At 41.6% G+C, this 264,864-nt stretch overlaps 15 protein-coding genes across 42 annotated transcripts; 11 read left to right on the forward strand and 4 right to left on the reverse strand.

The window, feature by feature from the left end:
• Positions 1 to 514: 514 nt before the first annotated feature.
• On the forward strand, positions 515 to 86,325 carry LOC108046868 (basement membrane-specific heparan sulfate proteoglycan core protein). 21 transcript variants are annotated; one of them, XM_017126814.1, is made up of 49 exons: positions 515 to 585; positions 1,251 to 1,568; positions 25,492 to 25,948; positions 26,279 to 26,456; positions 26,524 to 26,687; positions 27,123 to 27,233; positions 27,854 to 28,063; positions 28,581 to 28,829; positions 52,330 to 52,440; positions 52,910 to 53,032; positions 53,570 to 53,701; positions 53,796 to 53,909; positions 54,101 to 54,226; positions 54,775 to 55,263; positions 55,853 to 56,001; positions 56,523 to 56,616; positions 57,219 to 57,392; positions 57,912 to 58,055; positions 58,202 to 58,334; positions 58,918 to 59,003; positions 59,227 to 59,343; positions 59,811 to 60,011; positions 60,400 to 60,639; positions 61,508 to 61,633; positions 62,120 to 62,347; positions 62,453 to 62,680; positions 62,870 to 62,947; positions 63,730 to 63,863; positions 63,927 to 64,020; positions 64,378 to 64,764; positions 64,969 to 67,199; positions 67,268 to 68,351; positions 70,553 to 70,695; positions 70,773 to 70,953; positions 71,317 to 71,920; positions 72,042 to 72,304; positions 72,726 to 72,906; positions 72,995 to 73,401; positions 73,852 to 74,308; positions 74,373 to 74,622; positions 75,117 to 75,288; positions 79,668 to 79,891; positions 80,422 to 80,694; positions 81,029 to 81,487; positions 81,692 to 82,158; positions 82,222 to 82,925; positions 82,986 to 83,402; positions 83,571 to 83,718; positions 85,628 to 86,325. In XM_017126814.1, exons 2-49 carry the CDS (start codon positions 1,422 to 1,424, stop codon positions 85,668 to 85,670), a joined length of 13,932 nt encoding a protein of 4,643 aa, XP_016982303.1. In that variant the 5' UTR covers positions 515 to 585; positions 1,251 to 1,421; the 3' UTR covers positions 85,671 to 86,325. The 21 variants fall into 21 exon arrangements, with proteins under 21 accessions (XP_016982303.1, XP_016982281.1, XP_016982282.1 ...); XM_017126792.1 differs by lacking the exons at positions 53,570 to 53,701; positions 53,796 to 53,909; positions 59,227 to 59,343; positions 61,508 to 61,633 and adding exons at positions 68,994 to 69,179; positions 77,319 to 77,390; positions 77,961 to 78,287; XM_017126793.1 differs by lacking the exons at positions 53,570 to 53,701; positions 53,796 to 53,909; positions 59,227 to 59,343; positions 61,508 to 61,633 and adding exons at positions 68,994 to 69,179; positions 77,961 to 78,287.
• A 416-nt stretch (positions 86,326 to 86,741) lies between these two features.
• Positions 86,742 to 118,930, forward strand: LOC108046960 (interference hedgehog). 2 transcript variants are annotated; one of them, XM_017126958.2, is made up of 10 exons: positions 86,742 to 86,885; positions 87,417 to 87,497; positions 104,499 to 104,607; positions 109,761 to 111,008; positions 111,077 to 111,248; positions 114,863 to 115,585; positions 115,654 to 115,845; positions 116,232 to 116,398; positions 116,628 to 116,960; positions 117,481 to 118,930. In XM_017126958.2, the coding sequence occupies exons 4-10, from the start codon at positions 109,782 to 109,784 to the stop codon at positions 118,036 to 118,038; spliced, it is 3,372 nt and encodes a 1,123-aa protein (XP_016982447.1). In that variant the 5' UTR covers positions 86,742 to 86,885; positions 87,417 to 87,497; positions 104,499 to 104,607; positions 109,761 to 109,781; the 3' UTR covers positions 118,039 to 118,930. The 2 variants fall into 2 exon arrangements, with proteins under 2 accessions (XP_016982447.1, XP_016982446.1); XM_017126957.2 differs by lacking the exon at positions 116,628 to 116,960.
• Positions 111,561 to 114,593, reverse strand: LOC108046961 (regulatory protein zeste). Its single transcript, XM_017126959.2, has 3 exons — positions 113,843 to 114,593; positions 112,863 to 113,407; positions 111,561 to 112,797 (listed from the first exon to the last, which is right to left on the reverse strand). The coding sequence occupies exons 1-3, from the start codon at positions 114,220 to 114,222 to the stop codon at positions 111,956 to 111,958; spliced, it is 1,767 nt and encodes a 588-aa protein (XP_016982448.1). The 5' UTR covers positions 114,223 to 114,593; the 3' UTR covers positions 111,561 to 111,955.
• A 164-nt stretch (positions 118,931 to 119,094) lies between the features above and the next one.
• Positions 119,095 to 120,939, forward strand: LOC108046956 (40S ribosomal protein S12, mitochondrial). The gene is made up of 2 exons (XM_017126944.2): positions 119,095 to 119,327; positions 120,513 to 120,939. Exons 1-2 carry the CDS (start codon positions 119,276 to 119,278, stop codon positions 120,881 to 120,883), a joined length of 423 nt encoding a protein of 140 aa, XP_016982433.1. The 5' UTR covers positions 119,095 to 119,275; the 3' UTR covers positions 120,884 to 120,939.
• Positions 120,940 to 136,113: 15,174 nt separating this feature from the next.
• Positions 136,114 to 140,244, forward strand: LOC108046955 (protein giant). Its single transcript, XM_017126943.2, has 3 exons — positions 136,114 to 137,425; positions 138,068 to 138,540; positions 138,614 to 140,244. The coding sequence occupies exons 2-3, from the start codon at positions 138,489 to 138,491 to the stop codon at positions 139,927 to 139,929; spliced, it is 1,368 nt and encodes a 455-aa protein (XP_016982432.1). The 5' UTR covers positions 136,114 to 137,425; positions 138,068 to 138,488; the 3' UTR covers positions 139,930 to 140,244.
• Positions 140,245 to 160,329: 20,085 nt separating this feature from the next.
• LOC108046892 lies at positions 160,330 to 161,788 on the forward strand. Its single transcript, XM_017126847.2, has one exon. The coding sequence runs from the start codon at positions 160,415 to 160,417 to the stop codon at positions 161,480 to 161,482; it is 1,068 nt and encodes a 355-aa protein (XP_016982336.1). The 5' UTR covers positions 160,330 to 160,414; the 3' UTR covers positions 161,483 to 161,788.
• A 16,849-nt stretch (positions 161,789 to 178,637) lies between these two features.
• LOC108046939 (serine-rich adhesin for platelets) lies at positions 178,638 to 201,693 on the forward strand. The gene is given in 18 exon segments (XM_017126913.2): positions 178,638 to 178,872; positions 180,680 to 180,757; positions 180,760 to 181,591; positions 182,059 to 182,344; positions 185,036 to 186,269; positions 186,970 to 187,849; positions 187,909 to 188,086; positions 188,347 to 188,521; positions 192,310 to 192,855; positions 193,231 to 195,012; positions 195,069 to 195,184; positions 195,447 to 195,455; positions 195,913 to 195,994; positions 196,779 to 197,453; positions 198,224 to 198,732; positions 198,858 to 199,607; positions 199,935 to 200,136; positions 200,206 to 201,693. Coding segments are annotated over 17 exon segments (8,418 nt in total). The 5' UTR covers positions 178,638 to 178,872; positions 180,680 to 180,682; the 3' UTR covers positions 200,293 to 201,693.
• A 763-nt stretch (positions 201,694 to 202,456) lies between these two features.
• Positions 202,457 to 227,775, forward strand: LOC108046949 (nascent polypeptide-associated complex subunit alpha, muscle-specific form). 4 transcript variants are annotated; one of them, XM_017126931.2, is made up of 4 exons: positions 202,457 to 202,907; positions 222,126 to 222,382; positions 222,688 to 222,990; positions 223,270 to 227,775. In XM_017126931.2, the coding sequence occupies exons 2-4, from the start codon at positions 222,325 to 222,327 to the stop codon at positions 226,737 to 226,739; spliced, it is 3,831 nt and encodes a 1,276-aa protein (XP_016982420.1). In that variant the 5' UTR covers positions 202,457 to 202,907; positions 222,126 to 222,324; the 3' UTR covers positions 226,740 to 227,775. The 4 variants fall into 4 exon arrangements, with proteins under 4 accessions (XP_016982420.1, XP_016982424.1, XP_016982421.1 ...); XM_017126935.2 differs by lacking the exon at positions 202,457 to 202,907 and adding an exon at positions 215,959 to 216,049; XM_017126932.2 differs by lacking the exon at positions 202,457 to 202,907 and adding an exon at positions 216,710 to 216,827.
• Positions 227,776 to 228,514: 739 nt separating this feature from the next.
• Positions 228,515 to 229,185, forward strand: LOC108046950 (39S ribosomal protein L14, mitochondrial). Its single transcript, XM_017126936.2, has one exon. It carries the CDS (start codon positions 228,635 to 228,637, stop codon positions 229,118 to 229,120), a length of 486 nt encoding a protein of 161 aa, XP_016982425.1. The 5' UTR covers positions 228,515 to 228,634; the 3' UTR covers positions 229,121 to 229,185.
• A 598-nt stretch (positions 229,186 to 229,783) lies between these two features.
• LOC108046993 (raf homolog serine/threonine-protein kinase Raf) lies at positions 229,784 to 233,618 on the reverse strand. The gene is made up of 5 exons (XM_017127010.1): positions 232,647 to 233,618; positions 231,434 to 232,392; positions 231,226 to 231,366; positions 230,783 to 231,156; positions 229,784 to 230,725 (listed from the first exon to the last, which is right to left on the reverse strand). Exons 1-5 carry the CDS (start codon positions 232,807 to 232,809, stop codon positions 230,146 to 230,148), a joined length of 2,217 nt encoding a protein of 738 aa, XP_016982499.1. The 5' UTR covers positions 232,810 to 233,618; the 3' UTR covers positions 229,784 to 230,145.
• A 255-nt stretch (positions 233,619 to 233,873) lies between these two features.
• Positions 233,874 to 236,019, forward strand: LOC108046884. Of its 3 annotated transcripts, none has more exons than XM_017126837.2 (3): positions 233,874 to 233,985; positions 234,498 to 234,708; positions 235,369 to 236,019. In XM_017126837.2, the coding sequence occupies exons 2-3, from the start codon at positions 234,522 to 234,524 to the stop codon at positions 235,794 to 235,796; spliced, it is 615 nt and encodes a 204-aa protein (XP_016982326.1). In that variant the 5' UTR covers positions 233,874 to 233,985; positions 234,498 to 234,521; the 3' UTR covers positions 235,797 to 236,019. The 3 variants fall into 3 exon arrangements, with proteins under 3 accessions (XP_016982326.1, XP_016982325.1, XP_016982324.1); XM_017126836.2 differs by having other exon boundaries at positions 233,899 to 234,014; XM_017126835.2 differs by lacking the exon at positions 233,874 to 233,985 and having other exon boundaries at positions 234,234 to 234,708.
• A 7,510-nt stretch (positions 236,020 to 243,529) lies between these two features.
• Positions 243,530 to 247,995, forward strand: LOC108046997 (probable insulin-like peptide 6). The gene is made up of 3 exons (XM_017127017.2): positions 243,530 to 244,783; positions 247,398 to 247,611; positions 247,672 to 247,995. The coding sequence occupies exons 2-3, from the start codon at positions 247,398 to 247,400 to the stop codon at positions 247,776 to 247,778; spliced, it is 321 nt and encodes a 106-aa protein (XP_016982506.1). The 5' UTR covers positions 243,530 to 244,783; the 3' UTR covers positions 247,779 to 247,995.
• A 996-nt stretch (positions 247,996 to 248,991) lies between these two features.
• On the reverse strand, positions 248,992 to 249,840 carry LOC108046996. The gene is made up of 2 exons (XM_017127016.2): positions 249,560 to 249,840; positions 248,992 to 249,484 (listed from the first exon to the last, which is right to left on the reverse strand). The coding sequence occupies exons 1-2, from the start codon at positions 249,671 to 249,673 to the stop codon at positions 249,248 to 249,250; spliced, it is 351 nt and encodes a 116-aa protein (XP_016982505.1). The 5' UTR covers positions 249,674 to 249,840; the 3' UTR covers positions 248,992 to 249,247.
• Positions 249,841 to 251,556: 1,716 nt separating this feature from the next.
• Positions 251,557 to 253,880, reverse strand: LOC108046873 (T-cell activation inhibitor, mitochondrial). 2 transcript variants are annotated; one of them, XM_017126819.1, is made up of 2 exons: positions 253,384 to 253,880; positions 251,557 to 252,773 (listed from the first exon to the last, which is right to left on the reverse strand). In XM_017126819.1, the coding sequence occupies exons 1-2, from the start codon at positions 253,804 to 253,806 to the stop codon at positions 251,691 to 251,693; spliced, it is 1,506 nt and encodes a 501-aa protein (XP_016982308.1). In that variant the 5' UTR covers positions 253,807 to 253,880; the 3' UTR covers positions 251,557 to 251,690. The 2 variants fall into 2 exon arrangements, with proteins under 2 accessions (XP_016982308.1, XP_016982306.1); XM_017126817.1 differs by having other exon boundaries at positions 253,378 to 253,880.
• A 6,553-nt stretch (positions 253,881 to 260,433) lies between these two features.
• Positions 260,434 to 261,914, forward strand: LOC108046891. The gene is made up of 2 exons (XM_017126846.1): positions 260,434 to 260,848; positions 261,332 to 261,914. The coding sequence occupies exons 1-2, from the start codon at positions 260,537 to 260,539 to the stop codon at positions 261,830 to 261,832; spliced, it is 813 nt and encodes a 270-aa protein (XP_016982335.1). The 5' UTR covers positions 260,434 to 260,536; the 3' UTR covers positions 261,833 to 261,914.
• The last annotated feature ends 2,950 nt before the right edge of the window (positions 261,915 to 264,864 follow it).

The raw sequence follows: 264,864 nt of genomic DNA on the forward strand, positions 1-264,864 counted from the left end.
GGGAGTTTATCCCCCTCATAGATTTGAACACATGTTCTTTTTTATTTTATAATATTAAGTGTTACCCAGGCGCTGCTCCAGGATAAATCAATTGGAAATTACAATATAATAAATTAGAAATTACTCAGGCCCCCTTATTTAAATATTAGCTACGCCTTTAGGGCAGGGGGTGCGAGGAGGGGTCGGGAAAGGAAAGGACAAGGAGAGCGCCAGAAAGAGCAGGCGCGACTTACACTGCGTAAGTGGACGCCCACGCATGCGGGAGGGAGATGGGGCAAAAGACAGAGAGAGACCGAGAAAGGGGGGAGAGAGAAAGAGAGCGGAGTGAGTAAGGGGCAGAGAGAGCGGAGAGAAAGTGCATCGACGCAACAGGCTTGCATTTGGCACTTAGGCAGCCGTTATAAACAATACCAAGAGCACGCAAAGCGCTTCGTGTTTCGCATTTCGCCTCGTCTTTTTCCTTCGTGCGTCTTCGTGGAAGCAGAAAAGCGGCAGAGGCAGGGCAGCGATGGCAGCTACGGTTCTTGGACATTCAGAAATTCATTAGGTTGCGCGCCATCGTTCCAGGCGGTCGCACATTCCTCGGTGCGTTTCCAGTTTTTTTTAGTTTTTGGTGTGCCTCTGGCTCTCTTGCTGGAGCGATTGTTTTTTTTTCGAGTGCCCTTACATCCGAAAAGTGCCGCAAAAAATCCTTGAATGATATCCTAGTGAAAACGGTTCAAGGATTACATTTGCTCCTTTTGATCCGACTTAAGGAACCCACACACTCGAAAAAAAACAGTGTCATGCGCGTGTGAAACAAAATTAACTAAAGAAATGAATTGAATCAGAAAGAGTGGAAAAAAACAAATTAGCTAGGAGTGAAAATAAGAAATCTAATAATGTGGGATATGGCAGACCTTTCAGGGGAACTTCTGAGACCAAACGGTTTCGTTTTTGTTTTACTCAGCTTTTGGTTTCACGAAAGTCAACACATTCTGCTGATGATGGGAAACGCGTCCCGTTTCTGTGCTCTCCGATTTGTTGTCTCTTTTTTTTAGACGAGAAAAAAACAGTTAAAGAATTTCCAAGAAAGCATTGAAATCAAACAAAAACCATATATTATTCTAAAAATAGTCCGTTTACCATAGTGAAATTAAGGTTTTAAAACCTAATTATCCTTTAAGTAATCTCACCATGCTATATCATTTTGAAAGCATTTCTTTTTGGGCGTTTTTCTAAAATACCAAAGTATATTTTTCTCTGTGCAGTGCCATAGCCGTAACCACAACCTGCCAGCCTTTTAAAACCAAACTCAAATACGAACCGAAACTGCCTTCACACAAGTACCTAAACCAAAAACCCAAATAGCTGCCAAAAAAAAAACCCACAAATACCAGAGATCCCGTAACGTAACCCCCTGTGTTCCCGGAATAAAGACGATGGGATCGCCGGGATCCCAAGCGTCCGCTATCGCGACCTCGGTCGGATTCGGAATTGGGCGGAGAGGTACGGCGTCGCTGCTCCTGCGCCTCCTCGCCGTGACCTTCGTCCTCAACGCCTGCCACGTACCGCTGACAAATGCCAAGGTGAGTCTTACCGGGGGCCATTGCGATATCCAAAAATTGGGGAACTTGTAGCGCCCGTTTCGCCTCTACTTTGTCACCTTTTTTTTTGCATTGATTAAGGCGGTTCCGGTGGTCTTGGAACTTTGATCGGGGCTATAAAGCGTATACTAAAACTATCAACGATAAAAGTTGAAACTTAGACTACTGATTGCTGGTCGAAATTACCAAAAAAAAAATACATACATATATACCTTTGTGTGAAGCTATATCATTCGTTTAAATGGCTTTGATTTAAGAGTTGTCCTTCATATAGTTTCTTTAAAAAAAAAGCCACCTGAAATCATGTATTAAAACACGAAAAATATCAAGTGAGTTTGTGGAAACAAAAAAAGGTATGTCAAGATAGGGATATCATAATCAATGTGAATTTATAGATAAAGCATAATTTAAAAAAAAAGGTTATATTTTCTTGTTAATATATCATCGCTCCTTTATATCTTAAATGTTTACATTTAAGATCTAGAAATGTTTAATGTTAAGCAAAAAAGATAATAATATGGAAAACATTTTGTAAGCAAAATTTACAACTATAATTAGGTCTATATCCATTCCTTAAGACCCAACAATCTTTAATTCCGTATGACACAACTCGGCGACGAACTTGAACTATTTTTTATGACACACATTTTATTTTTCCAATAGAGGGACAGAAACAAAACGAGCTTGGTGATTAGCATAAAATATATTGATGCTCTGAGGGCATTTTAAGTGGATTTGAAAATAGTTTTCTCCCCACTCCCCATTAAAATGGGGAGTGATTTGAATTCGAAAATGCCATTGCTCTGCTAAAGCAATGTTAAGGACCGGATTTCGAGTTGACCAGAGGCCAAAAAAATAAAACCATCAAGACCATTGAGCGCAGGTCATCGTCGGGGGTTATCAATGTCTCAAGAAATTATTTTTATTTTCCATTCATTTCCAAAATTCAAGCGACTTAAGCTGGCTTTTGAATGACGCGATTGTACCCAGAGGTTTTTGCCAATTATTATGTGGAGAAGTCGATTGTTCCAGTTCTATATTTATATGGAGGGTTCACTGTGTGTATTTTTTCCACCATAATGAACAGCGATGATAGCGCGTTATCAGCGTGTTAATGACATGTTGCCCACAGACGTTGTCTTGCAATGAAATAATTTCTTAAATTATCATTTCAAATTGAATCGCCGCATGTACATATATGTAAAAGGAGGTCCGATTCTCGTTGGCTTTTGTGGACAGTACCTGCTGGACACTTTGTGGTGAACTTTTTTATGCCCCAAATGTTTCAGTTGTTTTGATTTGTTTTGCTGCAGCACTCACTCTGTTTATCACATCGGAAGCGGGTTAAATGAGGCCAAATGAACACATTTATGTCGCCTGGTCAGGGCTTATCGGTGGGACCCACACTTCCAGGAAGGAACCACTGCGAATCGGCCTGTAAACGAGGTCACTGCTGCAGTTCGATAACATCATCCTCCGCTTTTGCCCATCCGGCGTATGCGTATTGCCGGTCATCGGACATTGCGTATACGATCAGGTGGCCCGGCTTCTTAAAGTTGGTGTTATCGCTTGCTTTAGGGTGCAGATATCGTTTATCTTGGGTTTTATCCGTTCAAAATTGATAGCTGAACTTGGATGAGCTATTGGTATTTCCTGAAAAGAGAAAAATTAATTTATGTTTTGTATTTTTGGTAAAACATAATTTTTGTATTAAAAAAAATTTCAATGATTGCACAACTAAGTATTATAATTGAAAAAATTAATAATTCAGCTGAAACATTGCAAAAAATATTTTTAAAAAATGAAGCATGGTAATAAAATAATTGCAACTGTGCAATTAGCTACGAAATTGCACTATCCTTATATATGCTGAAATAAGAAACTTTTTCCAGATGGCATTTTTTCATGTTTAAACTGATCTTCGCCCGGCAACCGGATTGCGTTGTTTACATCGACAGATGGGTCCCCTCATTGATGGCCCTTTTCCGGCTTTACAAGGCCCTCCGTTTGCCCCTCCGATGCTTTGCCTTATATCGCTTATAATTTCCCCGAGATATAGCCCCCCGATCCCTGTCAAACAAACTGTCAAAATATTTGCATTATCAACAACAACTGCAAACCAAACAAGAAGGAAAATTAAAGCACCCAAAACCGACAAAACGGCAGCGAGCAGATGAGAAAAATATTCATTTCGCAGCTTTTTTGACTTGTCCGTATCATTTTGGTTTCTTTTTCAGCTTTTCGGATTAAATTTTTTTTGGTTTTCTTTGGGTTTCTGTGTAAAGATGCTTTTGTTGGCACATTCCCTTCGGTTCGTTCTCTTGTTTTCTGTTTTCTGGTTTTCTTGTTTTCGTGGCTTCACGGTTTTTGTTTCGAATGTTTGTTTGTGCAACATATGGACACAATATGTTGGACCCTCGATCACACATGTGATCGGCCGCCTATATATCCACCAGTCTGGGTGTATTGGATCACTGAGAAAATGGTCTCAAAGGGAAGTATTAAACATAAAATTATATTTTTTAAGATTTGGTATATTTATTTTGGATTAACTTAGATTTTTGTTTGTTTTTTTTTAATCATTATTACTAGGATCAAAATAATGCGAATGTAGAATAATCAATAATACCTAAGCATTTTCTCTCTGTGTACCCGAACATTCGCATAGCGATCACATGCAATTTTCAGTGGAAGAGTCATGCGAGCATTTGTTTAAATATTACATTGAGGCTGCCTAACGCAGCTCCCCCTTTTCCACCCACTTGAGCTCAAGTTCAGACATTGACCAAGGGGGCGGGGACTCGAAAAGGGGGCGGTGCCGCGAGGCAGGGACAACTGGCACACTTAAAACTGTTCAAATATGAGATGTGCGAGGTGCGAGTGAAGTGTCTGGCTCGCTTTTCTCTTCCTAGTTGTGGTACTAAATCTATAACGTCGATTGCCAATTACCGATTGCCGATATCGCCGAGTGTTATCTTTGTCAAATTGGCATGCCAGAAGGCTTCCGACCATTAGTCATCAGGGCAGCCGCATCTGACCTGGTCGGGATACTCAGATTCTCAGATTCCCAGACTCGCCGGTTCTGCGGATCCGGAATCTATTTTCCCTGGCTGACGTATGCATTTTTGTAAGGAAACAACTGGGGGAATCGGGGAATCATTGGGGAGATCTTGGCTATGAGGCAAGCATTTAAAAATAGATGACGACAAGATACCAAAGACGAAAGTTTCTAATTCCGAGGCGGGGCAGTAAAGTTGGGAGTTGGGAGCTGCAAATATTGTGTTGGCAATACCCTATGATACCCTAAATATGGTAATAGGTTGATGCTATTTTCAAATAATTTAGAACTTTGCCAATTTTTTTTAAATTCGCTAAGCTGGAAATGAACGAGATAGAAGTCTATTTAAATGCTGTATACCTGTGCACTCCATAATATTAGATTAGTTGTAACGCCCATTAATAGATTTAATTATGTATAGGTAGCTAAAAAAAAGTAGCAAACAAGCAGGCTAATTGTGATGATTAATAATCGAAAATAAGAAAGGGTTTTTATTTCCCTTTCGCTTTTTCATCAGAGACTCGTGTTCGTTAGGGTTCATTCCACCCTCGATGATTTGATTTCATTGCAAGGAAAAGAATGGGTGAAAATGCAGGTGAACAGTGATCCATTTAAATATTTGCCACATAGACTAAACATTGAAAAACAACTCCCAAGTGTAGGGCAAACCAATTTCTCAGCCTGACTATTCATTTCTCACTTCGTAGCCTCAACCAACTATTGTAATTTAATATTTGCATGGCGCGTCTGTGGGGGCACATATATACTATATATATATATAAATATATATACATAGAGTGAGTCGGCCGGCATATGAACAATTATTGTTTGACTATTGCATGGCGTAAATGTTGAAAATAGAAAAAAGCAATAGGAAAATATAAAAAAATATCACCCAACACCCATTAACAGCATTTTTTGGGATGGGGAAATTCCTAAACTGTCGCAATTTGCCTTCTGAGTTATTGCAAAATGCAGTAGTCAGTGTGGGTGGACCATATCTTTATATATATATCCATTGTGTCATCATCCCAATCTCTCTGAACAAAAGACACACAAAATTAAAAGATACATTTTACAAATGCAAATGTCGTCATAAAAACGTGTTTGAAAATTGCATATAAATTTTCTACTTATGCGAAAAAGTGCTAATAAAGCTGAGAAAATTGGCTGCCAAGAATCAAAGATGATGATCCCATCGCGAAACTTAGTATGCAAGGCAATCAGCTTTTTTTGGGTAGGTCTCATTCCCAATTCAAAACATCGCGGGGCCCATCGATAAAGGTGATTTAAGATATATAGAATCTAAGATATTTCGACTTTGAATTAGATTACCTATCAAATAAATAGTTATACAAATAGGTAAGGATGCACATGCCTGTTTACAACATTTTATACAAGTGATTGCAACACTGATCACGTTGATATCCAATTTAATTTAGCATTTATTGTATTGTCGTCTATTTTCCTACAATTAATATTGAACTCTGAATGATACTTAATAATGAACTGTGAGCAGCCTTAAAAAATTAAATGTAATTTTTGGTTTCGTTATTACAAAAATTTTGTATATTATTGATCACATATGTTTACTAAGTTTTTGTATTAAAAGCTTTAAAAGTGTTTAAAAATTGTTGTGACCATTTGGAAGTCTCTGGCTGATAAACAAACATAGATAAACACTTCCAAAGAAGACACAGAACGGGTTTAACAGGGGCAAATTATTGAGTGAAATTTATTTGAATTTTGGAGTCAAACGATAGATGAGTTTAATCAGCGGAAATGCTTGGGGCGATTTTTCAATTGACGGAATTGACTGCCAATTACAGATCGATCGAGATGGCAACTCCTTTGCGCTCTAATCGTTAATCATAATCAGACCAGCGGAAATTGGGATGGGCTTTGCATATACTCGTATATAGAAAATATTGATATTGACGATGCGGGTGACATCAGCTTCTGTTCAGCCATCGCCTCCATTAATCTTAAATGCTTTTTTATTTTGGGGAAATTAAAAAATGCCTGCACAGCATTGCCGCAGATCGCGAACATGATATATGTATATCCATGTGGCGTCTCCCCAATTTCGATGCCAATGGAGTTGCATCATCATCATCGTCATTATTCGAAGCATGTCGAAGTCGGGAAAAATTAAGATAAATTAAAAGGAGGAGCCCATTTCAATGGAAATCCAACATCGTTTCAATTTGTATTAATTGCTGCTCAAGCCTTAATGGCGAAATAAATTCAACAATCAATTTCAAATCGCCTCCAGTGACTGCCAAACTGTGCCGAAGTTCGAGCCAATTAATTAGTAAACAAAGCATAAAAGCAGCAATCAAACAAGCCAAAAAATGATGCATAATTATGCAAATTCCTTAATTTGCCATTGCCTTACGCGACTTGCATATATTTATGCTTTAATAAGCTCGCAAACACTTTGATTTTCAACTCGATTCGATTCGATTCGATTTGGGGTCCATTTGAATCACTGGCATTTTGGGTACGTTTGTCATGGCCTCAGCTATACTCAATTTTCGGGGACTATCAAAATTAATTTAAGCTTGCTTTTTAGTATGCTATCAATAAAACGGACACTCAAAGTTTTTAAAATTGTCTTTGGCTACTACACCTATCAATGAAAATATTTCTGTGAGTCAATGATTTCGCATAAATAAAATACTATATCAGCATTAATGTATCATTCAAGACAGCAATTAAACAAAGCACATTAATAAATTAAAGCTTAAAGGCTCAAGAGATAGATGAGATCGATGAACTTATAATTAAATAATGTATAGATTGCAGGACAACAATATATAGAAGACAATTAAAGCAGAGTACCATAATTAAAAAATTACTGATCTAAATAATGAAAAAGTTGTTTTAATTTATTATAATCCCAGACGGGTGATCTCAGCACTACAAAGTAATCAAATGTTCGCTTAAGACTTGAAGTGACTCTTCATCTTGAAAACTTCAGTATCAACAATTGATTAAACTTACGGTGGTGATTAAAAACAAAGCGATTTCAATCGATCTTTAAGATAGTTTCGATAACGAAATTCCTCGCTTAAAGCACCATAAACATAAAAAGTGTTCGCACTTCGGGCTGCCAACTACTGGGCCGCATAAAATATTTATATATTTTTCGGCGTGTCAGCTACTTTATTGATATTTCATCGGAGAACAAAGAGGCAGAGTTTTCAGCTAATTGCCGGCAAAAGGGGCGAATGGAGCAGTCAATTAAGGAAAAATGTTCCCCCGCCAAAGCCGCCTATGTAAGCTACGAGTTTCTGGAAGAAACCCCAGACCGGCCAGATAAGATATAGAGTCCACATACATAGGTGACATAGTTTCCCGATGCTCATGTTTTGTTGCCAAGTTGATAAGGTGTCAACTGACTGATAGTGGGGCCAGGTTACGGGTTCGGATCGGGAAGGGAACATATATAAATATATACATATATATATATATATGGTCCTAATTTGTAGTGGCTGTCAAACTGCCGGCACTCGTGCGCTGATGAATCTTAATTTAATGCATATGCGGCTGACATTTGCATGACCAAATTCGTGTGAGATCGTCACTATAACCAAACAGGTTTTTTGATTTTGATTTTTCGTTTCTGTTTGCTCGGCTCGGCCAGCAGAAACTGCCACAGTTTATGATTATTTTATTTGTGGCCAGAACTAGTTGCCTTATCAACTCCATTAGCGAGACCTTTTTTTTCGGCCCCGAATTTTGAATGCCTAGGGTTGACTAAGCTCAAAAATATTCGGACTGTACACATGTATGTTCCTACAAAAACCCTCAGATGTCGACTCAGTTTTCTGTTTGCCTGCAGAACGGTGTCCAATGCAGAAATGCTATTTTGGCCAGATCAGCGCTTTCATTAGCACAGGTTCATTAGCTTCTGTGAAGCGTGTACGAACTCGAGGTGATCAGCTGATATTCCCTGGCCAGACTACACAAATCGGATTTCAGCAATTAGCCGAGCTATGAAATAGGCGAATTCTTCGGAATTTGGGAAACTGATAGAATGGATCGGAACTCGAGTTGCTTGTGAATGAATCATATCACTGGTGAAAAGAACAGGTGAATAAGTACCTTAGAAATCTGATACCAAATCATTTTATTTCTTTATTCATTGACTTACAACATAAGGGACCATTAATATACGTTTTCCAAAATGAAAGAAAATTTATTACAGCTGGGACATTTTTAAATGTGAAAAAGAATTCTTATAAAATTACAATTTGCCATTTCTAAAACCTCAACTATCTAGATTATAATTATTTTGGAATTCCTGCAAAACTAATATAAATAAACTCATAAATTTAAAATTGACAAATTTGGATTTGGATTTCGCTACCAATCTCTGTGCATTAAACCTTTTGTTTGATCGATAAAACGCAAAACGGAAACAAGTTCCCCGATCATTAGCAGCATCATTATGGCGATCATCCGCTATTATTGATTTATGCATTAATAATTCAATTAACGAACCCCCTTCTCTGTCTATTTTTCAGGTATGTGACGATTTCAACGAATTTGCAAACCGAAATCCATATCCATTCGATTCGGTTCGATGTGGATCGATTCGAGGTTTAAAAGCGAATCGGCAAACAGACTGCTTGACGCTGGGGAACCGCCCCTATATCTCCCATGTCCCCCGATCCCCCGATTTCTGGCGATCACTAAATGAGACCCATTAGCTGTCAAAAGACAAATATTTGTCGCTGTCATCGGACAACAACAACGCTGACTCTTGACCAAAAGCCAAACTTGATTTATTTCCTGTTTCTGTGTGTGTGTTGCTCTTATTGAAATGAAACGTGCCGCCAAAAAGAAAAAAAAAAGTCATAGAAATAGCCCAAAAGAAAACAAAAAACCAAGTATAAACTTCAGACGGCCACGATTTCTATTTTGTTTTTGGCCTGAACAGTAAAAACTTGACCTTGGAGTTTCAAGCCGACATCCCACAGACATTGGTCACAATTTTCAGGGAACAAGATAAGACAGAGATATAGATAGATGGATAGGTCACCAAATTTAAAGGCAACTAAACATAAGACAAATGATATGTTTATGAAATAGTTGAAAGATTTTGGCAAACACGCCAGATTTTTTTTAACTTTTTAGATTTTTTTTAACTCCTTAGATTTTTTTAACTTTTGACATCGGTAATTACAAGTTAAGAGTTTTAGTGTATATGCTAATCGTCACTTGCCGACATCTGACCCCATGATAAACTCAATCCCAAATGTTTAAGGTAACTACCTCTTTACAACCGAACATTTTCTCAGAAATGTACATAAAAAACATATGTGTATTTCACCATAACTTGTTGCCTTTGAAAAGTGGCAAATTGTTTTTCTCTGGGTCATAGAACTTGCCAAATGGCTAATGTTAATGTTAGTTGTCTAGGATAGTATATTATGCGGCGTGGCCTTCCAAGTGACAGGCCTCTCGAGTGGAAAAGCCTCGCACTTTGGACCTCTTCGACAGTTTGACAGCCATTGATGCATTGTCAGCTGGCAAGATTGAGAGACTGAGGCTGTTTTTCAGACCCAGTTATGATGGATAGATGTCTTTTGGGGGCTATGCCCCTGTAGGTGCAGCTTACGCTAATGCAGTTCAAGTGTTGGAATCATAGAAGAAATAACTTTTCTGTTTTTCTGCCTGCTGCCGCGGAAAATGTGCAGCAATGCGAGTCGAGTCCACACACAGAAACCTCCCCCGTCAAAATAGAGTCCCCTCATGTCCCCTCCAAGAAAAGAAGAAATCAACAAGCCGCAAGTCAAGAGGTTGTCCCCTCTCAAGACCCCACCCCGATCCCCCCGCACTTCTATATGTTCTGCTGTGTGACAATGAGAAGGAGGTCTACAGCCAACAACAAGGGCACTGGGAAAAACTTGGAGGTGTTGGGAATTTAAAATAGCAAACTTATTGAATATGCATTCCGACCTAAAAGAACGTCATGAGAAATCTTTCTGTTGACTCTCAATTTTAGAAAATCTTTGCTTAAACAAGTTGGGAATTATATCAGAAATTATCAATATTTAATATTTAACAATATTTTATAAAAGGAATTCTGGTCTATAAAAACTTTGAAGAAATATCTCTTTCTTTTTATGTGAAAGAGTATAATAAGATTTTTAGTTTCTACTAATCTTGTAAAAATCCTTTAAAAACTATGATGACAATTGAAATGACATATTTTCTAGGCTATTTCAATCAGTATTTTTTTATATATTTATTCTAACTACCACTATTTTTTTTTCAAGTGCAAATCTTAACAGATTTTGAGGCAGCAAAAGTAACAGAGGCTCGGCTGTAATTACGTTTACTTGTTGTCTACTGTTGCACTCTTTATTTTGTATTTTTCCCTTTCGCATTGTAATACCTTTAATAAGCAGGATGACGTTGCACTTGACAACAACTGCAGCATCCAGGAGCAAGCGAGAAGGCACTACGTGCGAGGGAGAGGGAACGAGGATGCCATGCAGGAGGTTACCTTTGTTGCAGCTGGCGGGCTTTTGTTCTGGGTGCCGCACTTGAGGTCACCTCCACCTAGTCGTCTACTCACATAATGCCAGCCCATTCCCATCGCCCGATATTCCCTCGGCTTTTTGGGGTTAGTTTGGTTAGCACCGCCAAAACAATAACTGTAGTTAAGGGCTTACGCACTGCGACATTATGAAGGAACTCTTTAAAACTAAGTTGGCAAATCAACCGGAATATATTTACCTTAGTTTTAGGGGAAAATGTTTTAGATTATAGCGAGTATTAATTCACAATTGAAGCCACATATAACTTATGGAATTTTGTAGCTTAAAACTCAATTTGAGTTTATCATGGGATCAAAAAAAAGGTACCTAATTAACTAACTTTTGTTTGTAAGATTTTTATTTATATTCGTTGTCCAAGAAATTTTCAAAAAGGTAATTGTAAAAGCTCAAAAACTTTTTGCACCACCTTTTTTGGTATATCAATATTTGGCTATTATCATTACAGATATTTATATAATTTTTAAAGGATCATTACAAAAATCTCCCAAATGTTTGATTTCAGTCATTGCACTTCCCCTGATTTAATCGAGACCTATATTCAGCCATAAATTATATACTGGCCATAAGCACTCAAATCTTTTTGCGGAAAGTAATGCATAAAAGTCGCTCTTATCTGATCCACATTAGTGTCATTATGATCCCCCAAATGCAGAGTGAAGCGTTTGGTTGCCCAGAACCGCAGTTTTTGTTTTTGGGCATCGGGAGCATATGGGCCTATCGGCGGGGATCGGATCGGATTGGATCGGGAAACGTGCTTTGCATATTGGCCGCGCCCACTTGGTGCGCCAAACACGTCGCAATCGCTGAGCCCAGACAAAAAGCTAAAAAAATAAAAAAAATAAATAAAAAACCCAAAACCCGGCAGACAGTCTTTAAACATAGATTGGAATGGCCTAAGCCGGATAATTTATGCCGCTTCCAAGACAGTTCCTCTGCTCGTTCCGCGACGCCTTTTGCATACGGCAGAAAGCGGAGAAAAAAAAATAAATATAGGCAAAAAAAAAAAAACAGAGCCTGGAGAGGCAGGAGAATTTTTCAAAAATTGGTGGTCCAAAAATGTTTTTTTTTGGGCCATTTGATTGATTTCTCGCGACGGTTTTTACGATTAGCCAGCGATGAGGTAATATCTGGGTAAGGCGATAAGCCCGATCCGAGGTCGGTGTCGTCAGCGGGGAAACGATAAGTCTGCCGGTGCGATAAGTTACCCTCCGGCTACGTCAATATTTCATTTATAGATATTGCCCCGCTTGACGTCGTGTGCCAAACTCTTTTTGACTTTTCTTCTCAGCTCTTTTCTCTACAGACAAAAAAATATCATAATTTTTGGATAACTTACATTTGCGAAAAACATAACCAGAAGGATTTTAGTGAACCACCTAAAAATATAGAAATTATCTAACCAATTGCATATTTAAATCCAATCCTTGTAAGATAAAGTGTGTATTTTTTCTGTGTGTATTCTTCTGTTTCGATTTGGGGTTAGCGAAGTCTTAGATCTGGGTCTCTGATATAGTTTTGGCAGCTTTTATTGTTATTTATAGTTGTTGACTGCTACCTTTTATAATTTAAGCTAGTTGACAGCTTAATATGTGTCAAGGATTCTGGTTATCTAATTCCAATTTCCTTTTGCAAAACCAGTCTCATCTTTCGCTATATTTAAATATGTAGTACTTGAGCATTTATGGCACACGTGCCATCCACTTGGCCCATAAGGAAGTTGGCAACACTAAATTGAAATGGAAATATAATAAAATAAAAAGTGATGTGGCTATTAAACAATCTGCGGACTATGCGTAATGCCCCACCGCCTCCATATATTTGTACACACTCACTCAGGTAATTAAGTTTAAAGTTGAGGCACAAAAAGCCATAAGCTTAAAAAGCAGAAAACCCAAACAAAAATATGAGAAAATCAAGTTGAACAAGAAAGGAAAGCTAACTTCGGGCGGAGCCGAAGTTGATATACCCTTGCAGAATACTCTGTAAATTATATTCTCCAAAATTATTCATTCTTAATACTCATAAATACTCATACTCTTAATACTCATAAAAAATCCGAACTTCCTAACTTTAACAACAACAAAGTTATGGCATTTCCAATCGTTCAGTTATATGGCAGCTATAGGATATAGTCGGCCGATCCTTATGAAATTTGGTAGGTCGGATTGATTGGCCAAATATAAAACCCATAGAAAATCCCAACTTCCTAACTTTACAAACACGAAAGTTATGGCATTTCCGATCAATCAGTTATATGGCAGCTATAGGATATAGTCGGCCGATCCCGGCCGTTCCGACTTATATACTGCGTGCAAAGGAAAGAAGGGTGTGTGCAAAGTTTCAATCCGATAGCTTTAAAACTGAGAGACTAGTTTGCGTAGAAACAGAAAGACGGACAGACGGACAGACGGACAGACGGACATGGCTATATCAACTCAGGAGGTTATCCTGATCAAGAATATATATACTTTATAGGGTCGGAGATGTCTCCTTCACTGCGTTGCACACTTTTGACCAAAATTATAATACCCTCTGCAAGGGTATAAAAACCGGCAAAAAGCGACTGAACTGTGAAGCACTCCGGCGTCGCAATTGAGTCGCACACTGAAAAAAACAATATATCAATATCAATTTGATAAGGTAAAATATATATTTAAATTTATAATGCTCTTTTGATGTATGTATGAGCTTTAACAAATAACAACTCTTTTATTTTGAAAACTCTTCTAAATCGAACAGAATAGTGTTTCAGTTTCAAGAGGACCAGGTTCAATTGACACTGCTATATGCATTTTTTTTCTGCTTCTACTTGGGGGTTTTGAAACTCTGAATTTAGTCATAATATTTGGTCATTACATCAGTAAATGATTATTTAAAATATTTGTTTATCAATGTGATACGGAAAAACAGCCAAATTATGACTTTTCTTTCCGTGCAGCTAGAGCTTAGTCGCCGTCGAGCTGACCTACAACGAGGCGCCTTCGTCACCAACGCCGCCCCTTTGTCGTTCGTCACTCGTCTCACGGCGTCTGTGCGTGCCTAATGAGTTGCTGTAATGCAAAACCGAAAATTTTCATACGACCCAAACGTCTGCCCATTGTGAGTGGCTGAAACATATAGCCTGGCCCACATAGACACAGATAGCCGGCCACAGTGGGATCCAGAAATGGGGGATTAAGGCAAATTTGTGGGAAAGGGATTTATTACATTACAAATCAGGGTTTTTCCAAGGAAAACATTACTTTGAAATATTTTCATCGATTTGTAAAAAGTAAATATACTTAATACCTATATAGTATGTTAAGGAAATGTAGCTCCAGTTCTTAGATTTGATTTATTTCTTTCTCTGGGAAATGACTTATTTATCTTATGCAAATACTAGTTCATTGCTGGCCAATCTCCACTGTGGCAAGTGTCTGGCTTAGGTAGCCGCGGAGTGTCTAAAACAAATTGCAAGCAATTAAACACGCTCCATGCCGACTGCATCTTGCCCCACTCGGTAATGCAGCACTCGTACTGGTGACGTACACTGTACAAAAAAATTTGTGTACCATGATGATAATATATTTTGAACATAATTCGAATGGGCTTGTAACTATTATCTTCCATTCGGCAATGTTTTCAATGTGATATAGTTCCTTTTGATATGCATACTTGATATCGGACCACGTTTTTATCAGTGTACTGCATCATCATCTAGCGTCACCCGCCGGCGGCTCTGCCATTTACGATTTGCATCGCCCACCAAGAGATTTCCAGGAGGAGGATGAGGAGCTGGTTGGCTTGGGTGGCTCAGCCGCTCTCCAAAAGCCGCTTCGGTGGCTTGAAGTTACTTCGGTTATTCGGTTCTTCAATTTTACGACTCTGTAATTTCGATGTTAACATCTTGATGGCCGAACTTTGATTAATGGCCACCGGGGGTCTTCCGATTTCAGAGCCTGATGCTAATAATTGCGGCACACTGCACTTAGCGCCACTGGCAATCTGATTTATGCAGCAAATAGTTTTGCTGGCTGGTGATATCATTTGGCTCCCTGCGCCTATGACATCATCCGCTTGCGACTTCAATTCTGTGTTACTTACTCGTTTTCAGTTTACCATTTATGACTGGCTCTACGAGGTACTCTGCGAGTTGGAAGGGTATTCTGATTGGACCAATAGTCAACTATGTATACAAATTTTGAATCATTACAAACTATTAGAGGCACACTTCGAAATATGGTTGAGTAGGGTCACATAAAAATGGATAAAACAATAATAAGGAGTATTCAAGTGTTAAATAATGCCACTTTGAAATTGGATTTCAGCAGGAAAATATGTAGACGCAGTAGTCTAGCCGTTTTCTTGATAATTGGATGTGAAAGATACTTTTTCTGATTTGTTTAAGTTGCCCAGTTAGGTAACAGTGCATTTATCTTTGTTACCATTTCGTTATTATTTCAAAAAAAAAAAAAAAACTTACCACTAGTCGTGTATACTCTTTGCAAATAGTGGGCATCTATTTGTTCGACCGACTTCTGGGTTGGATGCAAATGACACAGATTCGCGACCCGGTCGCCTGGAGTTTGCATAAATCTCGCCGATCGCTGATGGCTGATGGCTATTCGCTTTACTCGGAATGCAGCCCAAGTACAGGGTGACCTCACTCTAACGGACGGATGGACGTCAGTCGTGCGGTCACCTTTCGCTTTCGGGGTCCGCAGGCAGCCGATAAGCTACCGAGAATAATTGTCACCTCCTTGAGCTGTCTTCGTGATGAATAATAAGTACTATACGGTATAAGATGGACCGTCCAGCAGTTATCTGCTCGAACTTATCGCCGCCTATGGCAAGAATGCAAGTAAATACATACATATATATCCAAGAATATTATTACTTAGTGCAAGCAATGGGTATCTTGTAAAATCTTTGAAAAACAGAGATAAGTAGAAAATGAGGTCAGTTTGGGAAGATCTTAGTTTACGATTTATAACAAAATACTTATAAAAAAATTTGTAAAATTCTTGGAAAAGAGAGATAAATATAAAATGAAGACATGATTGCTATGATCATAGTTTAAGATTTATTTAGATTGGCTGAAAGAAAAAAAGACTTATTGTTAAATTTGTATCCCCTTCTTAAAATTTCTAATCAACTTCCTACTTACTTTTCTTTCACTGTACCATGATTTAAGACCTGCTACCTTAAACACCTGTTGCATTCATCGGCTTTCATCTCAGCCATCGCAAGTTAAGACTTCAAACTGATAAAAATAAACGTTTACGGCCGTAATAATTATAGTAATCCATCGAATAGCGACATTTAAATGCCAGCAGATGATTCAAGTGTTTCTGCAATCTCGAAACTGTGAATTTGGCATCTTTGTTTTCGGGGAAAAGAGCTGGGGATGCCCCGTTTTTAGTGTTCCTGCTGTTGCTGTGGTTACAAGGTCGCCTCGTCTGGCTTTCCCGGTTTTCCCGCTTTTCGGGGAGGTCTCCGTGTGCCAAGGGGTTAAAAGGTCAGATTGCAAATTGCGGTTGCGAGGAAGGGGGATAGGGGGGGAGGGCAGGAGCAGTCAGTTAAAACTGGCAAAAGTTTAGATAAATTAAAACTGAATACACACGTGGCCACAGAAATGTTTCTGCCGACACAAAACTTTAACTGATACTCTGTGTCTGTCTTTATGTTTTTGTTGTCGGTCAAATGAAATTGTAGCAGAAGCACTCCAAAAACGGCAACAGGAAGCCAACATGTTGTTCCCTGCTAAAATTCGGGCTGGAAAACGGGGCTGATGGTGGTAGTCTCTCCAAACTTGCCTTTTCTAATTGAGCTCGGGTTTCAGTCAAAAAAAAAAACGAGTTGAGATAGCACCGTGATGCACAGCAGCTCGAACTCTGGCCAAAAAGGGTTAAGCAGGGCAGCATTTCTTGGCCTAGGCCTCATTAACCTGCTAAAGATCTCAGGTACACTCAGGGAAAACCACCCCAAAAGCAGTTAAGAAAAAAACCAGAAGACATTGTAAATATGTAGACAAATTTGATTGCAACAAAACGTGATAATTACAAATCTGTAAAGTTCTTTTAACATTAACTGATACCCCAGTGACCTCGCTTCCAGGGTCATCCAGTAATCCAAAAAATTTTTGTAAATTTTGTAAATAATTGTAAATAATTGCAAATAATTGTATTTAGTTTAAATAGTATAATATATACTATATATGTATATATGTCCTCATACGTCCGGTTATGTTCAAATGGCATTGAACGATTCCGGCGCAAATAAACAATTAAAAAAAAAAAAAAAAAAAAACATTAACTGATTTCTCTGTGTGATTTTTAAAAATTGAAGACCTCTTTTCAGAGGCTAGGAAACTATTCTTGAAACTTCTTTCAAATCTAGTTAAAAATGGGAAACAAAAACTGCATTTTGTATCTATTTTTTAAGATCATTTAATTTTTAAGCTCTTAAAATTACTGCATTTTTTACGGTGCTGCCTTCTGACCAATTTATTGGCATTAATTAATATTCATTAAATAAAACGCAATCTATAATCAGAGGTTGAGGGGCCTTTTACTACTTGTGGAATATCACCGTAGTCGACGAGTGTCTGTTATCAGCTAACGGCTGCCTATAAATAAAGCCAACTAAAATGTGTGTAATAAAACGCACTGAGCACTCCAACAACAAATCGATTCAGCAGCATGAGCAGCTGAAGAACAAATTGCGTAAATGCTTTTTATAGAAGTTCAAGTCATTGAAATTCGAATTCACTTCCTCAAACCAAATGCGACTGATCCACACAGAAAGCACACGCATTTTTATAAATATGTATATACTCGCATACGACCGATTCCCCTGCTGCTTTCATAATCAGCTACAAAAATATCAAACAAACAAAAAAAACACAGCAAATTGAGGCCATTGGGACTCTAGACTAAACGACAAACAGGAAAAAAAAACTTGTAGAGAAAGAGAAGTTTAACTGATGAATTTGCCCGCCTGCCAATAAAGCAATTAACTTTCATTGAAACAAATAACTGACAATCAAAAGGCGACACAATAAAACCCCGAAAACATACAAAACGATCTAAGAAATTGTGTGGAACAATCACCAAAAAGCCAGCTGAAAATTAATAAAACACATATGCAAGCAAATTGAAAACACAACATGTGGTAAATATCTCCAAATTTATCAGTGAACACAAAGAACACAAATCAATTAAGCCTTCACATTAAAAAAAAATAAATCTTAAACTATACACGAGGGAATCATAATTATATGGAAAACATAATTATTTCACAACTTGTGAGTTTATTATAAATAGGAGGGTTTGCAGAGCACTCACACGCACTCACACGTGGTCTCATAAAATCTGATACCGAAACCCACAAAGGGGTTTTTACTCAGCTTCAGATTATTACAAAATGGTGTTGCGAAAGGCCAAAGCAAGAGGGCCATAAAAACATTGAAATAAAAAATAAAAACAAAATGTACCGAACCCCGAACATGTGTCATAAAAGTTATCAACATGGTAATAGCAATAAAAATGTGCACAAAATACCGCGAATCTAGAATATTTAAGTCTTCGAGAACTAACATAAAAATCTAAGAAATAAAAAAGTATAATTTAAAGTCGAAAAAATCATTTTCGAAAGGCAAACATCTCAAATTCTTTCAAATAAAATTGGTTTATAAACAAGCGGAAATAATTTAAAAGAATATAAAAATCTGCCTTTCTTGATAAATAATTTTGAATGTTCTCAATTACTAAGAATTTGTTTGTTACGTTTTCACGGGTTTTTTTTATTACATTTCTTTCAAACAAATTTGTAAGTTAATTAGACACATTAATTACGCGCAATTGTTGGAGGGCCGAAAAGCCGCAGTTCAGGTAGGCGGGTAATGCAAATTGATGGACTGCTCCACATCCCGCCTTCAACATTTCTTTCTTTTTGGCCCACTAATGCAGACAAATGACAGCCATGGCCACCTGAATAGGGCAGGGTGGGGACATCCGAAGGAGCAGCCGCATCATTGTCACGTAGCTTGTAAGTGCCACAAATTACGCACGCAAATTGGCTTTGTTGTGTCAGCGGTTGGGTGGTTGGTTTTTGGGTGGTTGGGTGGTTGTGTGGTTGGGTGGTGCTGCAGCATCGATAGTTTCCCTGCAATCGGTCCAATCCACAGAGAGAAATAATTGATACTTATTAAGTACTGCAAAATAAAAAATGTCAATCTTTCAAGTAACATTTTTCCATTTTAATTAAAAACTCATAATTACTGTTGTTAGCATTAAACTGTTCGCGAATTTTTTTTGTAAGATTTTTGTTTTATTAGCAAAGTGTAAAGATTTATAAATCAGTTTTTCCGGTCTTTTTTGAGCCTAAAAATGTATTACAATATTTGGACCGTTTATTTCACAAGGCACAATGAATAATAGGCCTATATTTTCTCTAAGTGTATGCAGCCCTGAAGGATGAACAAATTTCGCCCATTAAACGGGGCTTAGGACCAGCAACAACAAAGTAACTGCACTTCCTGCGAGCTATATATATATATATATATGTTTAGGGGGCCAAAAGGGGGAGGCGGGGGGAGTGGCTCAAGCTGGCTGACAACTTAATATGAGGCACGAACCAAGTCAACCAAGCCGGCCAAGAAGCCTCAAGTCTCAAGCCCCATGTCAAAAAACGGAATGGAGATAGTGACGAGGGGGGGGAGGGAAAGCTGGCGAAATGCTGCCGACAACTTAAAGGCGTTAATGGTCGTTTGTTTTATGAGAAATTGCCAAAACGTGAGCGGCATCCAGAATTTCCTTCTGGGGAGGAATCACACAGAGACATCAAAGCGCCCAGGATCAACAGTCGCCAAGCGTGCTCCTCTATACTTTTTATATTTCTCTGTATTCCTCTTTTTTTGGCTGCGGGACGTGCCAACCTTGGAGTGGCTTCAACATTTAAATGAGTTTCTGCAACATAAAGCACAAACAAAAAAAAAGGCGAACGAAAACAAAACATAAATATTAGCGTCAACAACATTGTCAAGCTGCGCTGAACTTTGACTGGCTTTTTGCCACCTCAAACCACAAATCAAAGCTCAAGCAGGTGTCAGTGTAACCACTTTGTTGACACTTGTTTCTGATACCCTGGAATGGGGGATATGATATGTCCTTCGGTTTTATATTTGTACATGTTAAAAACAGGGTAAAATTAGGTTGCTTTCGAAGAACAACGCGTGTATACATATTGCAGCGCTTGCAATGGTATTTAAACTTCATATTTTGAAGATTTTGAAATAGGGTACTCCATTATTCTAAACCAAAAAACGCAAAAATCTTTTCTCTTGTTTATATGTCCCTTGTTCCGAACCCATTGTTGTGTGCAATCTAATTTCCTCGCCATTGTAAGTGCATCCCACATGGAATCTCTGGATGAGCAGGTGGTTCAGAGGGTCGTTCTGAGATCTTTGCCCAGGGTAAATGATGAACATATGAATAGAAACAACAGGTCAGTTCACAGTGGCAATCAACGCGGCAGCTGAATTGAATTATTTGTTTATGTCCGCAAAATGAAAGGTTTCCATGGGAAAATTAATCAGAAAGAACAAGTGAAAAAAGGCGGGAGTGTTTGCAGCTTTTCTTTTAGTTCACTTTTACTGTTTTTTGTTTATAAACTAAAAAAAAAGATTTTTGTTTAAATCAGATCACCATTAAAGCTATAAGATTCCAAGAAATATGTTTTTTTTTATTAGATATATTAGTAAACTTTGACTGTATTCATATAACATTTTCAATAGGAAAACCAATTAGGTGGCTTTCTAATAAAACGCTATGGTTCGCAATGAAAATTGCGTGTGTGGAAAAATCTGACTTTGATGTGGATGGAAATGTGAATGATGATGATCATCGCCCGAGTTCCATTGACGCCCACGGAGAGCAAAAAATATGTATGGGGAAAAACTAATTAAATCAAAGCAATTGCTAAAACGTACAGTTTAATTAAGAGCATGAGACATAAGAGTGCAGCGCTAAATATTTCCTGCTGAGCGGATTCTCGGGTTCTCGGATTCTCGGGTCCGGAATCGGAATCCGTGCATAAATCTGGGCTCCAAGTCCACGGGTTCCAAGTCCCCGGGTTCCCAGATCGGTTCAAGCGGAATTTCTGGTTGGATCTCGGAATGATGATTGACGGCCATCATCGCGTAATCTTCGCTAGGCGGAGGATTATGGCGACAATTGCTTTGCACTTGCTCCACAGACCCAGATTCTTCAGCTTGATGTCACTCGATGCACTTTCCTCCATTTCCATTTCCATTTCCATGTTCACCTCCAATCTTCTCTAAAATACCATACCCGGCGTATGAGCAATTTTCGCTTTATTTTTGGGGCGGGGAACAGGAATTTGGCTGGCAGTATTTGCCAGGCAATTACCTTGACTCTAGTTTTTAATCAAATTTTTACATGTTTCTACCCCCAATTTCCTTCTCCATTTCCCCCGCTTTTCCTTTTACGTTTTCCCGCTTTCCCACTTTCCACTCTGTCTCGCTCTTTTGTGATAATTGTGGCCAAAGCACAAAGTTGGCTCCTGCCACACATGTGTTTTGCAGACATTGTGTGTCTGTTTCTGCCTAATTCTTTATACTCTTTATGACAGGGTTATATTAACTATTCAAAAACTATTTTGTGTTTGCTGTCTTTTAGTTTTTTTTGTATTATTTTATTGCTGTCTTTTATCTAGAGAATTTGGAAACCCTTTTCTATTTATATACCTTTGCAGAACATAAAACCCTAAAATTTCTTAAAATTTTGTTATTAATTAGTTATAATCTTTTAGATATGTGTAACATATACAATAATAAAACCTATTTTTAAAACCCTTTTGAAATGCATCCCGACTTCCGCTTTCTATTGTCTGCATCTTCCTTTTTTGTGTTGTCTCTTTTTGTGTGTTTTTGTTTTTTGTGGCTTGCGAGCTGAGAGTTTTTGGGCCTGCCACGCCCCCAGGACCACCGCCCACCGTCTGGCGTGCCTTTTGGCCACAAGTTGAGCGCAGTCAGTCAGTCAGTCAGTTAGTCAATAACTTTTTCTTTCGGTTTTTGTCAGAGGAGCAGGACTACCCCAAACCAAACCAAAAAAAAACAAAATTATTTCTAGATATGTGTGCGATCGATTTAACGAGAATTGGCTGGCTGTCTGCTGCGATTTTTGAACATGATGAAAATAAATTGCCAGCACACATATGTGCGCCAAATTTATGGCTGGCCAAAAAGGGGGAGTGGCTCGGTCTCAATGTGTAATTTGTCTTGCAGGAAATGAGCCCCGTGGGCAGGCAAAAAATCTAGAAAATCTAAAAAAAAAAAAAACCCCTTGTCCATTTGAGGGTTCAATGCACGCACATAGGTTTTATTGGGGGGTGGGTGGTGCAAATCGCGACCTTCCGCCCCAAACTGACCCACTTGAGGCCCCGGCCACACCCCCCTCCCCCCCCACACACACACACACACTCGCGAGCAACAAGTTGAGACAATTGACAGTAGCCAGGCATTCTGTCTGCTTATTTTCCCCTTTTGTTTTCTTGCTTTACCCACTTTTCACTTGCATAAATCTAGATGCAGATGCATTTCGCAAAAATGGGTTCAAGGACACTTCGTTGTCATCTAATTGGGCGGGCACATAAATAACATTTCTCATTGTTTCCACACCAGGTTATTTATTTATTTTCGCCGTTCGCACGTTGCGTATGCGTAATAATTCATTTCATTTGCAATTGCATATGGCATTCACAATGGCGGCAGAAAAAATAGCATTGCATATTTGATTTGATTTTTGGGTTTATCTTAACAGTCAGAAAGTTGCAGTTTATTGTTCATTAAACGCACCAAATGATTTGTTATTGTTTTACAATTCCTTTTGTTTTTTTTACCTGGAAATAAATAAAAAGTAATTCTAATAACATAAGTTGAGCGCATTAATATGTCTTTTTTGCAATCGATGTTTTAACATTTTCGAGTGCATAGAATGTGCTATTATTTCTGACGCAGCTGTACATTCGATGCGTTGTGGGCGGCACAGTTTGAGAGCCACTGTGGGCCATGCTGCTTTTTTGCATTAGCGGACAGCTCGAGTAATCACAATAAACGCCAGGAATCTGTGTCAAGCATGCCGACTGTCCGTCCGACGTACACGGCAAAACTACTCGCCGAAATCGAGGCTATAAACGGTCGGCAGATGTTACTTCAATAAGCGAAACGGGCAGGAATCGGTTAAGGATCGGGTAAAAATTATAAAATATGCTGTTTCAAGACTTGCATATATTATATAACGGTTAAACGTTTTAAATATCTAACGGGTCTTAATGATTTGTTGAATAAGATTTCAAAATATGATTTTAATATCTATTATTAAACAAATTATAACAACAAATTCGACATTTTAACTAGAAACACAACCTGTACTTCAAGATAATTTTTCAAGTTAATTTCTGAACTGACAAATCGATTGGAGGCACTCTTTAGCGTGTTTTCAATAGCTTAGACCTGATTTTGGCAGCATTGTTATGTGTAACACACACCAAACAAGCACAAACTTGCCGAAAAACATGGGACCAACTTCAAAGTCGTCGCACGTGACTATGCAGCTTCATAAGCCAGCCGTTCAGCCAAAACCACACAAAAACCACCCAATTTCCTCCTAACAACCATTCAGACCCCTTAAAAAAATCAGACACAGCGTAGACAAAACGCAGACAATGTTTAAATCTCAAAACAACTATGACACCGCACCAATTCGTCACCGATGTTTGTTCAACTTCGGTTTTAAGAATGTCCAGCTATGTAAAATTTTATTTACTTCAAATTAAATGAATCTTAAAACGCTTTCCTGGACTCGTGTGTAAACAAATTAAATGGGAAGACAAGTACTCTGTTCCATATGTTTTCACCTTACTTTCCCACCTCCAAATGCTATCTGCCATTCCTGTGTCTGTCCATTATCTTTTTAGTTTATCGAAGTATTTCGATAAGAGGATAGAAGGGGCTTGGGCCATGCACATTTGGCCCACATTCCACCTATTCCCATACAATCACAACCTCTTTCTTACACTCACAGAAATAAACGTTTTTAACAAGCAAAAGAAAATTTGTTTATCAAATTATTGCTGTAAAACATAATACGATTTAAATTCTATTTCTATTAGGTCAAAAAAAAATTAAATATAGTTATAATTACCCTGATATTCTAAAGGCCGGTTTCATTTTTTATCGTGTCTATAATAATCTATGACTATTTTTCTTCAGTGTATGGGAAACGTGGGAAGAGCGGAGTGGAAAAGAGCTTTTCTCGGCTAAAAGAGAGCATTGAACATCAGTTTTGTGGCTAGATATCATCGTTTTTCGTGTGATGATCAGGGGCGTATAGAGGTCTCAATAAAAGGGGCGGGCCAGGCAAAGGGGGGTGTGCCACTATTGTTTGTGTGTGGCACATGTTGAACATGCGGGGCAAGTGCTTTTTATCAGCCAAAGGCAACAAGAAATATGACGTAGCACGCGTCTTTTCCTGACACTTCCACTTAAAACAAAAAATAATGGAATGGGTATAAATAAAAAGTTCTGGTTGGGGAACACCAAGAATAGGGACTAAAACAAATGAAAAGAAACTGACACTTGAAATCAATGCTCAATTAAAGAGTCTACCGAAATAGATCGGAGGTGGGTAAAAAATGGGGGTGAGGAAAATAAAAAGGGGCTTACAAATAAAGAAAACCAAAAAAAGGATGCTGGTTACCTTAAAGTCTGAAATTCTTAGTTCTTTTACTGGGACTTACTTGTATGATTTATATTTCATATTTTTACATTTTTAAGATACAATTTTCCGGGTCCAATTTTAGGGAACGTTAACAGCCATGTTATGTTACCGCTAATTGTGGGGAAAATCTAGCCAAGACACAATTCCTTTAAAACTCCAGCACTGCATTGCCTTGCTTAGCATTGACAGCAACCAAATTGGCAAGCTTTTTTTGCTTTTAACATAAATGAAAAATCTAATAAAAGCACTGGAAAGGAAATGTGTGATGAAAAGGGGGAAAGAAGTAGCAGGCTTTTGGAAAATAATTGCAGGGTTTCTCATTTAATAGTAGTTTTATTGTTGAAAGTTTGGCTTTTAACTTTCTCATTATTAAAAAAATGTTTAAAAATGCTTAAATCCGAACATAAGTGAGGCTAAAATCTTTTATTTGTGATGGCGTATCTTTCTATGGATAATTAATAACATGGTTTGATTGTTCGGTATCCTTTCAGCCAAATGAAAACGACTTCGTGTTGACAGACCGCATCAAGTTCCCGGAAGATTTTGAAGTTTTGAACTATGACTCTGTCTTTGACTCTGACTCTGACTCTGACTCTGAAGGAACAGAATCATTGAAAAAAAATGATGAGGTCCAGCTCACCGGGAACTGGTTAACCGACAGTGTCCATCGCGTTCGCCGCTCCATCAAACGTTTGTTTGGCGCCGATGACGATGAGAATCAGAAGCAGCAACAAGAGCTGGTGCGGCGGAAGCGCATAGAAAGGCAAAAGGATCTTCGCCAAAGGGCCAAGGAGGAGCAGGCCCGCAAGCGGGAACATGAAAAGCAGATTCAAGATAGGCAGCGAGTGGCCAAGCGGGCCAATGGCGTCACCGATCCTCGCAAGCGGGCATCCGATAACTACGACGAAAACGAGGCATCCGGCGACCACGAGGAGGAAACCGCTCTCTGTAAGTCAATTTTTCGAGTTCTATTTATAAAAGGTTCAAATAGCTCCACAGTCGGTTAAAGCGAAATGAATTTGGAGCCATTGTTATCAAACCACGATTTCTTTCAGACCAACTTTAATTTGAAATATTATATTTTAAAGAAACTTTTTATTAAACTATACATTTTGAGCATTAACTAATTGTCCTAAAATGTTGAATGGATACATCCAAAACTAGAAACGCCTCTGTTTGTAATGACTTTGGCTTTATAAGCTGGGTTATTACATTAGTACCGTTCATAACTACTGTATAATATTTACCCATACTTAATGACATCTCTTTTAAAACTAGATCGAGCCATATTCGTCGTCAATGAGCCATATTCATACGACTTTCGGTATCGGGATAGCGATCAGTACCTAACCCTGCAAAAATCTCTGGAAGATGATCTGATCAGTTTCTTCCGAAACGCTTACAATAGTCATGATGATGAGGAGCAGGAAATTCATATCACTCTGGATCAAGTTGAGTGAGTTTAATTCAATATATATCCCTTGGGACCTGGCCAATTCTGATCGTATTTTTCATTATCTCAGGCCCACTGAAGACAGCTTTAAGGTGCGAGTGACGCTCAAGATAGAGATTCCCAGTGCCATCACCGACTTTGGTAATAAGTTGCGTCAGCAACTGAATAACTACAGCCGTATCGAACGAGTGGGTGCCACTGCCGACAACAACTTTGTGTTCGTAGAATTGACTGGTGAGTCCGCTAGAATCCGTGTCCCCAAAACTTCTTACTCTCTTTTCTGCGACTATCTGCGTTGCTTTGGTGTGAGATGAATAACCCTTTCCCTTCCAATTTCCCAAATCAGGGATGCAAACATGTACATTTTATACACGAAACAATCGAATTTGTGGCCGAAAAAAAGCTATATATCATATTTTATTTCACAGTTTCGGGAACCACTTTTTGTAAAGGTTTGAAATCACTTTTAAAGATATTTTTTTGAGGACATTAAGATATATTTCACATTAAACCATAGGTGATTTCAAATCTGCGGTTCCCGCGTATTTGTATCTTTGCTTAAAAATGACTCATTCGGCTTGCATTGCTGTCAATAATCTGAATCACGATATTCAAACTCTTTCTTCACCTCGACCACACAACAAAAAATCCTCAAATACGCACCAAAAGGCCAAGAAGAAACCACTGATGCCCGTACGGCTTACGGGCTGGGAAAATTGCAGCCCGAGTTCCCCGTAATACGTATCAATTCCAAAACTGATATACGAGCTAATCGCAAAGGTTTGTCCACGTACAACGAACCGGAAATAGAAAGATTGCCCCAATGTGATTAACCTGGCAATCCTCGAACCGAAAAAAACAACTATTTTATATCGCTAACATTATCTGTGGGTCTGCTCTAGTTTTTATTTTCTCAAATGATTCATTAAATTATTATTTTTATTGCCTGAAAAGTTGCAATTTATAGTAAGTTTTTAAACAAAAGACAGACTTTTAAATATTCTTGAAAAAAGAATAAAAGCAACACTATACAAAAGTACATAGGATGCAACATATCGTGCTTGGAGAGAAATTAAAAATTAAATTGAATATTTGTAGGGCTAATTGGTTATCTCAATCAAAAATATGATTGGGTTTTTGAAATAAGATGAGAAATGAAATCCAGAGTGGACCTTTACGTGTGTGTGCTTAAGAAAGTGACCTGTGTGCGTGACCTTGTGACCTTGTGCCCCCTCGACCCCTGTGAACGTCTCTCATCATCGAACGCCTCGCTTCCTGCCATTCGCTCCACTCTCTGTCTCCATTTCTGTGATCTCTGTCTCTAAAGTTCTGTCCTACGTCTTTGGGAAACTGCCCAGAAAATAGCATGTGCCATCGCTAATCCTTTTGTGACCTCACAGATGATGAAGAACCGATCGAAGTTCCATTCCCATCGAAGCCAGAGGTGGAGGGTTCCGGCGGCGATAGCGAGGTCTATGACTTCAACTGTCGTGGAGATGCCACCTACACCTGTCGCTACAGCGGGAAAATCATTTGCGATGAAATGAAATGCGACGGAGAGAGCCAATGTCCCAATGGCGAGGACGAGGAATCCTGCCCCCATGCACCGGGTAAATGTCCCAGGATTCTAGTACTAGATCGCCAACTCATAGATCGTACGGCATCGCCTATTTTCACCACATCTCCCTACTAACCCGATTTGCAAACGGGGCTCATTATATAGTTATAGATTTCTTTACATCTCCCAATGGAGCTGCAAAAAAGTCGATCGGTTTTTCGACACAACTTTCAACATATAACAAATGTATCAAGTGGGCAAATGTTGGGTGTACCTATTTGCTGCTAATCACACTTCATTAACAATTAGAACCGGTTTTCCGATTTTGATATACCTATAATTCCGACAAATAACAAAATGAGCCAAAACAAAAATCAATTCCTTGATCCTTTTGCAGTTCCATCTCCTGCCTTATCTAAAATTCAATGAATCATATAGAATATAGAATTTAACCTGCCCGGATCGTTCGTTCATTTTCATTTTCATTTTATTTGGTTTTTTGTTCAATTGATTTGCTTTAATTTTAATTTATTTATTCGTATCTCTTTTTGTAAAATTGTGAACCTCAGTTTGCACTGAAGATCAGTTCAAGTGCGACGATAAATGTCTGTCACTAGACAGGCGCTGTGATGAACGGGTCGATTGCCAGGATCAGACGGACGAGGCTGGCTGTGATCCGCAGCCGGAGCAAATACCAGACTCTGATCGAAAGCCAGAATTCGAACCCGAACCGGAACCTGAACCTGAACCGGAGCCTGAGCCTGAGCCCGAACCAGAACCTGAACCTGAACCCGAACCCGAACCAGAACAATTTGAGGGTAAGTTACTTCGAATATTATACCCTTGTACGTATACGTATTATAATTTTGGTCAGCATCACTAGGCGAGTCCGTCTGTTTACACACCTTTTGTGTTTTATGTTTAAAATCGCCTCCGATCGGACTTCCCTAATCTATATCTGCAATAGAAATAAAGAAAGAATATAAAACTTCGTAGAAAAATATTTTTTTTAAATTCATATACACTTCTTATCTTTTTAAAAATGGGACTTTATCGTATAGCTTCCATGGGAACGATTGAACAAAGTTTAATGTTTAAGTCGATTTATAGTCGTTTTATAGAATATTCTACTTTTTTATATCTACAAGGGTATATAAACTTCGGCATGCCGATTTTTGCTTTCCTTCTTGTTTTGATTAATTTCGCTTTGTTATTCTGTATGTGATTTAATTTGGGGACTTAGGATCCTTAGTATCGGTTTGGATAAATCGGTTTGATTGTTTTTTGTGCCGTAGTCAACCGAGCAAGATAGTGTAAATTTCGGAATATCAATGATTGTGCATACAACATCAAGCTTTAGAATTCGCGGGCTCAAATGTAAGTCATCATCGCTTAATTGCGTTTGCTAATCCCTCAAGTGATATTATTTTTGGGGCCTATTGTCTTTCATTTCGATTCGCAATCGCCTGTTTAGAGTGATCTCATTGGTTTACTGTCTGCGATCTGCGGTCGTTTAGTAGGCCGCATTCAGAACTATGCTCTCTGTTATGGCCAAATAAATTCCGCATATTAATTGGCCCAATAAACGAATATTTCCACTGAGTGCCACACATGCCATTCCGTTCATTCTGTTCTTTGTAATATCTTTTGTATTTTATTTATGGCCTTCTGCTCGTTGCTGTGTTCTTTTAACTTGAATTAAGTTTTCTCTCGCCGGCAGTCAATTGGGTTAAATATTTGATTTTCTAATGGATTTCCAATGCATCGGAATCCATTGGTCGGGCGGCGTCTTTTGGCACGTAATCGAATCGGTTCCATTCTGGTTAAACTAAAGGCATTCCATTCTGGTTAAACTAAAGGCATTCCGGGCAGTGATGCAAGATGTTTTAGTAATAACTGCAAATCGGAAGTGAGACATATTATTAAAATTTCCATGCATTTCCGGCATTTTATCGATCTACATTTGATTTCATGCAATGCACTCTCCTAATATTTGTGTAAAAACCTTTTCTACAAATTTTGGTTAAATTAAGGATTCATTTCACTATGATTTTTTGTATTTTTTCAACGACTTGGCAAGTTATATTTGTAGGAATACACTTCAAATGACTTCTATGCTGGTTTTTTGGTTCGGACTGCCAAAATGTACTCAAATGTTAAACAATCGTGTCCTCCCATTGACCCTGAACACTTTGCATCAGCTTACCACCCCATCATTTTTTTTTTTCGCCTTCAACCAACCTCATGTTGTGCAAATTGCAACGAGAAAGAAGCGCAAACAAAAAGCATAAATGTAAATAGCAGAGGAGACAAAAAGGCGAAACAAGTGTTTCAACCAAAAAGTGAAATTACAAACCCACTTCCTTGCCCACACTCACACCCACAAACACCCCCACACCCACGCATCCAGAAACCGCAATTGTAGCGCCCCAAAAAACCAGATTACAATATCCATGAAATATGCCACAAAAGTCGGAAGCACAACGAGAGGAAAAAATATGTTATATAGATGGTGATTTGGGGTCTGACAGGCAGTGTGCCCATAGAGAGTGTGTGCTTTAATTTTTTATTTTGCGAGCTGCACTGTGACGACAGCTAACAGCAAAAACAATTTGCAACAGATTAAAATTACCCCTAAGCGTATTATAAACTTAAATAATCCTCTCGCAGTGCAAGAGCAACCAGAACCACCCCGAAATCCAGAGTCCTGACTCCTTATATCCTTGCTCGCAGATTCCCAGCTCGCTTTTACTACTTTTGGGGGCGTGTTAAGTGCTGTCAACGAGATTAAATGCAATGTCAGAGGTCGCCACCCACTAAAACAACACACACGCACCAAAAAAAGACCCGAAAAAAAGTTGTGTCCTTGGAAATTTAATGAATTTTCAACACTCCACTCCAGGGCATCCGAAAAGGAAAAGAAGCTGGGAAAATGGGGTGGAAAATGGGAAGCGTTTGAAATTAGTAGAGATAGTTTGTTAGTTGGCTTGTTACACGATTTCTTTGGATAATGCTGTACTTTGAAGTTAGATTAATAGTTAATAGATATAATGACCTCAAATGTTTAATGATAATAATTATATTTTGATAAATTCTTATAAATGACATATGATATATTATTACAGAATTCTATGCCAGATTAAATTAAATATATTCAGTACTTAAAAATTAAATATATTTTTATATGTTGCTAATCCATAATATTTATGAACTAAAATAAATATTTCGGATGTTAATTTTCTATTTATCTATAATCTATTACATCAATTTAATATATTGTAATATTTTATTTATATTATTTATGACTAATATCTGAAATCAGTTTTAAAAAGGCTTTTATCTCACTAATTGTATTCCCTTAAGAGTTTATAAAAACCAAATTGAGGTCACCTAATACCATGTGGGACCTAACATTTTGTTGTATTGATAAACAAACATATATTTTTTAATTGAGCTCGAATTCTTGACCATCAGGCCACAAACCTTGATTCGGATTCTACATTTCGAATCCCACTTTGCCATTTGGGTTAATGAAGGCAATATCCGTGGATTTCAATGCTATCTATATGTTTTTCCTACACTCTTCGTATCCGTATGCTTTTTTGGTTGTTATTACACTCGTTGCTGTCGTTCTGAAATTCGAAACTTCCGTGGCTTTCGGATGGTTTTGAAAGTGCGTCAATGGAAGCTGTGCACAGCTTGCACTTGAAGCTTGAATTGTATTTTGTGGGGCTCTGCTTTTATCATTATGCAATGTTGTTGGGAAATGTAATTACTCCCCTCGACGTCGCCCATTTTGTAATTTGGTATTCAAAGTTGGATTTATGAACCATATGTATATGTATTTTTTTTTTGCGCCATATATTTTTTGTGCGCTTTTGCGGCTGCATTGGGTTTTGTTGATTAAATTTGGCAAAGACAACTTGCACTTTTCCCCACTCCCTTTTTGGCGCGAGTCAATTAGCGGCTTCAGTTTGCCTGAACTGTGTTAAATGGCTGCAGATTTCAATGTGCATTTTGCCCAGCAACCACACACGCTACCAGAAACTACAAAACAAAAAAATCGCTGAAAAAAACATTGCACAAATGGACAAGGAAAGTGGGCAACATCTAGGTGGCCACACATATGCAAATTGAATTTGCCAGCCAGCCAACGCTTTTCTTTTCTCGCCAAGCGCCAAAAAGGGCGAAAATTAAGCCAAGAAAGAAATACACAAACAGGCAAAACAAAAGAATGGGAAGACAAAATATAGAATGGTGGATACTCGTATGGGAAATTAGGAAGTGGTCTCCAAAGATACCCTGTATCTTAGATAATATAAATAAATATAAAACTCAAATATTTCTATCTTTAAAATGGAAAATATATTTTTTCATATGCCAAAATGCTTTTAGTCACTTCAAACTTTTTAAAGCAAAGTTTATTATTGGCTACTGTTGACATGTGTCCTAAATCATGTTCTATGGCTCATAAACTGTTCTTACATTACGTAAATATACAAAATAGGCTACGGTCATATGGAATGCCAGTTAGTCATGTTTCAGTCACATTTTTTTTCTTTTTTATTAAAACTTATTTTCACTCTTCTTAGGAATTTTCAATACTTTGTACTTCTGAACATTTAAAATTGGAACAATTTTCTTTTTCCAAAGCAAGCTTTCTATAATTCGCATATACCCTTCGGCCTCCAGCGAAAAATCTGTTGAAATCATAAAAAATCATAACAGCAAACAAAGGCAACCCCTGCCACGCCCCCCGCCCCTCGGGGGTGTTGTGCATGTCTGATGAGCTTCGCTTGTGTGTGTGTCTGTATTCATGTTTATACGTCTGATTTTTGCATTATAAGACAATTTGCAATTAATTAACGCACTGTTTGAAGGACAGTTCGCAATTCGAAAACCATAATTTTTGCGTTAAATCGATGTAGTTAGTTATTGTCTTTTAATTATTTTTGAGAATTTATATTAAATCAACATATTTTGTAAGGCGTTGCCATTCTAGTTATTATTGGGGACATAATTCTTTCAAATAAGCAGATTAAACAGTAACATTTTTTCTATCGAAACATCATTATTCCCAAAACAAAAATGCGTATAAACGTTTAATGTGTTGCAAAGGCAAAGTGAAAAGCTTGGCGCGCCATTTCCGTCGATGCTGCTTCCTTTTGCTGCCGCATGTTGCTGTGTTTTATGGATAATATAAAAGGCAAAATATAATATACTAAATAAGAATAATATGTATAATACATATATTTGAAAGACAATATACGAAAAAATTTGATTTAATCTAAGGCTTTGGCGCAAGCGCAGAAAGTTGTAATTTCCAGCCATCAGCAACATGTTGCTGCTTAAGAAACCGAACCTTCTGCAACATGTTGCCATCACCTGGTTGGCTGTTTTACTTCGGGTTTTGAATGTGTGTGCGCCGGATGTCGTCATCCTCGGCATTTTGCTATGGCTTCGGCCTTCGGCTTTGTGTTCGTGTGAGTGGCGAGCAAAGTTGCCCTGTCACCACTTGATGCCGCATCATTGTTGCCAGCAATTGAAAGAAAACACATTTCCATCGGTTTTGGGAAATATGCAAATTTAATTAATAAAATTACAAAAGTCGTATATATTATGTAGAATATTGGAAAATGAAAAATTAACACAAGAAAATATTAAAGATTAGTAAATCAATACAATGGTAGATGTCCTGAAAAGTGAAGATTAGACCTTGGAATGACCTTAATTAAAAACGGAAGATAAAATAATATATAAAAATACATACATATGTCCAGCAATTTCTTTCAAAATAGATTTCCTTCTGCAGAGGTTTACTAATATGTGGTAATTTTATTTTATTCACTACTATATCTTAAGAAATTATTCATCAACAAATTATTTTGTTGTATCTTATTGCAGTCATGAGTTCACTTCTCTTCTTTATTGAGATGCTTGCTCCGCAACATTTTCTGTGCAAGTCGGCAACATTCCGCTACGCCTGCTCAACGCTTGGAACGCTTTCGAATTTTCAATTCAGTTCAACGTGAAGCGTTTGCGTGTGCGTTACGTTGGCGCGATTTCAGCTCCAGCTTAATAACATCAAAACACATCCTTACTTCGCGGTTCTCTCTGAAAAATTTCAAAGCTATAATACCACAAAAGTGTAATATAATTTTTTTTCCTTTTTTTTTTTGAAGAAACTGTGTTGAAAATAGTTTAAGAACAAACAAAAATAATCTGGCCTTTGGTGTGCGAAATCCTCTGCAATCTCTGTTCTGTGTGCGTGATCTCAACTTTGTGCAAACTTATCTCTTCCCAGTGCAACGTTGATTTTGGACTTACGTTTAGTGACCTTCGTAGATAAAGCCCCATCGCCTCATCGTGTAGTTTTAATTTGTTCATGCAAATACTCCTTGAAGAATTCTTAGCATTTCCCCCTTTTTTTTCTATTCTGGTTGCATATGCACATTTTTAAATTTAGATGCTTATTTCATCTTGATTTAAAAAGAGTAAAGGGAGTCTATGAACCTAATAGTATAGTTTTCCAAAGTTCGTTTTATCTCATAAAATAATTTTAAAATATAAAATACAAAAACCATTGTAATACAAAATTGTATAATTTTAAATTAGAGGAGAAAACTCGGATTATCTTTGTCTTTCTAGCCGTATCAAAAATTAAGTAGTGTTAATGTGTTCAGAACTTTATAATTTTCAAAAATACAAAGTCTTATTTCAAAAAATTACTTAATTAATTTTCTTTCTTCAAACCCTTTAATGTAATTATTAAATTAGTCCCTGGCAATCGTTTCTTATCTCCAATTGTTCACCTTTTAGAGGCCTGTAATTCGCTTAGTTTAAAGAAAACCGCACAAGATCAGTGGAAATCGAGTGCATTTGCCTATTCATTTATGTATCCAAACATCCAAACATTGTTTGCCCAGCTCACTCAGTGTGAATGGATAAATCCAAATATTTGCCATCGGTTATTAATTTAGCTGGCTGACATCTTGTGGTTCCCCATGTTATTGTTGCTCTTGCGGTTGCACTTTGAGGTGGCTGCTATTAATGCCATTAATGTTGTGATTGTGATTGCTATTGCTATTGCACATTGCCGTCGCCTGTTGCCAGGTCGTAAATCTCAATCAAAGAAGTTTCGAGGAGCCACAGATAGAGATTGGGCATATAAATCTCGCTCGGTGGAGGCAAAAAACAAACAGGCGAGGGAAAAATGTTAAATATTTCTGACACTGATTGCTCACTTGATCGTTCCGCCCTCGAAACGCCTCGACATCGATTAGCCGTACCCAAAATAGCCGGGAAAATCGTGAAAACTCGGGGGAAAGGCGCTGACAAATTTCCCGACGGGAGCTGACAAAAATAACCGTCCAAATATGGAACCTATTTCCAGAGTTTGCCTTGAATTCTTTTTTCTGGAGTTTGGATTCCCCAGTTCGTCAGTTCTTCTTTTTTCACTTCATTGTCTGTCGAATGCAATTTGCATGGCTCGGCACAATAATAATGCTAATTCCAATGATTTAATGTGAGGATCGGCGGGGATCGTCTTGCGAGGTTTGTGGGAATACAAGTGGACAAAGTTTCTGCAAAGTCAGCTCGTTTTCCCTTGTCAATTCAGCCAATATTTGTTGTTAGAAAGAAATTTTTGGTTGATTTTAGAAACCCATTTCGAGGTTTTAAAGAATTTATCATTCGTCAAAATTGTTGTTATCCAGAAAAGTGGCAAATTATCCACCAATAAAAATGGTGTTTAATGAATGCATTGTTAAGCATTTGCTCATGTGAAGATAAATCTTTTTTGAGGTTGAAAATTATATATTTCTTAACACAATGTTCTATATTTTCATATATAATTAATTTTCAACTTGAAAATGTTTCTATTAAGAATTTTCACTTTTCATGATCACCATATTCCCAACTGAATGGAAGATCATATTTCTTTAAATAATACATTCTATGAAGCTTGAGATTGTTGAACTGATCCAAATATTCAAGTGGGCTTTAATCAACAGCTTATGTCGTACTGATCGCAAAAGGTTCTTTAATGACCAAGACTTTTAATTTAGTGGATAAGCTTTTTGATATGCCAAAAGCCAGCTTGTTGCAATGAATGTGCTTGCCACTTGCCACTTGCGCGCTTAAACGTACGTTAGATAATGCATTATATGCATCATTAATTTTAATGACTGTTAATATGAAGGCGTTGTGGGAGTTTGGCTAAAAAACTTGGCCGCATTTTGAGTTTCTAATGGCTCCGAAAACTCATCATTAACAAGTGACTGCTCCTGGCGCCCGGACTCCTGGTTTTTGGGATGAATGCATCTTGGGTGAATGGAATCCGCCTGCCGGAGCATCTCATTAACGAACAGCCTTTATTGTGTGCGTTGTGGCAGCGGTGCAATTCTCCAATTTATTATGCGTAACATGTTGGGTAACTCGAAACTTGGCCAAAATGCTGCCGGCTGGAGGCTGAAGACCACTTACCGTTTGGACAAACTAAAAGCATTCCTTTAATGCTCGGTTAATTGAAACATACTCTCCGGGCCGCCGGCAAACAACTTTTTTGCGGTATAATAATTGAAAAATGCAGGCATCTTGCCAAAACCGCATAAACAACAAAGCTTTTAGGCGCGTATCTCGCAGATACGTTTATCTGTCCCTCAAAAAAAAAAAAAAACAAAAAATTGAAAAGACAAAGACAAAGAAACTGAAACTGAAACTAAAACTAAAACGAAAACCTTTCACAATCGACAATCGCCACTCGACTTTGCACTCAGATGTCTGATGTTCGGTAGTTTGCTCTATATTATCCCTCGGATTTATATATGCCACACACATAAACATCTCAAGTTCAAGTTCATTAGGGAAACAAAAAAAAAGAAAAAAAAAAATGCCACCAATTTGTTGTAATTTATGCGCGAAATTTTCACGTTTTTTTTTTCCTGCCCATTTTGCAAAAATTTTTGCACAGCGGGACGGCAAAGAAACCGCTGATTTTTCGGGAAGTGGATTATATATATGGGCTATGCGAAATGGAAATCAAATGGGCATTAATTGGTCACGTTTTCTGCAATGTTTGCTCGGTAATAATTCACGATATATGCAGTGAGTCAGATCGTTCAGATCGAAATCGATATATACTTCGGAAATATGCTCATTGGAATGTTTGCTCTCATAATGGGATTACGTAACCCAAGGGGAATCGTGTTGGAAAGATCGAAACATGTGGCTAAAAGGCTTAAATTAAAGATTTTAATAAACGATAAAAGCCAAGGGTGTTTACTGTATACATTTTGCCCGTCATCAGAATGAGTTTAGACTTTATTGAAAACGAAATCTGTAACTAATATCTAAAATCATTATATTTCAAACATAAAAGTTGTGATGTATTTAATTTGTAACTGCTGGCAAAATTCAAGAACAATATTTACCATCACAATAAATATTTTCCAGCTAGATGATAAAGGTTTATTATTGTCATTTCTGCTTCAATTTTCATTTGACACCCCTGCAAAAGGGCGCACACAAAAAGAAATGGGAGTCTCCTTTCTATATGGAAATACATTTGATATGAAGGCCAAACAATTGAATGCTGATGAAGGCTGCTCCTGGCGGGGGGCTCTTCATCCGTGAATAGGGATTCTCTCGCGTTGCGTTATTTAAAATTAAGCAAACACTTAATGGCACTACGTTCACAGTTGCTCTTTTGACGCATCGCGATGGTGTCTCTTATTTACACCGAGAAAAGTCTTTGGGATAATTGTTTGATGGCAAAAGGAGTTTCTGCGAATATGGCATATCAGTTATGATTTTCGAAAATATTACTTTGTCTTGGGGATTTAATATAAAGCATTTATATATATTTTTATATGTATATATATATTACCTATATCAGATCGAAAGGCAAGCCATTTTTCTGAGTGTAGCCAGCCACTTCTCGACTTTTGGCCGCATAGAAAAAGACGGAAGTCCGGAGTGGACTTCACTAGTGGGTGTGGAAGTGTGTGGGTCACCATTGAGTGCAAAAGTGGCAGTGTGTGGGTCACCAAGTGGGCGGGTTCAGTGGGTGGCTTGTTTTGGGTCCTTCATTGCTTTCATTTGTAACGGAAATGTTTGTTAAAGTATCCTTCTTTTTGTTGTTGTTAATGCGTTCAGTTTGCCAGCGGAAGTGTCGTCGCTCGCCGGGTGCGGTCACCCCCTTGTTCCCCTTTTCTGACCTCTGACCCCCCTGCTGTGATTTTTATGCGCCAGAACAGAAAAAGAAATTTTCGCACATTCCAAAAGCGCTTGAGAATAACAAAAAAAAGAGACAACAAGTTGAGCCTTGAGCCAAGATTAAGCTGGAAAATACCCCCCGTCTCCCAATTTTCCCTTTAGTTTTCCACCCTAGCTCGCGCATTCGCATCCAATTTCGCATCCGCGATGGGACGGCGCCTGAGGGCAGCTCTTTGGCTGCTGGCGGCCCTGATCGTCATCGAAAAGCCCCAATCGAGCGCAGCTCGCGGCACCTATCTCTCCTACGGTGAGTAAGTCCAAAGTTTTGGGGGCTCAGAGTGATACAAAAATAGTAATCCTTCAATGCTTAAATATGTTCTAAATAGTCTTAAATTTATTAAAATATTGCAGCATTTATAATACCTTTTTGCATTAGCTGATCTAAACATATTTTTTGTTTTTATTGTGAAATAATAACGAAATGGTAACAAAGATAGGTGCACTGTTACCTAAAAACATATTTTTTGGTGAGGATAACTTTAATTTTGAATATTTAAGTAAACCAAATAAAATGAAGGAATATTTCTAAACTTGGTTCAAATGATCTGTGGTGCCAAAAAAATAAAAAGCGATGGGTCCGGGATATATGGATATATATCGAGGGATATATGCCCTGCCACTCGATGGCAATTCATTTCAATCGGCTTCGGGCCCATCCCCATTTAATTGCCCCATCAAGTGACAACAATTGCCGGCTTGATATCGAATTGAGGAATTGAGAAATTGAGGAATTGAGAAATTGAGGAATGCAGCTGCAGTTGGCGATGATGCAGAGATTGGAAGTGGCAGTGCATTCGGATGAGTTGAGTTGCACCGAGTTGAGTTGATTTGAGTTGAGTTGCGCAAATCTAGGCTAATTGTTTGTCGCTTTTGTAATAATGATGCCAGCGACCAATTAATTTGCACAAACATCTTAATTTAGGAAGCCGCGAAGACAGCGCACTCGACAACTGGCAACACTTGATAAGTTAAGTTGCCCGGGGTCTAAGAATAGAATAATTATCTTGATAAGCCGCGATGAGCTGACAAAGAATTTCCCCATGGCGATAGTGAAAAGTGCTGGAGGGAAAATCGGGTTACAGATGGCATGGAAAAATGCCACGATGAAAATAAAAGCTATTGGGTGATCGCTATTTAAAATTAATAGTTTTCACTGTACCAATTAGCAAAATAAAAATATTTCAAAGTATTAAGTATGATAAATTGGGATAAGGAAATCAATGTTTTGTTAGTGAGTTAATGTGTATTTTAAAGAGTTGACTCAAAGATGGAATAAATAATATTTACACAGTTGTCTAGATTTGATAACGTTGAACACTCATCGCATTATTCATGCGATAAAGAAAATGCATGAAACAAATAATGTTTAGATTAATGCCCGCTTATCAAAGAACTACTTTTTTTGTTTATTGCCGGATGCTCTACTAATTATCACCTATTTGTTTTTAAATACCTTGTTTTGTAATTGATTTATTAAAAAGTAGCCAGATAGTTTTCAATAAAATGGGAAGAGAACAAATGCATTTTTAGTGGCCGCTTAACCCTTGGTAACAAAAGAAGCCCCTTTCATTGGCATTGTCTGGTGGTTTGGTGCCTTGGGGCCTTTGTGAGATCGCTAACTGTTTTCTAGGCCTTTGGTCACGGTCAGTGGGAGAAAGATTTGAGATTTGAGGCTTTGCGAGACAAACGAGTGGTCATCGGATACTCCAGGAACCGTCGACTGTCGGTCGTCAGAGAGAAATTAAAAACGGTTAACTGCATCTGCAGCCATTACAACAATGTCATCCTTGACTTCATTAACCGAAACCCGATCGCATTGAAGTAAAAACCTCAGCGGGAGCAGCGAACAAACAAGCAACAACCAACAAGTAAACAAACAAACAAATGGACAAACAGACAAATAGACAAACAAACGAACGAACAAGCAAACCAACAAACAAACGAAGCCAGGCCCTCAAGATAATGCGAAACTATTATTTTGCACTACTGAAAAGCACTCTGAAGTCATCGCCACTTGGGCTTCGTGCTGCCTCGGATCCATATTAAGATTCCGATCTGGTTTTGGCACACTCAGCTATATATACATCGCAGTTGGGAAATGCTCCGTTTGACCCATAAAGATATAACAGACTAATTTGCCAAATATTTAGATATATCAGAGAATAAAAGTCTTGGCATTTTTAAAAATTTTCATAAGACATTCTTTAAGCCAGAGATATTTATTTGTAATTGTTGATAAATTGATAAATATTTAGATGCACTAGGAAACAACAACCTTGACTTGTTTTACTTTTAACTTTTGTATTTTATTTACTTAACAATATTTTATAATTTTTGTTTAACACATTGCATATTATATTGTTGGTTCTTAAAGCCTTAATACTCAATTAAAAAACCCTTTATCATAGATTTTAAATTCTTTAAACATATTTTAAATATGTTTTCAACAAAGACTCCTCTAATATTATTTTGTGCTCACTGCAGAGTATTCAAGTGTCGCTGTTGGTCCTTTTTTTGTGTCCTGAAATCAACTTTTCAATTCGGGACTCTTATTTACTCCGCTGCTTGCAATTGCTAGAAGAATGAATTGAAAGATGTTTATTTTTAGTACAATGTGCCACACACACACACACACACACTGGCTGCTGCTTAACCCCCTCTGGCCGACCGCCTTAACCCTCTACTGCCGACCCTTCGAAGCCATTTGTAGCAAGTTTTCTTTTCTGGTTGCCTGCTTTGAGCGCTTCCTGAAAGCCCGAGAAAATGAAATGGGATCTGCAGAGGCTCTTGAATAAATAAATGGAAAAAGAGCTGGGTGAAGGGGGAGGGGGAAGGGGGGCATATATATATGTGTATAACTGAAGAATAGGAAGGCGTCGAGCTGAATGCTCATGCGCTGATGTAAGCGCCTTTTGCGAGAACAATTAGAAAACGCTTCGGAGTGCATTTCCCATTTGACAGTTGCATTTTCCACTGTTGATTCTATTTTATTCTATTTTTCTTTTTTTCAGGGTTAACTTAACGCTTGTTTACCGTTTGGCCAGAATTGTTTGCCTTTGCCTTTGCCTTTGGATTAAAGTTTTTCTTGCCGAGATTTTCCTCTTTTGTTGTGTGTGCTTCTGTTTGTGTGTGTGTGTGTGTGCTGTGTGGAAAACCCTTCACCGATTCTTTGCTGACTTGTATGTAATTTGATGCTTATGCCATTAACAAAAATGTCAAAACGTCTAAATGCCATTGGGCATATGACTATATACACCAGCTTTTCACAGTTTTTCCAACACCCCCTCCCTCTCACCCACCCCCACCCGCATTTTTCAGGCACGTAATTTGCTTGTTGAGAGCGCGTGCGAAATGTCAAGAGAACCTAGAGAAAAGTCGCCTTGCAGATTATACGAAAAGAAAAGTTTTTCGCAATGAGATTTGATATTTGCGCCTGGACAAGGGGGAAAAAAAAAGTACCGAACTGAAAACTCGAGACTGAATCGAAATGGGATCTGGATTGTGGGTGAAAATGGGAAATGGCCAGACATTGTTGCGTATGCGGAAAAGAGGAAAATCTGTTTAGCTGATTAAATACGTGACTTAATTCCAAGTATCTAAAGATACACAGTGATTTATACAAATTTATGCAGTGGCAGTGCAATTAGAATTGACATTTGATTGGCCCGATTGACGGACGAGTGACGAATGCAAGTCAACTTGGCCTCGCTCGCCATTCAGATATCGAATATGCGAAGACGTCGATTCGGAGCAATATCCACTCCATATGCACTGCGAAAACGCAACTTAATCCAATCTGAACCCAATTAGGCAAAAACAACTTTGAATTTAGTTAAATAATTGGAAGGGTGATGAGAAAATGCTATTAAATATCCCATTCCAATTTACATTTATGAAATTAAACTCAAATGAAATGAAAGCCATAAGAAATTCAAAACATATTAAATCATTATTTAGAGATGGTACTGAATTACTTGTTATTTTAATTAATGGGTAACTTGGTAGTTTAGTCTTCTAATTCTCGAAGTGTTGTGTATTTAATGCATGATATTAATTGCCATTACATTTCAGCTCGTTCGTAACTGTCTTGGCTGAAGTGTTTGGCACGTGCACTGCACAAATGTAGCTTATTTATTAATTTGTGTTCCCAGCATCGCTTGTCAGCGATTTAGACGGTTTTTTTCTTATGTAGTTTATTTGCCCAGCTCTCTATGCAAATGGCAGAAATGCTGACAGACTTGCATGACAACTGGAACAACGAACAACGAACAACGAACAACCGACAACGGGACAGCAAAAGTGAATTTACGAGCGCACTGCAGATGCGGTCAGATACCGCATAATGCATCCAGCAGATACAATCTGCGATTTCCCAGATATAGGTACTCCGATTCCCTCCATCGAAAAAGGGAAACTGCGGTGGCATTTGAATTGCGAAAAAGGAAATCAATTTGTAAAACGAAAGCGGAAAATGCCGCGGGGAAGCCCAAAAAATTCAAGATTCGGATTTGCAAGTGCGGCTCTCTAAAAAAAGGCAAAATAATAGTTTAGGCCTTGGCAAATATTTGAAAACTATCAGTATTTAATTACATTTTTAAAGCCAGCAAGGGCAAAGATATTGATAGGTTTCAATGCTATTAACATAAAAAAAGAAACATTATATCCAATGCTACCCCATTTAAATTCCTCTGACTCAATCCTTGTCTTTCTCATTTGCATTAAATCTTGCATTATTCATGAGCGCACCCAATAATCCCACAAAAGTACGATCACACCTGCCTAATGAGCTCAGCTGACATTGTAAACAAATTGCAGGGTATTAGGGCTGTCGATAATATACTTAAATTGCGGCTGCACCCACTCGACTCTAAGATGCAGACTTTACGGTGGGGGAATGGAGCTTTGAGGTGGATTTTACTGGGTTACTGGGCTTGACCGCCTGCGTTTGCGTTTTACAATATTTTATCAGCAATGCAAAAATCTGAAAACAAAAAAAATAATGGCCTAGAGCACTTCGTTATCTAAATGACGTAAGGAATTTTAATCGAGCATCCAGAACGATAAACGATGTCGGCGAAACGTCAGCGAAAAAGCAAAAAAAAGATATTGAGTGGTGGAAAAGGGGGAAGGAAGTGCAGATCACACACTCACGATATCTAGTGCACTGAAAAAAATGTATAAGACTGTCAGGCTGGAATTGGAATGTTAACTTGTCTGAAAGCTTTTACAATTCAATGCAATGTAAATTAGCTTCCTAAATATTTGTTATTTGATAAATACAGTTTAAATATTTTATTTTGTAAGATCATGGTGATATAAGATTATATTTGCTAAAACCTTCTTTTTTTTGGATTTATTAATTTATTATTTAATATTTTAAAAACCGAAATATTTTTTTTGGAATGTACAAATGCAGGCACGAAAACATACATAAATGCATTTGAACGATTTGTAATTGCTATTACAGGCAGCTTGACATCATCGCCCGACAGCTGATGCCATGAGAATGACGATGGTGATGATGATGATTAGAGGGAGAACGAGTATCGTCAAAAGAAAGAGATAGGCCGACAAGGGCAGAAAGAGACAGAACCACACAAAGCGCCGCCGCATCGAAAGAAATCTGAATGAATTGCATACAAAAATGTTGCACCATTATGGTGGGGAATCCGAAGGGGGGAGCAGTTTATAGATCGCATCTGATATAGTCCAGTTCTTTTATGGGCAAGCTCCCTGAATCGAAGTCGGGAATTGAAAGTGCATTCCAATCGAATGATAGACCGCAATTTGAATATGCCACGCGCTCATTCATTAGCCATTCACTGAATGAATCATTACAGAACCGAAGACAGAAAGGGTTAATAGCTAAAAATAGAAAACAGTACAAGCGATATTTGAGCAACAATGTGTAATAACTAGAAGATTAATAAGTGAGCAATGCACTTAATCAAAGGCAATTAAAGGAATGAGCTCAAAGTCAGTAAGCGACTTTGGTCCATTTATGCACATGCGTCTTATAAATATATAAGATAGGCTATAAAAATATAGAGCAACTTGTAGATTAACCAACAGCAATTAATATAGTTATTAATTTCAGACCCAAAACTTTGCATTCGTTTAAACCGTAAAATCAAAATTAAATTAACCCATGTATTTCTTGTTCTGTGTCGTACCAATATTTATAGATTTAGTTTTGATATTTTCCTTTGGCCTTAAATTCCCTTTGATATTTGATGGCCTTTACTATTTATAAATCCAACTGAATGCTCTCCATTCCACGGAATTTTTTTCAATTTAAAGTGCGGCAGTGTTTTCGATTGTGATCTCTTGAAAATGTGACTTTAAGAACAAGCTCATCATTTTGGGAAAACACTCTATCTATCTGGGTGAAGCCACAAATCTCTAACTTTGCAAGCCCCCGTCCCATTTGCGTCATTTGTTGTTCTTTGGTCATCGATCAGCAGCATTTTCCGAATTTTCCCGCCGCCGCATTTGCATATCCATGTTTGGCCTGCATTTGGCAATGAACTTCATGATTCAGCGGGGTGTTTTGGGGAATTAAGGGGAATTGCGAGGGGGAGGTCCTGCAACTGAAGCGTGTCCTGGCTCAATCATAGAAATTGTTTCCGCCGGCCGCGGCCAACAAATATTTGGCCATAAAATGGTTATTATGGTTATGTCTGCCCGCCCGCAATGATTAATGACAATCGCTGGATTGAACGTGTCTCTCCAATTTCCCTACTTATGACTGCTCCTTTCCCCATATATATATATGTATGTATAAATATCCGTATCCGTATGTTTCTGACGTCTCTCTGGCCGATAGCATTTAATTGCTCAGCGATATATCATAAGATAGCGGGCACTCGTCTCCCCTCTCAAGACTTGAAAATTAAATAAATAAATTGTATAAAATATTTACATATCCACCGGCTGCTGTTCACATAAATGCATACGTATATATATATATTTGCATTGCATTTTATGCCCCTGTTCCACGAATGCAGTCCAAAGTCAACTCATAAACCAAAGAAAAAAACGCAGTGAGAGAGGATAGCCAAATCACGCATACGCCATGTTGTGCAAACAAATAGACAGCAGGCTACCATGTGCTCTGTTTATAGTTTCTAGACAGTTGCGGTGCAAATTATGGCAAAAAGAGGAGGTTGTCGGGTGCTCGAGAGTTAAGTGGGGTCACCATTTATATTAAAATGTATAGTTTTTGTTAAATATAACACTTAATTCAAATAACAAATTCTAGTGATGTTGCCTGAAACTGTGATAAAAGTTATGGGCTTAGAAGTGCAGTTTTTGTAAACGTTTCTGCACACGTTTCTTTGGAAAATCATAGAAATTTCGGAAAATCGACCAAAAAATTCGAACCAAGATTTTTACAGAGATTTTTAGAGAATTAAACCACAGTCATTTTGAGGTATGGCACATTGAAATCGGAAGTCTGTAAGAAAAGTTATGGGCTTGGAAGTGCAGGATTTAGGTCACTTTTCTGCAAACCCATTTTTTGAAAATTTGGAAAGGGGTGACATCGTTGAAAATGACGAAAAATCGACCAAAAAAAAAAAAAGAAAAGTAAAAACACAGATTTTTAGAGAATTAAACCACAATCATTTTGAGGTATGCCACATTGAAATCGGATGTCTGTAAGAAAAGTTATGGGCTTGGAAGTGCAGGATTTAGGTCACTTTTCTGGAAACCCATTTTTCGAAAATTTGGAAAGTTGTGTCATCGTTAAAATGACGAAAAATCGACAAAAAAAAACTGAAAACACAGATTTTTAGGGAATTGAACCACAATCATTTTAAGATATGCCACTTTCAAATCGGATGTCTGTTAGAAAAGTTATGGGCTTGGAAGTTCGGATTTTTGACACATTTCTGCAAAGCCATTTTTCGAAATTATAATACCCTCTGCAATGAAAATACGTTTGGTATTGCTTTAGAATTTAATATCTTAAGGACCATTATTTGTACCACAACTGTTTGACATTTTGGCCAATTTCCGAACCGAACGTCATTAATTGCTGGCCGCTGACTTTTGTCGGTTTTGTTGCCACCGACATTTTGTGGCTCCTGTTGCGGTTTTCCCCGTTTGGCTTTCCACCTTTCCCGCCCCTTTTTTTTTTGTTCCGCGGCAAAAGTATTTAAGAAACTTGCAAACAAAACGCAAAGAACTTGCGATTCGTTTTTGGACTTGTCTCCCACTCTCCGGTTGGGTTCCTGTGCCATCCCAACCCATTGCTCCTGCTCTTGCTCCTTGGAGAACTCCTCCTCCGGTTTTCGGTTTCCGTTTGCTGTTCGCCGCCTTCCGTTTCCCTTTGTCACTGGTGCCTGGCACGCGCTGACACTTTTACTTTGTCCACGGACCACGAAAGGCGGCAACCAGCCACTGGCAACCAGCAACTAGCAACTTGCAACCAGCAACATGCGACGGGCTCACCGGCAACCTGCAACTTTCCACCGGTAACCGACAATCCAACGAACAACATGCGAACGGAAACAACTCAGTTCACATTGATCAGGTTCTGTTCAGATGTCATCTGGAATTCAGTTTGATATAATCCCTCAATCGCAGATCTCTGGAAACTTCTAAAAATGTTTTTATGATTTTGCATATTTATAAAACTTGTTTGGTTTTTTATGTTTAGTTTTTATGGAGAGGATAAACCCCCTTATTCTAATATGCATGCATACTTTTGGGCTGTGTTAAAGCAAAATGTCCATAGATAGCTATATAAATTGAATTGTTTTAAAACTTAAAAAAAAAAAATAAAAAGTAAGGCTACTATTTTTACTTATTCTTGTTGCCTGCGAACTCCAAAGTCTATAATGCAAACTCTGCATAGACCTGCGATTCCGACTGAGGCCGCAAATGATAAATTTATTTAATTTGCCATAAATTGGCGGAGTAACTAAGACGACGCACGCAATGACAACGCAACCCTCTGAATTCTGAATTCTGAACCCTTAACCATCAAGACCCCCCTCCCCCTCCCCTTTTGAGGAGTATGTCTTACAGCAAAAGTTTATGCAAAACAAGCCACAAAAATTAACGTTTGTCACATTGCGCATGGAATGCGACAAATCAGTGGTAAAACTTTAACCCGCAGACAGGTCTTTTTTTCTGTTTTTTTTTTTTTTTTTGGGGAGTAGAAGGAGGCGTGGCAGGCACACATGCCAACGTCAAACAATTTCATCGATTTAGCAGGGAGTTTCAAAAAAAAAAAAAAAAATAAAAGAGGGTGATATTTTGGCCAACAAGTTGTTGTCGCCGCTTAATTTTTTTTGGGTCCTTGTTTTTGTTTTTGAGCTTATTTATGCGACATTTTCATTGTGTGTTTACGGTTCCGAAATGAATAAGTGAAATGTGGAATAGATTGAAGAAGAGCCAAAGGGGGAGTGGGGTTAAATGGGGTGGAAAATGGGGATTACGAGGTGGGCAATGGCAAAGAACCGCGGCTTGAGCTTGGGCAAACAGAGTCACATGCGAAGGCGCACTTAAAACTGCAGACGCCACATAATTGTCGCCCCTGCAGCAGCTGCTGCATGGAAAATGCCTCTTTTTCCTCCTTTTTGCCACACAGACAAAACGGCAAATCAGAAATTTAGTATAATTTGGTAATATTATGAACCACATTTAAGGTAAATGGTATTAAAATAATCTGATGATTGTAATAAATAATTATTATAACATAATTGTTTTGGCACTAGACAAATACATATTGGTTTCCATCATTAATGTTTATGCTATGACAGTAATACTATCTATAGATAAAAAAGCTGAAGACTTGGCAATACTTACATAATACTTTTGAGATGACAATACTGTGGTAAACTTGATTTCATTTCAAAAATAGTTTCGAAAATAGTGTTTTGGCACTTGTTAAATACATATTGGTTTTCCATCATTAATTTTTGTGTTATGACAGTAATACTATCTATAGATAAAAAAAGCTTACATTATATTTTTGGGACGACAATATTTTGGTTAACTTGATTTCATTTCAAAAATGGTTTCGAAAATAGCAGTGCAGGGTTGCACTGACAACTGTCACTGGTTTTTGACACGGATTCCCTCTCTTTCTTTGCGGCGCATCGCGAGTTAAGCAAACTGCAAACTGCAACCGAAAGCTAAACACTCGGGGGCAACCTTTACGACCTACGGCCCCCTGACCCCTTAACCCTTAACCCTTGGCAGCCCCCCAGCTAATGACTCATTAAATAACGCGCTGCACCAAGGGTTAATGACAAAGGAGGGGGGAATAGGGAGTAGTGTGCGCATATTCATGAGCTTCGTGTTAAGCTGCCATTTTGACGTCGACTGTTGGCAGTGTTTACATGGCCGAAAAAGCCGAGCGAAGAACAGTGAGTGCACACACGGGTTTGAGTGTATGAATATGAATATGAATCAAGCCATCAATCAGAGTGTGTCCCTGTCTCTGTGGCATTCGAGTGCGTCGCTCTGCTGCCACTTGACATGCATTCGGGCACCCGCCGGCAGCAGGGGGTTAAGGGCTGCGAAACTCTGCCCAAATAGCTAAATGAATATGATCGTGAATGATGGCCCAGCCGGCATTTGAGTGTTTTGAGTGACGGAGATTGATAAAACCAAGCTGCTTAGGCCTAAATTTCAAATGAACCATTGCGACTGCGATTAGGCAAATCATTGTCATAGATCTATATATCTATAAACTAACCGGTTCTTAAATCTCAAACCACTCATTTCTTTAAAAAATAATGCATTGCAAAAATATACGAGACTTACATTGTATGATCTTAAAGAAAAAGAAAAAGGTTAAAATTCTTCTAATGTCACTATATTATTACTCCAGAGCAATTTTATTTTTTTAAACTTTAATTTTTTCTGTAGTAAACATAACCAAGATAGTTTCATTTCCAAATGGGAAGACCATAATTAAGCGAACCGACAAGGCTGTCTGGGCCATTTCCTATATTCCTGCCATTAATGTTGGCCAATTAATAATATGAGACATCACGCATACGCCACATATGCCAGATTTGCATCAGGACATGGCTCTCTCTTCCTGTTGAACCCTTTTACCCCCCGCCCCGTTGGTTAGCCCCCTCCTTTCACCCCCAAAAAGCCAAAACGGAAATCGATTAGTCATAGACATAAAACCGAAACGAATGTTTATCGCTGATAGTTTTTTGGGCAGTAATTAAGAGGTTTTTTGGTTGGGGGTTGCAAGGTTAACGTAATAACACTTTTGCATGCCAGACAATTCACCAATTTCCGTACCCCTTGCCACTTTAATCCCTGCTTTAAACTAAACATTACGGTTATTCGTTCCCCAATTTAGTTTTAATTATTAAATTCTCTATCTAAAGATGAATTGTTTTTCTTCTAACGCAAGATTTAGTGTCGATCGTAGTGCAAAAAATTCCTCGCCTTGAATTCCGCCCCCTCCAAAGCACTTTGGCTGTTCATAAAAGCGAGTTAATGATTCGATGGAACGCTAAGCTAAGCGCTAACGAGCAATAATCAAATCAAAAATACTTTTTACAAATTGCTGTTAAACAGCTTTTCCTCTCGCCGCAGTCTCATCTGAATTTTTATACAATTTTCGTGTCAGCAGAGTGAACAATTTTTAGCTTAACTCCACATTACCAAGGGGTCTTTTCTTGGCCCCCCTCTCCCCCTCTCCCCACGAAAAAAACCAAACCACACACCTCTTAACTTGTTTGTTTGCGGCTTTCGGCATGCCGGCGCTCTTTTGCGTTTTCCATGCGCCCGCGCGTATCAATTATCGACTCGAATTTAGCCCTCCTTTTGGACGACTCGTCTTCCCAGCCTTTTCGTACCGCATTTTTCACCTTTTTTCTGTTGGGTGAAATTCACAGCTGCGGCAGAAATATTAGCACTTCCGAAAATATGTAGTCTGAAGGACAAGTGAAGTGAGGTTTAATATTATCATTGAATATATAATATAAGTTGTAGTACAAATACTTAAATTATTCACAATTATAAATGTTCTCCTTTACTAAAAATCATTTTTTAAGATTATATCAACAAACCTAAGTAATAGAAATAATCTCAGCAACAAATTTAATTTGCAATCCATCTTTTTCCTGCCGCCACTGTATGTTTGTTGCATACTTTCTGGCGGCGCTTTAAGTTCAAGTGCAAGTCAGCGGGGAAAAGCGGAAAAGTCTGCCATCCAAACTGATCCCATTTCAAGGAGCAACAAAAAAACAAGAATAAAAGCTTGGCTGGGGCGGGGAATTTCCATTTGACACTCGGCGAAGAAGACAGAATGCAACAATGGAGGTGAAGATGAAGCCAAAGGAGCTGCAAAACAGTGCAATCTGGGAATGCGGAGGGAAGTGGCTGCAGCATTGTCATTAGGGGCAAAATTTATGGGCATTGGGAGTTGTAAAAGCAGTAATTGATATAACCAATATTTATGCAAGTCAATTTGCGATTCTATGAATTGGCAACTGCAATGCAACAAACTTAAAGACTTCTTTATTATTTTTCTAAAACCTCTCAAATTTCTTAGTTTGAAGACCTTAAAAATTCGCTTAAATTTAAAAAAAAACTGATGATACAAATTTTAAGTTAACGATAAAATAGCAAAAAAAGTGAAAAGGGAAAAACAGAGTCCCTTTTATTTTCACCTTTATCAAGAAAATGCAAGAAGGGAAAAACTTGTTTTCCGACTTGCGGATTATAATTTGTTGTTTGTGCGGGGCAGTCCAAAGGATTAGGATCACACGTCTGGCCAAATAATTGGAGCCCAACAACCTTTGGCAGCCGAAATCCCTTATGTGCCCCGTCTGTCTGCCCCGACTATTTGAATCTTTAATGTCAATAAGCGGCAGTTTGGAAATAAAAACAAACAGAGGCAAGAAACAAAAATCATATTTGCCTCCGTTTGCAAATTGACTTGAGGTGCCTTTCCTTCGCCTTCTCCTTCGCCTTTTCCTCCTTTTCCTCCTGTCTGTCTGCCTGTCCGCAATGAAATTGTCAAATTGTTGCCCGGAATTATCCACGCCTTCGTGTTGAAAATTGTCGAAAGAAAAACTTTGGCGATTTGTGTGCGGCCCGAAAGTTGCTTAAGTTTTCGCCACTGCAGTTTCACATTAACTGCCACATTCGCGATGACAAATTGTCGACTTACGGCGGGCCAATGGCCCCAGCTCCAAAGGAATCCACAAAAATTAAGACAGTCTTAATTGCTCATTCGGTTTTTGGCAACATAACTGAAATTTACAGAAGTTCCTGTTTATTTAAAGTCCAAAGCTTAGCAACACATATTGTTTCTGCAACAAAGGGTTCGTTTTATTTGTATTATTCCAAAAGTAACTTATACCCAATTTCGGAGTCACGTAACTCTTAAATTCTCTAATAACCTGCATTATAATTCTTAAAATGCGCAAAAGCATTGTTAAGTATCATGTAAAATCTCCGCTAATTGTTTGCTCCTGAATTGGCTTTTACTTTAAGCTGCTCTGATTACGACACCCCACACCCTCTAATGTTCACTTAACTTTTCTTTACTTTTAATTAGCCCCTGCTCGTGGCTCTTCTGTTTTTTACCCCAGCTCTCTTTTGCTATCCATATCCCTCTGCGCGAATTTCCCGGCTGCTTGTAATCAAATCCGCGTTGTGTCACTTTGTGTGGGTCTACAAAACAACAAAAAAAAAAAAAATGATCCAAAAATATTTGTGAAATTGCTTAAGAGTCTTGTGCTGTGCTGCTCCTGTATGAAATATTAAGCGAAGAAGAGTCCGGCGCAAAAAAGGGTTCAAAAGGCCAACAAACATGCACAGGAAACTGTGGCTAACGAGGGGAGGGGGAGGGGGAAGTGGGGTTTCTGTCACACAACAAACACCTAACAAACTTTTGCTTTCAAGTTGACGACGGGGTGGTGTTTTGGGGTAAAAGTGGTTCCATGGGCCGGCGGATGTCCTTGTTAAACTGCATCCGGTTGTCATCTAATTGCAGGCTGTCAAATCCATCTGACATTCTAAATATAAAATTTGCCGCTTTTTATTTATTTTCAGAATGCCATGCCAACGAGTTCAGATGCAACAATGGACAGTGCATCGATGCCAGAAGGCGTTGCGATAACAATGTGGATTGTAGCGACGGCGAGGACGAGAGCGAGGATTGCCGTAAGTGATATCTAGACTATTCTGCAACCCTTCTACCCAGTACTCAGTGGATAATTGTTTCTAAGGGTATACTTATAAGACACCCGTTACTATGGTAAAACTAGGCGATTAAGCAGCTTTTAGTATCTAAGATGTGGGATAAACGGGTCCACCGAAGAACTTCGGTTATCCAACAGCACTATTAACACTATTTATGTCTCTTGTTTAACCCCCAATATAATAACCTATGCCTCTTTAAAGTATCTAGGCTAATAGTATCTATATAAGTGTTAATAGTCCTTTGAAATCCGTCGGTTATCCTTGTTAACCACCACCTTTGATAACAGCTAAGCTTTAATCAACTAAGTTGTAGGCTAAAGGGTCCCTCGAAATCCATCAATTAGCCATAAACGCTACTAACCCAATCTTTTTTTCTCTCGTTTAACCCCTGCCACATGCTAACCGATCCAATAACCCATACTACTAACAGCCGCCGCCTGCAGCGGAATGGAGTATCAATGTCGCGACGGCGCACGCTGCATCAGTGTGAGTCAGCAGTGCGACGGCAACTACGATTGCGGCGACGGCGACGATGAAGAGCATTGCGACGGAAGTGAGTAACGACCCATCAGCCACCCATTAAAGTCCACATCCACTCGACCACCCTCGGAACTCTACATTTACTCAGTGTTGTCAACTAGTCACCCTTTGATTTATGATGGAATTCAACATCACAAACAGTCCTAATCAAAATAATTAATAGGTTTTCTTTGAAAAGTGTTTAAAAATCGTGCCAAACTGAATTTAATTTAAATCTTGCCCAATCTTATTATTAAAATTATTGATTGGCTAATTAATGTAATTTCAGTCAAAAGTTTAAAGCTCGCGAAGGAGACATTTCCGGCTCCATAAAGTACATATATTCTTAATTAGGATCTCCGTCAGACATAAGAATCGAAATATAATCGTTTTATGGAATATCTTATTTTTGTAATAGCTGCATAGATCTGTCATCTTATTTTGAAATCCATATTCCAAAAGAGTTGGCAACACTGCGTACCGAAGACACAGCATTCTCTCACCATCTCTCCATGTCCTCATCACTTGCTATCTATCATTTTGATCTTCCTATCATGCTGCCGTGGTACAGTTGTGCCCAAATTGCGATATACATGCCCCAAGGGCAAATTTACCTGCCGGGACTTGAGCTGCATTTCGATTGTGCATCGATGTGATGGCCGGGCCGATTGTCCGCACGATCGATCGGATGAGGAGGGCTGTCGTAGGTGTTTCAATGGCCGATTAATTAGCCTCGATAATGGTCCACCTCTGAATCCGTGCTCTTTTCCTTTTCTGCTTCTTTAATGGGAATGCAGCCTGTCTGTACGACAAGTGGCAGTGTGACGATGGCACGTGCATAGCCAAGGAGCTGCTCTGCAATGGCAACATCGATTGTCCCGAGGACATTTCCGATGAGCGCTACTGCGAGGGTGAGTAAATTAGCGAATTGTTGCTCGTGGTTCTAAGAATTCTCCCTGGAGAAGTGGTAAGTTCATCCCTTTCCCAGTCACTTCACCTCAAAAGTCACCAAAGTCACCTCACCTCACCTCGAAAAATACAAACCACCAGAGAACTAACAAACGCATGCTATCGGTATTTATATATCGATCGTCGTCGCCAGGTGGCTACGATAATGAAGAATGTGGGATCGATATGTTCCGCTGCGGAAACAGTGAGTGCATACCGATGCGTCAGGTGTGCGATAACATTTACGATTGCAACGATTATACCGATGAGGCCGACTGCGGTAAGCGCTTTGTTTTATCGACTATTATCGATAAATTTCCCCAGAGATTGTATTTGTCCCTTCTCTGCTTTGTCGCTCTCTTCGTGGGTAACTAAAATCTTGGTGTTCGTGTCTCTCCTTTCCTCTCTGTCCTACTCCTTTTTGTGCTTCGTTCGCTGATATCGCTTTTTGAGGTAACCGCCTCTCGATGTGTTTTTGTGTCAATCAATACTTGTTTGATTTTGATTTTAACTCCAACAATTTTATTTTTCTTTTCCCCCATCCGATAAAAATGTGTTTTGAACCCCCCCGGTTGTGGTTATCGAACGCCCAAAAATTAATCGATTAACTGCACGTCAACATATTTCGGAAATACAATCTGCAACATCGACAATCAACGATTTGGCTCAACGAAAATATTTATACTTAAATGCATGACTTACTGAAAACCCCCCGTCCCACTTAACCACAAAACCCATGGTCTGCATGAGGCTATCTAACGTGTTTATCATAAACCGTAACACACACACACCCCTCCCCAACCAATAATACAAATCGGACGATAAAAGGTGATGGCGAAGCCGAAGAGGAGGATAGTGTGGGCATTCCCATTGGTCACCATCCGCAGAGACCGACGTCCAAGTTTGACGACAGGCTGCACGAGAAGGACATGTACGAGTACCAGGTTTATCACGCCAATGTCTATGAGAAGGCCAATTCCCAGAATCCCTGTGCCGACAATCAATTCCGTTGCACCACCACAAATGTTTGCATACCGCTGCATTTGCGATGCGATGGTTTCTATCACTGCAATGATATGAGCGATGAGAAGTCCTGCGAGCAGTATCAACGGCCCACCACCACCCGACGCCCCCTAACCTGGGCCACGCCCCCTCTCACCACCCAGGGTCCAGGATTGCAACAGCGTTACAACACCACTAGAACCACCGCCAGCAGCACCACCAGAACCACCGAGGGACCCAAATGGCAATGGCCAACGAATCCGACAACCATCGAGACCACGACCACTAACCCAATAACAACAGTTGGCGTACCGAGTAGGTGTCCTTGAGAGTCGAAGAAAGTGAAGCATACTTTAGTGGGTTAGGGGTAACCAGGCTATTCTCTTGCAACAAAATGAAAGGTAAAACGAAAATATCTTATGAAAATAAGGTAGACACACACTTGATACACAAATGTATATCAACTTATTGCAGAATTACCGCAGAAAGAGAACATTTTCGTTTTACCCAACAATTTTGTTGCACTGAATACAGAGCATGAAGGGATAGGGTAATTGGTTGTATTACCATCCAAATCAAAGTCACGTTGGCTTAGGAAGCGTAAATTTAAGTAAAAGTGCATGCCATGTTTGAAACATTGAAACCTACTTTAGCCATAACCAACCAGCACCGACACACACATACAACTTAGTTAGTTAGTTAAGCATTTAATTTTTAAACTCTTTTAATTGATATGCCTCATACAGTTCAAACTTGTACATATATGAACATTGCTCACTCTTCCTCTCTTTCTTTCCGTTCCCGTTATGGCTTGTTTTATTATCATTGCGATTATACATATTGCCCCGTTGTGTCACCCATCATCAACACCCCCCGAACAAAAAACCATGCCACACACATACAGGCAACTCATCCCAGTCATGCCTCGAAAACATCGAATTCGCGTGCCACAATCGCGATTGCATTCCGATTGAGAGCGTCTGCGATGGCACCCCCGACTGCGGACGCGAGGAAGACGAGGACTACGCTCTTTGCAACTGCAGCGGCGACAAGGTGAGCCCACCGCCCGCCTACCGACCGCCCACCTGTACCATCCACCCGCCACACATCCCCCATCCGAAATATTTGCTCAGTGCTTGTTAGGTGGAACAATCTAATTGGACTTATATTACAGTTGGATATAATCCTAATCCTACATTGATATCGATTTTATATAATAACTCTAATTGGAGTTTCTTACCTGAATAGTAATTAGTTATTATCCGAAACTATTTTGATCACAATTTATAAAAACAATTTATTTATATTTAAGATTTTATAATTAGTACACTTGTTTGAAATCAATTGACGTGTTACATTAGACGTTTTTGACTATCAAACAAATTTATATTTATTTATTGTATTGAAATATTAACAAACATATTTCCAAAAAACGACTAAGCCTCTAATAAGCACTAAGTATATATAAACACAACGTCCTACATCCCCACACACACAAGCAAGTTAGAGGTGGGATACACCCGAGCACCTCTATAACCTGTACAAACACACACCCATTCTCATGCTTTCCTCAGTACAAATGTCAACGCGGCGGCGGCTGCATTCCAAAATCCCAGGTGTGCGATGGCAAACCTCAATGCCGCGACCGCAGCGACGAGAGCGCCTGCCGTAAGTACCATCTCTAGCATTCTCTATCTCTCGGGGTTCGTAAAATATCCCTAAAAAATAAAACTCTGGGTGTAATTTGGAAAACCATTTGAGGAAATGCCATTGAGTACCTTTAAATATTTTAGGATAAACTGTCTTGTCATGAAACATTTTCCTTCACTTTAGACTCTTGACAATGATAGGAAAATATTAATAAATTAAGGGATACTTACGAACCCTTTCTCTTTCTCTTTCCCACTATCCATTATCAACCCTTCTCTTTCTAACAAGCTTTTGGTTAAATTCTCCCATTTAATCGTAAATCTAGTATAAGTTCGAGTTCGAGTTGGATGCTAACTTAGATTAGTAAGTAGCTCTTTGCTAATTGGTTTAACTGCTAACTGCTAGTGCCATCCACAAAATTTCCACCATTTCAAAACCCCCCTCTTATTGACTTTTGTTGCTAACTGTACTCTTTGTTTTATTCTCTCTTCGCAAAAAAAACACAAAAACCATCCCGTGTAAAAATCTATCCCGTATTTTGACACTCTGATACGTAATACTCTGCTATCCCTGCTATCACACAACACTCATCGCCCGCCCCTGTAAACTCCGACCTCAAGATCTCCATGGAAGATTGAATAAAACTCGTTTGGGGGTCGAGTGCCTGGGAAGCCAGTATCAATGTACAGATGGAAGCTGCATCTCCGGCTACAAACGCTGCAACGGCATCCCCGATTGCACCGATGGCGCTGACGAAGTTAACTGCATCTTCAACTACGTCGATCCCAGCTACGGTAGTCCCTCCCATCCATCTACTCATCATCTCTATAACTCGCTGCATTTGCGGTCGGAATGAGCGTACTGCCAAGAGGTTCCTTAAAGATAGTGTCAAAGAAAAGATTACGATTCTAAGAGCAATTTAGATAGGTTTATCTATTAAAAGATATAATTTTTAACCAGTTTTTATATTCCTTAAACGAACCAATAGATACACGAAATATTATTTTTTGTTCAACGATATTATTTATGGAGTCCTTGAGCTTAATAAGAATTGAAAAGTTTTTGCCGTACTACTTCTTTAAAGTATAGAGAAACAATCTATAAATTGCTTTTAAGAGAAACCTTTTTTTTAGTATTTCTTAAGAACTTGAGTTAGTACTAGATCAATTTCGATCGCACCTGCATCTATCCGCCTGACTTTACGAATCTATCAAACTGTCTGCCGGACCCAGCCAATATACATAACATTTATCTTTTATCTTTCCAACTTTTCATACACCAAAAACACACTCACATACAAAAAACATAAACAGACACGGACAACAATCCACTGAATGAATGTGATATCCTTGAGTTTGAATGTGACTACAGTCAGTGTTTGCCGCTCGAGAAGAAATGCGATGGCTATGTAGACTGTGAGGACGAGACCGACGAGTCCGAATGTCCGTCGTACACAGGTAAAGACCCCCCAGAATCGGGGCTAACCTAATGGCTCCAGGTGCTACTACCACTAAGTCTAACCATCCTAACCATCCAATCACTCGCCAACATGCACCTCCCATGCAACACCCATTCACATTCACATTCGCCTCATTATTCGCAGACCGTTGTCTAGAGTCAGAGTTCGAGTGCGACAACTACTGCCTGCCCCGCGATCAGTTCTGCAACGGCATTGCCAATTGCCAAGATGGCAGCGACGAGCAGAACTGTACTTTCTGCCGGGAAGACGCCTACCTGTAAGACCACATATCCATCTAAACACCAAGATTCCCTATTCGCATATACATATCTCAGGGTTCAGGGATTTTCATTTTTTTTTATTTTGTTTTTATTTTTTTTTTTTAATTTTTTTTTTTATTTTTTTTCAAGGAGTGCTTTTTAAATCAATGAATATAAAAAGTATTGAAATAATCGATTTTAATGTTCGATCGTTGTCGCTTATCAATGGATTTAAATAGTTCCTATCGAAAATATTTACTTAGAAGGCTTCCCCATACGTTTAATTATTTGAATGTAAAGTGTTCAGTCTTTTTTTTTTTAAGAATAAAGTTTGTTAACTTAATGGGGAATAGCTTTGCTAAACTAAAACATTTTCTTAGTGAAAATTGAATTAAAAAGAAATCAAATAGGGTCAATCCTGAATAGATCCATAGAGTTACAACCCAATCCTATCCATTCCGTTCTTCAACCTTCATATCATAATCATTTTTCTACTCTTCCATGTCATGGCTCTTACTCCAACACACGACACAACACATAAACCACATCATCATACTACTCGAACATCACCCGAACATATTCATCGTCCACCGCCATCAGTTGCAACACCGGCGAGTGTGTGGCAGATAATCAGAGATGCAACGGCATCGCCGATTGCGCCGACGGCAGCGACGAGCGTCACTGCGGTAAGAAGTTCAAGAAACTAAACCATCGGAACCACTAAGCCACCGAAAAAGAAAACGTATCCCTAAATCCCCTGCACCACCTTAGAACTTAGTTTTGATTGCTGCTTTGCTTTTGGGTCGCTTGATTTGCTCCTAAGTTAATCGATTGGTTTTAACCAAAGTTAATCCACCTTGGTCTTCCTCCAATGAGTACTCATGGTGATATTATCTTTCTAAATTCAAGCCAGGAAACATTGTCCACCTAATACACTAGCCTGCAACGGCACTTGCGTCAATCGGAGACTTAGGTGTGATGGCAAACGCGATTGCCTTGACGGCTACGACGAAATGTATTGTCCGGGTAACGAATCCATTCAGTAATTTATTATCCTTCCGGTCTACTCCTCTTCGACTGTACTTCTTCAATATGTTTGAAGTCTTTTCAATTTATGTTCTTCTACCCATTCTATTCCAAGTTTCTATTGGCCCAAATTTAGAATACCTTACTCAGTTTCTTGTTTTCTCTATTAGCATTCGTATTTAAGATTCAAGAATGCAGAACTAATCAGAATTTAATGATTGAAAAGTAGTAATTTCTTTGTTTAAATCTCCTAAACCAATTTCTCCTGATGCTTTGCCTTTCTCAACATGCTAATACTACTCCCTATCCATAACTCTTTCCCTGCCTTTCCAACATATTATCCCATCAATCCCAGCATTTGTTTATCGTTTGTCTTGTCTTGTCGTTACATCTTTTTGCTAACCCAATTACACCAACATCACCGCCAAACAACATCCACGCCACATTTACACCACGCCACACTGCAGGGACCAACCACCACTATCCCACACATAATGTGAATGTAAATGTCCAAAAACCGAGTCCTTCAAATCCCAAACCAACACTCTGTCGCCCCAATGAGTGGCGGTGTGAGACTCTTGAGTGCATCGATAAGAATTTGGTGTGTAATTCATTTAAGGATTGCTCGGATGGATCCGATGAGGACCTCAGCGTTTGCTTCGGCACTGGTAATCAAGTCAAATCTTCCAATTGCACTTACTCTTTACGATACACACATATAGTGGGGGCACACTTGATCTTTTGCAAACGATCGGAGATCTTAATTCGTATCAATTACTTTCTTAAAAGTGAACATAATCGATTAATCCTTGCAAAATGAGATCAAGTGACCACCCCACTTCATAGGAGCATTAAATATCAAGCCATAGTTTAGTAAGTCTCTCCGGTTGGAATCAGGTTTGTATGTGGCCATAGACTAAGAGCCATCTTAACCAAGACATAAGCATAATCATCCCGCTTTCTTGTCTCTCTTTCTTGCTGCGTCATCCATACACCCATTAAACCACACACAATGAACCCTGCATGATGTTATGGATGCCATATAACCACAAATAGCCACCACCCGACTAAAACCCAGTGACTGCGCTCCGGATCAGTTCTACTGCGATGAGTCGTGCTTTCGCTCGGTTCGATGCAATGGGCACGTGGATTGCTCCGATGGCAGTGACGAGGTGGGATGCCCCGCAAAGTCACTGCCATGTCCACAACACCAGTGTCCCAGTGGCAGGTGTTATTCGGAGACTGAGCGATGCGATCGCCACAGGCACTGCGAGGATGGCTCCGATGAGGCGAACTGTAAGTTTCCGTCGCCATCGCACCATTTTCCATCAACCCCCTCCCCCATCACTGGTTTTGGGATCACTGATCGTTAATTGGTATTGTGGTTACATCTGTGAAGATCGTCAATAAGAAATCCTGTCCTGTCATATATCTTTTGTTATCTAAGCACCTAATCCTTCTAGATGTATCCGTAAACACAACGCTTTTTCTTCAGCAGCACCAGTGTCAGTGAATATGAGTATCGTATTTGCATTTCGCACTCTTAACACATTTACAAATTCCAATGCCAATATCGTAACTAAATGTATGTTTCTTTAAAAGATATTTGTTTAATATGAGTAAATATGAATATCGTTTTTACATATTGCACTGCTCTTCAAAATTCAAAAGTAATCGTATTTTTCGTATCTTTTTTGCGATTATTTTATGTAAATATTGAACCTAAATGTATCGTACTTGAGTGTCGAATACAACTTTTGAATATCGTGTTTTTAATTTCCCTAATACTTTTCAAAATGAAAATATAACTTTAGTCGGCATTATGTAATTCCGATAAAATATTTGAAATAATACATCCCTTTTCAAATTGAAATTATATAAATTATTGAAATTATTCCACAAGGGTCCAGTTTGTGCATTCCAACATCGTACTGCATCTGATATAGCGTATGTGTTTTATCATTTGCTAATCTAATTATCTATATTCTCTATCTCTCACTCCGTTTCTCTTTCTCTCACGCTTTCTCCACTCTGCTTTTGGTCGTGTGATTTTTGATTTTGCGCGTGTTTTCTATCACTTGAATTGGGTTGCACCACCAAAACCAAACCAAATCAAACCAAATCAAACCACTGCATACCACCATACCACGAGTTTCGTATACAGGTACTGCCATCCTGTGCAAGGATAATGAGTTTCTCTGCTTCGATCGCCAGTTTTGCATAAATTCAACGCAGCATTGTGATGGCTTCTACGACTGCCGTGACTTTTCCGATGAGCAGAATTGCATTGGTTAATAAAACAGAATTCGAATTGGTTTCATTTTGGGTTTTTGATAGCTGTAGTTGCCCTAGTCCTATCAAAACCTTTTAATATTTTTGTCAAGGTTATACTACTTCAATTATTTTTAGAAACTATTATTATTAGAAGAATTCATTCAAAACCATAAATCAAACAATTTATGCAGTTCATTCTCTTCATTTTACAGCCAGCAATAAAGTTTTTTGATAAATTAATTTGTAATAAATTTAATGTTGAATTTATGTACTATTAAAATAAATCTTACATTATTATTATTTTTAGCGGTGGTAATTTAAAATTTTAAGTTTGCTTTAAGTTTGCCTGCATGCATTGAGTATTGTAAGCACCGTTTTTTTTTTACTTTTTTTTATTAATAACATTCAATCCGAAATTGACCTTACTCTTTCAGCAGTAGCGAATTTTAGTCTGATATCCTGAAAAACCGTATTTGACCTGTATTCTTGCCTTAACTCACAGGCTGTGCCCCCAATCAATTCCGTTGCAACAATGGTGACTGCGTCACCGGATCGGCCGCCTGCGATGGCTATCCCCAATGTAGCGACAATTCCGATGAACTCAACTGCGGAGGAGCCGACGAGTGTCTGCCCAGCCAGTTCAGATGCAATAGTGGCCAGTGTGTGAGCGCCGCAGTGCGTTGCAATGGACGAACCGATTGCCAGGATAGCTCCGATGAACAGAATTGTCGTAAGTATGGACATTAGGTGACCCCAAAATCAGTCAGACTTCGAGACCCCCATCGCCATCGCTCGAACACTGCGTCATTCACTCGCTTATACATACACACATAAGGTCATCATCAAGTTGAGGTCGGCCAAGGAACCACAGGAAGTAGCACCACCAGCACCTCCACCACCACCACTGCCACGACTCCACTGAGAGTCGTCTGCCCGGCAACCTCATTCAAATGCGACAATGGGCAATGTATTTCACTGGGCCTGCGATGCAATGGACGAATCGATTGTCCATATGATGATAGCGATGAGGCGGATTGCGGTCATATCAGCAATGAGATTGATCGTAAGTGGGCGACCCACCCACAGAACCAAAGATAATAAATAACTGTCTGATTTCCCCTGAATTATGCCACTACTAACTGCGATTGAGGGTTTAGGCTGCACCTCTCTATTCCTTGTTTCACCAACCATGCTCCATAGAAGACCATTACTTTTCGCCAGACTTACACTTCCCTTAATTCTTCCAAAACAGCTCACGACACCAACACTGGACGCGGATCTCCCCAATTGAACCTCAAGACCTATCCCGACAGCCAGACCATCAAGGAGAGTAAGTATCCCATATATCAAAAATATCTCGTACATATATCAAAAAGTATTACAAAAAAAGAGATCAATCTTGTGTTTGTTAAATGTTCTGGGAGCAATCGCTTAATCTTAAATCTCGTTATGATGATATTGTAAAATATTTTTGGACAACCCTAATTGCCGTTCTTTGTTCTCGTTAATGCTTAACCCAACCCAATCATATAAACCAAAATAAAATATAAAAACCGCAGGATATATTAGGGAGGGTAAGTTGGCCTAACTACAATCACTTTATGCATACGTGTAGACAATATTGCGACCAGCACTTGGAACCCAGCACCACCAGCACCAAGAAACTGCACGAACAAAATCTGGCCAGAAATGGAGTTGTACATTAAGTCGAAATTTTTGAATCACCAAATCCCTAGAGAACCCTTTATAGCCTTGATTATAATTGTATTATTTGTATTTGAGTATCATATGAGTGTGGATTTCTGTATAAATATTTTGTTGATATATTTAATTGTAAAGCCATGATTCTAAATAAGATATTCGAAAAGCTACTCTCAAATTTTGTCGATTTATTTTCAAACCTGTTGCTGTTGCCAACTATTAAATTTTTACAAATTATTACCTAATATTTTTATCAATCGTATTTCAACCTGCCACTAATGTACTCTAATGAATTTCAACATGAATATTGTATATGTCAATCCCACTTGTATGAAAATCTTATTTAGCTCGTCAGCCGTTTACCGATTGCGTTTGGTCCCATATTAACTGGTGTTTGTGCTCCCCTCACAGGTCGCGAGGTCATCTTCCGTTGCCGTGATGAAGGTCCCGCCCGTGCCAAGGTCAAGTGGTCCCGCCCCGGCGGACGACTTCTGCCCCCCGGATTCACCGATGTCAATGGCCGCCTGGAGATCCCCAACATTCGGGTATGTCTATTCCCAACCGAACTAGGCCAAGTTTTAATCAGCTAATACCAATTTATCGGACAGATTGAGGATGCTGGCACATATGTCTGCGAGGCTGTGGGCTTTGCCAACTATATTCCCGGCCAGCAGGTCACCGTGAGCCTCAATGTCGAGCGCTGTGAGTATGAGTCTAGATTTAGGTGGGTTATAAGCATAGGTATTCTAAGGGGAAAGGTTCTCTGTGTAATCCGTACAAGCAGCCTGGGGCGAACACAAGTATGAGGAGCTGCGCTCAAATCGCATAAGATATGGAACTGTGCCACACATTGATCTTGAGTTCTTTGGACTAGGTAGGGTTACATTTAAAGTTGCTTTGGGGCTATAGTCCCCTGCCTAAACTTGGCTAGAACTGTTTAATAATGTTTGTCTCCCCACTTTGCCGCATGGCTTTATTTTTGGTAAGCTGGTTAACCCTTCAAACTTTCCAGACCTCCATTATAATTATTTTTCCGCCCCTTTACTCTCCTCTGTCCAGTTAACGACTTGGCATCCCGTCCGAGCGCAGCCTGTTTGGAATACCAGTCGACGTGCATGAATGGTGAGTGTATTGACAAGACGAACATCTGCAATGGAGTTCCAGACTGCTCCGATGGCTCCGATGAGCAAAGCTGCAGTTTGGGCCGCAAGTGCCAGCCCAACCAGTTCATGTGCAACAATTCCAAGTGCGTGGATCGCACCTGGCGCTGTGATGGACAGAACGACTGCGAGGATAATTCCGATGAGATGTCCTGCGATCCGGAACCAAGTGCCTCTCCCTGCCGTTCTAGTGAATTCCAGTGCCGCAGTGGACATTGCATTCCCAAGAGCTTCCAGTGCGACGAGTTGCCCGATTGTACGGACGGTTCCGATGAAGTTGGCTGCAGTGAGTATCTGTAGGATAAAGTCGTTTTAAGTTCAATCAAAGATCAAGTCAGTTATAATGGGTCAAAAAACTTATTTAGGGACACAATTTACCTATTGGTCCTTCATGGCGGACATTGAAACTCTAGTGGTTTTCTTTTCCGCCATGGATCTGCTGCTCTTCTATTTGATAAGAACTAATTACCTTGGGACACCTTTTTCGCAGGAGTACCCGTGCCGATCCGCCGGCCACCCCCATCGGTGGCCCTGCTGGAGTATGAGACGCTCGATCTGACCTGCGTGGCCGACGGAACCCCGACCCCGACGATCGTGTGGCGTTTGAACTGGGGCCATGTGCCCGACAAGTGCGTTAAGAAGAGCTACGGTGGAACCGGAACTCTCCTCTGTCCGAATATGACGATACAAGACAGTGGAGCTTACTCGTGCGAGATAATTAATTCGCGCGGCACCGTCTTCGTAACCCCGGACACCATTGTCACCGTGTCACAACGGCGTACGGACGTGTGCGAGGCTGGTTTCTTCAATATGCTGGCTCGCAAATCGGACGATTGCGTCAAGTGCTTCTGCTTTGGAGTGTCAACTTCCTGCAGAAGTGCCAATTTGTTTACCTACGCCATCCAGCCGCCGATCCTTTCGCACCGCGTTGTTAGTGTGGAACTGAGTCCCTATCGCCAGATTGTGATCAATGAGGCAGCTCCAGGTCAGGATCTGATCACCCTTCACCATGGCATTCAATTCAGGGCCTCGAATGTTCACTACAGTGGTCGGGAGACGCCGTACTTGGCTTTACCCGCGGATTATATGGGCAACCAGCTGAAGTCGTACGGTGGAAATCTGACCTACGAGGTTAGCTACATGGGCAATGGAAGACCCGTCAACGGCCCAGACGTGATTATCACCGGCAACCGTTTCACTTTGACCCATAGTGTGCGCACTCAGCCTGGTCAGAACAACAGGGTGAGAATTCCCATAGTGCCGGGTAAATGGATGAAGCCCGATGGCCGCAGGGCCTCGCGTGAGGAGATCATGATGATACTGGCCAATGTGGATAACATTCTGATCCGACTGGGCTACCTGGATACCACCGCTCGTCAAGTGGAACTCATAAATATTGCCTTGGATTCGGCTGGCACTTTGGACCAAGGATTGGGTAGTGCCTCCCTTGTGGAGAAGTGCACGTGTCCACCTGGCTATGTGGGTGATTCGTGTGAGTCCTGTGCCCCTGGGCATGTCAGACAGCCGGGAGGACCTTGGCTGGGTCACTGCGAGCCCTTCATCCCGGCACCGTGTCCGGCCGGAACCTACGGAGATCCTCGACGTGGTGTGCCCTGCAAGGAGTGTCCTTGCCCCCTAACCGGCCGAAATAGCTTTGCCAGTGGCTGCCAGCAGAATCCCGATGGCGATGTGGTTTGCCAATGTAACGAGGGCTATACGGGCAGGAGGTGCGAATACTGTGCATCCGGCTACCAGGGTAATCCGATGCTCCCGGGCGGAGTTTGTCGCCCGATACCCGATAATACGTGCAACGTGGATGGCACCTACAAAATCCATAGCAATGGAACGTGCCAGTGCAAGGATAAGGTTATTGGCGAACAGTGTGACTACTGTGTACCGACCAGTTTCCACCTCAATTCGTACACCTACAGCGGTTGCATCGAGTGCTTCTGCAGCGGAGTGGCACAGGATTGCGAGAGTAGTACGTTGTATCGCGACCAGGTCACCAGCACCTTTGGACGTTCGCGCATCAATCAGGGCTTTGCTCTGATTGCAGACTACAGCCGACCCACCCCAGAGTCCATACCCGTGTCCGTATCACCCAATGCGTTGAGCTTCGTAGGGTCGGCGGATCATGCTGGTGATACACTCTACTGGAGTCTGCCAGCAAAGTTCCTGGGCAACAAGCTGACTTCGTACGGAGGCAAGTTGAGCTACACTCTGAGCTACAGTCCCCTGCCCAGTGGCATAATGTCCCGCAACAGTGCCCCAGATGTGGTGCTAAAGAGTGGCGAGGATCTGGTGTTCCTCCACTACAGGAAATCGCAGGTTAGCCCCAGTGTGGACAACACCTATGCCGTGGAGATCAAGGAGAGTTCCTGGCAGCGCATTGACGAGGTGTCTGCCAACCGTGAGCACGTCCTGATGGCCCTCAGCAACATTACGGCCATCTACATCAAGGCCACGTACACCACTAGCACCAAGGAGGCCTCGCTGCGTCAGGTGACTTTGGATACTGCCACGGCCAATAATATTGGCACTTCACGTGCCGTCGAGGTCGAACAATGTCGCTGTCCCGTGGGCTACTTGGGTACTTCCTGCGAGAAGTGTGCTCCTGGTTACGGCCGCGATCCGGAGGGCGGAAACTATCTGGGACTTTGCCAGCCTTGCGAGTGCAATGGACATTCGAAATATTGCAACGCCGACACCGGCGAGTGCGAAGTAAGTATTCGGCTCGAAGGACCAAGTTCCTTAACCCCACTCACTCCACTTTCCCTCTTGATTTGCAGAGCTGCGCTCACAACACCGAAGGACCCAACTGTGAAGTATGCGCCCCCGGCTATGTGGGAGATGCCACCACTGGAACTCCGTACGACTGCCAACCCGATGACAGCAATCCCATACCGAATCCGCCATACAGACCGGACAATCAAACAGTGGACTGCAACTATTGCGACCCTGAGGGCACGTACACTTGCCCCGGTTACTGCCAGTGCAAGACGAATGTGGTTGGAGACCGATGCGATCAGTGCCGCCCCGGAACATACGGGCTTTCCGACAAGAATCCGGAGGGCTGCAAGGAGTGCTACTGCTCCGGAGTGTCCAACCAGTGCCGTTCGGCGGCTCTGTACCGCCAGCTGATTCCCGTGGACTTCATTTCCAGCCCACCCTTGATTACAGATGATGAGGGCAATATTGTGGACACGGACAACCTGCAGATCGACATATCCACCAACATGTACACTTACACGCACACCGTCTTCCTGCCCAAATACTGGAGTCTGAGGGGAAGCGTGCTGGGCAACCAGCTTATGTCCTACGGCGGTCTACTGCAGTACAACCTGGTGGTGGAATCGTATGGCAAATACACACAGGACAAGGATGTGGTGCTGATTGGCAATGGAGTCAAGCTGGTCTGGTACAGTAACAACGAACGAGTGGATCAGGAGGAGTACAGTGTGCGACTGCACGAGGACGAGCAATGGCAGCGCCTAGATCGTGGGTCGTCACGACAGGCAACCCGGTCCGATTTCATGACCGTGCTAACGGATCTACAGCACATACTGGTGCGAGCCACGCCCAGTGTGCCCACGCAGAGGACCTCGATCGGCAATGTGATTCTGGAGAGTGCGGTGACCACAAGGACGCCGGGAGCCACGCATGCCATCGATCTCGAGGAGTGTCAATGCCCAACCGGATATTCGGGCACTTCCTGTGAGAGTTGCTCACCACTCTTCTATCGCAGTTCCGCCGGATCCTGCAGCCTGTGTCCTTGCGAGGCCGCCAACACCGAGTCCTGCAACTTGGACAGCAGCGGTTACGTCGAGTGCCGGTGCAAGCCACGCTGGAAGGGCGATCGCTGTCGCGAAATTGGTGAGTGGAGGAATTCAAGTATAGGAACTCCCATACGCAATTCGTCCTTCGACCGCTCTCCCTACTCTCAATCACTTGCCTTCTAGCCCAACTTCTGCATACCAAACTACATGGAGTACCGCCCAGATAATGTGCTTGTACTCTAAGCGATCTCTCAAGTCCAAGTTCAAGTTTAGATGTAGTGGCAGAAGGAAATCTATCCCGTCCCATAGCCTATATGAGCCTTAAATACCCACTCAGAATTGGCCAAAGAAACGCCTGGTCGTCCGTTTTAAGAATCAAATCTGTAAACCTTCAAGAACTACAGCAGAACCCTTTGGTATGCCAGCCACTGTTATATTGAGGAGGGTATACAAAAGGGTTTTTAATAACTTCTTTTAAGCTAAAACAGTGGAAGAGATCCCTTGGCCAACTGTTTAATCTGAGTAACGGGTATCACACGATCGGTTAAACCGATTATTAAGTTCTTACCTGTTTTATTTACTTTCTCCTTTCTCTCGGACTTTGTTTTCGTCGTTCCTCCTCCGTCACCAACTCTGAAATCAATACAAATTTTGATAACGACAATATAAAAAACAAAAAACCAAAACTAAAAATTGCAATCACCAAAACCAACAAACATCCCATCCATCCACATTCTAGACACATCGCCCATTATCGAAGAACCGCCCCAGATATGTGATTTAAGCAGGGGATTCTGTTGCAGCGGCTTTCAGTTCGAAATCGCACCGAACGAGACAATTACGATAAATGACACCCTGCAGATATCTAAGGGCAACAGAATCATAGGAAATATGACAATGCTGCGCTACGGCTGTCCATCGCGAGGTTCGCTCCAGACACTTCGATCCACCGAACTGAACCACTCTGAAAAGCACTCTGCCGTCTACAGAACACCACAACTGTTGCTTTCCTAATACTCGTGCCTCTATCTCCTACAACAGTGCACTTAAAACTCGACTCTACACCCCCTATATAGTATCTTCCTAGCTTAGATATGTGTAAAGAACTGTGTGTGTGTGTGTAGAGCGATCCTAACTCTTATATCTGTGACCTAAAGCCCAAGTAGACCAAGTGTGAAGTTTTCCAGAATCTTGTAATTGGGTTAGCTCCTGTATTATCTCTTTCCCTGACTCTGACTCTGTGTCTGATCTTCCGGTGATTTAAAAACCACTTAGCTAGTCTATGTGTCTTAGTACTTGTCTTACCCAAAAGTAGATTTTGTTATCTGTGTACAGATGCCGAACTATTACACCTGATCCTCCGAATCCTCTTCGTACACCCCATCGATAACTATTTTGTTCCTCTGTCTTTGTGTGTAGAACATATTATTTGTATGCTAGCTGCCAGTCTAAAACGTTAGCGGTCGCAAAGCCAACCATTATTGGCCCCGAAACACGCTCAAGTAGACCATAAATTACCATAGAAAATCATAGCCACTAATCCAGGGTTAGAAACTGACATCTGAACTCCATAGTGCGCTTCATAACTTCTCTTCGCAAAGTGGGAGAGATCAATTGTATCTTGACTAACAAGTAATTTCGTCTTTTACAATCATAAAAAAAAACTGACCATACTTACTGATTTTAGATTGATTACTTTTTCTACGTTATTAAGTAACTCCGTGATTAAATTGTCAGACTTTGAACTTCTTAAATGGTTTTCTACCCCATTCTACCCCATTAACATCATCATTATTGATATCCTACTTGTTTGTGATTATTACAATACTCAAAACGGAACCCTTTAAAGTAATATGAATTTAACTTATTAACTTTGAAGGTTTTGAAACGCACTATCTCCATGTTTGTTATTCAATCTGTCGCCTAACCCTCGAAACCGTAGGTCAATCGGAGTGATCCCCGAATCGGGATGGAGACTCAGAAAACCAAAACTAAACACCTACTACGATCTCCTGACTTTGTGCTCCCAAATAGGAGTCATTAAACCGCAACCACCTGTCACTAACACACTCCTAAGATCTCTTCTCACGACCTGAGTTTTTCATTTAAGTTTTTGGTATTTTCAAGGCTCTGTCTTTGTTCACATATCCCATATATAAAATCGAAAAAATACCAAAAGCTCAAATGAGCTGGGCAGTCGTGTAAAGAGGAGTTTACTCACACTGTAAGGAACTCTAATTGTGGGAACTTCCGGATGTGCTAAAGCATTTGTCTAATCGATTTTCCTCGCTACCCTAGAAACTAACGAACCAACGCAAGCACCGGATACCAATGTCCCTGATCCCGTGATCAATGTGGCGATTGAAAAGCCGGAGATCACTATTGTGCCCGTGGGCGGATCGCTGACCCTTACCTGCAGCGGTTGGATTAGCTTTACAAATGTGAGTTTACAGTGATCTGGTATATATACTATAGCTATAGCTGTGATTATTAACATTCTTTTATTTCGATCGCCCAGGCCCCAGTCATTGTGAACTGGTACAAGGAGGACAGTAACATGCCCAAGCAATATGATATCCAAGGCGGTAGTCTGAATCTGTACAACCTGGATATCAGCGATTCTGGAGTGTACATCTGCCAGGCCGTTAGCACCGCAGACAATCGCATCTTCAAGGACTCTGTCTCCATTACCATAACTCGTGAGTATTGGTTATCTGTCCCTTCATGAACCCATTCCTAACCGTACTCATAATCTCATACAAATTGCGGCATTTATCAAAGGATATGCCCAGGAAATGCTGACACGCTACGGTATTATACATTTTAAAAACTACATTAAAAAAAGCTTTTTTACGCTATAAATATTAAATATTCAGGGTTATTAGAGGAATATCTATGTATGTAATACAATTTTCTTCGGACCCCCTTTTTTTTTTGGTTTTCTTTTTTTGTTTAACAAGTTATTTTAAGCCTCTTGAAATTTCTGCGGCACGTACTCGATTTATTCAAAGCCTATGCTGACGTTCTGTTTTTTATCTTTAACCCACAATTCACCCTTTTAGAGGAGATCCAGCGTTCGCCAGCTAGGATTGTAGACTTGGTTAGCCGCGTTACCTTCGAGGAATACCAGCCCAATGAGATCATTTGCAAGGTGACAGGGAACCCGCTGCCCACAGTCAAATGGACTCGAGTGGATGGCCAGGCGGATCCCCAGACTACACGGATCTACAACAACCGCATGATCTTCGATTCGCCAAGGAAATCGGACGAGGGTCGCTATCGCTGCCAGGCGTATAATGAATTGAATAGCGAGGAGAAGTACGTCACCGTCTATGTCCAGAGCAACGCTCCGCAGCCGCAGCCGCCGCAGGATCGCTTGTATATCCAGCCGGAGGGCGTTAATATCTACGAGGGCGATTCTTTCCGACTATCCTGCCAGTTCACCAGTGCTGCCTCTCTGCTCTACGTGTGGTCCCACAACCGTGTTACCCTATCGTCTTCGGCCAATGTCCTGATCGATGGCAATGTCCTGGAAGTCCGCGATGCCAGTGTCCGCGAGTCGGGCACTTACACCTGTGCGGCCTCTGATTATCGCACCCGCCGCAACTTCACCGAGCAGGCTCGTGTAAACATCGAACCGCGCGAGGGACCACAGATCCTTGATGGGTGAGTTGAAAGTCTCCTTAAGGGGGGAAGTCTTCAAAGACATTCGAAAGGGAAATAGGATAGTGCAATAGATCTATGGCTTCAGAGTTTCATATACCATGACATTCTTTTCACTCTGCAGCGCCAGGCCACAAATCGTGCCCTTGCCGGAGGTTATCAACATCAACCAGGGCCAGGACTATAGCATCACCTGCGAGGCCCGTGGATCGCCCTATCCTTCGATCAAATGGGTTAAGGTGTTGCAGCAGATGCAAACCAATGTCCACGTCAGCGGCAATGTGCTGACCATCTATGGAGCCCGACCCGAGAATCGAGGTGCCTACTCCTGCATCGCCGAAAACGCCAATGGATCCGACCAGTCCAGCACAATGATCGACATTGAACGTAAGTTATCAGGGATCCACGCATTCAATATTTTTTTATCACAAAGGCAGCTACTTTGGCTGATATCAGATGCGGTTAAAGATGGCTAACGTCGAACTTATGTAGCTCGAAGTTTGTAAAATGCTTAATTGTCTTTAACCGCAATAACTCTTGAATTTTTGCCAACCCCCCAAGAAAATAGACTGCAGCTAACAATACCTTTGCTCTATTTCGTCTTGTTATCTCTCTTCCCTCACAAACACTGATTATCTTGCCCCCTTACCTCTAATATTATTATTTAACTCCCGACTCGATTTGATCTAAATTATAACGTACAACTTTGCCATGCAAGTGCACAAGAGTGGAGTTGGTAATAAGACAGGTCCGCACAGTCTGATCCTAATACTAATTGGTGCCACCACTGTCGTTTACTTGTTTGCAGCCCGGGTGCGGCCGAGCTTAAATATTGAGCCTTCGACCCCGCAAACAGTTCCCGTTGGCAACGAGGCTTCCCTCTACTGCGCCGTTCAGGGAATCCCCGAGCCGAGCGTCCAGTGGGTCCGAGTCGATGGCCAACCGCTAACGCCGCGTCACACGTTCCACCAGCTCTCCCGCCATTTGGTGTAAGTACCCCTTAACCGTGGAATTCCACGCCAAAAAAAAAAAAAAAAAATCCCCCATTAATATCATTTGTATTGCATATTCTCGCAGGATCGAGGACATTCAGGTCGCTGATGCCGGTGACTACGAGTGTCGGGCGACGAACATTGTGGGCGAGGTCAGCGGGGTGGCCTCCATAGTCGTCCACGAGCAGACTATGGTGCAGATAAGCCCCAGCCAGAACACCTTGACTCTCACCGAGGGCGACGAGCTGTCGCTGAGCTGCGTGGGCAGCGGAGTGCCCACTCCGTCCGTGTACTGGACACATGGCAACACGCAGAATAGCGGCGCCAAAACCTTCTCAGAACATTCACCCTCGAACACGGCCAACCTCGATATCTACTCTGTCACACAGGAGGATGCCGGCCTCTACACCTGCAAAGGATCCAATGCGGCGGGCAACGATGAAGCCTACATTAATGTGGAAATTAAGCCCAAACGGGGCGACATCGGAGGAGGTGAGTCCATTCCGCCAGGCTTCGGTTAGGTTTTGAAACCCTTTGGCCTTTAGGTAACACAATAATCGAAAAAAAAAGAAAAAATACTGAATTTCAATATAGCTGGACAGTGTCCCAGACACCACCCTCTAATAGCCATAAACCAAGTATCCCACCACTACATTTATTGATTGCCCACAAAGGACAGTTTTAAATACTAAACCTCACGTTAATAAAAAAAAAATCTACTCCACTCAAAATGGAGTAAATAAAAGTTCTTGTTCTTCAATCTTAATTTTTCAAACGTTCAAATTCAAAGTGGTTCCATACATTGCATAGAATGACATAGCAGAAACTTAAAGGAAAGCTCAGTGTACTGCAAATAGCATAAATGCAGGACCAAGTTTTTGACCTTTTGTTTCTGGGTGATGAAGACCGGATGTTAATGCTACACTTCATTGACTTTCCCAGACACATCCGACGTGGATAGCAATCCCCGAGTGCCCAACAATCGGCCGGAAGTGCCCTACTCCCCCTCACCGGGCAACTATGCACAACTGGCAACCGATCTTGGCAGCGATGTGACCCTGAGGTGCGACATCCTCGCCTACTTGGAACCGGAATGGGAACGCGTGGATGGCACACCACTGCCACCGAATGCCTACACCGATCAGAATAGCCTGGTGATTACGAATGTGCAGCAGAGGAATCTGGGCCAGTACCGCTGCAAGGGAACCGACCGCGACGGCAGTGTGAAGGCCTCTGTGGTGAGGGAACTGGTCCTGCTGCCCCTGCCCAGGATCACCTTCCATCCCAAAATACCGCTGACCATGGAGGTGGGACAGAACTTGGACGTGTACTGCCTGGTGGACAATGTGCGTCCGGAGGATGTGCATTGGAGCACCGACAACAATCGACCACTGCCCAGGTGCGAATGTGAAAAAGGGAAATGATTTTCAAACTTACTCTTCTATGACCTTTCCTACCTCCAGTAACGTTCGCTTCGATTCCAATGTGCTGCGGTTCGAGTCCATCACTGAGGCGGCTGCCGGGGAATACCGCTGCACCGCCTCCAACCGATATGGCAGCAGATCGGAGATCGCGAAGGTGATGGTGAAGAGACCCGTGGGCTACCAAGCTGCCCCGCAGCCCCAGGTGGAGCAGCGTCGCGAGGGCGATGGCACCCAGCTCAGGTGCAGTGTGGGCAACCAGTACGGTGTGGAGACTCGCGGCAATTTCCGGGTGAGCCTCCTCCCAACGGAGAACCTTAAGTGTTACCTTTGAATATACCAACAAACAGATGTGCATAGAACGGAGAAGCACTATGCCATCCAAATTGTTTTTATGCCATTTAGATCATATTACTTAAAATATAAATGGGTTAGTTGGAAATGGTCATCTGCCATTGAGAAGATATTAGTTCTTAAAGTAAGTCAAACAACAATTTCAAACTTCTTAAAGAATTTATTTGATCTAGTCAATGTACAATGTACAATTCAAGCGGTCTTATTAAAACTAACTAAATCGTTTAATAATACAGAGAATATGATAGTTACACTTATCGTTAGAGTCATTTGCAATTATCTCGAAACAGAACGATTTTGGCTTTTGCTCTTGGAGCGAGCTAGTAAAACCGCTAGAAACGGATTACGTTTTGGAAACGTAAATGAATAATATTCAAATAAGATACTTTATGCCAAGAAATTAATGAACCACATGGGTATCATTCGTTGCAGTTCAATTGGTACCGTGCGAATGGCAGCAGTCTGCCGTACAACGCCCGTGCGGATAGCCAGGTGCTGACGCTGACCAACTTGCGACCCGAGGACGAGGGCCGCTACATCTGCACCACGTACGATGCCAGGGGGCAGCAACTGACCTCCATCGCCATCGACTTGCAAGTCCTAAGTGAGTAATCGCAGCGCGTTAGGTTTCCGGGGCCCCAGGACTCCGACCCCGGCTCAGAGTTGGAGTCGGATCCGGCGGTCCGCAGTCAGAAGATGTCCTGTGCGACAAGCAACCTATCTCCCATCTCCCCCCCAAAAAAAAAAAGAACCCCACCAAAACGAAAGCTCCACTTCCAAAAGGGCTTGTCCAAAAAAAAAAAAAAAAAACAAGAAATTTGAACAAAATCTTTGCTAGGCCATCCCGCAAGTAAAACGAAATAAGTAAGAGATCCCAAAAAATCGATAAGAAAAGGAAGAATTTTCAAGAATTAGGCTTTGTTTAAGCAGGTTTGACCTTTCGCTGATTTTACTAATTCCCCACTTAATATAAATATATAAATATGAATACGCCTATATATAAACACATCAATGTAATCGTATCTGTTAACCTAAACCTAAAAAGTCAACAAAAAGGCAAAAGCACGAATTCGAAAACAGAGAAAACACCCTGTACATACAAAATCAGAAATTGTCAGCCGCCAAACATCTACAACAAACAGGCAACAAAAACAAAAACATGTGTGTAAATATGTCTAGCACCATAGTGAACGGTTCCAGGGTCCAACGAACACACTCTGTATATAACAAATGATCAAAAGGAGACATCTTAATCATTGCAAATACTTTGGTGATGGAGTCACAAACAAGAAACAAATTAAACTGCCAATCATGTAGTAATATATAATACAAGTCTATTGCATGCAAACAAAGTCCGAATCCAAATTCCTCTTTTCATTTTATGTTTACCAATTGAAAATCTAGCAATCTAAGCTCTGAAAACGAAAAACCCAAATTATAAACCACACGCACACTTTTATACCTATATACGAACATTCTTTCAACTTGATAAATCTTAAGCTTACCAAAATGGCTGCCAAAAACATTTCTAATACGATACATTTAAGTAAACACCACTAAAAGTGAGAAGAAAAACATAATATTAACATTAAAACTTGCACAGCGAAATGTGTGAAGCAAATTGTAACATATTCTTTTTATTTATTTTCCAAGCCCTTGCAGAGGCCAGTTTAAAAAAAGTATTTCCTGAAATAACAAGATTTACCTCTTAAATCGATTTTAAAAAAACCCACAATAATTAAATCTTCATTAAATGTTTTTACAAAATTTCGATGAACCGAATCGGCAGTAAAACTTATGGATCTGCAAGGGTATTAAGAGCTTCGGTTAACCGATTCTGGACCACTTTTGTTGCGTTTTTATTAACATTAAAATTCTACTCTGGTTTCGGCTCCTCTCCCCATATCGCTACTGCCCCTTGGTGTTGGCTTATTCCAGTACAATTAAGTGTTTGTTAATTTGAATGTTATTTTTTCAAATGGTTATTGGTTATTATTGTCCAATGTTTGTTTGTGTTTTTGTGAACTAATATGTGAAAATCAATGACAAGTTAATTATCTACGACATAAGCACTGCACAAACTTAACCTTTTTTATTCTCGACTCTCGACTTTCTACATCATCACTGAATTTGCACCCAAGGCACACTGAAAACAAATACGCAAAGAAAACCAGCACAAATGAAACTGTAAATAATAAACTTAACTTTGGTCTTGAATCAGATAAAATCAGTCAAATAGTCAGATAGAGAAGAATCAGTTTAAAGAATCCGTTAAAGCCATAGGTTTTGCAGTTCCACCTACTGTTTGAATGCAACTGGATTAATTGATTAATTTCATATTTATTTCTTTCTCTCTCACGCTTATCTCTCTCTCTCTCTTCCACTTTCTTACATGTGCGCTTGTTGAAATATTTTTAATTTACCCTTTGATTTGACTTGACTTAAACTGTTTAATTGGTATATGCTATATGCTATATGCTATAAATGATATGGTACACTGTGTGCGCTTTTGCTGAACCTATGTCGAAAAAACACACACACAAAACACAAACAAATTTAATGGTATGGCATGCAACTGCAACTGCAATCAATCAATCAATCAATCAATCGAACGACGCAACTTCAACTACCCAGGAACTTACAATCCGTTCAAGGGCGGCGTTACCCTGAAAGACACGCCCTGCATGGTTCTGTATATTTGTGCAGGTGTGTTACAGCCACCGCCGCCTAACCAAATATAATCGCAGCGATCCTCCATTATATGATACCTATATGATTTGTATTTTATTTACATTCTTTTATTTTGTTTGACATTTTTTTTTTTTTCGTTTATTTGGCATTTGTTTTGTATTATTAATCTAATGATCTTTAAATCTGTATTATGTACTGCCTAACCCTAGAGCAATAGAAGTTTTATATAAAAAAAGAAACAAAAATAATTCCAAAAAAAAACCTGTAACAAGTTGCTTTAATGAAACTCCCACCACCCCGCCACGCCCACTAATGCACCTAGTCACAGGATGGACCTAGTCACTTGAGCACCATCGTAACCCTTCCAGCATGCGTGAATCCCCAGTAATCAAATAGCATTACGATAGTTAAGTCCCCCGGGTTTTAAGTTGTAAACATAGGGTTCAGGGAGTACCACTAACAAAGGGCTTCAGTGCTGCGGAGGCTGTAAATTTTTGCTAATTTTTACTTTGTGCCTTTTCACAAACAAAAATATATAACGAAAATACCGAAACAAAAAATTGCGAAAACCAAAAAACGTCGTAGACTTCAAAAGCAGCAAAATCTCGCCCACGAAGCCTCTTAATTCCGGACCCACCACGATCCGGACACCAACTATTTCGTACACCTGCCAGCCCAGCGACTTCAAGTGCGTTTCCCATCCGCACACTTGTGTCAGGGCCAACATGGTGTGTGATGGCATCTACGACTGTACGGATCACTCGGACGAGTTTAACTGCATCGCCGGGAAGGGAAGCGGAAAACCGGGATCCAGCTCGGGATCCGGGAGCTTTAAGCGCTGGAAAAGGATTAAGAGGCAAGGCAGCCTGGTGAAAAGCATCAAGGATTGGAACCCGAGGAAGCGCAGCTTCGGTTGGTCCCCAAAACTTATCTCTTTCCCCTCACTGCAACAGCTTTCTTCAACTCTCTGCCCTGGTATCGCTATCTAATACGCAACTGTACCTATTTATATCCCGTAATCCCCTTCCTCATCCGATTTCCCAGTTCCATTTCTATCCTTTCCGATCTGTACACTTTCTCTTTACTCCTTTCGCTGTCTAATTCCGCAATGCTCGTGGGTGCACCAAATTGTACGATTGAAATTGGCACTCAAATGAAGAAAACCGATTATCAATAACCGACCAGCGATAACCAGCAACAGCACCAAACTTCAAAGTCAATCGATATGTAATGAAGGAGAAACGGCGCACTCGCACCTGAGGGGTTGAAAATTAGCTTAAATATAACAAATAATGATAAACGATAACCAAGCGATCGATATTTTTACAGCGGGTTGGCCTTTTAACAGGATCTAACCTCAGATGTAATTTGCATGCGGCAGACAAAAATGTTACTAATAAAATAACCATATTTAGATTTATGAAATTTGTGTAAATAATACAAAACACTCGGACTCACACATCCACATATGCGCACACACTTTTTGTCACACGATAATTAAGTAATCAAAATTTTGTATAATGTATCTATAAATGTATCTATATACCCAAAAAAAAAACCGAAGTGATTTTAGTGGTAACACAAGTCCCAATTAGATCTGTAGAATTCGACTCGTGAGATAAAACGAAAACCAGAATAAACCCTAAAGACCCCATTCGTAACCCCACATGTATTCGTATTCTGTGTGATTCGATTCGTAGCAGTATTGAGTAAAACGTAGCTCCATAAAAAGTAGTCCACCTCACCAATCCACATAGTCCCCTTTCTGTCGCTCTCTGTTTCTATATATGTATATCGTATATGTATGTATTGTCTAACTAGGAAACCAAATTCCAAATCGAAACAACTAAAACAAAACCGATTGCGTTATGAATCGAACGATAAGCCCATCGACCTAAAATTGGTCTAAGAAAACTGAAGTATAAAATAATCGATACAGAGCTAATTTCACCGATAACTTATTACAACTTATCGTTCGATAAGTATCGCGTTCTTTCTGTTTGAAACTCCAATTTTGACCTGTAATTTTGCTAACTGTTTTCTCTTTCTGTGTATTTTTTACTATCTTATTCCCATTTCCGTGATTCACTACACTACACACACACACAAACACACACACTCACATACCTACACACACACACTCACATATCTACACACACACACACAACCATATACACACATGCACCCATGCACTTGTGAATTGTCGCTGAATTGTGAACGTCCTTGTCGACCTGTCGCCCCTGTCAATGTGTGTGTGTACCTGGTATCCTGTCGTCGGTTTGGCGGTATCAGCGGCGAGCCCGCCCCCCTACAGACCCGCCTACCTGCCGCCGGTGGCCACCGCGCCCCCGCAATTACCAGAAAGGAGCCACGACTACAGCCTGAAACTGGACCAGCAGTCAGCGAACCTTCGCGTGGGCGAGGCCACCGAAGTCGAGTGCTACTCCTCCGACGACACCTACACGGATGTCATCTGGGAGCGGGCCGATGGAGCGCCACTGAGCGAGAATGTCCGGGTGAGTACGGTTCCACTAACCATCCATCTACGATATATGATCTTTGGTCAGAGCTTTAATATAAAACTCAACTGCCCACATTCCGTTAGGTACAGTTTCGACTTAGCATCTATTTCTTGCTAGTCCTAATAATTATTCTTCATTTGCGTAATTACGGTTTCACGATACCATCCAATGTAATCCCATATCTACGATCAATGATCTTTGGTCAGAGCTTTAAGATAAAACCCAATAGCTTACATTCCATTAGGTAAAATTTCGATTTCTTGGTTAGTTAGTTTATCTTAATAATTATTCTTTCATGTAAACTATATAAGCTTTTGTTTCAATAAGAATCCATTTCCATAGGAATGCAGAACTTTAACAGTTCCATTCTTCAATATTTCTAACACACCTCAACGATTGATTTAAAGATTCTTACCCTCTCAGATCTAAGATCTGTCTGGTGAAATCTAGCCGTGATCGGATAACTCTTCTCTATATAACCAATAATATTTAATGTCTTCAAATCGTTTATTGAATCCCTGCAGCAAGTGGGCAACCGCCTGGTGATCAATGATGTGGTCCCAACCGATGCCGGCAACTATTTGTGCAAGTGCAAGACGGACGAAGGAGAGCTGTACACCACCAGCTACGAACTCGAGGTCGATGATCAGCCCCATGAGTTGAAGAGCTCCAAGATAGTCTACTCCAAGGTGGGCGGGAAAGCCGAGTTGCAGTGTGGAGCCGATGAAACTAGGCAGCCGACCTACCGGTGGTCCCGTCAATACGGACAACTCCAAGCGGGAAGCAGTTCGCTCAGTGTAAGTCGCAGAAACGTAACACTAAGCCTAAAAACGTTCAGTATAGCAACAAATATTTCGAATACAATTATTTTTCGCACTATGAAGATTTAAAAATAATGTTAGATCGCAAAAAATTAACTTTCAAACATTAAAAAATATTTATATATTTCAAATATATTGTAATTGCCTTAAGAATCTATAATCACAGCAAAAAATAAACTAGTCAATTGTTCTATTAAACTTTCAACATTTTTGCTGAAAAATGTAAATGTAAAGAGTTAACCCTTGAAAAGTGAACTATTTATGATCCGATGATGATAATCTCAAAAATGCAAACCTTTTGTAATTCCAGGAGAAGCTTTCACTGGACAGCGTGCAGGCCAACGACGCCGGAACGTACATTTGCACGGCCGTATACAATGACGGCGAGACGGCGGACTTCCCCAACATTTTGGTTGTGACGGGGGCGATTCCCCAGTTCCGCCAGGAACCACGCAGCTACATGAGTTTCCCCACGCTGCCGAACTCCTCGTTCAAGTTCAACTTTGAGCTGACCTTCCGGCCGGAAATTGGCGACGGACTGCTCCTCTTCAACGGACAAACCCGCGGAAGCGGTGACTACATCGCATTATCGCTCAAGGATCGCTATGCGGAGTTCCGCTTCGACTTTGGCGGTAAGCCATTGTTGGTGCGAGCGGAGGAGCCACTGACCCTCAACGAGTGGCACACGGTCCGAGTGAGCCGCTCCAGGAGGGATGGATACATCCAGGTGGACGAACAGCATCCGGTGGCCTTCCCCACCCTCCAGCAGGTACGAACCCATAACCTCAAGGGATTCCTATCGAATTAGTGCACTCTCACTAAACTATTTACAAGCTAATAGCTTAGATTTCCTGCACATATTATAAAAAACTATTAGACATGATGCACAGCATTAAGATAATACCTTCTAGAACTATAAGGACAATACATAAATACCACTAATAATGATACTCTTCTCCACCCTGACAAACAGTTGCCCCAACTGGACCTGATTGAGGATCTGTACATCGGCGGAGTGCCAAACTGGGAGCTGCTGCCGGACGAGGCGGTTGGTCAGCAGTTGGGCTTCGTGGGCTGCATCAGCCGCCTGACCTTGCAAGGTCGCACCGTGGAACTGATCCGAGAGGCCAAATTCAAGGAGGGCATTTCCGATTGCCGGCCCTGCGCCCAGGGACCTTGCCGCAATGGGGGAGTCTGCCTGGAGAGCCAGACGGAGCAGGCCTACACCTGCATTTGCCAGCCGGGATGGACGGGCAGGAATTGTGCCGTCCAGGGCACCCAGTGCACCGCCGGAGTGTGCGGCGCCGGACGCTGCGAGAATACGGAGAACGACATGGAGTGCCTTTGCCCGCTGAACCGAACCGGAGATCGATGCCAGTATATTGAGCATTTGAGCGAGCACAGCCTCAATTTCAAGCACAACAGCTTTGCGGCCTACGGGTGAGTTGAAAGACATTCTGTTTCCTGAACACACTAATTGCTTCTCAATTTGCCATCCCCCAGAACTCCCAAGCTGACCAAGGTCAACATAACGCTCTCCGTGCGTCCGTCGAGTTTGGAGGACTCCCTGATCCTGTATACGGCGGAGTCCAGTTTGCCCAGCGGCGACTATTTGGCCCTGGTACTCCGGGGCGGCCACGTGGAGCTCATGATCAATACGGCTGCCCGTTTGGATCCCGTGGTGGTGCGCTCCGCGGAGCCACTGCCCCTGAACCGCTGGACAAGAATCGAGATTAGGCGTCGCCTGGGCGAAGGTATCCTGCGGGTGGGCGATGGACCAGAGCGCAAGGCCAAGGCCCCGGGATCAGATCGGATTCTGTCCCTCAAGACGCCGCTCTTTGTGGGCGGTTACGATCGGTCGACGGTCAAGATCAATCGGGATGTGAACATCACCAAGGGCTTCGACGGCTGCATCTCCAGGCTCTACAACTCACAGAAGGCCGTTCAACTTTTGGCGGACATCAATGATGCGGCGAATATCCAGAACTGTGGGGAGACAAATGAGATAAGTGGCGGCGACGAGGATGGCGACAATGAACCACCAGTTCCGCCCCCATCCCCAGATGTCCACGAGGACGAACTGCAGCCATACGTGATGGCTGCCTGTTCCAGCGATCCCTGCGAGAACGGAGGAAGCTGCACTGAGCAGGAGGGCATGGCCGTCTGCTCCTGTCCTCTGGGCTTCAGCGGCAAACACTGCCAGGAGCGTAAGTTGAACCCAAGGGAAGGGAAAAACAAAGCTCACTTCCCATCTCGATTTTCTTTAGACATCCAGCTGGGCTTCAACGCCTCGTTCCACGGCGATGGCTACGTGGAGCTCAATCGCAGCTACTTCAATCCGGCCCTGGAGCAGACATACACCTCCATAGTCATTGTCTTCTCCACCAGCCATTCGAACGGCCTGCTCTTTTGGTGGGGCCAAGAGGCCGGGGAGGAGTACACCGGACAGGACTTCATCGCCGCCGCCGTCGTTGATGGCTACGTGGAGTACTCCATGCGACTCGATGGCGAGGAGGCGGTCATCCGGAATAGCGACCAGCGCGTGGACAATGGAGAGCGACGCATTGTGATCACCAAGCGGGATGACAACACCGCCATTCTGGAAGTGGACCGCATGCTGCACTCGGGTGAGACCCGACCCACCAGCAAGAAGGCGATGAGGCTGCCGGGCAATGTGTTCGTCGGTGAGTGTCCTTACAAAGTTGGCTGACAGTGGCTGGCAGTGTTGGCTGACTTATAGAATAACCTCAAGTTCTTCATCATATAGTACTTTCTTTAATAGTCGTACCACTCTACAAACCTCTTTCCTCAACGAATTTCTAATCGAATCAATTTTTTATTTCCATTTCCAGGTGGCGCTCCAGATATCGCCCAGTTCACGGGCAATCGCTACAAGCACAACTTCAACGGCTGCATCGTGGTCATCGAAGGCGAAAAAGTTGGCCAAATTAACCTTAGTTCAGTTGCCGTCAATGGAGTGAATGTCAACGTCTGTCCCGCGTAAGTAATCCCCATCATCTTGCTTGAGAACAGTTCCCCAGCTTTTGTGTCTAACCGATCCTCCGCCCTTTTGCAATCAGTCTGTGGAATCCTTCTAGCCTCGTTCACCAGCAGATCGGTGATGATCTAGATATGGATAACCAAGTAGATGGCAGGGACTTGAGTTTCTTCGACGCGCTGGATCAACCACCGCCGGTGCATATTTTCTATCCGCGTCCCAAGATCAATGAACATAACTCCAACAAGGCCCATCGAGTGGCTCTGTCGTTATCGCTGGGGCTATCGATCGTCCTCTTGGGTTGCCGCCCATCGGTGATATCCTTGTGTCTGTGGCCCGCCCCCAGCTAAGCTCGATTCATCGGGGTCTTAATGGGAATGATATCAAACAGATGGACTAGTCGTTAAAGGCCAACAGTTAGCTAAAGGCAACTGTACCGTACCCCTTACTTAAACGTGAAAGGAATCTTCTTCCATTTTCGTCAACCCAAAAGAAAGGCGGTTATGACACTTTAAGATTGAAAGGCACTGATCAAAGTCGGAAAAAACGATCATTTGTCTAATGAGATGTACTTTATGTTTTTGATCAATGTTGGCTAGATGTTTTCCTGCTTTTTAGTATTTTCTAGCTGAATATCAGAATTTGTACCGACATTATTTCAAATCCTAATCCTAATCCTAAATTATGTGGAAAATCTCCCTGTTCGAAATACAACGTTTGTAAATCTAGTTCAAACAAATTTGTTTGTATTTAAAAAGAGAACATCTAGTAAGTGTCATAGCCGCATACCCAAACCGTTTACCATATAGTCATAAACATTCGGAGGTGTTACAATTGGAATTATCGTGCCATATCATTGCAGAATATCATGTTATATTATACACAGTATAGTTAGTACCACAGTCAGATAAACGAACATAGATAATCGACTAGTATTAAGCCATCCTAAAGGATACTAAGACTCTAAGTGTGTTTTTTTTCATAGTCAATTAGTTAGCACAGAATCGAACATATGCGGAATATACATACATGGTATTGTTATAGATCTTGTCTAGTATTAACCACTTCTAGTTGGATTGTTCTCGTTTCCAAGCCAAGCTCAGGGCACACAACTCTAAAGCTATATATCTAAACACACTCGGACACCAATTATCAGTAAATAGAAAAGTATTGCATAGATAGGTAGTCGAACATGAACATGTTCATAGAAAAAACGCTCGAAAAGGATATCGGATCAATTATTCCCGCGATACTGAAGCTATAGCTAAATGTAGTTGAAACTAAACCTGCTTTGTGACTATAGCTATAAAAACTACAAATTAATATTATTATGTTACATTGAAGGGCAGTGCGTTTCAGTTCCATACGGTAAAGAATCCCTATATATTATAAGTAGCTATTATTTTAAAGTTTTTTTTACCTGATCTCAATCAATCTCAAAAAATCAATTAATCCAGCATTATTTAAATATTTTATCAGATCATTATTAATTTTTTCCCATAAATATCGATGATTCTGAAACGTACAGTTGCTCAGTACTCTAACTTATATAAATATTAAAAGTAAAAACAAAAATGATATAGTTACATGAATATATTATGGTCTGTAAAAATCGGATATCGAATGTAAGGAGAAATCAAAGTTCTTCGCGTTGAGTCAAAGTCTGAAAATGCAGTTTAGCGAGGCTTTTAACCAACTTTTACACCTCTAAATACACAAATACTATTGTTATAACCGTTCGCAAGCTTAGAAAAACGTCCTATTAAGGAATCGTCATCATGGTTTCCATTTTTGTATGGTTTTATTTTGTTTCTTTACTATTACACCCTTCATTTATATAGCCTTAATATTTGTTCTTTCTTTTCCCTAATTTATTTATGATTTCCTTGGTTTCTTTTTGGTTTTCACCAGTCACGACGAGCCCCTGGGAGGAACCGAACCGCCAGTCGTCTGAGGACACAACCAGCAACCGAAATTAGCTTTTTAATTAAACATTAACAAAAGAAACAAAAAGAAAAACAATTTTTATATATACAACATATGAATAAGCCCCAAGCAAAAAACACAAAAAAATTGAATGTTATATGGCGAAAAAATAATATGAAAACAAAAAAAAGAGAGAAACGATCACTTCTACTACGATAGCTTCTTCGATCCTTAAGTCTAGGTTAAAGATTGTAGCAAGAAAAAAGCGAATATCACAAACATTTATTTAACAAAAGCGCCATGCGAGAAGTGAAACGAAACAGAAACAATAATACAAATAATACAGATAAAGCCTAGAACCCTAAGAACTAACTAACTAACTCGAGCAACAACAACGCATACTAGCCAACTGCAACCACAACAACCACAATAGTGACGGCATTTTAATTATAATTTTAGTTTCTAGCTTATAACTATGACTACGACTCTTTTTTTGTGACCCCAGTGTAAAATGTTGAAAATCGGAAATTGGCCCTACACACACACACGTTATTAAATAAATATAAATTTATACCATATAATGATAAATGAAATACTATAAATGCAACTATTGTGAACGACGAAAACCGTTAAGTGGATAAAAAGCAAAAGCAGAAGATATATTAAAATGAAATCAACAACAATTCTCAAGGTGTTTAATTGCGGGAGGAGCGGGACATTCATGCATAAGGTCTAAACTCCATACATATTTAAGTGATTCCAGGACTTTCCTGCAAAAAAGGTAATTATACCGTAATTATTTGGGTGGAAAAAGATGGAATTAATAAAAAAATTAATATTACTTTGTAGTAAAAGAGTGCTCTTAATAGTTCAAAGAGAATGACGATCAGTTTTGGCTTGGTTATATTTAAATACATAATATAATATTTTATTGATGGTTTTCATAATATTTCAGTTCTTAAAAGATTATTCTTAACTTGGCACGTGAAATTCTCTCTCTCGACTCGAGAGTTCTCTCTCTCTCTCCCTCTCTCCATCTCAACGCTGCCGCGGTGGTCTGCTGTCAGCTGAAAAAAATTCACTTCGCTTCGCGCCGCCGAGCAAGAAAGTCGTGTGTGCGGACATCCAGCGTTCAGCGCCCTTCGGGAAAAGACACCAGAAGTGTATATTAACCCTTGGCGCCCGCGTCGTGCTAATTACCTTTATTTGCTTACCCTTTTTTTTGGCTGTTTCAAAATACCCTGTGAGTGCTCGACTGTTTACCCCAACTGTATTAAAAAGTGCAAGAGCCTTGAGAATTCCCATATCACAGAGAGAGAGAGAGAGCGAGAAAAGTGCGTGTGCCAAGTTTGTTTTTATTTTTAAAACGGCAACCGGCTAAAAAGGCAGCGGCGTCGCTTTGAAAAACACCTAATAACTGTAAATTATGTTCTCGGCGGAACACAAATAAATTTCGATTGTTTGTCAAAAAGCGCGGAAATGGAAATGGTGCAGTTGTGATCCCCATATATCATATATCGTATTTTGGCTTTCGGCGGATGTGACTTAGAGCCACGAAATTCAATTTACCCGATCCCAATCGCCCGTATTCTCGTGTGTGTTTAAAAGGCTTTGAAAATGCCATTAAATTTTAATAGGTTTATTTTATTTGGGTTGCCTTTCCTCTCGGCTCTTATTGTTCTTTTACTACTTGTTTTTTTGTTTGATGGGAAAAATCGCAAGAATGCCGCGTCAAGTGATCAAAATCTAATCAAAGTATTTACCGTTTGTTTAGCGTGCGACAAGAAGGAGAGATCGGCGAGCAGAGGAGAGGAGTATAGAGGATTTACGTGCCCTTCGAAATTACAGCCAACAGGTGAGTTTTGAAACGGTAAATGGCCAGTCGCTCGAAAGTAGTTCATCTGGTCAGTACAGTCCGTAAATGTCCGTAAATCAGACAAAAACCCCCTTCCCCTCCCCTTCATCGAAAAACCACTGCCATATCGATCTATTCCAGTTGACAAGTTTTTCGCGATGCCCATGTGGCTATGTCCTTTTTTGGTCAAGAGGCAATGGCCAATGGCCAATTGCCAATTGCCGTTACATTTATGTGTCAGCAGGCCCCCAACAAAAATAACAACAAGTGTTGCACATCAAAATCAGCGCGTACACAAACCAGAAAAGTGGAGAGCCAAACCAGTAATTTAGTGGTGGGGTAGAGAGGGGTGTCTTTAACCATTCTTCATTCCCCCTTTTTTGCTCGTTGATAACATTAATGAACTGTCTATATGCTGAGCACCAGAATAGAAACTCTGGATAGGAAAAGGATGCACAACTACAGTGGGTTCTCTAAAACTGGGAATAAAAAAGCTAAAAAAAATGTGGAACTAAAAAATATTTTTAAAAGATGTTTCCTAAAAAATTAAAATATTTTTGAAAAATTATTGTGGAATGTAAATATATTCAGCTCAGGGTATTAGTATTAATTCCACGGTTCGTCCTAGTCAACTTCAACTGTAGTTTGAGCACGCACATTTTTGTTGCCATTGGCAAAAGGTGAGAGAGCGGAATGCAACAGGCAGCTGGTCGCAGAACAAGAGCATCTGTGAGAGAAAGAGAAGCAGAGGTATATCCAGAGAACCGGACTCATAGCCAAAACCAAAACCGGAGAGCATTCCCATTTTCCTGCCCCTTCCCGCTAACAATAAATCAATGGACAGGGGGAAAAGCCCAACAATAAAAATCAAGGCAAGTGTCGTCGTCTCATTCTGCAGGCAAAAAAAGGGAAGGGAATGGGATTGGAAGTGGGATGGGAACGGGACTGGGAATGGGAATGGGTATGAGAATGAGAATGGTCAGAGAGCCTTTGTCTCGTTGTTGATGGGATTTCATTATTACTTTCGATTGTGGCCCATTGAGATACAGTTCCTTCGCTGCGTCTTGTTCTTCATCGAAAGAGCAGACAAACAAAAAGGTCTTTGGGTCCAAACAAAAATAAACACGCCGGGCAGCATCATCATCATCATCACCGTCATCGTTCCCATTCCCATTCCCATTTCCAATCCCAATCTTATACCATCCACATCCACATAGTCATCTTCCCGGGCTCCTTTGCTGCAACTCTAATCGCATAAGCAGATAGACCAGGTGAATTGAGGGGAGCGAAAAGATTGGGCCACACTGAAAGAAGGTAGAAAATAAATAAAGCGATAAATGGAAAATAAATTTAAAAAAAAATGTTTTCAAGTGGCCCAGCGTCAGGATCCCCGCCCCCGATATCAGAGATCTATTCGATGGTGGCCTCCCAGGTTCCATGCTAACTGATCAGTCTGACGAGCTACCGGTCTGAAACTTGGCCAGAACAGGTCCTTTTGATTGGGAAATCGGTCTAAATTGAATCCATTTGAAATGTTTTAGAATAAAACGAGATAATTGGGTTGGGAAGTAAAAGGCTTAAATGAGATAGCCATTGAAATTCTTTTAAGACATGATTGGGAAAGCAATCAAATGGGCCACCCATTGCTTACTAATTTAAAAATAGTTTGTAGAATACAAACTTTTTAGGTCTGAAACTTTTTACTTTTATTTTTTAATAATTGTCAATCCGCATGCTCTGAACCATAATTTTCCTATTCTTTGCGCTTAAATTTCATGGCCAAAACGATCGCGATCGATTCTCGCACATCATTAATACTGATCCACTGAGCTAGTTTCCATCCAGCCCACATTCACCATATCTCACAGTCGTAATGAGGAAAACAGAATGCTCCGAGTGCATTTGGCATCAAAATTAGACATTGACACCTTTTCCTCTTGGGATTTCGATTTCGATTCCGAAACGGATTTTGGTTCCGTAAAAACGGCGCATAAAAATTATTTCACGCCACGCCGAAATGGGCCTCAAAAAATTATGATTAATGTTGAAAACATAAATTGGATTTGATTTCTGTTTGTTTGCCGCTTTCGTGCAGCTTTGTCTCGCTTTTTCTCGCTCTTTTTTCGGTGTTTTGTGTCTTTTTCGGGTTTTTTTCTTGGTCTTGGTCTTCATGGATGTTTTTTTTTGTATTTTTTTTTGCTAGGTAGCCGCCGCCTGTTCATTAGCACAGACTAATCATTGGAGCACAAGAGGCTGCCGTGGGGCAGGAGAAAAAAAGATCGGGAAAAGGTGGCAATCAACGTGAATGAATGAATGGTTGAACTCTCGACTCGACTCCAAGTCTTGTGAATGAGCCTGAGACGCGGAGAAGGCATGAATGGGAGGTTATTTCAGGGAGAAGGGGTTATGTTTCTCCTCGCCTTTATTGTGATCTTCGCTCTCCCCCAGCGGAAGTGTAATTGCAGGCCGAATTGGCCCGGATTCCGATTCGGATTGGGTTTTCGTTTGGTATTGAGATTGGGGGTCATCTCGGGCCCATCTAAGCTCTTTTTTCAAGCGGCGCCTTTGCATCACTGTGTAAATTAGCTCCGAAAAAAGACAAATGATGGCAAAGAAGAATAGGTAGTACTGAACCAGCTTAACATAAAGAATAAGGGACAGAAAACGGAAGCACAATGTAATCACATGTGTACTTCTGAATGGTGCCACGCCCACAGGTCCCTCAATTCTGGGTTTAGTCGGGGTAAGGAGGCAATCTCAGGCACTAAAGACATCGGTAGCAGTAAAAATATATCTCAAATTAAGCACATCAATTGCTCTGGATATTGGTAATCAGAAACGGGGAATGCGATTCTATAAAAGAAAGTTTAAAAATGTGTTTATATTATATTTGTTGTGATATTTCCAGTCTGTTCAAGGTCTAGTCTACAGTACAATAGCAGTTCGAAATATGACTTTTATTATATTTACAGAAAACATGCTTAATTCAATATGAAAGGGAAAATTTCAAGGAATATATTATAGATAATTAGTGAATGTACATTATAAATATACACTTAATAATAATCTATAATACATTCCTTAATGTGATGTTTTAAGCCGGCTTAGGTTCTGCTCAATATGATCACAATAATGCTATACAATAGTAGTTCGTCTTAGAGAGAGCATTGTCATCATCAATCCAAAACTAACCGCAGAAGTTGAAACAGAGACGAAGACAGTAGTGCATATACAAATGTCCCCCAACCGAACTGCTCCTTATCAGCGGGGACATCGGCGGTCCGTGACGATGAGAACGGCAACTTTGGAGCGGCGACGGCGGCATTCACCGGCGGACAGAAAGAGACGGCAGACAGAGACAGACAGGAAGTGGGCTATTTGCACTCCAATCCCAAAACAAGTCATAATTTTCGACAATGGGCCGCAGACGACACTACGGTTACGTGGAATTCGGCTACCTCCGCCTTTTCCTCCTTTATCTCGTACATCTCCGCCCTCTTGAGTTTTGATAAAGTGGCTCGTCGGCGGGACGAGAGACATTTAATAAGCGACAATTTAGCGCTGAAGTCTGACATTGACACAGGTAGGGAATCGCAGTAACAATACCCAGGTAGCCTACTCCTCGGCCTCATCCGCTGTTTCTTTCCTCGCTCAGTGATTCAGGAACTCCGGCAAGTGCTCACCGACAAGAAAGCAAAACTCAGAGGGATGTGCGGATGTTGATATCTTCAGCGGAGATCGACTGGAATGGGTCGGCCGGTCTATAAAACCAATTTTAAACGGTTCACTTTGAGAAGGACAAAGAAAATCTAGGAAATTCGGATCAAGAAATAACGCGAATGAATTGTGGATTATTGCTTGAAACTAGTAAAACGATTGCTGAATGTTTTAGGCCACCATTCCAATATATCCTAATGAATGAATATAAAATAGGTTTTAGATAACCCTATGATCGATATCTAAAGCCCAGCTTACCATCACACGATCTTCAGCGACCCCAACGGAATACTTTTGGTTAATCAATGAACCGACATAAAGCCAAAACTGTTTGATGGATTAGAGCCCCGCTTTCCAATTTTTTCCCGCGCACACCTGTTTCAGCCAGTTTTTAATTAGAGCCTTCCCCAGAAAGGGGAAGCAACTCCGAGGGGGGGTTTTGGGAGTCTTGGGATGGGAGGCCTGGGGCCACGATGATGTATTAATTTCCCACAAGCACTGTGAAAGTATTGAATAATCGAACTGCTTCGATTTCCGACTAACTAACCATCAGGTGAGGGGCGGGGTAAAAGGGGGTTTGGCTCAGCACGTAGCTGTCAGCAATAGATGGGGGGAAAAAAGGGGGCGATCGCCAGCTGTGTATGGGGTTCGGTTCAGAACATTTGTGAACTCAATTAAAATAGCAGACGATCGGCATGTCTACGGCTATCCCCCCTTTTTTTTTCTCGGGGAATGGGATCCATGCAAATGCTGAAAACTGAGATTCCAATGCCGATTCGAACTTTGCACGTCTCAAAGCCCCCTCTATGTGGTAATTAAACCTGCGTGGAAACAGGAAAAAACGAAACGAAATAAACACATACCAGAGTGAGCAGTAACATAAAGAGTAGGAGACCGCGAATGAATAGACAGACATTCCTCGGCCACCGTGGGGCAATTAGAAAATGAGTTCGAAGCCAAGTCAGCGAACGCGAACGTTCCATTCCGAGATCCAAGATCCAAGATCCGAGCTCCATTTGCAGGCCAACTCTCGAGTCATAGATCAGCGTTCATGATAAGCCAGATCTGGAAATAAGTTAAGGCACTCGAGACGCCATATGCGGACTATGGGATACCTACGAAGGCGATTCCAGTCCACCGAAACACCCATAGCTCTGTGTTCTCTAATATTTAAGTTAAGTTTCCTGGCGGGTAGGGATATAAGTAGTCACAGGCATATACCTAAAATATAGAGACAAAGCTTCTTAATAGACAGAAATTAAAATAGTAAAAATTAAATGATCATAACTCTTAGCCTAAAGCTAGAGTCTTAAAATATGATCTGCAACCAATACATTACACATTGCCTTGAAAATGGTAGGTAGGGCTGACCTAGCTTGAAGTCGTAATAAGTCTTACTTAGCAAGATAAATTTATTAAAAAGGTTCGAAGGTTAAATAAAGTACTTGTAGGGCTTTGGGACATTTAAGTACTTGCACTAATGTTATTCAGTTAAAAGTGGTTTTATGGCATACCCTTCACCTGCCAATTAAACAGGGTATCAAATTTGCTGCTGCGTGAGTAGAAAGCAAGCTTTTTGAGGATAAAGAGGAGGGAGATAGCTCCCAGCTCCCAGCTTGGTATTTTCTTGTCTTTCTCTTGGTGGTTTTCTTTCATTTGATTTTTTGAAAGTCTTGCACCGGTTTAGAGAAGTGATTAGCAAAAGAGCGAATATCTTAGCAAAATGTGTAACAGTAACTCAGTAACGGTACCGATACACATTGAACTCGAGAGCTTAACCTTTTGCACCCGTTTCGAAAGCCGAAGTTCAAACATCGATCAAAGTGGAGCCCCCGAGCTAATGATGTCGTTCGTCTCATGTCTGGTTTTTTTCCCCCACTTTCCTTAATTGGAGGATCAATTTGCTCACTCAATCGAAACATAATGGGTGGTGTGGGGAGTGGGCTAATTTGGCATCTGCAATGTGCAATGAACCGTGAACCCTGAACCTCGTTCCTTTGCCATCTGTTTGTACCACCACTAATATTCTTCTACGCTCGCACGTTCATTCATGGAAATCGGAAAAATGGTAGCAGTGTTTTAGAAGAGGTTTCAGCGGATTTCATTCATAAACAGACGCCGCCCAAAGTTGAAAATCCAGGGAAAAAGAGATGGGTAAATGGGTAGCGTCGCCCACGTAAGAATAACCATGGGGGTGGGGGTTTGGTTTTAAAATAGCTACCTGGTAACAAGAGATAAGAGAGAGACAGGAAGAGAAGCTGCGTTCTTAACTGCTTTATTACAGACTATGTATTACAGTGAAAATTGACTACGAAAATTTAGGTTCAATGCCTTTAAAATGACACACACAGTAATCAAATGTCTATAACGTCCTATCTAACAAAACTTCGAGTGTTTTCCCCAATTAGATTATTAAAATTGGATTTTCAAAATCGATTAACTATAAGCTTTGACGTAATTTTATTACGATTTTATATTGAGTATTTTTAAAAACCTTCGCAACAGCCCAAGAACCAGTTTATTTTGAACTTTAAGGTGTGTAATTTAAGTTCTCTTTAACCAAGTTCTACTGTGAGAAGAAAGGTAGGCGTTCGGACGGAGATGAAAAGGGGCTCCAAACAGTGGCTGCTGCATCCGCATTTGCATAAGGGCCAGACAGAGGAAGAGAGAAAGATGTAGATAGAGATAGAGAGACGAACCACAGTCACGTTTGTCATTTTTCTTCTTTTTTTTTTGTCTGTTTCGAATTTTTGTAGTTTGTCCCTGGTCTTCGGTTCACCTTGAAGCGCATACCAAAGAAGAATCAGAAGAAGCGGGTCCAGAGACCCAGGGCAACCTTTTCATCGATTGTGTCTCTGTTTCAATCCCCTGCCTCCACCGCTTTTTTCTTTCTTCCCGTTTTATTTCACTGGAAATCCGAACTGCATTCCAAGGCATCGCTTACTGCGATCATTGAGCATCAGAAGTCTCCAATACCAAAACCCATACTTCCCCCGCACTCCCTTCCTCCGCTAATTGTTTCCGACTCTTGGCTAGACCCCTCATTTTACAGGGCTGGAAAAATATTTGTTGAAAGGGGATCTGCAAATAGATTCCTTCGGGCAAAAACAAACCATTTCCGGACTGCAGAACCCCAAGAAGAAATCGATTAATTGGGCAGCTTTAAAGAACCATTATTTATGTTTGGTCCTTCGAATCTCGAAAACAAGACAAAACTCAAAGGTTAAAATGCCAGAAATATTATATAATATGTTTAAATATTTTTTATTTTACACATATAAATCTCAATAAAGTAATAAACAAGGTTTCAAAGTCCTCTTATCATTTCCAGACAGAAGACCCCAAATATGTATACAATAATAAAATTTGAATGGTAATTGATAACATTTGTTTACTTTCAAATTTGAACTTTTGTGTATGTAAACATTTTTTATCAATACTTTATAAATCAAAACAAATATTGAGAAATGACATTTAAAGATTTGACTGCGATAACCTAAATGGCATCATTATTGTGGTGCTGCCATTAAATATAATAGCAAACAAATAATAAAATACAAATAATAAACTTGCAACATCGAAGAAACCAAGGATCCTTTTGTATTTTCCCCGTATAGAATTTCCGGGCTTAAGATCCCTGGGGGAATCAACCAGTTAAAGGCGGTTACGTTTAGCCAACACCCCACAAATCCGGAACATTCAATGAAGCCCGAAAAACAAGAATTTCTGTTTGTACTTCAAATTTCTATTTCTTTTCGTATGTTTAGTTATTTTTTTTGTTTGGGCTTTCGTTGTTACGTGATACAAACTTTGTTGTCCATTGATTCCGGGGTTCTGATAAGAAATCCCTTAGACCCTGAGGTTTATTTGGGGGAGTGAAAAACCGGGAAGGGGGCCTACAACCAGACACACTCACGTACGTCCGGGCGAGTAAATAAGCGCAACAAATAAAAACAAAAATTAAATTGGGTTTATTGCATTTCATGTGAAAAGCAAACCGAAAAGAAGAAGCTGAAAATAAAACCGAAAACGATCCATAGTGTAAGTATGTGTGTGTGTGTGTGTCCCGGTCCCCCAAAAGAGTTCCTATTTTTCGGAATCGTTCGTTAAATCAAATGCGTTCAACAATGTTCAATCATTCAATCAAGCGGCTATGCCACAAATTTGGGGCAAAACCCCCTTCATAATACCCCTTTTCTACGCACCACTAAGCTGCGTTTGCGCTGAATGTTTTTTGTTTGTTTCAATTAAATGCCAAAATGCCAATTAATTAAAAGCCCATAACGGTAGCAAGCCCACTGAAAAAGACTGAAAAGTCCCCACTCGGCCGACGCCACTTCTGGTTGATCTAAATTACAAATTTGTCGTACCCGAAAATAGATAATATGATCTAATAAAACTGAAAGAGCAGTCGCACGACAATAAAAAAAGAGCGACACAAAGGCGGAGCCGCCTCAGGTAAGAGTGAAGGGGGGCGAAATTGGTCTAACAGGGTGGGGGAGGGGGGTGTCTGAAAAACACTAAAAAGCCTAACTCAAATGAAACTAAATGTAGATTTTACATTGTAGAATTAAAATTTTATTTGCTCTCTTTTTACCAATTTCGTAACTCTCCTCTTCTTCCGTTCCGCTTTGTTCTCTCATTCCTCTCCCACTTTTTGCTCATGTTTATTTCTGTCTGCCACGCCCCATTGCGCCTACGTGTCTGAATTTCTGCATCAATTGCATTTTTCATGGGAAACCAACTCGAGACGGAAAGGAAATCTTCACTTCTTTATGCCGTCGCATTTCGTCTTTTATGAACCATTCCATCTCATACCATCTTGAAGGCAGGAAAATTCTGAAAGTCGTGGTCACTTAATGTTTCCGCTAGCCAGTGAATATCGGTTAGGAGTAACAAACCTATTTAAGATACATAGGTGGATTAGAGCTAAGTGGATTTTCCCTAAGCCCCTAAACTCATAGCTACAGTGGCTCACAGCTTATTTGACCCACACCTAATTTTCAACATTAAACAGGTATAACTCCTGAACCATAAGAGATACGCATAAAAATAAAACGCAGAAAGGTTAACTGTTGTTTTAACTTCAAAAATATGTTTTCATTTTTTTATTCTAGCAAGGAACTTCTTAATTAAACAATAAAAACTAAAAATACTGCCTTTTTCAATGTCACAGCTTATTTGACCCAGTTCATCAAATTAATTATAAAAAATTGCATAAAAATATTTTTTTAACTTTTAGTATTTGGTATGTCCGCCCTTTTGGTCCACAACCGACTTCAGTCAATTGGGAATAGATTCGACCAATTTTTTTGAGGTTCCTGGGGTGATTTTAGCCCATTCTTCGAGCAAAGCCGTTTTCAAGTCATTTTTATTGGAAATATTGCGCTCCCGAATTTTTGAGTCCTGCAAAGCCCACAAATTCTCAATAACATTAAAATCGGGTGACTGAGCTGGAGATTTCATTATATTGGGACAATTATATCCCAGCCAATATTGAATAATACCCTACTTATGCTTTGGGTCATTGTCTTGGTAGAACCGAAAACCCTGTTTTATTCCCAATTTCTCAGCACTTTGGAGTAAATTATCCTAAAGGATATTAAGATAAACATTTTTATTCATTATGCTTTCAATAAATTTTAGGTTTCCGACTCCTGCTGCGGACTTACAGGCCCAAACTATAACGTGTCCGCCGTCATGCTTAACGGTGGGTTTTAGATGTTTGTCCTGCAGCTCTGAATTGGCTTTACGCATTACATTTAGACCCAAAAATATTACGTCATTTTCGCTGATGAGTCAAAATTTAATATATTTGGTCCGAGGACGTTCTTAGCTATGGCGTAAAGCCAATACAGAGCTGCAGGACAAACATCTAAAACCCACCGTTAAGCATGACGGCGGACACGTTATAGTTTGGGCCTGTAAGTCCGCAGCAGGAGTCGGAAACCTAAAATTTATTGAAAGCATAATGAATAAAAATGTTTATCTTAATATCCTTTAGGATAATTTACTCCAAAGTGCTGAGAAATTGGGAATAAAACAGGGTTTTCGGTTCTACCAAGACAATGACCCAAAGCATAAGTAGGGTATTATTCAATATTGGCTGGGATATAATTGTCCCAATATAATGAAATCTCCAGCTCAGTCACCCGATTTTAATGTTATTGAGAATTTGTGGGCTTTGCAGGACTCAAAAATTCGGGAGCGCAATATTTCCAATAAAAATGACTTGAAAACGGCTTTGCTCGAAGAATGGGCTAAAATCACCCCAGGAACCTCAAAAAAATTGGTCGAATCTATTCCCAATTGACTGAAGTCGGTTGTGGACCAAAAGGGCGGACATACCAAATACTAAAAGTTAAAAAAATATTTTTATGCAATTTTTTATAATTAATTTGATGAACTGGGTCAAATAAGCTGTGACATTGAAAAAGGCAGTATTTTTAGTTTTTATTGTTTAATTAAGAAGTTCCTTGCTAGAATAAAAAAATGAAAACACATTTTTGAAGTTAAAACAACAGTTAACCTTTCTGCGTTTTATTTTTATGCGTATCTCTTATGGTTCAGGAGTTATACCTGTTTAATGTTGAAAATTAGGTGTGGGTCAAATAAGCTGTGAGCCACTGTACCTCTTGACTTTCTCCTTTAAATTACATTTAACGAAATAAGTAAACGTGAACTAAAAGAATAGTTTATTTTAATTAAATTTCATTACTTTGTTGCCCTCCCAGAACCACAAATAACCATTAACCCCTGTTATTTAATGTAATGCTTTCAGCTTTATGATTATTTATGTGACAAAAAAAGCAAAAGCGAACCAATAACGACAACGACGCGTGCTTAATTGCATAATTAATTTGCATCTCTTCTTTCTGGTTTTGTTGTTAATTGCACGTTTTTGTTTATTTTTGGCCCACACCAATTGACTTGTTTTGATCTCCGAGTTTACTTTACCAACATAAACTTTCGACTAGACATCATTGATGACGAAATCCCCGCCCGAAAAGCTTGGATTTCAGTCAGTATTCAGTCAGTATTTCAGTATTTCACTACGTCTCCCAAAGGAAAAAGTGTCCAAAAACTCGATCCTCGCGAAATTTATGGAATGGAATTGTAAGCCGACACCGCTGCACGTTCCTTTTTTTCCAATTGAGTGAGTGGGCAGATTTAGACTTCGCTGTGCGCCTACAGTTTCAATGGGTACGAAATTTGGTAAATCGGGTAAAAAACCGCGGCAGTACTCAAAATTAAATATAAAATTTTTGCACTTACCCATATGATAATCACTCATTGAACGCATTTTCATCTCTTTTTCCTCATCCGATTTCAAAGTGGCATGCCTTAAAATGATTGTGGTTTATTTCTCTAAAAATCTGTGTTTTCACTTTTGTTTTTATTTTTGGATCGATTTTCCGTCATTTTCAATGATGTTCTCCAAATTTTCGAAAAATGGCTTTGCAGAAAAGTGCCCAAAATCTCCACTTCTAAGCTCATAACTTTTCTTACAGACATCCGATTTAAAAGTGCCATACTTTAAAATCATCGTGGTTTGATTCCCTAAAAATCTGTGTTTTCACTTTATTTTTTTTTTTTGGGTCGATATTTCGTCATTTTTAATGATGTAACCCATTTCCAAATTTTCAAAAAAAGGGTTTGCAGAAAAGTGCCCAAAATCTGCACTTCTAAGCTTATAACTTTTCTAACAGACATCCGATTTAAAAGTGGCATACCTCAAAATGATTGTGGTTTAACTCTCAAAAAATCTGTGTTTTCACATTAGTTTTTATTTTTAGGTAGATTTTCCGTCATTTTCAATTTTGAAACCCCCTTCCAAATTTTCGAAAAACGGGCTTGCAGAAAAGTGACCTAAAACCTGCACTTCTAAGCCCATAACTTTTCTTACAGACATCCTAATTCAAAGTGGCATATCTTAAAATGATTGTGGTCCACTTCCCTAAAAATCTGTGTTTATGGTTTACTTTTTTTTTTAGGTCGATTTTTCGTCATTTTCAATGACGTTACCCCTTTCCTAATTTTGGAAAAATGGGTTTGCAGAAAAGTGTCCTAAAACCTGCACTTCTAAGCACATAACTTTTCTTACAGACATCCTAATTCAAAGTGGCATATCTTAAAATGATTGTGGTTTCAGTCTCTAAAAAACTGTGTTTCCACTCTTTTTTTTTGGGTCGATTTTTCATCATATTAAGCAATGTCCAAATTTCCGAAAAATGGGTTTGCAGAAAAGTGACACAAGACCTGCACTTCTAAGCCCATAACTTTTCTTACAGAGATCCGATTTCAAAGTGGCATGCCTAAAAATGATTGTGGATTAATTCTCCAACTATTTCTGTTCAAATCCTGGTTTTGTATTTTTTCTGTCGATTTTTTGTCATTTAAAACTGGTATTTTCATTTATGTTCAAAATTCCCATTAAAATAGAGGGTATCTACTAGTCGCTTAATTCCTCCAACAGTTGAATGGCTTCTTCCCTCTGGCATTTTCTCCTTTTGCGGAATCGCGCGCTTACTGCGAACCCCAGCTAATGCCACTCCCAATATATTTCAATATTGCTTGTATCAAATTTAATGCGTGATGTTAATTTCTCTACATTTTTGGTAATTTTATTCTCGATTTTCGTTGTTGTTCCCTTGTTCTTTTGACACCGCCTATTTATGCATAATTAAAATTAATGAACGTGTTAAGGGGCCTTTTCGGGAGCGGGAAGGGGTGGTGAAGAGGGGGAAGGCCAACAATGGGAAATGGTGACCATTGTTTAACCCGCAGGTAATCGAAGAAGTTGGCGCGCGTTTTAAATTACCTCGGACAAAAAAGCAGAACAAAGCTACAAAAAGTGAGGCGAAAATTGTGACGCAAATTAAAACGTCCAAGACTGAAAAAGAGGAAGCACACTTAAGCACAACCCAACCCAATGTTTAAATTATGTTTTTAACCTCAAACTCTTTTCCGTCTTTCTTTTTAACCCCCAAGAAATTTAAAATGTTATAAAACTCTTTTGTAAAAATTATGAAACATATTTATGGCTGCCTTATTTGGTAATCTTAAGTTAGCCAATGGAGTTTTTGCAGGCACAATATTGTATTATTGCTTGACATTTTTCTCATTAACATTTTTAATATTTTCAATTAAAAGCCCCTCAGCAATCCCAATTTTCCCCACTCCAAAACCCCAAATCCAATTTTCTAACGATCACTGTGCTCAGAAAACCGAGGAAAACCCGAGAGGAAAATTGAAAAGGCAGCCAAATGTGGGCCAATTTGGATGCCACCCGGCTAGTGGCAAAATGAAAATGGAAAACGAATAGGAAAAGCGGCGACTTTTGTGGACGCCTGCCAACCCAGCAGCAAAAACAAAAACAACGCCAGAAAATGATCAAAAATTACCATGAGTAAAACAGAGGGAAGCCCAAGGTGTGCTGCTGCCTTTTTCTTTTTCTTTTTATATTTTTTTCGGTTTTTTCTGCCTGGGCGTTTTTGTCGTGCGAAAAAAAGAGATAATAATTTTTTATACGTTTGCCCCACATGCGAGAGTCTTGCATTTCCTGTTTGCTGCCAAATTAGTTGATATTTTCCCGTTGATGAATTTCATATTAATTTGCGCAATTTGCCAGAGTTTGTGTGGGCAGAAATGCTTAAGAGACTCATTAGTTCAAGGAAAAGTTGGAGGGGAGGCTGGTAAAGCGGTGGAAATGCGGGGAAATCTAATCGTTGACCATTAGGGCGCCCACATGTAATTCAACACTGTTCAAAGCGGTTCGAAAAACGGCCTCAAAAGGTTGAAAATTAAAAAATACACGAGAAAAAAAAAACAGTTGGGAGTTCTAACGTAAAATTTTTACCACACAAATTAACCTTAGTATATATATTTATATTTTTATTTAGGCATATCTATTGATATATATGATATTTTATGCCATTGTATTAAGAGGGCTACCAAGGAGAGGACTAGGTTGTTTGGTAACCTCACAGGCCGGCATTTTAGCCTGCCTGCAGGGCGATATGGAAATAGAGATGGAAAAGCACCGAAACAAAAATATCTTATTGACGGGGCAGGAATTTCCCAAGGGGCGTGGGACAGCTGACGAATGTTTATGATAAATGGCTCAACAAGCTTGTTAGGTGGAAAACTAGAAGACCAAAACACCAGAAGACCTGAAGAGATGCGGAGAATTCCCCAACCCGAGCCCCCGAAATGCAGACAGGAGATTTGCGCAAAAGCCAAGAAACGAAACGCAAATTGAAATTCCAAGATCAGAATCAAGAGAAACCAGAAAAGAGACAACAAATTATGGCAACGCACCACCAGGAAAACAAAAGCAAAGAGTGAGACGGCGAAAAAAATTGAATGCAATGAAAATCAAATAAATTGCAATGAAAAAGCCAAGCCCCAGCAACAACAACAATGACAAAGATAGCGATCACTAAACATGGTGGGCCATAAAAAACAACGAGGGCAGCCCAAGACAAGTATTTGAAAAATTTATAATAGGCATGCCAATGAGGGAGATCGCGGGACCTTCGGGGAGGCAATCGAAAATGGATAAGACTTGCCATGAGCCAAAAAAAAAGCAGGAAAGGAAAATGAGGAATGCTGATCACAAAAAACGAAAGAGAGAGAGAGAGAGAGAGGGAGATCGCAAATTGAACGATATTCAAAACTGGACTCGAGCCACCCATCCGAACTCCTCGACAGCCCCAGTTCCCCCATCCCAAAACACAGACTTCCCCCTCAAATCAGGCAACGCATAAATTTTAAAGCATGCTCTGCAAGCATGCTTTGAAGCATGATACCCTGTTTAATAAAGGATGCTGATAGAAATATCTGAGTCAGACTAAAACAATTAAAACATATTTCTATTTATGTAGAACGAATTTATTCAGACCGAAGATCTGAATATTTATTTATTTTATATATAAATTTACCAGGTAAAAAAAGGACAGTAATTTTGTAAAATTGAAAGTAATTGTAATTGTAATGTATTTGTTTCTGTGAATCTGTGTTGCATACTATTATTTTTATATTTAGTCATTTGTTCAGGGTATTTGACGCTTCGCCACCCAAATGCACTCCTCTTCCTTTCTGTCTGTTGTTTCTTATTTTTATACGAGTCTCTTTTTCTGCATTTTGCATTTGGCAGAATGGCGCGTATTGCTGTGAAATGTGAATGTGGACGTAAATTTAAATGGGAATGTGGATGTCGATGGCTTTCACCCGTGGAATGCGAGCAGCGGGAAAATTGGCTCAAATGTCGTTAGCTGCAGGGCGGCTAATAATAATAACAAGAAATGTGAAAAAGGGAAAAGGCAGCCGGAGAAACTGCACATTAATTATTGCAAAAGTAAGAGGCGACAGCAGTTGCACATCTGCGAGATACTCGAAATGCCGGTGTCAAGTAAAAAAGCTTCGCTGTCACTTATTTTGTTGCAGTGGCACCTATTTCTAATTCGCTGACCGACAAACAGATCCGAAAGTGAGTCATCAGCTGCCGCGACATCGGCAACATGCGACTGCCCCGCAACAACATGTTGCTGTCGTGCTAAAATGCTGCCAATTCTGCAAAAAGCCATTGAGAAATATGATATTCTGCCGCTGTACAATGAAAATTCTACAGCAACACAGGCCACAGAATCCAAAAACTATATAAATGAAGATCTCTGATTCCACAGATCTGATCCAAATTTATTTCTCTGAAAATATGAATAAAAAGTTAGGCTTTCAATGCTGTCAAATTAATTATTACTATGTTAGCTATTCAAAGTTTTTCGTTGATTTTGAGAAAGGTGATGCAAAACTGCAATTGAAATTAGATTTTAAAAAAGTATAACTAAAAGCTGGGGTCCAGACCTTTAAGAAAATAAGAATGATATTATTTTAATGTGGATTTCGATTTCGTTCTGTGTATCTGCTAGCTACGTTTCAAGTCCAAAGGTCGAATTCTTTGAGATGTGTCGATGTCTAAAAGTGCCGGTCCAAATATTTAAATTTACCAGCTTTTATTAAGTCATCATTTTGAATATTAAGCGATAAAGTTATTAATTTAAACGCAATTATTTCGTAGAATTGACTTAAGTCGAGGCACATAAAATTTCAAATTTATTTATCACGACAAAACTGGATTCTATTTGCTGCCATTATCGCCTCATGTTGACTGACAAGCGCCAAATTATGAAATTATTTATGAAGAAATCGGGAGATCACCACCTGAAGACCAGCCGTAAGATTCCCCCATATCTCTGCAAATGGCATTCCAAGATTATTTCTTTGTTTTGCGTCTGTTTTCGTCGTTAATTTCTCACTTGGCTTTTAGAAAATTGGAAAATATTTATGAAAAATGACAACTGTCACTTACCAATACACACAAAAGTAGTTTTTTTTGGTGGCGCTCGTTTTCGTTTTATTGTTGTTTTCACATTTTTGTGATGTTCTTTTTTTTGTTTTCTGGACCCTGTTCGACTTGGCGACTTTTCAAAAATTTTAGAAAAATTATGGCCCAACAACTGTGTGTGTGGGTGGGTGGGCGAAGTTCCAGAGAAAAGAGAGAGAATCGCATAAATTAATTAAAAGTATTGGATGGAAATCGAAAGAGCCCACCCCCTCTCGCGCCCCTCCCGTTATTATTTATGTGCTTTTTGGCATAATTTTTAGCCACTCGCTTGGAAATTTGTATTTTCGGGATATTTATGACATTTGTTCGCTTGGGAATTTCAGTGCTCACAGTCGCAGTCTTAGTTTTATGTCTTTTTAAATGGACAGGAAAACACTAAAGGGGAGTTTTCGGTTTAGCCCCAGGTACGAGGGGTATTCAGAATTAGTTTTATGGCGTGCGATTAAATTGGTGTAGCCCAGAAATTGTAAAAAATATTTGTAAATATCAAATATTAATAGTTACCAGTTTTTGAGTTCAGAAGTTTAATAAGCTTTATTTCTTTTAAAATATAGAGTTAATGAGTGAATTGGCAATTATGAAACAAGTTTCATTTACTTATTTAAAAGTTTGATTTCCTTGAAAATATGGTCCCCAAAGTTCCTGAGTAACCCCAATTTTTTTTGGTGTTATTCACACACACGTGTCAGCTCTTTTTTTACCCATCCACTCTCCCAGTCTTGTGGTTTATTTATAGGCTTCGCATTTATTTGCCTGTCGCCGAGTTTTTTTGTGCCACTTTAGGCCTCAATTATTTTAAAATTCATTAAAAGTGTCGTCTATTTTCAATATTTATGTATACCCTTAACGTTTTGATTCGTTTTCTGCCTTATTTACAGTTGACAGCAGCAGAATGCAGTTCTAAGGAAACATATCTGGCCGAAAAGAGACAGGAATAAAGCAGAAGAAAAAGACGGAAGGATCACAGAGTGACAACGAGTACAAAAGGTAACTAAACTGCTAATCTTAATCCTGACCACGCGGCGCCCACGCAACTTAAGAGAAGAATACAAAATATGATCGCATCCCCAGTTTTTCCGCCGATCCACAAACTTAAGCTAGTGGGCGTGCAGCTTCGATTCCGCACCCATATAACCATAACCCTGACTCCAGTTCCGAACTGAAAAGTGACTTTTGGCTCTGGCTCCTAGCCCATACAAATCGTTTTTTGGGCCCACGCACTCTCTGAAAAATATATTGAGCCCATGAGGAGGTTGTGAGGGGGGTTGTCTCTTCATCCCATTCCATACCATACCATACCATACCATTTCATTTCATTCCAAGCCTGAATTGCAACAGAAACAGGTGGGGCAAACCCATCCAGCTTCTTCATCATCAGGATCATTATGATCTCAAAGATCATCATGGTATGCTGGATAATCGTCATGATGATGATCATCCTGCTTATAGCTGCAGTAGAAAATCCTGTTGGCTGTCGGTGGAATGCAGATTTCGAACTCGTTTACATGCGAGTTTCTTCACCTTCTGCGCCACCGCCCTGGCGCTTAACCTGCCCTCCAAAAAGGCCATGCACTGAGAGAAAATTATTTTGAAAATGTTAAATTATTAATATGAATGCTGAGTAATGGAATTTTTTAAATTTTATTATTAAATAAGTTGTTCACTTTACGAATTCTTCGTTGCTTTAATCCTTTAAGCCCCACTTGTTCATCTCACAAGGGGACTTAAAGGCCCCTCGTTGGGCGCCAGAGCGCTCCTGACGTATGGGTTCTGGGTGGATATTGGTATGTGTGTGTGGCTTGGCATCTTGTTTTTGGGCTCCGGTTCCGGTCGCGCTCAAAAGAAGATTTCAGCTGCTGCTGCTTCTTCTCCGGCTGGCAAAACAGGTTCCATTGGTGAAGAATTTTCGCCGATATCTTCCACCTGTGTGTGTATGTGCGTACAGTGAAGACCCTCCTCAGTGGACAGTTTTCAAAAGGGAATGACCATGACAAAACGAGAAATTATGGGCAGGCTTTAAATTGTACTAATGTCATGACTAGTGATTTTCATAAGCTTTAATAATAATATGGCCTTCTTTTCCTCAGCGTAATATAGTTTAAAATTCACCCAAGATAATTCAACGTTAATTATTCGTTAAGCTTACTATCGCAATGATGACTTTTAAGGGTGACAATGCAAGAACCAGCGTTTCAAATAAGTAGACCACAATTTTCTCTCGCGGAATTTAATAACCCCAGATGGTTCTGCCTTAATCATCTGCCACTGTGATTGGAGGTTTTGTAGCTCGTTATTTTCTATTGCTCCTTTTCTGCCAGCAACTGTTGCTGAAGATCGCAATGATGATGATGAACTGGCTCTCAGGTTTTATTGAACCCATTGTAGCAGCAAGCGCAAAACAACGACAACTTGTAGCAGGTGTTAGTGTCTTACAAGCTGTTAACTGCCGCTGCTAATGGCCAAAAGCAGTAAGGGATCAGGGCGATCGAGAAAGGGGGATCGGGGAAGTGGGAATCGCCTCTTATGACAACAGAAATTCATATGGATAAGTTCAACCACCATTGTGGATGTAGCTTCGTTACGCCTCACACTTATTTAATGAACTTACACACGGTCCGGGCTGTAGTGGCCTGAGATCTCGAGACCTGAGACCTTTTTCAAGATTTGGAGGCCCTCCTCTCTTTCGCTATCCAATTCAATTGTCTCAAATACTGGGCGCCACGCCCATCCCATCGCTGAATGGCTTTTCTAACAGTTTTATGCTAATTTTTGACAGGCAAACAGACAGCCACCAAGATGGTACACAAGGAAAAAAATATATAACCCCCAGCGGGGTTATATTCATTCTCATATTCTAAAGCTAAACAAAGAAGCAAAAGATTTAATGAAGATAGCAGATTTTTAAAAGAGCAACTTAAGACTAATACGACTCTTCAAGCGATTAATTTCTTGTAACGCAAGATCTATATTTAAAACGCTTCTCATTAATTTAAGTACAGCAGAACTGCTTTTAAGTCATTAGTTAGGGGGAAAAACTCGGACTTCCAATAGTGATAAATCATAAATCATTTCAGCAAGGGAAAATATAATCCCTTTTTCTAAGTGTAATTCTGGTGATAGTTTTTTATAATGAAGATGACGTCGCTCAAAATATTTATTTGCCATTAATTAATGACTTTTAATTTGGCATCCCGCGTTGATTAATAACCCTTCTTAGTAGCGCCTGGCGGTGTCCGTGAATAGATCGCCAAATGAGTCAACAAAAGGAGACTGTCGTTGTCCGTGGCTAATCAAATTAACTTCTGGCCCGAAAACAAACAACCAATTAATTGTGCTGCCAACAGCTGCAACAACAGCAACTACGGCAGCAGCAGCAGCGCAACATGGCCAGCTGACAGCAGCAACAACCGTAAACAGCGATCCAAGATCATTGGCCATATTTGGTTGGATGGTGAATAATGCACGGCAGCAACATCTGCTTGCGACTGTTGCTTGTGGCAACCGGCAACCGGCAACTAGCAACTAGCAACATGTTGCTGCCGTTTCATAATCTCACACCTTATAACCATAAACAAACGCAGTGTTCTTTTTGTGACCACAAACAATCGCTTAATTGTACAAGCACATGTGCTTTGACTAACTATTTTTACAGAAGCAACAACAAGTGCCCAGCAGCAACATGTTGCCCATTAACAGCCAACTAATAGGTGTTTATTGCTAGTTGCAATTCCGTGGCGAACACAAATTGCATGTTGTCAATGAATGGCAATCAATGTAAGATTATAGTTAAAAATAGTTTACACACAGCAGCAACACGATGCCATACAAGCAACAATAGTTCACTTGTTAAGGCCTAGCAATTTAAATGAAATACCTAGAGCCATTTTCTCAACAATGGTTGGCAGTTTACAGTTCAGCTATTTTGTGTATAGATAAGGTGGTTAGCTAACAAGTCAATAGTTGATTAAATATTAAATATTATTATCGGCTTACACAAAGTTAAGTACTACTACGATTTCTATCCATAAATAAGTTTACATTAAAAATAAGTGAGATTAAAAGCAAACAAATGCAACAGCAACAACGTAAGCTTAATACTCTTCAAATTAGCAACAATTGCAAGTGGTAATTCGTGTCTTAAGCTGAAAAAAAGTATTAAATTGACGTTGCATTCTTATTAAAATCCCTCTTCTGTCTCAAAAAAAAAGCATTTAATTCTCGCAGCTTTGAATGGCAATCTTCTGGCTGAGGTTTCCTAAATTGTGCAGAGGAAAAAAGTTTGATGACATTATGAATATATAAAAATATATATTTATTTCGGCAAAACTTTTATATTTTATATAATTTGTTTTCTATTTGATTACATTAATACAAAAATCAACTTTTATAATTTAATAAAATAATTTTGATATGCAACATCTTCTTAATCATATTTTATACATTTTTCTTTCTGTGTGGCCAATGCAGAGCATCTGTCCCAGACTTCTTCGTTCTGCTGGTTTGTTGACTCTTTTTCCACTTTTTTTATGGATTCTTGCAGCACTTCCCATTCATTTCCTCTGCTTCAGTTTTTAGTCTTTGTGGGTTTTTTTTAGCCTGTGTTGCTGTTGGCCCAGGAATGCGCATTAATTTTCAACGCACGCAACCAGCAACTAGCAACATCGACGGCAGCAGCAACAGCAACAGCAACAAGTGGATGCGGATTGCTGAAGGGGCAAGCACAGAAACCTGCGTCAATTTCGCGCTTTACTTTTGTTGTCAGATGTTTTAAATCAGCGTCGAGCTGGTTTTCGACTCCGCGTTGCTGTTGCAGTTGCTCGTGTGTAGGCAGTCCGGTTTGCTCCTTGGGTTAACAAGTGGCCACCACCAGCAGCAACATCTGCACCAGCAACATCAGGAGCACAACAGCACCATCGGCAGCTGCACGCGCCTTTCGGACCAATAATGACTATCAAATGGGAGCCGCTTTGCGATTTATGTGCGTCAGGAGTTTCGCTGCAGGAACTTTTGCACGGAAAGAAAAATGTATCATATATGGTGATCAGTTTGATGATTTTTCATTTAATTCTACTCTTTGAGAATAGACTTTTAATATTCAAGTTATATGATTAAAATATCTAAAAACTAAATTAACTATCCAACTTATATGATTATAATCAGGTTTGTAGCAACACCAGAAAACTTAATGGGTCTCGAATCTGGTTCTTTTTACCTACAATAACTCGCTTGCACAAAATATATGTTTTTGATAAATTCACTTATTGAAAAGTTATAAACAATTAATGTTTATAAGGGTATAGGAAATATCAGGTTTTTTTATCTGTGTGGAGTCGAGGATTCGGGGGGCAGGAGGAGGAGTAGCCGAGGGGCAGGACCGGGGTGGATGCCTAACGACTGGGCGGCCGTTTTCCTGGAATTCCGCGCGCGCTTTTGTGTTGTGCCATCGTTTAAATTTCAAATCGAGAGCCCCCAAACTGTCGCAGGCCAGACGCTGGTCCAACTCGTTCTGGATCCCCATCCTCATACACCATCCTCCATCGTCCATCGTCCATCGCTTCCCCCTTTTTAAAAAACAGGGCAGGGCAGCTCATAATAATGACACGCCATTAACAATCTGAGCCTGGGACGTCGAGTCCTTGGGTCCGCGGAGCTGGAGCTCCAGTTTAAATGGCACATTGCCTGGCCCGACTGCTTCCGTTGCCACGCCCCCTTTTGTGCCAGTTGGAGCAGTAGCCGCAGCAAATGGGAAAGGGAGCAGGTTGAAAGGTACAGTAGGGCCCAAGACACTGTCGCATTCCACGCATGTCAAATGTTCGGAAATCTCTGAGGCACTGAAATGAGGAATGGGAAAATAGAGTCATCTCAATGACTCGCTGGACTTCCAGAGATCAGAGGTTTGGGGTGTGTAATTAAAAACACTAAAAATCTAAAGGCTTACAAAATTACAAATCAAAACAATATAAGCACAAAAATTGTATTATGTACAGAATCTGAGGGTCTTATAATAATGAACATGATTTAACATGGCATTCATCATTGTTTGTATTTAATATGGGAAAACCCTCCTTGTTTTCTATATATTGAACCCTAAAAAAATCAAGATAATCTAACTTTCCCATAACTTATCTTTCCCCTTTCAGACTGGGACCCTCTGACCAGAGATGGCTGGAATCAGCCTGATTCTGGTTCTGCTACTGACCACCAGTGTCGGCAATATCCACGCCAACGATGGTGGATCCTCTTCGAGCTCCGCACCAGCCACCTTGGGCATATTCTTCGAGAGAGCTCCCGAATCCGCGGTGGCTCCCAAGGGGGACGAGGTGGTCTTCGAGTGCGAACTGAACCTCAAGCCGGATCGCCTGGAGTGGCGATTCCGACGCAGTGGCTCCCCCGAACCGTATAGATATCTCAGGCCCTCGGCCGGATACAATGTGACCAGTGGGAGTGACCGTGCCTGGCGACTGCGGATCTATGTGAGTGCCCAAACGGCGGGAGACTACCAGTGCGTGGCTTGGTACGGACCGGGAGCATTGGCCTCCACGCCCGCCCGCCTGGCCTTGGTCTCGATAGCCTTGGACGCAGGTCAGGGCTCCATGGGGTCCAGGGGCTCCATTCGCTGGAGTGTGGCGCCCAAGAACTGCCTTCTCATCCGGTGTGGCAGCGTGATATCCAACCCCCCGGCCATCTGGAGCTTCTACAGGAATGGGAAGAAGCTGCCCCAATCCGAATTGCTTCCAGGAGCAGCCGGCGCCTTGGTTTTAGACACGGTAACTGCCAAGGACGCGGGTAACTACTCATGTGTGGCCACTAATTCCATAACAGGTGACGAGCTAAGGCTTCCCCAAACCATTGAGCTGAGGGTGGATTACACGGACAGAACACCCCCGTACTTCCTGCAACGTCCACCCACGGAGTACTCCGCTCGTCCGGGGGAAACCGTTGTGCTCGAGTGCCCTGGCGTGGGATCCCCCAGACCCGGCGTCATCTGGAGCAGTCCCAATGTGGCGGGGATTTATAATAACAGGAGCAAGATCCTGCCCTATGGCTTGCAGATCACTGATGTGAAGCCGGAGGATCAGGGATCCTACATCTGCATGTTGGACAATGGAATCGCACCGCCCATCGATCACACCGTCAAGTTGAGTGTCCTGCAACGTCCCACGATTCTGAAGGGACCTGATGCCACTCTGACCAACGAAAGTAGTTCCCTGCTGTTGGTTTGCTCCGCCACTGGGAATCCCCTGCCCGATATTTACTGGCTGATAAACGGGGAGGACGCCACCAAGGATCCGGAGGCCCAGGTGGATAACCGGAGTCTACGCCTGTATCACGTACAAAAGCGACACGCCGGAGTTGTTCAGTGCTTCGCGAAGAACATTCTGGGGGAGGTAAGTAGTTTGTGGCAGTGGGCATCCTGGGCAGATAATACCAACCAAGTAATCGGAATCCCTTACAGACCAGCGAGGGCAACATGCTGCGCGTGAATCCCCTGCAAATCTCTGGCGAGGATGAGGAACCCCTCGGTGGAGTGCCCATGTGGCCAGTTCATGAACCGAACGGCGGAATGGGATCCTCGTCGACTCCATCTGGTGGTTCCAAAAACAAGGGCGGTCGCAGGAAGTACAAAGGTGAGTGCAAACCATTGATAATACTTTTCAATTTAAAAAGATTCGAGAAATTGTAAACAAATATTGGTTAAATATGAACAATATGGGAGGCAGTTTTATAAATCCCCCTCGATCAGGCTTAACTTGGTTTTCATGATATTAAATGTTTGGATTCGAGTGAAAACGTTATTGGTAAATAATTAATTTTTATTTGTGAAAAGTATTAAGCAGATCAGATTTAAAGATATCTAAACAATTATTCCCAGAACACATGGTGTCCTAACATTTAATACACATTTAAAATCGCCCGGTTTCACCCAAAAAAAAGTCTCCTTTAAGTTTTCTTCGTGGATTAGCTGGCCACGCCCACTGTATTTTGCTGTGTTTTGTGTATAATTCGTGTGTCTGTATAATTGATTGATTGCGATTTACAAATAGTGATGGCTTAGTCGGTAATCCTGGCCAGCGGCGGACTTAAGTCGCACCGGTGTCCCCCGCCCCGCGACAACTAGAAAAAAAGAACCTAAAACAAAAAAAATGTGTGTGGAAAGTGGGTGTGTGGTAGTTGGGATGTGGGATTCGGGAATTGGGATTGAGGATTCAAGATAGGAGTATATGGTAGTTGTAGACCTAAGACTATAGAACTAAAAGCCCCCAGGGGTGTAGCGATCCAAGTAGGCATGCGCGTCCTGCTCATCCTCGTCGGCATCGCTGATGTCCTCCAGATCTCATGAGTTGGAGGACTTGCGCAGCTTTTCCTCCTCCTTCCGCAGGATGCTTATCTTCATCTTGAGCTCCTCGACTCGCAGTCGATGGACCTCCTTCATGTACTTCAGCTCGTCCTGCGCCTTGTTTAGCTCAATGCGCTTGGCCTCCGTGGACAGCTGCTGCTCCTTGCAGCGCAGTTCGGCCTCGCGGATCTTGAAGTAGTTCATTCGCTCCTCGAAGCTGTCCGCTGCGGCAGAGGGCGAACTGGTGGCTCCATTCCCTCCGCCCAAGCTGGTGTTGTTGATGCTCACGGAGGAGGCCGTTGACGTGTTGACCGCCGCCGAGTTCCCAGAAGCCGACGACGGAGTGGCCACGGGCACTGGCACTGCCGTCGGCACCGTCGTGGCCGCCGTCACCGTCGGTAGGGCACTGAACGTAAAGGTGGGAGTGGCAGCGCTCAGTTGCATCTTGACGGCCGCTGCCGCCGCCGCCGCCTGCTGTTGCTGCTGGACGGCCACGGCCGCCTGTTGCTGCTGCTGGTGATGCACTTGGACGGCGGCGGCCAACTGCTGGTGCTGGGCGGCCGCCAGTTGCTGCTGGGCGAGCTGTTGAGCCTGGGCTTGGGCTTGCGCCTGTGCCTGAGCTTGTGCCTGTGCCTGAGCCTGAGCCTGTGCTTGAGCTTGAGCCTGAGCCTGAGCTTGCGCCTGGGCTTGAGCCTGCTGCTGCTGCTGAGCCTGATACTGGGCCAAGGTGATCTGCTGCGGCTTGATCTCGCTGATGATCTGCTGGTTGTAGCCGCCGGCGGTGATGGTGGCCATCGGATGCTGCTGCGTCTGGGAGGGTATGGCGTGGATCTGGGTGGCTGCAAAGAAATAAGGGTTATTGCTCATTAAACGTGGGTTCCCAAACGTGGTCCTCTCATCCTACCAGTAGCCTCTGCTGGATGCTTGATCTGCAGTATGATCTCCTCGCGGGGTCGCGTCGACTTGAAGTGCAGTAGATCGTTCAGGGTCAGTTTCTCCGCACTGATCTGGTCCACGTTGATCTGGTGGGTGTTGATCATGGTGGCATTGGCCGCCGCTGCCACCGCCACCGCCGCCGCGTTCACCTGCTGCATCTTCTGCATCTCGGCGGCGGCGGATTGCACTTGTGCTTGGGCCTGGGCCTGAGCTTGGGCCTGGGCCTGGGCCTCCTGCTGCTGCTGCTGCTGCTGCTGCTCCATGGGATCCTCTTCGATCTCGCTCACATCATTCCCATCCATTTCGATCTCGTCGAAGGGATCCGCCTGGGGATTGTGCTCGGAGGCATCGGGACTGATCTGGTACTCCGGCTCCACCTTGACGCCGTCGTGCTGCTGGTGGAGCTGCTGGGACACCGTCGAGGCGACGGACACGGATATGGAGCTGATCTTGGCGCCGCCAGAGCTGAGATTGGAGGAGCTGCCGTCCCTGTATGGGTACTGCTTGCGGAGCCTGCGAAGGGAAATCATTAGTGAGTGGGTCAGAGATGGGTAATTTGGATAGTATGATCCCCTTTCCGGACTTCTCGCTTTAAAAAACATTATCAAAGGGATGATTCTGAATAAATATGGAGTTATATCAGGGGTTAAAACATGAAAATAAGACCCATTTCTAATTCAACAGAGATAGGCTTTACCTTTCCATCTGGAACTATTTTAAGTGATTCCTCTGATGGTATTCAAGACCAAAACAGTACTACTCCTGTATATTTACAAAATATCCTCCTCTGGGGAAGGTTCATACAATCCCTAGTAAAATACAAAGTTCAATAATTAAAACTGGGAACTGATTTTTGTTACGAATAAAGATCAGATGGGACCTAAACCCTCTCTATAAGGAATTTTCATACTACTCCTGAGCATTCCCTGCCAGTTGATGACTGCCCACCTGGAGTTCAGCCAGAACTTCTGTATCTGCTTGATGTTCCGCATGGCGCTCACATGCGGGTGCGAGTTGAAGTCCTTGACGATCTTGTCCCACGTTTCCCGGACGGAGTACTTGTTGCGCTGCTTCTTCCGGTGCTTGATGTCGATGACCTCTTCGTGCAAATGGAACAGGCCGTACAGCACCTCCTTCTCCTCGGCGGTGAAGCGCGGGGTGAGGGGCAGCTGGTTTTTGGCGGACGAACTGCCTCCGTTGGTGACCACCCCTGTGGCATTGCCCGCGGCACCTTGTCCGGCACTTCCTCCGTTCCCGCCTCCATCGGAGCCAGCCCCGCCCCCACCGCCGCCGCCTCCTGCCCCGCCCCCTTCGCCCTGCGCCGACATTTGAGTTTGTTTTGAGTTTTTCACTTGAGTTCTTGCTGCCTCTTCCTCGCTCTATACACTTATACACACGGCCACTACCACTCGCACACACAGACGCAGCAGCGCGCGCGCCCGTGTGTAAGTGTGCGTCAGTGTGAGTCTTTTTTGTCGCCGTCTCGCTCTCTCTCTTGCACTCGACATACGGCCAACAAATTTGATTATTGCACTTGATTCGCTATTAAATATGCATCTAGTAAGCCGATCTTAATCCGCTTAACGGTGCCACGGTGAGTCGCCGCCCAATAAATTCAAAATCGCCAGCACGCACACATTTTCACTCGACTACAACAATTTTTGGCTCAAAAAGCGTTGAGTGCTAGGGGTGGGAGAACATCGATGGTAGTATCGATATCATCGATGTTTTCAAAACAGCGATAGTATCGATGTTATTATCGATGTTTTTCATCTCTAGCAAGTATTGAACTTAGCAAAATGGTCACCCCAAAAAAATGGTCACTATCGATAATTGCTGATCTGGCAACGCAAGAAAAACAAATTATTAAGTGCAGTTATAAAGTGCATAACTTATAAACCAAAAAGAAGATTGAAACAAGTAGAATAAATATATGAGAAAAGATCATTACAAAATGTTACATTTCAGCCATGGTTCCCCCCTCGCGGCCCAATGTCACCCGGCTGTCGGACGAATCCGTAATGCTCCGCTGGAGTGTGCCCCAAAACTCGGGACTCCAGATCACCTTCTTCAAGGTTCAGTATCGTCGCTTGGGCGACGGGAAAAACCGGCGGGAGAACTGGCAGACGACCAGCGACAATATTCCGTACGGAAATACCTATGCATCCGGCTCGGGATCCGGATCCGGATCGGGATCGGGGAATAACCACTGGAGGCAGCGGAACCGGGACCGGGAGTACGAGATGGGCAATCCGCCCAAGAACTTTACTTCGTCCGTCACGGGACTGACTTCCGGGAAATACTATCGCTTCCGGATCGTGGCGGTTTATTCGAACAACGACAACAAGGAGGGCAACACCTCCCTCAAGTTCTTCCTGCAAAACGGAACCGCCGAGTCGAACTTGCCAGTTCCCGAACTTCGCGAGGTGGAGTCCTTCTCCGAGTCCGCCGTCGTGCTGCATTGGTCCTTGGACTCATCGGGTCAAAATGAGGACATAGACGGGTATTACGCCTACTACAGACCAGTGGACTCGGCAGCGGAATACCTAAAGGCCACTGTGGACGGCGGAAGGAGCAGGAGCTTCAAGATAGACCTCCTTCGTCCGGGAACCCACTACGAATTCAAACTGCAGTCCTTCAACTCCGATGCCGCCTCAGAGTTCAGTGCCATACGGCAGGCGAGGACCAAAAGTAAGTTGTTATATTTCGGCACAGCCTTTTTGAAGATATGGTTTTCACATGTACCTTTCCGTTTATAGAAACCACTGATCATAGCGTTTCATCCTCATCTTCATCGTCAAGTCAAGAGCCCGCCAATAAAACAGCAAGTCCGCAGCAGAACTCCATATATCCAGTGATCGCAGGGGCCGCCGGCGGTGGTCTGCTGCTCCTCATCGCATCCTTGGTGGCTTGCATTTGTCTCAAAAGGCGGGAAAACACCCAACCGGAGGGTAAGTTTGGCATTCCAATCAAACAAAGCAATTAATAGGCAAATTTACCTTTAAAAACATAACATATTTCTTTTAATAATAACCAAGTTTTATTATTGTCTGTTTTGTTTTAGTCCAATACATTTTTTGTAGTTTCTAACAAGTTTTATGAACAAAGCTGATGAATTCCTTAAGATTTTCTATTTTATTTTACCATTTTATCTGATGGTTTTTAATTAATGTATTAAAATCGAAAAATAGATATTCTTTCTAGAGCCCTAATCGATTTGCAAAAATAACCTATTTTCAAATTGTGTAATTTAGCACATATTTCATTTTGCAGTTGCTTTCAGTTTGATTAAGTTACAAAGATTGATCGCTGATTTAAGCCTTATCTTTTTCCACAGACGAGAACAAACCGCAATTGGAGCACATCCAAGCGGACTTTGTGACCTCCGCCGTTCTCGGAGTGGGTGGACACCACAAAAGTGGCGATGTGCGGCGCTTGAATGGGGTGATTCCCCGGATGAATATCACGCCCAATCCGCTGGCCCAGGAAACGGCATCCGATAAGGTAAACCATGCACTTTCGGGACTAAATCCGAGCCCACCTTTCACACAGCTTCATCCAAAACTTTTCGCTGGTTGGTTGGTCAAAATTCAAATTATTATCACCCCTCCGAATGTGGTATCTCTGTCTCGCTTGCCCTCTCTCTTTGTCTTGCTGTCTCTGTCTCTTTCGCTTGGTTATTCTGCCAAATCTCGCCGAGATTCGCCAGCCAATTGAGCGTCCAATGTTCCAGAATCGCAACGTGATGGAGCTGCGTTTCCTGCCGCCACTGGCGAACGGCAACGGAAACGGGAATGGCAACTGCATTGCTAGGGATCGGGATCTGACCACGGAGCAGCCGGATGCGGGGGAGCTGCTGGAGGCGGAGGACGGGGAGGATGGCCAGGGTCTGCCAACGGTTGCGTCGTCCTCCTGCGAAACCCTAGAGGCCTGCGACGAGCCAGTCAAGCTGAATATCCGCCAGAAACTCGACCAGGAGCCGCAGGATCCGCACAATCCTGTCCTGGAGGCGCCCAGCAAACCGCTGCCACCGCTGCCCAAGAAACCAGCTTCCACTACTGGCCAAGTAAGCCTGCAGTCGAGGTCGATGAAAGTAATAGCACAGAGAATAATACCCCCTATAACTGTAGAAAAAAGATATATTCGTTAATGTATTCAGAAGACCACTAAATAGTCACTTAAATTATCAACTCGTTCCTAGATTGTTCTACGACTTGAAAGTAAATCTTAATCTTATATGTTTTATTATAGAAATCTTTAAATTACTTTTACCACTTATAAATTTATAAAGAGTAACTGGTTTTATAAACCTTTTAAAGGTTTAAGGGTCTTAAAATCGAATAATTTATATTCACGATGAAATAGAAATGGATACATTATGCCCAATAATAGTCTGAATACAAGGGCCTTAGCTTAAATAGTTTCAATGTTTAAATTATCCCTTGTGCTATTACTTAACCTCATCTGCAACCAGGAAAAGCCAACCCCCAGCCGAGATTGTTTTGTCCACATTGTCATTCATTCACTCATGAAGAAACCACTGCTCCCAGTTCACCCGAATAATAAGTGTTTTGTAAATTCCACAGACCAACTCTGGCCTGCATCAGAATGGCCTGCATCACGCGCAGCCGTATCATCCTCCTGGCACACCCACGTTGATGCACAAGCGCCTGGACTACCACCAGCAGCAGCAGCAGCCGCCGCCGGTGCCGCCACATTCCGCCTACTACCAGCAGGCACCCACGCACCACCAGCCGTCGCCCATGATGGAGCGCACCGCGGTGCGGGGTCACCAGATGGATGGAGGCGACGCCGGCACGCCCACGCCCACGAGGATACCCTCGTTGAGGAGGCAGAGACGCACCTCGGGCAGCCAGGTGCACAATAGCCACAGCAATCTCAATCTGAATTTGAACCTGAGCCACCACCACAACAACAACAACCTGCCGCCGCACCACCAGCACCTGCACCACCATCCCGGCCACCCGGGTCATCCGAGCGGCCTGGTGGGCATACCCATCGTGCCGGGGAGTCCCCGGGTGCAGCGATCGCCGATGCCCAGCAGGGCGATGATCAAGAGGACTCGACTGGGCAGCCACACGGACAACATATCCTCCGGCAGCCTGAACAGTATTGAGGTCTGATGCCGGAGCAGCGGGATGGGGAGGAGCACTAGCCCTGAGTCGCAAGCGAAGCAGTTCCCCGACGACAGACAGCTTCAACTGGGCGTGAGGAGCCTGAACTAGAAGTGTATTATTATGGTTATTCATAGAACAGGCCGGCAGAGCAGCTAAAAACACTCGAAAATTATTTGTCAATCGTTTAGCCAAGACTCTCAAACTTCAATCGTTATACAGCAATTTAAATAACTAAAAGTAGAGCTTAAAATTGGATAGGTTACTAGGGCTTCAAGTTTGCCCATTTTTGTACTAAAAAACTGTTTTATTCTATATTGAAGTAGTTTTGCGCTAGAACCAAAAATTGTATTGAATTTGTAGAGAAATGCAAGCTTATGAAGTCTCTCGGTTGAGTTTTAAAAGTTCATGCAACTTCATTTTGAGCTTAGTCGTTCAACGCTAATGCTGCCTAGTTTTGTTTCGGCTTAAAAATAGTATTTAGAAAAAGAAGGGCTGATAAATATTGATATTATACTATTTTCTTGTTGCTGCCGGCCAGATAGTCAGTAGAATTATTATTTTTTATTTTTTTTTTTAACCGATTGATTTAATTGTGCATCCCCCTGGGGGCCAACTTGCATCTCGACTAAGCCCTGTAGCATAGTGTTATTTATTTATTACAGTGTAAGCGTCAACGACTCGAATTGATTAGTTCAATTAGGTTAAGCACTAACTAACTCGTAAGGCAAACCAACTATCTAGCATTAATGAAATACTTTTCGAAATGTGACTAATATCACCCGACATCGTATCGTATGCGCACAGCCCACACAAAACCCAAAAGCATCCTAACTATTATTAAGTTCATATACATCAGAGTTTGAAACTTTCATATGCGAATTTTGGATTAAAAAAGAAATACTACAAAATTATAACGCTTTTTTGAATTTATAATTATTTTTCGGGAATTTGGGCTCAAGTTTAGTTTCAAACTACCGCCATTGTCTGGCAATCTGGCAGCCTTGTCGGCTGTTCTTACAGTCATCGATAACTTTTGTGTGCTGTTAACGGCCTACAGTGTGCTGTTAGGCGCGCCACATGCGTCCCCACCTCTAAAAAGCAGCTGATTGGCACATAAGAAGTGAATTGGAATTTATTTATTTGATTTTATAACACAAAAAGCTATCTAAATAGCTTCCAAACAAGCTTCACTGACTTGGGGAACGGCTGTAAACATATTCAAGCCGAACGCAACACAAGCAACATGAATTTCCTGCGGCAAACTTTGGGCATTACGAAACAGTTGACTTCACAAGGTGAGTTCACCTAAAATAAGTTTAAAACTAAAGTAGTGCTTTGTTTTTAGGGCTTTAGTTAGGATTTAGTGCACATTAAGAAGGCCCTGCCCCCTTGAAACTCCATGACTTTGGGTTTTCTACCCTTCATTCGTCCGATGTGCAAAATCAAACAAACCGGGTACCGGGTGCACAAAAGTGTTTGTTTGTCCCTCGCATTCCACATATTTTCATAGACCTCCCAACTCTTTATGTAGAGCGCGTGGCGGCCTCACTTTTCCCTGCGAATATTTTCATAGCCGGTTTCACATGCGCATTCCACAACTCCCCCGCTTTTAATTGCAAAAATAATTGAAAACCTGTCACCCAAAAAAAAGCGAAAAGTGCAAGAACAATGCACAGTTCTAGCCGCAAAAAAGGTCACAGGTTGCAGGACAAAAGGTCCCGGATTTGTTTGTCCGGCAATCCTGCATATGGAAATTATTACCTGCCGCTTGTGTGTGGCATTTATAATTGAAAACGTTGGATCTTCCCCCTTTGTCGCTTTGTTTTTGGCCAAAAAGGCTTGACAGGATTCGGATCGCCGGCTTGCGCGTCATTTGGCTGCAATTATTGTCGCCAGTCACCAGCCGCCAGTCGCATATTCCATTCCGCACAATTCTGAGATTAGCCGTTTAACAATGGAACAGGGAACCAGCGGGCATTGTCAATCACTGACCAACTGTCCATGGAAATGACCCTTTTGTCCGCATTCCGGGATTGGGTACAGTTGTGCTTTGGATCGATCTGTGATTTTAATCAATCACCCTCGATCTTGCTCTCAAAATTCCTACTATTTTGGGTTTATGATCATCGTTTACCATTCTTTTCTCTTGCTAATTTACAAAATAACTTATATGTTATATACGCCCGATTTAAAATGAATAATATTTGTAAGACCATTAGATCACAAGAGTATTTTGCAGAAACTCAAACTGTTTTGTATTTAACTTATTTTCTTTCCGTGACCTGAGACTTGTAGGGAACAAATCAATTTTAGAAATATATTACGTTCAGATAATACGAATCTTTTTATTATCCTTTTAGGCAAAATCCTCAAACGACGAAAAATTAAAGTAATTGCGCAAAACTGTAGAGGATTACGGGGCTTTTGGACTTTCATGTATAAATACTTGTTTAAACCCAATCCTTTTCCTTCTTTTGCAGCCATCCAAAGCAGTTTTGAGACCGCCATGCGAGGAATGGCCTCTCTGCAGCAAATGCATCGCAGTGGGCCGCACGTCAAGACGCGGCCCCCGCGCCAGCCGCTCGATGGCAAGCCCTTCGCCAAGGGCGTCGTGCTGAAGACGCTGATCAAGAAGCCGAAGAAGCCCAACTCGGCCAACCGCAAGTGCGTCCTGGTGCGCCTCTCCACCGGCAAGGAGATGGTGGCCTACATCCCCGGCATCGGGCACAACCTGCAGGAGCACAACATCGTCCTGTGCCGCGTGGGCCGTCTGCAGGATGTGCCCGGCGTGAAGCTGAAGGCGGTGCGCGGAGTCTACGACTTGGCGCACGTCATCAAGAAGAGCCAGTAGTTATATATCGCTTCCTATATCACATTGTTCAAATGCATAACCCCACTACAACCGAACGGATGCCTCGCTGTTATTATTGTTTGTTTTTTGCGGAAAATTATGCAGCTCAGCCGGATTAAATGGTAAGTGTGTAAGTATTGACAAGTGAACAGGGACAGATCTGCAGCAATCCTCCGGTTAGCTGCATACTCGTAATCTTAAGTCAACAGGGCGTCGCGTCATCTTTACTTAAGAATAGAATACCTCGGGTCCTCAGGGGAAAAAGGTTTTAAATGGCATTTTACGCTTTAGCTGCAAATCCTTTTGCTCGAATCCTGTTTGCTTTTTAACGGAATTGCCAAATTTTCTGCCACATAATCGTTAGCTGAAATGGGCGTCTCCCAATCCGCCCACTCTTCACAGTTGAGCATTTCAATAGAAACTCAAAGTAGTAGTTGGTATTTCTTGGGCTCCCTGCCGAGTGACTGCTGAAAATTAGCTAAGAAAATTGAGTCTTTTGAAACACGATGGCAGGGGAAAATCTCGATTAAGAAACAGCCAAACGTGATTTAATTCTAATGCATAACCATTTAAAAAAGGGAAGAAGACACTACATTTTTATTTAACTTCTGGCCATACATTATTTAATATTTAATAAGTTATTATCATTTCATAACTAGAGAAGTTAAAATACCATTTGACAACTTCTAAAGAGAATAGCTTGGCTTAGTTAAGTAAGAATAAGATTAAGGATGGATTATTTGCCCTTTTTCGTAGTTTATAGTACATCAAACTATTCTATATTCTTTATATCATATTTATTTTTTAAGATTCTTTAAAAATTATCAAAATTAAATTGTCATATATGATTTTACAATTATACCATATTTGGAAAATAGTTTATTGCCATATTTTCAAAGTTTTTTCGGACCTCTGTGACATCTTTTTGCCCACATTGTCGGTCCAAATCAAAGTCGATTCGAGAGGGTCCTGCGCAGAATTCACTGTTCACCGTTAACCCATCCACACACAAACACACTCGCAGAAACAGTTAGGCAAATACACTGAAAGATCCTTTTTATGTAAGCCGACATCGCAGTTGTCGCCATGTAGATGTCCTCCTTCTCCGCTTCCTCAGATGGATGACATTTGGGTGACCACGGCAATCCTGTTTCCTCTGTCCGCCAGACACTGTGTCAACAGAGGGCCAGAAAGGCAGATAGCCAGGACCATGGGTGTACCGTTAGTCCCGTCCGAACATCCCGAGTCCTGCCGCCTGATTGAGCCATTATGACAGCAGGTCCTTTGTCTCCGAACCGTTCGTCTTCGCTTTTTCTGCTGAGTCAAGTTGTCCAACATCTTTGGGACTCGCCTTTGTTTGCCAGCGTGCATAATTTTTATCAATAAAACCGTCATTGTCCGGTGTCCAGAAAAAAAACACATACGAGTCCTGCTTCCGTTGAATCGCCGGAGAATATTAGCTGCTTTTCCTCAGCTCTTTTTGTCCTCCGCATTAACTGTAAAATTTGCCAAGTGAAAAATGACTCCTGAACATTAGTGGCCAATCATCGAGGTGTTCACACGTCTGTGGCTTTGCCAAAATGAGTTGGCAAAACATCTGGGAAAAAACGACATTTAAAAGTTTTTAGCTCAAACGAATAATGCAAATCGAATCGCATTTTTTTGAAGATAATTGAGTTGTATTGAAAATAGCTTTGTGTTTATTACTTATGAAACAGCGATTCGATTGGTTTGAGATGGATTTTTTCTTAACAATACTTTAATTAGATGCATTAGTATTTTTAATTTTTACATTGTATAACAAATTCGTTCTAATCCAAGGTTTAATTGTGATTTGTGTAACTTCTGTAACTGCACTTCTAGGCCCATAACTTTTTTTACAAACATCCTATTTTAAAGTGGCATACCTCAAAATGATTGTAGTTAAATTCTCTAGAAATCTGTGTTTTCACTTTAGTTTTTATTTTTGTCTCGATTTTTCGTAATTTTTACAATGTAACTTTCAAAATTTTCGAAAAATGGCTTTGCAGAAAAGTGACCTAAAACCTGCACTTCTACTCTCATAACTTTTCTTACAGACACCCGATTTCAAAGTGGCTTACTTCAAAATGATCGTGGTTTGATTCCCTAAAAATCTGTGTTTTTAGTTTAATTTTTTTTTTTTGGTCGAATATTTGTCATTTTTATGATGTTACCCCTTTCCAAATTTTCAAAAAATGGGTTTGCTGAAAAGGGTCCAAAAACTGCACTTTTAAGCCCATAACTTTTCTTACAGACACCCGATTTCAAAGTGGCATACTTCAAATTGATCGTGGTTTGATTCCCTAAAAATCTGTGTTTTTAGTTTAGTTTTTTTTTTTGGGTCGATTTTTCGTCATTTTCAATGATGTTACCCCTTTCCAAATTTTTGAAAAATGGGTATGCAGAAAAGTGACCTAAAACCCGCACTTCTGAGCCTATAATTTTTCTTACAGACATCCGATTTCAAAGTGGCATATCTTAAAATGATTGTTATTCAATTCCTTAAAAATCTGTGTTTTCACTTATTTTTTATTTTTGGGTCGATTTTCCGTCATTTTTAATGATGTTACCCCTTTCCAAATGTTTGAAAATGGGTTTGCAGAAAAGTTACCTAAAACCTGCACTTCTTAGCCCATAACTTTTCTTACAGGCATCCGATTTTAAAGTGGCATACTTTAAAATTATTGTGGCTCAATACTCTAAAAATCTGTGTTTCCACTTTTTTTTTTTTTTGGGTCGATTTTTCATTTCATCATTTTAAGCAATGTAACCCCTTTCCCAATTTTCGAAATATGGCTTCGCAAAACAGTGTCCAAAATTTGCACTTCTAAGCCCATAACATTTCTTACAGACATCTGAATTAGAAGTGGCATACTTTTAAATGATCGTGGTTTAACTCTCTTAAAGTCTGCGTTTGAATTTTAGTTTGAGGCATACTTCTCAGACAAAAAAAACTCTTGTGAAATAATGGGATGGCTTTCATTACGCTGTGTTTAATATTCACTTTATGCTCTCTACAATTTATATTTCTCCCCTATGGCTCATGACTATTGAATGATTATTTCTCCTATCTCCGGGTGTTTGTGGTCAGTTTAGAGGCCAGAGGCTTTGATTGTTCCTGCACCCCTTCTTTATCTTTCAGTTCATCAGGGAGATGGTATTGGAACTTGCAGACCCATGCCCAATCGATGCTGTCACTTCCCCCGTTTACTCTTACTCCTTCCTGCCGAAACTAAATGGGAAAAGTGGCAAGAAAGGGTGGCACAGTCGCTAGAGTTTGACTAGAATTGCCAAACATTTTATTTAATCATGGACACGTGCTCCTCGACTTTTCGGGGGTTGGGTGGCAAGGGTTGATGGTGACCACCCCTTGCAGATGACTCTCAAACGTTCAACCCTTGTGCAACCCTTGCGTGATGTCAATCTCGTAACGCCAGAGCAAAATGGCGCTGCTAAATTTCTGATTTCGAACCGAATTCGCAATAAAAATGGTTCCAGCTAAGCTCCATTCCTCGGGGACCCATGATCCTGAATAAATCCCGAACTGATCTATGGATCACACAAAAAGAAAGTGCCTAATTGGCATCTTGTTGTCCTCGTCTTTATTCCCTTTCTTTGGCAACAATCGAGATGTCAAGTGTGAGTCAAATAATGATGCATAACCCTGGGCCAGGCGATGCCTAGATGTTGCGACCAAGATTATCCTTCGGGAACATCATCATTTTCCTGTAATCGATTGCAGAAAAAAGGCGAGCGTCGAGTTTATCGCCTTAAAGAAGATCAAACTGACAAAAAATGGGAACTGACGAGCAGGAGAACGGCAACAAACGACGGGCGGGCCAAACCACACAAAGGACGATCGTCCTTCTCGCTCTCCTGCGACCTCGGAACGAGTGTCCTGCGGCCACGTGCAGAGCACACTCCAATCGCAGGCGAGCAGAGGGACACACTTTCGCCGCCAGGTGAGAAGGCCAAAATGTCAATCAGGATTCGCGATCCCCTACCTCCATATCCATATTTCAACCCCAAGGCGATCGCAAACCGTATCTGATTCGCCAGGATCGCAGCCCTCAACTCTTTTGATCTGTGTTGACATTTCGCCAGGGATCCTGGCGATCAGAATGTGTTTACTCACGGCCTAATCCCTTCCCTTTTGGGGCGTCACGATCGATTGGCAATCCTTTGCAGCCAGCGCATGATCAGCACGTGGCGGCTTGGATCGTGAGTTTTTAATATTTGATATTCAGAAGAGATTTATCGGAGTTATTCGGGGGAATTTTGTCGTGAAGAAAAAGAACAGTTCTGCAAAAAACCCTGCACACCATCACTTTTAAAGACCTTAACTTGGCTTAAAATCTAGTTGGTTTTGTAAATGTTGTAATTCCCCTTTATCGCTTTTATTAGTAGAGCAATCGAAGATAAAGATCGTCTATGAACAACATTCAAAATGTTAAAATGTGTCTAAAATCACGGACTGTGTTTTAAATACAGATCGATACAAATTTGAATACATTGTCTCGAGTTGTTCATATTTGGAGCTCTGAAAATTATAGTGGATTTTAGTCTGAGGAGAAAAGGTTGAAAAGTTGAATAGCTATAGGTCGTGAATTTTTTGTTCTTTAAAAATGTTTTTATTTAGTTTATTTTTTAAAGGCTGCACAATTAGTTTAAAAGGGCAATTGATAACCAGAATTAACTTAACATCTAAAATTGTTAATTTAACAAGTCTTACAATCTTGTATACCGTATTCGGCAGCTATTTAGACAAGGTTAATACCACGGATTTTTATTATACCCGTTACTCGTAGAGTAAAAGGGTATATTGTATTCGTGCAAAAGTATGTAACAGCTAGAAGGAAGCGTTTCCGACCCTATAAAGTATATATATTCTTGATCAGGGTCACTAGCCGAGTCGATATAGCCATGTCCGTCTGTCCGTCTGTCCGTCTGTCCGTCTGTCCGTCTGTCCGTCTGTCCGTCTGTCTGTCCGTCTGTCTGTCTGTCTGTCCGTATGAACGCTGAGATCTCGGAAACTATAAAAGCTACAAGATTGGCATTTTGCATGTAGATTTGAGCAGTTCCTACGCAGCGCAAGTTTGTTTCAAAATGGTGCCACGCCCCCTCTGACGCCCACAATCGCTTATATTTTAAAAATTTAAATATTTCGGAAAAGTAAAAATGCAGTTTTATTGTGTTTATCAATACCTATCGAAATGTAGAAGAAATTTTTCAAATCGGACCATTCGTTAAAAAGTTATGCGTGATCAAAGATTCTATCTCCATCTCCCTCGCACCCCCTTTACCTGAGTAACGGGTATCTGATGGTCGGGGCACCCGACTATAGCGTTCTCTCTTGTTTTTACTGTCAATTGAAAAACACATATTTAAGATATAATTAAACGCGTTTTTTTTTTTTTGAAAAATATGGACAATGTAGAGCTATTAAACAAATTTTGCTTACGTTATTTCAGCGGTTAGAGCTCGATATAACTGAGATAGGGACACAGAAGTATAGCTGATTTACTTAGTATTCCCATGGGTTCGAAAGTCAACGCAGCTAGTCCAGCAGACTACTCTGGAGATCAGGGGAATGAGATCATCGGAGGCACTGCTAGCTTTAGTGGGCATGACCAGTGGCTTTCTGGGATCTTGGGATCTACCTAGGGACTTTGGCCTGGTACCTCAGTCGATGGCCCGGTTTTCCATTCGTCGCTCAAGTGATTTTGCAATTGACCTAACAATTGGGCTAATCGCTAATCGCGGGAGGGAATGTGGAAATCTGGGGATCTAGCCATCTAATCTTACGGATTTACGTGAAACTTTTGCAATCGAACTGCTGGCCCCTTGGGCTCGAGCACTATTTGGCAATATACGAGCAGGCGAGTGGCCTAATCTGGTGGACTGATCCCGATCCGCGATCTCCTCCTTCGCTCGTAATCTCAGATTAAATTAAAATGTCGCAGGAAGGCAGGGCGAAGGTGGGCCTGTTCGGGACTCACCTCTGTTTGCGCTAAATCCCCGAGATCCAGAGCCCTAATCCTTTCGCTCGGCCCACTGACCTACCGCCTACCTGAGCTGATCCCAGTGCTCAGATCCCATGTCCCATATCCCAGAGCCCAGATCCCGAAGCCATGCAACAGTCGCGCTACACACGAATTAACCTGATTAAAATTGTATTTTTCCCAAATTTATGGGATTAAGTTCCGTTCAAGTTCCTTTAACTCGTTTAAGCTACCGGATTTAGTTCAAGTGCTCGCCTGGATCTCCCCGGGAGTCCGAGAGTCCGAGATCTCAGGCCTCCGTGAGCCGATTTTTATTGGGCTGGCTTAATTAGCACAATTGTTTACAAATTTACCTTTCGTCATGCTGCGAAAGGCTCGTTCCAGGATCCTCCTGTGATCGGTGTGTGAAATCCATGGTCCGCACACGCCCACAGCTCAATATTCTGGGCCCAGCAGACTCTTACGTCCTGCAATTCAGAGCAGATCGGCTATGTGTGAACCGAGCGGATTGCAATTCCATTTAAAAATTAGTCTAATCCAGAGCGAGGACGTGGTTCCATGCCTGCGCAACCGATTCCATCTCTTCGGCCTATTTCCCAATCAATTAGCTTATGCAATTCACAAAGAAAATCGTTCAAAATACGCCTTTTCTTTATGTTGAATACTCCATTGCATCAGAAAGTAGAGAAAAAGCACTTAATTTTTAGTAACTTTGCTAACAGCTAAACTACAAAGGAATGCCGAACAAATCACTTAATTCAAATTGTTTTTATTTTGTGAAAAACGTAGTTAGAAAAGCGACATTTTATTGACTTTTTTTGCCCACAGTTTTTGATATTTTAAATGCAGTCCGATTAGCTTTTTTGTTGTGATCATATTTCTGTCAACTGTTTACAATCTATTTTTTGTGTAATTATTATGCAACTTGCACTATTAAATAAGTTCAGTAATTTAATGTTGCGAAGTTTTTACAGTTTTTTATATTTTAAATGCAGATAGATAGGTTTTTTTAAAAGTCATCAAAAAAGCTATTAAGTATCTCAGCTTCTGATGGGCGTGAATTCATTGAAAGCGTTCTAATATGTACATTTTGTTTTATTTTACCATGGAGTATCCAAAAGTCAGGGGAACTCAACAATTCTCCTTTGTTTTTTTTTTATCCCGAAATGAAAGTATAGTTTTCGCCAATGACCGCAGCGAATGTAAGGCTATTTTAAGTAACTCCGACTTCACTTCCGCTGGGCAGCTGTGAAGGATTAAGAGGTCTTCCATTGGCGCCTGGCAAGGATTGTGCGGTTCCCTATTCCCTGCAGTGTGGTCATGGCTGCGGTGTGTGCGTTCCCTAGAAGACGACACAAATTCAGTGCTTAAGCAAATAAAAACAAATGTTTATGTGTAAAAACAAACCCCAGACGAGGCCCAAGGGCCTGTTGGCCGTAGAAAAACAAATCGTTTGTATGCCCTGTAGACCAAGCAGAAACACGTGCCCACTTATTATATGTTCGTTGGACTCTGGATTCTGGATTCCGGGGCTGGGAAGTCGAACCAACTCGCCACCGATGCGAGGCGATGCTGGAAAAACAAAAACGCAAGTCAAGCCATCGAAATGGATTTCGAATCGCGTTTCCCCGGCATAAAGTTGCAATATGTTGTGTATTAGAGCCAGAGCAACTGCGATCCCTCCGTTTCCGACTCGCTCGATCCCATACAGTCTACGCCCCCTCGAGATTAATGAGGATGTGCGGCGTGTGTTTACTCTGCTGACTGCCAAGTCCCGAATCCAGACTCCAGAGTCCAGACTTCAGAGTCCAGGGCCCACAATCCGAACTCGAATCCTTTCACTGGACATGGGCATGAGCCACATGTGTTCGTTTTCCAGCTGCTGACCACACTGGACATTGGATATTGAACAGGGAACAGGGAACACTAAACGCTGAACACTGAACACCGAGAAAAGAGCTCTGAACACGCTCATTAGGCAGCCTTCCACTTAAACGTGAGTAGGCTGTTTTTGCATCTTTGATAAATTAACCAACAATGGGAGGCGAACTGTCGCTTGGCTCGTGTGGTTCTTTAAATACTTGATTTCTGTGGCCGTTGCCAGGATTTCCTTTGGGATATGGCCAAAGGCAAGCTGGGGAGATGTCACTTACGAGTGTAAAAGCAGTTCGACAGAATTCACGCGAAGATCCCCATCTAACTCGAGTTTTACTGCAGCTTTTTTAATGCTTTCCTCTAAAACATATTTCAAAATCTTTTCTATCTCCAGACTAGTGCAAAAGTTAGCTCAAGGAAATAACTTTTAATAACTGTCAGTTAGACTTTCTTATGAATACGTTCAAAGGCAAGTTAAATAAATGTTATATTTTATTGATACCATGAAAAGTATCTTTGATTCGCTGTATTTAAGAACCAAAGCCAGTTCAATCTACTATTGCCACAGTTACCTAGAAAAACTAAGCTTGTGTTAAAGCAAGGAATAGGAAACACTTTCTTTTCTCTGAGGAATCCAGAAAAGCATGCAAACGAACCAAATTATAACCAATAATCTCCCAACCATTAGCTAAAATTCAACAAATTCCAACAAACACTTAGGGCGCATCCCAAAATCGATTCGTTTGCCACACTCCAAGCGAAAGGATCGAGGATCGAATCCGGGCTTCGTGGCAGGAGGCTGTTGAGGAACTTTTCCAGCAGTTCCTTTGAATCCTGCCCGTCAACAATTAGTGAAGGAAAGTCGTGTGGCTCGTGCACCGAAACAATTCCTCAGCCAGCGGTCCTCGGTCTTTGGTCCTCGGTCCCTTGTCCTCTGCTAATTATGCGTCGAAAAATTGAGCGCCTCAAATTACGATCCGAACAAGAACGCAACATGAGCCTGGGTAATGGAAATGCAAATGCCAATGCCAATGCCATGCGAGTTAATTAATCACGGCAACTTGTGGCAAATTGTATGCTGGGGCATCCAAAGATCGACCGGAACCGAGGATCATTAGGGGATTCTGGGTCGCGCAGTTGAGATGGCGTGGCATATGTGAGAGGTCCTCCTTTGTGCCCCGTGATTTGTTGGCAGACCCTGGCTAATGGTCTCCGCTGACAGACGAGACAATAAGCGCGATATAAGAATATATATATATTTGTATATGGTCTGGTGGAGAAAAGGAGTCCGGGGTCAGTTCCCAGGGAGAGGAACTCTTTTCCACGCTCCGCTGATTTCTGTTTGGCAAACAGACCTCGATAATGACAAAAAGATAATCGGCGAAGGGTAAGACAGGAAGTGATCTGCTTTCTTCGCATCGTTTCCACTTGTCTGGCCACAAATTTGAGGTTGGCTGACCAGATAATCTTATAATATTGCTGCGCTCTCGGGAAAGTGCTCTCGAGTTTCCTTAGTTTATTGACAAAATAGGACCCGGTATCGATGACAAAGGTTTGGTCACAGGCAGGTGGTCACATTTGGCGAGCCCAATCGATTTAGCCTAGAGTTGGGGCCCACAACCTAATTTCGAGCCAGCAACTAATTCCACCGACTCCCCAATAAATGTGTCAACGCGCCAAATTGATGGGGAAACTCCAGTCCACCCCGAACTCCATGTCATCATGCCATCATCCACCACCCTGCTGGGTCCCAAAAAAAACAGAAAACAAAAAAAAAACCAAAAGAAGAAGGGTTGAGACAACAATTGTAGGAAATTGCCAAAAGTGACCAAAGCAGCGGTCAGCATTGCGGCCGACCCGCAAAATCCCATAGAGCAACCACTTGTAATCAAGCCAACGCCATCCGGTTTTTGTTATCATTAAGCAACCGCCCGGGAAAGCGGGAAAGCCGGGGAAGTCGGAGGAATCGGAAAAGGGCTTTCCCGAACCGAAACCCGAGGCAGAACCCTTTCATTTGCGATAATGAAAATGCCCCCGATGCTGTCTGTCTGTCGCCCGCTATTTATTTATTAAATGCAAGCGACTCCCTCGCCTTCGGATGGACACAATGGACAGTGGACAATGACAATGGACTGGGACTGGGAATGGGACTGGGTCAGCTGGCCCAGCTGTCACATTTTCCCTAAGCCCTGGATCTCTGGCTCCGCCGTCACCCACTCCCCCGTCCCCCATCCAATGTGTGGTATATGGAATGCGGTCTCATGTCTCCTGGCTTTAATGAAGTTGCGGGGATTCATTGCCCGAAGAACCCGTTTCCCATCAAACGCACAAAATGAAGTCGCTGCGCAGCGGTGGTGGTTTTCGAAATCCCCTCCAGCTGTGGATTCTGCCTCTGATTGGTTGGCTCGCCTGGTTCTACGGGCTCTACTTTATTGCGCGTCCCGGAGTTTGGGAGAGTCACAAAAACTCGTCTTAGGACCACGAATATCATCGCCAAAATGGCGCAATCTCTGACAATGGAGGAAGCAACGTAATATGGCGATGCAATCGAAGTTTTCATTGATTTATGGCCATACAACTCCTTCAAAATATTACATTTGAGTTAGACAGAACTTGAGAAGAAGTTTGAACTCAGGGGAGTTGAAGAAGGGAACTCGAGGACTTGGAAACCTTCTCACTTTTTGTATCAAAATATAAAGTCTTGGTGCTATCTCCAATTAAATCCTGCTTTTTGGAAACAAAAAAGTTTTTTATAGAAGTAGTCTTTTCTATTGAAAGCAACCAATCTTTTTTAAAACAATCTTTTTAAAGAGGTATAAAATAATGCATAAATGTACATCATACATTATAGTTAACATATCTTCAAATAAAGATATATAAAATTCAACCACTTCTATCAGTTAAGTAGTTCTAAAAATATATGGTGGCTGAACTAAAAGTTTTAACTCTTGTATGTAGTTCTTAGTGAAACTATTTTACCTTTTTGATTAGTCCGTAAAAGTTGCCCAGGACTGCACAGTTTCGACCTTGATTTCACTGAGTAATCTGTCCGTTGAGCTCAACTCGACAGTTAGTCAAGTCATCTAGAATCCATTCCCGGCTTAGAAGTGGAGATCTTGCAGGATCTGGGCACTTGTTGTCGGGGGATTACGCGGTGCGGAACACGCAATATTATGCGAGATTAACTTGAGGCAGCCAGATAGTCAGGATTAGTCTGCAAGATCGGGAAGATCGTGAGGATCGGGAAGGGGAGAGCTGTACCTGGTCACCTGTCGGATCACTCGGAGCGCAATCCTCCGGCCCACTGAGCTTCCAAAAATATTTGTGTTTTCCTTCCGGGAAGCCAGGAAAAAAATATGCATTTTTGAAGATGAAAATGGAAATTATGAAATGATATGCTAGTCCATAATTTTGCCAGAACTCGGGGACAATGGCACATTTTGCCACCTTCGAAACTGCGAGCACAAAGGGCTTAAACCGCTTAAAGACCGTTTAATCTCTTGGATTCCACTCGTTTTTAGTTTCATGTGAAAAAACTCGAGGCAAAAGGCAAAATGTGAAAGGTGGCCCTCGAGAAGAGGAGAGGTCAGAACGGAACTAAGGGAACTAAAGGAGCTAAAGGAACTCGGATACAATGGGCGTGGCCGGGACGAAGACTTTACAGGGTTAAATGCTCATATTACGAGTTGGCCAGGAGTCACTCCATGAAAGAGTTAGGCGGAATGAGGCTTAGGACTGCTCAGTTCCGTTCCGTTCCAGGATTTCCCGTTTTTCGTCCGATTTCGTTTGTATCTGCATCTGAATCTGCATCTGTATCTGTATCTGGGCAGCATCCGCTGGAATATACTTGGGATATATTGGGAGTTAAGAGATGGTGCGAACTGACAATTGACACAATTACCAGGACGGCCAAATCCGCAAACCGCTGCAATGCCATTTTGACAGCAATTGTCCTGGTCCAACAATATGATCTGGGATCTCGGGATCGAGGATCAGGATCTGATTCTGGAGAGGAAGGGGGCTAACAGTAGCCGTTCTAACGGGGTTTCGTAGGCGGCTTTGCCCCGGAACCAGACAATGGGACAAAAAGGACAATCCCGCAAAAAGGTGTGAACATTTCGAGGGCCGCTTGATAGATTGAGTGGGATCTCGGAACGGAGAGAGATCGCAACTCTTTTTATGAGGGCCCTACGCCACGGCACTTTGATTGACTCCAGCTAGTGGCAAAACCCCTAACGGTCCCCGTTCGCCGACAATAATGGACAATGGAAGATGTGGCAGCTAATCAACAGTAAAACGCATAAAATTAAGTGAGCAATGAAGGGGGATTATTGGGAATAAGGGTCGAGTTATTAGAAATGTTTCACATTCTCCGCACATAACTGTACCGCAAGCGGTTCACACACAAATAAATAGATACAGGGAAAGCGGATCTCAGATACGGAACAATGGCCTAAACGTTGACAGTTCATCAAAACGAATGATGCATGCAAAATGAATATTCCATCAGTGGCGAATACCCTGCAATCGAGGCTCACAGCAGCAAAGTTGTGCACTGTGGAAAATTTTGTAGATAATTGTACCTTCATTTTAGAAAAGAAATACTGATCTTATTCACTTTTCGTCTAATTTTGTATAGTAAATTGGGAATGCCCAACTGATTTCTATTTACATTTACCAATTCTTGATATTTTCATCATGAAAATTAGCAAAAATATTATTTTATGCAAACTTTATTATGAGTTATTTAATGTTGAACTTTAAGTGACTTAAGTCAAAGACGGAAAAGGTTTCCAAACTGCAATTTACCGAAAAGAAGAAGTAAAAATTGTATCATATGAAGTTGGATATTCTTTTGTCTAACTTCTCGCAGTGTAACTAGTGATCTCCCACACTGAAATCAGCCGTGAAATGTTGCTTTCTTTGGGTTTGCTTTCTTTGGTCCGTCTTGTGTGTGCGAGTATATTCCCAACCCGAGCATTTTCACATTTTCCGATGGCGATGGGCGTTGACACGGACACACCCCTCGCATCCCCGCATCCCCGCATCCTGGCCATCTTCCTGGGGTCCTGACAACAGGACAACAGTTACAATGATGGCGTAAGGAAGTAGCAAGTTAGTTTTGCCCATTTAAATAGCACTCGGCCCATTGAGCTCTTTGTGCGGCGATTTGACGAGCATTATTCGATTGTTGTGTGGGGTGGTCTCCCCGTCGAACAATCGATCGATCGATCACCCCAATCTTGAGTCAGAGGCTTGAACTTATCACGCCCCGCAAACAATGTTTGATAGTCCAGTTTTAAATATTTAAACAGCCGAATTTCAATACTCAAAGTTCATTGAGTCGGCATGTTTGGCCTGGGCAAACTTTAGATAGTCCAGTAATGCGATAGACTTGCTGTCGCCCATCTTTATTGTAGAAGATGGGGTTCGGCAGATAAGCGGACTTGTAGTCTGTGGGCAAATGTCATTTGGGTAATCAAAACCGCACTAATTGGCATAGTAATGCAATACTGGTCGGGATCTTGGACTCCGGGTTCCGGTCTTGAGATTCGGCCAAGATCTTTACGCCTTGATGCTCAGCCATGAATGAAGGACAAGGAATCTATTTGGAGCGGCTCGACGTCTCCGTTTCCCAATTAAAGAGATGCCATAATTGAGCAGCCCTGGATGTGCTGGATGTGGGATTAGGAGCCATAGGATAACAATTAGCCAAAGGATTTGACGACGGAAGCTACGTCCATTGTGGGTTCCCTTTGAGTACTTAACTTGTGTCTTTTTAGTCCGCAGTCGGTAGTCGGTAGCCGGTAATCGATGGTTCTTTTTGCCGTGCACTTCCGTTTGCGGAAGTGGCCAGAGTAAATCCTCCGAGCAATACCTGTTCCTATTATCCTGCGCAAGTGTGCACTTTGCATATGCCAAGGAAAACAAACAAGTGATCCCCGGTCCTCTATTCTCGAAGGATCGGTCCCGGTTAGTCTTTTGCACTGAGTGCAGCCCAAACACTCTCCAGCGGAAAGAGAGGGTCCTTTGTGCGGCCGAGGAGCACGTGTAATCCCCGTTCACTTCCTCGCCGACTACTTACTTCCTCATTAGCATCGCAGGATATAGGGATATAGCCTCTACTGATGGGCTTAGGCGGCCATCGTGGCCGAAAACCGACTGAATGACGGCCAAACTAATCATACATTCAAAAGTAATCTCATTTCATCAATTGTGATGGCAGAGCAGTCTTTCGAGTAGATTTATTTACTTCAATAGTCCTGCAGACAACTTCTTTTCTTAAGCAATTACAATTAATAACGTCATTTAATATCCCATAATATAGTATCGAAAAGGGGCAGTATTTCCTTCTTTAATTTTATGATATATAAGATATGTTCTTTGGTGAGTCAACATATAGCCAACATATTATTAAACTGGCCATCTATAAAAAAGAACTGCTGTAAATTGTAGTAGAATCATTTGACTAGAGTTAAAAAGCAAACATCCATGTGAAAAACGAGGATACAATTTCGAGGAAACAAAATGGCACGCCTAATATTCGATAAGTTGTCTTCAACTTTGTTTTACGACACATGGCCGTTTGAAATGATGGATTCCAATATGCGACTCCTAACCCATTAAGACAAAGGACCGCGAAAGGAGTTAACGGCGATTCCCCGAATCCGAGTCCAAGTCCAAATTCAAATCCAAACCACTGTCCGCTCTCACCCTTTTTTTGGACGGGTCATATAAGGCTAAGGCGAAACCCCTTTCAGTCAATTAGTCGCTGATTTTCTTTGTGTCACCTAGCAGCGAGGCAGTATAAAAATCGCAGTCACAATGGACGGAGGATGGAACCCTTTTTTAGGGACGGCCGCCGAAGTCCGAGACTTCAGTTTATGACCCCTTAAAAAACGGCAGCGGTATCCCGGATTCGGGTTCGGAATGAGACCTTTTCGCACGAAGCCTCCATTATGCAATAAAACCATCGATGTTTTTTAGGCAATGGCCAGTACTCTTTACGGTGGGTGGGCAACCCGTTCGGGAATCAGGTAGAAGATTCCGTAAAAAACGCGCTCAAGGTCGCCACTCAAAGGATTGCACAAATATTGCATCTTTGGTTCGGAGCTCATTATGACGAAGGAACAGCCGTCGGAGAATATGAATATATGGTTTTATGGCCACCCGTTTTTTACGTTTTTTTTCTGTTTCGCTGAATCTGGTTTTTACAGCGAATTTGGCCAACTCTTTGGCTTCCACTCCGGCCGCGACTTTTTATGGCATATGTTCGGGATTGATCGGCTCGGTTGGGCCGGGTTATATGGCCAGGATCTGCGATCTGCGAGCCCAGGAGCCGCAGGTAAACGATCGACTCAATGACGAGGACGGGGACAAGGACGAGGCCGAGTTTTAGTTTAATCCACCATTTTTACGGTTGGATTAGCGCACGGATTAGCGGATAAGTTCGCGGTTTTTTACTGATTACTGGATCGATCCCTCTTTTTATTTGCAATCTCCGGCTGAATGGAGAGCTGTAAAAAGTGAATGAATGAAATTTGGTCGAGGTGGATGTAGGAATCTGGTGAAAGGCAGAATGAATTTCAATGATGACTGCTTTACAAATGTATGGTGCTCCCGATAAATACATGTGATTTATTCTGGGACATTTTCTACCAATTATGAAAAGAATATAGATGTATGTGTATCTCATAAGATGGGTTATTTCATCTTGAAACTTGGCAATATTAAAGGTAAGTCCTCATGCATTTGGGAGTGATTCCGATCTTAGCCCTAGACAAACATCGTTTAAAACAAGCAAAGTTAATATATATAGTAGACATAGCCAAGAAAAGAACTGTCTCAAGAACTCTCGCAATGCTAGTAAAATTCAATTCAAATCTGTTACAATTGGCCCTATCTGAACCTCCTGAAAATCGAAAAGTAAGTATCGTGCCGACTCCTTTCCCATAAATGATAAAGCCAACTCTGCGCCGTAAGCCACTTCCGTTGGCCATCGAGGCGGCGACCGTTAGGACAAACAGTTAAACAGCTAAACAGTTAAGCAAAGTTAAACAAGTTGTTGAGGATCCCACGCCGCAGCGGAAGCCAAAAGGATAAAGGATAATGCATCGGGGATGTTTAGGGAGGAGGACAAACACGAAACAGTCAACATCACGGACACTTGTCGCAATGATCCTCGATGCTCGATCCTCAGTTCTCGGTCCCCGAGTTGGCGGCGTCATGAATCAAATGGCCAGACTGGCGAGTGTCCTTGCCAGGATTCCGGGAACCCAATTCTCCATTAGCGAAGTGCGGAAAGGATGCGAATTACGCCAGCGGAAAAGAGCTGAGAAACTGCAGAAACAGAAACCCGGCCTAATTTCCATAATTTGTCACGCACAATCCACCGAATTCGCCATCGCCATCGCCAGATACACAGATCCTGGATGGGCTGGTCAGCAAAAGGATTTCGGGACAAAAGCGCAAAACAAACGGATTTAGCATTCGCAACCCTTGAACATTGTGCATCCATCATCAACAAACCGGGTGCCGTCTCTTTTTCTTCTCAGCCAGATGCCTCTCTTTCTGGCCAGAAAACTATGATTTCGGGCCTAATTAATACACCAGGCTTTAATATTCAAGGAACTTCGGATTAGTGGTGAGTTATATTCATTTAAATGCAGAACTAGGCTAGTATAGTGTTTCTAACATACTTTACTTAAAGAACACCTTAAACACAAAGCAAAAATCAATTTTAACTTGTTTTTATTTTGGCATGCTTTTCAGCATTTTGCTTAATTTGTTGACTATTTTATTTATTTACTTACACGAAGTTACAAAGTAAACTTATGTTTAAGGCACAGGTTCGATAAAGACTATGCATTTTATCTTTTTAATATCTTAAATAAATTACAATTTGTGTTGCTTTGGAGTTACTATTACTATTTGTGGTACTTTTCAAACTCCGTTTCTTTTAAATACGTACTTAATAACAGAATAACGTACATTTCTGAAGTATATAAAAGTAAATCACCAAAAGTTATAGATTTATTTTTATAATTAATTCCTTCTATTACTATAACTAGAGATAGAAAAGGCTAGGTTGATATAAAATATGGTTGGTCTCTAAAGTAAAAGTGTACAAACCGATTCTTTGAAAACCAAATGTAAATCACTTAATAGGTCGTACGAATTTCCCTGTTTTTTCCTCATTGAGCATCATAATAGACCCGAAAAAAACATATCCTTTCGCGGGAACTGTTGAAGTAAAAAAAAGTTCAAAAACTCTTTTTATTTTTAGTTAAATTACGCTAAATGGCGAAGTAACAATGACACAAAGACCTACGATTTTTGCGAAAAATGCGAAAACCAAAGGAGGAAAGGGCAGCCGCACCCTCGTAAAACCCTTTGAAAGGCGGCGAGACAGAGAGGGCAACAGCGGGGGAGCGGGACAGCGATAGAATCACCCCTTTGCCCTTTGTACCGCCTACCTGCTTCGTACCGCTTCGGCTGGCCGCTCGTGTCCGCCATTTCCATGGTGAATGAAGCGTCGGCGCAGCCTCCGGACTTCGGGTATAAATTCAGGGGGTTCCGGCAAGAGGAAATCAGTTTGCGTTCGACATCGTCAGCGTGAAGATATAGAAACAGCAGAGCTAGATCATCAGTCTATATAGCCGTCACTCAGTTGGATTACAACCCGAAAACCATACACCTCAAACACCATGCTAATGCACGAGAAACTCATGTCCGGGCAGTTCTTCGATCTCAAGACCGGTAAGTTAGCCACGCCCCCGATTCTCTTTGATCTGTTAACTAACGAATACCCTCTCTCCCTCAATCTCTTCAGATCGCAAGCCCTTGATGCACCACCACCAGTACCAGCACCACCAGACGCACCACCAGCAGCAATCCCTCCACCACTTGCCGCACAGCCAATTGCCGGTTCAGGGATCCTTGGGCCTGCCCAAAATGGATCTGTATGCCGCCTATGCCTACCAGCAACAGTTGCTGGGCGCTGCCCTCAGCCAGCAGCAACAGCAGCAACAGCAGCAGCAACAGCAACATCAGCATCAGCAACATCAGCAGCAGGCTTCCTCTGCGGAGGTCCTGGATCTCTCCCGCCGTTGCGACAGTGTGGAAACACCCAGGAAGACGCCTTCGCCCTACCAGACCAGCTACAGCTATGGCAGTGGTTCCCCCTCGGCCTCGCCCACCAGCAATCTTCTATATGCCGCCCAGATGCAGCAGCAACAGCAGCAGCAACAGCAGCAGCAACAACAGCAGCAGCAGCAACAATTGGCCTCCCTGTATCCCGCTTTCTACTACAGCAACATCAAGCAGGAGCAAGTCACTCCCACTGCTGCACCGCCCAAGGTCACGCCCACCGCCAGTCTGCTGCAGACTTTTGCTGCCGCCTCTGCTGCAGCCGCCGCAGCAGCTGCTGCTTCTTCGACCAACTCACCAAGGCCCGCCAGCAACGCCAGCACCATGCAGATAGACGTCCTGGAGAATCCCCAGTCGCCGGCCGTTGAGGCCACCACGCCCACCACCTCCAGCAGCGGGGAGGCCAGCAAGAACACCCGCCCCTTCAAGGCCTTTCCCCGCGATCCCTTGGTCATCGCAGCCAATTTCGCAGCCACCGATGTTCTGCTGGACAATCCGCGAGTGGAGCGCTATACAGAGTACCGCAAGAGGGTGCTCGAGCAGATCCGCAGCTCGAATGGAGGATCCCGCACCGTGACCAACCCCAAGATGCGCAGGACCAACTCGCGAAGTGGATCCGTTAACGAAGGCAGCTCCTCGAACAACAACAGCGAAAGCGAGGATCGTGCTGCGGCGGAGGAGTCCAGCGACTGCGATTCCCAGGCGGGCAACTTCGAGGGCAAGTCATCCACCGGCAACTCCATCAGTTCGGCCAACACCACTGGGGTAAATGCTGGAATCAATTCGGGCAGCCAGGTGAAGGATGCCGCCTACTACGAGAGACGCCGCAAGAACAATGCCGCCGCCAAGAAGTCCCGCGATCGTCGCCGCATCAAGGAGGATGAGATCGCCATCAGGGCTGCCTATCTGGAGCGCCAGAACATCGAGCTGTTGTGCCAAATCGATGCCCTGAAGGCCCAACTGGCCGCATTCACCTCCGCCAAAGCAACCACCGCCTAAGTGTCCATTCCTCTCTTGATGCGTTGAACGCGAAGATCCGAGTTCGAATCCGAATCCTACATCCTGCTTTTTGGGTCAGCTTATCTGTGAATAGTTTAGGGGGCTCAACTTTCTTTTTTTTGACACACTCGCATTTAAGTACTTTAAGTCCTTGGAGTATACGTTATATTTGTAAAATGTATTAGCAATAAGTGCATCTCGCAATCTCACCAGTTAACTAATCAAGCGAATCACCTTTAGTTGTACAAGTCCCAGCTAGCCATTAATGTATTTTCTTGTAAGTGAATTTTTTTCATAACCCTAAGAAATAAAATTAAAAATAAATTAAATTAAACATAAAACACAAAAGGTTTTTCAGTGCTTCTCAAACGGTGGTTCACCAATCTTGCAAAATCCAATGGTTCTCAAACTGTGGCGACCATTTTTGCAAAGTCAAATGACTCTCAACCTGTACGAACTGACAACCTTTATAAAGTACAGTGCTTCTCAAACTGTTGGCAACAGTCCGCCAGATTTTTGACAAATTTTCTGACTTCATACACCAGGCGAACAGAAACTACCAGCAGGTGGCTGCGCAATTCGAATTACAACCAGCGCCCAAATGCACGCAACAAAAAATGTAAATGCCAAAGTATGATGATCGAATGCCCAAAAGTATGCAACATTTTTTTCAAGAAAAAATTTTAGTTTATTTAAAATCCGCTTACATTTCTTAAGGCGATAAAAATTACATTTGTGTAGACAAATATATTTATTAGGTAGAGCAATTATAAATTGTCATTTAGGAAGCTATGTTTTCAGCCAAGATCAATGGGTTCTTCAGTGAAATCCATTCCTCATTCATGTTGTTTAAGTATCCAATATCTAGAATCAAAATTAATATTAATGGTTTTATTAAGAAAAATTCCTTATAAACCGAAAAATGTACATCGTGTTTTTTCGGAAAATTAAAAATATTCAGCTAGGAATGCCAATCGAATGGAAATTTTATTCGCAAATTCGAGTTGCATTTTTCCGGATGTTTGCCATCAAGAAAATATATTTAAGACACATTTTAAAGCGTTTTTTGTTGTAATTTTGGTAAAATAAGCCGCACAGCCAAAAGAATGACTGTTTTGTGCAGCTGACAACCTACACAATCGATTCTATGAGGTTTTAGTAAATTTCATTTTTTGACCGATTTTCGCATTTTTGATAAGGGGTAACACTTGATTTTTTGCCAAATATGGCCAAAAATAAACTTTTTGATCTGAGTATACCATTCGATAGGAAATTTTGTAACGAATTCAACGAGGTATGACATTCCAAGATCTGACCATTATTTCCGAGGGTTTTGATTAAAAAACTGAAAAATCAAGCTGTTTTTTTCTGGATTTAGGTTGTTTTTCTGCTCGGACTTTGTCAATGATAAATTTAAGAGCACAGTCAACATCAAAGGGATAATTGCCTTATACATTTAGAAAGCTATTACAGTTTTAAGATGATTATAGTTAAAGGAACTATAAATAAAAGATGAAAGATCTATAAATGAAGGAAGGTCCCACCCACAATAAAAAATATGCTTTATTAGTTGTCATAAAAATCTGTATTTGAAATTTATAATTTCAGAATCAATCAGAAACAAATACACAGGAATGCGGCTGGAAGATCAGGATCAGCATTGGCAAGGAAGTCCCCATGGATAATTTCGCCGGGTGGCAGTGTCGTCTTCAGGATTATCAAGGACTTCAAAGCCGTCGTCTCCTTGTTTTACATCTCACCAACGAAGGCGCTCATTTACATTTAACCACAAATAAATTTCATATCTCCTTTACCTTATTACTAAAACTAAAATACATACCTAATAGTAAATTAAGCTAGTTTCTAATAGAAAAGAGTATTTCTTGTTTAAGTACATAGCTAGCATACGATTATCTTAAGTATTTAAGATATAAACACATGTTAAACCATTACTATTTCTTATTATATGGATGATTTTAAATAAAAAGGATTATTTGTATATATATAAAATATAATTTTGTTTTAATTGGGATAAGGGCTTTTAGGTGGCAGATTTCATTTTCGGTACTTCAACAACTTATTATACAAATTGTGTTAAATTGACCAATGTGCAGAGTTTTGAAAACTAAAAACACATATTTAAAACACATTTTTTTTACGGTTTTTTTGTTGTAGCTTTGCCAAAATAAGACGCACAGCGAAAAGAATGACTGTTCTGGGTAGCTGACAACCTACACAATCGATTCCAGGAGGTTTTAGTAAATTTCATTTTTTGACCGATTTTCGCATTTTTGATAAGGGGTAACACTTGATTTTTTGCCAAATATGGCCAAAAATAAACTTTTTGATCTGAGTATACCATTCGATAGGAAATTTTGTAACGAATTCAACGAGGTATGACATTCCAAGACCTGACCATTATTTCCAAGGGTTTTGATTAAGAAACTGAAAAAACGAGCTGTTTTTTTCTGGATTTTGGCCATCAAAAACATGTATTTAAACACATTTTTTAGGGGTTTTTTGTTGTAGCTTTGACAAAATAAGACGCACAGCGAAAAGAATGACGGTTCTGGCTAGCTAACAACCTACACAATCGATTCCAGGAGGTTTTAGTAAATTTCATTTTTTGACCGATTTTCGCATTTTTGATAAGGGGTAACACTTGATTTTTTTCCAAATATGGCCAAAAATAAAAGTTTTTATCTGAGTATACCATCCGATTGGAAATTTTGTAACGAATTCAACGAGGTATGACATTCCAAGATCTGACCATTATTTCCAAGGGTTTTGATTAAGAAACTGAAAAAACGAGCTGTTTTTTTCTGGATTTTGGCCATCAAAAACATGTATTTAAACACATTTTTTAGGGTTTTTTTGTAGCTTTGCCAAAATAAGACGCCCAGCGAAAAGAATGACGGTTCTGGGTAGCTGACAACCTACACAATCGATCCCAGGAGGTTTTAGTAAATTTAATTTTTTGACCGATTTTCGCATTTTTGATAAGGGGTAACACTTGATTTTTTTACAAATATGGCCAAAAATAAAAGTTTTTATCTGAGTATACCATCCGATTGGAAATTTTGTAACGAATTCAACGAGGTATGACATTCCAAGATCTGACCATTATTTCCAAGGGTCTCGATTAAAAAACTGAAAAAACGAGCTGTTTTTTTCTGGATTTTGGCCATCAAAAACATGTATTTAAAACACATTTTTTGAAGGGTTTTTTTGTTGTACCTTTGCCAAAATAAGGCCCACAGTGAAAAGAATGACTGTTTTGTGTTGCTGACAACCTACACAATCGATTCCAGGAGGTTTTAGTAAATTTAATTTTTTGACCGATTTTCGCATTTTTGATAAGGGGTAACACTTGATTTTTTTCCAAATATGGCCAAAAATAAAAGTTTTTATCTGAGTATACCATCCGATTGGAAATTTTGTAACGAATTCAACGAGGTATGACATTCCAAGATCTGACCATTATTTCCAAGGGTCTCGATTAAAAAACTGAAAAAACGAGCTGTTTTTTTCTGGATTTTGGCCATCAAAAACATGTATTTAAACACATTTTTTAGGGGTTTTTTGTTGTAGCTTTGACAAAATAACACGCACAGCGAAAAGAATGACGGTTCTGGCTAGCTAACAACCTACACAATCGATTCCAGGAGGTTTTAGTAAATTTCATTTTTTGACCGATTTTCGCATTTTTGATAAGGGGTAACACTTGATTTTTTTCCAAATATGGCCAAAAATAAAAGTTTTTATCTGAGTATACCATCCGATTGGAAATTTTGTAACGAATTCAACGAGGTATGACATTCCAAGATCTGACCATTATTTCCAAGGGTCTCGATTAAAAAACTGAAAAAACGAGCTGTTTTTTTCTGGATTTTGGCCATCAAAAACATGTATTTAAAACACATTTTTTAGGGGTTTTTTTTGTAGCTTTGCCAAAATAAGACGCCCAGCGAAAAGAATGACGGTTCTGGGTAGCTGACAACCTACACAATCGATCCCAGGAGGTTTTAGTAAATTTAATTTTTTGACCGATTTTCGCATTTTTGATAAGGGGTAACACTTGATTTTTTTCCAAATATGGCCAAAAATAAAAGTTTTTATCTGAGTATACCATCCGATTGGAAATTTTGTAACGAATTCAACGAGGTATGACATTCCAAGATCTGACCATTATTTCCAAGGGTCTCGATTAAAAAACTGAAAAAACGAGCTGTTTTTTTCTGGATTTTGGCCATCAAAAACATGTATTTAAAACACATTTTTTGAAGGGTTTTTTTGTTGTACCTTTGCCAAAATAAGGCCCACAGTGAAAAGAATGACTGTTTTGTGTTGCTGACAACCTACACAATCGATTCCAGGAGGTTTTAGTAAATTTAATTTTTTGACCGATTTTCGCATTTTTGATAAGGGGTAACACTTGATTTTTTTCCAAATATGGCCAAAAATAAAAGTTTTTATCTGAGTATACCATCCGATTGGAAATTTTGTAACGAATTCAACGAGGTATGACATTCCAAGATCTGACCATTATTTCCAAGGGTCTCGATTAAAAAACTGAAAAAACGAGCTGTTTTTTTCTGGATTTTGGCCATCAAAAACATGTATTTAAAACACATTTTTAGGGGTTTTTTTTGTAGCTTTGCCAAAATAAGACGCCCAGCGAAAAGAATGACGGTTCTGGGTAGCTGACAACCTACACAATCGATCCCAGGAGGTTTTAGTAAATTTAATTTTTTGACCGATTTTCGCATTTTTGATAAGGGGTAACACTTGATTTTTTTCCAAATATGGCCAAAAATAAAAGTTTTTATCTGAGTATACCATCCGATTGGAAATTTTGTAACGAATTCAACGAGGTATGACATTCCAAGATCTGACCATTATTTCCAAGGGTCTCGATTAAAAAACTGAAAAAACGAGCTGTTTTTTTCTGGATTTTGGCCATCAAAAACATGTATTTAAAACACATTTTTTGAAGGGTTTTTTTGTTGTACCTTTGCCAAAATAAGGCCCACAGTGAAAAGAATGACTGTTTTGTGTTGCTGACAACCTACACAATCGATTCCAGGAGGTTTTAGTAAATTTAATTTTTTGACCGATTTTCGCATTTTTGATAAGGGGTAACACTTGATTTTTTTCCAAATATGGCCAAAAATAAAAGTTTTTATCTGAGTATACCATCCGATTGGAAATTTTGTAACGAATTCAACGAGGTATGACATTCCAAGATCTGACCATTATTTCCAAGGGTCTCGATTAAAAAACTGAAAAAACGAGCTGTTTTTTTCTGGATTTTGGCCATCAAAAACATGTATTTAAAACACATTTTTTAGGGGTTTTTTTTTGTAGCTTTGCCAAAATAAGACGCCCAGCGAAAAGAATGACGGTTCTGGGTAGCTGACAACCTACACAATCGATCCCAGGAGGTTTTAGTAAATTTAATTTTTTGACCGATTTTCGCATTTTTGATAAGGGGTAACACTTGATTTTTTTCCAAATATGGCCAAAAATAAAAGTTTTTATCTGAGTATACCATCCGATTGGAAATTTTGTAACGAATTCAACGAGGTATGACATTCCAAGATCTGACCATTATTTCCAAGGGTCTCGATTAAAAAACTGAAAAAACGAGCTGTTTTTTTCTGGATTTTGGCCATCAAAAACATGTATTTAAAACACATTTTTTAGGGGTTTTTTTTGTAGCTTTGCCAAAATCAGACGCCCAGCGAAAAGAATGACGGTTCTGGGTAGCTGACAACCTACACAATCGATCCCAGGAGGTTTTAGTAAATTTAATTTTTTGACCGATTTTCGCATTTTTGATAAGGGGTAACACTTGATTTTTTTCCAAATATGGCCAAAAATAAAAGTTTTTATCTGAGTATACCATCCGATTGGAAATTTTGTAACGAATTCAACGAGGTATGACATTCCAAGATCTGACCATTATTTCCAAGGGTCTCGATTAAAAAACTGAAAAAACGAGCTGTTTTTTTCTGGATTTTGGCCATCAAAAACATGTATTTAAACAAGAAAGAAAAGCTAACTTCGGGCGGAGCCGAAGTTGATATACCCTTGCAGAATATTCTGTAAATTATATTCTCCAAAATTATTCATATGATGCAATCTTAATACTCATAAAAAATCCCAACTTCCTAACTTTAAAAACACCAAAGTTATGGCATTTCCAATCGTTCAGTTATATGGCAGCTATAGGATATAGTCGGCCGATCCTTATGAAATTTGATAGGTTGGATTGATTGGTTAAAAATAGAACCCATAGAAAATCCCAACTTCCTAACTTAACAAAAACCAAAGTTGTGGCATTTCCGATCAATCAGTTATATGGTGGCTATAGGATATAGTCGGCCGATCCTTTTGAAATTTGGTAGGTCGGATTGATTGGCCAAATATAAAACCCATATAAAATCCCAACTTCCTAACTTCACAAACACCAAAGTTATGGCATTTCCGATCAATCAGTTATATGGCAGCTATAGGATATAGTCGGCCGATCCTTATGAAATTTGGTAGGTCGGATTGGGTGGCCAAATATAAAACCCATATAAAATTCCAGCTTCCTAACTTAACAAACAGCAGAGTTATGGCATTTCCGATCAATCAGTTATATGGCAGCTATAGGATATAGTCGGCCGATCCCGGCCGTTCCGACTTATATACTGCGTGCAAAGGAAAGAAGGGTGTGTGCAAAGTTTCAATTCGATATCTTTAAAACTGAGAGACTAGTTCGCGTAGAAACAGACAGACGGACAGACAGACGGACAGACGGACAGACGGACAGACGGACAGACGGACAGACGGACAGACGGACAGACGGACAGACGGACATGGCTATATCAACTCAGGAGGTGATCCTGATCAAGAATATATATACTTTATAGGGTCGGAGATGTCTCCTTCACTGCGTTGCACACTTTTGACCAAAATTATAATACCCTCTGCAAGGGTATAAAAAACACATTTTTTGAAGGGTTTTTTTGTTGTACCTTTGCCAAAATAAGGCCCACAGTGAAAAGAATGACTGTTTTGTGTTGCTGACAACCTACACAATCGATTCCAGGAGGTTTTAGTAAATTTAATTTTTTGACCGATTTTCGCATTTTTGATAAGGGGTAACACTTGATTTTTTTCCAAATATGGCCAAAAATAAAAGTTTTTATCTGAGTATACCATCCGATTGGAAATTTTGTAACGAATTCAACGAGGTATGACATTCCAAGATCTGACCATTATTTCCAAGGGTCTCGATTAAAAAACTGAAAAAACGAGCTGTTTTTTTCTGGATTTTGGCCATCAAAAACATGTATTTAAAACACATTTTTTAGGGGTTTTTTTTTGTAGCTTTGCCAAAATAAGACGCCCAGCGAAAAGAATGACGGTTCTGGGTAGCTGACAACCTACACAATCGATCCCAGGAGGTTTTAGTAAATTTAATTTTTTGACCGATTTTCGCATTTTTGATAAGGGGTAACACTTGATTTTTTTCCAAATATGGCCAAAAATAAAAGTTTTTATCTGAGTATACCATCCGATTGGAAATTTTGTAACGAATTCAACGAGGTATGACATTCCAAGATCTGACCATTATTTCCAAGGGTCTCGATTAAAAAACTGAAAAAACGAGCTGTTTTTTTCTGGATTTTGGCCATCAAAAACATGTATTTAAAACACATTTTTTGAAGGGTTTTTTTGTTGTACCTTTGCCAAAATAAGGCCCACAGTGAAAAGAATGACTGTTTTGTGTTGCTGACAACCTACACAATCGATTCCAGGAGGTTTTAGTAAATTTAATTTTTTGACCGATTTTCGCATTTTTGATAAGGGGTAACACTTGATTTTTTTCCAAATATGGCCAAAAATAAAAGTTTTTATCTGAGTATACCATCCGATTGGAAATTTTGTAACGAATTCAACGAGGTATGACATTCCAAGATCTGACCATTATTTCCAAGGGTCTCGATTAAAAAACTGAAAAAACGAGCTGTTTTTTTCTGGATTTTGGCCATCAAAAACATGTATTTAAAACACATTTTTTAGGGGTTTTTTGTTGTAGCTTTGACAAAATAAGACGCACAGCGAAAAGAATGACGGTTCTGGGTAGCTAACAACCTACACAATCGATTCCAGGAGGTTTTAGTAAATTTAATTTTTTGACCGATTTTCGCATTTTTGATAAGGGGTAACACTTGATTTTTTTCCAGATATGGCCAAAAATAAAATTTTTCAGCTGAGAATACCATTCGATTGGAAATTTTGTAACGAATTCAACGAGGTATGACATTCCAAGATCTGACCATTATTTCCAAGGGTTTTGATTAAAAACTGCAAAATCGAGCTGTTTTTTTCTGGATTTTTGTCATAAAACACATTTTTTAAGCGTTTTTCGTTGTAATTTTGCTAAAATAAGCCGCACTGCCAAAAGAATGACTGTTTTGTGCAGGTCAGAACCTATACAATATATTCCAGGTTGATTTGGTAAAATTTATTTTGTAACCGATTTTCGCATTTTTGTTAAGGGGTATTTTTGATTTTTTTCCAAATGTGGTCCAAAATAAAATTTTTTAGCTGATAAAACCAGTAGATTGGAAATTTTGTAACGAATTGAACAAGGTATGCCATTCCAATGTCTGACCATTATTTCCAATTGTTTTGCATAAAAAACTGAAACATCGAGCTGTATTTTCTCGATTTTGGCCATCAAAAACATATCTTTAAGACACATATTTAAGTGTTTTTGTTGAAACTTTGTTAAAATGAATACGATTCTTGCAGTGTTTTTCGTTAAAATGTAAGAGTCCTCTAGCGCCGACAATATAGAACCAGCAAAATTCTACACTGGTGGTAGGTTCGAAACGCGACTAGTGGGGAGAATAGAGATAATTGGTTCTGCTCCATTCTTACTCTACACTCTACATGGCTGGTTTTTGTATTAACTTAATTTGCTCTACATGGCTTTCATGCCATTTTATCGTTTAATTTTAATTAAAAAGAATTAATAAAGTTCGATAAAAAGTGGTAGATTTATGGCGTTAGCTAAAGGTAGAATTTTAATTGAGACAACATATTACATTTCACATTTGATAACCTACTATTAGTTTATAAAAAAAAGAGCTCTAATCTGTAACAGTTTTCAGGATTTTGAATAAAGAGAAATTAATAAATAAATAAAATAAATAAGATGTGAAAGTGAAAGCAGTACACTTGGATGTCTGTGAAAAACATGATAAAAAAGAAATTAAAGTAAAAGGAGCTTGACTTAAGGCGTTGATTGGCTGTACAACATTGAAGCTAACTTTGATCAAGTATTTAAATAAGATACCAAAAACCATCTGGTTTAAAGGTGGTTATTAAATTTTAATGTTTCAGTAAAAAATAAGTTTAAGAATGCTGCGTTCTTAATAATCAATCGACTGCAGCCAATCTGGAGAACCCTTGCCAACTCTTTTCGGCATGGCAAATCGATGGCAGATATAAGATATACCCGATCATCGATTATGGCAGGCCGAGTCCATTAATAATAAAAATTATGGGGCGTTTACAAGAGGTTGTCGTGACAGTCGGCTGACATTTATGCAACTTTATGAGAAGGAGGACGACGGGCGAAGGGAAAATCCACCCCGCCGGCGAAGACCGAATGACAAGTCTATCAATTTTTCACACACTCCTCAAGGAGTTCGCAAAAGGGGCGGGGATGGGAGGCATTTTTCGAGCGATTAAAGGACCTCCTCGCTCAAGGGTTAGAGGCAAGGCATGCAAAATGTTGTCGGCTTCATTGCACAATTTTCCCTTTCGTTTTGTTCGTTGCATATCGAATGCAATAATTTTGACAATTTGCGAAATTTAAACGTCATGAATGGCAGTGTCTTAAATTACAATCCTTCCCCCGTCGCATTTTGCTCTTTTTTTTCTGCTGGCCAAGTTTGCATCTGTCGGCTGGAGAAAGTTTTGACATTGACTCGCCTTGGAAGATGTCCTTGTTTCGCGTGCGTATGCAGCATATGGGTATCTGTTTCAAGTTCGGGCTGCAAAAAGTTGTTTATCTGCTGTTTTCGGAATTTTGATTGTGATTTTGTGCCCCGTCATCCGCTGACAGCTCAATCGGGACAATGTCCCGTGACATGAGGTCCTTCCCCAAGACGAAATCCCCGAAAATATGTAGCGTCATGCCTGGCCAGCCGCAACAACATCCTTGAGATTTACATGACAAGTCAAGAGATGGGACATTTCCTTTTTTTTAAGGCAGAATCTGCCGGAATGAGAACGAGGATCGCAGTGGCAGAGCCCCGACAGATGTCAATCAAATGAAATTAACACATCGTCATTGAAGTCGGTCGTTGGACTGGTTTCCTTGGGCCTTCCATTTCCAGAGCCCTCCCATTTTTGGCTAAGTCGCATCGGGCGCCTAATGTTTTGCTTTCGATTTTTGCGATTTACGAATTACGTTTTTCGCTTTTCGCGATTATTGCGGTTGATTGCATTTCACAGGCATTTTCCGTTCGTTTCTCTTTTCTATTTTCTATTTTCAGCGAACTGCCCCGAGGCCGAAATGCCCCTAATGGGATTACATAATATCATTAATCAGCCGAGTGAAATCGGAATAGGAATCGGAGTGCCGCGGCATATGACATGTGCCACCTTCTCCCGAAGAGAGGGTGGATGTATGTAACATATACATATACATACATCCCTTCGATCCAAGCGACACGCGCTGTAATTATGTAATTACCGATATGCAGCAAGGAATACCGATACCAATAGATGCCCCGACCCGAAACACTGACCATCGCATATCTCACTAATTGCATTAAATTGTCCAACACGAACCGATCAGCCAGATGACGCTCTATTCTGTACTCCGTATTCCATATTCCGTATCATCCCACACCTTTCCCACTCCTGCCGCACCGATGTCCTTTTTATTGGTATTTGCTTATCGCTTCATGCAAGTTGTTTGAACTATTTTGATAGGCCTAAAACGAATGCACTTTAATTGGCCATGCGTCGTTTTGTCCCACCGCATTGTAATTTCTTAATTTCGAGTGCATGGGGTGGCACATTGGGTAGGTTTGCCATCGATGTTTACTTAATTTTATAGAGCTGTTCCACCCGTACTTATTTGCTCTTTAAGCCTGGCTTTGTTCAGGGACACTCAATAAGTATAACATGCACGATTTGCATGTGCTTGTAAATACACCACTAAAAGGATGTTTGCCGTGACGATATACATATATTGCAAACGTGCCAAATGTGTCTTCGAATGATAGCTATGATTCCAAGTGATTAATAACAATATACAACTTATTCAATTTACCAAATCAACTTAGAATTGATTGTATAGGTTCTCAGCTGCACAAAACAGTCATTCATTTGCGCCTTATTTTGGCAGAATTACAACAAAAACGCTTGAAAAATGTGTCTTAAATAATTTTGTTTGATGGTCAAAATCCAGAAAAATGGAACTGGATTTTTTAGTTTTTTAATCAAACCCCTTGGAAATAATGGTCAGGTCTTGGAATGTCATACCTCGTTGAATTCGTTACAAAATTTCCAATCGAATGGTATACTCAGATCAAAAAGTTTATTTTTGGCCATATTTGGCAAAAAATCAAGTGTTACCCCTTATCAAAAATGCGAAAATCGGTCAAAAAATTAAATTTACTAAAACCTTCTGGAATCGATTGTGTAGGTTGTCAGCTGCACAAAACAGTCATTCTTTTCGCTGTGTGTCTAATTTTGGCAAAGCTACAACAAAAAAACCCTAAAAAATTGTGTTTTAAATACATGTTTTTGATGGCCAAAATCCAGAAAAAAACATCTCGATTTTTCAGTTTTTAAACAAAACCCTTGGAAATAATGGTCAGATCGAACGGCATACCGCGTTGAATTCGTTATAAAATTTCCAATCAAATGGTATTCTCAGCTCAAAAATCTTATTCCTTTGGCTGTGCGACTTATTTTGGCAAAGTTAAGTTCGTTACAAAATTTTCAATCCATTTGTATTCTCCGCTAAAAACTGTATACATTGCTTTAGAAGCTAAAAGCTAACAAAGATTCCATATATATTAGTATACTTAATTATTATTATACCCTTGCAGAGGGTATTATAATTTTGGTCAAAAGTGTGCAACGCAGTGAAGGAGACATCTCCGACCCTATAAAGTATATATATTCTTGATCAGGATCACCTCCTGAGTAGATATAGCCATGTCCGTCTGTCCGTCTGTCTGTCCGTCTGTCTGTCCGTCTGTCTGTTTCTACGCGAACTAGTCTCTCAGTTTTAAAGATATCGAATTGAAACTTTGCACACACCCTTCTTTCCTTTGCACGCAGTATATATGTCGGAACGGCCGGAATCGGCCGACTATATCCTATAGCTGCCATATAACTGATTGATTGGAAATGCCATAACTTTGATGTTTGTAAAGTTAGGAATCTGGGATTTTCTATGGTTTTATATTTGGCCAATCAATCCGACCTACCAAATTTCATAAGGATCGGCCGACTATATCCTATAGCTGCCATATAACTGAGCGATTGGAAATGCCATAACTTTGGTGTTTTTAAAGTTAGGAAGTTGGGATTTTTTATGAGTATTAAGAATGCATTATATGAATAATTTTGGAGAATATAATTTACAGAGTATTCTGCAAGGGTATATCAACTTCGGCTCCGCCCGAAGTTAGCTTTCCTTTCTTGTTTTTGAATTCAATTTAACGAACAAAATGTAAACATTTGGGAAAGTTATTTTATTTAATACCCACAATCTATGTTTAGTTTTAAAATAATGTATGCCATATGCTCTTTATACTGTTAGTTTCATTTTACCATTTAATTTAATTAAACTTCAAGGAATCCCTATCATCTTGAGGGCGTTATAATATATGTATGTTTAAGGCCAACTTCAAGCAAATCAATATCTCATGTTGAACCGCCCAAGAGCAACATAAGAAAGTCGCATGAGAGGGTTCAGAAAGTACTGAGCGTGTTTAGCGATCTATGACCCTGAGAAGCGAAAACCCAAGTCGACCGCAATCATTTCGACTACGAGTACTCCCCCACAGGAGCCAAGGAGTCGAATCGCCCCGGGAATGTCCACCTTCGGGGTCCTGACTACGAGCGGTAATTGTCGGAAGTGCAACTACTTAGAGGCTGACTTTGTACTCCGCGCTTGAGTGACCCTCTCTTCTCCTCCTTCCTCGGGATATCTTGAGGTAGTCTTCAAGTTAATTGCTGCATTTAGGAGCCCAGTGCGATGTGGCACTGGCGATAAGAAAGGGCTGCGAGGAGCCCGTGGGTGCGGCAGATGGCAGGGCATCGGATCTTAACACATCCTTCTTGCGACATTCCCTAAGCGACTTAGTCCCGATTTGCTTTGTGTGCTCGGGCCATGTAAGCCTGCTTAGGCTGGTCAGAACCCCAACTCCAACCCTTTAACCCTTTGTGCCCTTAATTGAACTGTCTTTGTGTTCCTGCACGGGACTGGGTGTCAAAATATTTCATACACTTTGGACCTATGCTAATGCCGGGACAGCAAAATATGATTGCGCCTAATCCCTTTGTCAAGGCGATGACAAATAAATATTTCCACGATGTCATGTCAAAATATCATCGAAAGGATTCACCCTGACACGGTCACGGATTTTCATTTTTCATTTCTCGGGTATTTTCAAATTTTTTATGCAAATTTCGCTGGGTTTCCTGGGGGGGTAAGTGACTGTGCCTCGAGCTCCTGACACAAAGTCCATTAAGGTGTTACATGGGCAACAATCTTTGCCGAGTAATTACAGGCTTGTTAGCTATGGTTGCAACAACATTGCTTTCTCCTGGGGGTGCGACGTTTTTTTTCCAGACATCTTGGGTTACGTGGGAAATGTTTCCTTTTTTTATGGATTCCTCTTTTTGTTGAGTCCCTCGCAGAAGCAGAACATCGCTTACGAGGATCTGGCAGATCCGGATCGGATCATTGGGATCAGGGGGATTGTCAATCAAGGTGGCAAGCGGATTTCCATAAAGACGAGCTGCAGGGCTAATTACATGCGAAGGATGCGCCGAGAGGGTCCTGACTTTCCCTTGTTCCATCTTTTTGCATAATTTGGATTTAATAAACTTTGAATGGTCAGTAGCAAATGGAATTCGGGGTGAATGAATGACTGACTTAATACTATGATATTATCTTAGATCTGGTATCTAAGCTAACAAAAGCTAACTGACAAATCAAATTCATACAATGAGTCTTCTTTAATTCTGATTAATAATTAAGTTCTAAATATTTCAACTCTTGTTTAGGAAAGTTTACAATTGACTTAGTAACAAATTATAGAAACAGAATATTCAAAAAAGAATTTAAAAGAATAAAATAACATTGTAAGTATTCTTGCAAAAAGATCTAGCGAAGATCAGTCTAGAAAAGATTTATATACCAGAAAGTGTCTAGGAATGACAACCAATTTCGAATTAAATAGGTCCACGCATCGGCACTTTTGGTTCTGCTCTGAATCGATTTGGATTTAGAGAAAGCCTTTCAAGGGCTCCTCCTGGCAGTCGGCTCCAGGTAAAAGGATAATAGGCGATAAGTCCGGTAGCCACGAAGGACGAAGGATGGACGCAGCTGCAAGCCACAGTGGGCCCTCCAACCACCGCACCAACGAACCACTCGGCGCACCACACTAGAGCCGTCCAAGACAGTTGCTCTAATTTAGAGACGTTTTGGGTAATTTTTGCGCAAGGAATCGGAATGGGAATTGAAATTGAAATTGGCTCATCTCGGTCCTTGATCCTTTGTTGAGGTCCGGCTGCCGGACATTCGGCACTTTCACGCTCCTTAGTCCAGGTTTCTGAGCCTCGGATCCTCGCAGCGTGTGGAACGTGACAAGGACGAGTCCAGGATGCGATCAAACAAAGCCAGGGGCCAATAAATCTGCTACGCATCGGCAGCGCATCAGAAAACTGACAAGGCGGCCATTGTCTTCCTCGAGAGCTCGTGAGGCGAACAAAGGACGCGCCAATTCGAACTGGACCGATCGGAACCGGAGCAGGATGGCCAGGATCCCCCCTACTGGATCGTAAAACCAGAGGCGCCAATTGCGGTTCCTATGCAAAGCAGGCGCCGTCCGGCGGAATCCACCAAAGGATTCGGAAACAGCGGGCGGCAGAGTCCAAGGACACGGCCATCTCTTTGTCAGAGTTTACATAAGCCAAATAAACCGTTTTACTATTTAGCCTTTTTAGCGTTCTTATGGTTAACTAAAAATAGATTTTTAAATTAGGTAATCATTAAATGCGTTGTTTTTTTAGGCATATAAAATGTTGTTGTATTTTAATGTTTTTAATTAGCAACTAAGCCAAATTAAGGTTCTCAACTAAAAGAGTTGGGCGCTGTTTTCTTCAATGAAAATTAGCTATGAATCATATTTATTTTATTTAGATGATTTGGAATATATTTTCAAGACACTCTTTAAATAGTAGCAAGTCTCAATTCTGCTATTTCAAGAAACAGTGCGACAGAAAAATTATTGTCCATAAATTTGACCATATATTTGACCAGTACCCCATTAAATCTCTTTCTTTTCTTAAAGGTCAACCACTGGTCATCGGTGGTCGTCGATGGTCATCGCCTGCGCATTCTGATCCACCCATTTTTTAATGTATGGCCAAAGATCTTTATTTGCGACACTCGCACTTTCTTTTCTTAGTCCTTTTTGGGACATCCCGTCTCTCATTTTTAAGTGGGCTGTTGAAGCGTAGAATGCCTCCCCATTTCGCAGGACACACCCAGCAATTAGGAAAAAGGATGGGCCCGATCCGCACTTTCTTTTTCTTGAGTGTGCAGCAGAATCTGTCGCACATAAATTTTAATTAACTTTGTTTTTAATTGTTGCAAATTTATGTTCGAGGGGCTGGGAGATCTACTTCTTGGGTTTGCTCCTGCGAGTCCTCGCTGAATTTTGCTGTGGGCAAATGACAAACGAACAAACCGAAAAGGGATCGGCCGCCGGATCCTTTTTTTTCTTCGGATCCCTGCAATATGTGCTCTAAATTATTTGCAATAATTTCAGCCCCGTCCCTTTGATTCCCGACTTTTTTTTGCCCACTTCGCATCCTTTCCTTGAGCGTCCCTTTGTTGCAATTTACTTTTTGCTTGTTGGATGCTGCAGACATCTCCCGTTGCGTATCTGTATCTGTATCTGTATCTGTGTATCAGGATCTTCACTGTGTCCGTGCCTGTATCTGTATCTGTGTTGGTATCTGTAGCTGTATCTGCATCTGTATCTGTATCTGCTCTTCATTACGGCATCCATTGTCTTGCGACGTCTGCCTCAGACGCATCCTTTGGGTGTCCCTTCGTGTGTTCCAGTTTGCGCCGCCTCTCCTTTATTTTTTCAGGGTCACAATTCGAGTCTGAGTCGTCCTCCTTATGGAGAGCACCCCCCACCCCAAATGGCCAGGATTCGTTTGCGAAATTGTCTCGTATTTGACAGTTGACAGTTGGTCGACTTTTGAGTTGGAAAGTTATGAGCATAAACATGATATTTGCCAGGGGCCCGTTATTGCTATTGCTATTGCTATTGCAATTGCAATTGCAATTGCAATTGCCATTTGGCCATTTATCCTTTATATTCTGCCAGTCATTTTCAGATTCATTCCCCTGCTCTTAACCAAAAATGCCAGCGTAAAAAAGTTATGAAATCAATTAATCATTTCAGCTCATTTATGATTTAATGGTTTCACTTTTCGCTTGGAGTCGTAAAAAACGAAATCCCCACAACCTTTTATTTGGCAATGCGTTAATGAAGTCGCGAACTGGCACTTTCCCTATTCCGATTTGAATTTCCCCCTTTCGCAAACACTTTCCCTCCATTATGCAAAACGCAAACAAAGCCGCGCGACAAACATTTGATACACTTTGAGCATGTTTGAATCACATTCTAGGCGGCGGCGCGCAGCAAATCAAATATCGATAAATTTCGCAAACAATGCGAACACGGGCGCATTAATCACAGGCAGCAACAATAAAGCAGCCCTATCTGTAAAATCCTATAAAAGTGCCCGATCTGCATGCGAGCATATATGCAAAGGCGCTCGAAAGGGAGGGAAATAGGGATCGATGCAATCGGAGAGGATCAATTGGCCAATTGGCAGTTCTACATTGCAACGGGTTAAAGTAGCTACTTTTATATATATCTGCCATATATAACAGTCAAACATTAATTTTTATACAAATCTATTCATCCACCATATAAACCTATCACAATCCCACGCGTTTTTATAAAAATATGCATTATATTAGGTTCATTGCCAAGGAAACTATATGAAACTTTTATATTCATTTCGATTTTATAGTTTGCTTAACAATATCTAAAACCCGCTAAATAGAGTTAATAAGTAATCCTTTACCCTTTTAAAATAATTTATAATAATAATAAGTCCTTAAAATCTTCTAAAAACCCGTTTTAACTGTAAATATAAAAAAAGCTTTTATGTGAGGCAATCATATTACAATTTTTTCTTTAACAAAATTCCATAACCCTTTAAAATCCAGCTAGTAAAAGGGTACATTCGCATCTCTGGCGGGATTGGCAAAGTTTATGCGCCAAAGTGGTGAGTCTTTAGCCACAGGTCATTGAGCATGGCATGCAAATCCCTTCGGTTCTTCGGTTCAGGATCTCGGGATCGCAGGACCTCGGGATCCTGAAAGAGCGAGAGTGAAAGTCAAGTGGCTCTTGGCGACGCGCTCTCCCCTAAACACGCGTGCGAGCGAGCGAGAGGGCAGCAGGCGGGGGGAAAGGGACGGGAGAGCGGTAAAAAATGCATGGGCAATTTGCATACGGCGATCGGGACTGGATCGTGACTTCGGGCAGTCCTTGAGCCAGGGTCCTTGGGCTCGTTAATTAAGCGTAAAATCGTCGCACACGAAATGCTGAAAACTCAAATTGAATTTGAGTAGTTTTTGTGTAGTTCTTTATCCATTTGTTTTTTTTATTTTTGTGTTTTTCTCCTCTTTGTCCCTTGTAAACCGCAGAAAATGCGAGGATTATGGTAATTTTGTCGGGAAATTACAAGCGAAGACAAATCGGGATACGCCTTGTTTAGCAGGATGCTCGTTAAATCATATTAATCAACATGCCGATATCCTTTCTTTGCGCTGAAAACTCTCTCAAAAACCCATTTAATCCTTTTGTACGGCTATGTAAACAGCGATAACTCAATGCCACAAAAAGGAGCCGAAGGATTCAGGGACATAACGAGGGCAAATCGAAAGGAAAAGAGGTAAAAAGTAAGCAAAATGAGGGAATTTCGCAAAGTAAACGCAGGAAAAAGAGTTGAAAAGTTGAGAAATTCGCCATTTCGGTGGATGGAACGAGGCAATCAATTAACTAACCCCTGCACCCTTTCTGTATCCCGATCGGGGACAAAAGCCGATCGGAAGATAGTCACAAAGAAAACCTACAAAACCAAACAACTTTCACCGCAAAAAAAAAACGAAAGGATAACGTGCGAAATATTCGATCCCCGTTAGCGGAAATCTTTCAGCGATCAAAAGATCGCAAATGAAGAGATTAGTGGAAGGAAAAGGAGGACCCCATTGAAGGAAAGTAACATATCCGAAACGAGATCAGATCGCCAGATAGCCACCAAGCCAGAAAAAGACGATCTCCGATCACTTGAACATCACTTAGGCCCGCTGGTCGATGATCACTTGAAGATCACTCAGGAATCTGGATGATCACTTCATCTACAGCTGGTCAAGGACCACATATGTGGGCAGTTATTATTGATCTTGTCATCAAAAAGATAGCTGCTTATTGGTTCCACATTTCGTATTCTTGGGCTGCGGCTTTGTTTTGAAATCTAGATCACTGAGAACCTTTCTATTAACTTAAAACCTCTCTATGCAAAAGTTAGTAATATTCCTTATTATGAGCTACATAGTACTTCACTTTTCAGTTACTCGAGTAAAATTTGGAATTTATATTATACAAAAATGTATTTCATATATTTGGGTTTATCAATCCCCATATGCTTTTGTAAGAAACCTATTAAAAACTTGATAATTTGATAATGAACATAGTTTATAAAAAAGTTTCCCCTGCTGGGTGAACAACTGACGCTTTGCGCAGGACTTTTCCCAGAGTTTGTAACGTTTTTCTAATGCTTCCTTCCGGAAGTGGCAAGCATTTTCAATTAAAAACCGCCGCGTATATAAATTGCATTTGCGGCCGCTAAAGAGCCGCAATTAATACTGATACCAGGCTGCGACAAGTGGCCAAAATGACGAGGAGCTGTCGGCCAGGAAGTTGGACTTGGCATGAGCTAATTAGCCTGGCCGGCCAACCTGTGCTCGGTTCCTCTTGTTTTTCCCTTTTCCAGCCTGTTGCTGTTCTAAATGTCCATTCAAATGAGGGGGAGAAAAGGGAGAGAAGGGAAAAAAGGAAGCGGACTTCCTTGAGGGGAATGAAAGCAAATTTAATAACCAAGCGCTGGCCGATAGACATCTAGATGTCATTTTCGTGTGGTGTTGCTGTGGATGAGTGGAGTGGAGTGGATCAAGGCAGGGGATTCCTGGGGCGGACTCGGAACTGCGAACTGTGGGAAAGGATCAGACTGAGCACAGTACAATGTCCCAGGAACAGTATGAAATCGTTTTAGTATCGAACAATAAAATATTACTTTTATACGTTGATGGAAAAAAGTTATCTTATCAAATATATATTTGATTTTATAGAGTTTTTTAATTTAGTCTGATATCTTCATAACACCATTCATGGTAAATATATTTTTAGTTCAAATCTAACTATTATATTGCCACTAACTAAACTTAATTGGAGGTGCCATTTTTGATGATGATTGGAAATTAAGGCTTTTAAGGTAGCGTAATCCTAAACTATATTCAAATGAATTTAAGGCATTGAATAACCATATAATTTAATTAAAAAAGTAAAGATTTTTATTGAGTTAAGTTAATATGCCTCAATGGTATATTAAGGTTTTTAAAAGGACTAAAATGCAATTTTAATACTTATTAAATATTCTACTAATATGCTCCCAAGTTAGTATGCATTTTGATAATAGCTTTTTGCCTAGATTTAGTTTATGGAACTCTTCAGCTTGTTGCTGAGATCTGAGGATACTTTGTAGCCACAGACATCTCCCGACTGAAGAGAATGAGCTCCTTACCAGGAGTGAGAAAGAGAGAGAGAGGGAGAGAGAGCGAGCCGGAGAGAGCGAGTGTCCTTCTGCCCGTCGGGGTGCCTCTTGCGCAACAACCCCTAGCCCCGTAACCCCTAGCCATTAACCCCTGGGCGGCCAGCGGGTATAAAACGCAGCCCGCTCCCCGTACCGCTTCAGTTTGTCAGCGAGAGCGGTCGAGAGCAGTGGACTAGCAGAGTCTAGAGATCTAGATCTATCTTTTTTTTTGTGCACCAACGAACGAAATAAACCATACAAAATGCTCAAGTGGACGGCATCGGCGCAGCGCCTGAACGAGATTCCAGTGCAGGTCCAGCAGGACCCAAACGAAACCCAGAGGAGACGTCTCCAGCGGAGGCAGCGACGCCAGCGGAGGGCCACCATTGCCAACAAGGAGAACGTGCCCGACACAGTGGGCTACACCTCCACGCCAGTGCCCATTGCCCGGCTGCTGAACAGTCCGCTGGTCCTGGCTCCACTCAGTGACATCCGCAACGTCACCCCGGAGGCGGCGGTCAGGAGCCAAGTGCCCCAGCGGGTGCAGAGTGTGCGGTACGCCACCACCTTGCCCCGCTTCGCCGAGGACTACTCGCCCAACGGCCTGCTGCCCAGTGGCCAGCACTTGGCGCTGAGGGGCATGGCCCCGCTGGATCCCTTCCTGGGCCAGCCACGCTACATCACCGCCGGAGTCACCCAGCTGCGGCAGCGCAAGCTGGACGACGACTTTGTGGCCACCTTGGAGCCGGAAGTGGAGATGGAGCCGGAGGTGGCACTGGAGCAGCCCGCCAAGTTGACAGTGCGACCCAGCACGCCGCAGCCCGCGTCGACGCAGATGGGTGACCAAACACTGGACCGGCTCATCGATGCCATTCTGGACTCCGCCTGCAAGGCGGATGTCGGCAGCAAGAAGAAGGCGCGCCGGTCCACCTTCAATCTGCGCAGGCGCACCCTGGTGAAGCAGCAGCTGGAGTCGAACTGTCCCCAGGAGGTGCTCTCCCCATCCTACGCACCCGGAGATGATCCCGCCGCGGATCTGAGCTTCGGCCTGGTCCCACTGCCCATGCAGCATATGATGGCCACTCCCGAGCCGGCCTCGCCACTGGCCAAGATACCACACAACTTGCTCATCCAACTGGCCACTCCGGTGGTCCCATCTGGTGGAGCAGCCCCCGGCGACAACACCTTCTGCCTGGAGACCCCGGTGAAGGCGCTGAAGAGAAGCCGCAAGGAGATCGTGGCCAAGGAGTCGCCTTTGAAGCGCTATAAGGTCGACGAGCGCAACTACTTCGAGGTGGGATTGGCCCTGCCCTCATCCATTTATGTCTGAGAAGATGTCCTTTGGCAAGGAGCACACAAAACGAAGATACGAAAGAGAGAGAGAGAGAGAGAGAGAGAGAGAGCGAGCAACGCTGACAAACGGGGGGAAAACGCTTAACTATGACGCTTAACTAGTTCCTAAGTCAAAAACTAAACCTTAAACAATTACTGTACATAGTTTCCTAGCCTAAGTTCATCACCATCTAATCCAATTATTTATAACACCTTTTTTTGACGCTGCTGTTATGTAGTTTTTGTATACCCAACTTTTTTTTCCATTATTTAATTTTAAAAACAATATTTATTACTAATTTTAATTAACTATACAACTATTTTTTTCAAAATAAATGCAGTAAAATCAAAAGTTATGTTGTGAAGATTTTTATATTTTTCAAAATACGAGAATGGATGAGGGGCTTTTTATTTCAGCTTTCCTTTTAAGGGAGATAGCTTAGGATCGCTTTCTAAAGTGATTCCTTTTTATTTTGTATTTTTAATGAATACAAATATTTTATAAGCTATGTGAATTTAAACGCCATAGATATTTGAATGCGGTTTAAATTGTAATATATATAAATGATACCTATATCAGTTGCCTTCTAAATTCTTTATAACTGTGTAGTTGTTTATTATATTTAAAGAAACCTTCAGACATTTTTATTAAAAGCTATAAATGCTTAGCTGCTGTATTTTGCAACGATTTATTGATGTTTGTATCATGAAAAATATTCCCACACTGTTTTTGTAAGACGAAGAAATATTCTAGTTTTCATTAAAATGCCTGGAATTAACGTCATATTCACGAGGAAATGAAACATCTGCGGTCACCTTCGTCATCCACGTAATGTCCAAGCTCGTGCCGGTTGCATTTTGACCTGCGTACAACATATATTTACACAGTTGCTTGACCAAGCAATTTGCTTTGCTTTTTCAGGCGACCAAAACAAACAACGGCGATACAGGTTGGGAATTGAGAATGCCTGAGTGCCTGACAGGTACAATGGCACGCCCCAGGATCTAGGATCAAGGGAAAAAGGAGGAGTCGGAGTCAGGATACAGATACAAATACAGCCAACAGCTGGCCAACTCTCTTGTTTCCATGAATATGGGCGGAAAGCAGAGGATGCGATAGAGGCTGGAATTGAGCCAGGACTTCGGGCTCATCTGTGCTGCTCAAGTGGCTATTTTATGGTGGTAACGCAATATTAGTTCACCTTTTTTACGAACACAAAAGTATCACAGCTTAAATCCATTTAAAAACTTTTTTTTAAGCAAAGGATTTTTGTTATAAAATCATCCCCCGTTTTCTGCTTTTGTCTGCCAACTTTAGAGCTTAAAGTAATCCAACCAAAAGTCGTTTAACACATATTAAAATGATATTAGTACCGAAAAAAAAATGAACTTTAAATAAGCTTTCAGAAAAGACAGTAACCCCTGTGGTGATGTATACTAATTAAAGTAAATTCACAAGAAATAATTATAGCTTAAAAAGGATCTATATTTTCTAGCTCATGCACTTGATATTGAAAACAAAATCTAGCTAAATTCTGAGTTCCAGATTTGGCCATCTCTGATCCTTGGGCACATGACACTTGTTAACACTTTGACGCCCTCGCACGCTCTTTTGGCACTGTAATTCGATTTGAGTGCGGTATGGGTTAAAGGTATATCTTTACCTCTACCTTTACCTACACCTACACCTACACCTATCCCTATACCTTTTCCTATCGGAACCCGACTGTTGCGGAAGGAACCCGCTTAATCCCCAGATCCTGCAACCTGTCATCGCATCGCACATTTCTGTGGGCTTGTCCCTAATTTGTAGACCATTTAGCCTGCGATGCGATAGATAATTGAATTATTTTTATTGTTCGAATTGGGCTGGCTGTTTCTGGGTATCCCCTGCTGGGTGCACTTGCTCCGCTCGACTTGGCCAGCTGTGCTCACCCGCATCGTTAGACCAATTTCCTAATGTCGTCGTCTTCGGTCACACCCCTTTATTCCCCATTCGAACCCTTTTTTCCCGAACTTGGCTCATGGGCCAACAGAATTTACATTTCTTGGCCCGTTTCCGTCTTCGCCTTCGTTTCCAACTTCCTTCGAGTGGCGTGTCACTTGGTTAATCGATAAAAATTTAATTAATTGCTTGTAAAAGTGATAAAAAACAAATGCTCACTGAAAAGGGGCAGGCAACTTAAACCGAGTGTGGATTGGATGGATGGGCAGCAGTTATGGGGGCTTCTGTATTCTGTAAGAATGCGTGGAAACACTGGTCACAGCTGACAGGGCAGAATGGGGTTAATATTCGGGAAAGATGTTCAGCTAAGTTGTCAAAGAAATTACTACAGGTCGATAAGCAGTCTACATAAGATATTACAAGCTTCAGAAGTTTTTAGATGAGGCTTTTCTCTTTTTCCAGAAATAATTAGAAAAGTTATTGCAAGTAATAAGTAAGGTTTGGATATCTTTATCCATTACTATCTTACTAATTCCTCTAGTTTCCTACATTTTTCAATACTCATGATGGGATGGTACATCTTCCAACCTACTCCATCTCAGTTAAGTAAACATAAGTACAATAATAAAACCCGATTTCTGTCGGTTCCAGCTTCTCCTTCCTTCCATTTTTTTGCACTCCTTCATTATGCAGTTAGTTAATCAACAGCTGGCCGCAGAAAAAAGGAAGTGCTGCGGCTGGCTGAAAAGGATTCAGAGTTCGGAACTCCGAATTCAGGATTCAGAATTCAGAATTCAGGCTCTCGGGGGCAGGAACCGATTTCGCCAGATGCCGATGCATTCGCGGATTTTCGTACTCGTTTTGCTGTTGATTGACAAACAAGACGCTGCCAGCGCCGCGGGCGAAATGGAAGGACTTAAAGGAACCTTTTTCTTCAGCGCCCTTAACCCCCTAACGCCCCTGCCTCGGCTCGGAGTCACTATGCCACCGAATTTTCGCACTGGCCTCGGGGCAAGGGACTTTCTTTTGCGACGGCAAGCTGCAAGGACTCTCCCCAAAAGAGAGAAAACCACACGGAAGGAAACAAAAATCAGAACCCCCGCTAAAAAGCTGGTAAGCCGGCTTAGAAGTCCCGGTACCATCCGTATCCTGGCAGGATACTCCACTGCCCTAGGAAACCCAAACTGTCAGTGAGTGTGTTCCAATAATTGCCAAATATTATGCAAACAATGGGCATCCAAATTTAAATCCCCGCTCGCCGCGTGTGGCATATATTTAATATTTAAATCCCGGCAAGGGTGGTTGCCGCATAATTATAATTCATTTTCCATCGCGAGCTGCTGCAATCTGTTAATGATAAACAAATTTTCCACTGCAATCCGTACAGCGGCGACGAAAAAGGAAAAAATGAAACACAACAAAAAAAAAATATAAAATGAAGCGAAAGGGTTGCAACATTTTGTTGCCGCTGGCGAATTAAAAAAAAAAACGGATCGCAACGGCAGTGAAATGAATTTTGCAAGTCTGTTAATTAGCTTAGCGATCGGAATCGCATCGGATCGGCTGAAGTGGGCAATTCGCAAAGTGTGAAAGTCAAAAGTGCACTGCACGTAGAGAAATTCTACATAAGTGGGCCTGCAAATAAATTTAGAAACTGCAAACTTAAATCGGATTATAGAAGAAGTACAGCCCACACTTTTGTACTTAACCACCTTGATATTGGGTTTAATTAGGTTATATGGTTTACATTTCTGTAAGAGGTTAATATGTATGAAAAGGGGTCACCAAACCCGCTTTTTAACCAGACCAAAACTCTACTTAATAAACTTGAATCTTGGAAGGTCTGCAAATTATATCTTGTGCCCTGAAAATAAATTGTATATTGCCTTTTCATGTCCAAAGAATTTATGAACTACAATTTGAATGCATTTGAATATTATTAATGAAAGGTGCTGAAAAATCAGGAGTCAACCGAAGTGGTTCCACATTCAGCTCGGGGACAGGATCATCGTACATCAAGTTCACAACTCTACAATTTTTTGACCGTGTAATGATGAGTGGGCAGAATGCGGAATGAGCGATCGGCGGATGACGGCGCAGTTCCGGCGGATCGGAGTGACAGTTGGCCGTATGCCATGTACAGTGCCATATGCCACATATTGTTGTGTGCCCCGTGCCACGTGCCCCGTCTGTTGCCGCAGGTCAAACGGCACACAAGTCATGCAAATTTGCCGGCTACTAATGATGCAACTGTGAAGCTTTTTTGGGCCGAAGGAAGCCACCCCATGTAAGGAATAGTACAGCAAAAAAAAAAAAAAAGCGATTACAATGCATCTGCGATGTTGCAATGTTGCAGTGTTGCTGGTGGCACATTGCAAGTTGCCCGTAGCTCGTCGCTCGTTGCACGCTCCGCAAAAAGGGGGTGACTTGTACGGGCGACAAAACAATAAAAGTAAAAAATGGGAATGCAAACGAAACGCTTCCGGGCGATTACACGCGTGCCATCGTCCCTCTTCTATTTGGGTGAAAATTTACATTTTTTCCAGTGGCTGTTGCTCGGCTGGCTTATGAAAAACAAATATGAGCGAGTTTTTGAGTCGAGTGGAGGGAAATTCGGGAAACTGGCCCGTGTGTTTGTTGTTTCATGAGCAGTGAAGTGGACAAAAAGCGGGAAGCTTAAACGTTTTGTAAATCGCTGACATTTGCCTGTCAGTTTGTCAAAAAAAAAATGTACATCGGGGAAAAGGGGAGGGGGCGTGGCCGGGCGACACATTTTTTAACGGTCCGTCGTCCTTCGTCCTTCGCCCTAGTTTCCATCCCGAACTGGTCCTGATTGACATGATTCGCACTTGACTTGCTGCGCAGACGCACATGAAGTGAGCAAAAGCAGCAAAGCAGGGAAAAAGCAAAGCAAAAGCAGCAAAGCAGGGAAAAAGCAGAGCAAAAGCAAAAGCAGAAGGTGGGGGTGAAAGAGCGACCGAAATCGGAATCTCGAAACCGGGTCCTGCCAACAGGATCATCATTGCTCTGAGTCGCGCTAATCGCCTAATGAAGCCAAAGCACTTTTATTAATTTATACATTTTTTTCGCTTTACTCGTTTGCTATCGGATTGCGTGCTTGACTGCACAGTGGGCAGAGAAATAATATTTAATGCACCATTATTAGATGGTGAAGGTTGAAGTCAATAGTTGTCTCAAGTTCCAATTAAAATTCATCCAAAACTTAACAAATACGAACTATTACTGACGAAGGTTACGATTTTTTTACTACATTTTTAGTAAAAAAAACTGTCTATCTGAATTAAACTGAAAATGTATTTATTAAACCTTTCATATTTGAATAAAATACTAAGTCTAAGCTTTTACGTAGTAACGAATTGTTCTGTAAAGAAAAATGTAAAAAGGACAATGTAGTTTTTTTCTTCTTTAAGCTCCCGTAATATTTTTTTACTAAGCTTGAGATTTCTGCAATATTATTAAACCAACTTCGACTGAGGCACATTCTGGCCCACTGTGCAGGCCACTCGAGTCCGCTGCGCAGCCGTCTCACTCTTGCCATTGCCTTCCCATTTCCCCTCTCGCTTTTTCGCATTTTAGGGGTGAGGAAACGAAAGCAACTTTCGGCGTTAAGCTGCACAGTGGGACGAGTGAGAGGGGTGGGTACTGCAGATTTCTATCTGATGGGCAAACAAAAACCGCAGTGGGTGCCGAGTGGTGCAGAGTGGTGCCGAAGTACACCACCACCACCACCCCGGAAAAATGGGTTTGGTGGCATTTGAATGCGAATGCCGTGCAACGTCATTGGCAAAACAAAGGCTGCCGTCGTTTATGTTAATTTATGTGCTATTAAAAGCGGCGCGGGCACTTAACTCGTCATTGCCCCGGGCCTAATTCCGCCGTATGCCATATATGCCATATCCTTATGATTGGACGCACGTGACCCAGCCGGACGATAAAGGATCGACCACATAAAATAAAAGCAACCAGAATGAAACTAAGCCAGAAAAAGCTGTCAACGACTAGTTTTCCCTTTTAACTTGCCTAGTGACGTGTGCCTCTGAGTTATCGAGAGGATTTGATAGGGAGTAATGACCAGAAATTGCAATGGATTACTCGGGTAAAATATTCTCCAAATCATAAACTTTCAGCTCTTGAAACATTAAAATCACTCATTGATTGGTTACAACACTTCCTTTTAATAAGATACATTACAATAAGCCTAGCAATTTAAAAAAAAATTCATTTCAAAATGTGCATTTACTCATTGCTAGCTTAAATAGCAACTTTACTTGTTCTTTAAAACCTATTACCGAATTTCTGAAAATGTATTATACTTTAACTTATAACTTACAGGAACTTGTAAAACCTCTCTCTAAAATCTCCTGAAATTTCCCGAAACCCATTCGTTAACCATTAATGAGGAGCCAGGATTGATTTAGCCACCATGACAAATTAAACTGCGCTCGCCTAATGAGCTGCCAAGGGTTTTCCTCGGGAAACGGCGAAAAGCGATGATGAAAACTGCTGAAAAGCCGCACACAAAAGGGCGCAACAAAAACGATTTTTCTTACATTGGAAATTAAAAAAAAAAAAACAAAGCCAACGTGCAAAATGTGTCGAAAAACACACAAAAAACGAGAGATATTTTTGGGTGTGTGAATCGACCGCACAAACCCCTTGCTAAACTTGCTTTTGTGGAGGGTTTGTTTTTCTTTCTTCACTAGACAAACAAAGCATTTTTCCCATTTTTGGGTGCATTTTTTGTGGATTCGCACAAAGAAAGCGAAAAGTGGCAAATGAAGCGTTGATAAAACGCTCAAGTCACGTTTGTTTTTTGTTTTTTTTTTTGGCAAGACGGCGCCCGAGTTGAGGAGAAATTCGATCATAGATCATTCTATCCTATAACTACATATAACTCATCGGATCCCAAGAATGAGGAGAAAGCAGCTGTGGGCTCCGATCATTTGCTAATTGCTGTCAAAAGTTCTTAAGCCATGTAACAAATGTTCAATGCGATTTTATTTATATGAATTTAATGAGAGTTTCTGCGCGGAGACCAGACGCTTGGAAAAATCCTTTCAGAAAAGTAAAGAAAAACTGAGAATTTTCCCACTACAATTTGGGGTAATTTAACCATGCATTTGTTAGTGATTTATTTCATTGAAAAGTATGGATTAGTTGTCTTCATAGTGTATTAGTTGTCTTTACTTTTTAACTCTAAATTTATAATATTGGTTCCATCTAGACTAAAAGTATACTATATCCCTATCATTGCCCAGCTAATTCTAAATGAAATCAGAGCGACAAGCAAATTGCCTTGTATTGCCTAACAATTAATTGGGCTTTATTGGTGTTTTGGTCAGCAGCCTCCAGTGTTTCGCCCCGATCCATAGATCATCTTTGCCGGACAGCAGCTGCTGGTGCCGTTGATTATATAGAGCATTCTCTGTACAGGCCTAATTGCATTGAGTGGACAGTCAACGCCCAGCCTTTGGGTTTCGGTTTACGTTTTGCCCGCTATCGGTGCTAATCTAAAACGTTTTCCTCTGTATTTTCGACGGTGCGAGTGTGTGGGCATTCTACAAAACAAACGCTGACCACGTGTCCTTGGGCAAATGGGGGTGGCGGAGGGAGGGGCGCGGGCTAGTGGGGGGAGGGGTGGTTTAAGGACATGCTGGTAGAGTGACCGCAACAATGGTCGCGTTTAATTACAGTTATTGTCGCACCCTTCGCCTCGCATTTGCATTTACATTTCCACATTTATGGCATTTCCACCTTCGGCACGTGCTGCAATTGTACACTGCCCAAAATAAGAAAAACAGTGCTCAGTTTTCCATTCAAGTTACATTCAAGTTTTCATTTGTTTTTGAAAAAGTGCCTATTAATAAAAAATTCATAAGGATGTATAACAACTTCTATAATTTCAAACCTTTTGACGAACTAAGTTTAAGATCCGAATATCGAATATCTGACATAGTTATGAAACTACATTCACTAACAATATTTATCTCTGTGCACTGAACAGTGGGTCGCATACGTAATTAGCATAGAAGTCGAGCTCTCAAGAAGTTACAGCCGCGACAATTGCGCATTCTTTGGAAAGTTAACCGTTTTTCTTTTAATTTCTCGGCGCTCAGCCAGCAATGAAATTTATGTAAATTAAATTAAAACCCAAGGATAAAGTTCGGGCCAACAAGCGGAACGACATATGGCCAAGAAGGCCGAGCAATTGTGGACGAGCTGGAGGCGCATAAATTTCAAGCAGCGTCGCCTGTCAGCGCCCACAACTGAATAATTCCCCAGCTCCGCGGAACACAGCACCCCGCGCTTACAAGTACGCATCTACCATTTTTATAACTTGAACCCCTTTGGCAACCAACTGGGCAACACTTGAGATAAAGATCGGGCAAGCGACCAACTGACACGCCCTTTCATAAGGAAAGCCACTTTGACAACCAAAAGCGATCGTCACCAAGGTGTGTACTCTAGGCGTACTCTATTAAGATCCTTGTAATTCGATTCGAAATAAAGTGAGCTGCTAGTAAAAATCGTTATGGGCTAAGAAGTGCAGGATTTAGGTCACTTTTCTGCAAACCCATTGCTTAAAATGATGAAAAATCAACCCAACAAAAAAAAATAAAGATGAAACACAGATTTTTAGGGAATTGAAAACACAATCATTTTAAGGTATGCCACTTTGAAATCGGATGTCTTTAAGAAAAGTTATGGGCTTAGAAGTGCAGATTTTGGGCACTTTTCTGCAAACCCATTTTTCGAAAATTTAAAATGATGAAAAATCGACCCAAAAATAGAAAAAAAAAGTGGAAACACAGATTTTTAGAGTATTGAGCCACAATAATTTTAAAGCATGCCACTTTGAAATCTGATGTCCGTAACAAAAGTTATGGGCTAAGAAGTGCAGGTTTTAGGTCACTTTTCTGCAAGTCCATTTTTCGAAAATTTGGAATGCTTAAAATGGTGAAAATTCGACCCAAAAACAAAAAAAAACTAGAAACACAGTTTTTCAGAGAATGAAAACACAATAATTTTAAAGTATGCCACTTTGAAATCGGATGTCCGTAACAAAAGTTATGGGCTAAGAAGTGCAGGTTTTAAGTAACTTTTCTGCAAACCCATTTTTCGAAAATTTGGAAAGGGGTTACATTGCTTAAAATGATGAAAATTCGACCCAAAAACAAAAAAAAAACTGGAAACACAGTTTTTTAGAGAATGAAAACACAATCATTTTAAAGTATGCCACTTTAAAATCGGATGTCTGTAACAAAAGTTATAAGCTTAGAATTGCTGTTTTTTGAAGAAAAGTTTTAGGCTTCAAAGTGCAGATTTTTGCCACTTTTCTGCAAAGCCATTTTTCGAAAATATGGAAAGGGCTTACAACATAAAAATGACAAAAAATGGACACAAAATTAACTCTTGAAAACAGATCATCGGAAAACTGGCATGCGACTGGCGTCTTTAAGAAACCACAACAAATTAGAGTGGTCGTAAAACCCTGTCTTCATTCACAGATCCATTTTGGGTTTTTATCTCCGATCTACGAGATCATTGAGAACATCCAGCAGTGCGGATGGTTAGCACCTACAACCGTGTGAAACCCTTTTTCGTCATGCATACATAACTAAGGCCATAACTTTGCCGTCAGAGCAGATCATCGCATCTGATCGACATTTATGGCGCATAAATTTCACCTCACTTTCTACTTTCTTCCGCTGCCCTCGTCATATTTGCCTGCGATTCCTGGGCAGGCCAATTAAGTGCATCGAATCGGACCCGGGATTCGTCACAGGCTGACATGGATTGCGAAAATTTAAATACGGAAATAGTGACAGGGGACTTGGGACTTGGGGTGGCTGACTGCCCCTGAGTGTCATCAAAACAATGTTTGCCAGCTAGTTTATGAGCTGCGCCTCATTTCCCAGCAGATTTTGCATGTTACCTTTCCCATTTCGCAATGCATTTTCCCTCTACCTTTTTTCAATTTCACATTAATTTCTCTTCAATGCCCCCATCCCTCGTTTGTGATCGCCTAACGCTGAGAATTATATGCAAAAACATTGACCGCAGCGAAATGTCCACAAAAAAGTGGGAAAACGGTTGTAAAAAGTGAGACAAGAGTGTTTGCCCAACGCTTTCGGTGGGTTTTCATCGGGGTTTCGTCGGAGGTCATAAAAAAGTGAAGGAAAAACCAACAAACCCATTTCCCTGGTCAAGCGCAACGACAGGGGGTCGTCCAGATATCTTGGGGTGTCTCCTCAGGAATGGGATTACGGATTACTGATCTCGGGCTGATCTCCAGCTGAATTTATTCTGCGACCAGCGGGATGTCCTTCTTCGGTGAATGGAATGTGATTAGTGTCCTTTCAGTGGCAGTTTTATTCGTCATCTTGAATGGGTTTCCAGATTAGATATACGAGATCTTGGGTTATGTAAACTACCTACGGGGTCTCGTAGGTCTCAGCTCTGACAAATATTCGATTTCTTATTTATTAACGAAACCTATATGAGTTTGATTAATTAAATGATATTATATTACTTTATATATAATTTAGGAATATGATGCTCAATTATTTTGAGGATCTGTCCTTAAGTTTTTATGCTTCTATTGCATCTTTCTTTTTAATCTATTTATTTTAGCGTTGTATATTTATAAAGGTGATCTTAAATTTGTTGATTGTTGTGATATTTTTTTTAAATTAAGAATAATAATATTGTAATATATTGTACAATAAAATGTCTTTCTTTTTGACCGCTTTGAAATGTTTCGCTGTAGATAATTTACTTATATACATACAAATCTAGGCTTTTGTCTTTTACTCGCATAAGTCAACTGAATTGGCGGAGCATTCATAACTCACAGCCTGGTTATGAATATTGTCGTAGAGACCATATTTTTGCACATTGATTTTTCACTGTCCAACGGCAAAGGACAAAGATGCCGAAGGTCCTTGCAAGATGGAAAATTTCATGCCTAATTGGCAGCGTGTCCATTGGTCAGCAGCTGCTTGGAAAAAAACCTTTTTCGATGACCACACCGAACTGCTACAGATTCTGACTTTGATGGAAGACGTTCGGCAAAAGTGATCGAACCCTGACTGATTTGCATTCTCACGATTTGTTTGATCGCAAGACGCAGAAGAATGCCCCTGCAAATGAAGTAATTTCATGTAAATTACGAGACAAGCGCCCTGTTTGCCGATCGCTAAACGAGCCATAAAAAATCCACAAGAAAAAGAAAACCCCGAAAAAAACACACACAGAAAAGGGAATGGAAATATAGAAAAAATCACCCATAGGAAATCTCATTAATCTCTGAGGTATTTACCTTTATATTGGACCGGGTTTTGTGGGGTGGGGCTCTTAGATATAACGATGGGATATGCAAACGCGGTTAGGGTCGAAGAAGTCCACAACAATGATCGCATCTAATAAATTTCCCTATGATTCCCTATTAAAATCTGTTTGTTCTTGTGGTCAGCTCGGCGAAAAATTCACGCAACGCTGGTTTTTGGATGGGGGGGATGGATGGATTTTCATAGCCAATCCCGGCTTATGACAGTTTTCGGCCAGTTTATGAGGACTTCATTAAAAACGATTTAAGATCGCCGCGAGATCGCCGTGGGAAATGCAGCAATTCGCAGAATAGTTCGTCCGCTGACATAAAGTAGTTGCGGCATTGGCAATCGCTACACGGACGTACAGTCCGCGCAGGAAAAGATTAATGATGCAACTGCTCGGAACTGTCAGCAAAAGGTGTTAGTGGCAAGCTGCAGGAGGAAAGCAGGACAACCGCATCCACGATGTGCTCAATTTACTAACAAACTTGTCACGCAATGCCACACTGGCCAGGTCATTAATCATTCCAATCAATCCGTCAGGCAGTTTCGGTGCCCGGATTGTGGTGTGCCACATAGTGTGGGCTCTACTGTGGTGCGGTTTCCACTGTGGTGTGGGTTAGTGTGGGCCGGCCTGCCTTGACCAGGACCTCGACTGACATTCTAATTAGTGCTCGTTGACAGTTCGCCCCGGAAACGGACAGAGATCGGTGTGGAAACAGCACTCGATTTGAGCGATTCGTGCTCGGACCAGATCAGGGAGTTCAAGTCGAGGTGCTTAAGTGAGCCATTAAAACCGTCTCGTAGGCGGCAGATCGATCAAAGGACCCGTGGCTGATCGATCATTTGCCATCGGCATTCATTTACCCAGTGGATAAAGGTGTGGGTTCATCTGCAATCGGAGATTGTTTGCCGATTTTGCCAGATCTTTAACCCCAATGCCAAGAATAACGTATAAGCCTTGAACTTATGAAACCTATGGTCGTCGACAAACATTTCTCTAGCATATATAGTTTATAATATAAAATGTAGAAGTTTAAAGTCATACATAAATGCAAACGAGAGAAAGTTTTCCATATTAAACATTTGTTTCTTGTCTTTTACTCTTTTATGGTGTGTATTTGAATTAAGATTTGATTATAATATATTATAATTTAATATAATATAATTTAATATATATTCTTTAATATATATTCCGCAAATGTTTGCCGATTTTGCCAGATCTTTAACCCCAATGCCAAGAATAACGTATAAGCCTTGAACTTATAAAAGCTAAGGTCGTCGACAAACATTTCTCTAGCATATATAGTTTATAATATAAAATGTAGAAGTTTAAAGTCAAACAAACATACAAACAAGAGAAGGTTTTCCATCTTAAACATTTGTTTCTAGCCGTAATACTCTTTTATGAGGTGTATTTGAATTTGATTATAATATATTAATATTATATATTATAATTTAAAATATATTCTTTAAAAGTATTATTATAACCTTTAATCTTATCTTACTTTTTATATTTAGAATGAATTGATTAGAGCCAGAATACGTTTCTTTAAAAAAAAACCCGTTTTCAGACATACATGTTTTAAAGACGAAATTCTTCCATTAATTTTTCGGCCTTATTTTTTTCTGGCCAGGCCCCACGGCGATCGTCTGGCCTGGGTAACTGCCGAAATTAAGATCCTGTCAGGATCGCAGGCTGCATCCGCATCCGATAAATGCGCTTGTGAAGAAAATCAGAGCCTGGGGCCTCGTAAATCAGGCTGCCAAATGTCATTCGGCGACTTGACATGCTGCATAACAAGTTTCTCCGTTTTTTTCCTCGGGTTTTTGGCTAAAAAACTGAGCTGCATTATTTCGAATCTCTGTTTTTTTTGCGGCTGCTTCGTTTGGTTGTTTTTTTTTCGTTAGCTGCCTGTCAAATTACTTGAGGGCGCCGCAATGTCGGAGAATTATTTGTGGGTACGAGGACGAAAAGGATGCAACTGCAGACACAAGACACGAGGGCCGAAGGATCTGCAGTGCAGACAAATTTTTGTTCTCCTCTTTTTCGGGTGGATAAACCCTTTTTTTTACCGGGGTCCGAGAAACCCTGTGAGAAATGCAAATTTGGACGGTGAAAAAAAAGGGAAATTTGTTAGGGAATAGGAGTGGAAAAAAGCGCTGCACTAATTTGATTTTTAGGAAATGCAGTCTTGAGAAGGGTGCTGCCCACCCCCAGAGTTTTTTGCTCCTGGCAACAGCAGCACTCAGTCGAAGGACCTCAAAGGACCTCGAAGCAGTGGCTGGCATTTTTTGGTCATTTATCAAATTTCAAGCAAAATCAGATCAGTGACTCAGTGTGTGTGTCTGTGTGAAGTGAATATCAAAACAAAGCAAGGACATCGGAGTCGTTTTCTTGCTCTCTTGCGGCAAAGTCCTTTTTCGGGGCGCGTCTTGTCGGCCTGTCAATCAAAAGTCCTCTTCGATTTTTCCCAGCTCCCATATCTGTCTCTCTCTCTCTCTGTCTCTTTTCCCATCCCTCTCTTTCTGGATTTTTCGACTTTCCCACATTTGCATTTTCCTTGTGCAACTTTGGCATGCAAATTTCTCGCAAATCCCCGAAATCCGCAATATTTATCGCTTACATGCCGAAATCAAGTTTCGCACAAATTAGGCAAATTTCGGGCCACCCATATATGTCAAGGGGTTTAGGTTTGTGTCAACCCAAAAGGCTAATGCATTCGCAATTAGTTTGCCAAACCCTCGACTCGATCGGGATTCAAATTGAATTTATAATCGATTTAGATCATTTTTGCAAAACTGCGAACACACAAATGGCAAATCCACCCCGAGTTCCCCGGACGTAACCCTTCCATCAACCAAAATGATGTCTGTTGTTGTAGCTAATTTCGATTCTAATGAAGCGCGAATTACGAAAACATGGAAATCATATCAATTACAGAGACAAGGATCAGCCTCAAAATCTGCCCTCGAATCTCAGCCAGCGGCCATGAAAAGCGCAAACATGGTTGAGTTTTTCAGTGGCTAGGGGAAAGTCCTTTAGGAGGACTTTTATGTTTTCTTTAATAAAAAAATGTTGGGCTAAATAAATTGGCAAAAAATTCTTAAGCATTAGCACATTTTTACATATACAGGTTAGATTCTAAAGTCATTCAATCTTTAATCGTTCTTATTTATTCTAAAACATTTAAAACATTAAAAACATTTACTTAATCTTACATTTTTATACCCTTGCAGAGGGTATTATAATTTCAGTCAAAAGTTTGCAACGCAGTGAAGGAGACATTTCCGACCCTATAAAGTATATATATTCTTGATCAGCATCACCAGGAGAGTCGATCTAGCCATGTCCGTCTGTCCGTCCGTCTGTCCGTCCGTTTCTACGCAAACTAGTCCCTCAGTTTTCAAGCTATCTGCTCGAAACTTTCCCAAAAGTTGTCTTTCTATTGCAGGTAGTATATAAGTCGGAACGAGCCAGATCGGGCGACTATATCATATAGCTGCCATATAACTGAACGATCGGAAAAGCCATAACTTTGGTGTTTTTAAAGATAAGAAAATGGGACTTTCTATGGGTTTTATTTTTGGCCAATCAATCCGACATACCGAATTTCATAAGGATCGGCCGACTATATCTTATAGCTGCCATATAACTGATTGATCGGAAGTGCCATAACTTTGGTTTTTGTAAAGTTAAGAAGTTGGGATTTTCTATGGGTTTTATTTTTGGCCAATCAATCCGACATACAAAATTTCATAAGGATCGGCCGACTATATCTTATAGCTGCCATATAACTGAACGATTGGAAATGCCATAACTTTGGTGTTTTTAAAGTTAGGAAGTTGGGATTTTTTATGAGTATTAAGAATGCATCATATGAATAATTTTGGAGAATATAATTTACAGAGTATTCTGCAAGGGTATATCAACTTCGGCTCCGCCCGAAGTTAGCTTTCCTTTCTTGTTTAACAGAGATTTTGTTGAATAATAAGTTTTATATTTACATTTATTTAAATTGAAATCTTGCATTATGTTAATTGCATTTATTTATTTAAATAAAATAACAATCAAATGAGGAAGCTCGATTCCCGCCTCATCAACTTTGAAACTCTTTTCAAAACAACCGCGAACCTTGAACCCATCAAGGACACAAGGACCTCGTTTGATGGCTCATTAAATATTCCTCTAGCCAACCTCCAAGGAGTCAAGAACTTTGCATCTATAGTCAGCTGAAAAACCGTCGAGTGTCGATACAATGACATAACAGATCCACAGCTGTCCGACTTTTGACTGAAGAAGGAATTGAAGAGCTCGAGCCGTCTCAGCGGGATTGGGCAACCGTATTCTCAAGTACTCTCAACCGAAGTTTCGGGGAAACGAGGTTTTCCACGAAAAACCCGACCAACCAACCAAACTCCCCCGCAATCCTCGATCCTCAAGGAGTACGCAATGAGAATTGCATTGCCATTATGATCATATTGAATACTCTTTCGGGTCGAAAAGTTGACGGCGAGCTCGTAAAATGACAAGATCGACAGCGGACGTCACATAAACATGGCCAACCGGCTGCTAATGTAGGGCACGAGTCCTGCAAGGATTCGAGGATGCCAGGAACCGGGCATCTGGGCAAATATTTACCGAAGCTTCGGCTCGTAAATTGCCGCCTACACACAATGGCATTTTGGGACCAAGTACAAATCAAAGTGAAAGTAATGACCGATATCCCTGGACAGAGACATTAGGCTACTGTTTTTGTAGTCCCGAATATCTTGGCTCCTGCTCCTGTTCCTGTTTCTATCCTGCTCCTGCTGCTGCTCCCGCTCCTGCCGTTTTCCTTGGCAATTGTTCTGCATTTTGGACAACGAACGAGACAAATCTGGGCTAAGACACCTTGCAACGTCGCCGTGTGGGTTTCCTTTCTTTTCCCACTTTTTTTTTACAGTTCCTCGCCAGCTGTCCGTAGACCAGATCATTGTTCAGGATATGGGCAGAGGCAAAAAGCAAAGTCTGGCCAAACAAAAAGGACACATTGGACGGGGATTTACCTGCTTAGCAGAGCGACTCTATTCTTTCACCGGAAGAGAGAGGAGAGAGTAGGGATGCGAAGAGAGGGGTTCAACAGGAGGTTTTCCTGGTTTTCAGTGAATGCTCTTCGTTTTCACCAATCGCCCTCTGGCGGACGGTGGCTGAAACTCAGATCAGCTGAGGTCCTGATTTTGCAAGACACGGGAGAAATACCCTTTTATTTAGTCTCTTATTTGTGTCCTGCTTCAGTTATCACAATAATTATGAAATAGGGATTGTAAACATTACCAAATATGAAATTGCACTGGATATCTTATCTATATTTTCGAGAATAATAAACATGTATCACCTCATCATGACAGTCTGTTTTATGACTAGTTTCAATGGTGACTGACTGTTCTTGAAATCCTTCCCTAAATCATAGTCTTTCAGCACCCCTTTATGATACGAGATAACTTTCCCACCGAATCCCCACATGGCTCCTACATTTACACTATATGAGTTTGTTTTCGACACATACTATATATGATATAAGATAGATATTGATACAATCATAGCTTCTTATATTCCTTATCTAATCTCTGGTATTATTTTTATTTAGAATTTTCCCACAGCTGAGATTCCGTTAGACCGAATCGGAGCCAAAGAGAGCCTTAAACCACTTTCTCGCCCACTACTCTCTTTGCAGTGCTCTCTGGTGGTTGGTTTTCAACTTCGTTCGCCTTCGTGAGGACCTCGTTTTCCCTCGTGTGGCTTCGGCCTTCCAACCGAGCCTTTGCCGAAACGTGCGCCTGCGCAGATCATCATTTCCGTTTCTGACCTCGTGCCAAGCAGACACGTTGACTGCGAGCTAAGAAATTACACAAAACACTTTTGGCTTTAAGTACATATTTGGCTTATTTTTTTTTTCGTGCAAGAACTCTATCAAAATTTTGTGCGCAACATTCTTGTAAATATACTATACTCAGTTCAAATCAGTGCAGTAAATCAAGTTGAAACTATTGTATAAATCGAGCTGCAGTTATCCAGGCGACCTAGTCGCAAACAGATCAAGTTACCAGGTAAGTCTACACCCAACAAGTCATACAATCTGTGCCAAGGAAATGATCGATCCGATCTGATCCGTCCATTTAGATCGATCGATAGATCGCTCGATAAGCTCGGTTTCCGAAACGGCGGCACACCTGGAAGGGAAAAACAATTACGATCGCACCCATGAGGTAGTCGTGTTTGTCTTTGCTCTAGCTCTAATTTTAATTTACACAAAAAAAAAAACGAAGAAGGGACGTAAGTCCCTTACCCCTGGAGACAGAGAGATCAAGATCCAGATCTCGGGGCCCACAAGAAAAAAGGGGTGGTGCGTCTAATACATTTAATTTGTTGCTGTGTTTTTTTTCCCTCAACTTCTATTTTTTTTCCTACCACCCCGAGCTAATCCTCCGGGCACAAGTCACACACACACACGCACATCGTGCAAAGGATCTTGGGCTGGAAAGAAAATATTTTTTTTGCTCGCCTTTACCGGCTGCCTTTCCTCGTGCAATTTCGCCCGGCTTTTCATCTTATTCTGGGGCTGGGGTGACGTTTATGGATTACACGAAAACCCATTTTCCATCTCACTCTCTGCGAGAGACAATGGCCAGGATCTCTGGGACGATCCTTTGAGGCCCCTTTTGGCTTTGGCTTTGGCATTGCCTTTGCCGATTGCCGCATTTTTGCAAAATGGCATCATTACGCTGGGGCGTAATTGTTGCACGCACACACACACACGCATAGTTGAAAAGGATCACAGACCATAGAGCATCCTCGAAAGGACTCCTTTGGGCAGAAGGACCCGCTCAATTTTATGGTTGGCAACCGCAGCACAGAAATCTGTTAGGGAAATTAGCATAAGTTTAATTTCAATTTAAATGCAAACCTGAAATTCGCAAGGACAGCGGCGAAGGAAGGACCTGGCGTAGAACTCGTTTGCCGCAAAAACAATTTGCAAGCTTCCTGCTTTGTCCTGCACTTTGTTTGCTGTTTGCCAGTTCGCCTCCTTCATTTGTTGCCGTTGTTTTTTCTGCCTCGAAATTGTCTGGAAGAGTTCCCAAAAACCGAAGGACAGCAGAAGAGTGGGAAAGAACGAAACCAGATCGGAACCCGTCGCTCTGATCCCCTTGTTTGGCAGCCAGCTGCCAAGGACTAAGAACCAAGGACCAAGGACCGAGGTTTTAACCGAGCAGACATGATTTGCCAACAAGATCCGGAAAATCATCCAGAAAATTCTATTCTATATCCGTACATAGCAATGACTAACAGAAGTTTTAAGAAATATCTCACGATAAAAGAAAGCAAGCTAGAAAGTAGTAATCTGTGATATGTTACAATTCACATATATAAAGATTACTTGTTTTCATTGGCCAATTTTATACAAATTTCTAAGTTTTAATTCCCAATGTTAAATTAGAATATCATATATAATGTTTGCCTTTGTAATTATCTTTCGTCTGGCAGAAAAATTATGTTCTTATTTAATCTAGAATATTTAGATATAGCACAGCATCGATATTCTGTTTTCCTACGCTTTTAAAAAGTATTTCACGAGCTTGGAAATTTTTCCCGAAAGACTTCCCTTTCCCTACAATTCAACCAATGTACGAGTTTTATGACGTTGTATGAAAATTCTGATTTGACTTTTAAAATAACACAGAATATTCTGAAAGTTTACACAGGATAAAAAAGAGTGTTTAAAATATCCTTTAAAGAATTCCAATGAATATCCCAATTAGCCGAAGTGTTTTCCCCTTTCTTACCAAAATCCGAATTGATTAAGCCATGTCTTCCCACATTAACCAGGTTCTTTCGCCCTCTTTTTTTGTCTTTTAGGACATGCCAACCATGACACGGATGCATCGCCACTCCAGTTCCAGTGCCGTGGTGGAGGAGTCGCGTGGGCGGCGGCGGGGGGAGTGGGCGTACCAGGGGCAGGGGAGGCCAACAAGGAGAACTTCGGGGTGCACTTCATGAGCAGTCCCTTCGGCAATGCCAGCCTGATTGCCCTGCAGGACCTGAGCAATGTGCACGGGAAGAGTCCGCAGCGCAGGAGCTTCAGCGAGGGCAGTGGTCCCCGCCAGGCCACGCCCCAATTGGCGGCTCTGCGCTGCTTGCCCCGCACCACCGGCGGCGGTGGTGGTGCAGTGGGTGGTGCGGTCGGCGGCCTCGAAGACTCACAGCTGTCGTCGTCGCGAATGGGGGACACCACGCTGGACCGCATGCTGGACGCCATAATCGAATCGGCCAGGAAGGAAGTGAGGTGTGCGAAGCCACTGGGAACCGCTGGTGGCGCCACTGCACCATCCACCATTCTGGCGGATAACGGCGAGTGGAGCGAGACCAGTGTGCACGAGATGGAGGTGCGCACTCCCACCCACTTGAAGAGGCAGCGGGTGGTGCGGCGCAAGAACCCGCACAAGACCCACCAGGCCACCACCCAAACGCAGAGCCACCAGACCAAGAAGATGGAGCAACTGCAGCTGGTGCCCAGCACCAAACGCTGCCTGAGCTTCTCATCCAGCTCGGCATCGAGTGATTTGGATGAGGATGAGCAGCAGGTGGCCAAGAGGAGTTCGCTCGCCTCCTCCTCCTCCTCCTCCTCGGCCACGCCCCCCTCCCACAGCACCACCAGCAACAGTAGCAACAGCAACAGCAACAGTGGGGCTGATTTGGAGGCAAGCCAGCGGGGCAGCATCGATGTCAGCATTTCGTACGATGCCAAGGAGCAGCAACTAAATGTACATGGTGAGTTCCAGGGGCCCACCCAGAATCCCAACTCGTTCTGTTTCAATATCGTTTAGAAATTCAGTTTTTGGTGACTCTAACTAGTATCGCTATACATTAACTAATGTTCAAGAAAGCACTCCTGAACATAATGAAAAATGTTGATTATCCTCAAAGGTCTTTTTGCATAAAAAAAGAGTACATACCCGCCACATTTCAAATACCCAACTAGGTATATTATTTGCTTTTTACTATCCTCTCAGTACCTCAATAGAATTTAATATTGCCAATGAATTTAATTTAGTTTCCCAGAGTAAACCATGAAAATAGAAATGCTAGCCAAGGGCTAAATATATACCCAGCAAAGGCAACTCAATTACGTTAGATGGGATTATCAGGGAAGTGGAGTGCCCCTCATTCTGGGCGGCAAACTCAAGAGATTCATTGCCCAACTCACCTGCTAATTGCTCCTGTTTTCTCCGTTGCAGTGATTCGCTGTCGGGACTTGCAGCGTTCCCATGGCAGTGGCAATGGCAGCATAAATGCCTACGTCAAGGTGGCTCTGTCCGGCGGACCCCACCACCAGCCACAACCCGGATGCGGAGCACACTCGTCCGGGGGCAGCATGAACTCCGGATACCAACGCACCGCCGTCCATCGGCACTCGGGTCGTCCGTACTTCGATCAGCGGTTCAGCTTCCCGATTTCCAGTGGCGAGGAGACCAATGGCCAGCATCTACAGTTGGCCGTGTGGCATCGGGATCGCCATTTAAAGTGAGTACGAGTACGGTCGAAAGCCAAGAAAACAACAAGAAAGTAACCCCTAAAAGTGAAGGAGTGCACGTTAAAAATTTAGTTGTTATTATTCAGGGATGTCTAGAATTTTATATTAATTCCATTTATTATAAATGGTATTATTGGAAATATATCCAAAGTTGTTAAAAATAACAATTCAAAGAAACTTTTCAATATAATTCCTATTATTATTCAACACCAAAAACATTTGCAGTTAAACGTAATATAAATTTGCTAATATCCGATATATAAATAGGTAGTTTTCCAAATTAAAATAGTATTAATAATTAATAATAATTATACAAGGAAACAGTGCTTGATTGCCATAAAATATGACCAGATTGACCCCCATCCGATATCCGTATTTTTGCGCGTGCCATCATCGTTCGCCGTTCTTCGTCCTGTTCCAAGTCATTCACCCCTAAACGTTTATCGGTGGGAGTTCTGGAAGGGAATGGACTAGGGGTGGGGGTGTTGAGTGAGAAGGGGGAGGGGGTCCTACTCCACAGACAGGCAAAAGACCAAGTCTGGTTAATTGTGGCGCTCTTCCTGGCCTCGTGGCGTCTCCAGCGCCTTTCACATTTCGCCTTTCGCATGCCTAGTGCATTTCCTGCACATAAACAAGCGCTCGGCCCTTTTCCCCGGACTTTCCAGTATTCCAGCGCGGGCGCACTGGATCGGGGACGCTCTTCCAGCGACTTTCCCGGGCTGACCTGCGCTGCTCTGTGTTTGCTCGACGTTTTCCCAGCTCAGTTCCCGTTACTTAGTCCGAGTGGCAAGCTCGCGTGAAAGGCGACGAATAACGGCGAACGGCAGAACGGCTGGCAACGCTCGAAAACGCAGGAAATCGAGGCAAAGTAAGCCTAAAACGAATTTATGTCCTGCGGTCCTCAAAAAAAGGCTTTAATATCGCACTTTTTTTGTTTACCTTTTTTGAGAAGTGTCCTTAACGTAGTGTTAATTTCTAGTGCCCAAAAAAGTATGCAACGAAATCTTATATAACTGTGTATGTGTGTTCTCACATGGAAAGTGTAGCATAATTTCGGGCATGCTGCTAAACAAATTGCGAACAGGAAGTGGAAGTCCTGCGTGTGCGAGTGTGTGTGCGTGTGTGTGTGCGAGTGCGTGCTCATGGGTATCTGTGTAAGGGCTTTTCGCACCATGCTTCAAAGTTAATTAAAATTCAAGGACATTCAGGAGTGTGGTACTTGGGAAATAATAAAGAAAAGTGGTCAAGTCCTAAGTTTAATGCCAAATCGATGCGAGTGGTTAAGGCGATTATGCAATAATCACCAGCTCACGCACACACACGCCCCCTTCCCTCCTTCTTCCCTTTCTTTTTTTTTGCCTTTTTTTTGTACTGTCAGCAGCTAATTGAAGTGGCCAACTAACTAAATGTACACCCGGGAACCATATCACCTATTCCATTTTCCTGCCTCACACGCACCTGCCTTTATTTGCTGGCCATGCATAATTTACCATCCACCTGAGTTGTGAAAATAGTCTAGGCCAAAAAGGAACGTTTTAAGTCAATTTACAAAACGACTGGCGGCTGAATAATTTATGGCCAGCTTTTCGGCACAAGGTAGAGGTGGTGCAAGTTCGAAAACCCCACATTTTTAATGCACCTCCCAACTGACAGCTGCGATTGCAATCGCCCCAAAAAAATAAAACAGCAGAGAAACAACAAAAAATATATGGAAACCCCCGGACTCCGCACGGAAAATCAATAAAAGTGACCCAAATACGCGCGCCAACTTCAGCTAAAGTGGCCAGTGGAAGAAGCAGCAGACAGAGCCTCAAGCCACTGTCATACCACCCACTTGCCACCCACTCTGCCACCCACTGTGCCACCCAACCACCCAACAAATTGGCCGGGCCAAGCGCATTTCCGGGCCACATGTACGGTTATACGTACTTTGTGGCATGTGGAAATGTGGAATGTGGCAGCAGCTTAGGGCCGCTAATTGATTTATGTCACGTACGACCAGGAAAACTGGGTGCCACGGATTGGATCAGCTGTGGGCGAGCCACCTTCAGTCGCCCATAAATAGACAATGTCCAACAGACGTTGCAACGTGACGCAAACTGACCGAAATCGGCATTAGTATTATCTAAAGGCAATTGCGAGGAGCCAAGGATTTCGGCGGACAAGCAGCTCGTATATATTTAATGGCCATATTAGTTTTCTCAGTTTGTCGAATGCCTTCAACTATCCATTTGATCCAATCATCCGCTATCAAATATTCAGGGGACTTCTGGAAACCTCGAAAAGTTTTCAAAAAGGAGGCGGAATTCAATTGAATGTTAAGGCCTGGTGTAATAAACGATTTTCTAACTTTCCTTCGCAATATGACTCTAAATTACCAAAAATCATTAAAAGTGTTAGGTATTTAGAGTTGTAGCTTGATTATTATCATTTTACAATTATGCGCTAACATCGTTTATATTTTGTAATTTAGCAAGCAAGAACTTTCGTCAATCAACTAAAGACATTTAAATATAATATTAAAAGGCTGAGATAGTCTACATAAACATTCAGATAATCTCAGATAATGCCTAGGTATTTTAAGTATATTTTACACTAACAAGGTTAGGAATTCGTAATTATTTTGATGTTTTTCTTGAGTACAACCGGAGCTAACTTATTTGTTTTCTATTATCTTACAGACGCAGCGAGTTCCTGGGCTGCAGCAGTTTTCCACTGACTGAGTTAGTGCATCCTGAGGCGGGAATTACCGCAGGATCCTACAAATTGCAGGCGCAGGCATGTCCTCCGCCTAATCATCGCCAGAGTCAACCCAAAGCCAACGCGGGCAAGGATCGGAAGCAGGAAGTGGAAGAGGAACCGGAAGCGGAAGCGAACAGGGATCAGGATCACCAAGAGTACTTCCCCGCAGAAATGGCAGCCGCCACCACAGTCACGCCTCAAAAACCCGTAGCCACTGGATCCGGATCGGGATCGATTTCGGCAGCTATGCCACTAAACGACGAGGTGATCAGCATCAGCATTGACAGCATGGGCAAGGAGGATCCCCTGCTGCCCCAGCAGCCCCAACAGCCCATGAAGCTGAGCAAGAAGGCACTCCACCAGCGAGATGCCGACGAGAATCTCTTTCTGAGGTTCCTGGAACTGGATCCCCCGGCGGATGGGAATGCGAACAGTACAACCCAGCCACCGACGACGGGCTCCCAATCTTCGGCATCGAAAGCCAACGAGAGCAATGCCAATCACCTGAACGGATCCACCGGCCGAAGACAGTCCACCATGCCCCCAAGTGGGGGATCCAGCGGAGGTGGAGGAGGAGGAGGAGGAGCAACCCGGCAGCAGCCAGGACGAACTCCCTTCACGATGACCAAAAGACTAACGCGAACCGAGGAGCGGGGCTTTGGATTCTCCATTGTGTGGACCCATCCGCCGCGCGTGGAGAAAATCGAGGCGGGACTCTCGGCCGATCGGTGCGGCATCCTGCCCGGCGACTATGTGATCTTTGTGGACAAACACAATGTGGTCACGATGCCCGAGGCTGATGTTCTGAATTTGATACGATCGCAGGGCTCGTCCTTGACGTTGGAGATTTTCAGAAGGTCAGGCGCGGGCGCCACAACAATCACGACGGACCTGGGCCACCAGAACAATGCCAATATGAGCGCCAGCAGATTGGGCATGGGCGTGGGCATGGGAGTGGGCGTGGCGGTGGGATTGGGCAGCGAGGAGCACACGCTGGCCACCACCACCACCGCAACCACCACCGTGATGAGTCTGCAGAGGACGCAGAGCTCGAGGATGCAGCCGGTGGGCAATAGCTTGAGCCGACCGGCCACCGCCTGCTCGGGCACCACTTCCTCCATCGAGGCGGCCAAGAGGAGACTCCACCTGCCGCAGGTCACCTTCAGCAAGGAGGTAGGCAAGGGTGTCTTCGTCTAAGGATCACTTATATATTATTTTATTTTTTTCATTTTTCGTGTCTTTGTGTACATACTTATTTGTTAAGTTTTAATATCTAAGCTAACGCCATGCTGGTTATCATTACTATAATCTAATTATTTGCCCTTTTTTTTGCCTAGCCGAGGCCTCTAATTTGTTTGAGAGTCCTTAAGCTCCCTGCGACCCCACAACGCTTGACAATAAACTTTTTTTTCGATCCCAAGCTTTTGAGTTTTTCATTTTTTATTGGTTTTACACAACATTGGCTTTGCAAACACCATATTTTCTATACATGGGTTTTAGCTAAGCCTTTTTTTGACCCTCAACCTATAATGCATTTCTTTGTTCTGCTTTATGTATTTCAAAACGTCTTTATATGTAATTTTTATGTAGAAAGTTAAAAAACAAACGTTTTATTTTTCTTGTGATTTAAAAAATAAATACATTTGTCTTTTAAAAATGTATAAAACAGCTTAAAACCACTTAATTTCAAAGAGAACCCCTTTTCATTGCATTTTTTGAAGCTTCTAAATGAGGCACATCAATTTTATTAATTTTTAGTTCTGCTAAATTTTGTAACAACATGGTCCTTCTACTGAACTATGCCCTCCGGAATTCAATGAATTTTGTTGTATTTTTAAGACCAATAATCTTTTACCTCTCTCAATGCCAACAGTCGATTGTGCCCATTACGGACAACCGTCGGCGCTTCCTGCTGCAGTTGATTAGCCGGGAACAAAACTTCACGGCTGCCCTGCACTTCGGAGTGGATCGATTTGTCCAGCCGCTGGTGGAGAGAAAGGACCTGATCTCCCCAAACGATCACCGCACCTTGTTCCAGAACATCGACGAGCTGCTGAGGATTGCGGAGGACATCCTGGAGCAACTGTGCAGCAGTGATCAGCAGGATCAGGAGCCGCACATGAACTTCGCCTCGCGCGTTTACCTTTCGAAAACTACAGCCATTTGTGCGGCGTACAAGAAGTACTGCAATGGAATCAAACGGGCAGATTGCGTTTTGGTCAACAAATCCCGGCAGACGGGGTCAGAGTTCATTGCTTTCATTACGGAACCGGCAGTTCCGCGTAAGAGGCCAGATCTCACCATGTTCATCCATCGACCACTGCAACATTTCCGCGAGATCCTCAAGCTGATGCAGTTGCTCGCCGGGAATTGCCATGTGGACACCGAGGAGCACAAGAACTTTAGCACGGTCATCAACGAGCTGCAGGCCGCCTATCGGGAGATCACCGTGAGCAGTGGCCTGATGGAGCCGCTGGGCGAAGGTCGTCCCCTGTTAACCCTCCAGGATCTGGAGTCGCGAATGGTCTTCACCAAATGCAAGCCCTTCACCCTGGCCGTTCAAGGTCGCCAGTGGATCTTCGGTGGTGACCTGTCCCGGGTCGAGGGACGCTCGGTGAAACCCTATTGGACCCTGCTCTTCAGTGATATCATAGTATTCGCGAAGGTCAGTCGGGATCGAGTCCTGTTCATCACGGAGGAGCCCATTCCCATCGCCAATGTGGTGGACTCTTGTTTCCACATGCGCAAGAAAAGTGAGTGGCAGTTCTGATTTGTACCCTTCCCGACTTGATTTCGTGCTTATCCCTCTTAGCCACCGAGTTCCGTCTGACAGTGGATCCTAATGGGCGTCTGGCGGAGAGTCCCACGGGTTACTGTGCCCCCGATCTCACCCGCACTCCGAAAAGAGGAGCCCGTCGCAAGAGCCTCATTCTGAGGGCACCCTCGTTGGAACTGAAGGCCGTCTGGCAGAATCTGCTCCAGCGTCAGATGTAAGTTACTCAATTTTTGCTTTTTCTAAAAACCCTTCGAGTAATTTCCAAATGTACTTAGTTGTCTTACTTTCATATCAAATTTGTGTGCTTATTGTTTTTGTGACCGATTATGTTTGCTTAAAGCATTTGCCATACTCAATGACTTTTACAAGTTTTGTTTTCTATAACTGCTTAAGTGTAGTTTTTCCATAAGTTTTATATTTATATTTTTTAGCGTAGAGAGAGAGTAGTCACTTATGCCATAAATATTTCCTTAGATTTCTAGTAAATGCCGCTCTGGGCTCCACGCCTTTGTCCAGTCCCTTGGACTCGCCGGACGTCCTTAACACCCTGGTGCCGCTGAGCGATATCGGACTGACCACCGCCTCGATGGGATCGATGAAGCTGCCCTCGCTGGACAGCATCCACCTGAAGCAGCAGCAGAAACAGCAGGTGCGTCTCTTTCGCAGCAAGCGCTTGGACAGCGGTGATTCGTACGAGAATCTTCAGCGGCTGGCCAGTGCGGTGCGGCACCACTGTGCCAGCACCACCACGAGCAGCGCCACCCAGACGCAGTCGCATCCCCAGCCGCCCCTGTGCACCACCTCGCTGCCCTCGCGCACCACCTCGCCCGCCCGCAACCACCACCATCCGGGTCACCAAGGTCATGTGGGTGGTTCGGTGCCCAACGGAGTGGGTGGTGGTGGTGGTGGCGGGGGTTTGGGTTTGGGTGGCTCGTTTCTGAGCAGCAGCGCCAGCTTGATCCAGACCCAGTCGCAGGTCCACACCCAGACCCTCAACCATTCGCAGACCCACTCGCAGACCCAAACCTCCGTTCTGTCCCTGTCCAGTTGCAAGTGCCTGACGGCCATTCCGGAGGTGAGCAGTGAGCCAGCAGCCACGAACCCGGCACATCCCTCCCAGAAGCTCCTCGAGTTCAGCCTGAGTTCGGTGGGTCGGTCGTTTATCGATGAGTCCGGCGGAGTGGTCGGTGGTCAGGTGTCGTTGACGACGCCAGAGACGCCCACGCCCAATATTTCACCCACCACCTCGCAGCCCTGCAACTCGGATGCCTTCTCCAATGACTTTGTGGCCACGTCCACGAGTGGAAAGGCGGCGAACATACCGCTGGCTGAATTCGGGGGGTCCTGGGATCTGCTGGAGCTCGATCTCCAGCTGCACGAGGTCAATCTGGATCCCTGCTACGACACCGATGTGGAGGAGTGCATCTTCCTGGGCGACGAGGAGGAGAGGGAGGGCATCGAGGGCCAGGGACACGACGAGGACAGTGACGAGGACGACAGCGTGGTGGTGGACGATCCCTTCGGCATGCTACCCACCAGACCGACGCCGCCGGACTCGCTGGACCTGTGATTTGACTTCTGGCTGCAGTCAGACCCCCCCGTTAACAGCCCTTTGCCGCACAATCTTTGAATCTCGACGAGCTTACTCAACTATATTACCACTGATCTACCCAAGAACCTCTCAATATCTCTCTATATATATCCCGCTCAACCGCCGTTTTGCTCTGCTTTTGCCTCAGCTTTGGGCCAAGTTTCCCATACAGTCGAAACTCTTTCACTATAGTGGCATTTTCTCTTTGGCAGATTGGGGATTGACTTTGCCAGGATATCAGATTAAAAACAGAATAGTGAGATAAAACCGAGTGACACCCAAATAGCAAAGGAGATTAAAGAACGTATCGCCTGGATATTGAAACATTTTTGACATTTCGGAGGTGTCACGAACTTTAAAAACCACTAAAATGGATTGTTTATCGTCAACCGTTTTATGTGATTTCGTACCTTTGGGGATTTCTGTGGCACACCGTTCTCCTCAGGTAGAGAAAGTTATCCCGTTTGCGACGCTCCTTTAAATGTCAAAGCTTTTTAGATCCAGGCGATGCATTTGCCTTTAATTGACTCTAATTGCGAGTGAGAAGTGACAATTATCCGTGAATTGTACATAGACATATAACCATCGCTCTCTACGTGTATGTTTCTCTGTTGTGTATTGTATATACTCGTGTATTGACACCCATACCATATAACCCTGACCGTAAATGGTATTCGTTCCATCCAAGTCGATTTTGAATCGAGTGTAAATAGCAGAAAACCGTGAAGACGACAGCAGAGACGAAGATTCGATGACGATTGTATGTGTGTAACGCTAGTACTTAGCTCTTTTTAGTAATATATATATATGCGATTGAAACTTTTTTGCCAATCCATTGAGAAAACAAAAACAAAAACAAAAGAAACGAGAAAACCCAAATGAAATTATACTAATGTTAATATTGCTTCCATTTTGTAGCCAAATTGAAAACCTATTGATTATTGTTATTGCTGTTGTTATCCTACATTAGCCTAGTCCTAGTTTATCCCGACTTCCCCGAAATTCTCGACTCGGATCGGATCCTCCTCGTATGCTAAGTTGAACCATTAGCCAAATTTCTTGTAGACTCGCTCGATTACTCGATTTACCTAGTTAAGTTTAACTCGATTGGCCAGAACAAATTGAAATCAAAATCTAAATCAAAATCCAAGTTGTATATATACTACTTCCCTATATACAAACACCCGTATAAATTGTTACATAGTATCAGTATGTGTATCTTGCTCAGTCGGAGGACTTTTGGCTGGATGGCAAACCATATTTTCGACTTTATGTATCTGATCGATCTATCGACGTCAATTATCTATGACAAGCACTTTGTTGCCTTTGAAAGTCTATCCTCAAGCTAACCACATACATATATTTACGTATTAGTATATAAACCAGCACTCGATTGTCTTTGCACAGTGGGAAGAAGTGGAAGTAGTTTGTTTGAGTATTATTTCTAGATGTTTCCTAGACAACTTTTTAGCTTATACTTAGCTTTTTTTAAATTGTTGATAATATTATAACATATTAGTGATAAAAAGATTAGTTATCTTATTATGAAACCTAGAACTTATCATCCATTTCCAAAGTTTTAAAGTTGAACCACTTTTCTTAACCCTTTGCAACTTGGCCCACAGTGCGGATTCAGTTTTGTGCAGAAGCCATCCAGCCAGGAGTTTAAATGTAGCATACACACAGACACACAGACACCCACACACCCACACCAACAAAGCAACGCCCACACAGATACACTCGCACACACACCTGCACACAGACATCTATTGCAAATTTTAACTGATTGTTGAATATCAAGCATACGCCGCGTTGTATTTTGCGGTTCGGTTTTTGTGTGTGCCTTGAGCAGTAAACAACAAATTTCTATACATATACATACATACATATTTAGATTCATATTCTGTAAGCTTTATGTACGTCTAGAAGTTTTCGATTTATTGTTTTTCGACATTTTACATAACACGAGAGGATCGAAAATCGACTATCGATTTATCGAGCCGTTTGAGATTGAGATTGCGAAGAGAAACGATGAATTCAAATAATAATAAAAACCAAATGATTCTTTGACTAAAAACGCTTGTAATGTTCTTTTTATTTCACTTAAAAAAAAAAACACTAAGGAAAGAAAACCAAAAAAATGAAACCAACTAGAAACCCACCGAGCACTCACTGAATTACCATATAGCTCCGCATAAACAGATCCTGATCAAACCTGCGATTCAAGGAAAAAAGAAAAACAAAAATCTTTTTCAAACAAAGAGAAAAACAATCAAGAACCAAAATTGATAAATTAAAAATTGTGATGGACTCAATTTTAGTTTTAAGTTCAAATTGCTTCTTTCTATTCTCAAAACTGTTTTTTAACTTCCATTGCTTATTAGTTGTTTGTTGTGTGACTGTACCCGCTCCTGTTTACCGTTGTCTCGTGTCTTATATAATACATTTATCTTTTGCAAAATCCTTTAGTCCCTTTTAGCCCGAATTCCATTGTTATCCAAGAGCAAGCGTTTTTAATCAAAGATGGACTGAGATTTTTCTTTCCGTTCCGTTTCTCCGCTTCGCAAAAAAAGAGTTCTCTCAGCTAAAGTCAAAACCAACTGCAAAGCCAAAAGCAAAGCAAAAGCAAACGCAAGCACAAAGCAAGGCCCGAGCAAAGCTAAAGCAAAAGCAAAAGCAAAAAGCAAATGAGCCCATCACAAATTTTAATTTGCCAAACGATAGGCGGGTGGCAGTGGGTGGTGCTGGTGGTGCGGTGGTTAGAGCCCAAGCTCAAGGTCAAGATCAAGGTCCCCGGGTCCAGGTAACGTATTATTTACTTTATCTTTGCCGGATCTTTCCAGCAGCGCAACAACAATGCTCATGCCAACGCCCACTCCGCCGGAGGAGTGGCCACCGAAAGATCCGCAGATCGATCCCACGGCCACAGCCATGGAGTCCATGGTGGGCACGTGGAGCAGATCGAGCTGCTGATCGACGAGAAGTGCCGCATCCTGAACAAGACGGGCACCCCCAAGTCGAGTGCCCTGCACCTGGCCAACTGGATGAAGGGCCAGCTGGACAAGCAGCAGCAGCAGGCTCGACTGGCGGCCATTGCGCGATCGCAGGAGAATGTGAGCGCCGAGGACGAGCAGCTGATCTTCAACAGCGACAGCGAGCAGGACGAGCGGATCACCTACTGGACGCGTCAGCAGCTGGAGAAGCGCACCAAGGAGCTCAATCTGGCCAAGGAGAATGGCGGCCTGTCGGCGAAGCCCAACTTCGGAGGCAAACGGTTGAGCGGCGTCGAGGAGCTGAGCATGAGTGCCACCTCGGATATATACTCCACGTCGGAGGCGGAGGGCGTGACCAGCGTGATCAGTCAGTCGCACAGCACAACATCGGACAGCCAGGTAAGCTGGGGATTAGTTCGCTATTCGTTCGGCCCCAAAAGTATGCTATAAAGAACAGAAAACTTCAGTCAAAAGGACCTTTGGTACAAATAGTTTATTCTTTTGTAAACTTTGTGGGTAACAATATCAGAAGGATAACCCACGTTTCCATTTATCGATCCATGTTTTGCGTTTGATTATCCATTTAGTCTTTTCGGGAGTTAAAATCACATCAAATTTGATTCTTTTTGTTAATTGAGTAATCATCATGGTAAAACCTAACAGGGATGTTTATAGAAAAAATAAAGTCCTGCTTGTGCTCGTACCAGAATATGCTAACCCTGCTTTTTCGCCCCACCAACTTCTCCCTGTACGCTTTCTATTCCCGCCTGCCAGATCACCGTACGCTCGAGCCCCATTGTACTGGACAAGCTGGCCGTTTGCCGCCATTGCCACAAGAATTGCCAGCAAAGCGGACCGGGCGGAGCTCGTCCTGGCGGCGGAGGAGGAGTGAACAACTCCAGTTCCGCGCCCGTCCTGCTCTGCAATTCCCTGAAGGTGCAGCACAGCCAGTCCTCGCCGAATCGCTGTTGCAAACTGAACAATGGCATTGCGGGGGCCGCGGAATTGGTTAGCCCAAGAGGGGGCAATCGAACCGGAACCGGGACCGGAACAGGTAGCGTGACCAGCATGTCCAGTAGCACCATTACGGGGGAGCTGTCCTCCAAGGTGGTGGCCAGTAGCAGTCGCCGGGAAACCGGTGACACCGAAAGCGATGTGGCCCAACTGATAACCGACGAAATATCCCAATCCCAATCAGAGGCGACGGATGACAGCGTCGGTGCGATGCCCAACAGTAGTAGCAGTGCCGGCGAAGGCACGATCCCCCCAGCCAGCAGCGGCGTCTCCAAAGTACGTCATCTAGATCCTCCAGTCACAGTCACAGCATCACCCATGCCCAATGGTCACTGCTCCGCCGGCGGAGGTTCACCCAAGCCGCTGCCCCCACCACGTCGCACCCGCATTGTGGCCCAAATGTGCCAGGAGCCACTGAGGCCCAAGGCCAACCAGCAGGTCAAGGCCATTGTGACCATCACGGAGACGGCCAGGATAATGCGGAGCAGTCCAACGAAGGGATCGGGATCGGGATCGGGTTCGGTTAGTGGTAGTGTTGGTGCAGGTGGTTCCCCCGCCAAATTTGCCGCCTGCAATTGCCGCTGCACTCCGGAGGACTTTACGCACGCCCAACTCTCGCCGGACAAGATGGAGCACCAGACGTGCAAGCTACTGGAGTCGCCAAAGCAAACGGCCACCACACTGCAGCAGAAACAGGACGATGAGCAGTTGTCCCTGATGCTCATCGGTCTGGCCCAATTCGCCCCGGCCGCCAAACTTTGTGGACAGGAGAGGATCGTCAAGGAGGAGAGCGGTACACCCACGATAGCTGTGGTCCCACCCACTCCCGATTCGGTGCTCACCAAGACCAGCACTCATGTGTGGGACAACAGCGGTTGCTCCTCGAACGGTGGGGGAACCTCGACCACCAGCACCGCCACCACCACAACGAAGCAGCCCAGACAGGCCATCATTGAGAATATACCGGAGGATTCGTGTGATGAATCCCCCTTGGACGAGGAACCACCCTATCGACCCATGAGCAGTGCTCTCCGGCGATTTGGCACCATGTCTAGCCTAGAAAAACTACCCTCCGACGATCGAATGGACGAGGCTGACGAGCTGGAAGATGACTTGGAGCCCTATACACCGAATGGCCACGATGCAGATAGTCCCCAAAATGAGGAAGATGACGAAGATGCTGGTTCTGATCGAGCTTTGGTGCAGAACGTCAACGACTTGGGCGCCTCGACTTCATCGGGGGTAATGGTCAATGGCGAGGTCCTGGCCAGTGGAGCGTGGACAAATCGGGCAGGAGCCTATGTCTCTGACAAGATGTCCTTTTTCGAGGAGTCGCGGGCTTTCATAGACAAATACTTGGGTCGCTGGAATGCCGGCGACTCGCAACAGCAGCAACAGGGAAACGCTTCGGAGACGGATGAGCAGATGGACGAGTGCACCTCGGGAGCCACCAGTGGTGAAGAGGTTTGGGGCACGCCCACCAGTGGCGGGGATAACGACGATCAGGACATGCAGCTGATCAATTCGGAGAACACGCATTCGGTGAGTTTTTTGTTTACATTTTTAGTGGCTATTATTAATGAAGATAACATATATAGTCGCCCACCAAGTCGAGTACCTCTTTGAATGACGACGATGACACCGAACTGATGATGGACGAGCTGTTAATGGCGCCACCGATGACGGCCAGCACGATTCGAGGATTGCTGCCACGGTATGTAGGTTGCGAGGAGAAATTCCGGACTAGTTCGGCACTCCGAGAACCAAAGACACGACCCACCAATAATCACACACAGCTGGTAGAGAAACCATAGGCAGCCGATCTCTAACTGTAAACCAACCATTATAACGAGTATCTCGATATATATCTACCATATTTAGTATAGCTTAGTCTAGTGCCTCCATTGATCCTATTGTTAATAAGAATACGAATTTTCTTTTTTTCGTGTACTCCTTTGGAAACTTTCTTTTCGTAGCTTTTACAGGTGTTTATTCTTTCGTTTCCATTCGTTTCACACACTCACACACACACATTTATGTCACCCAATCCTAAATTCGATTCGAATCAGTGTCATATATTGTATTCCTATCTGTAACCTCTATATATATTAATAACTAGTTTTGCTCACTCATTTGCGGGCTAGTCCTAGACCTAGTCTTAGTCATATAGTCATAGTCAGGCCGAGAATGAGGGGAGGGGGGGTCATATCTTTGTAGCTTACTCCTCTATATTTACATATATCTACCAACCGTATTTACTTATAACTTCAACTAAGTTTTGCTCAATTCAAAATTGATATATCATTTATGCCATCGACACACAATCAACACATCGATCGACTATTGCTAAATTCCAATTGAAATTCGTTTGCATACGCCATACACACGTATTATCGAAATCGTATATCGTATATCGTATCCGTATATCGTATATCGACGTAGACGTCGCCTTGAGCCCCTTTTTGAGGAGGAGACGGAGAGCGACGAAGAGAAGACGCAGCAGGACAGCGATGACGTCAAAAAGGTGGGTCGTTATTACAGCAAATTCCAGACACACGCCCCAAAACCAAAAAAAGGCCACTGTGTTTCGTTCCAATCGAAATGCAACCGTGTTCAGTGCTCGCGTTCCGATCCAACTTTGCATTCCGCTGCATGGCAAACTACAGTGAACAGTGGGCAACTGTACCCAAGCACCCAAAAAGAGCGAGAGGGAGAGATAAATCCGCCCGACAGGGATTATCTCCCGTCTGCTATAAATCTCTAGATATAATCCACCTGCATGTAGCCCTAGTCACTCAATGAACTAACTTTTGAACTTACCTTGGTTTGTTTTTCTATTTTGTCTGTACTTTCATAAACCATCGACTGCAACTCGTTCATCTCCATCTTCATCGATCAATTAATCAATCTCAACCAATCAATCACGCTAACATGTTTTGACTTTGTATGTTAACTGTACTATTTTTGCCTGTCTGCTCATTGTGTTTTGTAAATCGTTGTTGCTAAATACAAATACTTGTACTTGCATAGAAGGTCGTAGTGAAATTAGTGAAGCTTTAGCCCATCCTGCAATACTGCGAGCTCATCAACATCACACGTCCGGACAGGATTGACGACCAACCACCACCTCCGAACTAACCCAATCGATCCGATCTCGCTGTCGAAATTCCGTACTGCAAACGAACCAACCGACCACCTCGACCACCACATCCTCATCCACATCCACATCAAAACGGCGCCAACCGCTAGCAGGAATCTCTTTCCCAACCAGAATTGATTAGTTGAATTCTATTCCCAACAATTGGTAGGGGGAAGCAACGACCAATGGCCACTACCTAGAGGATTCGGCTGGAAGTTCAAGCGACAGCGAGGCGGCGCCACCAGTCCCGCCACCAGCTCCTCGGCCAGTGGTGCCGGATCGGGAGGAGGATCCGTCGGCGGAGGACCTGCAGGAGGAGGACGATCCGGATGTGGCGGTGACGGAGGACCAGGAGGATACACACTCCAGCGTGGAGCGGCTGCATCCGAATCTGGCCACGAGTGCGATGGGGCCGCGTCCCTTACTCACCACCCGCCTCCTGCCCACCACGGCCATCGATCCTCAGCCGCCGGCGCCGGTAATGGTGGCCTCATCCTGCGAGTATCTGCTCGATCAGCGCCCCTCGAGCGGATCAGGACGCGAATTCGCCGCCGGGAGCAGCAGCTCCACGACGACGCCATCCTCTCGGCCGACGCCTCCTTCTCCGGCGAAGCCAGCAGTGATACTGATGCCGATGCCGACCGAGATGATGATGACGACGATGACGACGACGACGCCGAATCGAGCTCCCTCATCGATTACTACAATAACCAGCAGCGCGAGCGGCACTACGAACTCCGGCGGCAGAGCCAGCGGCAGGCCTCCGAGATTTGTGCCGCCGCCTCCGCCTCCACGTCGCTTGCTCCTCACGCAGACCGATCTAAGCGCTGCCCAGGGCAAAACGGTGAGTACCCAGTGCAAATATGGAATCCGACCTCTTTTAAATCAGATCTTAACCGGTTAAGCACTAGCATATGAAGCCACTTCTCGAAAATTTGGAAAGGGGTTTCTCGAAAAAAAAAAACTAAGATTTAAAAACAGATTTTTAGAGAACTAAACCACAATCATTTTAGAGTATGCCACTTTGAAATCGGATGTCGGTAAGAAAAGTTAGGGGCTTTGAAGTGCAGGATTTAGGTCACTTTTCTGCAAGCCCATTTTTCTAAAATTTGGAAAGGGGTTACATTGCTTAAAATGATGAAAATTCGACCCAAAAACAAAAAAAAAACTGGAAACACAGTTTTTTAGGGAATGAAAACACAATCATTTTAAAGTATGCCACTTTGAAATCCGATGTCCGTAACAAAAGTTATGGGCTAAGAAGTGCAGGTTTTAGGTCACTTTTCTGCATGCCCATTTTTCTAAAATTTGAAAAGAGGTTACATTGCTTAAAATTATGAAAAATCGACACAAAAAAAAAAAAAAAACTGAAAACACAGATTTTTAGAGAAATGGGCCACAATCATTTTAAAGAATGCCACTTTGAAATCCGATGTCCGTAACAAAAGTTATGGGCTAAGAAGTGCAGGTTTTAGGTCACTTTTCTGCATAGCCAGGTTCAAATTTTGGCAAATTCCCTTTTTTTTTACATTTTAAAAGGGCTTCAAGGCTAAAAATAATAAACCAGCTCAATTGTTCACTTTAAATTTTGTCCCGTACTGATCGCATTTTTAGGAGCCACCTCAAAGAAAATCTGGCGCTACTGCTGACAGTGGCTCCTCGGCGGTTGTCGGCGGCGCCGCCAGTGCTTCGGACCCAATCGCTACCGGGTCAAGGACAACGCCATCAACGCCGAGTACCAGCAGCTCGGCGGCGGCGGTGGGGGTGGGGGTGTTGCCAAAACGACCGTCGTCAACGATAATCGAGACCTGCCTGCTGGGGGCACCCAGGCCCGTCTCAGCCACTTCATCAGCAACAGTCTCGAGGACGGCAAAGCCGATCCGCCCGAGTCCCTCCACCACCCACCAGCAGCCATCGCAGCCGAGGGGGCAGAGCAGCCCAGCTGCAGTGGCTCCACCACCGCCGGCGGCACCGCCACCAGACGCACCCGCTGCCCCAGCGCTCCACGCTGGATGCGGTCTAAGCCCAAGGCTGGAAATGCGGCTGGCCCTCAACCACGATATCCTCGGGGACGAGGACTTGATCTGCTACGAGCCTGGTCCCGATCTAACAACTATTCTGGGGTGAGTTGGAAGGATGGAGGGGTTTTCAGGCGATGGGAGTTCAAAATCAGTAGAGCTCTTTTGCTATGTCCTTATTTTGTAAGGAATTTTTGTTGGTAAAGAAATAAAGCATTTCCCCTTTGCAGGCACGACCTCTCCACATTTCATCGTCTGACGGGTCGCGATTTATTGAGTCGTTCAGCCACGAACAGGGTGCAGCCAAAAGAGGCTGTCATATCGTACTCTCAACAACGCAACTCAAAGATGGACACGCCGACGGTGAACCGCCGGCCCCGCCCCCTCTCAGCGGGCGCCTTGAGCGGCACCACCACCAGCACCAACAACAATCACAGTCGCAGCAGCAGCAGCCACGGCAGCAGTCCGCTCGCCGGTGGTTTAACCCGTGCCGCCGCCGAGCAAGTGGGTCAACTGCAGCACCAGGTGGTGGTGGTGCAGCCAGGTGGTGGATCTGCTGGTCGAGTCGTCGGCGGGAACGGAAACGCCGGCGACAACAACACCGCCTGCAGCTCCAACAGAGGCGGGAGCAAATTAGGCGATCTGGAAATCTTAGCGAGACGCGAGAAGATATACTCCATGTCTCAATCGAGGAGTGGCTGTCGAGTCAGGGAGACGACATCCACATCCACAATGTCCACAACGACAACGACGACGACGAGCACGACCACTCTGGTGGCCATGGCTACGGAGATGCGTTCGGGGATGGATTCGGGGAGACGCGACTCTTCCTGGCCCAAACGAGCAGCTGCAGCAGCCTCTCTGACGAGGACGAGGAGTACTACTTCGATGGACGGAGCGGGAGCCATCAGTACCACAACCACAACAACAATGACTGAGGAGGCATTCCTCGAGACCGAAGTGGGCAGATCGAAGCGATTGTGAGTATAAGTTAGGAAATCTTCTAGATATTGAATAGAGTTTGAAATATAACGAAGAATTTTAAGTGAAAATGCTACCTAATAGTTGGAAAAATAAAATATAGAGAGAAGGACTATGAAAAAAATAAATATTACATATATATACATATGTTTATTAAATCTGCAAATTAAAAATCAATATCTCAGGAAACCGAATGCTTGCTTTCTATATTTTAAATACTGATATAAGAAGTTAAGAGAAAAACTGATCCAAATATTATAGTGTTTAATGCTTAAAGGCGTATTATGAGAGCAACAAATTAACAAAAATGTATAATTTAACTGCAGAATAAACTTCATAAAGCGCCGCAACTCTGAGATAACCGCCAGTAGCACCAGCAGCACTCCCAACTTCTCCGACGGCGCCTTTGGCGAACAGCCCCATCCGAGCCACAGCCAAAGCAGTCTTCTTCTCCAGAAGCTGTCGCCGGGTCAGACGCAGGCTCAGGATTCAGTGGAGATGGCCCAGATGTCGCCGCGCAAGGATAACGTAAGCAGGCTATGAGTACTTTAAGAGAGCAGTAATCTTCTAATACAAGGCTATTTTTGTTGGTTCCAGGACAAGCCATCACTGAACCGACGCCTGTGGAAGCAGATCACCAAACGCCGACGCACCAACTCCGTGTCCCAAATAGTCGCAGGCTAGGGAATCACCACTTTTCGCCTCTGTTACTGTTACTAACTGTGTTCTGTGGGTAGATTTTAGCTAAGCATCTCAAGAGCATCGATTAGCGATGATCAATGATCGATGATCGATAACCATTTGCACGGGACAGCCCGTCGATAGGCAGTAATCAACTGTAACCATATCACGGTGATCTTAACGGGCTGTCCCACCGAAAGAACTGGCAAAATGCAAAACCAAACACTTAGTAGTACGTTAAGTTTTTTGATACGACTTTGTAGCTAGCGAATCCCCGGATCGCAACGATCTCGGGCAGCTCTAGGCGTCCAATTGCGTCCAAAAACGATAAGCGATAAACGATAAACGATAAAACGATTAATATCGATTCTCCTGCCAGTAGAGCCAAGGAACCGAGTCCCAGCCAAATAATATATAGACAACGAATGGCAGTCAGTTGGTAATACTGGGCACACTCACTCACTCCAAAATAGGCAAAACAGACATTTTAGACATTAAAAACATAACACATAACACTTGCAGTCCAGCCAAATGAATTAGGATCTAGAGGAGTTCGTACACTCACTATTTTTTAGAGATCATAATTATGTCTTAAAGCTTAGCAGTTTCGGGTTTTTGTTGCGGGATTGAGACAGTGAAATTGCCTTACGTATCCAATGAACTATTGTATGGGTAGCTTAACGTAGTAGTCTTTATACACATAACATTTACAGCCTCAGCAGTTCGTAGTAGTCAGTCGTTAGTTGTCGGTCGTAATACAATTTTTAGTACTTAAATTCCACGTTTTTCTCAACTATTTACAAACGGTAATTTTGCATCAGTTAGATCTTATATATATATATAAATATATAGGGAAACTTGGTAGTTCATTTCACATTGAAATTGATATTGGAATTGGAATCGGAATCGAGGAATAGCACGAAAATTGTTGAAAGCTAACAAATTATACGAATTAATAACAAACGATCAAGTACATTTATTAGCTTTAATAGAAAATCTAATATATATACATGGATCTAAATAGTTCTAGTTATAGTTATATAATTGACATATATGAAATACTTTTGAATAGTGAGTACGCGATCGAGTTATTAGGCATTTATCACTCGCATTCACTCAAGGCATTCATTGATCCAGCACCGTTTACACCACGTGAGATATTAAGTACTTTACTTTGTAAACTCACACACACACAATGGATTTTATGTATATGGCTACAGAGGTATGCATTACATCTACGCCATGCATTAATTTTTTTGGTCGAAATTTGTATTTTATCAGAGTAGTTGGGTGCCGAAATGAATTTCTCTTGAAATTCGATAAGAAATTCAATTATTTAAAGAACAAATTCCGAAGACAAGCATCTACATAAAATTAATATACAATAAATCAAAATCGAATGCATCACCATTGTGTTTTTTGTATTTCATTCCCTGGGAGAACCTATATATATTAACATTCGTATACTTCTAGCTTGTGAAGGCAAAGCTTCCAACGTGATCAACAGCTGAAATTCAACTGAGAACCGCGTGTATTAATAAACGCAGTTTGTAATACCCTTTCCGATTTTAGATTTTATTCCCGCACTTTAAAAATAACAATTACATCTTGCTATTTAACTTTAATTCTGATCATGTATACTTTATTTTATAATTTTCATAAAATAAACTTAAATGAATATCTTTGAATAGATATTTTAATTTGTTTTAGACGCATTTTTTTTCTATTTTTTTTTTTTTATTGGTGATTTCATAGCTCTTGAAACTTTTTTTTTTTTTGATAACCTCATAGCTCCTGGAACTTCTTCAATAAAATTAGCTATTTTCCCCGATTCAAAGTTCTGGGTGCAAGGGGAGTACCCTTTGTTGGGGAGGGTGCTCCTACAAAAAATGTTGGTCAAATTAATTGTAATTCCCGTGGAGCTGGGTAGCTGGGTAGCTGGGTTGGGCTGCTCGTGGGCTCCGTGTGCGTGCGCCCGGTTAATGCACATTCCCAAGATCGCGGGATGGGGAGGTGGTGAGGTGGGTTTTCGGGGGGTGGATGGGTGGTGGTGGTGGAGCGGCCGAACAGTTCAGCTCTCCCTCTCTTCGCCGTCAGCTGGTGACCGCCGCTGCTACCGAGCTACTGAGCAACTGCAGCTGAGCCTCAGTCAGCTTTCAGCTGAGCGCTTCAGTCGAGAAACGAGTTTCATGCCGAACGGACGCTTGCGCTGCGTCGATTTCTCGCGGTAGGAAAACTGGGGAAAGAATTCGCCAACTTTTGTTTATTTACATACGTTACATGGCTTTTTAATTGGCTACGCGCGAGAGTGTACGAAGTGTTCGAGTGTGTGCAAAATAATTTGCTTTATTTTTTACATTTTTTTTTTACGTTCACAAGTGCCTACCGAAAAAAAAAGATATAACCAAAAAAATAAAAATAGAAGAAAGATAGAAAAAGAGAGTGTGTGAGAGTGTGTTAACCTGAGTACAGGCATTATGGACCGATGCATGTGAACTGACAGGAAATAGAGCGCTATTAAGCCAACAGCACATCACATCACATCACACATCAAAAGGCAGTTAGAACCATGGAAAGACGCGGCCCAAACAGATTTGCTAATTGAGGTCGTTGTCTAGGTAAGTTGTCAGTTTCTTCTGGTTTCCGTTTTGCAGCAGCTCTGAAAAATTCACTTACGACCACTGCAACACTAGCAGAAATAATACCACCAACTAACAACGATCTCCGATCGGCAGATAAAGCTCAAAAACGGTAAATTATGCCGGTGTGCTGGGGGCAAAAAACTCTCCTGGGCTGCAAAATTCACACGTTGCACAGTGGGGCAAAGGATGTTGATTATTAAGGTACAAGGAACAGATATATGTTTCAAAATTTGTCCACCTTAGGAAGAGTGTACTTTATGCTATACTTTTCTTTCTTTTCTTAAAAAGTTCACACGTTCCACTGTTAAATTTCCTGTTAATGATACGTGCTTCTTACAGCTGAGCTCTAGATATATATAAAGATGTCTATTCGATCAGTCGTCTCCGTTAGTTTCTCCGACCGCTTGCGATTCTAGTTTTATTCTGTTTCGATAATTCATGAAAAGTATTGCTTTCTTTCCTTATAACATTTAATAGTAGAACACAACTAAACTATGAAAAAGCTAAATATTCCAAAAAACTAATTATTAAAATGTTGTGAAACTAAAAACACATTCTCATTGATTTGATTATGTTTTATAGTCAAAAAAGTATAATGTTTTGTTAAGATCGAACCCACAGCATGTGGTTTCACCTGTATATACTTTTCTTTTGTGGCTGGGAAATTGCCCCATCTTTAAGTGCTGTGGCCCCAGGGTGCCCTGCAAAAGCGGAAAATCAAAATGACAGATAGTCGGACTTCGTCAGAAGAAAAAGCGACTGAGTCAGCAGTGAAAGCAGCGGATCGGATTGGATTGGGTTGGATTGGATCGAAAGCTCGTTCGATCTCGAATCCACTTCCTCGTTGCCGAACCTTGGAGATCTGAAGATCTGCGGGGTGAGAACTAGAATGCCATGCCATCGTAGGCCCGGCTCTGATAATATAATTATCCAAACGAGCAGGCGGCCACATAACTGAGCGGCAATCAATGGTTTATGGCCATAATGATGCTGGCGCGATCGGCGATGAAAACCACAGCGGAAACGGCATTATCGCGGCTTTCAACTATCGATCAAAAAATCAGGCAGCTATGTAAGGTCGAAGCACGGCGGCTAAATGCATATTAAGTAATTTCCAGCAAGTGAGAAACTAAAAAAAACGAGATAAAACGTAAATAGATACTTGTACGGCTCTATTTAGCGCATGTTTCCTTTTGGAAAACATTCGCAGCATGTTTTTATGTTTTTTTTTATTTGGTTCCGCTAAGGCAAATGGCAAGTGCAAAAATTTGTTGCGAAAATTGATTAACATCAAACTGGTTAGGCGATGGAGATAGAGATGGATACGTTTTGAGCACCCTCCTCTGACCATAAACTCGCAAATTTATGAAATTGCTGGTCAAAAGTTTTTAATTGAATCTCACGTAAAAAGTAAAAAACATAAAAAAAGTAAAACTGGGAAAAAATCAAATAAAAAGCAACGCAAACAAAAACGCGGCGACAAAGACAACAAACGCTGATGATGATGATTGGGACATGAAGCTCGGAACTGCTGAATTTTTTGTTTTTTTTTTCTTTCGTATTTGTATATTTGTTGTATTTCTTTTTTTAATTTTTAATGTACACATACATAGGGGGTTTATTATTTGGCAACTTTTGCCCAAGACTTTTCACTGAGAAACCGAACTCGGCGATCAACTGATAAACTGGTTTCACAGTTTATTGAATTTTATACAACATTTGCATCGCTCCAGCCGCCGAACAATAAACAATTTCAATGAGAAAACAAAAAGATGGTCTCTCGTTGAGTTTGCCCAAGGTATTTGACCCACCAGAGTGAGGCAGTAAAATCAGTAGTAGAATTGTTCTCATTCGCTTTCAGATTCATATTCTGATTCTGATTCTGATTCTCACCGCCACGCAATAAGCAATAAGCTCGGGGACACAGCACAAAACCCCTCCCAAAAAAGCGAAAAAGTGTCAGCAGCAGCTGCCTCGCAAGGGGCTTAAATACCCAGCGAGATGTTGAATGCGAACAAAAGATAATCAAATAACGTCTGGGGTTACCATTCACTCAAGGAATCTGCGCCGTATTGCCCTTCCGATTCAGATCACTCGCTTTGGCCCCCCTCCCCCTCCCCCTCCAAAAAATCCCCCGTTGGGCGCCATTTCTTTATCCCACTTTTTGTACCTGTCACTCTGCCGCGCGCTCCTCTCACTTTCGTTCGATTTTGGGCAACCCGCGTGATGAAGGGCCTTTCTAAATCTTTAATGGCCAGTCGCCGTCGATGATCCCCTTTTACCTTTGATACTGGGAATTCTGTGTAATGCGTTGTGTACACAAAACTGCTCATGCTGCGGAACAGATGCGGGAAAGATAATATGACTGAAGGTTTGATCGTTATCCGACTAGGATTTTTACTTTTTATTGGAGTTTACGAGGTAAATAAGTTGTCATTAAGAACTATTAGGAGTTTTATCATCATAGGTTCTTTAATCGAATATATTTTTATAATAGATAATACAACAACATTGGAAAAAGATAAGAAATAATTTTAGACATATTAAATAAATGTAAAATATAAAATGAATATTAAATGTACATAAAATGTAGGAAAATTAAAGATAAATAAGTACAACAATTCACTTCTATTTTTTAAGTGTACAATCCGAGTAATTTGAAAATTGAAACTAATTTATTGAAATGTTATGTACACAAAAATAAGGTATCAAGGTATAAAAGAGTTCCTAGCTTTCGTAACTCCCCGACTTCAACCTCATCTGGTGTCTTTGGATCAGGCGTTTGCCCAAAGACTTCCTCTATGATCTATGGCTATCATGTAATGCCTCTGTCAGGGGGTACTTGAACTTCCATTCTCCATTCTCCGTTCTCGATTCTCCATTCTCCAACTGACGCTCCGCTGGCGACGCTCGCCGAACAATGGAGTTCTTGTTGCTGCTGGATTTCTACTATTTTTGTTCTACAGCCCCACCATATCCCGCTCCCTTTGCATTGTCTATGTAATCCATGGGGCACAGAGCCCATACATAGTAATTAGAATCATGCACGAGCATACCTTTGGCTGCCTGTATCTGTAACTATGTATCTATGTATCTAGTGTTCAGAGTTCGCTGACTGTGACTTTAACCGTTGGCGTCTGCGCCTCAGTCGTTAATTTAGGCTCCGGTAATTATGAGCGACAGAAGCGGATCATTTCCCCCGAAAGCAAATCGAGTCGAAGAATTTGATTCGGGATTGGAGATAGCCAACTCTGCTGTTCTATGCTATTAATCACTGGAGTCGGTCAGTTGAAAATTCAATTTCGTGGCCACAAAAGTCGACAAATTAACGTCTTTTTAATTGCTCGTGCTGTTGCTGTTGGTGTTGCTTTTGCCTGTGCCTTTTGCTTTTGCCACGACAAAACATTCAACAAACAAAAACAACAGCAAGACCAACAATGGCCAATTGTCATGTGAAGTCGTTGAACTCAAGAGCCCCCAACAACCAGCGTTTATTTTCCCCCCTTTTTCCGACCGAGCTTGATGTGTTTTTATTTTTTATTTTTTTTTTGTGGTTTATCTGTCTTGGTGTTAAGAGCCGGGGACATCACAGTTATACAACAGATCAGCTGCTGATCCATCATTTTACCCCTCCAGTAAATTGTGAAACAAAAGCTGCAGTTTGCCATTGGTAAAACAAAACCAACCGAAATAAATGTACAAAAAGAGCAGCATTTGACTGGGCATGACCTTGACAAGGGCAGCCGCTCAGTAAACGTGTTTGCTCTCTAAGCAAACCGGTATGCTCCCATCATCCCCTTCACTTCCCCCCTGCGAAGCGCTGATATTTTAGACTTTGGTGACGCTTCAAAGATTTTCCAAAGCTAAAATTGTCACACGAAAAAAATGGGCGAGCAAACAGGCAGAATTTTTACCACGTGCCAAAGGGGGAAAATTCAAGCAAGAGCAAAAAGCAGACTTGCAACAAAGCAGACTTGCAACAAACCATCCAAGCAAAGCTGAACAGATGGGATGGAATTAAACACTCTCAAATAGGCAGGCAAGCATGAATTAACCAATAAACAAACATTTATTTGAAGGAAATAATGGACTTTTAATCAAGCTTCTTTGCCTAAACATCATAAATTTTAGCTTTGGGAGCCTAAATACAATTTAAAATCTTGCTTTGCAAATAACAAAATTTTCCTTTGCCAATAACAAGTTATTTTTTCTATCACGAGTCAATTTTAGTGGCCATCTTAATGACTAAGCTATATAATTTTATGTGAGCCTTAAGGTTAGAAAACGTCAGCTTACTATATTGAATAATCATTAAGAGATATTTAACAAAAATAAAGATCAGGAGCAAACTTGCTCAAATAAATTAGATTACATTCACTTTGATTAGTAAAACAGATACATTTTTACAGCTCTAAATTCCTCACAGCTCTTAAACAGTGCAATAAATTGGCCAAATAAATGAAACTGATTGCAGGGTACAACACTCAATAGCACTAGACCTAAGGAATTCAGTGCTATTGGTTTGCCCACAGCTGTGTGCATATGTGCTTGTCTAACAATTGCAGTTGATTTCTTGCCGCTTCTCGTTTTTCCTTTTCCTTTTCAATTGCAATTCGACTCAATTGTGCCGAGTACGAAAGCGTGAAAAACTCGACGGATCCAACCAGTAATAATGGGAGTTGACCGGCCACTGACCACTGGATTGTATTGGCTTTTATTGGATCCATTGGACGACGTTTTGGAAAAGGCAGTGTTGAAATTAGCCCGAAATTGGGTTTTTATTTGAACTTGAAATGAGCGGTGGCAATATGTCTTACAGGTCGGGGGCCTCCAAATCACCGAACCATGATTTCTTTCGCCAGGCGGGACTTGCATAATTTTATATTTTTACCTTTCTGCCTTTGTTTACTTTGATTTGTGTTATTACTTAATTGCTTTGAACCTGAAAACAGCTGACGAAAATAAAACAATAAACTCTAATTTATAGCGCGTCTTTATGCAAATCTTCGAGGGCATTTACATATAATTTTGTGTAAATTCTGGTTTTCGTGGCGATTTTTTTTCGTTTTGTTTAGCTGAAAATGCAAAACACGCGCTGTTCACAAAAAAATTAGACAAAAAACGCGTCCAGCTCCAGTTGACTTCATTGTCACCAAAAAAAAAAAAAGCATGTTGACATTGAAAATGGTCAAAAAGAAAAAGGCGCAAAAAAGGAAAGAAAGAGGAGAAGCCCAGAAAGCCGGAGAGTTGAAATGCGATCGCATTGGGGCAAGTGGGTCAGCATGAAATCCATGAATGTTGGGCAAGGGCCGAAGACACCCGAGAAGACTGAGAAGAAGACTGCGGAGAAGAGTGAGGAGAAGACTGAGGAGAAGACTGGGGAGAAGACTGAGGAGAAGACTGAGGAGAAGACTGAGGAGAAGACTGGGGAGAAGACTGCGGAGTAGGCGGAAGAGAAGACTGGAGACGGGGGCGGAGAAAGGGCAGCGGGCGGGAAGACGTGCGTGAAATACGCCCCAAATGCACAAAACAGATAATGCCATATATTGTATAATCATAGCAAATATCGGTACGTGATTTGGCTGTGTTATTTTATATATACTAGTAGGGGAGGTATTCGAACAACTTAGGTAATACCCAAAAATAAAAGGTTCTGTTGTTGATATTGCCTTGTTTTTAAGAACTTACTTTATGGCATACTGATTAGCAGGGCTTTTATAACTCAAAAGCATTAAACCTGAAAATAATATGAATTAATTAATGTATTATTTATCTGCAATGAACAACTCAACCCATTAAAAAAATTAAAGGCGTTGATCAATATCTTTTAAATATATGAAACGGGTTCCCAATATAGGTTTTAAAAAAACACTCTGGTCAGTTGCACCTTCTCTCTGCTGTATGCAACTTAGCTATCTATTTTTGTGGTATATAGCCCACCACAACCAATTCCCATATAACAACATTGCCCCTGAGAAATCCTCCCACAATCGAGTGCACATTTCGCCATCGGGGCATTCGCACATAATACCGATAGCAGAAAGCCCCGATCGATTGAAATCCCATTGGGTTTAGCTAATGTCCCATGTTCGATGCCTGAGGACGTGCCTCACATGAGCGAGAGACGCTCCCAAAACACACATTTCGATCATTGTATAATCTTGGATACGGAGACTCCAAGACTTGGACACTCGGCGATATCTTGAGCCGGGAGCTACGTGACATGACTGAGGCATCGGCGGGTCTAATCTTTTATATAAGTGCTGCCTGGAATTCCATTAGCCGAACTCCGAAAAATAGCGAAAAAAACTGAAAAACGAACCAGAGCTCAAATCAAGCGGCGCTTGCGTGTTGCAAGTTGCAAGTTGCCGGTTGCAAGTGCTTCCTGCTCGGAGGAGGCATGCAACACGCATCCAGTCGGGAGCGGAGTGATCAGTGATCGGGGGGCCTTGGCCAACTTGTTTGGCCAGTATGCGAATCTGAAGAAAGAGACTTGTTGTCGATACTTTACACTTGGGGAAAAACCATTCAATTATAAAAATATCTGATCTGATCTTTCATCAAATGTATTTGAAATAGTTTTTTAAGACTTTAGGTTCTTCATTCAAGAACAAAAGTTCTAAAATCAATACTAATCTGGAATTGAGATCAATTTGTATTTAGTGTTTTTCATGATTTTGAAATTTATTTTCTCTGTGTAGGTTTGTTTTTTGGGGCAGAAAGTAAAACCCGCCACTTGCCACAGCTGTTTTTGGCCAGGTCTCTGCTTTTTTTCGGCCAGGTCCGAAAGTCTGAGTGCCTTGGGTGCAGGTGACATACTTTTCTCAGCGGCCTGTCCTAAAATAATTTTACTTTTTCTTAGCCACCAACTGGTTGGCTAACTACTTTCTCTGCCCTGATGGTGAATTTCTTGGCTGGTTTCTTGACTGGATTTCTTGGTGGTGGAATTTCTTGGCGGATTTCTTGCTTGGATTTCTATGGGGTCCATTTCAAGGTCAGAGACAGTCGTGCCCGTAGTTTCCCACCATCTAAAAGCTGTGACTTGCATTCGCAATGAATCTTAATGCCAGCCAGATGATGGCCATTATCCGCGATGCAAATATATGGCTGACAGTTTTCGAGTCTCGAATCGAATCCGTTTCCAAGTCCGGGCAATGACATTCGTCTGGGTTTGTTCCCCCCTCGTTTTTATATGCCTTGTATCGCATTATGTGTACTTTGGCTTTTTGTTTAGCGGAATCAGAGTCCGAATCGCCACTCCATTCCAGGCGGTGTGATCTCATCCATTTCTCGGCTGGTCATCCGGCTTCTGGAGCGGATCGCCAGGGTAATTGGATCCTCCTCCCCGGAAAGGGTGCTCTGAAATCGACCCGAAAGGGGTTACCAGGTGCTCACGGCTCGGAACTGGTCATGGATCTTAGCAGAAAGCAGATGTCATAGATCTTATACAAAATGGTTTTGCAGAAAAGTCTCAAAAAACTGAACTTTTAGGGCCATAAGTTTTCTTACAGACATCCGATTTTAAAGTGGCATACTTCAAAATGATTGTTGCTCAATACTCTAAAAATCTGTGTTTCCACTTTTGTATTTATTTTTGGGTCGATTTTTAATCATTTTAAGCAATGTAGTTACATTTCCAAATTTTCGAAAAATGGGTTTGCAGAAAAGTTACCTAAAACCTGCACTTCTAAGCCCATATCTTTTCTTACAGACATCCGATTTCAAAGTGGCATACCTTAAAATGATCGTGGTTTGATTCCCTAAAAATCTGTGTTTTCACTTTCAAATTTTTTTTTTACGATTTTTCGTCATTTTTAACAATGTAACCTTTCCAAATTTTCAAAAAATGGGTCTGCAGAAAAGTGTCCAAATACTGCACTTCTAAGCTTCTAACTTTTCTTACAGACATCCTATTTCTAAGGGGCATATTTTAAAATGATTGTGGCTCAATTCCCTAAAAATCTGAGTTTTTACTTTACTTTTTTTTTTTTCGTCGATTTTTCGTCATTTTCAATGATGTCACCCCTTTATAAATTGTCAAAAAATGCGCTTGCAGAAAAGTGACCTAAAACCTGCACTTCTAAGGCCATAACTTTTCTTACAGACATCCGATTTCAAAGTGGTATACCTCTAAAAGCTCGTGGTTTAATTCACCATAAAAATCTGCATTCAAAACTTTGTTTGTATTTTTGGGTCGATATTTCGTGTATGATTATAAAGTTTCAGACATCAGATTTTGTTGTGGTATATCTGTAAAAGCTTGTAATTTAACTACATAAATTTAAAATGATAAATATCTTTGGAAAAGTATCGGGAATTCTACCCACCTTAAGCCTTTGAGATCCACTTAAATGCAACATGAATGCACAATTTGAGCTAGTTCCGTTTCACGACGCTTTTTATTAGCCTAGCATTTTTCTCATATTTGGCCAGGCCGTGTTCACCCACTAATTGGTGGTGCGGCGGTGGCACCTGGCCACCTAGTTACCCATTCAGCTGTCCAATTTCATTGATAAACATTTGCCCATTTGCCCCACCCTCCCACACACACACACACATATTTGTGTGCCCCTTTGGAAGAGAGAAAAAGAGAAATATCTTGAGCCAAGGTGAGCCACATTTGGTCGATTCGGTTTCGATTGGTTCAATGCACCCCACCCAGTGGTGCAGTGGTGCACTCAGTGGTGCAGACACTCCACTTCTCCACTTCATTCGGCGCCTGTCCATGTCCACCAATCCATGATCAATCGGTGCAAATGGCCAAAACGAAGTTAGCCACATTTTTGCCCCGGCTGCCGAACAGATGCAGATACTTGCACTTACGGATATACAGATTCGAAATACAGATTCGAGATACAGATACGTGGATGGCATGGGCGGCAATTGTTCAGTTCAAGTGGCAACCGGTTGGATGCGACGCGCAATTAAAAAGCGCTACCAGCCAAGGCACTCTAACTACAGTTGAATATCTTTAAAAGAAACTAATCATTTCGAATTTAAAAAAATCCACATAATCTTAAAGATTATTTAAGATACGATATTAAGAGTAGTCTTAAGATATATCAATAGCCTAGTAAATACGTCTTGTGTATATGTACTGAAATGCAGTTGAGATAATAAAAGTCCTGTATCTTGCATCTAAAAACAAGGGTATTTATTTATATAAAAATATATATTTTTGCTTAGAGGTTCCACTGTAAAACTAACTATAATAAGGTGAGTCGAGCTCATCTCTGTGTGGGACTGGATTGGATTGGAATGGTTCGCTTAGATTGTGGATTGTGGATGGGTTTGGAGACCGTAGAATGGAGATGGCAGATTTCAGACTGCAGATGGGTTTGGGCCGCGCACTTGTCGACGATTTCCTGTCATTAGTTTGGCTGCATGTCAAGGTTGTTCGGCAAGGCAAGCCCAGCAGCAACATACACGTAGCAAATGTGGCAGCAACATGCTGCATCCGATGGATGCAATTGTATCTGGCTGGCACAATGCAATTAAGGCAGTGCGTTAAACGTCTTTCAAATGAAATGCAAGCCAGTTATTACCCAAGTAAGAAAGCCGCTTTAACCAGAGAAAGAGAAGCAAAAGTTGCTAGTCGCAAGCAGTTGTTGCTGTTGATATTGCTGTTGCTTTTGCTGTTGCTGTTGCAGCTGCATTTCATTTCGCTTCACTTTCTTCCAGGCAGCAGTTTTCCAGCTCGTTTGGCCAGTGGGCGGGGTTGGGTTGGGGATTTTGAAAAACCGGCATCTCTGTTTGCAATGTGGAAAATGCACTCTAACAAATTATTATGAGCAGCACTTGGCTCGCAATTGGTTGTGGATGTGTGTTGCTGTTGTGCATGTTGCTGCTGTTGCTGCTGCTGCCACTGCTGCTGTTGTGGTTGCAACACTCAAACACCCAAAAAGTAATCATAAAAAAAACCCGATCTTGACAGGTTGGTTGGCTGGCTATGCACCGTTGCCGTTTATTGGGCGGCATTTTCAGTGCTCCGAAGTTCCGAAAAAAAAACAAAACCCATAGAAACACTTGCAGGTGGTCAGATCCACAAAAAGGTAGCCATTTAATGAGGTATTTACATTGGAAGAAATTGCAGTTGAATTCAATGTTTTTTAATGGCAAATGGTATGGTAGAAAAATAATATAAATAAAGTAATATTCATTGTCAGCTCAGAAGAGAAATACATTTTCGATTTGAAGTCCCTAATACCACCTACTTATCGCAGAATTATCTCAGAAACCATTATATCATGCTCATATTTCTACAGACCCTAGCAAAAGTCCACTTAAATCAAAGTCGAGTAAAATCTTCGCACACAGCTGTGCTGGCAAAAGTTCAAAGCTATAAATATTTCATAGATTAAACTATATAGACGAGAAGTATGACGGGGGAACTGCGATAGTAGATAATAGTCACTACATGCATTTGTAATACAAGATGGTTCAACATGTGTAAGTGGATATCTCCTGTCGCACTCCATTCGCCAACATGTGTGTACGCAAATGGCTGTCGCAGATTGAGCCACATTGAATTGTCCGGACGGCTGACTGCACTTGCGAACGCAATTGAGACCGTAATTGAATCAGCTGCTCGGATCTCGGATCTCGAATCGAAATCATCGCAAACGCATGCAACTGTCAGTTGGGTTAAAACTCTAAAAAGATCGAGTGCTCTGGGGGGCTCCAGTCTGCAGTACTGCAGTTGACCCCATTCTGCAAACTAATGACTGACGTCAGAGTTGGAGTGCAAGTCAGTACACAGAAAGAAATGTACTTCAAAGTGATATGGTATGATTTTATACGATTGATCATAATTTTGATGATTGTATCTATCACTTTGAGCCATATACCAGCAAAACAAATTACATTTTAATTTTTAAAAATGTTTTTACTAATTAAATTTTTAAGGATAGGGCAAATATCATTTTGCTTCAGAGGAGAATGTGTTCTCTTTTAATTTTGTACACAAATTGAGACACCAAAAATGTAGAAAGGGGTACGCCATCCAAAAATAAGAAATTCTTTGTCAAACAAACAATTTTAAAATTTTCAATATTTTTATCACAACAATATATAAGTTCCTTAGGTTTTCTTCCTGTGCAATATAGCCATAAAGCCACTAGGGCGCTGACAGTTGCCTCTGGCATTGATTGAAGTCTAATTAAAGCGAGACATGCAAAAAAAAAAAAAAAAACTGAGGAAAAGGGCCACGGCTAACGGGGCTTGTTGTGGCCCCGGTATGTAGATCAACTCTTTTCTTACCTATGCTATGCATTTTTCTTTCACTCCCCTCCCCCCACCTGTAAAACAAAGACAGCGAAAAGGAGGGTTACTTTTTCCTAGGCGTGCCGCAAAATATTTATGAAAGATTTGCCTCGAAGAAATCTTTCGAACCGAAGTGATCCGAACCTCCAGCAGCCAAAGATCATAACTATTATTACGCTGATCATATGGTTCCATTGTCGAATTTGCCATCGCAAAACTTGTTTACGGCTTGTTCTCTGTGTTCTTCTTGCCGCTTTTCGGAATGAGTTTGTGCCACTTTTCGCAACAACTACGAAAAAATGAGGCAAAACAAAAAGAGAAGAAGAAAAAAACAGCACAAGAATTCCCCAATCGGGGTCACCACCAAGTACCAGAGAGGAGGTCTTTGTCTGGTGGCTGGAGAAATGCTTCAATGATATGTGCTTGCTATTGCTACACATATCGAGATATATTTGGTACACGAGTGATAGCAATGCCCCCGTCTGCAAAGAAACCTTCGCGACGACCGAAGACACGACTGTGTTAAGGTTGAGGTTATCACAGACCCCAAAACGTGCCCAAACAACTACAAATAAATACTGAGATATAGCTACAAGTACAAGTACAAGTACAAGTACACAGCGAGTGCCAGATGGTATAATTTGTTGGTTAGTTAGTTTGGCGTTCCAATGTTTCGGTGGCGCCCTCGAATATATGTACTTCGCACATAATCATATCAGCCGAAAAAGTTTACTAAGCCAGCCAAAAATTTATTGGAATTCTTTGCGTTCATTTTGGTGGGTTTTTCCGATAATACAGAACCAATAATATGCGAGTCAAACAGGCCTTAAGTGATCAAGATACGGTCGGTCTGGCAAGGAAGTGATGATAGATGCATGCGATATCAGGAGGGGCCTCACAATAATCGAAGCCCAACAATCGCCAAAGTCCCAAATAACCCCTTGAGCGGGTTTTACTACCCAAACAAATCGATGGTTTGCAGTTAAATTCCTAGACAATAACTGGTGATTTGAGAAACATATATATTTCTGTAGTTTTGCACAGCGTTTTTACAGGGTTTAAAACCAATTGAGGTTTTTGATAATCTCAAAAATGTTACTCGGTTCTCAATATTTAGATGAAAACACATATATTTGTATGAATACTTTTTATTAAATGGTGATATTAGGAAGACCTTGTTAAGCTGCTATAACGGAAGTTTGAAGAAATACTTTCTTTAGCATTTGGTTAAAGTAAAATGTTGAAGTTTTAGCCACCCTCTTTCGTTTAAACGATCTAACAATCAACTTACTTCGATATTTTGAGATGTTTGACTTTGATAAAATGTGTTGCACATAATTAGAAGTCGAAGCGAAGAAGGTGGCACACACCCTATAGCTTTAGTCTCTTGGAATGTCCATTTATGGTGGTTCACCCATGATGTCATTAGAGTGCTGGTGTGCGTGTGCGTTTAGGTGAGGCTTCCTTCCTATTTTTGTTGTCTTTGATTTCTTGACGATGGGTCGAAAATGGTCACGCATTTAGACGCCGCCACTCCTGCGAGTGAAAAGCGTTGGCGGTTTTCTTCTGTTTATTTTATTTTTAGAGCAAGGAGCGCCACCATACCATTATACCACTTAAAATCTAAAAGAAGGTGGTCGGACTCCCACGGCAAATAGTTAACTGCGATTGAAGGTCGTCAATCAGAACGCGAGACTTGCGCAATTCTGCCGGCGCTGCAGTTGGCGCAGCTCATCATCAGCTGACTTATGCAACGCATTTAGCTGGAAGTTTTAGTTCAGTTGGCCCAAGTGCGGCGACAAGTGAAGATACAGATACACCGTGCAACAGATACCAGATACCAGAGTGAAATACAAGTACAGTCAAACTTCTATTCCAAGAACTTCTGAGTTTTACAGACCTCTGCGTTCCGGTTTTTCATTTCGAACATTTAATGCTAACTAATTCTTTTCTAATCCCTACAAAAGAGAGATGTGTTTATCCTTTAAGCGTGTTTCTAAGCGTTTTTAAAATATGGCATTGAAAAATATGTTTCTATATATTTGACACATTACAAAATTTGACTAAATTTCAAAACGATTTTGAAAACTCAACATTGGCAAATTAAATTTCTGTGACATCAAAGGATTCTAAGATACTTTTAAAGTAAACGTATCCTCTTTCCAATTAGAAACTTTCTGTAAGAAAATTTCCAATCAGAATATGTTAAAAATTAAAAAAATTATTTATCAATTAGAAATCTGAAAAAAAAACATTCGGCATGCACTTTTTGTTTTCCCTTGGCGTTGGAGTTGCTGTTGCTATCATTTGGCATGGTCTGATAAGATAAATTAGCAGCTCCAATTGGTATAGCTAGACGGTGAGAGAGCGAGAACCTGTGCCTCTATTATTAGAGAGTTACCGTTGCTTTATTATTGCCACTATTAGTGTGGCTATTGGTGTATGTGTTGGTGCTTATGGTTCTGTATGTGTGCGTGTGCTTTTGTGTTCTATGCATAATTTGCGCGTTTTTTGTTTTCAGTTTTGTTAACGTCGTCGTCGGCACCGCCTCGCAAAAGTTGCTCCTCTCTTCTTCCAGAAAGAGAGAGAGAAAGCCAAACCAAAAAAAATACAACAATAACATCGCTAGCCGCAGTTAGTACGCAATTTTTTGTTGTTTTTCAAGTTTACCTTAATAGCTAAATTCTAGTGTGCGTGTATTAATTTATTTCTGTTTATGACAACGTGCAATTTGTCGAACAACAAACACTGCATTTAATTGCAGCAAGTGACGAGCAAAAGAAAGCTACAAATAGAATGCTAAATGTGAAGTGCGGGGAATGGTTCATCACGTAGATCGGGATCCTAACCCATCCGTTAATATTAATATATACCTCATACATATATATGTACAGGTGGAAAATAGAAGTAGTAGTCTAATTAAACTTCCATCTAGGAAAGTTTCAGGAATGAACTTCCAATAAGAAATTTAGAGGTATTTAGAAGCAGAGACCGTTAGAGACAGGCAATTGAGGAAATAAATAGTTTGACTAACTTATAATTATCTTTCTAATAAACAATTTCTGAAGTGACATTAATCTTTCATTAATCTCGACAACAACAAAAGAAAACAGCAGATATGGCTCCCAATTCATGTTTTTAATCATTTAACATTGACCCACTACTATTATTTTGAGCACAGCTGTAATCGTTTGCCACAAACGAAACAGTAGTTACAGATACAGTTTTTATATTGTTACCTGTATAAATTTAACGGATAACTTGCTATTAGCCATGCGTCGGGCGATTTGTTTTCAATTAGCCAAGGAAGTTGTGTTCTTTTTTTTGCCGCGGGGAAAAAGAGCAAGAACGTGGCTCAAAATGCGGAAAATAGTCGGCATATCGATTTTTACTACCTCACTTCTTTGCGGTTCCGTCTGCCTCATTCATATTTATACTTATTCTAACCCGTTGCCTTCTACGGACTCCAATCCATTACCATTTCTTTTTTGTTATCTTCTTTTGGATATATTATGCCATCGATTCGTTTTATTTGGTTTATGGTTTTTTGTTGATTGATTCTTTTGCTATGCTCCCTAATTTCTTCACTTTTAAGCTTAGAAAAAGAGAAAGAACAGGTCAAAAAACTAGAACTTTGAAAAATACTTCTGAATAATTTGAATATCAAAAAAAAGTAATATTATGTTTATTACGTATACAAAATTATTAGGAATTCACATTTTTGTAGGTGCTTGTTGATCTATTTATCTATTATTCTGTCTTTCGTTACCTCTTTGAGTTGTTTTATAACTGTTTTCTAAGAGATAAACCCCATATATTTTCGCAACTCTATTAATGAGTACAACCAACCTCCATATCTCCTGTATATGCATATTTATCGTTTGAATGGACTTATATGGTTTCTAAAAAAAAACTACGCACGTCACTTCCGAAGACTTTGAAGGGTGCAAAGTACCACATTGGATCCCCCAATCGAATGTCGAACGTACAGGTGCCATCTTCTGAGCCATTAGAGCCATAGCAGGGGTACGTGATAACTGGCATTCATATGGGGGCACATACCACCTACATATGGTATATGTCTGTCGCATATACTGGTGAACCGGAGTATCGGACATTGCAGAGCGAAGCGGCCTAATCAAGTGGCTCAAATTGCCGCACAAATTGAAATAGATAATGGCCCGCAAGTGACAGCGGCGACATAACGACGACGACTACGACTTAGCATATTCGGGATTAGTCATGCGTATCACTCGCCTGATAACTCACAGCAAACCAAACAGAAACAAAAAAGAACAGATAAAGTGGTCGCAAAACAGGCAAAACGGTGACTCGAGAATGTCATTCCACAGGTGTTTCTGGCTATATCGACTTACCAGTCCAAGGAAAATTAGCATAGCCGACTAGTTAGATGGGTGATGATTTTCGAGAAACAATGATGAGCACCACCAATAAAAAATTCCCTCACGTCGGTTATCCACCATGATATCATCGTCTATCTTTGGCGCAACCTCAAGTCGAATCACTGAATGCAATGCCGAACTTCAATGTCAGTGTCATCCATTGAACAACGAATACGAAACATCTATATATTTAAGTCCATGATGGAGCGATCCCCCGACATTCCGGCATTCCCAATAATCATATCCGAAGCCACAGAGCTGTGCCATTAATCATCTTCTATTTGCACTTCTGATTCGCCTTATTTAAACATGGAGCGGTACTTGAGCCCCCCCAAAATAATGCCTCCATTTATTTAGGCACATGTGTAACGGTAGAAAGTTGCCAATTTTAAGTGTACACATAACGGTGATACTTCTCCAAATGACTGAAGACATTAGCCGTGAAATTAGCATTCGATTATGGGAGTCTTAGTTTTTGCCTGGGTTATCTAACCCCCCGTTTGTAGAACGATAAAGATCCAAATGGGGAGGGCTTTTATGGGTTCTATTCAGAACTTAAGCTAAGATTCACTTGATTTATTCCGATCCATAAATATATAATTGGTGGTAGCTTTTAATAGTTATAATAAAATCTTTGGCATAAAACTAACTAGTAAGATAAGTCATAATTAAATAATGATGTGGTTTTAAGTGTGTTTAGAACTCTAAAGATTTATAGTGGTTTTTGGTATTAAAATAAGTTTGTGGTTTTTGCGCAGGAAAATATATTAGGTAGGTCAACAACCTTTGCTAACTCAATAAACTTCAAATATGTATTATTGGAAATCGAGTGAGAAATAATTATAATATATACATATTATAATATATTGCACAATCATTTGTTTTTAAAAGTTATTCTAATAGAATGATTAATTTACATAAAACCTTTCCCTTGAGATTCACAATTTCAAAGCCAAAGATATAGCTAACTCGTGAGGCCTCAATGTTGCTGATCAATCAAGTTCACAAAACGATAAGTGGTGATCTGATTTCGCCAAGTTTTAAAGACCTTGTTTCGGAACGATCGATTTGATAAACGTCGGAATGGGAATCGCTCTGAATCGTTCGTACTTCACGTTGTATGGAATATCACTCGTTGTTTGTCTGTTAACTGGGCTACTCGTGTGAGAAGTGAAAATCGATAGAGGGTTACTTAACCATCTCCAGTTCAAAACACACAGACCCACAACACACGGTGCCAAAGCAAATAGTTCAATTACGTCTGATTGTTCAGCTGCATTTAGTAGCAGTTGGCTCTGATTCATCGTTATTCAAGTACTGAACGGCAATATATATAGATAATCGAGGGCTTATACATGGCTATCAATTTGAGCGCACTTATAAAGATATTTCCATAAGAAACGTATATATCCCAACAATATAATGGCGATAGGCAAAGTATAAAGTTCATAGACCATCCGAGAGCAATTTAATTTTTATTTCAATTAGCCGGTTCACAAAGGCCCCCAAACACTTAACGCTATTAGCCAAGCTCATTATTTTTTGGCAACACCGCACAACCACACACATGCCATGTTTATGGAACGTGATGATTTAAGGCGAAAACCAAAATAAAAAACTTTTTCATCGTCGCCTCTTGATAGCTGAGGAATTTTGACTTACTCATGTTTATTTCAAGGGGAACTTTAGTGACTGACTATAAAAGCCTTTGGGGCAAAACAAAAACAACGCCGTATTGATAACCCAAAACAGGTTAGAAGAGTTTGCTAAACCGACTGGGAAATACCCATGGGATAGACATATGGGATCAATGGAAACATAACGACTGTTTTAATGAATGATTAACAGGCGATATGAACATTGCCTATTTTATCTGGGAGAAATGGCAGACACTCAATCGAAATAACATGTATTATTTAGGGTACTCTTATTTCTCAAAGATCTCAAAAACCCATGGGACATTGATCGATGTGACGACTTCATATTGAGTTTTATATCTAATTAGGCTGCCTAATAGTTGGGCTAATTAGTCGGGGCTGCTCATTAAAAAGTAAACACAAATCGATTCGCCACAGGCAATCACGAATAAACATACAGTTCGGTTCATCGGCGTAAGTCAATTGTGGTTTAGCGGATATACTGCCTCAAATTAAAGACTTAACTAAAATCTTATTTGTAAGCTAATAAAACACAATAAGTAAATATGTATATAACACGTAGATTTGAAAACTTTTTAATACAAGTGTGTATATACAACCATCAAGTTGAACGAGTTTTATTCTGAATTCAATTATCGCCATTTAGTGTCATTAAGTCTTTCCTATTTGTCGTTCAAAAGGTTATTTACTGAATTGATTTATAAATTAAGGGAAACCATGCACTTCCTGTGGGAATTACTTGCGATTAACCTTACTGATTTGTAATGCGCTGTACGCCTAATTAAACTGTATATACGTACGGATACAGCAAAAATAATGATTAATTGCAGTTCATTTAACAATTTTATATTTTTGTAATGTTTTTTGTGAGTTTTTATTAAGCTCTGCTATTGGTAAACGTTTGCTGAAAACAATTTGAAACTTTATCAACACGAAATATTCAATGCATTAAATAATAAGTTTAATTAATAAAACTATAAGTTTAAGGGAATATTTTATATTTAATAGAACGACTTTTAAATAATGTTTCATGATGATTTTTAATAGAAAATGTTCATCTAATGCAGTTAAAATATTATTTAGTTAAATATCAATTGTTTGTGAGGATGTTTGTGTATTTTTTTGCTGTGTACAAACAATAGAACAAGTTGGTGCTGCAACAATTGCCCGTAATTTGCATGGTCGTACACTCACACCGCTGCACCACCTAACTATGTCATTAGAATTTACTACTGAGTAAACAGAGACACGCCCCCTGCCATCCACCGCCCCCTTTTTTCCTATCTTGCATATATGTAAAGATGTACGTGTGTGGAAGTCGCCTTCGCGATTTGCATTGTGTGCAAATGAATCGCACGCGACAAAAAACGCCCGCAAGTCGCGCGCTTCCCATTGCCGCCGCCGATTTCGATTTTCTTGGGCTTATCGCTTGCTACTTCGTTGGTATTTGTGTGTAGGTGTGAGCCATTAAACAACCTGGCCGACAATTAAGCACTAAGCCAGGCGCAAAAGGCAAATAGCAACGGAAAATACAAAATTAATTAAAAAAGCAAATACGTAACCAACTTAATCCATCAAGTCGACTTTGAAACATACTTTAGAAATCGAAATTACCGTATTTTTTGGGGCAACCAACATAGCTCTTTTCTTTGGGAGATGGTATTATGGATGTGAACCCGACAAGAGGAAAGAATCGTATGTGTGTATGGAGGCAATGATAAAGAGCCAAAAGGAATGCCCACCACCACCATCAGCTATCACCCCCCCTCCATCATCCTTATCGACCTGAAAACTGAAAGCTGATAAGACGGAGCGTCTTTTGTAATCGTGCCGCTTTTAACTCACTTTCATACCTTTTTTTCCACTTGCAGATTTCGCAGCGCACAAATCACACGCCATTTTCTAGCATGCTCTAGGAATATTACGAAACCCATCCGAAAATTTAAGGCGAACGCAAAACTGCACAAGTTGAGACACGTTTGAAACGGAAACGGAAGTTGGTGCAGGAGGAAGGAGCGGAGAACGAGTGAGAGAGAGAGAAGAAAACATTTCGGAAGCCACGCCCACAACATGAGCAACATGAAGGGCGGCTTCTCCACACTGAATCGCTGGTTTGGCCGCAAAAAAGGTAAGCAATCAAAAGGTCAAAACAAAACATACAACTTTCTCAGCAATAAATTTAATTGGACCCCACTAAAAGTACCCAACCTTTCTAATAAATGTTTAATTATGCTTTTCTATTATCTATTTTATCTTTTATTATTAACAACCTGTAATCAATTCTTCCTGAATGAGCATTTGCGGTTAAAATATTTCAATAGTAAATAATAAACTTCATATTTCGGATACCTATTGTTTTTTAAGACACTAGGCTTTACTTCATTAAACTCCCTTATTCCAACTATTAAATCAATCTCCCTTTCTATCTCCCAGACAAATCCGGCACTGGCAGCTCCTCGATGGGCAAGCTGTCCAAGTCGTCGACTCAGCTGCATCATCTGTCCACGGACACGGACATCAACGAGACTAGTCAGCTGGAGTACAATCGGATAACACCAGTGCCGGCGGCCACCAGCAATGCGCCCTTCGAGCAGACCTTCCGCATCACCGTCCTGCTGCCCAAGGATCAGCTTTTTGTGGCCCGATTGGGAGCCAGGGTTCCCCTGAGCAAGCTCCTTTCGCTTGTCTGCGACAACAAGCAACTGGATGCGGAGAAGTACGAGTTTCGGAGTCCAGGTAAAGGGGCCAAAGAAAAGCTAGAAAAGGTTTTCACTTTCGATTTGAGTTTGGAAATGTCATTTCACAACGCTTATCCTTGTCCGTAACAAAACCTTGTTGATCTGCTTGTCCGGCTAAGAGAACTGTCCGCTGCAGAGAGCTTTGCGTAGTATCTTGGCTTTGAGAGCTCTAAGAAAACTAAACTTGAGACTATAATATCTGAGAAAGTGAACTCCAGAGAAGCGTTTCTTCTTTAAAAAGGGTGCTCCTATTAACCAGTTTTCCTCTACATTTCAGTGGATGCTAGTCAGGTGTACAGCTGCGAATCGACGATCGGAGCAGTTGGCCTTTCGGAGATCCGCTTGTGCCACAAGTCGGAGTCCTACGACAACTTCAATCCGGATGTGATGCACAAATTTCAACGCACCGGAGTCGCTCGGGATTCGTTGAGCAGCAGCTCGGACTTCAGTAGCAGCCGGCACTCGAAGGTTACGGCCAAAACGCCAAGTCCTTACAGTTCCAGCAACTCACTGAACTCGATGGACTCCACGGGGATGAACTACACCCGTACCCCGGTGGTGGTGCCTCCGGCAAAGATATTGGCACCACCGCCGCGCAAAAAGCGAACGGCTCCGAGGCCACCAAGCCAGATTTGTATTCCGGAGCAGTCGGTTCCGGATATTCCGGCAGCTAACTTGAAAAGCGAGCCCGCCTATGCGGTGATTGTCAAGCGCCCTCAGCTCTGCATGTCCACGCCAAATCTCTCCGGTCCTCCGGAGGTGGACTGCAATGGCAATAGCTCAAAGTCTCCGGATGATGACTCCGTTGATGGTCATTATGCCACGTTGGATCTGAAGCCTCCGGTTGCAGGCGGTCCGGAACCCACGCCCCGGAAACGATTGCTGCAAATTAAAAAGAAAACAGCACCGGCTCCACCGCCAGATTTCCAAAGTGGTGGTGATAATGTATCACTGGCTTCGCTTCCGGAACCGGTAACACCAACTCCGAATGTACCGCAACCAGCTCCCAGGATTACAACACCTCTGCCCATTGCTCCGGCCACCAATCCTCCACTGCCCCAAATCAATGGGAATGTGAATGGAAATGGAAATGGATCACCACCAACCAACGGAAATGTGTCCAAAGTGCTTCTAAATAGAACTCCCACCCCGGAACCCCGATCTTTGGGCAGTGCCACCGAGGATGATGACAACGACACGGCTTCGAAGCAAGCGGATTCGGGCATTGGAGAGCCAGCACCATCGCCCTCGGCCTCGCCAGAACCAGAGGCGGAGAAATCGCAACAAGAATCGAGTTCGGAGGACGACGAGGCCATCAAGGTGTACAATTTCAAGCTGTGCCAAACCTCCAAGAAGGGTGAGCCCATAGCCACCAGCTTGGCGGAATTGGCAGTGCTGACAGCCCAGGAAATCGATGAGGAGGAGGAGGAGAAGCTCCAAATGCAGCAGCAGGTGACCAGGACCAATGGCATTCTGGCCACCCCCAGTAGCGAGACCTCACTCTCCTCGTGGAATTACTCGGTGCCCATATCTCCACCGCCAGACTTTTCCGATCAGCAAATGCAAACACGCAATGCGGCCTCGCTGAGTTCTGGCTCGCCACTGGACGAGATTGTGGATGAACTGGCCACTATAATCCACCAACAGCGCCTGGATACGTTGATAAAGAAGCAGCCCGATCCTCGACTGGCTGAAATTGAGGCGGCAAAACCGAATCGCTTGGCCAATTTCAGCATTGCCACGGCCAAAAGTACGACAAGAATTGGTCGAGCCGACTCCTTTCAGGCTGGAGGATCTGGTGGAGAGGCGGAGGTAACCTCATCCGGAGGAGGAACTCTGAGTCTTCGCAGCTCTTCCCATGTCTCCCTAAACAAACTGGAGCAGAATGGCAACGGCTTGGGTCAGAGGCGCTCCTCCAGTGAGTTGAGCATTGGTGAATCGCCTTCATTGCAAAGCCTGGAAGTAATCAAGACCATCTTGAACTCGAGAAAGAACAGCCTGGCTGAAAGTGGAGGCAGTGCATCATCGCCTGTTACAGAGCAACCAAAGATCATTAAGGAGCTGGAGAACTTGACCAAAGAGAAGCCATCATCAGTGACTGATGCTAAGGCCATCAGTCCTTCTCCCAATAGCATTCCGAAGCAGTCGCCCACTCCTGTCCAAAAACAGTCTCCCACTCCTGTCCAGAAACAGTCGCCTCCAACAGTTGAAAAACCATTATCTGCCATTCAAAAAGTTGAGCAGGAACCTTCTTCTATTCAAAAACAGTCACCTCCTTCCCCTGTCCTGAAGCAATCACCTACTCCAAAACAGAAACAGCAGCCTTCTCCAGTTGAGAAGTCATCATTACCTCCAGTGGTGACAACTGTCCAGGAGCAGGTGACTCTCGTGGTTCAGAAGGAGCCAGCCGTCCAGAAACAATCACCGCCGGTGGCCAAGAAGATGACACCTCTTCCAACTCCAAAGCCATCGCCTCCGTCTGTTATCAAGGTACCGGAACCATCGCCGCCTCCAGTTCAAAAACTTTTGATTCAGCCTACTGTTCAACCGATCAAAGAAGAAACCTCCGTCTCGACGAGCTCCCGAAACACCATAACACCTCCGAATTCCCCAGCCACACCAGTCAGTCCTGTAAACCTGAGGAACCCCGAGAACAGAAAGGTGGAAACCCAGACAAGTCAGCAGATTGAATCCGCTCCGAGCTCCAAGCCTCTGCCACCCACATATCGCTATTCCGGGCCACCCAGCATCAACTTTGCCACCTGGAGCGAACGACCCAAGTCCACTGTGGCCATCAAGAACGAAGGAGACTACATCTTTGGCGGGGCAGGAAAGTCCCAAAAGGTGACCTCACCACCGCCTGCCAAGCTGACCATCGAAGTAGCCTCACCCATTTTGAGGATGGGCATTCCCCAGAGGAAGGAATACCACGTCCCCATTACGGTTAAGCCGCTAAAGGATGTGAGTCAGGAGAACCAGCAGCAGGATAAGCCGGAGGTTCCGGTTGCGGTGGAAAAAGAGCAGCAGATCCAGGAGGAAACATTTTCGGTTCAAGTGAAGCTTAAGACGCCAGCCAAACCTCTTGAGAAGCCACAAGTTCAGACCCAGAATACAATCCAAAACCAATCCTCTACGCTGCCGCGTCCAGCCAAAAGCAATCGATTTACTCTACCCGCTGGCAATAGCAATCACCAGGTGGCCTCCAGCTTGGCCAGTAACTCCTTGCCACGGCCGGTTTCTAGTTTGGAGAGAAATAGACCAGTGGAGGCCAATCCTGCTCCTGCTCCCTTTGGACAGAATACCCTGCGCCGCACGGGATTCAAGGAGCGAATGTTGGCCAGAGAGCAGCAGGAACAGGAGCAGGCCTTGAGGATAAGGGTGTCCGTTAATGGGACCACTTCTTCTCCTCCTCCTCCCCCAGCGGCCACGCCCACATCCCCGCCAGAAAGCAAGCCAGCACCGCCAGCAAAGAATGTGAATGTGGTTTTGAAGTCCACCAAAGTGGAGCTGAAGCTCCAGGAGCCGGAAATTAATGGTAGGCCGGTGAGCCTACAGGTCAAACTGAAGCCCACATCACAGCCGGTGGCCACGCCCTCACCACCGCCACCGCCTGCGCCCCAAATGGTTCCGGCCCTGAAACCCGTGAAAACCAACGGGACACGCAGTGGCCTCATAACGCCGGATCCACGTTCCCAACTACTGGATGCGATACGGAATTTCAAACGCGAGGAGCTCAACCGATCCTGAGTATCGAAAATATTACACTAGCAAAAACCCAGGCACAAAATCACAAATGCAGCGCACAAGTTATATATTTTTTAAAACGTTAACAGTAAATTTTGTGTTGAGTTTGTAAATAATTTCGAAAAAAAGCCAAGATATAGTAGAACTTTTTTTTCACCCTATCCCCGCGCTTTTAAAGCGCCTAATACCCCCATTTTTTTTAACTAATCTTAGTTTTTTTGTTATGAACTATGTAGTTTTTTAAAAATTTGTTTTAGTCATAGGTCACAAGAGAAACCCAAAAAAAAAGCAAGATAATAAAAAACGAAAAGCGAAAAATTAATATATATATATATACACATGTACGTTATTATGCCTATATAATATTTCGTATGTCATAGTGAATTATAGTAACCAATTTTCTAACCAATGGGACTGGTCTACTTAACCAAGAAAACAGTGGCCCTGAATGACGACTGAAATCTTCTAAAGGAAAAGCGAGAAAAATAGAAGATGGAAATTTAATCTATTGAACAGTAAAACTAAAGATTAAAGATTAAAACATAAATCCTAGTAGAAGCCCCGTATTTAATTAGGAATCAGCCAATAAAATCTATGCAACAAGAGCGAAGGATAAAACGTGAAGAAATATAGAAATAATAGATGTGCTTAGAATTGAGTAAAGGAAAATTAAAACAATGTGTTATGTGCACTAGATTTTGAATTTCAGCTTACAATTAATTAGGAATATTAATGAAGAACAGTATATCAAAAGCAATGGCACATGAATTACTATAAAATCATAGAAATAATCAAATATTGCAGGGGCTTGATAAAGAATAATGTGAATTCTGTCTACGAATTTAGGAATCTTCTTATTAAACATTTATATTATCGTGTCAAACAAACAAAAAACAAATTGTAGCGAAAGCAAGCAAACCCAAAACCGAGAGTTAATAATGCTAATAAATTATTTTAAAGCAACTGCAGTTTATGCATTTAGCGCTCATGTATATATATGGCATTGTATTAAACTGAATAAAATAAAATACACAATTAATTAAAGTATTTTCTTACTTTTGGATAAGGTGGCTAAAAGGGTTAACCAAGAAAACAGTGGCCCTGAATGACGACTGAAATCTTCTAAAGGAAAAGCGAGAAAAATAGAAGATGGAAATTTAATCTATTGAACAGTAAAACTAAAGATTAAAGATTAAAACATAAATCCTAGTAGAAGCCCCGTATTTAATTAGGAATCAGCCAATAAAATCTATGCAACAAGAGCGAAGGATAAAACGTGAAGAAATATAGAAATAATAGATGTGCTTAGAATTGAGTAAAGGAAAATTAAAACAATGTGTTATGTGCACTAGATTTTGAATTTCAGCTTACAATTAATTAGGAATATTAATGAAGAACAGTATATCAAAAGCAATGGCACATGAATTACTATAAAATCATAGAAATAATCAAATATTGCAGGGGCTTGATAAAGAATAATGTGAATTCTGTCTACGAATTTAGGAATCTTCTTATTAAACATTTATATTAATTGAAAAAAAATAAAAAATTAAATTTGAAATTTGAAATGAATAAGGAATATTTCTTATTAATTACTAATTAGAAAGCTAAAAAAGATAGCGTTTAAAAAAATGGTGTTTCTATCGCGTGGTTGCTGTTCCACTTTTTTTAATATTAATTTAAACGAATAAAAAATTACCTTTTAACAGTGAAGGTTAACAGCAGCAGGTTCTGTTAAGGCGTAACATCGATAACTGTGCTGTAAGCGCACCATATGATTTTCCCCGGTGATATGGCAGCCCTGTCAGCCGAAAGGAGAATTGTATAATTTACTTTGTTGTGATTTCTTTGCTTTTTATGAATCAAATATAGTAAAATAAGGGAAATACCTGCGAAACATGGCGCTGCGCATCCTGAAGACCTTGAGGCCGGTGGCCCATCCACTGGCAACGACCTTGGCCGGCGGGCAGAGGCAGGAGTTTATTCACACGACGCCGGCGTGCTGCGAAATCCGGAAACTGGCCCGTTTGCGGGTGGTGGACAACAGCGATTTGGGCAAAAGGGCGATGGCCGAGGGACGTCCGCCCAGGTGCATCCATGTGTACAACAAGCGGGGCGTGGGCCTCATCGGGGACAAGGTCCTGGTGGCCATCAAGGGACAGATGAAGAAGGGCATCCTCGTGGGACTCAAGCAGAACCAGAAGCCCAAACAGCCCAAGTTCGACAGTAACAACCTGGTCCTTATCGATGACAACGGCAGTCCCTTGGGCACCCGCATCCATGTGCCCATTCCCACGATCCTGCGCACCATCCTCAAGGAGAAAACACTGGCTAAAGGAGCCGATTACACCAAGGTTCTGGCCATCGCCAGTAGATATGTTTAAGTTCCCGTGGGATCCTAGGGATCCCGTCTTCCTGTTGCTAAATGAATAAAGTTTATCCAACCGAATCAGTGAAACTGGATTTTTAAAACTTAGCTAGTCAATAATACAACCTAATCTAGTTCTGCATTTTCCCAAATACATAACATACTCCCATTTTTATACCCTTGTAGAGGGTTTAATACTTTCAGTCAAAAGTTTGGAACGGAGTGTCTTCACAAGTGATTATATTCTTGATCAGCATCACCGGAAATGTCCGTCCGTCTGTTTTTCCGTTTCTACGCAAACTTTTCCCTAGTTCTAAAAACTTAAAACAACTTACGACTTCCTAAGTCTTTTTTTGAATACCTCCCGCATTCTCTGTTTTCTGCTGTAAAAACAGCTGTAAGCCCCACATGACATTTTTTCCAATTTGAAATATACATATATATTAATTTAATTTAAACTAAATAATAAAATTATACTTTAAAGATCCATATCCTAATACTGAATAGACATAAACATACATAGCCGATTTAAAATGGTAAACTAGAAACCTATGAAATAATAATACCTGTATTTATTTCGTAGTCTAACTGTATTACCAAGAATTTCGTTACCTTTTGCTTCGCCACATCCAAAATCTTCTTCAATTCTCAACTCCAGAGACAACACCTTCTCTTCTCCTTTTTGTAGTATAAGTATAATGTGTATAATGTAATTGCGATCAGCTAGTTTAGTTTAGTTTAGTTTCAGTAGTCTTGCCTAACGTTTACAAGTTATGATGCAGTTATGTACACATGGGCGTTGCAGTTTAGTTTATAGTTTTGTAGTCGTCTTGTGGTAACAGAAATGCACTTTGTCAGTTCCAAGAAAAGCATCAGTTTTTGCTTTGGGTCGGCAGACAGCCCATCTCTTTCACTTTGGTGGGCAGGCCAAATCCGTCCCCTTCGTGAATCGCTTATGTACAGAGGGACAAAAACGAAAAAACGCCTAGAAATAGGTTCACTTTGATCACGCAGAATATAAGTACAGGTACAGCACGCTGTCTAAATATTTCCAGCACTGCCGAAGAACTGAAAGTTGTTGAAGTTCACCGGCGTTTTAGGGCTTGGCAGATACAGAAATTCATCGTTCTGCAGCTGCGATTGCGTCAGGTTCGGTTCGCTGGCACTGCGATGGATCTTGGGCAAAGTGCGCAGCATGTTCTCCAGCATATTGAGCAGCGGCCGAAAGAGCGGTCGATCTTTGGGCGTATACTTGATGCAGTCCTCGGCCAAACGTTTCAATGCCTGCGGCGCATCCGAACGCACTTGGCTCATGTCCGGGCGTAGAAGCCCTCGTCCCACCATGAACAGGATCTGATCCTTGTTGCTAATATGGCCGTAGGGCAAACACTCTGCCAGCAGTTCGTACATCACAATCCCAAAGGCATAAACGTCCGATTGGAAGGAGTAAGGATTCAGCTCCTGCATGCGAATAACCTCCGGCGCCATCCACAAAATACTGCCAGTAGGCTGGTTAGCCTGCTTTTCACCTGACCACCGAGTTTTCGCGGTGGCAAGTCCGAAATCGCCAATCTTCACGGAGAGATCCTCGTGCAAAAAGATGTTGTTCGACTTCAGGTCTCTGAAAAGGTAATTTATTTAAATTGATTACATTTGAAAGGAGCAGTTCTTAACCCACCTGTGTATGATATTCTTGGCATGCAGGTAATCCATGCCTTGGGCCACCTGACGACCAATATCGATGAGCGTGTTCAACTTGAATTTGGTTTCGCTGACATGGACGTGCTTGTAGAGACTACTTCCCTCGCACCACTGAGTCACAATAGCCAAAGATGGCTTGGACACACAGCCCATGAAAAGCAGGATGTTGCAGTGGCGCGTCTTCTTTAGCATGGCCACCTCGTTTTTAAAGGCCTGCAATTGGGCGAGGCTCGGTGTCTTCACGTTAAGCGTCTTTACGGCCACGGGTCCGTGCCAGTGAGCGCGGTAAACCGTTCCAAAAGATCCCGATCCGATCCGGGGCCCAATCAAAATCTCCTCAGCCAGGATATTCTGCAGAGTAAGAGCGAGAAACAGTTGTAGTTCAGGTTAGTTAAGCTGCTTCTCGGTTCCCCATCTTACCCAATTCTCCTCGGAGCTCTTGGCGTCCCTTGCAAGGAGATTCTTGTTGCTCTCATCAGCGGATCTTGCCCTGGGACGATTATGCTTCAACGTGCTAGTAGGGGATGCCTGCGTGGAGTTGGAGTGATCCGTACAGGGATGCTGGAAGGGATTAAGACACGGGATAAAGCCAAGATATAGACGATAAGCCACCAATCCCCAAACTCACCGGTAATGGAGGCCTGGCCTGCATTATCAAACTGCGCTGCACTTCGCTTGTGACCGAACGGATGTTGTTGATGCACACATTCGGCGCCGAATTGGATCGATCATCCTGACTGATCCTTGGCGGACGACCCTGTCGATGGTTTCCGGAGGACGAGGATGGTGGCTTGGAGCTGCTGCTGCTGCCACTGCTGCTGCACCGCCGACTGCGACTGCGGCCGGTCATATTAACCCGGATAGCAGTACCTCGCCCGGGCACGCCATTTTCGGGATTCTCGGCCAGGAGCTGCTGGTAAAAGCTTTCCATGGGAAAAGGCTGGCACAGCATCGGCACTCTGTTGGCGCACCTCTGATGGAAACGGAAATTGCACTGGCTGCAGTAGAACCCAGTGAAGAGGAGCCGTCGACAGCCCTCACAAAACACCAGCGAGAAAAAGGTCTTTCTTATGATCTGGTGCTTGATGTGTGTCCTGATGGGGAACTTATCCAGGAGCCTCACAAAGATCTCCTCCACGCGCAGAGCGCCTATATCCATGTGCCACGGTATGATTTCCCCTCCTCCGGAATGTGCTGTGCTCACTTCGCACATGTCCGGCGTTAATTGCCGGAGTTTTAGGGCCTTCATCAACGCATCACAAAGTCGTACACCCGAAATTACCTCCACCGAAGTGCGTTGTTGGTTGGGCAGGTGGGCTCTCAAAAGGATCTTGGGCTGGCGGGTCAGAGTTCCACATTGGCTGCCCGGTTGAGAGCCCAGACTATCCGTAAGATCATTCCCATGATGCACTCGGGCCAGTTGCCGCTGTTGCTGCAGGATTTGGGTTTGGTTTTGATAGTGGGGCTGCTCCTTAAACCGCTCAACCAAGGAGGAGTCCTCCTGCTGATCCTGCGAGTTCAGCCGCTCCATGAGCTCCTGCTCCTTGGCTTCCAGTTCGTGCAGTTTGGAGGTCAACTCCTGATATTCTGTGGGGGATTAACAATTATTAGCAATTGGAGATTATCTTAGATGCGTTTAACTATGTAAATGTACATATAAGCCACAGGTTAATGAATATAAATACACATTTTAAGCAAGGGGTATTTACTAATTTTTCTAACTACTATTTGCATTGACACTGTTCATTTTGTAACATTTGCATTTGTCAGGTGAACTCCTGGTATTCTCTAAGGGACTACCAGAGATTCAAGAGGACTTCGATGGGCGTTCAAGGACATACCCATTAAGTACATGGCTGGTGGCTCCTGCAGGTTGGCAAACTTGGCATTCAGGGCATCGATATTCTCCCTGGTCACATGCTTCACCAACTGGACATTGTGCAGCTCCTCGGCCAAGGGATCGTACAGATCGCTATCGCCCTCGGTGGACGATTCGCTGGACATGATGTTGCGGCTATATCCTAACTCCTATATATCCAATATCCTGTGACCATGACCCCGAAAACGAAGAAGCCTTGACTCCTTGAAGGAAAAAAACTCCTGCGCTTGCGTTTTAGTGGAGTTCTAATGGGTGAGCCACCCACATCCACTTTTGTGGGCGGGGGGCAGCATGTCGTCCTTGACTTTTTACGGGCTTTTCCGGGTTTTGCGACTTTTCCGACTTTTGCGGACCAAAATATCCTGATTTTTCGCTGATTATCCGCCTGTGTTTCTCTTCCAGCCTTTTTCCAGTGCACCCACACACTCGCAGGCGCACACACACACGCACAAACACCTTGTATACGCGGTATGTATGTATAATGAAGGTCAGTGTGTGTAAAAGCAGCTGAACTTGAGGATTTTCCAAAGGATTTAGCGCTGTCAATTTTCCGATAACATCGGATAGAGCCGGCTACGGGAATGTGTGGTTGTATCGGTATCGGTATCGGCACTATCTGGCCGTCCTTTTATTTCACTTTAGTTTTGTCAAGTTATTTGTTTGCGAGAGCTTTATTATATTTGTCACGCTTTTAATCGTTATCTGAAAACGCGATTTGGCCCGGTTTATCGAATGAAGATATTATCGATAGAACAGGGCTACCTGTTCAAGGCTACCTGTTGTTATTAAAATATTTGTTTTGTTATGTTTTTTTCGTCGTCTTCCACAGCTGTCGATGCATTTGGCCGCGATCTCGAATCACATAGTACCTGTAAGAGGTCGCGTTCGCGGTCGCGGTTGCGTCGCGTAGTTTTAACCCGACTTAACTATAGAGGTGGACAAGCGTCGATGCCATCATAAATGTCATCGATGTATTTAAAAGCATCGGTGATATCGATGTTTAGTTGCCTCCACCTCTAGAAAGTGGTGGCTGTACTCACTAGCTGCGGAGTGTGTAACTACTATTTGCCAGCCCTGGCAATGCCAAGTGCCAACAAACAGACAGCAGGTGGCGCTCGCCGGCATCAAATTTCAAAATCGAAAACAAAGCAACCTTTGGAAATTATGTTTATGTCTATTTATTTATTTCGTCACTTCTATAGTATTTCCGTAGCTTCGAACACTTTTTCTTAATTAAGCTAAATTTTATGTGAATAACAAAAAAAAAAGTTTGGTAATTTTCATAAAAATATATATAAGAGGTAAAACATACCAAACGCTGATAAACATGGTGAATATATTTGATAACCGCACAACACATAAAATAACACGTAACATAACTTAATTTTAAGAAACAAAATATTACTTTTGGCTAACTGAGAGCAGGCAAAATACAACATACGATTTTATTTTCGCATTCTGCGTATATTTCACCACTCAACAAGTAGCCCATGTCTTTCAAAGACCCCCAATGTCAAATTTGTACTGCCATAGACTTTCACTTACACATCGGCTGTAATATCAACCGGATATTTTTCGCACTCGGGCTTCTCCGTTTCCCTCAGCATTTCCTTTTCTCAATCAAAAACATATAGAATTTACACACCGGCACACACACAACAACACCCCACTCAGCAAAAAAGCTGAAGAAATGACAGGCGATAATTCGTACTGCTTGGGTCCCAACCCGCGGAGATCTGTAGCCCTTTTGCAGGCAGAGCTCCCACGAACCCGCTCCCATTCCCAGTCACTCATCGAATCCCCTCGCATGCAGTTCCCGTTCCTGGACGAATCCTCAATGCGAAACCAAGTGGCGGCGGTCCGTTCTCCAGTCCCGATCCGGCGGAGGAGATTCGCCCAGCGACCGACGGTCCAGCAGCAGCAGCAGCAGCAGCTGGAGAGGATCTACAATCAGGGAGTGCCCCACCTCCTCGACCAGCGGTTCAATCTTCCCTGGCAGCCCCGCGTCGAAAGACAGACACCCGGTGAGTCCAGAAAAAAATCCACTACACTCATAGCAAAATTAACCCTAAAAACAAGAAATTCGCCCTATTTTTGTCTTCAATGGCATCGTACCATAAATTCTAGGGTAATTTTTTCATTCAGAAAAGTCACAAAGTTTGTATTAGTATTGCACTAATGAATTGCCAAGATCGATTTGAACTAATATATTAAAGGCTATTAAAAAAGCATTTACTTCTGATTTAAGAATCTTAAGAGACTTTGTCCGCCAGCTTACATCACATTTAGGTATTATTTATTCGAGCCAATAATGTATTGATAACAAATTAATTAGGGTAATAATCATATAAGGTATTTTTATAAAATACACTTCCTTTAAAGTATAAAATCTTCTTAAATGTAATTTAACCAATGCAATAGCCGGTAGTTAAACTTTATGTACTATATAGAAGTGGATGATAAGGGACCTGCATCATATAAGGAAAGTATCTCAAAGAAGGCATTGATTAAGTAGCCTTTTTTTTAGTTTTTTTAAACTAGCCTCGGCTGTTTTGGTTTCTTTTTCGGCAATACAGTGGTCTAGTGACTGTTCAACAACATGCCTGTAAGGCCTGTACAAAATTGTGGCTTTTGTTAATTTGGCGTTAGGAATAGGGTCACTAAACAGTCCTTTTTCCGACCAGATATGACGGAGGAGGGAGTGCCCAGCGCCGTGGAGCACCGAATGGGAGCACCCAACAATGAGGTGGTGGCCAACAGGGACACCATTCCGCTGGTGGTAGAGCCCCTGATTGACGAGCGGGCGTGTCCTTGGAGGCGGTGCGTCCACACCTTGCCACGCCTGGGAGTCGACGAGCATGTGACCCAGCCGCTGCTCTACTTGGCCTTGGAGGCCCTCAGGATCCAGCAGCAGGCGCTGGACGGTATGTGGGACTCGTACCGGGTGGGCTCGCTGGGACAGGCCCCCGATCCCATAGTCAGTCCCTCGCAGTTCGTGGCCGAGTACATGGAGCAGCACATGACCCCCGAGGTGTTCAATGCTGGGAATAGACCGCGCTATGGCTCCTCGCCCGAGACCCGGACTCCGCCGCCCTCGCCGAGGAACACTTAAGACGGCGTCGCCCCTCCCCTCGCCACACGCCACTCGCCCCTTGCCCCACAACCCCCCTTAATTACCGCGAGGATCGGCCGCTTTGTGTTGTACACCCGCCAGGAACTGACATTCCGAAAATCTCCTGTGGAATCTCGACGCTCCAGAACCCTTTGATTTTAACTTTAACTGTAATCGATTTCAAATCTTTAAACTAAATCCAATATCCACGAAAATCGCAAAACTTTTGTTTTTAATTGGGTAAAAGAAATAATAAAATAATAATAATATATCTCCAAAAGTTTTTTGTTAAAAAGTGGCTGTTCTTAGCTTTTTGAGTACCATTACAGATTTTTAAGAAAAGAAAAAAAAAAAAAAGGTGATGTTTTCAGAGTGACTTACCCCTTAAAGTTTCCAAGTTTCCGATGGATTGCAAAGAGGTGACCAAGTTACCTCTAAAAAAATCTAATTAAATTCTCTAATGATCTGCAGTAACATTTTTTTTTTTTTTTTTTGATCGCTACGGTATGGATATCTTTGAAAGATACTAGGTTGGCATGCACGATTCATTGCTTTATTAGAACCTTCTTCAGATTGAGGGTTTTGCAATGCCTACGTACTAAAACCATCCTTAATTATTATCCTTGTTATGCCAAGGCAGCAGGCATAAGTTTAGAAGATTTGAAAATGCAAGTGACCCATGATCACTGGTAAGGATGCCACGAGCAACATATGGAAACAAATTTAAATTGCAGAGGTTGCAAAAGTCAGCCGCAAATGATTTCCCAGAACGATAGTTCAGTTGCGGCCACGTGGGAAATCGGGCAGATTGCAAGATTGAGAGATTGGAACCGGGTCAATCCGATACCCTTGTGCTCCTTCGTTCCCCGTAAGTCCCCGGGATTATCTATGGAATTTTGAACAGTATCTCCGCTCTAATCGCAAGCAAATCGGCTTTAATTGTTATTGCGACTATTTGTTAAATTGTTTACAATCTGAATTCGCGTAATTATATAAAATATGCATGGCAAACAGTGCGTTTCGAAAGACAAGATCGTGGGAGCAGATAGCACCCAAGAATTGTTTTATACATATTAACTATGAATCGCACTGTCTTCAGAATTGATGTCATTCTATATACGGTCGAAGATTGTTTTTTATTCCACGTATAATGTACATATGTACATATACATATGTATTTCACGTTCTGCTTTTTTGGTCAATGATTAATTGATGAAAATGATTGAAATGCGGTTAATGATTTATTTTGAAATCGCACTCCTAATCGCGTGAATACTTACTCATAATACTTGCGTGTACATATAGTATATAATGTGTAGTAAGTCTGGCATATAGTAAACTCGATTCTGTTTACAAGTTGTGGGACCACGCGCCGTTCAAGTGATTCGCTGGCTTCGCTTCTGTTTCATGGGAAATGGAAAAGCCCGGGGTGAAAGTTCATCGGGACACACGCAACGAATGTGGGTGCAATGCACTCCGGTCTCTTGATTTTTCGGCTCTTTTGGGGGCGTGTTCTCGGGGCGGGATTCAAGGTCACCAGCCGGCCAGACGGATGGCAGACAGTTTCCCCAACTCCCCATTTCCACATCCCGATTCTCGATTCTCGACTCCCGATTCCCGACCCCCAGATTACAAATACGAACACGAAGACGGTTACGGTTACGGTTGCGGAGTCGGAATTGGAATCGGAATCGAAGAGCCCGGGAAAACAGATTAGAGATGGGTTTTGTGGGTCAGTGGTTCCTATTTCATTGACGGGTGAACTAAAATCAAACCAACCTTGAAATGCCGAGTAAACAAACAATTTCTGCTTATACTAAGTAATGCCATGTACTTTAATTCATCCGACTAGTCATTAAATTTGAATGGTTACTGCCAAAGTTATAGTTTTATTAAAAGAATTTGTTCAGTTACTTATTTTTGGAATTAAATTATATTACCCATTTCATTTAAACATAAAATATACTTTCTTACTTTATTTAAAATTATATCTTGCCATAATAACATAACTGTTCTATGATATTATCACATTGCCCTCATTAAACATTCAAGGTACATTTATGAAATACCTTAATAAATATGTTTTAATTAATAGCTTAGTGTTCCAGCTGCTTAAAGAATGCAGTTCATTGTACTAAATTGATAGACTAAATGCTTGAATAGTCCACTGATTCACTTTGAGTGTTAAATTTATAAATTTAGAAATTGGTCTTATGAATTAAATTAAATAACTCAGTTGATTTGAAGACCCAAGTTGATTGGCCAAATTTCGGTGTTCACTGAGTTCAAGGTCTCTTTTTCGGTGGGTTCAGTTCCAGGTCACCACTCTTTGAACCACCGCGTGGTGGCGGCGTTTTGTGTGCCAGACGTTGACCTTGAGGCCTCTTAACCGATTGCAGTTCATTGGCAGCTGGGAAACGCCAGCCACAGCCCACCACCCACCACCCACTGCCACCCAAAAAAAAACGAAATAGACCCAAAAAAGTGTGTCTATGCCCGCTAGTGGCTGTTTCTCTCGATTGTTGCTCTGTGCTCTTCATCTCGACCACCCAACCACCCAGCCACCCAACCACCCACTTCACCACCACACCTCCCATTGTTGTTTTTACTTTTTGGGGTCGTTGGCGACAGTTTATTGACATCGGGCGATAATTTCGTGAGTTGTTTTTTCACAACGCCCCAATAAAAAATGAAAAAAAAAAACAAGCATCTTGAATATTAAATTGCGAATGGAAATGGAATTAAAATATGCAAAGGTGTGTTCCCAAATTATAAGATAGATATTTATTTATAAATATCACAGGACCAATTTAGGAACATTTTGTAATTCTTTCTAATTGGGATTGCCATTAAATATTTTTGTACTAACTGAATATGGTTTAGTACCAAAGAATAAATAATTCAAATGATAGCTACCATCCAACTGATTGATCGGAAATGCCATAACTTTGGTGTTTGTAAAATTAGGAAGTTGGGATTTTCTATGGGTTTTATTTTTGTCCAATCAATTCGACCTACCAAATTTCATAAGGATCGGCAGACTATATCCTATAGCTGCCATACAACTGATTGATCGGAAATGCCATAACTTTGGTGATTGTAAAGTTGGGAAGTTGGGATTTTTTATGAGTATTAAGAATGCATCATATGAATAGTTTTGGAAAATATAATTTACAGAATATTCTGCAAGTATATGAAAATGGTTTGTGATAAAAATGTGTTCAATTAGTGTGAAAAAACAGGCCATGCCGTTTATGTCAAACATTTTTTTATGCTTTCCATAGCATTGTACTATTTTCTCAGTTTTATTTTTACACTCAATCTGTTAACACGTATTTTCGAAATAACTTGAGCTAGAAAATTTTTTTACATTGTCAACTTTTGATAAATTTTTAGATTTCCAAATTTCCACGAAACGACTTTTAAAATGGAAGAAAAACCTGGTCCTTCAGGATCTGAAGGACCACGGAAAGAAGCCACTTTCCTGTCTTTCGTGTCTTTTATCGGTTTGAGGAGAACTGTCTGTCACATCGCGGGATTTGTTTTCTACCTCCCGACTATCGGTCAGCTGGTTTATCTCATCTTCGTGGACTTCCTTGGAAACACGCTCGTCGTCTTGATTCTAGCAAAGAAAGGATTTCCACCAGGGCTTGGCGTTGGTCACTTCAGGTTGTACTTGCATCTCCGATGGTTTCTCACTGGACTCGATGACGCCAATGGCCCTCGGAGGAGGTGTTCTATTGGCAGCCCTCCTTTTGGCGCTGGTGACCTTGGGCGAAGGTTTTTTTCTGCCATGACTCGGGCTTTTGGTCTTCTCGAACTTTGATTTTCTAACGACACGTTTGGCGACACGTCTCGGCATTTCAAGGACCTTGTCCACTTCATCGGAAGACGGCACCTGCCCCGGCTGAAATTTTGGAGTTTTCTGCCCAACACGCTTTTTTATCGGTCCGCGAGGCCTGGGAAATTCGTCGCAACTGGACACTTCATCGTTGTTGACCTTGATGACCCTTTTCTTTCCGCGGACGAAAAACGGAAGGAAGACACGATTTTGTAAGAGGAGAATGGAATGCAAATATAGTTTACTTTTTCAATATTAGCAATTTCAGTCTGTTTTCTGCTTTATAACCTCAAGAGTTAACCCCATAAATTTCTACAATCAAATAATTCAAAAGAAAATGTGGCTAGTAAACAATTTTGATTACTACATAACTCATTGTGTTAAAAGCAGCACTTTAATCGGTTTATTGTTTACGATTTTTGCCCACCGAGCCCTTCTATCAATTCGAGGAATCTTGCAAATCACGAATAATTTTAATGGATTTTTTTAAACAGTTAAGAACATTTAGGAAGTATTAAAAATTATATTTAGGAGCTCCTTATTTTTTGGGAGAAACTCGATCAAGAAAGTTCTAATACGAGTTAGTTCGATGGAACTTGCAACTTAATTGCAAAGTTCAATTCGCTAGAATGGGAATTTGATTTGTTATTGTTTTTGTTATGGTTTTTGTTGCATATACATTACGATTGCGCAGACTGTTGTCGCCGATGTCTAGGCTTTTGGTATCAACAACAAACCTCCTCCACGCTTCTGGGTCAATAATCTGCGTCTGAGCTACAGCATCGGGCTCTGAGCTATAGATTCGCGATGTCTTGTTGTTGGCGCCCGATTGCCGCACATGTCAATCAATGAAGATCCAATTTTAGCACAAGTAAACAATATTCGCTCGATCGCCTCCTGGCAACCCCCTCCCCCCTTCCCACCATGGAGGGGGAGAAAAGTGTAGTGGGTGGGGGTCTGGGGCGCCTCCCCCTAGTCGCTTATCTCAACCTCTGGCTAGCGGAAAAAACCAAGAGCCATCACAGTTGGCGATTTATCGAAAAAATCAATTGGTTATTAGTCTATCGAAAATATCGATCACCTGTCATTTGTAACTTACAAATCTGCCATTGGTCTAAAGAGACTACTTACTACAAAATATATATTTAAACATCGATATACAAAACACATCGGCAGAACATTTTAAATTTTACAAATAGTCAGATTCAGAGGTGAGTCATAACCAGCGTGTTTTCTTTATACTTGTTAATAATCTTGAATCTTAGGTGGCAGGATCATACGGTACACAGTATACAAGCATTACCTATCGATCCATTCACCCATCGGTTATCGATCCGATCCGATTTGAATCGTTGACCCTGACGTGGCGTGCCTCCCGTGTGGGTCTTCCCACCTTGGACTCTGCACCGCATTGCGTATTGCTCATGCCGCTGAGATCAGATCCATCCAATACAATCCACCCAACCAACAAGAGTCCGCCCATTTTCAATCGCCGCCTTCTTTAGTCTCTCCCAAAACAACAGATGGCATACCTACACGGAGAGAACTTGCTTATAGATCATGTTCTATAAAGTAAAACTGGTTATTACTTTCTTCACGAATTAATGGTTTGGCAAAATCCGAACGATGTAGGATTTGAAATCGATATTATTAAGATGTACTAGATAAAAATGTAAGGCCTTGGTATTAGAATAAATTACAAAAAAAAAACGAACGATAAGCAATTGGTAATCGATATCATCTGGAATAATTATCAATAAGATACGCGATTTTTATTTTTCAATACAATTGATATGATATGAATACTGATTCTTTGACACTTTGGCACTGTTTTTCTCAGTATGTGCAAGCCTTGGCTTATCTCACGCGATGACTTAGCACTCAGGGCCTCACCCTCCCACTCCCACTTCCACTCCCAACCTCCCCCACAACTCTGACCCTCTCTTTCTCAACGTATTCTTCCCTCTCTTTCTCTCTCTCTCTCTAGAGAGATGTTGTTTTCCTCGCTGGAGAGTCGAGATTAATGCTAAAAATAGGGATATTTTTTATTTGAATCGAAACTAGATCACGACGAATTCACGTTGCCGTTGTTTACGGCTTTTTCACTGACGGACGGACGGACAGCGTAACCCCCCGCCACGCCCACCGCCCCCTTTTGGGCTGCCCCACTGGCTTCCGTTCTTCATCGGCTGCAGTCGAAGTCGCAGTCGCAGTTCCAGCAACAAAAACATCAACAAGCTTATCGCCGAATCATTATCTATAAGCCAAGCCAAGCCCAAGACCCCGTGCATAGGGTATATCTGGTCGTACATAGGGTATATCCAGGGTTTCCAAGAATATAATCGATATTTTGATATTTGATCGAGATCTAAATAATCCGATCTATGTATAATTTATTTGGTTATTATTGGCGATCTATAAACGGTCTAATATAAAATATTTTATACAGGGTTTATTCGTACTTTTCAAGGAAAACCAAATGTATTTCATGCTGATAGGATAAAGCTGTGTATTATCGCATCTATAAATATTTTATAGACATTTCATTAAAGCTATTAAATTATTACTTGTCAAAATATGTACATCCATTTGGTAACCCCATATTCCTAATTTCATTTTACAAATACAAACAATTTAACCATTATTATTATAATCATTGGAGCACTTTCAGTCCAGGTAACAATATCCAAGAAAATTGGGGGCATATATACACATAGATACAAACATGTGAACCCATAATATGTAGAATGGTTTGGAGTCATCTAAACGACTGAACTTTGTCGTTTTGACGAAGCGTTACCGTTAATAAGGAAAATGAAAATCAACAAGTGCATATATAGAGCGTGGATTGGATGCTGCTTTTCCACTGATGGATTCACTCTAGTTATTGTTGTTGTGCTTTTTGTTGCTGTGTGCATTTGTCACTCACACACAGGCAGCCACACACGCACACCCACACACGCGAGGTTTGTGTGTACTTTGTTCAAAGGCGATCTTATTAATATGATTATTCCATTGTATGGTTATACAGTCCTACTTTCCTAACTCGAATCATCATCATAGTTCGAATTGCTATCTGGTTTTAAGGTTGTATACCAACTTGGGACTTACAGCATTTATATTTATAGCCAATGCTAATGTTACAAAAAGTCGAGTTCTTAAATTTTGTTTATATTGAACTTTATGGACTGATGAGTAACAGCAATTATTATGCTCATTATTTTCCCAACATGACTAACTGTTCGATGAATAAGCGAAGACGGTTGCAAATTTGCCAACGTCATGTCAACTACCTAAAACGCAATTTCATTTAAAAAAGAAAACCGAAAGATAATATTAATAGTACCCTTCGAATTTAAGATACTATACCTTCAGAGTTCGAGCTATACCACATAACGCTCGCTTTCTCGTGCTCACAATTAGATACAAAAAGGTTTTAAAACCCCCTTTAAGCTTAGCATGAGGACGAGAAAACAGATCTTTAAATAATAGATACATGTATAAATTACCTGGTAAAAGTCCCAACTGAGGAGCATATCTTAAGAGCGCCATGTAACTTGACCCCTTGGGTTCGGCTTATAGACGTTGGCCTGTATTAACGATCTCAAAGACCCACACACCAGCAAACACTCGGCTCCACAGTGACCCAAAGTTGATTGAATGTGTCATGGCCGGCAAATTGTTTAATTTCAAGCATTTGTTTGCGTTTACTGTATTTTTTTTCGCAAGACACTGGACTTTGCCTTTCAGGGTCCGCCATCTCATTCGCACTTCCACCTGCAGTCCACGTGCTTCGCATTGGCTGCATTGCTCCCTCTCACTCGCACGCGTAAAGTGAGGCTTCGTTTTGCGCTGGCGTCGCGGCAACGGTTCTTTTCCAATTTGGCTGTGACACAACGAAGAACGTTCTTCCGATCGAGCAAGAAGAATTCACTGAGAGTGCAATTGGAAGCGTGGAAAGCGGAAGAAGGAAAGTGCGAGGACCGTTCTTCCGAGCGACGAGAAGAATTCGCCAAGAGTGCGATCAATAGTGCAATACTAAGATGCAACGAACGTTCTTCCGAACGAACAAGCAGAATTAAAAGTGTGGAAAGCGGAAGAAAGTGGCGAGCGAAAAACGAGATAAGAAGCCCTCTAATTATAGACCCCACTGACGGTCTAAAAATAAACAACCGCAAACAGCGGCAAACAATTAGACAAAGAGGGAACGAGTTAGGCGCTCTCCGAAAGAAAGAGATAGAGATAAGGACGAGCAGAGAGCAAGCGCAGCTGAATATGAGAGCGCAGTGAGAGCGAAAGAGAGGGGGAGACCGCGGGAGATGGGAATACGAGATACTCCCAAGAAACGGCAGCTTTACGTTCCAGCATCCAAGCGTCCAGCTTCCAAAAGCGTTTCCAATTCCAAGCCAGTCGCAACGTCAGCGGAATACCGCTACAATTCGCATTCCCAGTCGATCAGTCGATCAGTTGCCCAGTCGCCGTCGCCTGCCCTCTCACTCTCACTCTCGCCTGCGGTCCGACAGATACACCCGCACTCTTCTGCTCCTGCCACAATACGTCACGCGATGCAACAAAAACTTGTGGGCGCAGCAGCAGCAGCCGCAACAGCAGTCGAAAACGCAGCAGCCGCAGCAGAAGTTAACCACTTGTTCGATTTTCCGCACTCCTCCAACCGCCTATCGATAGTAAAAGGACTCTAATCGATCTTCAATCGCAACGGATATTTATCGGCCCCGTTAAGAAATTTTTTTTTTTTGCACGTACAAAAACCCCAACTAAACCCACCAAAAAAAAAAAGGAAACTTACCCATTATTTTTAGTTGTTTTGTTTTGTTTTTCAACAATTGATTGTGATTTTGAAACTGTGTGATCGCAAAAGAAAATCTGCACATAAGCAAAAAATAAAGTTCCTTAACTAAGTGATAACCCGTTAGAAATTCTATAGACAGAAAGTGGAAAGGAATCGCCCGAAAATATATAAACGCTATAACCATATACACACACACACACACGCAATATAAACGTTATATAATCCGCGTATATTAAACGACAAATATATATCAAAAGCCTTGATCTGTATATATCGAGGTCCTCAACGGAAACCAATATATCTACCATCAAAGTCCGGAAAGAACAGCATGCAAATGTAAGTACAACAAGAAAGGAAAGCTAACTTCGGGCGGAGCCGAAGTTAATATACCCTTGCAGAATACTCTGTAAATTATATTCTCCAAAATTATTCATATGATGCATTCTTAATACTCATAAAAAATCCCAACTTCCTAACTTTAAAACAAGAGAGAACGCTATAGTCGGGTGCCCCGACTATCAGATACCCGTTACTCAGGTAAAGGGAGTGCGAGGGAGATGGAGGTAGAAACTTTGATCACGCATAACTTTTTAACGAATGGTCCGATTTGAAAAATTTCTTCTACATTTCGATAGGTATTGATAAACACAATAAAACTGCATTTTTACTTTTCCGAAATATTTAAATTTTTAAAATCGTATATAAGCGATTGTGGGCGTTAAAGGGGGCGTGGCACCTTTTTGAAACAAACTTGCGCTGCGTAGGAACTCCTAGGATCTGCATGCAAAATGCCAATCTTCTAGCTTTTATAGTTTCCGAGATCTCAGCGTTCATACGGACAGACAGACAGACGGACAGACGGACAGACGGACAGACGGAGAGACGGACAGACGGACATGGCTAGATCGACTCGGCTAGTGATCCTGATCAAGAATATATATACTTTATAGGGTCGGAAACGCTTCCTTCTAGCTGTTACATACTTTTGCACGAATACAATATACCCTTTTACTCTACGAGTAACGGGTATAAACACCAAAGTTATGACATTTCCAATCGTTCAGTTATATGGCAGCTATAGGATATAATCGGCCGATCCTTATGAAATTTGGTAGGTCGGATTGGCTGGCCAAATATAACACCCATAGAAAATGCCGACTTCCTAACTTTACAAACACCAAAGTTATGGCATTTCCGATCAATCAGTTATATGGCAGCTATAGGATATAGTCGGCCGATCCTTATGAAATTCGGCATGTCGGATTGATTAGCCAAATATAAAACCCATAGAAAATCCCAACATTCTAACTTTACAAACACCAAAGTTATGGCATTTCCGATCAATCAGTTATATGGAAGCTATAGGATATAGTCGGCCGATCCTTATGAAATTCGGCATGTCGGATTGATTAGCCAAATACAAAACCCATAGAAAATCCCAACTTCCTAACTTTACAAACACCAAAGTTATGGCATTTCCGATCGTTCAGTTATATGGCAGCTATAGGATATAGTCGGCCGATCCCGGCCGTTCCGACTTATATACTGCGTGCAAAGGAAAGAAGGGTGTGTGCAAAGTTTCAATTCGATATCTTTAAAACTGAGAGACTAGTTCGCGTAGAAACAGACAGACGGACAGACAGACGGACAGACGGACAGACGGACAGACGGACAGACGGACAGACGGACAGACGGACAGACGGACAGACGGACAGACGGACATGGCTATATCAACTCAGGAGGTGATCCTGATCAAGAATATATATACTTTATAGGGTCGGAGATGTCTCCTTCACTGCGTTGCACACTTTTGACCAAAATTATAATACCCTCTGCAAGGGTATAAAAAGGGAAAATACGTATCGTAAGAACAAAAAAACGTAATTTTAAATATTCAAAAATAAGCTCATGGAAAGCCATTTCTTATCAGGCTTGTTTTTCCACTTTTTATATAAAGAGGCTTTCAAAGGAAAGCAATAAAGTCATTTATTGCATATGAAATTCCTCGAGATCTTTTGTGAAAACCAAACTCCATAAGATTACAATTTGTGGTGAGAAGGTTCAAGTCACTTCAAGGATGTGAAAAATTGTAATATCTCAACCCCCTTGAACCCTCCCCGTCACTTCTATAAAGATAACCTTAACCTCTTCTCGATTCTTATCAAGATCGAAATGAGACTCGAGCCAAGATCGGTTCTTCCCAAGGAAAACAAACAAACTAACCGAAATCAGCCAAGTGGTGAACAAGATCTATATATAGATCCCAGGCATATCGCTGTGAAAACGAAAGCGACAGAAGTGGAAAAACATTGAACCAAATACTATATATAGAGTGTGGTTGGAAGCCGAGTTTCCAAAGGAGAGTCATAAAAGCAAACAATAACAATAACAAAAACAAAAGCCACATGGGGCATATGCCCCATCCACTCCCCAGTCACTCTGACTTTCTGATTGTGTATAAAAAGAACTCATGTTCCAAATGATAAGTGGGGAGCCGAGCCGAGCGAGGCGGGCAAATCGGTGGGTTATTTTTAAACACTGAAGTTTATGTAAATATATTTCCTGGCCAGCGCAGCCCAGACACAAACAATAACAGAATCGAATGGAAAATACAATAATATTTGAGAGCTGATAAGGGAGCCCAACCAAGAGACCCCAGACGCGTGTGCAAGGCGGAAGAGATGGGGGAGTTATCTGTCCGGTTCCGAAGAAATGTGTCCTTATTACAAGTCACTAAAATCGTTTTGTTGGGAGTACTCCATTTAGAAAGTTGCTGTCGCAGGATATTTATTTATGGGAATGGTGGGAGTATCTTTGGAATCTTTAAAGATGGGTAGATATCACTTCCAAATGAAAGAAAGTCACATTAGATTCTATATATGCACCATAATTACATCTATTAAAACATAAACATTTTAAAATATATTTACGAACCCCGTGCATATTGCAGATGATTCCCGAAGTGCCGACGTCCAGAATCCTGCTAGTCCTGGCAACCTTAATCGCGGTGGTGGCGCTGATCAGCAGTTGGGTGCCCCAAGTGGCAGGCAGTCCACTTGCCCCCGCGGACACCGAACAAAGACGAATGATTTGCTCCTCCAATCTGAGTAATTGGATCCAGGAGATCTGCGAACTTGGCACGTTGTCCCACGGCGATGTCCATCGTAAGTCGATATCTGATTACGGAAATGGCGATTAATAATCAATAATCAATTAATCCATAGCCAACAGTTTCGAGAAACGCAGGAAGCGAGATGCGCAGTACGCCGCCGATCAGTGCTGCAAATCGGGAGGATGCACCTACGTGCATCTACTGCAGTACTGCAAATGATAATATTTGCCCAAATGGGGGGTTGAGTTGACTAACTCCTGCACTACACTACACTCCACTACACCTACACCTTATACACCATCCCACTCCATCATTCGTAACCCTTAAGATATAACGAGCAAACAGCAGTCTCCCTTAGAGTACACTAAGTATATTTTACTAATTTAAACTATACACTAACTCAATTCTGTACAATAAAAAAATTCAAATGAGCGAACATTCAATTGATCAAATTGCATAGAATTTCTGCGCAGTTTAAATAGGCGGTCTTAACTAGACTGCGGTGCGAATTACTAGATTTCTGAAAAATATAATCAATTAAGTTGAATACTCAGTTTCTATATCTTTTTATCCAACCTATGTTATTAACTACATTAAGGCTAATATTGATATCCATTAATGAGAAGTTGTGTAAATAAGTCCGAAATTCAATTGCCAATTAGATTTACAACACGCAAATGACGTCTTGTAGTACCTTTTACATTTTATTATTTCAATTTCCGCTACCGAAACAGGACCAATTTTGGGAAACTTTCATGCAAACACCCTCTCGCATTTGGGCACACCCCGTTTCATTAGACTCCTCTATTGTTGGCGTTATAAACCCACAAAGCGAAATCTATTCAGAGTGACACTCGACAAAATTGTCATGGGTTTGAGTTAGGGTTCTTAGGGTTCGGGTTCGCATTTGGGTTCGGGAGATTGAGTTTGGGTCATACAATATGCACACCCTTCGAATGGCCACCACCACCCCATTCAAATTGAATGGCGGGCGTAAAACTTTTGAAAAAGGACACTCGCAAGCTGGACAGCACCGAATATGGGGGTCAACTGATGATGATGATGAGATGACTGCAAATTAGATTACAAACGCTGACGACGATGATTTTAATGATGGTGCAAATCAGCCACACATGGGAGTGCGAGTGCGAGTATCCCTTAACCCCATTTCAAGCAACTTACCCCGGTTTACAAGCCTCAAATCTCCATGGATACAAGAAGTCCTCTCAAATGTACTCTATTCATGCTCTTGTTCTGGATAAAAAAAAGAAATCGAAAATTTGGCACTTGTAATTCGGTTGAATTCACATGAAGTGAACAGTTTTAAACATAGACACCCTTGCTTCGGGTTTCAGTTTGTCCAACCCTTTAAAATGCAAATAAATAATACGAACCGATTAAATCTCATTAAGAAATGCACCTCAAATGTCGCTTCGTTTTAGTATCAAAAATATTAATGTTTATTAATTTTACATTATCAAATCAAGAATCTGTTACAAAAGTGCTGCTTACTATTTTTTTTACCGTAATTAATTTAGAAATGTTTGTAATAAGAAGTAGCTGAGAAGATTTAGCACATAACCGGTTTACAAACTATTCGGTTAATCGAAGTGTGCAAGTCCCATGTATAAAATTCGTATTACATAAAAAATTTAGACTAAACTTCGAATTCGGCAGTAAAAATCCTTTCAACGTTTCATGTACAATCTGCGGTAGTAGAGGGCTCGACTTATGAATCCATTTTGGGGCCTTGCCATTTCACCATCGATTTTTGGGATCGATGGATCGCCCAGCTTAATATCACGTATGCCATTCAAGCCGACGCATTGTTCTTCACATTTGAGTCCTTCGGTTATTGGAACTTCATTGGTTTCGGTTGTGAACTTTGCAGATGAGGGCGTTGAGGGTAAACGTTTGTATATGGTCTGTTTGTAATAAAGAATATGAGAATATATTTTAAAATATATTTAATTTTTTTTTTTTTTTTAATAATTTTTTACCTGAGTCCAAGGAAGGGTCCATCTGGCATTGTTTATTGTGGAAAAATCCCAGCGCAGGGATCGCCCCATGGAACGAAGTTGAGTCATCCACAGATTTAGTTTAGCTTTGGCCATGTTAGCAGAAACGAAAATTGGACAAAGTCGAAAAAACTTATAGAGGAAAAATTAAAAAGTACGGTTTTGGTAAAATTTAGATTTGTATGATTTACGGTAAAAAAAAAAATATATTTATTTGCTGCCAGTACGTCTGTTCCGGATGCGATCAAAAATATAACTGAGCTAAAACGGGTTGAAGTTGGGCAACTGGACTTTGACAGTTCGATTCGTTTGATCCATGGCCTACTTTTTAATAAAATTTTCAAAAAGATATAAACTAAGTACTTCGGCTTGCTTTGTTTCGTTCAAAAGGGCTAGACACTTGAAAGGGAGACCATATCTTGAGGGAATTCAAATCAAGGACATAAGATATTTTTGCCATATTTCGGTGAAGAAAAGTAGTCTGAATACTTTGGGGCTTGTTTAAAATGCTTAATATTTGAAGAATGCGCTTTCATCAAAGTATTCCAGAGGGAAAGATACCTGATATTTGAAAGTTATTACCGATACATGTTAGCAAATTGAAACGGAGTAAAATTCTTCACCCAGTGGACATCCAACGACCACGTGTGGTGGGTTGGAACTTGTGGGTGGGTGGGCGTTGGATGACAACGTCTGGAAAACGGAAGGGCAGGAAATGGAGGGGGGGACAGGGGGGGACACGAGGAGGATAAACGACACCAGACAAACTTCGTCGGCCTTTGGTTTGGAGTTCCGGGTTCACCATACCAAAACCAAGCCAAACCATCCCCATGCACATCACTCGACATTGATGGAGCGAAGCCATGGAACATTAGCTAAATCTTACAGAGAATTTCGCACTACATGGCGGCGGCGGAGGGGTTGGTGAAAGGGTGCGGGGTGCGGGGGTCCAGGGGTTTCCACCTCCCAAAAAACCCACTCCATCCGCCCCTTCACGGGGTTGCAAAGGAAAACATAGCTCAAACATAGCCATGCAGAGGAACAAATTCGTATGAAGTGTCCTTAATGAACGATTTGCATTAAATTTCCAAGGTAAGCTTTATTTCAGTGATTTTATATAGAAAGTAAATTACTTATGGGGGTGTCTAAAGGTATCCAAAATATATTATAAGTCCAGAAGTAAGACGTTATTTCTTCATTACATACTTTAAGTCACCTCCAAAAGTTTTTTTTATTTTTTTTTTTTTATTTATTTAATATTATTTATTTGTAAATATAGAACCCGTAAAAACTTTAAGTACCTTAACAACGTACTTTTGTAAATTTGAACCAAACCTCATGCCTTCAGCACAAGGACTTTATTACCTCCAAATGTGATTTCAAAACCCTAGTGATTTCAGTGGCACCACGTAATATCTTTAATATGTAATGAATAATATCTCTGATAGATTTTCTCTCTGTGCAGGGAAGCGTTGGTCGGGGGATGGGTAGTGTCAACAGAAGTCGTATAAGGACACGTTCAACCCCAGAAGGGAACGGCAAACGGAAAGTACAGGAAAATCCCAGTCATCCAGGCAAGAGTTGCGAGCTTTGGTTTGGTTTGGTTTGCTTGGGCTCAACGATGGTCCTGTTTTTGGATCAGAATGCCCTCCTATTTCTGCATTCAGTTCACCGAAGGGTCCAGGGAATGTAATGAACCAAAAAAAAGAAATTCATCTGGGGAGCTTAATGTAACAAAATATCAAACTAAAAGGTAGACAATAGAAACGGGTGGAATAAACAATGAGCTCGGATGACTTAAAAGGCACATCAAAAAAATGAGACAGCAAACGTTAAGAAAACATGAAGTAGAACTGATCAAAAAAAACAAAAGTATAAATAATAAATTAATTTAAAGGGAGAACCATAAAATACTAATGCTGCAAAAATAGTAGAGAAGAAAAAATGGCCATAAAATAATATTTTAACTATACCAAATGTTACTTCAAAACAGATAGCATTATATTATTAGGAGCTAAATGAAAAAATTCTAAAAGATATTTCCAATTATAAACCCAAACGTATTAATTTATTTATGAATTTAGGTGGCACAACTCCTCCATCGCAGGACCTGCTACTGCTCGCGGGACATGAAGTCCCAGGGAATGCAGACGATGCCGTCGGTGGGCACCGACCAATAGTTGGTAATGTGCAGGCTGAGACCTCGACAGGATTTGACGCCACTCTGGAGCAAGTGGCGCAGGGCCACGACCATTTTGTCGGGAGTGACCGAGTCGTCCTTGCTGAGTCGCTGCAGGCCGAGCTCCTCCTGGCACTGCCGCCACAGCTGCCGCTCCACCTGGATGTCCCGGCGATAGCGGCTGAACCGGCCACTGGCCACCTCCAGGTTGCGGCAGATGAACTCCACGAGATCGGGTCCGGAGCAGTGGGCGGGGGCCAGGAAGAGGCCCGTCTGGCTGACCTTCGGCGCATCGCTGTCGGGCACCACGGCCAACTGGTGGTCCTGCAGCGTGGCCGGCAGCTCCTGGACACTCTCCTCCAGTTTCAGGTGCTCGCTCACCGCCCGTATCACCCGCCTTAGACTTCCCGCATAAGCCCGCGCCTCGCATCCCGGCTCCGGAGCTCGTCGCCTCTCTATCCGGATACCGAGGAGCACGGCGGACAGGGCCTTCTCGTAGAGCGGCACCAGACGCAGTTGCTCCTCGTGCAGGCGCATCTCGGAGAGGAAGGCCAGCCAGCCGGAGGGCGAGTCCCCGGAGAAGAGCATCACGTCGCCCTCCAGACTCATCCCAGTGTACGGGGCAAAGACCACAAAGCGATTCCGCAGAGCGGCCAGCTGATTGGAGAGCCCCTGATCCTGGGCCAACTCCTGCAGACTCCGCAGGCAGTCCTGATAGCGCTCCATATTGCAGCCGCAGTCGTAGCGGGTTCCTCGAATGCCCAGCAATTGGACCAGGGAGTTCTCCAGACCCTCAATCTTGGAGCGCAACGACGTGACCTCGGAGGCTTGGGAACGGGCCAAGGCCTGTCGCATCCACGTGTCCAGGGAGTGCTCCTTTTGCGGCTCCACAAACAGCTCCTTCAAGGCATTGAAGTTCGGTTGAACTGAAGCCTGCGGCGGTCGAATCCTTTCCCTAGCCGGTTTCAATTGCTTCTTCCTCAGCACTTTCTCCAGCTCTTTTACCATCTCCTGTCCCTAAAAAAAAAGGATTTCAATGAAAGTGTTATATAATTGCCCGTAAAAAAAAAGAATTTCAATGAAACTTTTATATAATTGCCCGTAAAAACAAAGGATTTCAATAAACCTCTATATAATAACCCAAGAAAGCCATTATTATAATTACAGATTTTACTGCAGTTCGAGATGATAGTTGTTCATCCCCCATTGTAATGCAACTACAAATTTTATACTTTTTATGATCAGTTTATGCTATAGCTATATATACATATGCTATATAGCTATATAGCTTATGCTATATACTCTCCCGTTGGAATTTTTGAACTCAGTTGTTCCAGTGAGCGGAAATCCCATGCGCCGCCAATAAAAAAAAAAAAAAAAAAAAAATGTTTCTTTTTTTTAAGACTTCAAATAAATGGATGCAAAGTTACAAGCCTAAAAAATAATAATGTACATTTACCAGCCCATTAAAAATTGTCAAAATTTGAAATCGAGAATGGGGGGGCCCTCTTAAGCAATTTCAAATATTAAATGTAATATTTATAGTTTAAAACTAAGATTTAAGAGGTTATTAGTTTAGATTGTTTCACCAGTAAGCCCACTTAGTAATTATTTACTGCACCTGTACCTGTTCCTTCTCCTGTTCTTTTGGCAGGAGCTTACAGGATCGCAGGATATTCCTGATCACAGCCCTGGGATCCAGCAGACTCCTGTCCACCTGCACTCTCACCAGACGACTGGCCACCTGACCACCGGCCTCACCCGAGCCCGATCCCGATCCCGATCCCAATCCCGATTCCGAGGTGATGTAGAACTGCAGCTGACCATCGGCGGGGAGACAACTCCCGGAGGTTCCGGTCAGGGATTCCAGATGGGAGCTCAGCAGACGCAGTGACTCCTCGTTGACCCGCTTCTCCGCCGGATTGCCGGTCAGGTGGTCCGTCTGGATGGCCTGGTAGAACGGACGGAGGGCTGTGACCAGGTCCGTGCTCAGCAGACGTCGACAATAGGCGATGATCCTCCGACGACGCAGGAAGCTCAGTGTGGCCATCGTTAAGTACTGCCAGATCGTAAGAATTTTGAAAACTATACAAATTGTGATGTTCTCAGTTTGTTGCTGACAAATTTCGCAATGAATCCTGACTACCGTAAACAAAATGATAGATTAACCAAAAAATATAATAAGTTTGGATCAATATGACACAAACAAAATATAAATTTTTTGGGAGTCAAAAATATAACAATTTACTGAAAAAATAGGAGATTATGGTTTGCCAAACGCCGAACAAAAGATTGCAAATACTCCACGTAAGAACAAAGAAGGTTCTTCAAATAATTTATACAAATACAATTAATATGTTCACATTAAATATTAAAAGTAATAAAAGAAATTTTTAAGCCAACAAGAATTTCATTTATATTTTAAAACTAGTGAGCGAGTTGGACAACCGCCAAACAAAAAATGCAAATATTCTACGTAAACATAAATGTGCAAAAGCCTGCACAAACAACAAATAAATGTAGTTTTTTAATAAAACATGAACTGTAGTTGCCCTTAAGTGGTAAAAAATAGCGGAACTGTTGCCCTACGGTTACCCATGTGTGAACGAAAACGAGAAAAGGAATATTGAGGCAATCCCAGAGGCCACATAAAATAACCCTCCTCCAATGCGTTGACTACACCAGAGAAGCAAATAAAACTTTAGCACACAAAACACGCACATAAAAGAACGTCGCACGTTAACCCTATAAAGCTGGTATTTGTTAAGTACAGAGAGAAATTTTTTCTTTTGTCATGCATGATGCTATGCGGCTAAAAGGGGATAAAAAATAAATAGATAAATTATAATACTGAGACCCTAGCAAAAATATGCAAATCAGCAACAGCAAAGTTACATCTGCGAAACCATTTCTTTCAAATTTGTTCAATTTTAAAGCGTACTTTCTTTTCTTGCTTTGAAGTGGATCTGAATAACGTAATTATGTATATGTATTTATATGTTTAAGTAGAGTTAACAGGTTAACCAGCTCTTAAATATATACATAAGTATATATGGAATACAGTATTTTAAATTATCATCAATAACCCTGTCAAAAATATATAAAATTCGTGGGGAGAACAAATATATATATAAGTATATATCAGGATCACCAGACTTCTAAAGTAACTTTACCAAATTTAATCCGATTCCAAAGTGGCATACCTCTAAAAACTCGTGATTCGAGTCTCTAAAAATCTGCATTCAAATTTTTCAATTTACCGTTTATCAAAATTTTGACCCATTTGCATGTTAGTTATTTCTAAGTTTCCGATGTGTTGTAAAATGGTGACCCACAATTGGACTTCTACATTCCATAACGTTACCAAATTTAATCCGATTCCAAAGTGGCATACCTCTAAAGACTCGTGATTCGATTCTCTAAAAATCTGCATTCAAAATTTTCAATTTAGCGTTTATCAAAATTTTGACCCATTTTCATGTTAGTTATTTTTAAGTTTCCGACGAGTTGTAAAAAGGTAACCCACAATTGGACTTCTAGATTCCATAACTTTACCAAATTTAATCCCATTCCAAAGTGGCATACCTCTAAAGACTCGTGATTTGATTCTCTAAAAATCTGCATTCAAAATTTTAAATTTAGCGTTTATCAAAATTTTGACCCATTTTCATGTTAGTTATTTCTAAGTTTCCGATGTGTTGTAAAATGGTGACCCACAATTGGACTTCTACATTCCATAAATTTACCAAATTAATCCGATTCCAAAGTGGCATACCTCTAAAGACTCGTGATTCGATTCTCTAAAAATCTGCATTCAAAATTTTCAATTTAGCGTTTATCAAATTTTTGACCCATTTTCATGTTAGTTATTTCTAAGTTTCCGATGTGTTGTAAAAAGGTAACCCACAATTGGACTTCTAGATTTCATAACTTTACCAAATTTAATCCGATTCCAAAGTGGCATACCTCTAAAGATTCGTGATTTGGTTCTCTAAAAATCTGCATTCAAAATTTTCAATTTAGCGTTTATCAAAATTTTGACCCATTTTCATGTTAGTTATTTCTAAGTTTCCGATGTGTTGTAAAAAGGTAACCCACAATTGGACTTCTAGATTCCATAACTTTACCAAATTTAATCCCATTCCAAAGTGGCATACCTCTAAAGACTCGTGATTTGATTCTCTAAAAATCTGCATTCAAAATTTTCAATTTAGCGTTTATCAAAATTTTGACCCATTTTCATGTTAGTTATTTCTAAGTTTCCGATGTGTTGTTAAACGGTGACCCACAATTGGACTTCTACATTCCATAACTTCACCAAATTTAATCCGATTCCAAAGTGGCATACCTCTAAAGATTCGTGATTTGGTTCTCTAAAAATCTGCATTCAAAATTTTCAATTTAGCGTTTATCAAATTTTTGACCCATTTTCATGTTAGTTATTTCCAAGTTTCCGATGAGTAGTAAAAAGGTGACCCACAATTGGACTCTGGAAAAAGTGAAATAAAGTTATGGCTTCTTTGTTTCTTAACATATCTACGGATTAATAACCATTGTACAACACACGGAGAAGAACTTCTTTGCACACCGAAGGAAATAAACATTTAACACACTCGTGTTCGAAAGTCTTTGAAGAGAGAGCAAAGAGAAAGGCGCAGGCAATTTCCCATTGCAGAGGAGCAGAAGTGAGAGCCAAAAAACATTAAAAAAATGGGTAAAATAGTTTCGCACGTTTGTTAAATTGGTTTCAGCTCGTTTCGCTCATTCTTTCACGGCAACGGCGAGAAAAACAAGGCGCACGGCGTGTTTTATCAATAACAAACCAATGGGCATTAATTATGGTGGACCTGCTGCCAAACAGGACCTGGTGCTGTGTCGTCTGCAACAAGATGTTGGCCGAATTGCAGAGGAGCATCGTCAAGCGGCACTACGAGCGCCTCCATCCGGACATGGTTCTCCAGCGACTGCCACGCCCCCAAAACCAACCCAGGCCCACAAAACCCCCCACCCACAGCTCATGCAAGTACCCCTAGAATAGGTACACAGAAAGAAAAATGTATATAAATTACAAGTAGGAGTGTCCATTAGTGTTTTCATTCGTAGAAGCCATGATTAAAAACTAACAAAATTTTCAGACAAATTGAATTGTATTCAAGGGTTGAATTACTATACATTTTCACTACTATACAATTTATGTCTATTCATATTTATATAATAATAATTTAGAGGATTTTTGTAATCGTTTTGGAAATGTTACAGCATGGCCCTTTCTAATAAAAACAAGAGAGAACGCTATAGTCGGGTGCCCCAACTATCAGATACCCGTTACTCAGGTAAAGGGAGTGCGAGGGAGATGAAGATAGAAACTTTGATCACGCATAACTTTTTAACGAATGGTCCGATTTGAAAAATTTCTTCTACATTTCGATAGGTATTGATAAACACAATAAAACTTCATTTTTACTTTTCCGAAATATTTAAATTTTTAAAATCGTATATAAACGATTGTGGGCGTTAAAGGGGGCGTGGCACCTTTTTGAAACAAACTTGCGCTGCGTAGGAACTCCTAGAATCTGCATGCAAAATGCCAATCTTCTAGCTTTTATAGTTTCCGAGATCTCAGCGTTCATACGGACAGACAGACAGACAGACAGACGGACAGACGGACAGACGGACAGACAGACGGACATGGCTATATCGACTCGGCTAGTGACCCTGATCAAGAATATATATACTTTATAGGGTCGGAAACGCTTCCTTCTAGCTGTTACATACTTTTGCACGAATACAATATACCCTTTTACTCTACGAGTAACGGGTATAAAGATATACTCTCTTCATTAGCCTATTCTCTATTTTCCACAGTGAGTAAATACATTTCGAATTCACTAAGACGATTTAAGGTTATACATTAATAATGACCAATATTGATAATATGTTTTCAGTTTAACTTCTCCAACTATAATCCAAGACTCTTTATCAACTCTTGACCAAATTTCCATTTCCTTTTCCATTTGTATGCACATACATATGTCAAATACAACATTAGGCCTTTTCAAAATGACAATTTTTGACGGCAAAAAAAGATCTCTGGTTACTTACAGATGAATTCTGTAAACTAAAATCAATTAACAACAAGAAAGGAAAGCAAACTTCGGGCGGAGCCGAAGTTGATATACCCTTGCAGAATATTCTGTAAATTATATTCTCCAAAATTATTTATATGATGCATTCTTAATACTCATAAAAAATCCCAACTTCCCAACTTTAAAAACACCAAAGTTATGGCATTTCCAATCGTTCAGTTATATGGCAGCTATAAGATATAGTCGGCCGATCCTTATGAAATTTGGTGGGTCGGATTGATTGGCGAAAAATTAAACCCATAGATAATCCCAACTTTCTAACTTTACAAACACCAAAGTTATGGCATTTCCGATCAATCAGTTATATGGCGGCTATAGGATATAGTCGCCCGATCCTTATGAAATTTAGTAGGTCAGACTGATTGACCAAAAATAAAACCCATAGAAAATCACAACTTCTTAACTTTAAAAACACCAAAGTTATGGCATTTCCGATCGTTCAGTTATATGACAGCTATACGATATAGTGGCCCGATCCGGCTCGTTCCGACTTATATACTACCTGCAATAGAAAGACAACTTTTGGGAAAGTTTCAAGCAGATAGCTTTAAGACTGAGGGACTAGTTTGCGTAGAAACGGACAGACGGACAGACGGACGGACAGACGGACATGGCTAAATCGACTCTCCTGGTGATGCTGATCAAGAATATATATACTTTATAGGGTCGGAAATGTCTCCTTCACTGCGTTGCAAACTTTTGACTGAAATTATAATACCCTCTGCAAGGGTATAAAAACTAATTTTGGAAGACAACTTGACTATTGGCATGTGCATGCCTACTTCTACAACTCAAAATTTGGAGTTTCAAATTTATGGCATTTTGAATGTTCTTTAAAAACAGTTTTGTGAAGTAACTTGTTGTGAAACTGTGAACGGCTTTCGATTCCGAGTAGAGCTAGAGTAACTACTTTTGACGGAGGCTTGACTGTAGCTAAAACAGCAGTAATAACTACCAGACCGCCACTCAAAGCGCAAATAATAAGGGTAAAATATTGCATCTCCGGCAGCTGCGAAACATTTAGCTGTGCTCCTCGAACACGCACTAGCCCCCTCTCTTTCACCCACTCTGCACCCCTCTCTTTCCATCGCCCTATACCCCTCTCTTTCACTCTCTCACATCCCGATGCAGTTGAAAATTACTTTTTGCATGTGTTTTTCAGTTTCTTTCTGTTTGTATTTTTTTTCCGTTTTGTTTGCTGCCCCGTTTTCATCGTTTGCCTTTTCACACATGCCACTTATTAACCCCAGAGTGGCGATGAGTACAGAAAATATTTATTTTAAATATATAAATGTGGTACTACTTATTATTCATTATTCAGACCGACACTTGTCATCCCAGGAATTGATCTACCTATGTTTTTAGCTTACCTATCTGTTAGTTTTGTGAACGATTATGAGTGGTGACCCCGATCTTTGGATGTCATTTACAGCCTTGACCTATAAGCGTTTCAAGTTTTAAAAGTTTTAGTTATAACACCGAATAACCGGATTATTCCCCACTTGCAGATACTAAAATGGGTCGTCACCGGCCAGTTGTGTGAGGTTCTGGCCGACGGAAAGAGATGCCGCTGCAAACTCTGCGAGAAGGTGTTAACCCATCGGCCGGGAAATGTGAGGCGCCACTACAGTATTTACCACCCACACGTCATCGTCCAACTGGCGCCCAATCGTTGGGTCATCGCCGAGGACAAGCTTATACCCAACAATCCGGTAAGTAGTGTATATATTTCACGGTTTATTAGCACTAACAGAAACGTCACTAATCGAAACGAAAACGAAACCGAAAATGGAGGCTAAAACTAGAAATAAGGGAGCCAATACTTTGGATATTACATTTCATTCTATCCAAATGAACCCTATTGCCTACACACGAAATACCCTAATTAAATTAAACTAATTTAGAGCAACGTTTATTCCAATTATAGTGGATTGTGCGCAATCAGCTGCATTTACATACAATCGTTGTGGATTGTTTCCATATCCAAAGCAATCCAACTGGGTTTATGCGCACCTTCATATCGCAAACATTGAGATTTCTTTTATAATTCCTTTATATTGTAATAGCTAATTAACAATAAGTTCCATATTTACCGAGTCTTAAAAAGTTCTGGGAGTCCTTTGGATCTTAAAAGATAGAGTGTACACCATACAAGTATATTTATAATTTAGGGTCCTATAGTTTGGGATGGGCAATGATGACGCAATTCGAACTTGGCTACATTAATCACGATATTCCCCCGCATAAACATACATAATAACAACGAATGACCCTCAGATGTTGAACCACAGCCGAAACGCAACAAAAATAACAATAGCAACTGTGCCGCCGGCAAAAACCGAAACCGAAAAGCAGACCGAAACCGTTTCAAACCGGTTCAAAACGCCCGTATATGTGAGTCTGTGAAACCGCTTTTTGTGGTGGTTTCTGTGCTCGTGTTCCGCTCTCCGAACCGCTCCTCTCTGAACCGCTCTCCTTCCCTCCGGTTCATAGAACGGTTTTTATATTCATTTTTGCGGTCCGAGCACGCAAATTCGATTTAGTAAACGAACGTAACTCAGATACGGCGCAGCGCATCGCAGAAACCGAAAGTGAAATTAGAACTTCTCAAACCGTAATCCTCAAGTCGGAGCAATGTCGAAAAAGTTCCCGAACCCCGTGTCCAAGCACTTCATCTACAGCGAACAGACGCGGAAGAGCACCTGCAGGGAGTGCCACTTCGACATGGCCGGTCGTCACTCCGAGAACCTGATGCGGCACCTAAAACGCAAACATGAGGACGTCTACGAGGTCGTGGTCGCCCAGAAACGGGCCATCCGGACGCTCCTCTGCCAACAGCAGGCAAACAAGGGCGATAACGTCCCATCAGACAGACAGCTTGCGACCCCCCTTTTGGAACTACGAGATCTTTTCCCACCGGAACACAAAAAAATACGTCTTAATAAGGTACAAACACAAATTGGTATTCCATTCTATAAAGCATTTAAATAATATCAATCGTTTCATTCTTCTTATTTGTATGATTTTATGAATCAGGTATTATTATGCTTGAGAGTTCTTAACAGTTCTTAACTTCTCTAAATTATATTATATTATAAGTACGTTAGATACATTAGGACTTTAAATAAGTATAAAGAAATTTATAAGATAACCATTAGAAGACGTACAAGAATCACATTGAAAATTGGTATTCCATTCTATAAAGCAATTTAATAATATCAATCGTTTTATTCTTCTTATTTGTATGATTTTATGAATCAGGTATTATTATGCTTAAGAGTTCTTAACAGTTCCTAACTTCTCTGGATGATATTATATAAATAAGTATAAGATCTTATAAATGATAACCATTAGAAGACGTACAAGAATCCCAAATAAAGTTATAAGGATCAAACAAACCAAATCTGAACTTCTTTTAATTTTTTTCAGGATGCCTCTCGTTTACCGACCAATAGTGCCATCGAAACCACCGACATTATGGATGATGAAGAGGCGGTTGACGGAGATAACGAGGACAATGTTTCTGGCAATCAATTCGATGGTGTCTTCAAATTGGAGCTGCCCGACGAGGAGTATCAATCGAATGACTCTGGTGATGGCGATCTGGAAACGATTAGCCCATCCATGGCTAAGCCTTCGATTTCCTTGAAGGCGGTGACCACCAGTTTGGCCTCCAGTACAACCTCAACCCAAACAAATGCTCCTGCTCGTGCTGTGATCCCTGCTCGGACTTCTTCGGTTTGTCCTATCGCCGGTGACGATGACTTCTACCTTCAATACCTGGGCAACAAGCTGAGCAAATACTCCGCCCGCACTAAAAACACGGTCCAGTTCCAGATAAATCGCATCCTTTATAAAGCGGATATGGGCTGCTTCGAGGACGCAGATCTAAAGATTGGCGATTCCGCCTTGTTAGATGAATCCACTTGACCTAAGTGTTATTAAGTCCTGACATAAGAATGTTACTTCTCGCTTAGCTGTAAATAAATTATCCCACGAGTTGTCAAACACCTAAAAAGCCACCGATTTTAAGGGGTTGCAAACAAAGTTTAAGGGGTGGCAATGATTGGTTTTGATTGGTACTTAAAAAGTAACATACAGTTGATTCAATTATCATGTTTCAAATTAAATAAATGCTTCAACCTAATTGGTTTTATATCGGTGACTTTAAATCAAGGAGGATTTTATGTATGAATAAGTTATCTATTATTTTAATGAAGGCAAAAATCATGCGTTTTGACTGTTTTTTTTCAAACACACTTAATCGATTATAGCCAAGTTAGAACATCATATTTAAATATTTCATATTGTTTATGAATTGGAACCCCATTATTTATTTAAATTCGTGGGTTAAATGTAATTCGAATATGAGTTAGTTTCAATCGATTTCCTTGCCCCGTATCTGTGTTAGTTAATCCTTTTTCTCATTTGACTCTTAATTCCAGTGGGGATATATTTATTACCTGCCAAAACAAAAAGCATTAAAATGTCCCCAAATCAGGTCACTTACCCCCTTGAGTTTGGCAACACATCGAGGGCATTCCGGCAAATCAGATCGTTGGCCCCTCGTTTTTGGTTTATGGGATAAGAAGTCGGTGGTTTTGGGGCAAGTTCAGTACCCGCAGAGGGTCAACATCTTCGAAAATCCCTCGTCGGGGAGGGTAAAAAGTGCGTAGAGTTGGGATTTTCGCTTTTCACTCTTGTGGAAAGTTTTCTTTATTTAGCCTTTTTTTTTGCCTTTTTCGCTTCTCATTTTCCCCGAGAGTTTGTACTCTTTAAAGCGACGGAAAGAGCAGCAAAAACTCTTCGCTGTGTGGGTCTGTATCTGTGTGCCGGCTGACCGGCTTTGTTTGTATCTCTCTTCCTGCAGAAACTTGGAAACGAAACCTGCAACGTCTGTTTGGACGCCCCTCCTCCCTCCACCGACCGACCGACCGACCCTTCATCCGTCTGTTCGCATAGGGGCGCCCTGTGTACTCGTAATCCTCCCCAACTCCACCTCTCGATTGTATATCGCTTCAACCAACCACCCCCCCACCCTCTCGACCCTATAGCAATTCGATTTATGTGTGGGCTATGCGTTCAGCGTCCTTTTGGCGTGCTATTTAAGGTTCATTACTAAATACCAGTGAACTTCTGTAATGCGATGAACCATCTGCCACTTCTTCTAAATGAATATGTGCGTTAAAAAAGGAATAAGCAAACATTAAACGCCTGATCTGAGCAGATAGTTAGTTAGAAGTTCATTTTTAAATACCAATGAACTTCTGAAATTCATTGAAAAAGAATGAAACATCTGCCACTTCTTCTAAATGTATATGTGCATTAAAAAAGGAATAAGCTAACATTAAATGCTTGATCTGAGCAGATTGAAATACCAATGAACTTCTGAAATTCATTGAAAAATAATACAACAATTTTAAGGTTCAGATTAAAAAAGATTTTGGATTTATTTATAATCTGTAACACAATAAGCTCTTTAAGTTGACTTTTTAAGTACTTCTCTAGGTAGCCCGCCCATCTCCTACTGTCATGGGATAAACATTTGTTTTTAAAAGCTTCAGGTGGTTAGTTTAATTTGAAACCAATTAATTTCTATTAAATATTAACCTTCGGCAAGTTCTCTTCCTCTAAAAGGGAAATCCCGAAAGTTATACAGAAATTCCAGGCAGAAAAGTTCAAAGTTTATATTATGGGGATGAAATTGTGTGAAGTTTGGTCGCTAAACTCTAATGCCACTCAATTATGTTTAAGTTACTTGAGATTTGAGTTAGGGGAAGTGCGAAACAGAAAAAAAATTGTTGTTTTGAGGAGAGAAAAATAACCTTGGATATGAAGGCTGAAAAGAGGGAGTCCTAAGATGATTGCACCTGCCTTTTTTCCATTCCAACACAGTTTTCTCTTCCAGTGCTTTGTTCCTCCTTCTACACACAACACACACACTTTCTTGAGTGTAAAAATAGCCAGCACAGATACAACAAAATCGCACTGGCAGGATCCTTTGATTAGGGTAGGAAATCCCGTTCAGGAATTAATTACATTTCAACCATATCTTTTCCAAGCGCAATTGAAATGTGCTTGCCACATGTGGGCGTGTCGCTGATAAGGCGGTCTTTTTCAGGACCCCGGGGAAAAGTTGAGGTTTCACCGGTTGAATGATGATGCCTTTATGACGATAAAAAAAAGGCAAGAGGAATCTGAGCCTGAAGGGACCAAATAAACAGCATGGTCAGCCATATGGTGAAACTGGTGGAACGTGGGAATGAAAAGCAATAAAGCTCCATTTTTCACATCCTTCAGTCGGTAGTGTCGCATTTCCAGTTCCTCACTCATTTTGTGGGGAAACTATTTGACTCATTTCGTTCTTCCTTTCATTAAAAGTTTAAAAATTAATCAGGGAAATAAAGAATTAGAGAAACACCAGCTTTTGTTAAGAGTTAAGACTGCTCGATTCAAGTTGCTCCAAAGGATCCACAAAATGACCAAAAATATCCCTACGGGGAATAGCAACGCCCAAAGAAAATAATTAGAGGACTCCAGCCATTGTAACCTTGCAACCCCAACTGTTTAACCAACCACCCCCCTCCCTTGTTTTTTCGCCCCACCAGCAAAAGCGAAAGAGTGAGCAACCAAACACCCCCGCCAAATGCCAAATTCCAAATACCAAGTCCACATCGACATCCTCATCCTCATCCTCGAGAGATGTGGATGTGTTCCTCCAACCGCCAGACGGATAAGTAAACAAATTCAGCTTTATCTTCAATAGGAAACAAGGAAAACAGAGTTCCCCGTTGAGGTTCGCCTTTGATATTTAACAATCTTTGAACAGCTGAAAGATGAGAACAAAAACACCAACCTCGCAATGGATACACACATATGCCGCACACTCACACAGATACACACACACACACACACATACACATAGAAGGAGGTGTAGTGTATGTGTACTGTTTGCAGACAAA

This window comes from Drosophila rhopaloa, unplaced genomic scaffold (assembly GCF_018152115.1).
Source record: "Drosophila rhopaloa isolate 14029-0021.01 unplaced genomic scaffold, ASM1815211v1 contig_3, whole genome shotgun sequence".
Taxonomy (NCBI): domain Eukaryota; kingdom Metazoa; phylum Arthropoda; class Insecta; order Diptera; family Drosophilidae; genus Drosophila; species Drosophila rhopaloa.

Coding starts and splice junctions, on each gene's coding strand:
- LOC108046868 (XM_017126792.1), top strand. CDS start 1,422: ATGGGATCGCCGGGATCCCAAGCGTCCGCTATCGCGACCTCGGTCGGA. Junction 27,234..27,853: donor TATACGAGCTAATCGCAAAG/GTTTGTCCACGT, acceptor GTGACCTCACAG/ATGATGAAGAACCGATCGAA. Junction 78,288..79,667: donor CCCGAGGAAGCGCAGCTTCG/GTTGGTCCCCAA, acceptor TGGCGGTATCAG/CGGCGAGCCCGCCCCCCTAC.
- LOC108046960 (XM_017126958.2), top strand. CDS start 109,782: ATGGCTGGAATCAGCCTGATTCTGGTTCTGCTACTGACCACCAGTGTC. Junction 115,586..115,653: donor ACGGCAGGCGAGGACCAAAA/GTAAGTTGTTAT, acceptor TTCCGTTTATAG/AAACCACTGATCATAGCGTT. Junction 115,846..116,231: donor GGAAAACACCCAACCGGAGG/GTAAGTTTGGCA, acceptor CTTTTTCCACAG/ACGAGAACAAACCGCAATTG.
- LOC108046961 (XM_017126959.2), bottom strand. CDS start 114,222: ATGTCGGCGCAGGGCGAAGGGGGCGGGGCAGGAGGCGGCGGCGGTGGG. Junction 113,408..113,842: donor AAGTTCTGGCTGAACTCCAG/GTGGGCAGTCAT, acceptor TTCCCTTCGCAG/GCTCCGCAAGCAGTACCCAT. Junction 112,798..112,862: donor GCATCCAGCAGAGGCTACTG/GTAGGATGAGAG, acceptor ATTTCTTTGCAG/CCACCCAGATCCACGCCATA.
- LOC108046956 (XM_017126944.2), top strand. CDS start 119,276: ATGAATTTCCTGCGGCAAACTTTGGGCATTACGAAACAGTTGACTTCA. Junction 119,328..120,512: donor GAAACAGTTGACTTCACAAG/GTGAGTTCACCT, acceptor CTTCTTTTGCAG/CCATCCAAAGCAGTTTTGAG.
- LOC108046955 (XM_017126943.2), top strand. CDS start 138,489: ATGCTAATGCACGAGAAACTCATGTCCGGGCAGTTCTTCGATCTCAAG. Junction 138,541..138,613: donor GTTCTTCGATCTCAAGACCG/GTAAGTTAGCCA, acceptor CAATCTCTTCAG/ATCGCAAGCCCTTGATGCAC.
- LOC108046892 (XM_017126847.2), top strand. CDS start 160,415: ATGCTCAAGTGGACGGCATCGGCGCAGCGCCTGAACGAGATTCCAGTG.
- LOC108046949 (XM_017126931.2), top strand. CDS start 222,325: ATGAGCAACATGAAGGGCGGCTTCTCCACACTGAATCGCTGGTTTGGC. Junction 222,383..222,687: donor CTGGTTTGGCCGCAAAAAAG/GTAAGCAATCAA, acceptor TCTATCTCCCAG/ACAAATCCGGCACTGGCAGC. Junction 222,991..223,269: donor GTACGAGTTTCGGAGTCCAG/GTAAAGGGGCCA, acceptor TCTACATTTCAG/TGGATGCTAGTCAGGTGTAC.
- LOC108046950 (XM_017126936.2), top strand. CDS start 228,635: ATGGCGCTGCGCATCCTGAAGACCTTGAGGCCGGTGGCCCATCCACTG.
- LOC108046993 (XM_017127010.1), bottom strand. CDS start 232,809: ATGTCCAGCGAATCGTCCACCGAGGGCGATAGCGATCTGTACGATCCC. Junction 231,157..231,225: donor AGAGCTCCGAGGAGAATTGG/GTAAGATGGGGA, acceptor CTTACTCTGCAG/AATATCCTGGCTGAGGAGAT. Junction 230,726..230,782: donor GCCAAGAATATCATACACAG/GTGGGTTAAGAA, acceptor TTACCTTTTCAG/AGACCTGAAGTCGAACAACA.
- LOC108046884 (XM_017126835.2), top strand. CDS start 234,375: ATGACAGGCGATAATTCGTACTGCTTGGGTCCCAACCCGCGGAGATCT. Junction 234,709..235,368: donor CGTCGAAAGACAGACACCCG/GTGAGTCCAGAA, acceptor TTTTCCGACCAG/ATATGACGGAGGAGGGAGTG.
- LOC108046997 (XM_017127017.2), top strand. CDS start 247,398: ATGATTCCCGAAGTGCCGACGTCCAGAATCCTGCTAGTCCTGGCAACC. Junction 247,612..247,671: donor GTCCCACGGCGATGTCCATC/GTAAGTCGATAT, acceptor ATTAATCCATAG/CCAACAGTTTCGAGAAACGC.
- LOC108046996 (XM_017127016.2), bottom strand. CDS start 249,673: ATGGCCAAAGCTAAACTAAATCTGTGGATGACTCAACTTCGTTCCATG. Junction 249,485..249,559: donor GGACCCTTCCTTGGACTCAG/GTAAAAAATTAT, acceptor TATTACAAACAG/ACCATATACAAACGTTTACC.
- LOC108046873 (XM_017126817.1), bottom strand. CDS start 253,806: ATGGCCACACTGAGCTTCCTGCGTCGTCGGAGGATCATCGCCTATTGT. Junction 252,774..253,377: donor AGGAGAAGGAACAGGTACAG/GTGCAGTAAATA, acceptor CTTTTTTTTTAG/GGACAGGAGATGGTAAAAGA.
- LOC108046891 (XM_017126846.1), top strand. CDS start 260,537: ATGTCGAAAAAGTTCCCGAACCCCGTGTCCAAGCACTTCATCTACAGC. Junction 260,849..261,331: donor AAAAAATACGTCTTAATAAG/GTACAAACACAA, acceptor AATTTTTTTCAG/GATGCCTCTCGTTTACCGAC.